At 40.5% G+C, this 221,233-nt stretch overlaps 8 protein-coding genes across 17 annotated transcripts; 2 read left to right on the top strand and 6 right to left on the bottom strand.

Annotated features, from left to right (window-relative positions):
* Positions 1-5,031: 5,031 nt before the first annotated feature.
* Positions 5,032-8,392, bottom strand: zfand2a (zinc finger, AN1-type domain 2A). Of its 3 annotated transcripts, none has more exons than XM_077525367.1 (10): positions 8,183-8,392; positions 7,430-7,506; positions 7,253-7,347; positions 6,973-7,104; positions 6,447-6,598; positions 6,250-6,366; positions 5,993-6,068; positions 5,832-5,908; positions 5,511-5,636; positions 5,032-5,388 (listed from the first exon to the last, which is right to left on the bottom strand). In XM_077525367.1, the coding sequence occupies exons 2-10, from the start codon at positions 7,482-7,484 to the stop codon at positions 5,088-5,090; spliced, it is 1,131 nt and encodes a 376-aa protein (XP_077381493.1). In that variant the 5' UTR covers positions 7,485-7,506; positions 8,183-8,392; the 3' UTR covers positions 5,032-5,087. The 3 variants fall into 3 exon arrangements, with proteins under 3 accessions (XP_077381493.1, XP_077381569.1, XP_077381658.1); XM_077525443.1 differs by having other exon boundaries at positions 5,194-5,388; positions 5,552-5,636; positions 8,183-8,386; XM_077525532.1 differs by lacking the exons at positions 5,032-5,388; positions 5,511-5,636; positions 5,832-5,908; positions 5,993-6,068; positions 6,250-6,366 and having other exon boundaries at positions 6,443-6,598; positions 8,183-8,390.
* A 6,131-nt stretch (positions 8,393-14,523) lies between these two features.
* On the top strand, positions 14,524-17,373 carry uncx (UNC homeobox). Its single transcript, XM_077527649.1, has 3 exons — positions 14,524-15,140; positions 15,401-15,576; positions 16,278-17,373. The coding sequence occupies exons 1-3, from the start codon at positions 14,861-14,863 to the stop codon at positions 17,142-17,144; spliced, it is 1,323 nt and encodes a 440-aa protein (XP_077383775.1). The 5' UTR covers positions 14,524-14,860; the 3' UTR covers positions 17,145-17,373.
* Positions 17,374-21,507: 4,134 nt separating this feature from the next.
* micall2a (mical-like 2a) lies at positions 21,508-140,460 on the bottom strand. Its single transcript, XM_077527636.1, has 21 exons — positions 140,254-140,460; positions 138,843-138,891; positions 137,009-137,150; positions 135,598-135,758; positions 135,407-135,525; positions 134,930-135,322; positions 134,688-134,839; positions 133,294-133,339; positions 132,875-133,032; positions 130,824-130,922; positions 130,623-130,687; positions 130,339-130,435; positions 128,245-128,347; positions 127,962-128,035; positions 127,782-127,896; positions 127,469-127,515; positions 127,297-127,356; positions 120,047-122,604; positions 26,529-26,610; positions 22,788-22,922; positions 21,508-22,703 (listed from the first exon to the last, which is right to left on the bottom strand). Exons 1-18 carry the CDS (start codon positions 140,394-140,396, stop codon positions 122,450-122,452), a joined length of 2,178 nt encoding a protein of 725 aa, XP_077383762.1. The 5' UTR covers positions 140,397-140,460; the 3' UTR covers positions 21,508-22,703; positions 22,788-22,922; positions 26,529-26,610; positions 120,047-122,449.
* Positions 140,461-142,370: 1,910 nt separating this feature from the next.
* Positions 142,371-152,166, bottom strand: LOC144022631 (uncharacterized). The gene is made up of 3 exons (XM_077527596.1): positions 145,304-152,166; positions 143,818-143,975; positions 142,371-142,805 (listed from the first exon to the last, which is right to left on the bottom strand). Exons 1-3 carry the CDS (start codon positions 145,524-145,526, stop codon positions 142,440-142,442), a joined length of 747 nt encoding a protein of 248 aa, XP_077383722.1. The 5' UTR covers positions 145,527-152,166; the 3' UTR covers positions 142,371-142,439.
* A 5,693-nt stretch (positions 152,167-157,859) lies between these two features.
* Positions 157,860-202,402, bottom strand: ints1 (integrator complex subunit 1). Of its 4 annotated transcripts, XM_077527572.1 has the most exons (50): positions 202,350-202,402; positions 191,042-191,329; positions 190,122-190,231; positions 181,138-181,257; positions 180,538-180,828; positions 180,046-180,242; positions 179,797-179,934; positions 179,481-179,640; positions 179,302-179,407; positions 179,033-179,219; positions 178,575-178,720; positions 178,037-178,178; positions 177,781-177,957; positions 177,591-177,699; positions 177,032-177,152; positions 176,875-176,952; positions 176,650-176,807; positions 175,843-175,939; positions 175,670-175,761; positions 175,431-175,491; positions 175,157-175,354; positions 174,942-175,071; positions 174,545-174,724; positions 174,315-174,464; positions 174,055-174,234; positions 173,860-173,964; positions 173,575-173,742; positions 173,370-173,481; positions 172,859-173,017; positions 172,605-172,751; positions 172,428-172,526; positions 172,186-172,310; positions 171,562-171,816; positions 171,333-171,492; positions 170,957-171,088; positions 170,694-170,865; positions 165,603-165,726; positions 165,417-165,532; positions 165,254-165,341; positions 164,930-165,171; positions 162,947-163,076; positions 161,148-161,281; positions 160,876-161,068; positions 160,676-160,800; positions 160,402-160,511; positions 160,202-160,315; positions 160,034-160,104; positions 158,450-158,541; positions 158,231-158,340; positions 157,860-158,126 (listed from the first exon to the last, which is right to left on the bottom strand). In XM_077527572.1, exons 4-50 carry the CDS (start codon positions 181,190-181,192, stop codon positions 158,014-158,016), a joined length of 6,549 nt encoding a protein of 2,182 aa, XP_077383698.1. In that variant the 5' UTR covers positions 181,193-181,257; positions 190,122-190,231; positions 191,042-191,329; positions 202,350-202,402; the 3' UTR covers positions 157,860-158,013. The 4 variants fall into 4 exon arrangements, with proteins under 4 accessions (XP_077383698.1, XP_077383691.1, XP_077383683.1 ...); XM_077527565.1 differs by lacking the exons at positions 190,122-190,231; positions 191,042-191,329; positions 202,350-202,402 and adding an exon at positions 181,556-181,632; XM_077527557.1 differs by lacking the exons at positions 190,122-190,231; positions 191,042-191,329; positions 202,350-202,402 and adding an exon at positions 181,452-181,626.
* Positions 185,527-200,737, top strand: mafk (v-maf avian musculoaponeurotic fibrosarcoma oncogene homolog K). Of its 3 annotated transcripts, none has more exons than XM_077527609.1 (3): positions 185,527-185,714; positions 197,518-197,596; positions 197,669-200,737. In XM_077527609.1, the coding sequence occupies exons 2-3, from the start codon at positions 197,561-197,563 to the stop codon at positions 198,107-198,109; spliced, it is 477 nt and encodes a 158-aa protein (XP_077383735.1). In that variant the 5' UTR covers positions 185,527-185,714; positions 197,518-197,560; the 3' UTR covers positions 198,110-200,737. The 3 variants fall into 3 exon arrangements, with proteins under 3 accessions (XP_077383735.1, XP_077383742.1, XP_077383749.1); XM_077527616.1 differs by lacking the exon at positions 185,527-185,714 and adding an exon at positions 195,694-195,724; XM_077527623.1 differs by lacking the exon at positions 185,527-185,714 and adding an exon at positions 195,945-196,164.
* Positions 202,403-204,190: 1,788 nt separating the features above from the next.
* On the bottom strand, positions 204,191-215,491 carry tmem184a (transmembrane protein 184a). Of its 3 annotated transcripts, XM_077527522.1 has the most exons (10): positions 215,083-215,299; positions 214,750-214,973; positions 214,369-214,590; positions 212,027-212,192; positions 210,466-210,556; positions 210,129-210,204; positions 207,748-207,839; positions 206,822-206,991; positions 206,561-206,758; positions 204,191-204,591 (listed from the first exon to the last, which is right to left on the bottom strand). In XM_077527522.1, the coding sequence occupies exons 3-10, from the start codon at positions 214,588-214,590 to the stop codon at positions 204,359-204,361; spliced, it is 1,248 nt and encodes a 415-aa protein (XP_077383648.1). In that variant the 5' UTR covers positions 214,750-214,973; positions 215,083-215,299; the 3' UTR covers positions 204,191-204,358. The 3 variants fall into 3 exon arrangements, with proteins under 3 accessions (XP_077383648.1, XP_077383657.1, XP_077383640.1); XM_077527531.1 differs by having other exon boundaries at positions 214,369-214,571; positions 214,750-215,491; XM_077527514.1 differs by having other exon boundaries at positions 214,750-215,299.
* Positions 215,492-215,721: 230 nt separating this feature from the next.
* psmg3 (proteasome (prosome, macropain) assembly chaperone 3) lies at positions 215,722-217,217 on the bottom strand. The gene is made up of 3 exons (XM_077527544.1): positions 217,071-217,217; positions 216,412-216,639; positions 215,722-216,336 (listed from the first exon to the last, which is right to left on the bottom strand). Exons 2-3 carry the CDS (start codon positions 216,628-216,630, stop codon positions 216,184-216,186), a joined length of 372 nt encoding a protein of 123 aa, XP_077383670.1. The 5' UTR covers positions 216,631-216,639; positions 217,071-217,217; the 3' UTR covers positions 215,722-216,183.
* Between the last annotated feature and the right edge of the window lie 4,016 nt (positions 217,218-221,233).

Below are 221,233 nucleotides of genomic sequence, written 5' to 3'. Positions count from 1 at the left end.
TCCTATCATTTCAAAGACACAAGGCAAGCAGAACTACAGTGTTAGCACAGGTTAGCGTTAGCTTACAGTGTTATCAGCGTTAACTTCTGATAAGCAGCACAGATTAGAATGGTGGTGATGGGTCTGCTACATACACGGATTCTGTAATTTGGCAACAGGTGTTGAAGTGCTGCCTCCAAAAGAGAAAATGCATTTGAATCTTGACAAAATACACATATGATAAATTAGTGGATATCAAAGCAGGTTAGGCCAAGGATATTGTATTGTGACGGAAATTCTGTACATTTCATTCACGCAATCCAAAATACTCCAGTATCATTTTGCATGAAATCATACTTCCGCCTCGTTGCTGCGAAATTATCAAAGAAACGTTTTTCTTTCTCAAAGTCCTGGTGATTCATATGCATGCCACGGTTGCTCTCTGTTCCTTTCTGTGTGTTTTTTTTTTTTTTTTCTCCCCACACATTCTAGTTGTAAGGCATTCAAATTGCACACGATGCGTTTGTCTGCCAGGCGTGCCTTCGTGTAAGATGGGAGCGTGGAGGGAAAAAAGGCAGGCCAAATGAAATTCAGGAATACCTCCTGGAGTTGTTTCTGACGAGGGTCTCCATGGCAACCGGCCATGGATCACTTGAAAAAGGGTGGTGCCAAAACAATACCACAAATGGATTTATTGGCAATTTTGACCTGACACTTTTTATGATATTCAACCGAGTCGCCAAGTAAGGAGTCGGCTGAATTATTAAACAAAATAAATCATTCCGCACCTTGCTCTGACCTGCGACCCCGGTGGAAGTTGAGCTATCGTCTCTAGTTATACATTCCCCCTCAGAGCTAAAAGTAAAAAATAACGGAAATCAACGGAGTTGTGCTTCCAATTTCATTTGTGCTGTGTGAAGTGTAGCCTGTGTGTGTCTCAGCAAGCGCTAATGGTCAGTGTGACCAAACAACTGATGGTATCATTATCCTCAACACTCACCTCATCATTTCCAGTCAATTTATTTCCAAAAGAAGCTTTCCCTATTTAGACATGAGCACGTTTAATATTGACTTATTTGCTGTACTGTACAATCAATTGCACGCGCAGGTGCCAGGTTTGTGTTTGGTCCAAGATTGTTATTGTACCCCCATGGCAGCCACCATCGCATATTAATCAGAGCCTCTGAGGAAATTAGGGATGTATTTCGGGCGCTTGCTGCTCCAAAGCGTCATTAGCTGGACTAGCTACACCAGTGCTTCACAACCTTTAGTGAGCCAAGCGACATATCTGACATTTGAAACTCTCACACGATGAGGTGCCCTAGGCAACTTCCAGTGGCAATTTAAATACACTCATAAAAAAACTGAATAGCATTGTCTAGAATTTATAAGACAACACAAAAAACAACAAGCATCAATGATTAATAACAATGGTGGACGTGCAATTAGCAAGTTTAGCAGCGGTGGGCTGTCACCGTTGGGCCTTGGGGAAAAGCCGTATTGACTCGCAATTAGTCAGCAACCAAGTCCCAGCGTCCGCCTGAGTTACTCGATGCCTCGGACCAAAGCCAGCAATAACAATGACGCTCAATATTTAGTTATGGCCATGACTCCATTCCAATGCACCAGAGTGCAATTAGGGGTGAAACGAGTCCTCAAGTAATTTGAGTACCTCGGTTCAAAATATGCTCACGGCAAGCAACACTTGCTCATGCCATGTAGGTCGGTAACACGCCGTGAGAAAGCCAACTTCAAATTCAACATTAGCATGCCAAATACAGTAATGGACATTAATTCCTTAGTACGCTTTTATTTTGAACTCGTTCCCGACAGCATGTCACAGCGTAACGGCTGACTTGACTCGTCTTGAAATCAAATTCAATTGATAATTAACTCATTCACTCCCAGCCATTTTCATGTTCTATTGCTATCAAAACATGGAACCGACCAAAAGAAAAATGTGTCTCTTCTTTCATCAGGAAAAAAAAAATAAAAAAAAATAAAAATAAAAAATAAATAAATAAAATTAAATAAAGTACGGTATATTTTTTTTATGTTCTGTAGCAATTAGCATTAGAAATAGCTAAGTTTCATCATTATTCACAAACCTGTTGAAAATACTGGGAAAAAGAGCTTGTTGCAACATGGACCTCGTTGATCTCTTATACTTTGCTGCCACCTGCTGGCCGTTTTTTTTTTTTTTAATAAGTACCATCGCTTTAAGCAACCGCTTCAGATCAGAAACTGCATCAAAGCCTTCATACAAAGACTCTAGCATACAAAAACCTAAAAAACGTATAAATACGTTTTTGGGAGTGAATGAGTTAAAGACGCTTAAAAAAAATGTACTTAATTACGCTGCCATTGCATTAGATGTTGCCTGTTGCCAGTATTTAGTGGTGGCGTCTTGGCAAAACAGCAAACCCGCCAGAGTAGCATACCTTCCACTTGTGTCCATATGCGCTGTCAGGAACAGATCATGCGCAGTAAGAACGGGTTGGGTGTGAGGCTACAATAGAGTTTACATACAGGCAGCTGTATGCGTATACTGATCTGACAGAACAGCGGCTAGCCGCGTTAACTGAGCTGCCGCTAAAACGCTCCCGTCACACATTAGTCGTGCTAATCACTGATTAACAAACCAGGCTTGCTCAAATGTGCTGATTTATCCATCCATCCATTTTCTTGACCGCTTTTCCTCACAAGGGTCATGGGGGAGCTGGAGCCTATCCCATCCGGCTTCGGGCAGTAGGTGGGGTATACCCTGAACTGGTTACCAGCCAATTGCAGGGCACACAGAGACCAACAACTATCCACACTCACAAGCACACCCAGGGACAATTCAGAGCGCCCAATCAAACTGCCATGCATGTCTTTGGAATGTGGGAGGAGACCAGAGTACCTGGAGAAAACCCACGCAGGTACGGGGAGAACATGCGAACTCCACCCAGGAAGGCCGAAACCCGGACTCGATCTTGCGTCCTCAGCACTGGGAGGCGGACGTGCTAACCAGTCAGTCACCGCGGCACCCCTCATTGGAAACCAATGCCCACAAATGCGATCTGAAAAACGGATCTGAAAATGCAAATCTTTGACTTGAACAAGTCAGGAATGTTGCTTGGAGCCATTTCAAAGCATCTGCAGGTCGCAAGACCAACAATGCAAGCAATTGTTCGCAAGTATAAAGTGCATGACACTGTTTATCACTGCCATTATCAGGAAGAAAATGCAAGCTATCACCTGCTGCTGAGAGAAAACTGGTCAGGAGGGTGAAGAATCGACCGAGAACCACCAAAAAGCAGATCTGCCAAGAATTAGAAGCTGCTGGAATACAGCTGTCAGTGTCCACAGTCAAGCGTGTTTTTGCATCACCATGGACTGAGAAGCTGCCATGCAAGAAGGAAGCTCTTGCCCCGAAAGTGGCACCTAAAGGCTCGACTGACATTTGCTGATGATCATATGGACAAAGACCTTGTGAAAGGAAGTTGTGTGGTCATCCAGCCATCCATTTTCTTGACCACTTATTCCTCACAAGGGTCGCAGGGGGTGCTGGCGCCTATCTCAGCTGGCTCTGGGCAGTAGGCAGGGGACACCCTGGACTGGTTGCCAGCCAATCGCAGGTTGTGTGATCAGACAAAACAAAAATTGAGCTGTTGGACCACAATTTCCAGCAATAACTTTGAAGGAAAAAACGCGAGTCCTTAACCACAAGAACACCATGTCTGCCATCAAGCACGGTGGTGGTAGTATTATGCTGAGGGGCTGTTTTGCTGCCAAACAAACTGGTGCTTTACACAGAGCAAATGGGATAATGAAGGAGGATTTTTTTTTTTAATTAAATCCTTTGTCCGACTGTCACCAGGCTGCATTCCTGCCTCATTAAATCCAACTGTCTACCTTTTATCCCAACAGTTTTGGATGTCGCAAAACAACCATTCACATCAATGGGCAATTTTGAATTTGTAATGCATGTATAGAATGGTTTGGAATCATGGAGGACGCCACTACACACACGCCAGAACACGCCAACTCCGTGCTATTAAGCTGTTGCCTTACCTGCATCATCTAATTAAATTAAAGATAATTATGCCTTTTGATTTTATTGTGGTTTTCACTGGTGTCCAACTACAACACATCAAAACAGGTGACTAATATAATTTTTTTTTCCCACCCATTGCATGTACATAGATAAAAGCTGGCCGTTGCATGCTATACCATGGCAATCTATAATAATAGAATTTCACAGTGCAATCACGATTCAAGAGTAGCCCGTCATTTCCACAATGACTGCTGTGAGCCATTCCTGGAGTTCTCTCATCTTCCCTGAGGAATGGAACGAGAAGAGATGAGGGGACAGCAGGTGCAGCTTCTGCCTCAACAAGTGCAAATTCCAAATGTGTCACGACAGAGGCTCCACACTACAGAGTGGTCAAGACTGTTGATTTGTTTATATATGTATACTGGAGTGGTCAAGGTAGCTTCAGAGCTTGAAAATGAAGCAATTCAAGCTGTTGACGATAGGACACCATTTCAGGTCACTTTTAAACACCTTGAAATTGATTACACACTATATTTACACAATATTTTAATACACAGATGCATCTCATAAACAATGAAATAAAAATAGATTACTTCAGTAGGAATTAGACTTCGAGGCTTTATCTAATGAATGTGATGAGCTTGACTTTTTAAAATTAAACTACTGAAAAACTTTTCTCTGATATTTTTTTATTCATTGAGCTGCCTCTATATATTGTATTGTGTTATGTCTTGTAAAAAATGAATGATCCGTTTATCTAATAGCTATTAAGTTTGCACAAACAAAACACACAAAATAATTTCATTCAAAAGTTAACATGATTATTTAATAAATTTATTTTCAGGCTTCTTAATTATTTTAATTATTAACCTAGGAGAAACAAAATACAGTTGTGTGGAACTACTCAATACTGATGATTTTTTGTTTTGAACAGTCTACATGATGAAACTATACTGCCATCTGCTGTACATGGGTGGAATAGTGACAACACCAAGCAGATAAAACAAATGGCGGCATGTTTGAAATAATTTATTAATTCCTCATAGATGTCAATATAACCGTTTTATGATCAGCATATATATATATATAAAATATGTACAGAGCAACTCATTGGTAAAAATGACAGAACTTGCTGGGTGTCTGTGTGCTTAGTTGTCAGTGTAGAAGGCGGCAAGTGAGCAACAATTGATCCATTCATTGAATAATAATAATAAAGACAATCGTCAATGCTGGATATTGAGGACCCAGTCGGTGAGGTTTCTGGTGGAACATTACCACAGCTCGGGAAGAAGAAGAAGAAGAAGAAGAAAAAAGCAAGCTTCGGTCCAAGATTAAGAAAGGCTGCAGTTAGACTGTTTGGACTCTCGTTCCTGAAAGAAATAAAACGGATGCTTACAATCAACATCTTTCGTCATGTTTCCAAAACAACCCAACATCCTCATTGCACCCTGTGAAAGGAAGATAAGGCGGCATATTGGCCGCACGTACCTACATGCTAGAATGATAGTGTTGGCTAACTGTTCCAGCCGGTACCTGTTGTCTCTGCTGCTGGCGTCTGTATTCTTCTTCGCTAGCGGCGAGTGCCTGAGCCAACGCCAGATCCTCCTGCTCCTGCGGGCTGAGGCACAAAAACACTCTTCCAATGTAATGCTTTGCATGTTTCAAGCAACAACGTGGACTGATTCAACACATTCACTTGAGTGTGAGTACAAAAAAAAAAAAAAGAAGCATGGACTGAAATGTAAAAAATATACTATGGTCAACAATTGTTTTGATGACTTGGCACAACAGGACTCCTTGTAATCGTGCTCACCTGGGGGTGGGCTGTGTGGTTGGTCTGGACTCAGCCAGAGACATCTCAAGAGCTCTTTGTAAGGCCTGCTCGTCCGTCTGAAAGAAGAAGAAGAGACAAAGGTTGAACAGTCATGTCATATGCAACATGGAGTCCGTGCCCGTGCGATGTCCGTTGCATACCAAGCCCGCCTGAAAAGACGCTGACGGCTGCACCATATTCTGTGCCGATACAGAGGTTGGCATTGGTCGGCTGGTGCTGGAAAGACAACAGGAATTGTAGTGATTCGTAAGTGTGGCTCCCTCTAGTGGTATGAGAAGAATCACTGAACTCAAACTGCATCATGTTAGTCCATTCAACTTGAGCTAAAATCAAGTACAGTCCAAACACGGTTCAGTTGCTTCTCCCCCCCCCCAAACTCTTCTTCATTTTTCCTTACGTGCTACTGTGGCCTCTGCTGGCCGCACTGCCACCATTAGAAACGGATCTAGAGTGTCCTGGCGAGGATGAGGCCAAGGTGGAGGAAGAACCCTGAGCCCTCATTAAAGCAGCAAGTCTATGACAACAAATGTGACATGGAATTAGACCACCAGCGTTCTTACCATAGCAGTGCATTATGGTACAAATACTACCTACCCGGACTGCGACAGCGGTTTGCCGTCAGTCTTACAATCGTGGTCGAGTGGGTGTCTGTGTTTAAGACAGTAATTTAAATGACACTGGTCACATGTCACACGCATCATTTCCTTCTGCTTACACCCTCCTTTGGAACATTTGTTGGTGAATATCTGCAAGGAAGACGTTTAACTGTTACAGATGCAGTCTGTATTTCTTAACATCTTCTCCCATAGGTATATTGGCTCCTGAATAGTTCAGAAATTTTATTGATTCAGTTATGTTTATTAATTAGGATTCGACCTGAATGATTTTGGAAAATAATCCTGCCCCCCAAAATCGTGATTAAATATCCATTATTTTTTCTTTTTTTTCTCTTTTTTTTATTCCATGGTCCTCATTTTTCACCAAACACAAACATTGAAATTATAACTCCGGGCTGAACAATTACTATTAATTTATATTATTTTTTAAAAAAAAGGACCTGTAAACATGGAGGTTCCACTATATGGGATAAACATTGTTTTTTTTTTTTTTTTGTACTAACCTTTCTTTTCCGTTGCGCAGGGTCCGATTTGCAATCCCGATCGATGTGCTCCCCGACTTTAATATCAGGCATATCTCCTCTCTTTATGGGAATGGGGATGTTGCACAGTGGGCACACGGGGACCTGGACATCCTGTGTGTAATTTGGATTGTTTCATGTGTCCAGTCAGTGTAGCACAAACAAATTGACTTGAAATGTACATGGAAATAGACGTTAAATCCAAATTGAGTGCAGTGAAAATGTGATTGTGACAGCTCCAAACAGAGCAACTCTGGCTTACCTTTTTGTAAGACGAGGTGCAATTGTGGTGTGCATACGTAACGTGGTCCTTGCAGAATATCTCTTGACAGGCGTCACATTTCATGGGAAGGAAGTCTGGTGTGACAAAGCGGCTTTTTTTCCCTTCCATGTTCAAATTTAGGAGGCATTTATGATACATCTGGCTGTGCTCACCTACCTAAACGTTTGCAGGTCTTCTCTGAACAGTTTTCCCCCAAATCTGGAAACTCCATGGCATTCAAACAGAAGTCTCAGCTAAAGAAAGCACAAAAACAAGGTGCACTTGACTTGATGATTGATGTTGACGGAATTGGGACTGTGATGTTGTAAACACAACAGTTCACCGGATGATTGCTAGCAAGCGAGTAGCATTAGCTACGGTTATGTCAAGTCATCGTTACTACAAACCTAATAAACCTGCACGTTCACGAGCACACCAGGATTTAAAAGCGTGGGGATTACACACTAACTCCGGAATTACAAGGTATAATTTCCGCCATGAAACGAGACTAAACTAGTACAATAAATCAAATCAATTCAGACAACATACAGCTAGTCGCTAGCCGGGCAATGTTGAGTCGACTGAAAAGATTAGCGACTGACTGGCTTAAGTTACATAACTAATATCGACTAAAGCCACTATGGACTGACTTGGTACTAATTCTGGATAATACGATGCTGTTAAATCGCCCACCAGTGTCTCTTTTTCTCACCGACTCTTACGTGCTAACAGCTAGCATGTGGCTAACATCAATATTGACAACACTAAGTTAACAAAAAAAGTGACGGTATTAAACAAAATAGTCCAGACTAGCTTCCGTCACGTCAGATGATTTTTTTTTCATTTTTTGTAAGGTTTTGTAAAATGAGAGCGAACATTAGCTTTAGCTCCGTAGTAGTAGTAGAATGTAGCAGTGATGTTTTTACTCACCGGTTCGAATCTCGCGAATCTCGTTGTAGTCTTCCAGTTGTAGAATCAAGTAGAAATCGTAAAAGGCTTGATTCGGCGTGAAATCAACACTGTGCAACGCTCGAGGACGAGTAGACGACTGCCAAAACTTCTCTTGGACCGCTCAACCATGAAGAGACATTATTGTCAAACACGCCCCGCCCACATAGATACCTCACCGTGACACAGTATTTTACGTCACGCGCACCAACGTCATTCTTGGCCTGATAGAACAACCTGGAAAGTTCGAGGTCCATCCATCCCTCCATCCATTTTCTTGACCGCTTATTCCTCACAAGGGTTGTGGGGGGTGCTGGCGCCTATCTCAGCTGGCTCTGGGTAGTAGGCGGGGGACACCTTGGACTGGTTGCCAGCCAATCGCAGAAGTTCGAGGTCTTGCATTTAATGTTGTTATGTGGGCTTTATTCCAAGAACAACGTTATTTAATTTTGATATAATCCACAATGTAACACAAATTCGCTATTTTCTCATGTACTTAATTGTACAATCAATCTTGTGCTTATACGTAATTTACACTGTTTATACAATATAAATAACAATATAGTCTATTGCTATTCATACGCATAATCTTCATACGCTGTACATATTTTATTTATCACGACGACATAACAGACTGTTATATTTCGTCTTGCTTAGATTAATTTCCCTCCCCCTCCTGCTCTTAATATCTGGTATTTGTGTTTGCTATTTGTTGTTAATTTCTATTAAATTAATGAGTTTATATGTGTGAAATGTGAATAGTGAATATTGCTGCTGTGACAATTCAATTTCCCCTCACCATTCACATATACTCATATGGGCGCCATACCTATAGGCTACTGTATATTTAATTTGAACTATAGAATTTATATATAATACAACACTGTTTAAGACTGTTCCAAGTGTAATGTTTACTCTTAGGTAGACTGTAACATAGTCTTTTTTTTAGAGTTAAAATATAATGTGTACAAGGGAATACAGTCAGTAACTGTAATTTATAGACAGTAAAAACATTTAAGGAAAAAAACAGGAATACATTGTCATAGATTTTTACAATAATTAGCTGAGATTTTACAATGACTAGCTGGCAACTGTTTTGCCAGTGTTGTGTGCTGAAGGGTTGAATCCCAAAGCGCAGACATTTAACTATTTATTCACATAACTTGCCTAAACAAAAAAACAACGAGGATGCATCGAACATCACGACACACCAAATCCCCTTAAGCTGCAGAGAAGCACAGAGAGCAGCGAGTAATAATCCGGCAACACACACATTTCTCAGACACTTATATAGACGGTCCATCAATCTCATTGGTTGTGGCTAGACATGTGAGTACAGTACTGACATGGAATTATCTGATTGGCTGTTGATCCAGAATTACAAATGTCTTACAGATGTTCCAGACATCACCAAACATCATATGGCATTAAAGAGCCTTGACATCTTATAGTTCTTACATCATATAGCACAAAATTAGTTGAAACTTGAGGATAGTTACATCAGTACAGACACTTGACCTCAACTTAACAGGTCTTGAACTCAACCTTAACCCAGGCGTGACCCCAGACATGAAACAAGACCCAAACATTCCTCCTGACCCAAACATTAATCCTGCATGACTCGAGTCATGACAGCCAGTGAATTACTGTAAATTCTACAGTCAATTCTTTATAGTGTGGACACCAATGTCATTCAATTATGTCAAAGTCAGTTTTATAAATAAATTCATATTCATCAGGACTTCCGTTGTCTCTTTTTTTTCATATGAGATCCTACAGTCCAATCTGATCCTTTGTCAGTTTGAAATGGATTCTGGATAGGCATGTCTATTTGTCTGTCTGTCGCACAGCTATTCAATTAAAGCATCTTTTCGACAAAGAGAGGATTATTATATTTGTAAAGGCAGAATTTGGGTGGGATTTCATGAAATGAGTCGACTCAGGTGTCCCGAAAAAAAGTGTCCATTGCCGTCACGAACCTACCTGATGCATTTAGCAACGCTTCCACTATCACTAAACGGTCGCTAGGGGGCGAAACAGCTCTATTTATGCACACGGGACGCTCCCTTGAGGATAAAATGAGATGTTGGAGGTGTTCAGGGTCAAGGATGCTTAACAGCCTGATCAGGGATCCGTTTGACAACATCCGCATGACATTTAGAAGCACAACAACTCTTGCTTGCATAGTAAAAAAAAAATAAAAAATGTGCACAGCAGTGTTAAATTATGAAAAATAAATAAATAAATGTGATGTTCGTTGAGCTCTTATTGTGTTATTTGGTGCAGATTTTCACAGTCATTATTCTCTTGGGTTTGGGATATTTTTGTGCAGCGGCAGATGGCCGAGCCACAGAACATAATGAGCAACTTTCTCTCCAGTAACTTGAGAAGCAACAAGGGACAGACGGCAAAGCCAAGTTTACACCGTGCTAACTACATCTCTCAGGCCTTGTGTGGAGTTGAGCTTACCTTTTTTGCCGACTCTTCCAAGAATGCGTGCACATGGTTCAATGCAGGGCTCCTATTTGTACGTAGAACATGACTTGGTGCAGAAATGTCTGGAAGGAACCAAGACTGTTGTTAGAGGGAGCTGTCCCTGGTGCTTAGATCACTTTTCAAATCACTTCCAATCAATTTGCTCATGTTGGATTGAGCCACCAGACTCTTCTACTGTGAGTAAAAGTGCTGGTTCAAAGGTCACACAAAAAGATTTTCGTTTGTGTGACTAGTTTGGTGATGGTTTGAACATCAAGTTATTTATTTAAATTAATTTCATTGTGTGTTCTACACAAAATGTATTTTTTTTTTTAGAAATGGAAAAGATAATAGAAAATGTCTATTAATTCCATGCAATTATAAGGGAAAGTGCTATATTGGCATATACAGACCTTTCTTTAAAATTATGTGTAATTGCTTTGTGGACAGTTTTGGTACTTGTATCGGTTTGGAAAAAAACTGACATCATCCCTAATCCATATATATCCTCGTGGGGATAAAATAAAAAGATAAATGCAATGTGTGACATTTATTTTAAAATACGCTTGAAATTTCTCACTGAGCTGATGTCAAAGGAGATTTACTCACTCCTGTTTGTTTGACCTTGGAGACAGCTTTTCCCCACATTTGGTTTGACATTACTGCAAATTTAAAGCTAATGATAATAGTAAACACTGAAAATGTATTTTTTTTTAAATACATATTAAACTATTCAGATAATAATCTTATGCCTGCCCAACCCAAATCAGTGGGGATTATAACAAAAAGGTGGTTTCAAATTTGGCTCCGATTTATTTTTGCTGTCTTTCAGCAGAGTGAATGTCTTAAAGTCGAATAATAATAATAATAATAATAATAATAATAATAATAATAATAATAATAATAATAATAATAATAATAATAATAATAATAATAATAAGCAGAGTGCACCCTTCATCCAGTGCTGTAATTAACAAGGGGCGAAATGCAGGAACGAAGCAGAAGGAAGAAGACGAGAGGAGGGGAGGGGAGGAGGGGGATGCAAATTATTCCGCACAAAGGCTCCTCGCAAATTGGCGTCACCATTTCTCAAATTATATCATTACTATATTTTGAAAATGTTAATCTGTTGAGCGGATTTCCCGGGGGAGTTGAGTAAATTAGTTCTATTTCCGAGGCTGCCTGCCTCTCCGCAGGAAAAGAAGAAGGAGGGAAGAAGAAGAAGAAAAAAAAGGCACGTCGGCGACAAGCACCTCTGATTTGCTGATTACAATTAGACTCCCCACTTTGGGCTCCTTCAAGCATTCATAATTTTCGGCATATTAAGCACGTTTTAGCAAAGGTGATAAGTCACTTTTAATTGAAATGAAATGATTATTCTAATGGAAGTTTGGTTATTATTATTATGAGGAGGCACTAGTCAGTCCAGGCTTCATTTTTAACACGAAGCAAAGAGAGAGTGAGAGATGAGTGCAGGGGGGGGGGGGGGGGGATTTTTGAAGGGCATTAGGGTGTCAGGATTGAATGAGGTAATTTGAAGGGAATTACTTTCTCTTCTATCAGAAATGAACTGAATTAAAAAGTCCAAATCAATCGCTTTCACTTCTCCATTCTACTTTGACAGCGGCACAATTACAGATAATTAGATGGGAGGAAACTTTTAATTGTGGGATTAGAGGGATAGGCAGAGCATTTGCAAGGATCAGAGAGAGAGGGGGAACATTTCCAGGCACTTCTTTTATTTTTTATTTATTTTTTGTTGCTTTGCTTCGAAATCGAATCAAAGGATTTGGGAGCTTAAAATGGCAACCAACCTCTCGCTCTTTCTACTGTTTAATTGGAACTGCATCTAGTTCATCCAAATCATCCCAGAAAAAAAAAACAATTAATTTAGATTTAATTCTATAATTATCACCAAATCAAATAATGTGCAACCTAATTTAGATGGTTAAAAATTAACGTGCGTGAAGTTAATTGAGTAATTAAACCCCCTAAACTGCCGCCTATTAATTTGCCTGCCTAATTAAAAATGAATTTGATGCCGTGCTGCTATAAGAAGGCATCATTGTTCGTGGCGTCCTGATAAGACCTACACTGTATACATACCTTTTTTTGTACAGCTTACAGAGGTACATTACTGAAAAAAATAAAATAAAAATAAAATAAAAAACTTTTAATTGTTTCCTGCAGATATGACACGGTCAAATTTTAACAAAACGGTGGTGGAAGAGGTTGAATTAGCAGCATGGACCCAAAATGAGCGTCTATTATCATCTGCATGTAAACAGAATCCGGCTTAATAAATTGCATTATCATTCAAACAAATGGCAGAAAATACCATATATGTATGTACCTAAATGAGCGGAATAAACAAGTGTTCAATTTGGTGTTATGGGGACACCTGGGGTCAAAAGCCTTAAAAAGACAAAAAGCAGAAGTTCAAACAGTCAAATATGCGATTTTGGAAGAACAAATCATCTCTGCACTGATGTAGCCACTGACCATGCAATGTCAAATGGGAGAAAGAGGCTGTTTTATCTTTTAAACTGATCTTAAAGTAAGTTGGCTCGGGTGGGAAAATCCTCAATGATGTGCAGTATACCATTAAAGGGACTTTTGCTCTTTCTCATCCTCACATATTCAATCACAGTCATTTGGTTCAAACATTTTAATCAAAATGTATGCAATAAATTAGCTCTATTGAGCTGGTATGGCAGCACCAGGCATTCCCCCCCCATGTATATCTGCCATTTTTGTAATGAAAAAGGTAACAAGTTCAGGGCAGTGGCTCGCCTCGGTGGTGCCCCTGTTCGTCTTTATTATCGGGTTAATTAAAGTAAAGAATCTGACAATGTCACCCAAATGTACAAAAGAAAAAGAAGCCGTGTCTCTGGAGACTTTTGACCCATACAAATCGACCAAAAGCAATTATTCATTTTTTTTTTTAGTCTTACAAACAGCAAACGAGATCATAATTCATAAAGTCTTAATCTGACACTTTAAAATTAACGTGTTTTTTTATTTTTTTTAAAGATTTCAAAGCCAGGATCTCATTTTCAAGGTGTTCATTGAAATGTATGGAGAACACAGAGGCTTGTTTTTGTGTGCAGGAGAGGGTCAAGTGAGGAGCGGATTAAATCCTTCCCTCATAATAATATTAATTAAACAATTTGCATGCTAATAGGGTAACAATTATCGCGGCTTCTGTTGAGAGATTCGGGTTATTACAACATGCCAATCCTGGTGTCAAGGGTCACCGAGGAAGAGGAGTGGGTGTGGCTGTGTGTGGTGGTGGTGGGTGGGGGGTCTTATACGATGCTGGTGGGGGCGCCAAATTTCAACTCTGATGAAACACCTTGTGACACGTCCACACTTGACATGCTGAATTCATCATTTGAGGGACAAATAATTTGGATTGTGCAGCAGGGTGCATATACTGTCTTTTTTTTTTTTTTTTAATGGCCTCATTTGTATGGATGCATTCAAAACATGACACTTTCTATGCCCCTTTTAAACGCAGCCATATTTCACCAATCACCCAATTTGTTTTACGCCTCTTTGAGCATGCATGTCTTCTCGTAAATGCTGCATGCCCTCAAATCATAATCCATAATAGGTGTGCGAGTGATAACATCAATAAGAGATATATGTGTTCAGCATTATCTGCAACAAAATGTGTAAAACCAAGTAAAGGTGTCTGGTGCTTCTCCGTGCAAGGGGGCGAATGCTGCTCAAAGCTATATCCGCCTGCATGCTCTCTTCTCCGGGATCCAGGCAACCCTTCCTCCCGGTGGGTCCCCGGTGTAAGCTGCAATGTAGTTCTTATCAAAGCCCTCTTGTCTTGTTGTGACAGCTCTGATATTGTTTATTGAGGTGGATGTCAGCCTTAATTAGCAATCGATACGGGAGGGGGCGGAGGGGACGCGCCTGTGACGTCACCGGCCATTACCGCCTCTCATTGGATCTCGGATTCCCCACAAGTCCGGGCTAATTATCGGGGAGGTTCATGTGGATAAAGTGGAGCTCATCTCTTCCTTGCACACATCATGCCCCCGCCACGTCGGCCACACTCGCTTTTGTGTAATTTTTAAAGTAAAAAAAAAAAAAAAAAAGCATAACAATCCCACCCCACGCATATCAGTGGCCCTCCAGCAGACGTCGTTTCCCGCCTCTCTCGCCCGCGGGATGATGGACAGCCGGATACTGGAGCCGCCTCACACCCAGTTCGGAGGCTCCCTCGGCGGCGGCGGTGGCGGCGGAGGCATGGTGGGCTTCCCGTACCACCTGAGCCATCACCACGTCTACGAGCTGGCCGCCGGCCACCAGCTCCAGTCCGCCGCCGCTGTCCCATTCTCCATAGACGGATTACTCAATGGGTCGTGCGCGGCGTCCGTGGGCGGCTCCGGCGGGCTCCTGGCGTCTGGCTGCGGGATGAACGGAGACAATCAGCCGTACAAACTGACAGGTAAGACCGCCGTCAGCGCTCCTTCGCGCGGTTGTTGGAAAATGAGCAATTATCACGCATGACGAGCACAATGATTTCCCTATAATGCCCATGGCTGGAAAAAATGACGCAAAAATGACACTCTAAATGCAACAAAACGATCGCTCCCCTTGTAAACAATGAGTTGTGGCTGCGAGCTTGAAAACAACACATCCGGCCAGATGTTTCACAAAATAATGCAGGAAAACATCCCAAGTGCATGCGTGTGCTTCTGCTGGCAGACTCGGGGGACCTGGACAAGGAGAGTCCCGGCTGCAAGAGACGAAGAACGCGCACAAATTTCACCGGCTGGCAGCTGGAGGAGCTGGAGAAGGCGTTTAACGAGAGCCATTACCCCGACGTGTTCATGAGGGAGGCTCTGGCCCTCAGACTGGACCTCATTGAGTCAAGGGTGCAGGTATAGCTTTTTTTTTTTTTTAATCTATTCGGCACGTTTGGAAACAGGGTTTGCTGCAAATTTTTATGTTTAAAAAGCTAAACAAATAATAATGGAATATACACTGCTTTTTCCCCGTTTCATCAGGATGGGTAAAACGGTTATAATTTTTTTTTGTTATGCTTCTGATTACGTGATTAGGCTCAATTTTTGTTGTTGTTGTTGTTGTTGTTTTTTTTAGCAAAAATAAATAAATAAATAACATCGTGTTGTGACAATAAAATTGTATCGAGTGCAATTTGTTATTGCTCAAGTGTTAGCAAAATAACCTCAAATAATCTATTCTTATAGTACATTTATTGTCATATACAGGCGTACAGTAGCCTATAACTGAAACTAATTAAAAATAGAAGAAAAAAAGTCCTTTTGCACATTTAGACAGTGTATAAAATCACTGGTTTCATGCATGGGTAAATGTTTTTTTGGATCGATATAGGGGGAAAATGAATTTACACACAACCTCAGCTCCTCTGTTATTGTCGTGTGTCTGCGTGTGCACAGATTGCCCAATTAAAAGTCCAATTAAGGGCCCTAGCATGTGACAAGACAGCAGGAGCAGTTAGTTAATTAAAACATTGTTGCGTTTAATTGATTTGTTTGGGGAAAAAAGATGAATTAAAATAAACGAAACACCTGCTTTATCTCGCTCTACATGCATACAGGTCTGGTTTCAGAACCGCCGAGCCAAGTGGCGGAAGAAAGAGAACACCAAGAAGGGTCCGGGCCGACCCGCGCACAACGCACACCCGACCACCTGCAGCGGCGAGCCCATGGACCCGGAGGAGATCGCCCGGCGAGAACTGGACCGCCTGGAGAAGAAGAAACGGAAGCAGGAGCGCCGCCTGCTCAAGGCCCAGAACAAGCACCTGCACGGGGATCTATTTCACACCCCGGGATCGGACAGCGACAGCGGCTTGTCTCACGTCACCGACAGCGATCACGGCAGTGGCCCGCGTTTGGACCTAACCAAACCGGTCTGCGACCCGGCACCTCACTCGCTGCACACGCCGAGCCAGAACCAAAGACACTTGGACCAGGACGCTGGCGGCTCCGAGCTGGACTCCACCGACGCCAACCACCGCTCGAGCCTGTGCTCCGCTACCAACCGAACCTCCGGCTTGCAGAAACTCAACCCGTTCAGCGTGGAAAGCCTCCTGTCAGACTCCAGACCCAGACGCAACTCCGCGGCCTTACCCGCCTCTCGGCCCCTCATTGGGAAGGGCCACTTTCTCCTCTACCCCATCACGCAGCCGCTCGGATTCATTGTCCCGCAGACGGCCTTAAAAACGGCTTCGAACCCTGACAGCGGTTCCGAGGATCCGGCGGGGAGGAACCAGGCGCCCGGTGTTCACGAGTGCGGCGCCTCTTCGGGGTGCAGGAGCGTCTCCCCGGGGACAGCGGACAGGGACCGGTCGGGGTCCAGCAGCCCTGGGACTTTGGGCCACGAACACGGCACACAATGCAGAAAGGAACATTTAGAGGAGAGTCCAGTAGAACCAGCGCCAAACTGTCACGAAAAAACGGAATAAAGCAAGAGGGTAACGAGAACGAACACCTTAAAGTTAAGGCCAAAGCTCAACTTCGCCACGTTAGGTTCTCCTCTCCCTTTGAGTGTGAGTGTCTAGATATCATTTTAAACGTGTCAGAAAAAACACAACAAAACCCTCAAGAGCTGTTCAAAAAAGAAACGACTATACTATTTATTTACACATGTGAGACTTTTTCTTAAATAAATCTATTGTATACAATCATATTGAAAGCGTGTACGACCTTAAATGGCGACAAGACTTCCGGGTAGAGCCAGCCAATCACATGAGAGCTCTTTTTCTGGAGTCAGGTCATATTATTTGCGTTGTTGTTTTTAAGTGGAGTTATTGGAGTTTTCGGTACACTCGGTCTATATATTTTTTTAAATGTTAAATTGCGACAACAAGACTGGGGGTAACAATCTAATGCTGTATTTCATGTTGGATTTGTAAACGATAACATGACTTCCGGGTAACCAGCCAACCGCGTAAGAGCGTTTCTTTTTGAGGGGGAGGAGGTGTTATATTTTTGTTTATTAAAGGCGAACACAAGGCTTCTTGGTATAGGGCCAGTCAATCACGTGAGATTTTCTTTTTCTGGGGAGAAATGCAAGTTATATTTTGTGTATTGCCTTAACAAATATATTATAACACACATAGGCCTACTGTACACTCGCACACGCGCGCAGACATACAAGTATAGCCTACACACACCCGCGCACACGCACACGCTCTCCAAAAGATGAAATGAGGTTAGGAGCCTGAGGCAAAAGGGAGCCGCTGCACTCCTGCAGAGTTTTGATATGAAAGTAATTATTTTCCCGGTGGCTACTTTGCGGGGGGAATACGGTTTATTTTAGTGCTAAAAAAAAAAAAAAAAGAGGGGGCGGGGGATGGTGCGTGAGGTGAGGTGGGGGGTAATACATTACCGATTTGTGGCGATATGAAATCACATAAACTTCCAGGAATAATAGAATTAGCATGAAAAGGCCTGGGTGTCAAATTGAAATAGGAAAATAATAGCCTCGGCAGCTGCGTGCATGTGCATTATTGGATCGTGGGGAGGCATTTTCATGAGCTCACACTCGTGTGTATGTGTCAGGAGGGGACCAGAAGGTGGAGGAGGGGGGGTTGCACATGAAGATAGATGTTCGATGATATCCGCTCATTGTTGTGTCGCCTTCACGTCCATGTCGGGCTCTTATCAGCCTATTGATCACGGCCGGCTGTAATGGGCCGGGCCGGGCCGAACGTGCCTATTTACAATGGCACAACACATTTGTTCTAATAGGGAAGGCGCTCCCTGGGGAGGCTGAGCGGGATCTGGGACATCTGCTATAGCTATACCCACCCCCACCGCCGCCCCCTGCACGGTTTCTTGCCAATATTGGACCACAATCATGTCCAAGACACGTGGAAGCCATGTTTTTATTTCTAATAATAACAATTAAAAAAAACACACACACAAAAAAAAAAAAAAAAGCCAGCCAATCCAGCCATATGTGCATGAATTTTGCTGCTTTATAGAATACGTGAAATAATTAAGCAAATATAGACTGCTGAGGCTTAAATCATCACAGGCATATAAAAATATTTACATAAATTGACACCCTTGCAGCTGTTTGCACAAGGAAGCAATATCTTATTAGGGTGGAAGGGAAGAGAACATGTGGGGGATAATGCAGCTTTTTGAGTATTGGTTATCATTTTATTATATTTTTAATGTATTACTGAGTTTGTTTTGTGGAGTTAATTGTTTTAGGTACGATTAAAAAAAAACGCCTTTAATAATTATCAGTTTTGATTTACAGTAGTAGTGTTTTATTATTGTGGTTTTTAGTTTGCAGGTGTACAAAAAATATTTTGTTTATGCATGTAGTCTATCCTGTATTGCAAATGGCATAGAACACATTGTCAAATTTGGTGTCAATCAAAAGTGAGACTCTTTTAAAGTTTTTTTGGGGGGGATCTTATATCGAGTTTTACAAGAGTCACATGCAGTGACAAGGAAAAAAAAAAGTGCATTTTACAGTAGGCTATTTTCCAAAATGCACTGAACGTGTATATGCATTTTATTTATTTTTTCCATGCACGCTCTCTGAGGCTATGTGGGACATGTGCCCAGTTCATCTATAATTCATTAGCAGGCTGAATAGGAGGAGTATCGCTGGCTGCACATTGGTGGCCTTAAGGTGAAATTAGCGATTTGCTTAAGTAGTTAAGCTTTTTCTTGCCTGAGAGCTGCACGCCTGCAATGCTTGAAGAGAACCATCAATCGATGGGGCTGTGCGTTGTGCAAAAGGGGGGAAAAAAAAGAAAAAAAAAGCGGCGTGTCGCCCATGAATCACACTTTATGAATTCAATTTGGGCCCGTATAGCCGCAGAAATTTTCAATTTGAACGGCGGGATCATTATGGGGGGGAAGAGTGTAAATTGTTTTTGCTCTATTATGCATCCCGGACGCCGTCGTTTTTCTCTCTAATTACGAGAAGGTGTCAGGTCGGCCTGTCACGCAGACGCTGATTTTCAATTGAACTGATCATCGTGCATCCATTCATACATATACAAGCAAGCGCGCTTGATAAATGTGCTATGTCTGCGAGCAAGCCTGGAATGCCAAGAGGGCAGGTGTGGGGAGAGGAGGGGGGGCACACGTTGGCAAAGTAATATTGGGGGGGGGCTGTATGCGGCAATAAGTGCAGATCAGGCAGCTAATTTAGCACCTCCTGCTTTTTTTGTGCCATTTCCATTTCTCATTTCGAACTCTCAGAGGAGGAGGCGAGGTATAGCCCAGAGGCGGCAAGGACGCTGCATGGCCCTGCACTATCATGTCGAGACAAGGGGGCTGCAAAGGGGGGGGGGGGGGTACACACACGCAGCAAAACCCCTGGCTTGTCTGCTGCAGCCCCCTCACATTCCCTGCATATAGGATATCAGGCTTAATTAAGCCTAATAGACTTTTCTCTGTGTGTGTTAGTTTTATTTAATGGCGACAAATTAATTAAGGCCATTAGGATGTGTCATTCGCGGCATTGCAGAATATAGTCGAAGATGGGGAAAATGACTACATTTGACATAAGGGCACATCAATAATATCATGAGGAAAACCAAATTTTCCTCCCTATAAGAAAAAAAAAATCCTGTATAAAAATAAAATGGTACTTGACATTTGGCTTCCTCTGCTACAGCAACTTGAGTCATAACCCCCCTCTTTTCTTTCTTTTTAGGATTATTTCACACTCCTCCTTCTCATTAATGCGCCGCTGGATTTAATCATGCTTATCTTTCACGCACATACCTAGGATAAGCCTCAAATTAACCATCTGCACTGAAGATTTTTTTTTTTCAAGTGTTTTAGCCATGCAGTAGCAAAAGACGTAATTTATAATCTGAAAAGACAACTCATTGATAGTCAATTAATAGCCTAAAAAAATGTTCAAAGGTGGTGGGCGGGAAAGAAACAATTTAACTTTAATCACTGGACATGAATGTCAAGTTTGTGCATAATCGCATTTCAAGAAATATTACGTTCTTTTTGACCATTTCTGCCCTTTATAATAAATCACAGTCGTTCACTTACAACATCTGAGTAATAATAACGTTTTTAGTTTACATTGTTTTAAAAAAAAACATGTTAAAATAAAACTTAATAAAAATAATAATGGTCGAATGATCATATCCCGAGCCAGTAACAATGTAAATTTCACAAAGGACTGACATGAAAAGCATGCCTTGAATAACATTCGGAGAACACATTTTGTTCTACATACGTTGGCAAAAGTGCAATAATATTCTCATCTAAATTATCAATATGATTGAAAATAAACAGTGGCTTTACATAGGTCCTATAGGTTTTTTTTGTGTTTTTTTTTAAATTTCACTTAAAAAAAATGCAGCAGCTGTAGCTACTTCATTGGCTCATATAATGATTGAGTGAGGGCTGGGAAGGGGTCTTTTAAAAATCAAAAGTCAATTGCAGCCTTAAATCGCAAATTAAATTAAATTAAAAGTCATTTTAAAATATCAATTTGAAACAAACAATTATAGGTCAGAATATACTGATACTTGAAATTGAAAACATGACATTTTTGCACACGAAACGGTGAGTTCCACTCTTGTTGTGATTGCTATGCGTGTTATCCTCTTGCTCGTCTTCCAGCTGGCGGCCTGACAGAGCTGGAGAGGCGAGGAGACACAAACACAAACAAACAAAACAAAAAGTGGCGTACACGCGCGACTTTGCATGGCACATCAGAGCACGACGGCGGGCTGCTTGCGGAAGCACACGTTACAACACTGAAATCATGCTGCATGCAAGTCATTTGATTTATTTATGTTTTGAAGAAAACTCTGCAAATATGGATTCAAAAAACACACAATACAGTTTAATTGGGAGCTGTTTAAAACATTATGACGCTTAATGGAGCTGAAGAAGTAACCAGACATCAGGTTTAAACATACAAGCACAATAATACACACATTGTTGTATGGCCACCTCATTATTAGGCAGAATTTTTGAAATAGCTCTTGCATTGAATCACTAAAATAACACTGCATGTTGTGGCCAGTGAGCATATAGAATCTCTACATACAGATCAGTTGTGTATATGCACCAATTAGCACCTTTTCCCGTGGTAATCTGTGCTTTGTAATTGGCTTCACTAAAGTTAAATACAGGCTTATTGGCAAACAGTTTCCCATATAGGATGTTCACAGTAAATCTAGCCAATTAAAAGCCACTGTTCTTAGAAATCAAAGTGTCAAATGCCATTGTAAAAAGACGGTTAGCCAGAACCGAGACACTTTCTGCAATGACATGTTTTCTCGTGTTAAGTCGTTGATGCTTATAAATCCATTTTATAGCAGGCGGGGCTGTGCCTTAAAAGAAGAGACACAATGGTGAAGCATCATGCATATGTGTTCCTTAGCTCTGTGTTTTTTTTTAACTTAAAGAAGAAAGTATGACTGCTAAAATGCTGCTGTGGTCATTCATTTTTGGTAGTTCTGCAAATGTCCCCCACTCACTGTTTTAAACTTCCTTTTTGAGACCTGCTTGCTGAACATCAAGTATTTGATCAGTATTTAGTTAAAAACGCTGATGTGCAATCTGAACTGTTCAAACCATCAGGGACAGGAAAATGAACTTTAAACAAAGGGCTACTACAACTCTGACTGAAAACATTCTAAATAATTAACTCATTCACTGCCATTGACGGAAAAAGACGTCAATGTCTATTTTTTTTTGCTGGACTGGCAGTGAATGTGTTAATTAATAAACCTTTCCTGAGAACAAAATAACCTATTTGGGGGAAATGTAAAAGGTCAAGGCCCTTGGACCAGAACTTACCTGTAAAATTCTGTGACCTCATTCCAACAGTGAAGGTGGAATGTTCAAGGACTGGAAACAGCAGTGGTGACATTTATTTTTTTTTAAGCAGAAACAACAGGAATTTGCAGGCCTCTTCAAAGTTCAACACCAAATAAAGTAAATAAAGTGATCCAGAATTAGGAGAACCTTCTGCTCAGATGCGCAGGATGGTGTCCAGGGTGTTTCATAAAACTCTGGTTTACAAGAAAAAGTAGACAAGATTCAACAGTGTCTCTCTCCCATTTAATCTAAAACGAGCACAAATTAGTGCAACCAACCTCCAGGTCCCCGTTTGGGCTCTCCATTGATGTCATCCATTCGCTGGCTTTTTTGTCCGATCGATGTGAATCACCAGGCTTGCCAGAGTCAAACACAAAGAACCCTGGAGAACATCCCGAGCTGCAGCCTGAAAGCTTTGCCAGAATCAAACTGTCATTTGGTCAATAGCGAAAAGGCGGGAAGAGATGAAAAAGGAGAAGCATCAACCGAAGCGAGCCGCTTGCTTGTTCCGAGGGATGGCGACGTCCAGGTGGGCTTCAGACAGACAGCAGGTTGTCTCAAATATCAATAAGACCGTCCAGCGCTATCACAGCGGGGTTAAATCAGTGTGAGAAGAACAATCCAAGTGTGAAAGTTTGACTTAACACCTGGAGGCAACCAAATCCAACAGCACCTTTTCATCACCGATGCTAAATGGAACTTTGTTATCAACTTTTGCTATCTATTTTTAGGCTGGACTTCTTAAAAGTTTGGTTGAAAAATATGTTGAATGTAACAGTTTTACATTTGTGAATTAAAATGTGATTTTCATCAAATGTAAGACTTCGAAAGTAGAGCCAACTAGTCGATGAGTCAACTTGACTACAACACATTGATGCTTAAAAGTTTGAAGTCGACTAATGGCAATGATTTTGGGCATCTTGTTTTCCAACTGGACAATTGGAAAATGATTTCCAACAGGGAAGCAGCAAGATGTACCGCCAACATTCTGACAAAGTCTGTATACATTTGCAAGGGCCCAAAAATATGACTATAAAATGAAAATAAGATGGTTGAGGATGAGATTAGTGGTAAACCTGTATTGCTACTTTTTTTCTTGTCATTTTACATTTGAATAACATTTTTGGACTGACCAATTAATCGGCCGATATGAGCTCTTTTAACATCGGCATTTTTTTTTTGTGACTATATTTTAAACAAGACAAAGATAACATTCAAACCCAATAAAAAAGCCAAGAAAAAAATCAGCTGATTTTTGCCAATTTTTCCCTCTGTTGTAAACTTAAACAAATGAGCTGTGCACCGACTAAAGCAGGTTCATATCCGTCGATCCAGGTCAGTACAGACGGTTCTTCTCAGCCGGTGTATTTTTACGAGGCCTCGCGTCATAAAGGCCTCACCGAAATGTGGAAACTCTTGCCAAAATTTGTGCATCCGTCAATGACGGGCTGACGCAACGACAGTTTTGCCCACCTCTGCAAAACATGCAGGACAGAGCATTGTAAAACAGTCAGATGTTCTACCTGTAATCTTTATTGTTTTATGCATTCAAAGAAAGTTAATATATTATTTACTTGATATATTTCTAAATTAATCAGCCGATTAGTTAGTACCTAGGATTTTATTCGGTTGGGCGCTAGTTAAGACTTAAAGTTAAAAACACTACTTAGCATTTCCTGCCGTTTGGTATCCGTGATTGAGTGGGAGCACATAAGCCATTTACCGAAACACACCCTCACGCTCAATCCTGGCAGCGTGTAAATGTTGTCTATGGGAGCTTAGCACTTGCTGGTGATTTGTATGAAAGAGACAAGTCTTTTCCTTTGGCCGACTTCCTGGGGAATCTTTGCCCCGGGGGTTAATAAAGCGTGAAGTGTGAAAAACTTGCCGCGATGGGATGATTTAAACACTGTCTTCAAACCTTCATGCGCGACTGTCTATATTTATTTGTGTGTGTGTTGCTCCTTTAGAAGACGTCTTAAATCCACGGGCCATCTTGTGTGTCCACATGAATGAAAAGTGCAACAAGAGCTGAGCAAGACTGCCCATTCACGTTACAAACACAATTTACACTCACAGATTCCAATAATGAAAAGGAATAACGGTGGTTTGTGGTTAAATTAGCCAGTGGTTGTTTTGAGAAAAGGGGCAAATATTTTCCAAAAAGTCTTCAACAAGTCAGCAAAAAATGAGTTACATTTAATGTTTAAAGTTTTTAAATTAATATGTAATCAATGATAGTTTTGTAAGCAAGTCAATGGCATTTTGCATTGTGTGTTAGCATTAAGCTAGCAGTTTTTTGTTTGGCTCGTTAAAACAAAACGTGTAATTCTCTTTGTAGAGGCGAATTGTTTGTTGTTTCATTTGGTTCCTTTACCTCTTCGATTAATGGCTGACAGAGACTTGTTTTTTACGCGTGACAACAGCACGGTAAGAAGACCGTGTTGCTGCAACCATCTTTTATTTCCTTCTTCCACAATGTACAGAATCACAGTTCTTCTTCGTATACAATAACAACAATGAACTTGCGCCCCCTATCGCAACATTCTATAAGTAATTCAATGCAAAAAATATACACAAAAAAATGTCATTTGTTTTTCATCAAAAATCAACTTAGAAAATATTCAAATATTCAAATCAAATGTATTGCCAAAAATATAAATATCTAAACTCAAATGGCATTCACTTTAAATCAACTGAAATGGCGCTTACACTCTTTTATGCTTAATTTGACAGCAAACATAATTAGGTGTGGGAACAAACAGCTTCACGTGAGCACTTGACCTTTTTTGTTTTTAAGAATTGTTTAATTGGTCTGGGCTTCCCTGCTAGAGCTGCTGCACTCGCAACCCGAACCCAGATAGGCGGCAGATAATGGATGGATGGATGGATGGATGGATGGATGGATGGATTTTTTAAAGAATTGTTCACTATCTGCCAAACTGCTGCTTATTGCTGAGAGGGGGGGGGGGCTTTTTTTTTTTTTTTTTTTTTTGCTTGCCACTCAAGACAAAAGAACAAAAAAAAAACAAGAAAAAAACACACAATATGTCATCAATATATGAATGACTAAATTCAGTGTGTAATAGTTGGTTTAATAGGTTAGAGAATATCATTTGGCTCAAGCTTAATTAAAAAAAAAAAGCTTCTTAAGCAAGACAAATTAATCTTACTTCATTAATTCTTTTTTTTTGAATGGAATTCTACAACAAAACAAACTTCTTAATAGATTGACAGAAGCTCTGCAGTCAGTCAGTGCAGTTCACAATTTGACCCCCATAATGGATACAGTGCACGCCTAAGGGAAACTTGACTAATAGACATTTTTGGTTGCAATTAAAAACGCCCTGACAAGAGCTGCAAGGCGAGAGAGGGAGTCCAAGACGTTCACAATTAAAGCGCTATTGCAAACCTTCTGAACACCATCAAGGCCAAGACCTCACATCTCACCATTACATGCACATGATTTAATCCCCGAGCGCTCCCTGCTAACTACTGACATGTACACTTTCTGTCACGAAGCTCAGGGACTGGAGCAGACACTTCACTCTGGGTACACTTTTTCATTTAATGGCCCAAGGGGGGGGGGGGGGGGGGGGGGGGGGGGGTGTTCAACTGGGCCTGAAATCTAAATAAATAAAAAGTGGTCTGTAGAGGGAGGAAGCGTGTAACAGCGTAGTGGCATCAGCCTAGCCGAAGCTAGCAATATGAGGCTAACTTTATCCAGTGAAGCATGGGCTGTGGGCATTTTTTTTTTTCCTTGCGTCATCACCACAACATCCTGGGTTGATTCGTTGATAAAATACTTTTGGTCCAAATACAAAAATGTACTTTTGGGCCATTTTTGGAGACTCTAAATGGTAAGTATATAATGGCCCATTCGGGTCGGCATCCCGTGGCCCAAAATAGTGGCACTGGCACACAAAGTCAGGATAAACAACAACAACAAAAACTAAACTATTGTGCAGAGGCAGCAAGCAAATGAAAGGTGATAACAGGACACAATCAATGGCGCTTACCTCTCGGAGGTGTGAGCACATCCATCAGCGATGGAGCGGACGACCCGGGAGCCCAAAGTCTTATTGATGCCGGGAGGGGAACCTGCAGAGGGAACATTTTAACACATGGAACGCTTATTTAGCAGCTATTGACTAGAAACTGGCAACTTTCAAAGTAAATGCTGCCATACTTTTATCTAAACCAGATCTTCTATATCGTTACATTTTCGAGAAAACCATACGGCCACTTTTTCAAGTTTAATGTTGATATAAACAACTAATACAACAAAGATGGTTCAAAAACACAGCTGTGTGCTTATCTCTAAATAAACAATCTTACAATTATTTTGTGATAGCTTAATGCTAACACATAATCGGAAACACACTGTGTATAAGCCATCAAGTAACTTACATTTTCCATAAAATGCGCAGCAATACATTTAGATATTAACTATAACAGTACTAACACTCACATATTCTTTATCCTCGCATTCATTTAAACGGGGAAAGATGTGATACGAGTGACGTGCGCGTAATCAATTGGATTGCTCACGCCTTCCATGGGATATGTTGCACAGTTTGCATAGTGATCACATCTTTCTATGCATTTGTGGTAAGCTGATGTCAATCAATCTCATAATTGACTTGTATTAACATGTTATTCTTGAAGCACTTTCATTAACATATTAATTAGCATAGCGGGTTCAGATGCCAATTAAGGGTTAACACTTTATTTATGAATTAGCACATTGTCTAATATGAAGCAGTTGCAGGTGGGATGATCAATTGATTTTTTACATTTTTGGGCAGTATTTTAGAGCTGTCAGTTTCCAATAAATAAGTGATTGCACGCCACATGCCTCCACGGGTGTGATTTCCAATTAGAGAGAATTGTGATTTCAATAAGTGACCACGCCGACAAAAGCCGGCTCGTTCACACATCTTTAAAGCGCCTCTGCAAATTAATGAACGGAACACGAGAGGAGGAAATGATTCCTCCTGAGTTCTCTTGGGCAGATAATGATTCTCATCTTTATCAGCGGTTCATCTTCTAAGGTCAAGTGAAAGTGAAAGGGATGCAAACCCCCCAGTGTTTCCAATTAAGATGAGAGGAAGAGAAGAGAGAGAGAGAGGGGTGCAATAGCACCGGGCTGCATTTTACACAGCCGCTTCCTGGCCCCTGAAGTATCCGCAGGCAATAGAAAACAAGACGATTAAATTATGACACCTATGAGTCATAATGGACTAACCAGCGGAAGTGAGATGAATGCCGGCGCACGCATTCGCACCTTTGCGACTGCGCAGTTTGCTTTGTGTGTAAAGACTCAAACTGGATTGATAAAATGTATAAATTATCAAAGGGAACATGTATACAGAAATTTATTTTGGCATTGCTTATTTATCATTCAGGTTTAAAAATATGGATTCAATTATATTATATACAGGTACACTGTGCCTTTTGGTGTCATCAGAATCAATCAATTACTATGAAAATGTATAGGAATAATGAAACAATTGAATTGTGTTTAAGTGGTTGAACGCTGGTACACTTTTGAAATGTGTTCTTACATTTTATACATGTTTTCATTAGACGTGTGCTGTTACTCCCTCCAAGCACGAACAGACACACGTGGTTTCCTTTACATCTGGTTTATTTAAGGCTTGACTTTTCCTTAAATGTCATCACCACCGTGAAAACTAAACAACACACACAGAGAACAGAGCTACTTTAACATAAAGTATAAAGTCATCTGCAGCATGAATCTCAAGAAAAGAAAAAAGTACACAAGTAAACAAATTATAAATACCTCGTTGGGTGCGTGCTATATAAAGGGGATTAAATCGTCTTCTTCAATCTTGCTTTAAAATAGGTAGTGACAAAATAGCTAGCATCATATGTGCGTTGTAGCCAGTCTCTTAGCAAGGTCCTGTCTGTGTTTGGGAACTTCTCGAAGAGTAAAACTGAAAGTATAAGCGCAGACCAACCGGATGTAAACCTTTCAAAATAAAAGTTCAAAAGGAAACACTATTACGTCAAATAAAATTAGATACATTAAGAGGTAACAATAACTGCAGTTACATATGCGGTTTTGGCATGTCCCACATATTGCTCCAAACACATAGTGTTACTAACTGTCACTGTTTTTTATTTTTATTTTTTATATATATTTGGTTTGACATTGTTTTGTTGTCCACAATAATTTATTTGATAAAATGACTTATTATGATCATGTATATTCTATTTTCATATTGGAAAAAAGCTGCCATCGATGTCTCCTGTTCCATGTTCCACTACATCCTAGCTTGTGAATGGCTCGACACGCTGTCACATGACGTGCAATTGGCTAGATTAGGACAACCCGTGAATATGAGGGCAATGCGCCGCCATTAGAGAGGTTAATTTGAACTTGATAAGAAGAACGCTCAGACTGCCAGTCAACAAAATGAAAGAAGGTTCAATCATATGATACTCAACACTGTCGACTCGATGCAGGGCAAGTCAGAGTCAACTAGCCGATTTATACCCATTTTTGCTCCATTAGCTAATTGACGTAGGAGGAAACATCCGGTAAAAATATTTTTTACTTCTACTTGTGAAGTACATTTCAGAGTCTGTACGTTTTTACTTATACATGAATAATTATTGAGTGAGTAATTGCATTTTTACTCAAGTAGGGAATATCAGTACTTTTCCCATGTCTGGTAAGTGATCCTTGAAGAAACGTCCTGATGTTTTCAGGGACACAACAACCAACATTTTGTCATTCTTCAGTGGAGGCTGAAACACAAGCTATTAGCGTATAATTTATTGTCAGGATTTATTTTACAATAAATAAAACCTTCTACAAATATAGGTTTGTTGGGTTTATTATAATAAACCAGTTATCAACATTCATTAAAAAAAAGTTGTTAGAACTTCTTGATGGAGAAATTAATGTACTCAGTTGTCTTGTAAAATAAATTAAGTATTTAGAACTTGTGGCTGCGATTGGTTGGCAACCAGTCCAGGGTGTCCCCCGCCTACTGCCCAGAGCCAGCTGAGATAGGCGCCAGCACCCCCCGCGACCCTTGTGAGGAATAAGCGGTCAAGAAAATGGATGGATGGATGGATAGAACTTGTGGATTTCTTTAGTAGTGAAATGTTGTATATTCCATTTGAACTATACATTTGCTGTTATTTTCCTGTTACTACAAAAACATTTATTGCATACAACAACCAATATATTCTTATTGGCATAAAATTTCATACATTTTACAATATTTATATAAAGTAGTGCAACTTATTTTAAATGAAACACATCCTAAAATACTAGTTTGATTACATGGAAACTACGGCCTTCTCGGCGCTTTTTTTTTTCTTGAAACGAATAAATTAGAATTAGGATTAGATATTCAAATAAAATATTTCAAAATTTGTATTGCAGACTTAAAACAACCAAGTTAGCATTAGATATACTCAAAATAAGTAATTAAAAATCAGCATTGCACACTTAAAACTAGGGGTGTGCCAAAAAATCGATTCATAAAAGAATTGAGATTCTCATTTATTAATCGAATCGAATCGATATTAATATCCAAAAATTGATTTTATTTAAATTAGAAATGAAGAAGAAGGGGAAAAGGCAGTTGTAGCCCACATGCTGTTTTTGTGGAAAAAGGCACTTACAATACAAAATTAATAAATGTTTAAACAAAAAACAAAAAAAGACACTTTAATGTCTCTATTTGTCATGTTGTCTTGCAAACCAGACTGGAGTAGATCATGACAATGTTGTGCATATCTGTAAATTGAAGCAGAAATCATTTGTCAATCAAATCATTTTGAATCGAAAATCGTTTGAATCGAGAATCGAAAATCGATTCTGAATCGAATCGTAGACCCAAAAATCGTAATCGAATCGAATCGTCAGACAGTCAAAGATTCCCAGCCCTACTTAAAACAATCAAGTTAGCATTAGGAATAGATACTTTGTGGTAGTACTGTGCACTCAATATTAACAACTTGTTTAAACATGACGAGTTCAAGTTAAGTTTACTTAATATTTTTAAGGCTATGAGTTTCCATAATTTTTTCTACAGTGTACTTAGTAATCAAAATCGTTTAAAATCGTAATCGTCGAGTGCAGGAAAAAAAAAAAAAAGATATTTATTTTTCGGCCATATACCCAGCCCTAATTCATTCACAAAAAACGGTTTCATTGTTACAAATTTCTGCGGTGAATCATACTAAAATTGTATGTTGCCTCTCATGTGTTTTTTTTTTTTTTTTTTTGTAATTTAGCATCACTCTAAGGGTGGCCTATAGGTGCAGTATATCGCTTAGCTTCCCATGGCGGCGATGTTGGAGGATATAAAGGATGAACTTCTTCCTTCAAACACACTGTGTCCGGTAATGAATTGGGTGGCAGGCAAAGAGGCTTACAAGGTTTTACAAGCAGGGGAGTGACTTTGAATTTCTGCCTCCTGACAACATGTCAGACCGGACCCCCCCCCCTAACACCCCCACTCCCCTCAATACCCTGTTGTCATATAAGAGTAGAGGAGCACCTCAACGCCAGCCACCACCTCGGGGTCCCTGCTAAGAAGAGCGTCAAATGAAAAGACTTTCGGCAGCACTCAAAAATAGTACCCTGACTGCAAAGTGTTTGAAAGAGCCCTCAAACAGACGAGAGAGGAGGGGGCAATTGCGAGCAGGTGCTTAAACATATTATACTGTTAGATTGCATGCTGGGTTTTCATTCTGTGCATATTGTAGATACTGAACCCAAAATAAGTGGGCATAAATTGCAAATGAATACCTCTTAAGGCACATTGATGGGATGTGGGTGGGATCGAATCAGATCAAATGTACACACTACATTCAATTGACACTTCATTAGGTACACCTATAAAGATATTGAGCTGTATGAAAAAAAGCCTTTAAAAATTCTCAATTTACTACATTTTAATTCATCAATATTGTGACTGCGATTTAATATACGATTATTTCTCTTCCAATGTATTTTTCTCAACAAATATATACAATAAATGACATATTTTTTCTGTTGGAAGAATGTCACCGTATTGGCATTATCAAGGAAAATAAACCACATTATTTTATTGACAGAATGAATTGATCTCTAATTGTTTTTTCAAAGTCACTTATTCCTTGCAGACAAAATGCGCAACAAGGCAGGGCACGAAAAGCAATCCCTCAGCGGCCCACAGATGGATGATTTCTGCCGAGTAGAGCTGAGCTGCATTGATTCGGCGACATCGGGCGGATGTCACACACGCACTCGACAATGCTCAATGACTTTGCCATCCCATTCCCATTTAAATTGCCTGTGTGTTTCCTGCTCTGACACCTGTTTAAATCGATGCCTTCCTCTGCAGGTCATGGACGCGACGTGGCGAGGCGCGGCGCCTTTCAAATCCGCTAAAATCAACACAATAATTGAAATATTTTCAAACTGATTACGCTCAAGCCCCGGCGCCTGGCCGGAGGATAGAAGCCCGCTCCCTAGTTGCCAGGGGGAGTAAATCATCTTGCATTATTTGATTTCGCTTACTGATATGAAAGCGCGGGTCCCTCCATTAAATGTCTCACGGTGCAGCACCTCGGGTGGGGGTGAAAACACAAAATAGTCAGTGGCAACCTTTTAAAATAGCATCTCTCACAAGGGGCCTCTGCACAAATCTGTTTGTTCCTCACCAAATAAACAAAGCTCAGCTTCCACTCTCATCAAAGCAAAACAGAAAAGACAGCGAAATATACAAGCGCTGTTGCCTTTATAAAGGGCCCAAGCGCAACTCTTTGCTCTATTTGGCCAGTAAAACAGCCCTAGAGATAATAGTCAGTCAAACACAATATCTTTGACTGAATAATACACTGTCAGAAAAGGTGCATCAACTCCAGTTCCACGGCAGCGCTGCAATTTCGCGAGTGTCTTCAGACATCTCTGCTGGGAAAACAACAGTGCGAAAAATTGGTCAACGACAACAATATCATCACAGCCAAACACTGCAACTAAAATGATCCACTTTTGTTGAATGAAATACTTCTCTGACAGTTGTCAATCAAAAATAATTGGATGCAAGAGGTCTTGTTTTGATCGCCAAGATACATACAGACAGCGGGGACTGGACTCAGTTTAAATGGTTAAACTAATTGGACTTTTGCCAAAAACACATAGTTTAAAAAAAAAAAAAAAAAAAAAAAAAAAAGCATCCGTCCATCAATCCATTTTTGGAACTGTTTATCCTTTTGGACCAATTTTAAACCCATGCGCTTGTCTTACAAGTTGCTAGCTAGCATTTATATATAGCTAACCTCCATTTATACGTCACTGTGACAGTGCAGGAGGCCAGCAGTTTTTGCAGTCCAAATCGTTGGGAAACTTATGTGCATGGTCCAAGGGTTAGGGTGATTCATGGACTGTGTGATTATGGTGTGAAACGGAAAATGGGGGGTGGGGGAATCAAGATACTGAGCCTGAGCGCACATACTACAAAAATAAGATGCCTGAGTCTTGACTGACTTTAATATGCAGTCAATATTTGGTTTAAGTTCAGAATTCCGGTTTGTGAAAAAATCGAGGTAACATGTTTAAATGTGTTGTGGACTGAGTTTCTCTTGTTTACATGTCATTTGTGCTTGATTGGAATAGCTATCCCGTTCAGACCGTGACAAGCGGACAACGTAATTACGTAAATAACGTCATTTCCGCTTTTAACTTATTACGTTCAATAAAAGACATTATATTTATGTCACTCACCACGCTACATAAACGAGTCGGTTTCCTCCTCGCTCCAGAAGTGTGGCGCGTCATGTTTGTTAACATCGGTTTGAGTATTTCGGGCAGGACTTGACAGTGAGAGCAAATGCGGGCAACTTTCAAGTACATGCTGGTGGAAAAAAAATACCGCTTGTGCATTAATGCTCCCTCTGCACTGTTTAAAGCGTACATTCGAAAGTCGCCGTGTCCTCCGCTGGCTCTCCCGTAGCAACTAGAGCGCGCCGACTGAGTGAAACATAACCCGCTGCAATGTGACTGGCTGGCTACTTCCTGATCGGGCACAGCATACATCATAGGCATAGGCATAAACTGCGGCGTTTTCGCTGTAGAGACACAAAATAATGTGAAAGTGGAGTGGAGAAATCAATTTATTCAAGCGAGGCGAATGGGACGGAGCTGGGCATACAAGACGTTACTATAAAGATCAAGATAGACAGCATGCGCAGAGAGAAAAATAATGCGTCATTCAATTGAGGTATTCCGAATGTGTTTATATGTGCAAGAATTACGGTTTTGAAAGGGGTAACCCAGGGCTCTTATTCGGGTTTTTAAAAACCCGAGTAAGAGCATATTCAGGATTTTGCGTGTGTAAACATAGCCTTGCAAAACCCGAATATTGCCAATATTAAGGTTTTAAAAGGGTTATTGCCTACATGTAAACTTAGTCACAGATGAATACTCTTAGAATGAGTCTTGTCCCAGAAAAAAAAAACGAAAAACACTAAAACCAAATAAAGCAAACAATGTAAGAAAAAAAAAAAAAATGTAATCTTCGACGCTCCCTAAATTGACGTTTTGTCAGGTATGCTGAGCTTCTCTTATACTATTTGCTTTGATTTCAGCTGGTTGTAGCGTAACATTTGGTTTGACTAAAGATTAGATGCGTTAACTTGACTTCTGCAATTTAAGGCAGCAGCAAGGAAACACACATGGTCAAGAAAGTTCATTCGACTATAACATTCAAGTCATAGACTTGAAAGGAGCAGAATGCTGCAACCCCTTCTCTCGGCTTGCTGATTACAACCGGACCGCCGCTGCACCTCCCTTTTAATATTAATACTGCATTGAGGAGGATTTTCTCCAAAGACGTGTCAGACATTGAGGGGCTGCTCCAGCCGGCCTTGTCAAATGAGATCAGTGCTCGCCATAATGGGGAGGTCAAGTAAAGGGGCAGCAGCCTCTCCTCCTCCATAACAGGCCGACAAGCCCGCCACTGTATTATGCGGGCCGACATAAAAGTATGTAACCCCGTGCTCTAAACGCCAGATACACTTGACGCATGTCCAAGGTGTGCCGTATCGTTCAAACAATAATTCCAAAAATGAAAAAAAAAAAAAAAAGAGGAATAATCCTCCAAATGGGCTGCCAGTTAAAATAATCTACTTATGCAACATTAGATTCAATCTTTTCTCCTGCAGAAGCCATTTAACAAACTGCCTTGACCTCACTTATGAGATGATTCTGTCACCACGAACATGCTGGCTAACAGAAGAGTCAAGTGCGGGCTGCTCACTCAAGCAATTGGTTGAGGATATGTGTTATAGAAAATGCATGGACGGATGGATTGCACCAAATCCCCTTGAGGGATTAAAATAGTACAATAACAATATATTTATGGCTTTCAGGCTTGAGGCCACATCATGCCAACTTTTACATTCTAGGTTGCAAAAAGCAAGATTTTTTCGGCGAAAATAAATAAATAAAGAAAGAAAGAAAATCATAAAAAGTCTGTTTTATGTTTAAGTCAGAGCTTTCTTGGGGTAAAGCATACCTTTGTTAATTTTTTCAATTTTTAAAATTTTTGAAGGTAATGGTTTTTCACTCAATTTAGGGTTGATCTGCAAACCAACTTGAAATCTCCATGTGGATTATCATTTGTATCATCGCAGCAATTCTATGGCTTTAATTAAGCCATCAGGACCCTTGCAACCTTTGTTTTAGGGCACTGAAAAGTGAACTGTACAGTCGCGCAGTGTCTGGAACTCTGCCACAATAAAAACATTTAGGAAAAAAAATGTGTTTTTTTGTGATAATTAGTCATGGAGCAATAAACTGATTTCGGTCATGCTCAACAATGTTTTTTATTAGTACAGTTATGCTGTAAAAAATGACTTGAAAAAATTACAGTAAACCGCCCTTTCTCCTTGAGGGTTTAAAAATAAGAACAGGTGGCTTTTAGCCTTTAGGCTTTATTTATTTACGTATTTATTTAAAAGTCTTGGGAATAACTTTTAACTTGATAACTGCTTACAAACAAACAAAAGACCTCATGATCATCTCCAAAACATATTCATTAGATTTTGGAGATGATCCGGAAGTTGTTGTTTTTTTTCTGTCAGTAAGATTGTGCAAAAAAAAACTGGCAAAACCTTTGGGAAAAACCAGCACAATAACATCGGTTTCGATCCAAGACTTCAATAAAATTTACAAAAAACTTTTACTTAATTGTTATTTATTTATTTAATTAATGCATTATTATTATTATTATTATTATTAATTTATTTATTTATATTTTTTTGGTAAAGATCCACCAGAATGACAACATTCCAACATATGCTGGAGCCGCTGTTCTCATGATTTCGCCTGCTTTGAAATGGCTGAAATAAACGGTCAGTGAGAGTTTGTAGCGCCACCTGTTGCTTTGGCATGCATTTGCTGGCCTGCGTCATTGTTGTGGACGCCGAGTGGGCAAATGGTTTGTTTACGTGTGGACATAATGTACAGTAAACGCCCTAAGTACAGTTTAAAGTCGCCTCATTAGCCGGCCGTCAGGCACTGCTCGGCCGGGGTCGATAGAGTGGGGGCCCCCCACTCGTGTTTAATTACCGGGCGGCACGTTTCCTCGGTCGTCTTCAGACTGTTTAACTGCTTTATTGGGCCGGCGCGTGGGGGCCATCTGGTCCTGGGAGTCTCCTCGAAAAAGCCGCGGCCTGACAAGCAAGAGATATGTCAATTCAGTCATCGACACAAAGCAACATCTGCCGCGCCTGCAGCCCGCTATTGTGCGGCCATTTAATCTGTCCCCCTCCTCCCTTTGACGCCACACAACAGTTCCCCGGTATTATGTTTTGCCACTCAATTAGCATTATCATCCCGCTGAAATCGAAGCCAATTTACCTTTAATGACGCGATTGTTACATGAGTGACAGCAGTCGACGCCGCCGCTATCGCTAGATAAACGCTCGGGCCGCCCTTGTTTTCCCGGGGTCGGCAGCGGGGGTGGGGGGATGGCGCTGCTTCCTCGCCAGCCAATGGCGCCGGGCCCCGAGTTCACCCCTTCGCCACCGACATTGTTTCCTCCGCTTTGCCAGAGTCAGTGTGCTGGAAAATTGAGTCCAGATTCATTAGGTTTCCAGTGTGGCGCTCGAGTCAGTTAAATTGATACATTTCCTAACAAAATTGAAGTGCTTTTGTGGCGCCCGCGGATGGCTGGTGACCCCGCTCGGCCCGCTGAGCCGCCCGAGCGAGCTGATGGATCCATTAGACCGCTTAGACTGCTTATTCCTCTGCCTCCATCTCTGACTGACACTGTAAATCTGAACCAATTTCAGACCCTAATCACCATTACAAACCGCTTCCACTGTCCATTTGTTACTCCGCTATTCCAATGCGCTTCCTAGATGGGTTCCGAAAGACCCGTTTAGAGGTGGGCAGGGGGTGGAGGGGGCCTCTGCTTTCCCCGTGGTTAAATGGCTCATGACTGGCCCTCTTTTTCTAGAAAAAGGGGGTGGGGGAGGGTTGACAGTAGAAACAAAATGGGGGCTTGAATAATTCCCAAAAGATAGTGTTGAATTAACGAAAGTTGATAGATAAATGAATAAATACGAGCATTAAAGTGAAACGACAGACAGGCCCCATTGCTGGCGTTGGTTCGAGGGGGCGTCCCTTTGAATAACAATCAGTGTTACACCGCCAAAACATTTCCTCAGCCACTCGCCTTTCTTTTTCTCTCTCTTTTTTTTTAGGCCGGCTTTTATCTACTCAGTCGACCATGCAGCACGAGTGCGGCAACTGGAGGATATTATTTCCCTGTTGGCCTCCGTCATATAACTCTGCTTAATATGCGCTCCATAATTTAAGAAACTTGAATTATAATCCCCCAATATACTTTGCTTTATCTATCTAACCTTCAACTTTGTTCAACTCTGAATTGGCGACTCGGAAGACGGACGCAGAACAGGTGAAAAATGCTCCAAAAAGAGTAAAGCCTAACATGTATTATTCATGCCCTTAAATCATTGGCGTTCAATTGAGGAGCTTTACATCGGAAAAGTGGCGAGTTGAGCCGTCAGTCTCTACATCTAATTAACTGCTGCACCTCGTATCCTCCGAGTGCACTGGAAACTCATTTTAATTGATATTGAGATGTTTATGCCCTCGGAAAGTAATTAAGATTTTCAATTAATCCTGTCTAATTTCTGGACATCTTGCTTCTCTGTCCTTGGGCGTCCGTTGAATTCCCTCGGACCTCCTACCCCGAATTAGTCGGCGCCCAATCACGGCCTCGCGATTGACCCAGTCCGAGGCAACACAAGTCCAATTAAATCGCGCTTGGCATGGCAAAAGCGCAACTTTCTTTGGTGCTTCTCGCATAGGTGCCAGTGAACTGGGAAATTTCCTTAATGTCTTCACAGGGTGCTTAAAAAGGCCATAAAACTAGCTGCTTTTAAGTTATCAATACCTCTATAGCAATCAATTAAAAGAGTCTTTTCACAGAACGTACGTTGCCTTTGGGATCAGGGGTGCAATAGAGCCATTTAAAAGCAAGACATTGACCCCATCTCACCCACTAACTCGATCCTCTCTTCAGCCATTTCCACTTTTAGGCATATTTGTAGTCACACAAAAAGTAAAGGAAGTTCCAATAACTATTTTAAGCAACAGGAGCATCATTGAGTAGGGGGATTCACATTATAACTTCATTACGGCTGGGTTAAAAAAATAAAAATAAAAAAATAAAAAATGAGCTAACAATACGAAAATTGGTCAACCAAAAAATTCTGCCTCGAAAATATAATTAAAATCATATTTTCTCTTTAACATAATGAAAATTTTAAACATTAACACTGCACCTACCAGATTCCTTCTTTATTGAAAAAAAATAAAAATAATATATATATATATATATATATATATATATATATATATATATATATATATATATATATATATATATATATATATATATATTTTTATTTTTTATTTTTTTTTTCCTCCCAAATTCAAAATATGTAGCGGGTGTACTGGTGAACAAGATGAATAGCCTTTTAATTGAATCTGGCTTCTTCACTTTGAATTCAGAGACCATTTCCCATCTTCTTTAAGGAAGTGTTCCTTTGGTTTTGCTAGATAGCTAGTTGTGCTGGATTAGAATGAGTTGGCATTGCAAATCATGCAGTTAGGACACTCCACTCAATTCCATATTCGGAGCAGTTTAAAAGTAACAACCACTGCTGTTTTCTTAAGATGGAACCCAGGGGCAGCAGATACAATGAAAACCGCAGAAGCCCCAGAATTGAACCTTGTGGAACACCATACCTTCCGTTATACATGTAAATTCGTATTGCACATTTTCGTGCTAAATTCGTACTAAAGTAAGTACTAAAAAGTTTAATACACCTGAACAGTGCTTGGCCAGTATTGCACTGCTGTTACTATTCGGGTTAAGGGTAAAATTCCGGTTTCTGAATTATTCAAGATAACCACTTTACATGTGGGAGTGGACGCAGTTACTCGGGTACAAATATCTCCATTTAAACTGTAACATACGGGCAATGTCAGTACACATATAGATATCATTTCCGCTTTTTACAGTATTTTCTACAGTCATTGAAAGACATATTCATTCCACTCACGCCACTAATGAAGTAGTTGGTTTCTTCCTTGCTCCAAAAGTGTGCTGCGTCGCCATCCATGTTTGTTTACCTCTGCTTGTGTATTTATGTGAAACCAATGTATTCAAGTTAGGCTCGCTTAGCATTTGGCAATGTAAGATGGCCGCCACACATACAAGTAGTTCCTGTACTTACGGTCCTGTAAAAGACCCAGATTCATTGCAAACACATCATGCGCAGATCACGAATGTTCTGTTCAATGGAGGTACCCCGGTCATGATAAATGACCAAAGATTTGGGTTAGAAAAGGTCTCATTCGTGATTTTGCACGTTTACATGGCCTTTCAAAATCTGAATATTGCCAATACAGTGATACCTCAGCTCACGAACATAATTGGTTCCCAGAAAGTGTGTGTAAGGCGAAAAGTTCATCTTCCGAACATTTATTTCCCATAAGAAACCATTAAAATGAGAATAATCCGTTCCCAGGTCCCGATAAAACATAATTTTCTACGAAATAAGCCTTAAAACTACACAAAAATATACCTTATTTTATGTATAATAAATGTGCTATTGTATTGTAATTAAAGAAATAAACTGTACTGTATAATAAAGTCATTTTATTTACCTTTGTGATGGTAGTTCTTAAGGATGGTAGCAATGGTATATCGGTTTTGAAAGAGTTATTGAACGCATGTAAACATAGTCACTGCGCACAAGTTTGCATAACTTAAGATTTTGGGACGTTATGAACTGTTACTATGTGGATTTTTTTGCTTTGCATTTGCAAGGCAACATTTTACATACTAGCCATCTTCAAATATATTCCAATATTTGAAGTTTTGATAACACATTCCTCCACAAAGTTCTGTAGAAATTTCTCCACATAGCCAAGTACTGGGTATCTTTCTTATGAAATTCCACAAAACCGACTGATCAAACATGATTCCTTCATGACACAGCTGAAAAAGGGTATGGCATGCTACAGTATTTTTGCACCGTCGGTCTCCTGAAAGCTCAAGTGTGCACATACAATGTGCGAGTGTCCAGAGCTCCATTGTACGTCCCCAAATAAATCCTCATTTCTCCTTGCTGCCCTTGCAGTGCTCTTTACTCACACAAGCCGTCACCTGCCCGTCGAGGCAACAAAAGGGCTGCTTGAGGATTATGGTGACATCATCTTAGTGCTGGTCTGTGAGGCTGAATGGGTTTGAACCTGCTATGCCACACGGAGATAACATTTGTCGCTGGTGGCCTATTCATAGATTAGTGGACTGTCGCCTTTTCACCATGTGAAATGGCTTTGGCACCGCCGCCGCATGTTTATTTTCAAAAAAAGCATCGCCTCCTAGGAAGAGGGCGGGGCATCTTGTTCTTTTTCTCGAGAGCGCCGGCGTGTCGCCCGGCCGCCTCTGATGTCTCCGTGTGTGTGGCGGCTGTCAACGTGGAGGATTACCACTGCATCCCGCCGCAGCTTTGTGGCGCTTGTGTGAGGCGACCTCGCGGAAAGAAGCACAATGACCACAACTGTGCCCTGTTTTGCTGATTTTAGCACAGGTTCAAGTACCTCAACTGGCATAAAGATATGAAAAGAGACAGTGAAGTAGCCCTCACATCTTTGTATGGCTGAAGGAACGAAGGTTAAACACAAGCAACCAGAATTGCATTGTGGTACACGTGTACTATTACTGAGAGATTGCACGTTCTATTGCTCCAACTCTTCAGGTATGGTCGCAGATACTGGGATACTGGTATTGTCAGGACTGAAAAGGTCCCCCAGCCAGCAAATGTAGTGTATATGGGGCTTCACCTTGCATTGTGATAGGGGGACGCAAGAGTCAAGTCCCCCAAGCAGCCAACCAACCAACCAACCAACCAACCAACCAACTTAAGGACATGGTCTCCTTATATTGTGAGAGAAAGACCCTGTCGTGTCAAGAATCCGCCAATCGGCAGAGAAAGGTGCTTCCCTTAAATTGTGATTAAAAGAGCCCAGGTTTGAGCCACCCAACCGGAAAGAGTAGATTGGCAAGCACAGCCTCTCCTTCACCAGGCATCATGACCAACAGGCCCAATTTTTTGGCATCATTTTGCTTTACTCTGCATTGTTTAGTTTAGTTTATTCATTTTTCCTTTCGGACACATTACAGCTTACATCAATCACATCACATCATTTGCAATATTGACATCCGAAAGAAGGGCTGACGGGTAGAAGCCGAAGCTTATTCGAGACCCGTCCCCATCGACCCATTACTATAACGCATCAATCATATACATTGTTTAGAATAGTCTTTAATTTTGATCGTTATCCATCCCATACTATCCCAAACACTGCTCGCTCAGTTCATCTTGAATGTCCGTGTGCAGATTGTGGCTAGTCCCAGTTATTTGGAACTGGTGAGTCGGCGAGCAGCCAAGTCAAGCGCAATTCTTCTCTTTCACCAGTAGCGTCTTCGCTGACCTCGGATCAGCTTTCACACATGTTGTGCTTTCCAGAAGAGTAGATCGGCTTGCATTCTGCCCATTGCTATTCAAGCAATTTCTGCCTCGATTATGGTCAGGTAGCACCACTGGTTGCTAGCACGTTGTCGATCTGATGACTCCTGTGCGCTGTACAGCCTAGCTCACCCAGCAGAGTGGCCCACGTCAGCTGCATTCCAGGAACCAGACCACCAACCCCATTTTGCTTGACAGCAGATTCATTGTAGCCACAATACAGCCTTATGTAGCCTTGACTGTTACAACAAATGTCCAGAATTGTGACTAAACTATCCCGCATTTGAGTGCCCCGATCGGCAAAGGGGGATATTGACTTTGACCTGCAACATCAGGTTTGAGTCTAGCAATGACAGCAATGCAGCATCCATTTTGACACGATGTGATCGCTTTTGCTGGGACTCGAGGAGGTTAATCGTCACGCAAACCGTGACATTGCTGAAGCAGCAAATTCATTCGTCCAGTGCAACAATGGCCCCTAATTGACTTTCTATTAGCGCTGCTTTCTTGTCTGACATGTGGGACAATCTGACCAGACTGCCAGTCGCCGCCGCATAACGCTGTGTTAAAAGGTCGTGGTCGTTTCTCGTATTGCTGTGAGATCGCTTGATGAAATGTGACGTGTGTGGAAGGAAGTTAGCGTAGAAACACTACGTATCTATGAATGGCACCAAAATTCTAAAATACTATTCTTTAAATGTGGGCGGCACGGTAGTCGAGTGGTTAGCACGTCCGCCTCCCAGTTCTGAGGACTCCGGTTCGAGTCCAGGCTCCGGCCTTCCTGGGTGGAGTTTGCATGTTCTCCCCGTGCCCGCGTGGGTCTTCTCCGGGTACTCCGGTCTCCTCCCACATTCCAAAGACATGCATGGCAGGTTAATTGGACGCTCCGAATTGTCCCTCGGTGTGCTTGTGCGTATGGATGGTTGTTCGTCTCTGTGTGCCCTGCGATTGGCTGGCAACCAGTCCAGGGTGTCCCCTGCCTACTGCCCAGAGCCAGCTGAGATAGGCGCCAGCAACCCCCGCGACCCTTGTGAGGAATAAGCGGTCAAGAAAATGGATGGATGGATATTCTTTAAATGTATGTAGACTATGGTATAATAATAGCTTCTTGCTACTGCATGTAGCTCTTAGTGGGACACGGATTGGAATCTTTGGATCTGGGGCCCATTTTCAAGTTTTTTTTTTTTTTTTTTTTTTGCTTTTCTTTTGTAAGAATATCCTATATTTTTTGGTGGGAGAAGTCAAGTGTATAAGTAACCAAAAACGACTTTAAGGGTTAGCCTATAAAAGAAAAGTCAAGTCAAAAATGTTTTACAATACGTAATATGCTCCATACACTCCCACAAGACTTAGTTTTCAAATTCATATTCTGTTAGTGGAATATGAATTAAACAGCAAAAACTCAGGGGGTGGCCATTTTGCAACTTGCTGTTGACTAAAAATGACATCATTCATATTCCATAAACACAATACTAGTGGGGCGCATAGAAGAAACTTTTTGACTTGACCTGCCCTATAAGGTCGGGTGTGGTGTGTCTTGCTGAAAATGTCCCAAAAAATGACCCAAAAAAGAACGCCAATGTAACACTTCCAAGAAAGTTAGAAAATATTAGCACCTGACACCAGTAACCAATCAACGTAAAATTTGGTGGACACTCACAACACAATTTAATGCAGAAAAAAATCTCCAGGCCTGAAATTGAACAGGAAGTCAGCCATTTTGCAGTAATTGTCATATTTTGACAAACTACTAATAGGTACCGTATTTTCCGCACAATAAGGCACACCTAAAAGCCTTCAATTTTTTCAAAATCTGACCATGCGCCTTTTAATGCCTTATATATGGATCAATATTGAGCCGCAACAGGTCTCGCTGTCAAGACGCTATCGGTGACCCTGCACGATCGGTGATGTGCATGCGCATAAGATCGCGCCATCTTGGATTGCTAGCTAATACTAATACTTTACCTCAGAGAAAATAATAAAACAGCTGTTTATTCATTTTGGGAGCGAATGGAGTTGTCAAGAAAGCTGGTTTGTAATCTATTAATAAAGTTTGACTGACATATCTGACTGTTTTGTTGACATTCCCTTAAGCGCAGCACCATCTAATGGATGCATAACGTAACCCCAGCCTCTACTTTAGCGACTTTATATGGAAAAAGTTTTAAAATATGTCATTCATTGAAGGTGCGCCTTATAATGCGGTGCGCCTTATAATACGGAAAATACGGTAATTAAAGTTTGTATGGTAGTGGATGAGCCGCCCACAAACGGAAGCAAGTATCCTGTATACCGGTACATTGACATTGTTAAATTGAAAAGTTTTTTTTTTTTTTCCCTATCCCAACTAATGCGTGCGGAGAATGACGGCAATATTTGATGATCATTTCAAGGATTACCTACAGAAAAGATATTTGTGGCTTTAATAGTTGATAATTTAAAAATGTGGATCCTTGCGCTAAATGCATATGTGAATACCTCTCTGAAAGTGTCAGTGGAAACTGATCATTATCATCAATTTTTAAGTCTTTTCACACAAACCTCAGACAATGTGGCCATCAACCTCCCTCCACAAATCCACAAGTGAGCGGTTTATTTATTCATTGAAATTTCATTCAGAACAGAAGTCTCATAGATGTTTCCACGCAGTCGCCTTAAACGAGCGCACGCTTCACAGCGTCCGTAATCATCCCGAGCGGTCGTCACATTTAGCATTTATCGAAAACGTTTGCATCTCCAAAAAAAAAAGGGGGCTGCGGTGCACAAATGAGATGTGACACTTTATTTGTGTGTGGCCAAGGAAGCAAATACTAAATAAATAAATAATATCGGTCGGTGTCTGAGTGAGACTCTGACTGTCACGCCATTAAATTGTCTGTTCCCTGTTTGACACGTCGCCTGCTGACTGGTTAGCACATGTACAAAAGCGAGCACTCTGGCTAAAACACACCGCGAATCACATGTGACAGGGACTTCTCGCCCTATAATTGATCCGCATTAAAGCTACAAGGGCGCGGCCTGCAGCGGCTGAGAGACGGCAACGCATCACCAGGCAGCAGCGGCGGGACTATTTTCTTGCAGGGAAGATTACATCTTCAATTTTACCTGGGGTGTGTGGACCTCAGCGGGGGTCGGCAGATATCTCGCTTATAAGTGGAGCCTTACTTATTGCTCTTTCAAGTGCTGGATCTATCCATTCGCTCTAATTAAATTCTGCTTTTTTTTCTTTTTTTTTTTTCTTTTAATCTGATTCTTCTAATCCAGAGAGGAGTGTGTTGGGACTTGGATGATGTGATTTGAAAGAGAATACTCTTGATTCTGTGCAGCCCCGTTATCTCCACTATTGAAATAAATTTGAAAATGAGGTTTGTGTACTTAAGCACCTTGACCCAAGATCTTTGGTGTTTTCTGAGCAGAGCGAGGAGGTTGGACAAGTAATAGAAAGTCAAAAAACGTAATCGATGTTTGAGATCTTTTTTTTTTTTTTAAACTGAAATGGAATTTTTAGAGAGTAAGTCTTAACCTGTGACCACAGCACATTTTATTGATTTTTTTTTTTTTTGCCAAGCAAACATCGCCTTATCTCTCGTCATGTGTGCCAGATTAAAGAAGAAGAAAGAGCAGAAAAATTGAAATCCCAAGCTTTCACAGAGTGAGAGTAACCAGGGTAAATATATTTTTTTAAAGGTAAATATATAAATAAGATATGTGAGGGTGTGATGATCACTCTTGCTATCTGAGAGTCCATCTGTCTGTAAATTAAGACCCCTGGCCTGAACCCCACCACATCAGGACCAGTGAAGCACAACACAACCAGTTTGCTCTTAAAGATCCAGTTTGGCCAGAGATGTGATAACGCTTGTACGAGCCAAATATCTCAAGATGGAGTTCTTTCATCATGATCACTCGAACCATTATTAAGTGTTCAAACAATCACAACTACTGCGCTAAATAGACAATTGAACGCCAGCTTCATAAATCACAAGGTGTTTACATGTCACATGGCTGTAAAACGGCTGTTCTGATTTCATGTGTTGGCGCATGTAAACTGAAAATCCGAATACATCCTGTCACCTGTAAATAGTGATCTTCAGTCAGAATGACAGAAAAAGTCTCCATGTCAACCTGGTTTACGACAACTTCACAAAATTCTACCAAAGTGTGGCATAAACATAACTAACAATAATAAACATAAAAACACAACGATAACGCAAAACAAGTCTGTGGCTACTTCAACTTTTGATGTTCCATGAAACAATATGTAAACATGTGCATTGCGCTTCTAAGTACTGAACTTATATAGACACCATATGTGACCGGCTCTGGCAAAAGGGTCCACGTGCAAAACAAATGAAAATTGAGATATTGATATATTTGAATTCTGCACTTACCGGTAATTCCCTTTAAGATGATAGGTAATACATGGACGTAGCTCAGAAATTGACAAAGTTAAAGCAGTTTTAATGTTGGAAGGTTGAAATCGCTAGTTTTGAGAAAAAGGGCTTTAAAGTTTTGGTACTTGCATCTTTCAAATGTCCATAGCAACCTTAGGAAAAAGATATGAACCTCAAATTTTCAGGAACTGTTAAAATATCAGTGGAAAGTCAATTCCAGTAGCAGGCAAGGTCATCGTGAGAGATTTCAACCCTTTAAACGTTTTGGAAGTTTGACGTCTCGAGATGAAATCAGCCTCAACTTTGAAGATCACATTCGGCTTACAATTCATCTTCTGAGGCATCAGCCAAAGTTTGCTTATTTTATTGTTGCTCCTTGTGGTATTTTCTTGCATAAAATATGTCATATTACCACAGCGGGAAATTTGATTTCATAATATTTTTTTCAATTAAAAGATTACTTGCTATTTGATGTGGCCTGTGAAAATTGCTTTATTGATAACATCATGGATGTGATGTCTCAAATGCTTTTGAAAATGAAGAAAATGAAACTGTTTTTTTTTTTGTTTTGTTTTGTTTTGTTTTGTCCCACAACCCCACCGTACACGAGGGACACTAAACTATTGTATTTACCATTCAATATAGCCTGTATTCATTTTGGGGCAGGCTGTCATATTGTGACTCTTTTGAGAGAACCATTTTTTATCTTCATGTTAAATATTTCATAGCTCGTTTTTATGTTCATGTCATCCCATTTAAAAGAGCATAAGTGAAAATGTGTAGTGATATTTGCGACGTATAAGCAGACTTTTATTTATTTTATATTTTTTTGACGCAACGAAGAAGTGGCGCGTCCGGCGTCGTATGAAATAGAGAACATCGACAAGCTATCAAACCATTACGTTAGTATTTACGATGCATTATTACATTAGTCTACATTGCATACAGGCACTGATGCATGTCACAACTTTTAATTCTCGACGCGGTCTGAGTGAGGGAGCAGATTGCTCCGCGGGGGTATCGGGCTGCATACCTCTCTAGAGTTTGACAGTTTAATCAAGTGTGTGAATTTAGTCATTTGAATTAAAAGTAGACAACGATTCATTAAGAAAACGATCCTGGAGAATATCTCTGTCTGTTTGGATGACAATTCGTTGGTAACCGGACCGATGACAACATAGCTTCTGCTCCATTAGGTAGGTTGGATGACTGTTCACGTTCGTGCTGAATTGTGTTTCGACTTTTTTTTGGTTGCTATGTCATCCATCCATCCATTCGCAGATTCGCTTATCTTCACAATAATTATATAAATCAGTAGTGACTTACGTCTGAGGCTAGGAAAGTCGGGTTGTTGTTAAAAAGGTGCGCAAGACGCAATGCTAGCTAGCTAGCAGGCTAAAAACACGCCCCCTAGTTACGAGGCATACTGTCTAATAATTGCTTATTTTCATACACTTCTATTTCAATTTTGACTTTTGTGCTGCTTGGAAATGAAACTAGAGACCTCAAGGAAGCTATTTGTGGAGAAATCTCAAAATGGACAAAAGAAATGTCCAACTGTCTAATATCGCCCATATCTCTTGATTGAGCCTGCCGACATGCGGACCCTTTTGCTGGAGCGGGTCACATATAAATGAATAAATGAAATTTACCTCTAGAACAACCGTAATTGAGATGTTTTTTTCTTTTTTTTAATGGATTGGTTACAAGTATATAAAGTAAATTTAAAATGTAATAACCTTTATTAGTCCGATATTGGATGAATTTGCATCGTTTCAGCAGCAATAGTGGATACAGGAAATATTGTGTCAGTGCATTAACTATCCAATCCACTTGATCAGCAATTGACATTATTGGTTATTTTGAGAACTGATTGTTAATGTTTCAGATCTGGTTAACCAAATTGAACAGACTTATGTTCTTTACTACTATGAACTTTATTATATTAATTTAAATTTTTTTGTGTTTGTGAAAGCGGCATTTCCCGATTGTGCCTTTTTAAATTTAAGTATTGTTGGTAAATGACTTATAGGAACAAATAGTCATAATTTCAAAACTTCCTGCCAACTTGCAAGTTTTTTTGTGTGTGTTTTTTTTCAAAAACACGGAGGGCTGCCGGTGGGCTCCTTGCCCACCAGCATGGCCGGCGCCACTACCATTATGCCGAGTACACAAAGTGCATAGGGCACCATAAACCGTGGGAGACGTAGAGACACCATCGTCCATGGGGGGCACCATCATCCATGTGTGGCCACATTTTGCATACGGAGATGCATTGCAGCATCAAGTGCGCACGTCATGTGTGAGCGCTCCAAAACACACTTAACATGTTGAAAAATCCATCAGCATGTCCACCCCGCGTCGACAAAAAATTGTTTTGGTGATTTTGACCACCAGGCTTAGCAAGTTTTCTGGCAAGTTGTCATCCAAGTGCTTCTCCATGAACATTACCAGCAAAAAAAAGAAAGAAACTTAAATGGTAGCTAATCAGTGGAAATGATGAGAATGGTGGTGAAAATGTCTGGAGATGAAAAGCTGTGGGAGGAATTGCGCCTCAGCCACGCCAGTAGAAAAAAGGCTGAAACAATGAATATATTTTAGGCAATTACCTCCGAGAGCAGAGTTCCATAATTTAGGTCTGCCAAGATAAAAGTAATCCACAACAGAAACTAAAGAGCTGATCTCATAATGGATATTTTAATCAAGTCCCTGGAAAAAGAAAGGAGAGCCTATTAAATTCCAATTTTAATTTATGAATAAAGAAGTGATTTTGCGGCGGCGGTGGCGACAATTACCGAAAGCCTCCTGCAAGATGTTGTACCGGATTACACATTAAACTTAAATAACTTTGTAAGTGTGCTGCTTTTTTTTTTTTTATATATTCTTTTATTGAAAAAAAGAGAATATGTTGACCCTTTGGAAATGGAGTGAAGGAAAGAACGTAGCTCCTCTTCATCAATATTTCATACAGGCTTAAGCGACTCAATAAGCTATAAGATGAAGTGTTGTCACTATGGTAACAACACTCCCGGAATATTTACATCTGTCCCTCATGGGAGGGTGAACATCTCCGATAGGAATATCACAGAGAACCAATCATCTGCTGCACCTTATTAGTGTCCCAATGTGGAATCGTCTGCTTTTGCAAAGCGCAACCACGTTCAGACATCACATGACATCTATTTTATTTATTCTTTCATTTGCACCACTGATTGCATCCGTTTTGATGTAATACAGCACAAATGGGCCATCTAAGTAAACAAACAAAGCGGTGGGATGGGAATGGTCTTGGCCACAGAGAAGCGCATGGACCCTTGGGGGTGGGGGGAATCTCTCTCCATAGTGACAAGATGTGATCACAGACGTCCCTGTGGAAAGCTCTCTGGCAGCGTTTGGACACCTTTTTTTTTTTCCAAGGGCAAACTCAAAGACTTTCAAGGTCTATTTGCAAGCTTTTTTTCCCCCACCTTACAATTGTTTGAAATAGAAAAACAAAACAAATATTGCCCAATGCATGCCAGTCCAGTTCAATGGTGCTGAACTTCAAGAGACGCGACGTATTTGGCAAAAAAGAAGCTTCAAGCTTCTTATTGTCACTTCCAGTTGAGGTTTACAGTCACACTGAACATAAGACATAAAGAATTACATTCAAAACAGCTTTACCTTTAAGAAAAAGCCTTAGCTTAATGTTTATTGACATGCTAACGGTCAGCATCAGTAGTCAATTTTAGAAGCATGCACAAATGTGATATTGATATTTCAATGAATGAATGAATGAATGAATGATTTTGGTTTTATACATGGGAGAAAAAGAGAAAAAGAAAATACAATGATAATTTTCAAACAAATCAATTAATAACCGAAAAAGAAATAATCTGAATCACCAGGCTTATTATTGCCTATATCCCATTAGTCAACTTGAATTTCAATAGAGCATAAAACAAATACTATACTCGCATTATAATCACTGAATGTTTTCCTGTTTTATCAATAAGTGTTAATAATTTAACATTTTACATTTTTCTTAAACCCCAGACATAGATATTTGGACGCGACGTTTAGACAGATAATATAACAATACTCATATTCTCTGTCCTGTATGAAAAATGATTGATATTACAACGAATGACAGTGAGTACCGTAATTTCCGGACTATAAACCGCAACTTTTTTCACACGCTTTCAACCCTGCGGTTTATATAATGATGAGGCTAATTTATGCATTTTTTTTCTGACGCCCGCCAAGGGAGCTCGAGCAGACAAAGTTAGAATGAGACAGGTGGAATATATGTGTTGAGGAGCACGCAAGTTTAATGTAACTTCGCCCTTTGTCCGTGGAAAAAAATTAGCATGAACAGACCCTCATCATGGAAAATACAAGAAATCTCAGTGACTTTTACCAGTATGTTATTTTTAACCAGCCCTGTTAGTTACTGTATTGCTGCTACTGCCGCGTCACAGGCACTGTCAGGAAAGAAAAGCTAAGGTATATTATTACCTTTGAAAACTCTGTGTACCGTCTTTCTTTGTAAATATCTCATGTTTCAATGTGGGGACATGCGGCTTATATTCAGGTGCGGCTTATGTATGTACAAAATGCTTTTTCTGTTAGAAATGTACTGGGTGCGGCTTATAATCAGGTGCGCTCTATAGTCCGGAAATTATGGTACATGTGCTTGGAGCTCAAGTTTACAGTAAGAAAGTGAATGAGTGTAAAAGCATGGAGGGTATTTTAGCTCATGGAGGCAGCACTTCATCACCAACTACTGTACACATTACAGTGGAAATAGCCTGATAACTGAAAAATAGACAGGCAGCTCTCTAAAAAAATATTTTGTTTCTGAGTTAGACAAGTTGGGAGGGAGCACTTTAACACTATTTACACATTTTAGTATATAGTTAGTGCGCTGATTCTCAGTGCGTGCAGCAGACAGATCCCCAAAAAGTCAATTTTAAAAATAAATTCGAAATAGTTCTCCATCTAACCAGCCATCAGTTTCATTCAGATCGCTTGTTGTCATTTCAGGCACTTTATTCAACATTCAAACACTTTTCCAACCTGCGAGAACCCGCGGGAACGCTGTTTTACGTTCTGCGCTACCTGCCGCAAAGCTGACAGATTTATGAGGTTGGAAAAGAAAAGGAATATGTGATGCTGTTGACCTCCAATGCATGTATCCGACAGAAACAAAAAGGCAGTAACAAAGGCTTTAGAGAGCAGGGGAGGGGGGACGGGGAGGTTTGCACATCTCGGCGAGGCCAAGAGGGACTTGAAGAATGACAGCAAGGAAAGGAAGTAGCGGTATTGAGGTTACGGCGACGGCCGGCGAAATGCGCGGCGGCGAATTAAACGAGCTCATCTTTGAAAGGCGGCCGTGTATTTCCCCCCTTTTCCCGGAGACAATAGCCACATTAACATCCTGTTCTGTTGGCGGAGCCCAAGCCATATCCCGCCGTGATTGGGTCGGGATGGGAAGAACCTCATTGCATCCACATCACCATCCCATCCCATCACATTGGCATATGCGGCTCACTGCGCGTCCACTTTTGGGCCAAATTGAAGAGGCTGCGCCCCAGCAAAATAAATAGACGCTTGAATAGCAATGGCCCCCGCCGCTCAACCTTCTATCAGTGGGAATCTAACAGCCGTGCCGCTTTGGAGAATTTCAGTTTAGCTTCCGATTACGGCATGTCCCGGCATTTTATTCCCTACATCTCTATGCTTCATAGCCTTCAAACACTTCCCGGTAACTGCCTATTATCCGACAGTTCCACTCCACTGACCCTGCCAATAAAACTTTTCATATCCTTATAAATGAACTCAATTGCCGCGTTCTAAACATTGACACCGCACTAACAGATCATCTCCACACCTCGGAATTGGCTAAATTCCCTTTTCCTTATGAATATATAGGAGGAGATTAGAGCCATGATAGCTTTTCAGATTGCCGCACAACGGCCGAATTAGTTTAGCGAGCGTTTACAGACCAAATTGGAGCCATTAAATAGCGGATTGAATTGATGGCACATTCATTGTCTCCCCAACAGTATCACTGTAAAATCAATTAGCCGTCACTTTCCCATTCTCAATAAGGTCTGATTGTCAGCTGCGGGTGAATAAAGAAGACCCTGACGGCCCCTCGGAGCACAACGCCGCGTGAAAACAAATCAAGCGGGCGGCTGAAGGCGAAACGTGAGCTGTAATTGCGCAAAAAAAGGAAAAGAAAAGAGGCGTCACTGTCATCAAAAGGGCATTGTGCATAGGACGGGCCATTGGTTCAAAAATGTCGCACATCGCAGGGATGTTGAGCACATGCAAATCTTTTCATGAGACAATCTCTCATTGCCCGAATGAAAAGATGGTTATTGAATCTTTATTATTGCTGCAGAAATGTTCATTAGCAGCCGCCATTGTCCTCATCTGTGTCAGCCTGCTCTATCGAGAAAGTAGGATTTTATAGAATATGTGAAAATATTGCTAATGGGCGCATTAACAGCATAGAGCAAAAACTATACACACTATTTCCAAATAACTTTCACATGCGAAGGAAGAACTGAGGCACAAATCTGGATAAAAATGTCCAACAACACAAATGATACTTTCCAGTTCTCTTATCATGCTAGCTCTCATTAGGGTGAACTGGCACCTATCCTACCTGACTTTGGATGTGAGGCAGGATACAAACAGGATTGGTCCCCTGCCAATCCCACTGCACCTGTAGAACAATGACCATTCACACTCACATTCACGTCTCTGGACAATTTAGAAACCTGGATCTTGAATGAAGATAATGTGTATGTTTTTTGAGTACAAAAAGGTGGAGGACTCAAGCACAGTGAAGCAGAGAGGGACACCACCTCAAAACCAAAAGAGCAAACATGGCATGAGGCATACTCAAAATACTTCATTAACAAAGTAAAACAAAATTGATTCAAACAAACTAACAGAAGCAATAGACTCACCACAACAGGAAACATGATGTGACAGGACTGAGGAAACCTGATGTATGACTACAATGCACAGACACAAGCGGAAAACTGAATACAAACAAACTGCCGAGACAACGAGGCACACCTGGACAAGACACGAGTGGCTGGAAGTGGCTGATTGGTCGACTGGGGTAACAGGGCTGACAAAAACAGGTGGTGACGAAAATCTAGCGATTAGAAAAGAAGAAGAAGGAAAACAAGACGTAACACAAAAACAAAACTAAAGTTGAATTATGCTAATACCTGTACTCGCAAAAGAGGAAGTGTGCCGGACCAACTCATTAATTAGTAGGTCAGGCGAGCGATATTCTAGTTGGTAGAATGCATTACATGGGCTACTTGAAAAAACTGGATTCAAATAAATGTTATGTTTTTTAGAGCGTTTTTAGGATCATGTTTTAGTGTGACGACATTGACTCAACGAGTCAATGGAGTGCTTTAGAGAGCTTGAACAGGTGCTGTAGTGCTCATTTTCCTTGTAAATAGTCCACTCATAAACATAATTCGCGGGGTTTCCCACTAAATTCTCTTGGCTCATCATATCTGAATCTTGTCTGCCAAACACGAAGTGAATAGCAAAGCGAGCATGTAACGCAAGGCCCCATGATTGAATATCACCATGGAGCTGCATGAATGTTTTTGTTTATAAAACAGCCTCTTTGCCCGTCAGCTGCTCGCTCCCGCAAATAAAGCGGCGTTATGTCAATTTGCCGGAGGCGCTGCTAAGTGTCCTCTGAGATCAGGACTTCTATCTAATATTTCCCTCTAATGAAATCAAACAGGGTCCGCCGCAATCCCCCCACCGCCACCAGCCCATCACAAAAGCTTTGAGCAATATCTGCCGCAATGAAACCTTGACATCTGAACCCCCCTCTGTCGGTCGAGTGTAACTTGAACATGCATATGAAAAGGCATCACTTATGTTATGAAGCTGGCATAAGGAGCCGCTGCCGGGTTTTATTCTCCCCCTGGAAACAATATATTGTATGTGCCGGTACTGTATGTGCACAAACGATGGAGCCAATGCGATGACATAATCTTCATGACATATCATTTGTTTACATTTAAAATAATTGTTTACAGGAATGCTGCATGCTACTTCTCCCTCTACTTAAAATGACTTTTTGTGACTGAATAAATGTTCCAAAAAAATCTGAAGAAAAGGCATTACACTTTGAGAGTCAATCCATTTATGGGTGCCAAACTGAGTTGTGACCTCAACTTCAGTGGTTCCATTGTAAATGTAAACTATAAGCCAGCCACATGCAGTATTTGACCTAGAATTGTATAATCAAAAAAACTCACAACTTTTGCCTTTCATTGAAAATGTGCATGAATGGATGAGTTAGACCAAAGCGAATGAAAAATCCAATCCCAATAATCCCCTGCCTAAAGGATGTGATTATGTGCAGCTAAAATGCAAACCATCCTGATTGTGTGATTTAAATAAACACCATTTACAGGTATTAAATTCACTGTCAAGGCCACACATGGCTGTAATTTATATATATATATATATATATATATATATATATATATATATATATATATATAAATGATACTTTATCTCCCCCTTCTGCAATCTTTGTATTGTCAGCGGGCTGCTTCATCTACACACAAAGTGAAGGCTTTAAGATGCTCACATGAAAGCGATATTATTATTGCCGCACACCATCAACACTTCACCTTTCAATCTGATGCTCATCTGCCGCCTAAATACTTTGATTTCATGAATATGAATGCTTACACACAATAGGTGAGGATCCAATCTACAACCATCTGATTCCGTGCCTATTACAGACCCCTTTAAAAAAAATAAAGCAGATCCACACCGGCAGCCTTTCACAGCTCACCTTAGTGTTTGGTAAGCGCAAATAAGAAATAAACTGCTGTGTGGTTGTGTGTGTGGTGCATTTGGCCAATAGATGCTCATCACTTAGACCGTTTGGTCATTCAGAGATCAAAGAAGTTCATTTGATAAAAGTATTACCGAAAGAGGAAAGTGGTAAGCTAGCATAACAGGTATGGGATGCTAGTTTTACAAAGTTACTAAACTATGCTGTGTCATGTCAAAGACAAAAGGTAGGCAGAGTAGCGTTGAATTTTGTTGGATACACTGATTAGAGCTAACACCTGATCAACAGCCCATACTGGATTGTTCAGCGAAGATGACGCAGTGCCTGTTTGGAGTACTTGCCAATTAGACAGATCTGCACACTAAGTTTATTGGATGAATGCAATATTTTGACATCAACAAATGTTCGGAATGTCATACGCAAACATTTGTTAAATGCTTTACTTTAATGCATGCAGTTATATTTATTGCATAACCACAACCTGCGCTACCTTTAACCATCCGCTGTCAAGATAAAGGATCATCTGAGGTCAAAATTTATAGTGTCACGGTGACTCAAGTGTGGGGAAGTGGAGGCAGAGGTAAAAAACAAAAAACGTTTTCTTTAATTAAACAAAAACAAGGAGGCAACAAGGCACAGGTAAAAAAACAAAACAAAACAAAGTCCAAATCCAAAAAGTGGGGAAACAACAAGGAATGATACAGGGACATACAGCAACAGCAACAAACAAACAATGGACCAAGAACAGGAAACTAAACGCACACACTAACTAATTACACAACAAGGGACACCTGGACAAGACACACACAGATTGGCTGACACAAGAGTGAGAGGAGACCAGGACAGATGAACAAGATCACACTTAGCGAGAAAAAAAGGAGACAAGGAAAACAACAAAACAGACCACAATGGAACCAAAAGCAAACAAGAACACACACAAAAAAAACACAAACGGAAAAAACAACAACCCTAAACCCAAAACATGACAAATAGTGTGATTAATCTGTGTTAATATGTGATTAACGTGATCATTTGTTTGTGATTAATCAATGAGTTAACAGTTTAACTTTGACAGCACTAATAAAAATATATTTTACATGTTAGGGTTGAACAATGTTGAATAATAATCTAGTTCAGATTTTTTTTGCCCCTCTCAAGATTGCAATTGTGATTTAACATGTGATTATTTGCATGATAAATGAGACTATATTCACATACTACATCGAGATGTCGATTTGAAATTGATCAATTGTTCAGTCCATTAAGGTTGCATGACGGTGGAAAATTTTTCTGTGACAAAATCTAGGCCCTCTCTCGTCGACAAGGGCGGGGCTTCCTTGGCAAAGCAGACGTATGATGTTTTGGTAGCAGGTGGGGCGGCGCTCCGCGTCGGGTCCACAGGTGCCGAACAGATGCCTCCGAGGCGGAGCGAGAGCGCCAGTCATCCGGGAACGCCGGGACACTCTCCGGATTCAGACCCGCGCATCTGCTCGGCTCGGCGTGGTAATTAAACACGCCGCCTGACGGGCACGTGACGGACGCCGGGAAAACAATCGCTTGCTTTTCGCCACCATTTGAATGACATCAAAGTCACAAGGTCAGGCAGAGAGGGCATCAAGTGAAATATATGAGGATATGCTGCCCAATTGGTGTCATAATTACCATTTGGAGGATTCATAATTACAGCACAGCCGTCAGATAAAACGGAAGCCGGGGCAGTTAATGGAAATGTGTTTGGAGAGGAGCAGCTTTTCTAATAAGTCATTTTGCCTAATAAACTATAACCGATTTAATCTGCACCTTATCGGGCCAAGATTTCACCACTTTCCTTTTTAATTGGCTATTTTGTAATCCCGATTCCCAACAGAGGCGCCGGCCCCGCCTGGCTCTCCCGAGAGCTGCCCGTGAAATCAGTTTGCAGCAGCGTGTCAATCTCATTCTGGAGTGGCCATCTGGCCAGTGGGGCTGAGCAGGAGCAGGGTCTCGGCGAGGCAATCAGCGGCACCTTTGCACAATGTGTTCATGCAAATTTGACAGAGATACAAACCAATCCTGTTTATCTTTCAAGTTGGATCAGGAATGGAAGCACAACCGTCACCACATCTGCTTCGCACTTGCGAGGTTCGGGGTTTGAATGTCGGCCTTTTTGTAGCTTCACTGAAGATATTTTTTAGGGTCCTAGTGAAGTCCCATGTATTTTATTATTATTTTTGTTTTTTAACAAACACTGTATTACAATATCAGATTTATTTTACATGCTTGTTTTAGGTCTTAGGTTAGGCTTATGCTAAAATAAAGGCAAACTATGAACTCATCTGAAGGACAGTTTCACATCGACTTTTCACGTTTTGTGACACAATATGTATGAACTTGGGTTCAACAGAATCAAACACAAAGCATGACATTCCGCCTGTCATGGTTTGGGTGGTCTTTTGCTATGACTTGGGTTTGATTTTTGGTTTGGTTTGATTTTGTCCTCATGTTTCGTTGAGTTCTTGTTGTGATCTGTGTTATGTTGTCCTAATCTGTCAATCCATCAGCACCCTCTGCCACTTGTGTCTTGCCCAGCTGTGTCTCGTTGTGTCAAATAGTGTGTGTATTTAGTGTCTTGTCTCCCGTCTGTCTGCGTCGATTCATTGTCAGTTTCCTCATGTCATGCTGCCTGTTCTGTTCAACGCCTTGTCTCGGTTTACCCTTTTGGACTTTGTTGTTTTGGTTTCTTAGTTTGTAGCTCATTTTTGCCTCCTCATTTTTGTTTATTAAACTTTTTTTTTTTGACCGCATTCTTTGCCTCCTCGCCCTACTTCCCCGCATTTGGGCCCACCACCACACCCCTGACGTAACACCGCCAGCATGCTTTACTGTTGGTAAGGCAATGAGAAACATGATGTTTGTGCCAAACTTCTTGGGGATTGCATATAAATTGGTTTCATCGGATGATAACATTTTCCTATGGATTGGGGGGGATTTGGTCCGACTTGACTCCAGCTCCCCATCAACCCTAATGAGAGCCAGCACGAAAGAAAACGGATGCATGGATAATCAGGAATTGTGGGTTTAAACGAGCTACTCTTGCATTTAATGCTCTATTCGGCCTTTTTTTTTTTTTTTTTTTTAATAGCAATCTGAGTTCATGACAGGACAAACAAACACAGTCTATTGAGCACGACTCGTGTGCAGACCTGTGTAGACTTGGCTCCATTTAACAGTCTTGAATTAATGAATTAATTAGATTTTAATTAAACACCACACTGGCTGGAATCAAGTCATTACGCTTTCATTTGTTTCCCGAGTTCCTTAATGAATCTTATTGGTTGTAATAATGAATCCATCCAAAGCCCAGTACAAACATATTTCTCCAGAACTTGGACGAGAACATTGTTGTCTGATGTACAAATAAAGGAGTGTAAATTCCCTCTATTCATTAGACGGCATCATCCGGGAACACGGACGGAATTCCGGGATCCTTCAAGGAATATTGCTCTGGGTCCCGCTTAATTAATTCATACACCCCACTAAGTTTTTTACGCGCCTCTCCGGCTGCGGGCCCCTAATATCCTCCTAACTCTTAACAGCACTGCAGTGGCTTTGGATTATTAAAACACTTAGGCGGACATTAAATCAGTCTTTTTATTTATCTAATCATGCGGAGGCCTCGCCTGAATATTTGCATGGAGAATAACGGTTAATTGAGCTTACTTTTTAACAGAGATTGTGTCTGATTAGTTCGCTCATAAAATTGCAATATAACATGGAGCTTAAATCTTTGGCCAAAGATTTATTGTAATGCTGTTTGTTATGTTCATTTTATGAGCTTAACTGTCAAAAGTATGTACATATTGACTTGTGAAACATTTTCACTTACATTGACATGTATGAAAAGTGCTGCATAAATAAAGTTTGATTGAGTTATATGTACAGATATACAGTACAGTATTATTACCGTACATTATGTATTATTTCAATCTGAAATCTGATACGAAAAATCAGAAACCCCCCCAAAAAAATAATAATAATAAAAAAAATCATTAATATAACTTGCAAATGTCATGACTAGGGTCATGCAAGGGTTATGCTTACTGTGACTAGGATCATGTAAGGGTTATTTTTACTGTCATGACTAGGGTCATGCAAGGGTTATGTTTGAGTCATGTCCGTGAGGTCAAGTATCTGTTTTGAACTGATGTAATGGTCATCTAGTTTCAACTGGTAATACGCTATGTGATGTCAGGAATCTTTAATCTCTTTATCTAGTCAAAAGCCAATCAGATAATTCCATGTCAGTCCTGTTACCCACATGTCTAGCCACAACCAATCAGATCGATTGACTGTCTATATAAGCTGTCTGAGAAGTGTGTGCCTTTGTCGGATTATTACCTCTGTTCCTCTGTGCAACTCCTCTCGTTGTTTCTCGTCTAGTCAAGTTTGTTCCACGCCTCTCGATGTGAATAAATAGTTAAAATGTTATTTGTGTCTGCGTTCCTGGGATCCAACCCCAGCACATAACAGCAAAAAATATTTTAAAAACAATTCCAATGAATAATGGCAGGATTTTACGACAAAAATCCTACTAAATTCTGAGTGCAGAGTTATTGCAAAACGCAGAAATCAAAGGGATGATCAAACACAATACAGGCCGACATTTTTTTGTACACTGCAAGGCATTTGTTTGTTTTTTTCATCCCATAACATTTCCAACTTTTATTTGCTTTATTTAGCTGCAGGTCAACATAGGTATACAGTTTGAGTTTGATAGCTACTTAAAACAATCTCAGAGGACATTCTGCTATCCATTAGCGGCAATCATTTCTAAAAATAAATAAAAAAAAATGTAAAAAGTTTTTCTCATTTTTTATCTCTATGTGCAAACAGTATTTTTAATGGTCTCCTTGCAGTCGATATTTGGCTGTTTGCATTCATTAACATCCCCCAGTGGTTTGCTTAATGGTGACTGAGGATGAGTGCAAGTGCAAGTGAACACTGCATGTATGTATGTGTGTGCGTGCACGCATGTTGGTCACATATATTTCACAGAGCTGGTGTCTATTGTGTTGTCGGCTCCTTTTGTCATTTGCACAATGCTAGGGGTGCTCATTGCGCGGACGCATTGGCAGCCTCCAAATGGGTAAGTATTGTTATGTAAATGAATATTAATGAACTTCCCTCATGAAGTCAGCGGTGACGGCGGTACGGAAGAGCTTGGTCTTTGTAACATCACACTTTTTTTTTTTTTTTTTAATAGCCACTTAGTGGCCCCTGAAAGTCACACACTGTTAAACGAATAAGAAGAAAATGAGTAATATTGCTTTGTTTCAGAACTCAGATTGCATTGATGGAACATTCAGGAGCGCCTTGCTAAAATTGTTTTGGTCATGCCAAATTGCCAAGTAATTAAAATGCACACGCACAGTGTTTCCAATGTCCTATCTGCACAAGACAGGGGACCCAAATTTGTATGAATGGCAGAGAACAGGTAAATAATAATCAAATGACAAAAACCTTTGATTTCATTTCAGCCCGAGTGTTTTTTAACAAAAGAAAATGAGTATCCAAATGGAAATTTCCATCCCAATTGCTGTTTAATTGGACGGCCACTTGTGCTTAACTTATCTTTTCAGCGCCACTTGTTCGCTTCAAGTGAACATTTCTAATTAAAGAACACAACTTTTCTCTACAATAGTGTCTCTGACTTTTTAAGGATGTTTCAGGTCAAATTAGACAGCAAGGTTGTATCTGAAAAAGATGTGGCTTTTGTTGAACAATAACTTTTCAGAAGTGCAGAATTGCTGCAATAAGTATGCCAGGCCACCAGTTGGCGTTGTCACTTTGTAAAGAAATAAGCTTTTCCTTTAAAAAAGAAAAAAGAAAAAAAAGAAATAAGCTTTTCCAACGAATGAATTAATTTCATGCACTGATTAAAATTTGATTCCGATCTATCAATTACACCATGCATTAATCTTAATGTAATTACGCAAAATGATCAGTATCAGTGGAAATTCATAAGGAAATTGTACGAAAAGTTAACCCTGAGTTTATGTTCCGAAAATGATTGTTTTTTTAAAATATTCAACATTACTCGCCATTTCACCTAACTGGACTGGCCAGCTCCTCCTGTGTCATCATATCAGTTCCTTGCCTGTCATTGTGCGCCACTACTGCTTTTTCTTTGTCTTTTCTGAGTTGATTTGTACTTTTCACTTGTAATTCTCACCTCAGCACACAACAAACGATACAATGGGAATCATGTCCAACCTTTTTTTTTTTTTTTATCTTAACAACACCGCAAGTTCTAATTAAAACAAATGATTTGCTCCCGTGTGGCGTCAGATTAATGTGGAGGGTTCTGCATTAATGCCCGTTCTTGTGTACAGACTACCGAGCCATAATCCCAACTCTCTCCGTGTAAAATTGAAGCAATAAAAACCACAAGCAGCGGCATCAAATTTCTTGCTCCTCAAAATGATCGATCCACGGACAAACAGTGATTGTTTCTGTCATCCGGCGCTGCCTTTGTTGTTCAGGGGAGAGACGTTAGGCCGGCGGTGGAATAAAAGCTTAGTTTGCGGCAGAGGCAAAATTTAATTAACAGAGCAAACTTACGTCTGCCGGTATGTCTCCTTAGAGACTGTGGAGGATAAGAAATACTTTTCATGAATGCAATACTGTACTGGCTCGAGACCGGACCAACAGTTCAAGATGTACGCCAATAGTGAAAATGGGCAACTTAAAAATAACTGCGAATGGAGACCATGTTGGCCAGGTACAATAGAGACAAAAAGATTTGTGTCTTCAGTGCTTATTTAATAACAAACTCTTGTCATTTAATTGTATTCACGTATTAATTTTCAACACACTTTCATATGTACTTTTAAATTTCATTGTTGGCTATTAAAGCATTAGCAAGTAGCAAGCATTAGCCAATGGACCACACAGCAATACATTAAGTATTTGTGGTGTTTATGCTTTTTATATGATTCAAGCTTCTGGGATGCCATGTGACGAAAAAATAAAATACAAAAAACAAATAAATACATACATAAAAAAATGGGGTTGTGTTATTCTGTTTTTCATCAAATTTTGTGTTAATATTCAATCTTGATGTACAGCACTTTATGACAGTGTGACAGTGTTGTTTTTAAAAGTGCTCTATTAACAAAGTTGAGTTGATAAGTATAGTACACACTACTACACAGACAACAAGTATACTTTGAAAAGTGTCATGATATCATTGATGTCGCTAACATAGTGACCGGAAGTTAGCATGCCTCCATTTCATAGAGCTTTAATGCCTTTAAGGCCATTATATAATTATATATATATATATATATATATATATATATATATATATATATATATATATATATATATATATATATATATATATATATATATATATATATATATATATATATATATAAAAGAAATATCATTGCCAAAATTTTAATTTAAATTTCATTTCATGGTTTTTCAGAACTTTTCCAATAGCATTAGCTAAAATTGCCTTCTAATTTTGTTTTGTAATACAGATTAGAGAAACAAGGTTTTGTTTTTAAATTTTGTTTTGTTTCTTAAAATGTACATTTCATAGAGTTGGAATTCTGTCACGTTTTTGAGCCTAAAATTGAAAATAAATATATGCTTGATCCTTTTTAATCTTTTTTCTTTTTTAATTCTGTTTAGGTGAAATATTAGTTTTCATTATAGTGACAGCTTGTAAGTACGTATATTTATCTTGTATCAATAATCGTGCAGCACAATATTCAGAATAATTTTCCTTAAGGGAGACAAAAAGGTGATGTTCTGTCTCTTCCTCCCTTGTTGTCATGGAAATACATACCGCAAATGACTTAATGACAAGCTTAGCAAGTTTAATTAGTGAAATTTCCATTTTCTGTCTCACTTATTACATGTTTTCTAAACATGGGCCTTGAGCACATCTATTAATTTACAGTGTGATGTAATGACGCTTGATTGAATTAACACGTCATCTTTTCACCAATGGCAATAGTTGATTTCTTGACCTTTCACTGCCTTTACAATGTGATAACGTCATGACAAACAAACCTGCACATGACAGACTGCAATAAGGCACACAAGTGGCCTCCAAAACACCTTTCTTTGCGGGGTGGGGGTGAACTTACCCGGTATGTGTGCTTTAATAAAATTCATCCTCTGACCATCATCACCACTAAACAAACTAAAACCGTAGCGAGCCAGACCAAATGTCAGGTTATTCTTAACCTTTTGCGCAATGAGCTTTGTTTCTGTGTATTAAGTGGCTGGCGAAAGCAGCAACCCCCACAAAAAACTCCAGTAAACATTTTTTAAGCCTAATTTGGTAGGAGACGTGACAGGCCCAGTGGCAGCGTGCAACTCCAATTACGATAAGGATTAAGCACATGCAATCAAGTGATGAAACAAGATAGCGAACAGCGATACAGTGGGCGAGCAAGCAATTAATTGGGATAGGCGTGCTTCGGCGCCGCCTGCAAAAAAAAAAAAAAGGTTTCAACATTTAAGTATTGCTGATAACAAGTACAGTAATGTGCGCACAGGCCACAAGTGGATGATTTGGAGAATGGCAATAAAGCGGACCCCCACATACTCACGCTTCCGCACCCGTTGATTCAACTATTTGCTGATGCTATTAACATGATTAAAATAAAATAAAAAAATCCTTATTTTTTTCAGGATGTGTTGGGGGGTGGGGAGACAAACATTTTTTGTTGTTGGTAGAAAATGCCAGTAGCAGTTTATGCCTGCTTAATCAAGAATTTTCTTTAAAAAAGTATTATCAGTCATGCTTTAGAGAAGATAATATATGACTGTGTGTACTGTTACGTTGTCTGTCGGCGTGTTGCTGCATGTTTAGGTGCAAATATATATTGGTGAAAAGGTCACTCTGTCACATACTGTAGACGTTAATCGTAATGGAGTGCATTTTTGCAGTGCTTTATCTACACCATACGACGTCTAAAGTACTTTACAAAGCCTCATTCATTCACTTATTTGAAGATGTATCTACCGTATGTATTGAACTGGATTGTACACCAGTGCATGATGCAGCAACTTTAACCTGCGAAAGGTTTTCTTTTATTAATTTTAACCCATTAAGGCCTAAAGCGCCTGGCACAACATGCCTCTAAAACCTACAGGTGACTTTTGAGTCATCCCCGAAAACCTGAAAGTTTACCTGGAAATTCAACAATATTAAAAAGAATTGATATCTCTGTTCCTGAAGCAAAGAGAAACATACTTCCAAAAACATTTTAGATCGTACACCACAATTTATTAATGTAAACCTTCAAATACAGTATTTAAAAATAAAAAAAAATAAACAAATTAAATCAACATACTGTGTCGCATCTGCGGGTATATAACTCCTTCAACACTGGAGCGCAGTTGTAATAACTTCGGGGGATCGAGTGGTAATTATTTGTCGTCCATTCCATTCCAGAGCCATCAAAACTTTCAACATCCTCATTGTCTACAAACATATTTCTAAACAGTATCTCACTGTTGAATCATGACACTGATTCGAATTCCTCCCGCGTGATCGGCAATAGCGTCATTTATTTCATAACTCCTGCGAATCTGCGTCAACACTAAACGCTCAAATAAAATTCCAGGACATGCTACGAGACCCACATCACCCTCTCGTGCATATTCGGATTCATTAAATCGGCTAAGAGACCAAGAATTGGTCAAAACGAAACCAAATGACATATCCGGTCTCCCGGGTATGAAGGGAGAAGAGCGCAGGAGCGCTCCCGGCTTTAAAATGGGTTAAAAGAAGTTACTTCAACTTCCAGGATCCCTCGTCGTACCTCTCCAACAGTAGAATCCAGGGAGTTTTTCTTACTGTCTTTTGCATACGGACTTTTTATTCGTCTGTCTGTTCGACATTCGAGTCACCACCGATTGATACACAGCCGTCCTGTCAACATACAACACTCGTATCTCAGCTAGCACCTCACATTGATACCTTACATGCCGGCCAGAAGACCAGTGTGCAAGCGGCTCGTCACTTTCAACGTACAAACAAGCTGACAGAGTTCAGCTATTCATTAGCTTTAATCTGACAGTAATTGCCGGTTAAATATCTTTAATTACAAAATGCAAACATTTGCCGTATTAAAATGAATGCACAGAACACGAACATGATTGAAGGGAATATGTTCTGCCCACTTAAGATCATCTGATCCAAACATTTGGCTCGGGTTCCTGTTGCAAGAGAAATGGCTTCCTGGAGGTAGCGGTGATGACAGCATATGTTCAATCTGTTTGGCTGCTGCCGGTCCGACTGTTCGCAGAGATGATGGGATTAATTAGGGAGAGGATGACTACTGGGGGAGAGATGAAGCCGTCATTACACCGCAGCTCGTTGAGTAATGAAGGCTGTCTGGGCTTCATTCACGGCCGGCCGCGCTCTTAACTGTGACCCAATTAATACCGCAGGTAAACAGGCCCGACGCTGCGGTCACCGGCGGCTCCCTCCCGGGGACGGGCGGTGAAATGAAGCTGTGCGTTTTATCTGTGCATCATGGCCCCGCAAAGTCAACTTGACAGAATGCGGGGCACTTGATAAACAGTCTATTTAGGGCACACACTGTATCTAGCGGGTGTCTCAAGAGGTTCCAGACAAAACCCAAGACATTCCCGGCAAACCCAAAGCAAATTATCCTGACATGGATGAAACAATAGCAAATTGGACAAATGATATAATTTGAGTCCTACAGGACCCAGCAGAGTCTGCTGCTTCCCTCCACTCAGAAACCAGAATAGAGTTTGACGGTAAAGGTCAGGAAACAAAGGCGGTTCTTTACATCCCTGGGAATACCACCCAGAGCCAAATGTAGTCCTTGTTTTGTTCCTGTTTAGCATTCTGCCTCAAGGGAAGGAGGTGTTGCTTTCAATATTCTTGTTGAGGGAAGAGAAACTCACTGGTAAAAGTATTTCTTTTTCTGAAAACTAACACTGCTCCTGCTGAAGGTCCTCAGTTTACAACCGTCCCAACAAGTGAATTAAAGGTCATGGACAGCTCACTATTGTGTTTGGGCATTTTTATTTTTATTTATTATTTGCACTGATGGGAAATAATAAACATCAGATACTTTACTTTACTTGTGGCCTATAATTCCTAAGTAACAATATTCTTACTTGAGTACAATTTTTTGCTGCTCTGCTACTCACGAGTCACCAACTGCAACCTTTCTGACCCTTCTAGTGACCATTTAACTCATTGACTGCCATTGACGTAAAAATACGTCAAATAATGCATTTTTGCTGGGCTGGCAGTGAATGTGTTAAACACAATGTGCCAATATATTTTGTGATTATATTGCAGCATCCTTTTTTCCATTTTTCTTTTTTTAAGGCAAATTTTGCTTAAAAATCCGTCAATTTTGGTTACATCTCATCATAACTCATTGACTGCCATTGACGGAAAAAGACATCAAATAATGCATTTTTGCTGGGCTGGCAGTGAATGTGTTAAAAACAAACAAACAAATGTACTGATTATTTGTGATGGTATAGGAGAATTCTCAAGACTCTCAGACTCCCTCCAGAGCAGGAGATATTCCAAGTACACCCTGATCTAGTTGCCAGTTACAGTTTTCTGTAATGTCACTTTTAATAAATGATTGGTTATTAATACACTGATATTTAGTCAAATACACCCAATGGTTAAATGTCCAAATACCTTTGTTCACCTGCCTATAAATCATAGGTCAATCAAATACATAGGTAGCATTTTCCCATTAAAAAACAAAAAAACAAAGTGATGGACGTGAGAAAATCAATTAGTTCCATGTGGGATTTTCTCATCCAGTATCTCCTCTTTAGGTTGTGAGAAATCTTGGACCAGACTGACCGTGCACTTTTCTAGTAGGAGGCATCCTTGGCGACTCGTTAATCACCCGCCAGTGACACCTGCTCACGAGGGCCAAATAACCTCAAAACAATGAGAGCGAGTAAGTAGCCGGAGACAGTGGGATACGGCAAGCTAGCTGATGTCCCTTCTCATAATGCCGAGATGGAAGCAGCCATTCTAGTGATGGCGGAACAGCAGCGGGGGAGTAATATTATGCGCAGGCAGATTTCTCAAAACGAAACTGACCTTCTGTTAGGATCATTACATCCACATTTGAGGGCAGGAGATGGAAAAAAAAAAAAAGATATTGCAATGAGGGCGCTGTCATGTTAAATGGCTTGAAGAGCCTTAAAACATTCAAGCACAAATGAAGTCATCAAGCAAACATAAGAGATGTCTTACTTTATTAACGATGAGAGTGGTGGAGTATGTTTACATCATTTGAGTGAGCGTAAACATCATTTCAGAGAAAACAAACGTGAATCAGTATTGATTGTCAAATTCCTTAGTTGAATCCATCAAATTACCATCGCTATAATCTGATGGAAATGGCTGCTTCAAACAAAAATGACCAAACGTGTTCTTTTATTTATTTAGTTATTTTTGTATATCCTGTCGGGCTATAGATGTTTACCTAATCATTTAACTTTTCAGTGGTTGCGTTGAGTGAGGTCTGAGGTATTCCTTCATGTTCTTCAGAAAGTTAGAAAAAAAAATAGCTCCAGAAACTACCAGCAAGGAATTGAAAAGAAAGTCAGCCAGGTTCATAGCAACCATTTTAGGTGAATTCCAGAGCTCGTATTTTGACAAAATCCTACAAGGAAACTTGCTAAAATGAGCCCCAAGTCAGTTGTTCTTCTGTCCTGCTTTCATCCATCCATCCATCCATCCATCCATCCATCCATCTTCTTAACCGCTTATTCCTCACAAGGGTCGCGGGGGCTGCTGGCGCCTATCTCAGCTGGCTCTGGGCAGTAGGCGGGGGACACCCTGAACTGGTTGCCAGCCAATCGCAGGGCACACAGAGACGAACAACCATCCACACTCACAAGCACACCTAGGGACAATTCGGAGCGCCCAATTAACCTGCCATGCTTGTCTTTGGAATGTGGGAGGAGACTGGAGTACCCGGAGAAGACCCACGCGGGCACGGGGAGAACATGCAAACTCCGCCCAGGCCGAAGCCTAGACTCAAACCTGAGTCCCCAGAACTGGGAGGCGGATGTGGTAACCAGTCAACCACCGTGCCACCCTTGACTAAATTCAAATATTAAAACGAAGTACATTTCGATTGATTACTTTTTCACTAGATGTGGGGAATTAGAAGCTAGTTTGAATGCTAAATGTGCACGTAGCATGATAGCGTTTTTAGCTCTCTTTCCGACTGCCTCGGATCCCACTTCCAGTAGCTTAATAGAACTACGTTTTTTGTTTTTTTGTTTTTTTACAAAATCATCACGTTTGTTTAATTGAACATTTAATCCCAGAAATGACATCTTTTGAAAACACATCTATTTGCCCAATATTTCCAACGATTTTGAGCCTCTCGCAAAGCATCACTGCTGCTTCGGTGATGTATGTTTATCATGTCCCATGCCAGTTAAGTCTATATTAGCGAGCACAAACAGCTGTCAGTGGGAAACAAAAGGAGCTGAGTTTGTTCTGCCCGCTAAATGAGGTTGTCAGCATCATCAGCGCACTTCTCCGCTGAGAATAAACCAGAGGGGTGACAGTTTTGACAGAACGGGACACCCGCAACGTGCAACCAGAGAAAATCTCATTTGATTATAAATCCTCAAGCGTGCGCACACACATTTGCAATTTGTTCATTTTCTCGCCGGAGGGTACACACAAACACATTATACGATTTTCACACATTCAAATGTACTAAACACAATTTTGCGAGGAGTAATTAAAAAGGAAAACAAACACAAACAGGGAGAGGCGACCTTCAAGCGAGGCTCCTGGACATTTGCATTTGCTGAAGGCTTCCCGAGCTGATTGATTAACAGAGACAGAGCATGCCGAGACACATCAGGGCCCCCGTGCAGGTTAAGTGGTGCTAAGATCGTTTTATATAGTCTGTGATTAGACGATGGAGAGCTTGACGGCTCTGACTTCCCGTCCTTCCAACATCCTTCAATCAGACGCACTTCTGCAAGTTTGAGATTGTCGGCAGGCTAAAGGACTCTCTTTTGGGATGATCATTTTCCTCATTATGATGTCGCTGATGAAACTGATTACAAATCAGGGAAACATTGCTTGAAGCAGGGGTCACCAACTTTTTTTGAAACTGAAAGCCACTTCTTGTGGTTCACTGCAATATAAAATAAACTCACAGATATACAAAGCCACAATGAAAGACTTTGATATGACATATGACTCAATGTGGTTTGTTGCACGTTGATTTTGGACTGTACTAGTGAACTTTGACCTTGAATCCTATCCTTAAGTTCAAGGTTAACTGCCATCAAAAGCAAATCTGCTGAGAGGCTATCAACCTCCTACACGTCAACCAAGTTTGGAAATGATCAGATACAAACAGTAGCGAGATATTTTTGTGGGTGTTTGACACATTTGTCATTGCTATGACCTTGAACATTGATATTGGAATGGAATGGACTGATATTTATATAGTGCTTAAGCAATGGCCCTTTAAAACCTCTGAGGCAAAGAAGGTTCTAAAATGATTATTAGGTGGTTAGGTGCTTATTCCTTAGTGTGAGCCAAAAATCAAGACGTCAAACTGCAAATATTTGAAAAATACATACCTGTCTCGTCATGCTGTCCTCTCAGCACAAATACAGCCTGAAAAAGTACATACAAGTTGTGGAGTACTGAAATTACTTGACTGTCGTGTGAGCACATTACACCGAACTAGCACGTTGCTAAAATAGTATTTAGACTTGATCCGGTCATAAGACTGATGGCTGTAATTGCCCCCCACAAAAAAAAAAAAAAAAAAAAACTCTCCCGAATGCGACATAATTATCAACATCATCAAAAGCAATTATTAATGCATATACTCATTGTCCCATGCATATTTGTCCCCCCACCCTCCCCAACACTTGCCCTGATAGCAACGAATTAACATCAGAATGGAGGAGGAATAATAGAGTTGGCCAGCTGAGGGTTAAAAGAACGCCAACAATGAGCGCGACCAGGCGCAAACATCAACAGTCCATTATATGAACATTAGTTTTATATTCTACTTGTCATCAACAACTCCTATGCATAACCAAATCATTTTGAAGTTCTGCTACTGGTATATACTGTAAATCATTGAATAGTTTAGGTCCTAAATATGTGAAAGAAATTCTAATTGAATCTAAACCCAGTAGCCATCTGAGGTCTGCATAGTCAAAGTAAACATGGTGAATCAACATTTAGCTGTTATGTGGCACACAAATGGCTGCCAACAGAAGTCAATTCCGCCCCATGTGTAAATGTGTTTAAATACAGGTTTTAAAACTGGAACAGGTGCTTTGGAGCAGGGAAACATTAAAAACCTGCCCTCCAATACCGAGCTTGGACACCCATGATGTACATGAAATGTGCTATGTCAATAAAGCTGCCTTGGCTTGAATTTGTTGTCACTAACTAAACTTCTTGACAGATTATGTGAGTAAAATAGAAAACCTTAAAGTCTTGTTTACTAATAGTCCCGAAAGCTCAGGGAAAGTTACAAAGTTGAACAGGAACAGGAAGTCGTTCATTTTGTGCTCCAAAATGAACAGGAAGTCTTTCTAGTAGCCCATTCGGCATCCATTGCAGCCTGGTCATCCTGGAAGGGGGATTACCACATCTGCGGCCCCTTCTCAAGTTTCTACCCCCCCCCCCCCTATTATTTATTTATTTATTTATTTATTTATTTATTTTTAGTTTTGCAGGGGATCATCAGGGGATGTCGTTGCTATTTGTCAACTGTGGGCATGTGAAGCCCTTTGAAACTTTTGTGTGATTAAGGACTATATAAATAAACTTGACTTGACTTGACTTGACTTGACTTGACTTGACTTGTTGGACAAGTCTATCACAACAGGAAGCACAAAACAGTGTAAAGGACACATGCCTGAAATTTAACTGGAAGTCAGTAATTTTCATTTCCGGCATACCCAGTTTGGTAAGTACTGGAGATTTCCCCCGAATGAGCCCCAGTCAGGAGCTTTTTTTTTTTTTTGGTCTATACAGAAGTGACTGGTCTCGACTATGGTGACCATCTATCTGTAGAGTGTCTAGCGCCATCCTTTTACCTATATAGCTCCATGGCAAACTTGATAAGACCAATGTTCCAAAATGAACAGGAAGTCGTTCATTTTGTGCTCCAAAATGAACAGGCAGTTATTCATTTTGATTTATGGCAGCCCCTGTCTACTGATACTTTGACAAACTAAATCAACCTCAAGGTTGATTTTGAGGTGCCATTTTATAGCTAACTAATTACGGTTCCTACTGATGACGTCAACTCCATTCCACACGGTGAACAAAGCAATGCAGAAAAAGTCTGCAAATCCTAAATCCACATTCTGATCCGAGCTTCATGGAGGGCCTCTTCGCAGGGCTTCCAGTGGGCCACGCCGGGGCTGTTCGCCTCAGCGTGAGACACAGTGAGGATATCAAGGGAGATCCTCGCAGCGCCTCTCCTCTTCAGCTTCCTTTTTTTTTTTTTCCAAAGCACAGGCTAAGTATTTTAATTAGTTGGCTAATTGTCTAAGTAATTGGAAGACAACTTAGCTCAGAGTAATCAATCTCTACAGCGAGGCGTTCTATCACATGAAAGGATCTGTAATTAACACAGGCAAAAGGACAGGATGGTCTTTGACTAAGCTCAATGGCGCGCGGGGGTGTGCGATGGCAGATAAGACAAGAGGTTGAGGAGACGGATCAGAGATGTACACTTTGCAGTGCATGCTGGGTAAACAAAAGAGCTGAAATATGAGGGAAAAAAACCCTCCAAAACATTTTTAGTGTCAATAATGGCAAAATAAATGCCTCAGCGCTCTGAATGATTGCTCAAAACGTGCGTCCTCCACCTTAAATTTCCCCAAAGAGTGTCTGTTATCTTGATTTGACAACAAAATTGGCAATTCATTAAATGGTTTTTGTTTTTTTTTGCACGTCGAAGTATCAGTATCACTTCGGAGCCGTCCGTTAAAAAGGAGAAAGAAAAAAAAAAGTCAACGATGATACATTTGGGAGGAAGGAGACTAATCACGTCTCACGTTCATCCGTTTGAGACTCCTTAATTTCCCCATTGTAGAAAACAAGATGTATAATGAACAATTATGCATAAAGTCAATTTCGCTGTTGTGCGGGAAGACTTAATTAAAATTACTAATGAAAAAAACGGGACGCCGTACAGTGCGAAGGTTTTCAAGTCCGGTCTCCATAGTGACTCAGTGCTTTCTCTTCATATGCCTTTTAATAAAAATGACCTTGAAGTATTATTATTATTTGTTTATGATTTTTTTTAATGAGGCTTTTTTATTTAACCATTTTTTTTCTTTGTTTAGAATACAGTCCAACCAAGGACAGCATTTGATCTTTTTATTAATTATCCACTATATTATATACTTACACATCACACATAACATTAAGAAACAATCAAAGATAATAATACAGTAATGCATGATAAAGAGCCCCTTTGTTTTTTGTCTTCTTACAGTATTTTCTTGCCCTGACACAAGTAAAATTACACTAAGCTGTTTCTGACAGTTTGCTTGAATTATTGAGCTACGTTCGAGGGTGAAAACAGCTCTCAACACCAAGACAAAAATGATTTATTCTTTGGCCACATTTTCAGTTCAAGTGAATTATGGGTATCTTTTCATTGGAAATGACACAAAACAATTCATTATTTATTGCACTTTTCAAGGGACCATGCATATTTGTTCTGTAAAATTAATAATAGTAAGGTTACATACATACAACATTCTAATCAGTTGTATCACACTGGCCTTATATAAATGTATTGAGCATTTTTTTTCTGATCCTTTTATCTAAATACAGCCAATTAAAATTCAAGAAATTGGTATTCTTATCTGTGCAAAGGCACACAGCTCTGGTGGTGGGTCTCATTAGTTGGTGGAGGTGTACCTAATGTTATGTCCGCTGCCTGTGCAGGAGCAGAAGTGATTGTCGTGCATGTGACAGCAGCCTAAACTGGATAATTAGGATGAAACAGCCAGGGGAGAGCGGCCGTCGGAAGACATGATATTCCCTGAAGTCATCCCCCTCCTCTTCTTGCTGCCCCCACACAACCGCTTCCCCCTCCTTATACCGCCTCCCCTCCGGCCCGCCGCCTGCCGCCGCAAGGCCCAATCGGCAGCGTGGCACTGACAGATTGACAAATAAGGTTAATAAGTACTTTCCACCTCTCCTAAAGGCTAATCAAATATTAATCCTTGAGGTGTGGTCAGCAGAAAGAGGAAGGGAAGGAAAAAACCCAACAAACAATTGGTGGGGGCGAATTGATTGAATTGATTCAAGGGGGGGTGGGGGCAGAGGAAGAGGAGGTGAAGGGAGGAAGGTTGTTTCTTTTTTTTTCCCTGTTCAACTGTAGGAATCCATCCTTGCCTGCAAATGCTGTGGACAAATATTTGGATATATTAATCCGTCTCCATATTCAATCTTCTCTGCTGTGTGGCGCTGAACTCTGACCTTGTGCAGCCCCTCCCCGCCCCCACCCCTCACACACACATAAGCACGGCTTCCTCGATTGCATTCATCTACGATGTCATTTTAACATGATTCATGAATGTGATCTTTATAAATGCCACCTTATCCACACACACGTAAACATAAACACTATTGGTGACAAATTAAAATTTAACACACATCTCTAACCCCACCGCTCTCCTAACCTCTCCTCCTCTGCTCCCCCCCACTCACTAATCGGACGCCCCGGGACATGTCGGGGGGGGGGGGGGGGGGGGGGGGGGGGGCACAGCGTGTGAGCGACGCTGCCACACACTCGCCGACTGACTGATAGGGCAAAATTGGATCCAGTGAAAAATGCAAAGACGCTTATCAAGCAACACTTGCAGGCGGCGCTCCCTGCTAGAGCATATGTCAACATCATTTATTAGATGTGGCCGGGGACTAAATTATGTATGATCACCAAAAGAGAGAAGAAGGGGGGAGCGGGCGTTGGGATCATATGCAGCAGGTGGATAGAATAATATTTGAAGAGCATATGAAATGATTAATAAAATATTTGTCATCAATCATTAACTGGGGAGTGAACGTTCTTATACATTAAACGGCCACCACAATCTAATGAGATGTGAGACAAGAGCTGAAAAAAAGAAAAGAAAAAAAAGCACAGCGGGCTCTATTTTCAGTGCGATTCTAAGTCTAGTGTGCTAAGTGCAGTCTAACTCTGCACATAAGTGGAGTTTTCTTTTGGTATTTTCGTAAACAGATGCAGTTAGATATTTGCTTTTGCGCCGTTGTGGGAGTGAACACCGCTGACTTGATCCCCTCATTCACATTAAATTCAGCACGGGAGAGGCACGCAATCTACATGGCGGAAGCAGAACGGACTTGCTGCAGTCCATGCAGGAGATCGTCATACAAAGGTAACTAAAAGAAGATGTACACTTGTCGATAATAATAATAATAATAATAATAATAATAATAATAATAATAATAATAATAATAATAATAATAATAATAATAATAATAATAATAATACATTTAATTTGTAATGCATGTTACATTTCAAAGAAATCTTAAAGTGATATCAGTATCGGGAGGGGCTGCATTAAAACGCTGCATCGGTATTGGCGGTATTGGCCGATGGCATTTAACGATACTAGTATAGAAATTTGAACGCACAGATGTTTTTAAGTAGCACCTGACCAAGGTAGTAACGATTTTACATGTAAACATGCATTTTCAAACGGCGTGGTATCGGTACGGTATTGGCATCGGCCGATACGACACAGCCCGGGTATCGGAAGCCAAAATTTGTATTGGAACAACACTATTAAAGACCTAGTAATTTTGAGATGTTTCTACATACATTATTCATTTTGAAGATAATTGCAGAAATGTGCAAAGACTGAGTGACATATTCAGTTGTGGAATATAGGGGAACATACAGACATGTGTGGTGGATGCCAGAACAATTTTATTCATAAATATGTGAACAACAAACCCTCTGAATCACTTCACGACGCAAATGTGCTTCAGCCATGTCAAGACTCACACCCCATTTTGAAATAGAATGAAAAGAGCCGCTTTGATTGACCATGATTGAAATTAGCTGTGACCACTCCCACAGCATAGATCCGCCAACCTGCACTCATCTAAGAAATTACCAACATCGGGTCTAACCCGCCTCTGCGCAGACTTAAAGCACGTGCCACGGAGGATACAGTCATAAAAATCCAAATAAAAAAGTTTTTCACCATGTCAGTTTTCTTAATTTGTTGGGTATGGCTAAACAGTGCCCTGTGATGTTCTTTGAGATCTGGCGTGAGTCACTCTCCACCTATAGGCTATATAAGAACTTGAGCGCCTTTGTTCACATCAGTTGTTGCTGTTAGCTCACAAGTTAGCTGGCAGCTAACGCTTTCCGTCACAGAGTGGAAAAGCCTTTAAATAATTATTTAAGCAGGTATCTTTTCACAGCAAAAACGTAGCAATGTGTAGGCATTAGCAAAATGCTAGTACATTAAACAAACTAAACATTACTAAACATTTCACAGCTATGTCGTATTTTTTATTTTTTTTCAACTTTACTGATGGGTCACTATCAAGGTCATTTCAGTAAAAGAAGTTACTTAACTACAAAAGGCACCCAATTACCATGGCTCCGAAATCCAAATGTTACATTGTCACAGGAACCAACAGCTACTTTAAAACATGCAGGCACTGTTTTAAGTGGGCACTTCTAAAAGTCGCCCTTGAGTATTCAGGTACTTCGCAACGTGCAACGAACATACTGTCACAGTCTGTCAGCATTCCAGTACGCTTGACAATGCATGTTTTGATCCTCAAAGGCTGTTAGGGCGAGCGCCGCTCATCCACAGACTTACATATAGTATGGAAGCCCTGCGCTCATAACATCCAATATTAATCCAGTATTGATATAGATCTGTGCTTAACGAATGAAACGCGCATAGGTCATTCAAGTCGCGCTATAAACATGATGCTAGCTGACCAGAACGCGTGTGTACAACCATAGCCCTTGAGTTAAGACAATGAAATGAAAACGCTAACATGCTGTCTTGGTTCAAAGCTTAAAAAAAAAGACCACGGTCTAACTCTGAGGCTGATATAGCATGGACGAATGAAATAACCTGGACTGCTCATGCTGACACGAGAAGTGAAGCCGGTGGCGGCTATCTTGAGTTCCCAGCCCACCAACTGTAAATTGAATACTGTACATTGACTTTTCTGCTGCATACTTTTCCCCACGTTATTTTCTTCCCCTACAGCGAAAATACCACTGTGTGGCGTACAGCTGTACCAATAAGTATAAAATAAGTGTGGGAGAAGCTCTAAATGCAGATCTCATCAGTAAGAATGTGAATGTAAAATTTATCTCATAAGGCATTTTTCAGAGTACTACTCAAAGTCTGTATCATCAGAACCAGTTATCAGAACTATCAACAATGAAATGAAAGCAAAGCACACAATAAAACACAAGAAAAAGCAATCGCTGTAAAATATAAACCTAACTTCTGCAATAAAGTCACCATTCACGATACTGAGATAATACTCTGAATGGTTGATGCAAACAATGACATTTGTTCTTAGCTAGGCTCTCATTATCCCATATAAGGATCCTGTATGGGGCACCCATATCACCCCCAACTTTTTTCTGTGAAAAAAATATTAAATTGTATTATTTAATTAAAAACATATTTATTCATTTATTTATTTATTTACTTACTTATTTTAGGGGAGTACCAGCACTTATTTTTTCCCCACTTAAAACACCGTGTGCAGGCCTCAAATTATATATATTTTTTGTATAGAAGTGCTACCTGAGCCCCAAGGTAGAGGTTTTCAGCATCTCTTGGCAGCAGCCCACTGCAACAAGATTTAATTAAAATATGTAATATATATATATACATATTTCAATGAATAATAATGAAATGTTGCATGTATGAAGTTTATATGTAATTTCTTAGTATAGTTGATTCTTAATTCTGACAAGAAAGAAAGAAAGAAAGAAAGAAAGAAAGAAAGAAAGAAAGAAAGAAAGGTATAAATTATATATATATATATATATATATATATATATATATATATATATATATATATATATATATATATTAAAATATATGTTTTTGTTGGTCATTTCTTTCATGCATTCCAACCACACTACAAGTGTGTGTATGCCTAATAAACTGGCATGTAAGTGCCTACATCAATGTGTACAAATACAAGAAGAAGGGCTAAATGCAACACTGTGCAATAAATAAATAAAAAACACTTGAAAAAGTATATTGCTATTAGCTCATTTCTGGTCCGGCATGCACTAAGTAGCTTTTAATATTGCCCGATGAGCAATCTCTCTCGCAAAAGACTCTTCAGAGATGCTATGTAATTGACTGCACATCTAACAGTATGGAACAAATCCCACTAGTGGAGGGAAGTTGACAAATTGCATTAAACACACACACACACACACACTCAATTGGGTTGAGATTGGCTAGAAAGAAGCTCATGTTGCTGCTTATCCCATTAAACATGAAACACTTTAAGCTCTCAAACTTGCTGACACGTGTGAGGAAGCGCTTAGAAGTCAGCGCGCAGTGACAAAAATCAAAGTGGGAGAAGATGCAGGTCCACACACACAATTGTTTCTAACAGCAGGGACACTGTGGTGTCATTTTGAAAGGGAAAAAACAGCCGCTCGACCCCAAGTGTCAAATCATCCAAGTTGGTCCTTCAATAGCTTACTCGAGTGGAACATGTTCCGCTTCTTTTCAGCACATGTAAACAGGTTTTGACATGGGTCTGCTTAAATGTGAGGGGGGGTGAAAAAAAAAGCTGTCAACACGCAGTATACCTGCTTTAAATCTGTTCCCCATTCCAGGCAATCTGTGGGAACCAGGCCTGTGGCGTCTAATCCTGTTTTCATCCCCCACCCCCCACACGTACATATAGAACTCACAACCCACCAACCCCTCCTTCCTCATCTGTATCACACTTTCAATTCCACTCGCCGGCGCCTTTGTGCGATTTTTATTTGATCTCCGCTTTTAAAATTCCAAATCTATTCAAGTTTTTCCACCGCGCCGTCGCAGAGGAGCCTGATTTAGCGTCTCCATTTGGAAGTGTGCGTCAAGAGTGTGTGTGTGTGTGGGGGGATGATTCTCCAGGTTTAAAATGTTAACAAGGGTCTTTTAGCAAGCTGATTTGTGCAGCTTGTTATTGACTGTGCGTGTGCAAGCGCTACGACTATTTCAGGAGGACTACATTAGGTACACCTGCACAACTGAGCCCTATTCAAAATTTCTGCCTTAGATATTGTAGCAGTTGATTAATAGAGAGGGTGGTTGGGTGCTGCCCTACCAGGTGTTTGTCACCATTCTACTTTCCATGAAGACAAAATATATGTACAGTATTTATAGTAAAAAAGAAAAAAAAAAAAAAAGTATTTCAAAATATTCATCCATCCGTCTGGTGGAACTGCTACGTATATATTTATTTCAAGTAGGGATGGGCGAGTACCGATACCAGGTATCGGTATCGGGCCGATACCAGCCTTTTTTCAAGTACTCGAGTACTCGTGACGCAGACGAGTACAAGCGACCGATGGCAGAGGGGGAAGACGTTAAGTGAGTCCTCCTTGCCTGTAACTGGTGCTAGCTTGCAGCAGTTTTTCACCAAAACTTCACCGGTTTGGAAATACTTCAAAATTGTGAATCTTAAACTAAAAGAGCATTTTTGTGTTTTATTTTGAGCGTTACGACTATTGAAGAGTGACTGTGCTGTTTTTTTTTTTTTTTTTTGTCCAAATTGAAGGAAATATATTTGTTTAAAAATATCTTTTAGTGATTTTTTTTATTTGTCAAAATGTACTACTGGTATCGGCAGTTGGTATCGGTATCGGTGAGTACTGAGGGTCTGAGTATCGGTATCGGTCTGAAAAAAAGTGGTATCGAACATCCCTAATTTCAAGTTTTACATCACATTGAAGGTAATTTTGCCAACAAAAAAAATAGTAAATATGCAGTGATAGTGTGCTTAATTTAGAATATAGTATATTTCAACAATAATTACATACCAACGATGGTAATTAAATGACAGCAACTAATGTCCCATTCTCCTTGTACTGTGACCAGGCCATACGTTTGTAAGATGCTTAAAAGCTATAGATACTTCGGCATTGCTTGTACTATTCAAGACTGTCCAGTTTTACCCCACAGACAAAAACTCCAAACGCCTCATGTGATAAGTACTCTTTCGAAGTCCAAAAAACATTTGACGTTATTTGGTAGTAATTTGTTAAACTCTTTAGATAAGACAAATAAGGTATAGTATTTCGCCAGGTTATGAGTCTTAATTAGGTGTGATTGAATAAATAGATTATTATGTGCTAGATTACACATGTGTCTAGATCCAGTCCTCGAGGGCCAAAGTCCTGCATGTTTTCAAGGTTTCTCTCTTCCAACACCTGATTCAATGATCAGGCTCATTATCAAGCTCCTGCAGGGCTTGCTGGTGAGCTTAAATATGAATCAGCTGTGTTGAATGCGGGAAACCTCTAAAACATGCAGGACTCAGGCCCACGAGGACTGGACTTTGACACCACTATGTTTACCTACTTATTTTCCCTGCTACTGGTTTTTGTAATATGAATAATGAATGCTGCGATTGGCTGGCAACCAGTCCAGGGTGTCCCCCGCCTACTGCCCAGAGCCAGCTGAGATAGGCTCCAGCACCCCCCGCGACCCTTGTGAGGAATAAGCGGTCAAGAAAATGGATGGATGGATGGAATAATGAATGTATGTAACATTGTTTCACCATACGTTGACATAATATAATAGGTATGACGAGGTAGAACTAAGGAACAGTATAATGTTCTGAGAGCATGATGATGTTGAAATTGTTTTGCTTTATTCATGATTGAGGGACTTTGGGAATGGAAAGGAGATGTTCACCACCTCAACATCCAGGCTGCAAATAAATGGTGCAGGCTAATTTAGCCAGTTGATAGGTGGGAGGTCATTCCACAGACCCAAATATTTGTAGAAAAACAACAAAAAAGTCAGATTTTCACCATATATACTCTTTACATCTTTGCAAATTTAGGGATTTATTTGAGAACAAGGATTCAAATGCATGAGAAAACAGAAACATTTTCATGGCTGCCAAATGTCACAATCTGATATTTCCACATTGCAAACCATCTAAGAATCATTTGAGAAAGCCAGCATGATCTTTTTTTTTTTTTTCCCCCGGAGTTCCGTCGGTCACAGCGATACTGACGGGACAATATCAATACCCCGCCAAATTAATAACGAAAAGACCCGAGGAAGCAGATGCGTCGCTCTGTAAGAAATTGCACGGAAAAAAACCCCAAACTTTTGGCCCTCTTGAATACATTCCCAGCAGCAATTTATGCAAAGACATTTAATATCAGCCGCACACTCTCTCATCTCGTCAGCAACTTCTCGCACTTCATATCGCTCCCACGTCAAAATAAAAAGAAGCTACACTCGGCTATTTTCCAAATGTCAAACAATAATAAACAAGTGGGTATTTTTTTCTGCATAAATCCCAGAGTCTGAGTGCTGTAAGGCCAGGAGATTCACAGCCATCGTGGGAAAACAACAATCACAATGTATGGGAAAGAGCGCGTTAGCTTAGCAAAAAGGCCATAGCGTTAATAACCAATGAGTTGGATTTAGCCCACACTGTAGACTGCAATAGCCTCATCACTTCCAGGAATATCTGCTGACAAGCGGGGCTTTGTTGGTCGACATTTAATATATTTGAAAAATATATTAAAAAAAAAAAATACACAAATCTATATTTTAAAAGAATGACACATGCAAAGGACTGGTTAGCACGTCCGCCTCCCAGTACTGAGGACTCGGGTTTGAGTCCAGGCTCCGGTCTTCCTGAGTGGAGTTTGCATGTTCTCCCCGTGCCTGCGTGGGTCTTCTCCGGGTACTCCGGTCTCCTCCCACATTTCCATGACATGCGTGGCAGGTTAATTGGGCGCTCCGAATTGTCCCTAGGTGTGCTTGTGAGCATGGATGGTTGTTCGTCTCTGTGTGCCCTGCGATTGGCTGGCAACCAGTTCAGTGTGTTCCCCGCCTACTGCCCAGAGCCAGCTGAGATAGGCGCCAGCACCCCCCGCGATGGACACATGCAAAGAAAAACAGTGGCGCAGTGGAGCTTAAAAAAAACTTTTAAGGTGTGTAATGGATGAAAGGATCATCGTGTCTCCGTTTTTCATGTGATCCCGACCATGCCGGCTTCTATTAGTCCTGCACACACTACTTAGCACTGAATAATAACTCAAGGTTAATGGCAAACAATATGTATCATTACATTTTGCACCTCTGTCTGCTTATTGTCTCTAATGGGCAAATTGGGTGAGTGAATACATCATTCGACAAGAAGCCAAATGTATTTTTCATGAATACAAAGTGATATAAAAGGATCCAAATTAGACATCAAAGAATAAATGAATAGAAATGGAAAATTGAGATCTTTTTTTTTTTTTTTTAACAAATCATTTTTGTATGATTAAAAGTGTTGAAACTGATACAGAATACTGAATTTTCCTCAAAATAAGCATGTATTTGGGGCATGTGTGATGGCAAGACTTTTTGGCAAGACTATATATTATTATTTTAGTTTTAGAAATCCTGCCACTTCTTGGGTATATAAATATATATGGTGGTATATGTAATATATTGCCTACCATTTTGTGCAATATTCGATGAAAATGTAATTAGATTGTGTAAAAAATACAAATGTTTATGAAAATACTTTTGCTGGGGTTTTCTTCAGTCAGATTTTACTGATAACATTTTGAGTGCTTCTCACCGGCAAAGTAATCCTGATACTAGGGATGTAACGATAATCGCAATATCGTGTTATCACAATATTAAAACTGCCACGATATATCGTCGTCATCATGTCATGATATTAAAAGCAGCACATCTGTTCAAAAAGTTGGGCTGATTTCCATTTGTGTAGTTCTAGCACCCTCTCGTGGCTAGTTGTTTTAGTGCAGTTGAATTTTCACAAGGCATGTTTTGGCCCTTCTATGTTTCAAATCCACGTTAATGGTCAGATGAAGGCGCACGTAATATGCTTGTGAACCGAGTCAATATGTGGAGGAACTCAATATGTGCTTGCATTAGCAAGTAAGTGCCTCAATATATATAATATTTATATATTTTTATATATAATATTTCTAATATTTTTATAATATTTTTCATTGCTGTAATTTACAAAAGCAGAATATATATATATATATTTTTTTATAGAACAAGATGTTTTTTTACAACATTGTGACCTTTTTTTTGTATCGCCAACCACCCCACAATATCGTGATAATTATCGTATCGTGACCTTCTTATCGTGATAATATCATATCGTGATGTTTGGATATCGTTACATCCCTACCTGATACCTTCAGATTAGTGATACACGTATGTATTTGTATATGCCTTTTTTTTTTTTTTTTTAAATGGCTATTATCTCTTAACTTTGCTGCACCACAACGCCAGAACATGTTCAGGATGATCTTTTATCTGCAACTCACTATTAATGTGATATTCATAAAAAAATAATCATATTTTTGCCATTTGACCACATTGAATTTCAATTATCTCCAACCTATGACAGCTAAGTTAGCGTCAAAGTGTATCTTTCCTTCGACTAGTCTGCTAGTGTGTTTCATTGTAGTTTGTGAGTGCGCGCACATCACGCAGAGAAAGCCAGTGTGCGACAGGAGCTTTGCGGCGGTGTGGCTGCTTTAGAGCGCCTCATTGTTGCAGCATGAAACTGCATATATATTTGCTGGTCAAGCATGTAATGTAGTTTATGTGTAGGTATGAGGAAAAAGTAGCATCTGTTTTTTCCAGGTCACACTAGCGGCATTTGATTGACAGTTGAGCATGCGGCGGACACACCCACTTTGTTTGAGAGCGGAGAAACAAGCTTGATTTTTCAGGATATTTAAGACTCACTTTAGATACTTTTTTTAACCATTCAAATTTGGCAGGTTTGTGAACAACACTCTTCTCTAAATTATGGCAAACTTAGAAGTTTTTTTTTTTTTTTTTTCTTTTTCACTTTAAAGAGACTTTAAATGAATTGTCCTTGGAAGCGTAAACATCTTTGGTTTAATTATATTTCGTCTGCAATGAAAAAAAAAAGTGAAGTGACAACTTCACAAGCACTTTCTGCTCTCTAAAACATTTTGGTGACTGAATAAATGCAATATCACACCAGCTTTAAATAATTTATGACAAAGCGTTTTACTACAAGTTAAGCCTTCAGTGCATAATATATATTGCTTATCCTGTGTCACCAAATGTATTTTTTTTATGCGAACAGTAATGATGCAGGCATTTCCCATGACATTTGGAGGTTAATTTGCACCGGTTTCATGGTCACTTATCGACGGATGGCTCTGAAATTAACATTCACCACACTTCTTATTGACAGAAGTGTTTAATAAGCCGTCAGATGCAGCAGGACTGCAAGTGGGAATCTATGCAGTGAATGAGAGCAGCAAAACTTCGCAATAAATATTCTGTAAAATAAATTAAAAGAAGAAGAAGATGTCCCATAGTAGGCTGAGTTTGCACACTGCGGACTTCCACTTTTTCCTTGTTAGCGTTCATGTCGTTATGGCGCCACTTTGTCACTTTCCTTTTGGACTACTTTTGTGCTTGGCTGGTTTTTATTATGTTAATTTTATTTTACAGCAGGTTCTTGAACAGTGACGCTTGTTCACCAAGTCACCACGAGAAGCCAAAGCAAACGAGGAAATTAGTTCAAGCCGGTAAATCACATCGCCCGTCAATTTTTGGGTGACCTCTTTTCTAATTCCCGGCTTCTCCGCTCGCTCGCCTTATCTCCCCGCTCGCTGTTGTGCCGCACCGTGGATCATTTCCTGCGCGACACACGCCGCCAACCTCCCAGTGAAATATGCTTATGTTCAAAGGAGTTCTAATGTGGAGTGATGGGCGGGTCCACGCCAGCCTCGCAGCCGCTGACACACAGCTGTCTTTGCTGTAAATCTCACAAATCCACTCGGGAAGGGGGGAAAAAAAACCTTGACTTCTACTGAAATGCTTCAGTTATTAAAGTCACTGTTGGAAAAGTCACTTTAGTTTTTTCGTAATGAACTATTAACTAGGGCTAAACAATTCTGAAAAGTAATGGGATCTTCTTTTCTCTTGATATGTGGATTTCATCAATTAGATTTTTCCATGAATTGTTTACTTAACATGAGGAATAAATGAATCTTCATTAAAGTAAAAAATAAAAAAAATAACCGATTAATCTAAGATGAATTTCTTTTCAGCACTCCAGTAGCCACAATCTTCCGACCAATCTTATTTGTCTATATGGCACAAAAACGTGAAATTGTAATGGTCGAGGTAGGGGAAATCAAAGCTCACCTTAGTAAAATGTTTCTATCAGCCCAATTTTTTAAAGCAACACTAAGGAACTTTCAGTTAATGTTGATTATGACGCCATATGGACAAAAGTGGTAGTAATGTTATGCCTTGAATGCCTTGAAATTGACTTGAAGGCTGGAAGTGACTTATGCCATAAAGCAGTCAGCACATTTGTAGTTTTTTGTGTGGCAGTGTTCCTACCATCCTCCTCAAAGTTGCTTAGTGCCAGTAAATATGATAAAGACCCCTCAGCCCAAGGCAAAGTTACTATTCTACTAGTTTTAAGTTGATGTTTCATCTGAAGAGTTATGAAAATATTTTTTTAAGGTTGAAAAGTTCCTTAGTGCTACTTTAAACAAGCTTAATTTTTGATTGCATAGTTTCAAGAATCCTGTTGATTTCGAATGATCTGCAACCCAATATAGCTGAGCGAGCTGGTGTGAAATAATGATTGTTTTCGGCGCTCGACCAGTTATATTGGCAAACTAATTTTGCCATTTCAATTTCAGTAACCTACATGAAGTTGGTCAATCCAGGTCCAGAAAGTAAAAACCCTGAAACAGTTTGGCTTTGGCCAAGGTTTTTACTTTCTGGACCTGGATTGACCAACCCTGTTTTGAGAAGGATATATTTGCCACCAGATAATCAATCTGATTGAATTAACATTTTATTACCATCAAAATATTTAATGCATACATGTACAATTTCAAAAATTCAACATTCAGCTCCTAAGCCAATATTCAGCTTCAAAATCAACATTCAGCAGCAAATTCAACATTCAGATACTAATTCAATATTGAGCAGAAAAATCAACTTTCAGCTGCAAATTGAGCAGCAAAATGTAACTTCCGGGTCAGTGGGCCAGCCAGGCCTAAGCAGCTGAACGCAACAACAGCCTTGGTTGGCTGAGGTTGGACGACTGCTCCATCGATTGCTTTGGCCTGGCTTCTCCTTGTGCACTGTTGTTCTGTTCAGCACTCAAACAGCCAAAATCAGTAGTGATTACATTTCACAACTACTGTAGATGTTCTTCTTTTCCGCACTGGCTTAATGGATTCAACACAAATGTCATGCTCCACAATTTTGTAGTTCTGCAAAACAACTACAAATTCAAGCACCGATAACCGATCCATAAGCAACATAAAAAACGATGTGAAAATTCATATTTCCTGCGTAATGAATGTTCTATTATTTATACAATAAATTATGGATGAACTCAGGGGGCAGGCCGGCTCAACTCGGGAAAAGCGACAGCTCGCAATCAATTCGCGTCTGGACGGTCCAACAACGCATTCCGTTATTAGGCGGCACGCGAACCGGCGCCATTATTACCTGCACCCGCCACCATTTGCGGGGAATGTCGACAAAACGCCGACGATTAAAAGATGCCGAGTTCACTGATTTGGTGTCATTGAAAAGACAGTTAACGCCGGCTAAAGCGCTGAAGAGAATGCACATTAAAAGAGCTTTTGGATTAATGCACTTTGGAACTTCACAGGCGGCGGCGTTCACACTGAGCCGAGATAGCCGGGAAACATTATTCATGGTGTTTTTTTCATCCCGACTCCACTTTATTAGCTTATTTGATTCACCATTCTCCTCACAGTTGATTCAATACATTTCCTATTTGCATAAAACTGTCCGGTAAGATTATCTTCACTTATTCCATCTATCCTAAGAGTCACCTTGTTCAGGATCTTATATGAATAATGAGATTTTAAATTGGAAGACACTCACACAGAGAATGAGGCATTTACAGTTAATTCATCTCATTGAGTTACATTGCTTAGAGGTATTGGAGGGTTTAGATTTTCATTCAAGCATCATATTTAACAGTGTCTGCCCCCCCCCCCCCCTCCATCATTCCACTTTAGTGGCATTGAAATTTAAATGGCCTGAGCCTGACAGATCCAATATTGCGACACACTGTTGCTGTTTTCCTGCGAGCGGGTATATTGTGGCAATCCTTACCGCCTCCGTATGAGAGCTCATCACCTCTCCCGTGTGCGTTCCCCAAATATTTAAAGCTATTTATAGAAAGACAAGCTAAATAATACTGTATGCCAAAAATGTGTCGTGCTTTGACAGCGAGGAGGCGACACACAGACTGAGAGGGACAGGGGGAAAAAGAAAAGGGTGGGGGGGTTAATTGGCTTTTTATGACTCCAATTAAATAACATTATGCACATAGTGGCTTAACGGCTTATATGTGGCCTCTATTAACAATGTCCCCTTGATTGGTTCTTTGGCTTAAGGTTTCCTGCAACTCGCCAAGCCTGTCATGGTGTGCAGAGAAGAAGGCGTGTGATGGGAAGTCATCGCGTGAATAATGAAGCGGCCAAAAACCAGGGAAAAAAAAAAAAAAAAAAAAGCAAAACAGTTTAACGGCACATCATAGTTTCGGTAATTTTCAACAAATTCTACTCATTCAATTGACACAATGCGTGTCTCGTTCAGGTTGGATGAGCTATTACTTTTCTTTTATATCACAATGTTGCATCAATGTTGAGCTATTTCAGAACAGGAGCACAGGTGACTTTTCTTGGGGGCAATCACGTTGGTGATCCCTGGTGTAAACAGTTATCACACAGTAAATATAGCACAGTGATACCTTGACTTACAAGTGACCCAATTTTTTAAAAATATGAACCATGGCTGCTTTGACTTGTGAGTTGAACATCAATGTGGGAGTACGAGAACACAGCAGCAAACTTACTTGCTGATATTAGCTAGTCAGCGTCAAGTCATACCTTTTTGCTTCATCAGGGGATTTAGCATTTCCAATGTTTACTGTACATCAATCAATCGATCTATCAATCGATCTATCAATCAATCAATCAATATGACAATCTTGGCTGTTTTGAACTTTTCTGTAAAGTGCTGTTACCCAGAGGTGGGCAACCTGTCGGTCTGTAGCTGACGGACCCACATTTTTCTGACGAATGCCAAGAAACTAAAAAAAAAATAAAAAAATAAAAATAAAGGCAGATAAATAAATGATGGATGTGGGTTTTCGTTAGTCAGTGTAATCGTCACTCACCAGGTCAAATGCCGATATACTTCTCACAGACGACGCCTGTGCTGACGTCTGAAGGAAGCATGCACTGTGTGCCTCTGATGTGTTTGTTTGTGTGTGTTATTAACACATTCACTGCCATAGACGGCTTTAGACGTCAAAGATTCATTTTTTTCCTGCACACGCAATAAAACAATGTGCAAAAAAAGCTTTTTCGTTATGCATCAACTTGGTATTAAAGCAACAACAGTAAATTGCAGCGTTTACTACACATAGTTTAAAAAAACCCACAACTTTTGTGTAGTCTCCAAGAATATTCAAAACATGCGGACATCCAACTTTAACACATTCACTGCCATAGACGGTTTTAGACGTCAAAGATTTTTTTTTTGTCCTGGACTGGCAGTGAATGAGTTAAGAGGACATTGAATATATTTGTGTTTGAGAGTGACTACTTCTCTGTTCAATAAAGGATCTCTGCAGAAACCTGTTGCTGGCTATGATTGGCTAAGAATTTTTTTTGTGTGTGTGTTTTTTTTTTTTTTTACAATAAACTTTATTTAACAAACACTATTTTATACTTTATTTTATATATATATATATATATGTATATATATATATATATATATATATATATGTTTCATTATTATTTTTTAATAATAATTTTTTAATAAATGCTTGAGTCAAGGAGATGATTGTAAATACAGTACGTATATATATGCTCATGTGTGATGTCACACCAGTTTGTGCTATTTCAGCTACGGTTAGTATGCTAACTAGTTTAATGATGTTTTTCATGTGAATGTGAATTAAGAAGAGGAGCATCGGGGCTTTTTTTTTTTTTTTTTTTTTTTTTTTTTAATACTTAAAGGGATTACTGATGTGATGGATTGCCGGACGGCCCGTCAATACTGGTGGTGGAATGCCCACCTTTGTCATTCAGTCCTAAAATAGTGGTGACGAAGTAACAACAAAAGCACGGGTAAAATAAAATGGCAGACCGACGATTGGTTCGCCTTGAAAAAAATGGCAGACTGACGATGACGAAAGGCCGACGAATAATAATAATATGCAAATAAAATTTAATTGAAAAATCCTCTTCTAAAATGTACTCAGATTTTTTTAGTAAAAAAAAAACAAAACTTTCTGAGGTGTTTTCAAGTAAATATTACTCACTTTTTTTTACTCTATCTATCTATCTATCTATCTATCTATCTATCTATCTATCAAGCTAGCAAGCTAGCTAGCAAGCTAAGCTAGCTATCTGATTTTTGGGTGATTTTTGGAACATTTCTGCATTCAGATGAAATTGTCAGTCTAATTTAAAAGGGAAAACTTTCAATATTAAAAGGATCAAGACTGATTCATTCCGTCTGGCACTTACACGTCTCCAAAAAGAAAGGAAAAAAAAAACAAAGCTAAGCGCGGCCATTAAGGCTGCCTGTGATATGTTGAAAGGGAACAAGCGAGAGAGAGAGGAAAACAAGCATGTGCCTGTCCTGAAGCGCCACTCCTGAGGTGTTAACTAATCTCTGGTGGCCAGTCCACACGCTGCCTCCTCTAATTGCTCCCCGTATTTCAGTCTGCCGCGAGAGCAGCCATTGTAGCGAGCGCCCAGTCAGCCCCCAGAGGTCTCGCACCTTCATTATCACTCTTTATTGCACAACCTTATACTGGCACTTGGCACCAAACAGCCTGCCCGTTAAAAATAGAGCCTCCTTCTCTCCTCTCCTTTTGCTGGTTTCAGTTTTAATTACTAACACCCAGTCAAAGTCCTCAGCAGGCCCTGTGTGCTTCTTCTTCTTCGCCGTCATTTTTTCCCCTCTTCCTCCCTTCCTTTCACTAATTAAAGCCAGGATGGAGTTTATTGAAGGGACCCTGACTATGTGCTCTCTCTCATCAATTATTAAGAGGGCAGGACAAATCATTTTCAAATTTATATGCTGAAAAACTGTCCAGGGACTGACACAAGGTGGTAAAGGTTGGGGGAAGGTGTTGTGAAATGATGCTGAACACACGGGAAGGTGAAATCTGTACGTGTGTGTTCAAATCACAAGTAAATCAAGGGTTTACCATCAGTCAAACTCTGCAAATTCTTTTTCTTTCTTTCTTTCTTTCTTTCCATAAATCTGGCAAAAACTGCAAAGTATGTTTTATATTGTATTAACCTAGTATTGTCTTAATAATGGAATAAGTTTAAATATATAACGTATAAGGGGTAGGACTAGATAAGTTTTTAACTTCTTCCTACTCCCTTTTGAACATGTAAACTGTGATGATTTTATGTTTTTTTTGTTTTTGTTCTTTTTTTTTTCTTTTCTTCTTTTTTAATTTTTGTTTCTCTGCTGTTTGTTTGTATTTTTATATGTTCAATAATTCAAATCAAATCAAATCAAATATATTATATGTTTTTATTTGACTTGGATTTGCAAGACATTCAAAAATTGATATCACCAAACTATCAGACCAATTTAAAGGACTTAATGGAAGATTTACTTACCATGGGACAAGTAAAACATATGTCTTTTTTTTTTTTTTGTTTAATTTGTTTCATTTTTTTTCCATTTTACATTAACCTAGTTAAAATGTCAATCAATCAATCAATCAATCAATCAATCAATCAATACAATTATTAACGTGAAATCAACAAGTGAATTTTGAAGAGCTTAGTGGGATGATTTGGTACAGATCAAATAGCCACATATCAACCACAGCTAACTTGTAACATTGTTGCATTGTCCGATACTACTTGCCGAATGCATGTGCACCGAATGAAGAGAAACTAACTGAAGACAATATGGAAGTAGTGCCAGATCCATGCTACATGTACACAGTTTGATTTGGACCACGAAGGCACAAGTCGCATTTGCACAAAGCATGGCATTGATTGAAGACACCCCCCACCTGTTTTCCCCTTCTCCTTGTGTGTGCTCTGTGTAAACAATAGGCCAAAATAGCATAAACAACTTGGCGGTAATGTGAGAGCATGACGTCCAGATCAGATTGATGTTTCTCTCGGTGATCAGCCCGAACCCCCCATCCAGGTCGCACATTCTTAATTGTCTAAACAACCGCGACCCCGACAGCTGCACAGGTGAGTTAGCAAAAAAATAAATAAAGAGAAAGACACGCCTTTCAGTTGCAGCCAGCTGGCTGACAGTTATCAAGCAGACAGCTTAGCAGGGTTAGCTTAGCATTAGCGGCAGAGTCACCAAAAAGCATATATGGAGATTTAATGTATTGTAGTATTGCACTGCATATAAAAAAAAAAAAAAAAAAGCTGATTGCCACTGTGGCACATATGGAGAATTAGAAACATACAATTAGAGATAAAGAATGTTCATCTCTTAACCTTTAATAGGAGGAGTGTGTGCGTGCATGCGTGCGTGCGTGCACGTGTGACGTGAATGGGCGAAATAATGAATTTAGTTTGGAGGAAGAGGAAGGAAGAAAGAGGAAGGCTAGTAGTCCCTTGGCCTAACGAGCAGCTCACACGGTCAGGGCAATTAGTCACTGTCATATGAGGGCAAATGTAGAAGCTTTTTGCAGGCTTGTTAAGTAAAAACTTACACGGGGGTCAATGACACCAAAGAGAAATGCAGCAGCGTGGAACCTTGCCACTGGAAAAATAAACCCTATGTTTAAGTCATGTACGCTTGAAAAAAACATCACGTACACCTGCACGAGCTAATGAGAGAAAAGATAATAATGATAATAATGTGAATAAAAGTCTAAAATATTATTTTTTCCAGGCCTGATGCGTCAGCAAATTTGAATCAGTTGTCATACATATTCAGATAAACAAAATAACATCATTTCTCTTGGCGCATCACCCACAGCAACAACGTTTGGCGAAATAAAAAGCTTTGAACAACTTTTCAACTGAAACAATTTTTTTTTTTTTTTTTTTTTTTAAGAAATGGTCCTATTCAGTTTTGATTGACACTGTCTGAGAGGTATTCATTTAATTATATAATTATTACAGTTGCTATTCTTGAAAAATTACAACTTTGTCAAAATAGTGCAAATTTATTCTTGTAAAATTTTAACTTTATAGCTTCTTCTAAAATGATAGAACTTTTGATGCAATAATGTATTCAAAATTTATTCACATAAAATTGCAACTTTTACTCCAATTATTTTTGGACTATTTTAAGTCAAGTTTATTTATCATTTTTTTTAGCATAAAATCATGACACCTTTCCTCTAATTAAAAAAATATTTAAACAAATATTGGATGACATTATTTTTGACAAATTTCACCATTCTTCGTGCAATATGGGGAAAAAAAAACATACAACTTTTTCTTGTTAAATTGCAACTATAACAAAAAAAAACAAACATCTTGACTTCATACGAGTAAAACTACAACTATTCTTGTGTTGTGACTTTTTGTGTCACATTAATTTTGATGAGTAAACAACATATGATGCTTGGACTGCAAAAAGTTAAGACTCATTTTGTCTGGACACAGTGCAGCAGTCCGAAGAACAAAAGGTGAATTTGACGGTTGCTCAATGAATTTAATTCCCTCCACTTCTATGCATTATAAATGTACATTTCTTTCAGGGAGGATTTCTCCAATTTGTGCCGGGGCGAGGGTTGCTTCTGCTGGTGGCGGCGGCGGCGGGCATATATGGGTCAGAGACCCCGGCGCCTTATCAGTAATTCGCCATTGCCTGGTTATTAAGGACAGCTTAGGTGGAGAGGGCTGGAGTAGCAGGAGGGGTTGAGGTGAATTGATTGCCTGTGGACATGTTAAACATGACCCTGTCAGGCCTCCACTCCACTGCTAAAACGCGCCAACCTGTGCGCCTCACTCCAAGTAATCAGCTGAGGCTTTAATAAAATTCAGAAAGCCCCGGGAAGACACACACACACGCACCTCACCCCCCGAGGGAGTGCGGCAAGTTGAAAATAATCGAAAGCCGCAAGGCAAGAGGCATTTATGCCGTATTTAGGGTAGGTGGAATCGCAAAAATCTTCCTAAAATGTTTTTGGAGGCACTACTCGAAGTGTTGGTCAACGCGCTTCCCAAACCAGTAAATGATAATCATAATCATACTCACCATTTTTTTATATACAGTTCCTAACTCCATTTTGCAGAGTTCAATTGACAATTCACTGTCAATTGACGATGCCCACCTTTTGCCGAATTCTTCCAACAATTTCGGCAAATGCTTTATGACGCCAAGCCTCGCAAAATACTGGGAATGAGAAGGACGCAAATTTCGAAGAGTTTTCCCGTCAGTGTGCAATCACCAAAAGGTAGGCATTGTGATTGACGGGAATGGACGATTGATGGAAGTGCCCACCTCTGCAAGTTTGTTCTGTCTCCTGTTTATTTTGAGTGTAATTCTGCTGTCGACCACTAGATGGTGGCACAGTCTTTACTTTGACACTGTAAATTAGACTACAGAATAGTGTTAATTTTATCAACCATTTTTAAATGTAGTCTCAGTTTTAGTCCAGTTTCAATCATGCTTTTAGTTTTTAACATAGTTCATCAACATCATCCTGTTTTTATTTAGTCCATTTTTAGTTGACTATAAATCTGACATTTTAGTCTTTATTTTAGTCCAAGAGAACATAATTTTATTCATCTGGTTTTGGTCAACAAAAACTTTCAACATTTTAGTCTAGTTTTAGTCAGGACAATCATTTAATCCCTGTATATATATATATATTTATATATATATAATATTTTTTTTGTCAGCAGTTTTAGATCGTAAATGTTCAACATTATTTTACATAAAATTTTCTCTCATCATTTTGATAAAAACACAATGACAATATATCAACGAGTGGCTACTATGGCTCCATGCGACAAGCTAGTAAGTTAGTTAACCACCATTAGTTAGCGGTTGGATTAATATTATTGTTGGAACGTTATAGCCGTTAGATTGTTACGTTATAATTATAATTTCAATTTTTTTTTAACCTTTTACCGTGAATCCACCTCCTGTCTGTCTCATGTTTGTGCATGTTGCACTCGTTAGCTGCAGATTTGAAAGGGGGGGTGTCACGATGTGTCACATGACAGTGTCACAGTGACAAATTAGAAGGGACAAGATTTTACAACATCATATCATTTTCATCATATTATTATCCTCTCGTTTTTGTTCATGAACTAAAATGTCCATAGATTTTAGTCCACTTTTTATTAAGTGAAGTACATTTTCGTTTCGTCTTTATTTGTCGACGAAAATGCATGCTATTTTAGTCCCAGTTATTGTTTATTAATGAGGGTTTTAGTTTAGTCTAGTCTAGTTTTAGTCTGGTGTAAAATGTATGTTGACAAAATCATTTTTGTTTAATTTTTGTTGACGAAATTAACACTACTACAGAAGAAGAGTTAAAAACAGGAAGTGCAGTATTTCAGCTCAGCCTAGTTTCTGCTGAAGATTATTGCGTGTCATTCCCCCCTTCAATCTTGATTTTTAACAGCTGTAGCTTCAAATTATAATGTCAATTGTTGGGCATGACTATTGATGTATATAGTGAGGTGGTCAGTTTGTTAGTTTTGAAAAATGGGTTTGGGAATAGGTTACTTCTATATCACGTATTTCAAGTATGAGAGAGGCGGGATTGCTGTACAGTATTTAGGAATAAAATCCCTTCCTGATATTTTGGCCACGTACAACTCTGCTGATCAATAAAATCTGTTTTTGTTCAGTCTCTCTGTCCGTAAATGACTCACAGACCGTTACTAGCCCGCATCCCCGTTGTTGGGGACTGCTGGTTAAACACAAAGTCATCTGTTTATAGCAGCCGGGTAATTAGGGTCCTCAACCCCTCCCATGCTCTGGCAAAAAGGGGGTGTTTCCCTTGATTAAGGCCGACTGGCGGGGGTGAAGCCCCCTTGCGCAAACAGCAGATTGAAGTTCATAACGGAGGGTCTCAGCTGCCGCCGCCAAGCCATGAATTGCGGCGCGCGAGAAGGTGTTGACAGCAGCAGCTGGACATCACCAAGTGATGAAAAGGGAAAGGAAGAGGAGAATACTCCACTGGGGAAGAGATGGGCGGGGGTGGAGAATGGGGTTGTCATCTACTGGCTGGGAGCAGAATTGCAGGCAGGCAGCCCGTCTGCTCTGACCTCCACAAGCATGTGTTTAAATGTCATGTGTTTGATAGTCATCGGCCACGCCAAAATACAACAACAAAGAGTACATTATGAACAGTCAGAGAGGTTGTCATTTTTTTTCTTGTCCATTTTCATAAAAATTTTAACTTTTTACTCATTATATTACACCTGTATTTTACAGTATTATTATTCCAGTGTTCCACTATTTTCTCTTAAAAAAAACTTTTTTTTTTCCCATCTAGTAAGTTTTTCTAATAATAGTTCAACTTTTATCTTGTAAATTACTCCATGTAAACATGCTTTAAAATGTATATTTCTGTAAAGAGTACTTACACTCAAAGCCTTGTTTGTTTTTGTGATTGTAGTTTGCAGTGGTGCAAGTCAAGTCAAGGCAGCTTTATTTATATAACACATTTAATGTAACTCAATGTGGTTCCCATAAATAAAATCGGACATTTGAAGGTACTTACGAACAACAGAATTTAAGCAAAAAAATAAAAAGTAGCTTACAAAAATTAAATGAAAGAATGAACATTGTAAAAACTTGTGGCTGACTTAAATTCTGTTGGCAGCATATTCCATTTGCATGCAGCATAACAGCTAAATGTCGCTTCACCGTGTTTGAGTTGAACTCTGGGCTCCACTAATTGATTATCTTCAAAACTTTTTCACACATTGGAGATTTATTGGAGTAAAAAAACTGTTTTGACATGCCTGTTTTTGTACTAAAATTATTTTGTGTAAAATAAATAAATAAATAAATAGTGGTGTTTTCTGCAGTTGTTAAAATTATATCTGCATTGTTTTCAAACACCAACGCTGCGGACTCCCAGAATGAGTTGGGAGCAAAACGTCCGTTCCACATAACACTACATGAGCAGTATGTTGACGCGACATGACGTTTATTGTTGCTGCGTCATCATATTTCAGACGGGAGTGCGTGCTGGCTGCAATTTATGGTGACCGCTTGACTGGCGAGGACACGCCTAACCTTGTTTAGCATCCAAATGATGAGGAATGACATGGGACAGGCCCTTTACACCGCCACTCTGACCCCCTACACAAACACACACGCACACGTCTATTGTCCCTTCAGCTGCACAATGGTGACTGATGTTATTGGAAATGAGAGGTGTGTGCGTGTGTGTGAGCCTGTTTGATGAATAGAGATGGTGCCCTAAGGTGAGGACAGACTATATTGGTGTGATTCTACTATTCACTATTAATGAACTGCCTAAAGGTGCAAATTAGCTTTTAATGGGTGTTACTTTACTAGCCGGGCTTCTACCACACACAAAGACTTTTTTTTTTTTGGAAGAGAAGGAAGAGGGGAATGTGAAAGGGGGTGGGCAAAGCAATTACAATGTGTATTGTCTGCAGTTATGGTGAAATAAAACACAAATATTAGCAATCGGATGATTCTGGGGGGGAAAAGGAGGCGGTCGGTGTCGTCGCTTCTTGTGGACTGAGGTGAACTACTGCTTAGTGTGTGTTAGCCGCAGACATTTGTACTCTTATTTTGGAGAATGACAATGTGGAGTTAGGCGCTATACAATGTTATTGGAAAGGGATTAAAAACAAGAGCAAAAAAATCAAAACAAAATAAAAAGATATATACAATTATTTCAGGTTTTGTTTTAGCCCTCCAAAATGGCCCCATAAGGACAAGTGGGCCCCACAAGTCTGTAAAATCACGGAATATGGGCCCGACCACGCACACACACAAGACATCTAACTAGATCCGACTCACATTTATGGTGATGACTGACCACCTGCTCCAGATTATATACACAAATGTTTTGGTGTGGTTCTGAAACGAGCACCAGAGGTTGTTTGGTGCTGTTTTGTTTTGTTTTTTTTGCCGACCAATGACTCCATGGAAGAACTTCAAAACTTACGGCACCAGTAGACTTTTGTAAAAGTTAATAAATAGTGAATTATTGTCAACCCTTTAACGTTATGTCCATTTAATGTAACTAAATAAACGTTTTTAATTTACCAATTACAACAAAATATGCCAAGGCAAGACAATGGCAACTCATTTAAACAACACAATTTTTGTTTTTGAATTCATATCGAACATAATTTAGTTGCATGTTCCCTCCGAAAAACTTGATTGCTCACCACTGACTTGCAGTATGTGCTCAGCTAGCTTACTTAGCAAGGGTAAAACTAATCCTAAATTGTTTCTTTCTTTCTATATCACAGATTTTTCGGTCTGATGCCGAACAAGAAAAATGTTGGTTTGCATTATCGACTGTAATTTATTTCTCATGTGCGAAGCTGGCTATCGTGTTATTTTCGTGCTTTAACAGCACCGCGTCGGAGTGCACGCCGCAAAATCAATTGGCGTATTGATTGCCGACTAATTAGGCAAAGATAAATGGTTGAACTAAATAAATACAGCCGACAGTAATGAGCCGATAGAGAGCACGGCATCCGAATTGACTTGCGCATGATACGGGGGCCACCTTTCTATTGGAGGTCGCCTCGGGTTCAGCCGACCATCCGTCAACATTTTATTTATTTTGTAATTTCCCCCAACGTGTCTCAGAGTGAGTTTTTACGTCACGTGACCCTGAATGTGTGTCTATGTGCGATCAAAAGCTAATTAGTGCAAGTTGACACAGGGGCTGGCCCAGGGGTCAAAGATCAGGACTGATGAGAGGGCAGGAGCTTGCTCATTAAAAGAGATCACATCTTTTTCCTCTTTTAATCCCTTTTTTTTTTTGTAATGAGGAATCATATGTTGAGTTGGAAGTTGACAACCACGGACGCCTTCTACAGGCCCGACAGTGATGGGCTGCATATGTCACGTCAGTTTTTCCATACAAGGCTTAAAAAAAATGGCTTGTGCTTTGCTTGCAGTGGAGCACATGATGGAATTGATTAAACTCTTATCACCCCCTACAGGAGTGGAGTGGAACTGCATCCTTCGGCACTGACTTGTGACCTGTCACAATGGCTTCAAATGTGATTGTTTTGCCTTGGGGGAGGTAGGCAACGTTGAGTGATTGAGTGATGTGTTTTTGCCTGTTTTCATTGTTTAGCTAGCTCATAACATTGCTGTCAGGCAGAATCCTTGCATGTAATATGGGCAATTTCATATCTCTCACAAATTGATTGATGAATTGTTCCGACATCATCTTTTTTTTTTTTTTTTTTTTTTTTTTTTGTTACATATTAGTAACACATTTCTAGCTTGAGAAGAAAATCTGTTAATGCTAATAAACACTTGAACTGTCTGATAAGTGCTGTAAAACTCCACCTCTTCCTTATTCTGCGGGAGCCATTATGCCGCTCAAACACAGAAAGTGTGGATGTTGTTTTTTAGACAATACAGAGTGAAATTTATTAAGTAAGAAACATTTGAGTAACCCAGTTTTAGTGCAGAAGAAGGTGGATCCAGAATCCATTCAACCATTTCCCCCTATTTAGCTGCTCATCATTTTATTTAGTGTTGTTCCTATACCGAGACTGGTATCGGCAGATGTGCCGATACTACATTAAAACAGTGGTATCGGTATCGGTGACTACTCACAAGTAACATGCCGATACCATTAATTCCAACGCTAATATAGGATTTTAGATGCAGCATCTTGTGTCTTGCTCGTGCACGACATTCACTGGTATGTGACATGTTCACTACATGCCGATCTAAGATATCCTATTGGCCCTTGAATGCTTTGAACCAATAGCAGGACAGCTTTTTCATGTTGTGGGAAAAAAAAACTTTAAGTATCGGTATGGTATCGGCCGATACTGCAAAGCTGGGTATCGGTATCGGGACCCAAAAAAGGTATTGGAACAACACTAATTTTATTAACTGCATCACTCATGGCTCTAAGACCTTTGGAAAAAAAAAAGTTTGGCATGATGATGTTGCCCCAGTCATTTGCTTTAGTTAAAGTAAAGAGATGCAGACTCTGCTAAAGAGCGATGATATTTAGGATGTCCCTTTTTGTAAAGTGTTAGTTTTTGTGCCTTGCCCTGAATTGAATTGACTCCCTTCATGCTTCTGAGTGGCTAAAATGGCATGTCTACTTTTAATACCATTCTCATTTTCATAGCCTATAAAGGGGATTACGCCTGAATTAAGCACATTTCTTCCATTAATCACGTTAAAAAAATAATAATATTTACATACGCATAGCTGAAATCCAGGTAGCATCCTCTACGGGCCCAACAGTGACAAACCTCATTCGTCATGCAACATTTTTCCCTGGAAGGCTAAAAAAAAAAAAAAAAAGTTGCAATGAAGTAAATGAATATGCTCGCCCCTCCTATTCGGCGTCCCTCACACTCAGTAGTAGTTCATCGCCCGCACCAAGTGCCCTTGTTGACTCAATTGGATTAGTGCTAATATGTAAACACAGGAGGTAATCCTCTAATGAGAGCAACTAAATAAGTTAAAATAGCCTAAATGTCAGCAGGTGTCTGCCAGGTGATCCGTACACAGCCGAAAAGCGGCATTAGGGCGGCGAGGATGTTTGGCGGTGTTGTGACCCACCAGGTGACAGTGTAATTACTCGCTTGTAACGTAGCGGGATAATAGCAAGAGCGCCTCCGGGGGATAAGACAAAGACCTGTTAATTATTAAAGCTCGCATCAGGCCCACACCGGAGAGTTGCAATTATTAACGTTGCTGTTCTTGTTTGTGCTTAAACGCCAGCGCCGCCGTTAATATGCTCATTAGGCAAAATGAGTGATTTTATTACTCTTGATTTGGTTTGGGGTTTGTCGAACATATCAGGGCTCAGCTGTCGCCGCTCGGTGAGGGGGAACAAACGCGTTAGGTGCCAACGCGTTCACTTCCTCAAAACTTGACTTCTTTTATTCATCAGATCAGAATTGAAAGAAAATACGAAAACCATTGGCAGGAAATGCTTAGATATAGCTCAGTTACCCAGCCAAAAATTCCATGCTTAATGTCAAAATATTCCATAAATAAAATTTGTTTTTTGTGAACAAAAGAAAGTTTCATTTCTCACAGTCTTATGAGAATAAAATTGTGGTTCCTTTTAGGGAAAAAAACTAGGGAAAAATTAGCATAATATTATAAGTTGTCATTTTGATGAATGGATGTCAAAATACTACAGGCACTCAACTACCAAATAGAGTGAAATTAAGACTTTTTATTTTTAATCACAAAAAAGACTGTTCTAAAACAAAAAAAAAAACAATCACACATACACACACACACACACACACACACACACACACACACACACACATTAATACAAGCTTTTCCCAGAAATTAATAAAACTTTCCCCAACTAAATGTAGCCTTTTTTTCCACAGACAAATCTTTACTTGAAAAATTGTATTTTTCCCCCTCAAAAATCTACTGTTATCAGCAAAATACGATTTAATTAGTGTGAAATTACAACTTTTTCTTGATAAACAAATATGGAATTCCCATAAATCAAATAAAAATTGATTAGAAAAATATATTTTCTTTAAATTGTATTTTTAAAATCTTTTATTTTTCTAAAAAAAAAAAAAAAAAAAAAATTACAACTTTTTGATTAAATAAATCATATTTGTAAAAACAAACATTTCTTCTAAAAATACAACATTCTCTTAAAAAAATAAAATAAATGCTCCTTTTTCTGGTAGGCTTGCCAATTTTTGTTGGTAAGAAAAAAATCTTTACAGCTTGTATAATTACTAAAAAATTAAATAAATCCTCGTATATAATTTACTTTTTTCAGTCTTGAAAATAACAAACGTTATTTTTTTTTTATAATAGTCTGCTTATTTCAAAACAAAAGTGTTTATGATGTTGTTAGGGTTATCACCCATTTTTTAAAATACTGTATTATCGTTCAGCTCTAAAAACACTCTTGTGAGAAAATGGCGGACAGGCAAATTATATCCAAGAACTCAAGTTTAAGATTCAATTGCTGCTCTTCTGCATTTTTTTTTTTACACAGTCAACCACAATTTAAAGATAATATGCGAGAGAATCGCAATTGAGCAAATGTGGTCTAATTGCAAAGTGTTGCTTTCAAAGCGAACGTGTGAAACACTTTAATGAAACGTCACTGGATCAATAGCAGACAATATTGCAGCTGACAATGGAATTGTTAGCAGCCACAAAAGTCATTCAGCGGCACAACAATTATGTCCTACTTGTACGCCTTTATTGGCTCAAACAGACTTTTAAACACATATTGCTGATTTAGATGTCGCCAGATGATCTCGTCGGACTTGTTTGTTCATCTCCAAGCGGTGGAAAGGGAATTAAATATCACGGGCGGCGAGAGCGCAACTCACGAGTTGTGATTAAAGTTTGATCTGGCGTTAAATCCCTCATTTCTCCTTATTTCCTTTGGAAGTGCAGCTCCGAGGCTTTTACGTCCAATTTGGCGTTTGACGAACAAAAAACAACAAACAGGCAATTAGATGGCTTCTATTGTGACGCCGCCATGTGCAGCTTTCGGAGAAGGCATTTCCCTTCGTCTTTCTCCTCCCTAATGGGCCCCGCCGGGACGAAGGGGTTAATTGATGCAGATGTTGATGGCTTTTACACATGACGCAGGGAGCATCTCCCCAGTGGCTCCTATTAGAGGCACTTTTAATGAAGTGCTAAACACGAGGCTTTCCCTGCACTGCGCTCCGTCCTCAGGAAAACTCTGCAAGGGAAAGAGAAAATGCAGGATGCAGACGCAGGAAGCCCCCCTTTTAAGCGCCCACCCGCTCTACAATCAATGCGGAAGATAGCGTGCGAAGAAGTCAATCAGGGAGGTGTTAACGTCGTCATAGTAAGGGAAAGCAGAGATTACAAAAATAATACGGCTAGATTTGTACTAGCCACCTATCAATATATATATTTTTTAGAGGGCAATATTCCGAGAAAAAAAACACGCAAACCTTCTAAAGTGGCAAATTTGTGAGTTTATAAAGTGGTAGATTTGCAAGAAAAAAAAAAAACTCAGAAACTTACGAGAAATACACACAGCGTCGTACTTGAATGTTTTCGCCAATACTTTTCAGTCGGGTTTTCAAATAAGGAGATAGTAGAGATTAACCATATGATGTGAAGCATTTGCTCTTTGAAGCATTGCGTACGGCCAGCGACAAAGACGCCTCGCTTTGCAAAGGTCCACAACCTGAGGATTAAGCATTTAAGTTACTTTGTTAAAATGCATATTTACTTGCACATTTGTGTTTACAGAATTATTATTTACACAACCATACATTTTGGTATTTAAGTTGATGTGTCGAATCTGCTGTTCTCTGTCATTCATTTGCATTTACCTAAAGTCATTGCTAGCTTCTGATTGGTTAGTGCTAGTCAGCTGATAGCAGATCATGAAGTGTTGGTGCTCTAGCTGCCATGTATGATGAGTAAAGTTTCAAATAAGAATGAGTCAGTCTCCATCCTGCCTTTTCATTTTATAAAGTGTCCCATTAACCACTAACAAATCCTCAAATGATTATACTATTATTATTATTAGACTATAGCGACGCTACGTGTATTTCTCGTAAGCTTATAAAAAAATTTTCTCGCAAATCTGCCCCTTTATAAACTCGGAAATTTGCTACTTCGGAAAGTGGCAAATTTGCCACTTTGTAAACTCGCAAATTTACGAGTTTATTTCTTGCAAATTTACGACTTTCGAAAGTGGCAAATTTTCAAGATTTTTTCTCTCGAAAAATTGCCCCCACCCTCTAAAAAAAACGTGACCCTAATATGCCGTCATAGATTTGTCAGGGAACGCCCTGATTTCAAGGTCGCTCCGGCCAGTGTGCATTTATTTCAGGAAAGTGCGTACGCAACAAATTTAAGTCGATGTGAAAATCTGAAAAGTGCACATTTTCTGATTAAGGACATGGGATAATATGCCTCTAATTCAATAAAAATAACTCTATATAAATAAACTGTTTACCCTCTTAAATTCCTCTATTCAATATAATGAACCAATTGAGAGAGTCTGCCATTTTCACGAGACAGTAATTGTGCTACAAACTGTGCAAATATAGACAAAATTAGGAAAAAAAATATAACGGCGAGACTCATTTTTCCCACTAATTTTACAAATGGGGAAAAAACATCCCCAAAACAAATAAAATAGCAAGCAGCTAAAAGTAGTCATTGGCGATGGGCCCGAGTGATGCTAATGCTAATGGCGCTTCTCACGCAGCGTTAGCAGCCCGTACTCACTAAATTGTGCTCATTAAAATGACAAACCCAAACATCCACACGCGCGCGCACACGCAGTCGGTCAGGCGTGGTCTTCAGCTGCGTATGGCATCTGGCCCTGACACCCCACCACCCGCCCTCATCACCCAGCTCCCCCGAGGCCGTCACGTGAACGCACCAATGCGAGCGCGCCCAATCACATTTGAAAACAATCAGCATCCCTTTCATATCCAATTTAGCCACCTGCCACAGCAGCCCATTAGTGTCGGCCATGATGTACTATTAAAGCTTTATATACGTGAATCTATGGATATAAATATATAATGCAAAGAGTGTGAGTGTCTTCTTCCTGCTCCTCCTCCGTCCTGATCCATCAGGAGACGCCAATTTGAAAGTGACGTCTTAATGGTTGTGTCAGCGTATTAATTAGAAGTGTTAATGAGCTAAAAAAGCAAGCCAAATTAAATTAATGCAGACGAGCGAGAGAGACGGCGAGAGCGAAATTAGCTCCAATTTCTGTAAATGACTCTGAAGTGTGTGCAACATATCAGGCGGCGGCGCACGCTCCCGTCCCCTCTAAGCTAATCAAGAGCTACATTGCAATTAGCTGCTTAATTAAGGCAACACTCGGGCCTCGCGCAATCCGCCACAATTAAGTAATGGCTGTTACAGCATAGAGGCAGGCCTGTATTTTTTTTTCTCTCGTGGACAGCGACGTATTCGAGCGCTTTACAGGCCTGTGAGGGATTTGCGGGCGGCCGCGAGATGTTGCCAAGATGGAGAGCCTTCTATCTCACGCTTCACTGGGGGATCTCTTGCTCCAGCTGGAAGCCTCACACGACAACGATCGGGGGGCCGAGATGTGGCAATTGGCACCAAACGGGGGTGGCGGCCTAATCACTGGTTTTGTCGCCGTGGCTCAAAGGCTTCCAGTTGGAAGCCAGAGCGGTACAACTATTGACACTCGGCACATATTTTGGGCCGCGGACGTGTTAGCGGTGGCGAGACCCCGACTGTGGACTCTGTTGTCCCACAGTGCCTGCTGGTGTGTAAACAGTGACAAAGGCGGAGCAAAGGTCTAGTCGACTCAGTGTTCATCCATTTTCTATCGAGCTTGTCCTCATTAGGGTCACAGGTCAGCTGGGTTAGGATCCTGGACAGGTTGCCGGTCAATCTTTGGCCACATAGAGACAAACAAACGTTCATAACTGGACTATTCAGAGCAGGGGTGTCAAACATACGCCACCTGGGGATACAACATTTTTATACTGCAGCTTCGTTGGCATTTGTGTCCACTGGAGGGCGCACTGACGACCAATAAGTGACACTCTGAAATGGGCTGTTACTCGGGATTTGACGCCTGATATTGATGCACTTGTGAGGGATGAAAGATGTCACACGCTGCCGGTTGTGGTGGTGGCAAAAAGGTGGACCCAAGTGCAAGGAGGCAAGTTAGTGCTGCAAGATGACCTCAATTTCAGACTGTTCATATGATTTCCAACAAGACATTACTGTAATCAATAAATGTGAATATTTTCCAAATGTACATGTACATGTGATTATTTGCATTATCAAAATGGGTGGAATTTGTAATTATTTTTACTTGAATGCTTATTAGGTAGGGCTGGGAATCTTTGACTGTCTCACGATTCGATTCGATTACGATTTTTGGGTCTACGATTCGATTCAGAATCAATTTTCGAGTCTTGATTCAAACGATTTTCGATTCAAAATGATTTGATTGACAAATGATTTCTGCTTCAATTTACAGATATGCACAACATTGTCATGATCTACTCCAGTCTGCTTTGCAAGACAAAATGACAAATAGAGACATTAAAGTGTCTTTTTTTTGTTTTTTGTTTAAACATTTATTAATTTTGTATTGTAAGTGCCTTTTTCCACAAAAACAGCATGTGGGCTACAACTGCCTTTTCCCCTTCTTCATTTCTAATTTAAATAAAATCGATTTTTGGATATTAATATCGATTCAATTCATAAGTGAGAATCTCGATTCTTTTATGAATCGATTTTTTGGCACACCCCTATTATTAGGCCACACATATTCGAGTCTTAAGTTTAAATTGGAGTGAATTCAAATGAGTTAGACACACCTGATTTAGAGTCTTCAATTAATCCAAGCTGACTTTTGGCAAGAGAGGGAGGCAGGGCACATTCACACTCACAGGCGAGCTACATCCGGCTGCTATGCATACACTTGCTGGCGAGATCATGAAAGCTCGCCCAAGAAATGACACTGAAGATGAGACACCCAAAACATGCACACTTGCCGGTGAGATCAAGCCTGCTGTTACGCACACACTCGTTTGGCACTCGGCATTGCGGTGCCACCAATAGGGAGGGGCTGGAAGAGTAACTAACAGAAATAGGCCAACCGGCAGGAAAAACATCAGCGTGTCGGACTCAAGGCCACAACATTTCATGCCGCCTGCTGCACAGCCAGACACGATCACTTTACTTAGCAACCGAGTAATTGTCAAAAGGTAACTAATCTGCATATCCGACGAAACTCAGTCTAGCTCTGCAAACCTTTTAGCTTTAATTCAGTTTTTCACCCGTCCATGCTAACACTGAATGTTGCTAGGGTGAAGCCACCACTGGCTGATTAAACAATACACATTCAGAAATAGGCAAACAAAAAAATGTACTAGGTTGGGTAATTTCACACCGGCTCTCTGCAGGCCCAACTATTTGTGTACAACATATAAAAAGTCTATTTTCCACAATATGCCCCCTTTAAGCCCCCCTTTACGTGGCTGCTTTTCATGACATGGCGAGGGTAAATATTCAATATGCTTTGACTGGCTGGGAGTCTTACAAATCAATTTGCAGTGTCACGACATCCACTGTGGAATATGCAAAGCGCAGATAAGTAGCAGCTTGTCACCCAGCCAGCGTTGCTCCTCTTTCAAAAATAAAACCGCCACCTGGCTGCCGCGTGAAACTATCTCGTTGAAATCCTCTCAAAGGTGAGCGCAGTTATCTGTCACTTAGCGCACACGGAACATGCCTTTGCCTTCGTTCTTCCATTCGTGTTTTGTGTTTTACGCCCTTTCCCGCGTTCGGATTTGCAGTGGCTGCCGGGCAAGATTCTATAATTAGAAGGCAGTTGAGTTGGTTAGCAGGTAATTTAGCCGCAGGCGGCACAAGTCTAATTATTGCCTTTGAAAAGCTCATTTGGCTTCAAACACTTCAGGTGTCTTTTCTCCTCTCTTGCCTCGTCGTCGGCAAAGGTAACGGTGTCCCGGAGCTCTACGGATTCCTCATCCATGTCACGCTCGCCTCACTACTTGTGTGGACGGTATCACCCATTCAAAAACATACTATGAAAAAACGCCAAACAAAAACTGTATTCCTGTGAGTCTCCTCATAAAAAATAAAAAAAAAATGCAAGGCAGAAGGGAACATGTGCATTAAATATGAATTTTACTCGGTTTAATATTGATATGAGGAAAAGGCACAGAAAGGTTCTTCGAGCTCCTGATTGACACACAGTTAGAGGCTACTGTATCGTGTGAATGCTGGAACTTGAGTTATTCTACACCATTTAACTTTATTTTAGTTATTCTACCTTCCACCTTTCTTGACTGATTTTCATCATTCCACCATAAAAATATTTGAACAACAACAAAAATCATTTTATTTTCCACATCCCAACATTTCACTCTTTACAGAGTTACATCTTTATTTTTCACCCCAAAAAATCCCATTCATTCCCTTTGAAAAATTAAACAGCTGTTTCACAAAACTCCCATTCAAAATGATAAAAGGTCCAGCTCAGTAATTCACCTTGGGAATAATATTCAACACAAACCAAAAATTCAATACCATTCCACATCATTATATATCTTTCAATATCATTCCACGTATTTCACCAACATATTGCATTTTTCACCAAACAATTCCACTTCATTTCATATTGTTCAATACCATTACATTTTATTCCATCTTTCAATAGCATTGCACATCTATTATGAACATTAGGGGTGTTAAAAAAAATCGATTCGGCGATATATCGCAATACTACATCGCGCGATTCTCGAATCGATTAAAAAAAAAATCGTTTTTTTTTTGTTTTTTGTTTTTTTTTCAGAATTGTTCATTCGGTTGTCTTACCGATTCAACGTCTTATCATCATTGCCTTTTTTTGTTCTTTTTTTTGGTGTGTGTGTGAATCGATTTTTAAACTTCCATTTTTAATGGAAAAATATTCAACAAAACGTCTGACTTCGGGTTAGGATTCACACCTTGAGCATGGAAGAATGTTATATGAAGGGAACATTAAGCCTTAATATTTTATTTTAATGCTGTTCAAACATGAAACAGATTACAACCTCTATAAGACTGAAATTTCAGATAAATAAATAATACATTTTCATATAAATCTTACACTCTACAAGCTTACTGATTTGTATTTTCTAAATTTGAATGAAAAAAAATCGCAACAATGGACTTATAAATTCGTATCGGGATTAATCGGTATCGAATCGAATCGTGACCTGTGAATCGTGATACGAATCGAATCGTCAGGTACTAGGCAATTCACACCCCTAATGAACATAGTGCATTTTTTTCACCTAAATAATTCAACATCATTCCATATCGTTCAATATCATTCCACATTTTCTCAATAACTTTTAATCATTCCTTCATATCATTCCACATATTTCACCAACATATTGCATTTTTCACCAAAACAATTCCACATCATTCCATAGTGTTCAATGCCATTACACTTCATTCCATGTCTTTCAATATCATTCCATACAATTTCACATTTGTCATTCAGCATTCACACAGAATTTCTGCAGAAATTTCAGTTTCAAGCTTTAGTTTTGCTTTCATTGCACTAAACTATGTTTTAGACTAAAATACTATTAATGATTTGACAAAAGACATAATGTATAGCCTGAAAAGCCCCCCCCTTTAATGGTGACTCTTTGAGGCGTTTTGTAAACAGGCCAAGCGGGCCTGTTGCCAGATGGTGGTTTATGAGTGACGGCAGACGGCATCCCACGGATGTCTCTGCAGAGTGAGTGGACTCGCTTACCGGACGAAAAAAAAGTGATACAAAAATAAACAACCCAGCTCCTTGACCCCACCTCCTAACGAGTTGGTTAATCACAGCTCGCCATCCGCCAGGGGTCTACAAGCTGCGGCTCGAGAAATGAATGTGGCTCCATATGCGGTGAGACTTTGAAAAATTTGTAATTTTAAAATTACTAGTTTCATTTTTCAAATGTAATTCTAAATTTCAAGATTATGAACTTGTAACATTTTTTTTTTAATTGCTCAAAATGTGTGTCACAAGTGCCAATTGTGTGACACCTATTACCATATCTAATTACTATACGTACTGTAGTATCTGTGTGTAGTCTAGCAAGGGACGCGTGGGCTGACGTCGGTTTTACTCAGATGTGTCCTACAGCAGCTCCTCATTTTTATTTGGATGTTTGCCTGTTGTTTCATTCAATAAATTGCTGACGGTTGCATCGTGGACCGTGGCTCTCCTTACCCACATGTGAAGGCATCAAACAGGCAAAATGTTCGCATTCATCACTGATGCTAATTCAAATTTAAACACACATTGTTGTTGCACATTGTTTTTGTGGAGAATGTAAGGAAATCACATGCCGATTGACGTGCACCTCCCGACAGGGCTGTAATGTAATATTTCATTTCAAAGCACCTGAGAGACAGTCATGTGATAATTTATTAAGGCACACTAATTGAGAATCCCATCAAAATATGTAATTAAACACTTAAGCGTAATTACCCAGCGCAGTAGGAACCCAGTGAATTAATTAAGGAGAAAAAAAACGACATCCATTTATTTGAATTCATTTGTCCCCTTTCCACTTGTAATAATTAACATTTTAATTGCCTTAATCTGAGCGAAACAAAGTCACACTTTATTTCACAGGAAAGCAAGAAATCCACACTCATTAGGAAAAAAAACATAACAGCTACTTTTGAGTGTGTATACATTCCCGTTTGTGTGTGGTGCTTTACACATTTAAACTGCGGCGAGTCGTATCTCCATGGAAACATAATTGAGATTTTTCGACCAGTTGAAAAAGTAAAGCGTTGGCCTCAGACTAATCTATGGAACGTGAAGGAGCACAATTGTTGTCTGATGTGAAACACACACAACTGAATGTGAATGTGTGCGTTATTATCAGCAGCCTGGCTGTGGTTGACGTATACCTGGAGAGCAACTTAACAACCTCAGGCCACGACTGCATGTCAGGATCATGAGAATGACACGCGCACACACAGGAAATGGGAATATCTGTGGCCCCGCTGGAGCCATTTACCTTTCTCTGAGTAGGTTTAAGATATTAATTAAGATAAATCTACCTCAATTCTCACATTCCGCCATCTGCTTATTTATCAGAATTATGTTAAGCGTTTCAGTAGGGGCCCGGAGAATTATTGCCCATTTTGAGTGCGTAATTCCTTTTAACGTTGGTGCGCCGTCTTGCTTTGCATACGGACGGCGTGACATCTCCTTGGCATGTGGTGAGCAAGCAAAGTATACACGCAGTCAGACCACGTGAGGGTGCCTCCCCACCCTGTCGTTGGTCCTCACACAAACAATAGGGACTTGCATATTAATGGTTCTAATCATGTGCAGCCTGGGTTTTAAGGGGTGGGGCTTGTTTAGGGAGTCTTATTACGGGATAACGGGGTTTGGGTAACAGGTTGCGTTCGGGAGTATCTCCTATTCATCCATCCATCCATCCATTTGCTTGACCACTAATTCCTCACAAGGGTCGCGGGGGGTGCTGGCGCCTATCTCAGCTGGCTCTGGGCAGTAGGCGGGGGACACCCTGGACTGGTTGCCAGCCAATGGCAGGGCACACAGAGACGAACAACCATTCACACTCACAAGCACACCTAGGGACAATTCGTAGGGCCCAATTAACCTGCCATGCATGTCATGGAAATGTGGGAGGAGACCGGAGCACCCGGAGAAGAGCCACGCGAGCACGGGGAGAACATGCAAACCCAGGAAGGCCGGAGCCTGGACTCGAACCCGAGTCCTCAGAACTGGGAGGCGGACGTGCTAACCACTCAACTACCGTGCCCTCCTATTCATGTAAAAAAATAAAAATAAAAAAAAATAAAATAAAATAAAATAATACTGGAGAAGGGTTGGGTTTTGGGGCATCTAGTTTGGTGTTATTGTCAATAATTTGGTTTTAAAGTTGGTTTGACTTATGGAGCGAACAGTTCAGGACTGTTGCTTCCTTGAGGGTGGTCGACACACCCACCAAGGCAAAAATAAAGGGACTCCCCAGCTACATTTTAGAACTGAAGAAGCCTTTTGGACCAGGTCTAGTTGAAATATGGTTTGGGCAATGGACTATATGGTTGACAATATATTAAGCTCGAAAAGGTCACAGACTTGTTTTACGCCGGAGTTGTGCGGTTAGGAGGTAAAAGCGGCAAAAGCGGGACAGATCCGAGTCCCGCTCAAGCCAGGGAGGACTAATGAGGGCGAGGCGATGCGGCGTGATTAAATTTAGATCTGGAGGGAGATCTTGACCCGCTCTGGCCCGCGTCTAAGTGACATTTGCTCAAGAGAAACACACTGCAGCTGAGGCTTATTAACCTTTTATAGATCCCAGCACCGCCGGCCCACTTAATTGGCCACTGGATTATTCAATAGACCGAAATCACAGGGATTTCCCCCAACACGGCGCAGGAGAGGTCCGGTCTGTGACGACGTACTGCGGTTAAACTGAAATTGACCTTTCGATCTGTGTCAAGGACAACGCAAAAACAACAAATGATTCTGTCCAAGCCAAAGTCACACATATTCAATTCAAAGGTGGATCCAACACCGGGCAAATGGTTCATCAGTTCAAGGGTAAGATGCACATATGGACAACACTGTTGGTACCAAGTTGAAAAATAATAAAGGAAATAAAATATAGCAATCAATTTTTAAAAAAGAAAAAGAAAATTAACAAAAACAGACCTGGACAAAAATGATGTTACCGTAAATATTTTGTTGCACAACCTTTTGAGGCTGTTAGTACAATCCAAGGATTTTTTTTTTTTTTTGTGACTTTCAATAAGACCTGTGCCTCCCTCAGCAGGTATTTTGTCCCACCCTTATTTAAATGAGCAAACTGCTCCAGTTCAGTTGTCTCAGATTTGAAGGGCACTTTCTCCAGACATGTTTCAGTTCCTTCCACAGATACCTAATAGGATTTAGATAAGACTAGACCACTTGAGAATTGCCCAAAGTTTTGGTCTTAGCAATTCTTGAGTATTTCTAGCTGTGTTTTGGGTCATTGTCCTGTTGCAAGACCCATGACCAGCAATGGAGACCAAGCTTGTTGACACTGAGCACCACATTTCATTCTAGTATACCTTGATAGTCTTGAGATTTCAGTGTACCATGCATAGATTTTAGAGCAAAGCAGCCCCAGAACCTCACAGAGCATTCTCCATATTTCACAGGAGGGACAGTGCTCTTTTCTTGGGATGCATATATACCCTTGAATTGATATAATAATAATAATTTGTCAGAATTTGTGGACCTACATTTTCTCAAGTTGTCATTTTGGTGTCAATATTACTAAGGGTGCACCGATCACAATTTTCTGGCTGATCACCGATATCCAATATTTAAAAAAATCTAACCTGGCGATTGTTTTTGGGTTTTTTTCCCATAACAAGCAGCATACGTTCAGTGTTCCAATATTGTTTTACTGGAATAATAGAAAATATAATAAATATAAAATATATAATAATAATAATAATAATAAAAAAATAAAATAATAATAATAATATAAAAATAATATAAAATATCCATGAAATAATACAAACGGGTTGTTTTAACGACACATGTAGTAGTTCTTTCAAATAAAAAAGCAAAACCTATGAGTCATCTCAGCAGAAGAGGACAGTGGTTGACTTTTTCAGACCTTTAAGGAGAGAGATGAGATCAGTGGAAAAGATCGGTTTATTTTTAAGGAATCGGCCGATCACCGATCCTGATAAATCGTCAGGCCGATTGATCGGTGCACCTTTAAATATTACGTTTCGACTTAAACCATCAAATACATTTCTCTACAACACTGATGCTTAACTGTAAAAATAAATGCATGTACTTGAAGGCTGACGCAAACAATACAATGTGTCCCCTGAGACCTGCAAGATATTATTAGATGGTGGATTATTCAATCTCCGGTTTCTAACGGTGATAAATGTCAGTTGCGGGAAAGGCTGAGGGAAGTAATCCTAAAGTGCAAGGAGAAGGATCCTGACACAACTTGAAAAGTGATATGAAATCTCAATGCTGAGATCATCATCAGGCTGTGCGAGTGTTGATGCAAATATGAATTGGGGCCCACTTTGCCGATCTGGTCCCAGTCAGCGCAGATGACCGACAAGGAGCGCGAACATTGCTTGTCAAGTGTCTGGTGGCGAGCAAAAGGAGAAAAACGGGAAGGGGATCAACATATTCCAAATGAGCAGACATAATCCCTGTGAATGTGAAGTTAAGCCATTTCATAATTAGCAGATTTTCTAATGTATGCCAGGCTTTAATGACCTTTGCAAATGAGAATGCTTGTTTGAATTCCCGCCGTCACTCACATGCTTTTTATCCCCGCCATATCGGCCCGATGATATGCGTAAGCTTAATGAGCAAGTTGAATGGGAAGCGACGGGCTCGGGATGCATGAGGCAGATTGCAAATGCATTTCCACACCTTGCATATCATCAGCGTGCCTGTAAAGTGGCGTCCCCCTGACCCGCTAACAATGCATTTGAAGCCTTTACCTTCAATTACGTACACTTCGTCTTACTCGCATCGCTCTCATTAAAGCGCTATTAGCATATTATAGCACACCTCCATCACACTTCAACACGGGAAACATATTTTCTGGCGTGGATGGCAGATGATTGCATCTAAAACGCATCAACTGTGTTCATCTTGGTCATATACGACTGGGTTGGCACTTAAAGTTGTAATTTGGTGACTTCTATGGTTTTTGTTGTTTATTTTTTATGCATTATTGAATTGTAATTAAAGAAATGAATGAATGAAAAAATTGATACAAATAATTAAAAGGGAGAAATGCTTGAAAATAAATCTGAAAATCTCATTTTAATATTTTGAATCCAACAAATATTCAGTTTTGAAATAATCAGAAATGTTTCCAAAATTAGCGATTTTAATTTTTTAGTCTGATGCACTAGAGAAGTTTTTTAATCTGAAAAAATGTTTTTGAAATGTTGGGACTTTTATAATTTTACCTGAAACATAATGGGGGAAAAAAAAACGTTTTTAAATCTGAAAAAAGGCAACAAAAAAACAAACAAAAACAAAAAAAACAAAAAAAGACTTTTTTTATTTTTTATTTCGTGACACAATGAATTGTTTTATTTTTAATTAAATTTAAAAAATGCAACAAATATTCCAAATTGTTTTATGCAATACTTTATAATGCTTTATATATTTTATGCGACACGGAAAGAAAAATGCGTTTTTGTTTTTAATCTAAACTTATCACTAAACTAATTGCATTTTTGAGACTTTTATACAGTATTTTAAAAACAAAATAATTTAGATTTTTAATTTTCAAAAAGTTATCAATATTTCCAGATTCAGTAAATTTTATTATCTAGTATGCAAAGAATTGTTTTTAATCTAGAAAACTGAAAAAATATTAAATAGTGTGCCTTTTATTTTCATCTAACATATAAGAAAAAAATGTTTTTCTTTATAATCCAAACCTGCCGTTAAATATATGATTAAAGACACATTTTTATTGTATTTTACCAAACAACACATTTTCTTTTTTTCCAAACTGTGTGGCTTTTAATATATTTTTTTAATCTAAAAAATATATATATATATACATATATTTCCAAATACTGAGGTTTTTCATTTGACAAATACTTAAGATAAACAAATAAATAAATAAAATAATTACACATTTTATGATTCATGCTGAAACATTTTTGAAAATTATTTTAATTAATTGAAAAAAATCTTTTATTTTATTTATCTGACACACAAATAACATTTGTGTTGGGGGAGGGTGCCATACAATTCTGAAGGTATGCTTCTTATTCAAGCTATTAGAAAGTGATATTAAGGGCTATCTAGTTATTTTTTCCTTTTCTACAAACACTTCTTATTGGCTAAAACAGAAGTGACTACAGTGACACCCTTAACATGCTACCAAATGCTTTTTGGAATTTTCTTTGGTCTTTATGTTCAAAATGTTGACAAAATGGTTCTTATTGCTGAATTCTAGCTGACTTCACATATTAACATACATCAAACACAAAACACAATGTGGACAACAGCTCAAATTAACAGTCGCCAATCAGCCAAAGACACGACAGCTGCGATGTGGAGTATTTAGCGAAGTGGCGCTGACGGCGAGGAAAACACGCGTCACTTACGTGTGTCGGCTTTCACGCTCGCTCATAATCTGTCTGGGATTTCATGTGTGTTAACACAGCTCCCGACGCAGAGTGCAAAACACTTGAGCGGCGCTACATAAATGTCTCCGTGTAGCAAGTTGACAATAAACAAGCTATTCACTGGCGGGGATTTGCATGGGAAATGGGCGCATTAGCCGTGCGGATGGGGAAAGATGGCTTCTGAAGAGACGCGGCGCTTTGTCAGGGCGGCAGACGAAACTCTCGGCAGATTAGCGGCGGCCCTGACCACGGAGCCGGAATAAGCTAATTGCTTAATTAGCTGACCCAATTCCGTAAGCTTCTTTGGGCATATTAACAACAGCTAGGCCGTAAATGCTTCACAGAGGCTTGTGTTTGTTTTTATGGAATTACAGTAATGAGGATCAAACACAAGTCAGCGGTGACGACGAGGTGCACTCGTATTTACTGTATTCATCCTCATGAATGCAGATTTACACGGGAAAAGGAAGCTAATTTGTCGTCGCTGTTTCCGCGCCGCCGTCCCTCGGTGTTTGTCGAAACAATTACGCCGCTCTGGGGAGTTTTCCCGCCCCCTTTTTAGGCATCCATTTTGAGCGATGAGGAAATAACGAGGGGGAAAGTATTCGCATTAGACGACTTGATGACTGAAATTGATTAATGTACATTTTTGGGGGTGGCCTATGCACACTTTACATACATGATCTCAGCTGAGCACAAGGGAGGCAAAAGAGTGTTATTTGTGTGAGAGGAACTCATCTATATGCTAATTCAACGGCTTCATTTCCTCCATACAGGACTGTTTACCTATTAGCTCACGTGCATGTAAAGGGAATTGGAACATTACAAGCGCAAAAAAAGAAAAAGCTGAAGAATTGTGAGCATTAGCATTAGCTTATGTTCCTATTCTTTGTCTGAACTGGAAACAGGAATCAACTTCCCCATTTCTTTCTTTTTATTCATGCGAGTGGAGCCAAGACGAAAGTGTCTTAACACAATGATAACAGACAGTACACATCACATTTATAAAACACACTAAAACCAAAATGTCCTTGATTTTCATTTTTGTGAATTAATTTTAGAGGTGAAGTAACTAATCAATTTCATTGATTAAAATATATTATTAAAACAGTTTCCAACTAATTTAGTCATCGATGAGTTGGTAAATAACTTTGTTTTACCACAGTGGTCCGTTTTTCCATGTTTCGAATCATTGTGCATTAGCGCAAGCCACTGTGTGGCAGTAATGAGTCACGGGTGGTTGGAGGCAACCAGTATGACGGTAGAAGTAACGAACAGCCAATAGTGAGCCTTATTTTGCATCACATGATTCAGCAGAACACTCATTGCATTAAGCAAGATGGCAACTATTGATGGCATTGGCGAGAATTCAACAAAAAAAGAAGAAAGGGGAAAATACTGGAACTTTATGAAACAAGTCTTCTAAAGTATGGGAGCATTTTTCACTTCATCTTCCAAAACGCAGATTGACGTGCAAAATATGCAAGAACGAGCTGGCTTGGCATGCCAGCACAACTTCTCTGCGGTAACATATCAAGCCTAACAAGGTGTGCATTGAAACGGAGGACAACGAGCACATGCGGTGACTTTATCAAGATAAAATATTTATGGGGTCTTAAGTTGCTCATCCTGTAGCCAAGAACTACAATTTGTTTACAGCTGGTTCTTGTAATCACAGAGATTTTCAGTTTTTACTTTTTACAATGATGAGTGATGCTCTTGACGGTTTGTGTTTAACTGTACTTGGAATGACTGCACTCCTAAATGTGGCCATTCATGCCATGGGCACCTTATTTGAAATTTGAAGCATTGTTGACTGAGTTTTTTTTTTTTGAGTTTGACGGTATGAATACACTTAACTCATTCACTGCCATTGACGGAAAAAGATGTCAAATGATGCATTTTTTTTTTCTGGTCTGGCAATGAATGTGTTAATAAATAACTTAATAAAAAAAATCAAAGTGGCCCTTGCATCTTTCTATTTTTCTGTATGTGGCCTTCAGAGGAAAAAGTTTGGACACCCCTGCTATACATTATATCAACAATTTATAATTTCTTCATTGATTTTTACCATGTTTAAAAAAAATAATGTAGCTTAACAATATTTAAGGGGGCTTCTGTCTGACACCCCCCCCAAATAGTAACTACGCTACTGCCCAAATGGATTGCAACACTCTTTGCATCTGTGCATTTGATAAAATGAGTTAGTCAATGCTAAAAGGCTGAGTTTTCTTTTTTCCTTTTCTTTTTTTTTTTTTAACACATTCATTGCCAGACCAGAAAAAAATGCATCATTTGACGTATTTTTCTGTCAATGGCAGTGAATGAGTTAATTGGTTCGTCCAGCTTTGCTGTGTTTACAAAAGAAAAAAGAAAAACAAAATGCAGTAAACTGAACACTTGTTTTCTTTCTGGAAATATCTTATTAAAGCAGAGGTCGCAACACTGCCATAATGTAAGTATTGATGTAGGCATTAGGGGTGTTCCATAGCATAACTTCTACGATATTACCGGTGTATTTTTTTGGTTGATAAAAATTTGAAATATGAAATTGAGATCATGACGTAATGCGTAACATTATACGTCTTCATGTCAATTTGGATGTACACGCGTCGTTCGCTGTTTCATCAAAAAACAATGTCGGAGCGTGTGAGGCTGCAAGAGCTGCAACCAGTTCTGTCGCGTCTTCGGCAAAGTTGGAGTGAGCTTCGTCGTGTGGAGGCTGTTTGGTTACAAGAGGTTGCGGTCGCATATTGTTTGGCCAAGATAAACAATCTGCAGTGTTTAGTTCACGTGGGTTTGGGATGCCAACCGGCCGCTAAGCTAACATGCTCTCCTACTCCTTTTGGACATGTAAATTATGACATTTTAGTGAATTATTGTCTTTCTTCAATTTCTCATTTTAACTTCAACTTATATTTTGCAATGTGTTTGTATGTTCAATAAACCAACCAACCAACCAACCAACCAACCACTCTCTGGCTTTGGCCAACAGTATCTGACGATCTCTGCTCCGTCAATATTTGGAAGCAGATGAATTTTTTTTTTATAGGCAGGCTCAGGATGACATTTCTCTTAATACCTCTACTGAAAAGAATGACTTCAGAAATATTTTCATGTTTTTTTTTTAATACAATAAAATGACAGCTTAGGAATATACACACAGGTAAACGAAAAGTAAAAAGGCTGTAAACAGACAAACAAAGTTTAAGCTTAAAAATACAGTCCAGCTCTGGTTCTCCTGTTAACAAAGGGCACCCTTATGTGGTCAACGGCTGGATACAATCAGCAGGAAGAAAATGCCGAGAACACACTTTGGAGCTATCAGTTATCCCACAATAACCCACTCTTCTCCACTGCTTAGCGTAAGAGAAAAAACAAAGCAGAGTTAAACCTGCCTATCTGCGCACACAGCAGTGATTGCTCGATGTATTGCCGTCTCTCCTCTTCTTCGATACCTTGACAAATGCACGCAACCACACTCATAAACACAATGACGAAAATATCCTCCAAAACGCTGACAACTGGTCGAGGTTCTCTGAATGAAAACAAACGCCAATGGCCATTAACGGAAAAGGCGATGCAATATGAGATTTTCCCGGAAACACGTCACGGCTATTTTTGCATACAGTCATTAAGATAGATCCAACCTTGCATTTTCTTGAACGCTTGTCCTTTTAAGATTCACAGACATTCCCAATCGGAAATTAATCACCATGACTGAAATCTGACTGGACAAAAAAATAAACTCTACACATACATGTACTGGAATGCAGCCAAGAGAAATGCTACAAAATGAAGAGAATCGACTGTTGGAGAAGGCCTTGCTGACCCTGACCGCTCGCCACTGTGAAAAACTCTTTGCGGCTTTCCCCAAATCTTTGCAAGGACTTTCGCTGTGAGCTGCTTTACATCAGTCGACTTCTTGTTTAAGTCATGGAGTCATAATGTTCTTTATTTTGTTGCTTATTATCCTCAGCGCGAACACAATCGGGAACACAAAAACGGGATTAAATGCGTCACAGAAACACTCCGACAGTCTTACGAGGACTTGCAATGTCATCCCTCACGAGCCGCGCTGAAAGAGATGCAATCAACCCGTCCGTGTTGAGACATCTGTTGTGTTTAAGAGGATGACGACCACCCCCGCCCCCCACAACTGCCCCCCACTTCCCAGCCAAGACCCCCTTTTTGCCTTTCTTATTGTGTGTGGCCAAGACGACAGAATTGCCACTTACAGCCGCTAAGAGCCGGACGTTTCATCTCCAAGCTTCCTCTGGTCTTTTCGCTACTCATCCCATTTCCACTTCCTCCAAAAGTGCCACCACTTCATTAACCTTGCCGTCCGTGAGATAAAGAGGCAGTGCATCAAAGCGCGCGCACACATGGAACACAAACGCGGCATGTCGCACACACAGGCCCGTCTAACATGCGGGAAGGGGCCTTTGTGGAACAAACTGTCACCCACGTGCAGGGAGCCGTGCACGTCTACATGGAAGCGAAAACAAGAGTTACTTGACCACTTTAAAGACGCAAAAATGGATAATTGTTTTGTTTTGGGTTTTTTTTGTTTGTTTTGGCTCAAGGGCTCCCCCTAGAGATTTTGGGAAACTGCGAAAAACACACTACACTGAATAAAAGAAAGAATGAAATTTAGATTTAGATTTTAAATTAAACAGCAAATTAATTTTTAAAAAGTCGAATTGGGCCCTACTTCCTAGTTCTGCATTTTGTAATTTATTGTTTACATTATTTTGGTCTTAATCTTATTTATTTGATAATTTACTGATAGGTTTGTCATCCAATCCATAGCTTTTCCGAATGTGAAGTAAAATGTGAATTTAAAACCGGGGTACGTTCCAAACCCTGATTTTTGGCATATTGTTACATCGTATTTTGCATGTCCTACAAATGAAGTATTTGAGCCGTTTTATTTTTAAATCCTGTATAACCTGGGTCACCAACCTTTTTGAAGCTGGGAGCTACTTCTTGGCTACTGATTAGTGCGCAGGCCAACCAGTTTGACACACACTTCTGAATTAACACATTTGTTCAAATTACAATCAATCATGTTAGTATTTTATATTATTAGGGCTGGAAAAGATAGAATTGGCTACCACCAAAATTGGTCGACACAAAAAATGTGCTTCAAAATGAAGTGGGGGAAGGGAATGATAATCCGAGTAATCAATGGAATATTCAATCGACTAGAATAAGTGCAATTTCTGGAGAAATTGCGTGGGAAGGAATGTTGAAAGCTGAATGCTAAGATTTGAATGCATGTGGAATGCTTATGAAGTAAATTGAGATAAATTATGAAATTATAACTTCCTGGTTACTGGACAATGCACTTTAGCAACTGTGCCACCAAGCAGTATCAAACACAATGATGTTAAGTTATATGTATGGAAGTGGGCGTGGAAAGTGATACGAATGCTGCGTTCTCACCAAAAGCGGGGGAAGGCGTTTCGGCGGCGCATTTGCATTGTAGTCAATGAAGTTCGCGCGCAACGGAACGAAAGTGCGTGGGGCGGCGCGGAGCACGCGTTTGGTGCGCTGAGACGCGGTGCGCAGGAGCGAAAATCCGCACATTTGCCGAAGTTCAAAAAATTGAACTTTTTTCGCATTTTGCCTCCCAGCACATTATGCGAACTGGAATGCTTCCTTCGTGAGCGTTTCAGGAGTTTTTTGGAATGATTGCCACTCATTCGCGCTTTCATGCGCGGAGGAGGCGTGTCCCTTGGTGAACAAGGAAGTGGAGCACTTTAGTGAGTCAACAAAAAGTGAGCACCGCCAACTACTTCCACTTATATCCTGGGACTAAACAGCCATGGCACTATTTTCTATCTGGCGGCCGGCATTTGTGCTAAAAATAACTTGTATGGTAAACATTGCTGCTTCCTTAGTACAGTTCATTAGCAAGTAAACAGACTTACCAGCACTTGAATGCTAATTGTTTGCTCACCATTCTGTCCCAGCTGGTCGTGTTGTTGCGCTCGGGGTGACAAGAGAGGACGCTGTGTGTGACGGTAGCCCGTACTCGAAGCCGATTGGCTGCCGCGAGGTGAAAAGTGAAAAAAGTTCAACTTTTTTCAACTTTGGAAAATATGAGATATGTGCGGATTTTCGTCGCAAATGTGTGGATTTTCGCTGCTGCGCACCGCGTCCCAGCGCGCCAAACACGTCCTCCGTGCCACCCCACGGCCCCACGCACTTTCGTTCCGTTGTGCCCAAACTCCATGGACTACAATGCAAAGTAATGTGTAATCAGCAAAGTAATGTGGAATCAGCCGATATATACCCTGGGAGGTATATTTTTGAAGCTAGTTGATATTTGAACAATATAAATTGGAAGTATTATGTGGGAGTTGTTAAGCGGCAAAGAAGTGTGGAGAATAAATTGCTTCAGCATTCCCACAATTATGAAAAGCTTACTTAGTGACAGCACTAGTTATTAATATTAATAAATGACATTCATTTATGTGAAGACACTTCTCATGTTAAAAATTTGTCAAAAATAATTAGGAAATGTAAATAGCAATATGCAACACTTTATTTCTATAAATCTCTGCCAGTGTTTACATTTTGATCCCAATTCCTAGAAAATCACAATGCCCTATCACCGATGATGCCACAACACCACATTGGTGACCCATCTGTATAATTATTTGACAATCTCAAATGGATCTAATTGCTAGAAAAACGTGAAGTATTCTGGCTGGCCCGTTACTATTATAGACAGCTATAATAGGTAGGCAATTACAATAAGTTCTTGGTTACCATGGCAACAACAGACAAGCTCTACTTCTTATTAGAAGCCAGCGTACCATCCAAGTGATTCCGGAGCTGTTATTTGGAGCTAAAATTACTACATATTGTAGCTTTAAGGAAGATTGATTGGGAGGTGATGCAAGTAATTGGTGCTGTCACGAGTGTGACCCGCACACTTCAGACTCACAGAATCCAAAGCCAGCCTCAGACCGATGAGTAACGACTCCCATTTAAAAAAAAAAAGGAAAAAAAAAACATGAAAGTGGATGAGAGCAAATGTATTAACTGAGTCACAACATTGTTTTACTTGCACCACATACAAATCTCTGTGCTGCATTTAATCCCTCTACCCACAGTTTCTGCGAAATGGAGGATATAAATTATTTTCCTTTGGTGGAAACGGCAAATCCCCGTCTGGATTCTGTTAAAAGGCTTAAAATGTCACTAAATGCCAAGGCTGAGACTCCCGCTTGCGTGCCCGGGTCTTTAAGACAAGATGTTCAAGCGTTGAAAGTTACCTGAAACCGATGAGGTTAATATTCTTATCGGCTGGCTTGTGTGAAAGTGGATATTGAAAAAATAGCCAGGTAACCCCGCGCATTAGCAGCTATCACACGGATTAGCCTCGTAAATATAAATTACGCATTTAATTGTTTATTGTCGGGAGTATTTGCTTAACGCGATATGGTGGGTGAATGGGAATGAGGTGGGAGAAGCTTGCAACAATGATGGAAAAAAAAAATAAAACAGAAAGAGACACATACACACTCCTCCAAAACTCAAACTCCCTTATTTTGCTGTAGCCTAAAAACATTTGGGTTTGACATCAGAATAAGACATTTTCATCTGTTATTGATAAATATTTCCATCTAGATCAGATACACAACTTGGAAAATCACACCCTTTGTTTTAAACCACACGTTTTTGATATGAGCAAAAATAGTGACAGATTCTTCAAACAATAAATAGTGAAAGATGTCTGGTTTAGGTTTAACTGTGGTGTAACCAACACCAGAAGAAAGAACAAATGACTAAAAACAACCGTAGGCATAAAAAGCAGGATTGAAGAGGATCTATCATTCAACAAGCTTGAAATACTTCCTGTTTACACTTTTCTTCTTTCAAATATACAGTATCGAACAAAATAGTGCATTATCTAGTGATCGGAAGTGGAACTACACACAAAGGAACAAGAAGGAGGCCAAAGAGTGACAAACTACAAAAAACAAAACAAACAAAAACATAATAAATTCGCAAAATAGTGGGACTATGAACCAGAAGATTACTTGGCTCACTTCGTTCATTTGGCAATGCAGAGAGCTCTGATTTAGCTAGCAGTGAATGAGTTAACACAAGATGTATGGTGGCCCTAAAGGGTAAAAACGGCTTTAAATTGGACTAGCCTAGCCACACTATGCCGTTGCTTGACGTTACAGCCAGTGAGCACATTAGCGTAGCGTATTAGCATAGATGGACGCTGAAATAGAGGACAAAGGCTTACAGGGGCGAAAAAGAGGTCTAACAGCACATCCCTGTGAAAAAGCTGCCAGGGTGAATCACGGGTAAAACGTGACCAGTGAGGAAGACGCGGCGCTATCTATTTGCGCCTGGCATACATGCGCATATTGTGTTGCGAGGGAATTTCACTGATCCCGGCACGCAGCGGGAGAGGATAAAAAGTGAGTGGCTCAGACCACGAGTGCGGCTCGCGTGAATCTACGGCGTTGAGTCGAAAGTTGCGGCGCCGTTCCGCTGTGGAAAAAAAAAAGTCTGTCAGAATCCTGCGCGCCTGCTGATAACATGCTTGGATTAAGGATGTTTAAGGCAAGTGAAAATTATTCATTTGAGATGGATGAAAGCTGCACTTGTCAAGTCTACCAGTCATGCACTTTAGATATTTCATTTCCCACTCGCCCGCCGTGCATAATTTCCCCTCAATGCAAATTTTGACGCACTCCGCTTTCACCGCTAGTGCTGCGCGACACAGAAAATGGATCTTTGCCAGTCAATAGGTAACAAAACAATGCAATTTTTTTGTTTGCAGAAGGTGTGAGAATCTCATTTCGGGTGACAGAATGTAAACAAACCAGCTTTTTAAAGCATGTGAGGCCGCAAGAGAGAGACAAGAAAAAAAGATCGAAGTGAGAAGCAGCGGAGCCGATCTGTCAGCGTAGATCTAAGGCACTAAGCTCGCTATTCAAATATTATGACGGCGCTGATGAGAAGCATCGTCTCCGGCGCGGACGGGCCCGATAAATTAGAGGCGCCCTTCTCGTTTACTCATCAGAGCTAATGAGCCTGATCAAATTACCTGGAGGATCGTAATTACAGGCCAGTGGCAGCCATTCGCCTGGAGGGGCGGAGCTAAAGATGATGCAACTGGGCTTGTGTGTGCTGTGGGTCTAACATTAGGTACCATCTAAGGCAGGGATGGGCACTTTTTTTTTTAACAGAAAGATGGGCCAAGTCAATCAAACATACTCTAAAATTGTGTATGTAAAATATGTTAAATAGCTAATTTTAATAAACAAAGCATAATGAATTACTTCAAATAAATACAGTACATGTTAAATGATTTATTTGGCTCACATTTTTTAGTTTATTTACAATAAGCTTAATGAGATAAATGAATAGAAACTGAATCAATGCATTTGAATGAATGTTAGCCAATCAATAACCACCGAATTAATGTCTTACTCTTAATGCATCACCAAAAGCTGTTTCTAATATTTCAGTTAAAGCCTTTTTAGCTTCACATGCAGAGTTCAAACAAATGTCTGTGACACAACCTAATACTCTTTTGTCACTTTCTTTATAAAGTGACAAAAGAGTATTAGGTTGTGTCACATTTGTTTAAAAAAAATGTTCACAATTGTTCATTTCGATTTCAACATAAAGCAGCCTTTTTCCCTATTAAATACATTATTTGATCAAATGTAAATGTAGAGCATCAACAGAATGATGTGGACCAATTCAAAATAATAATAATAATAATAATAATAATAATAAAACAATTATAATATTAATTAATAGTATAATAAAACATAAGAATAAAAACAACAATAATAATTATTCTATTATTATTATTATTATTATTATTATTATTATAATTAAAAATGATAATAATAAATTATGACTTCATGCAGTATTTTGCCCAAAAAAAAAAAATCACCTTAAGGGAAAATTTGAACCATTTTGGGCAAAATAGCAAGTTTAACAAATTTACCTACATTAAACCCACCCAATGTTTATGATTGAAGTCTTTTAAATAATTTTTAACATTAAATTTATTTATTTTTATAGCACTGTGTGTTCTTTCATTACCGTAATTTTCGTGAGCTATCATATATTTCTGTATTTTGTTTTTAAATGGCTTTGCTTTTTAAATGCGTATAATTTTAGTTCTGCAAAGTACATTACTTAGCCTGTGTATGAAATGTGCTATATAAATAAAGCAGTCTTGCCTTGCCCTCATTTGAAAATCTGAACCATTGGGTCTTAACTATGTTTAATTAAAAAAAATAAAAATAAAAAAATAAAAACTATGTTTAATTTGTGGCGTACACAAGTGAACCAAAATTATCGAATCACCTTTCAGTGTGGCACAGTGCACTTGTACATCAACCCCAGTTAGTAAATGAATTCCAAATAGCTTTACTATGCATGTGAAAGCATCATTTCTGGATGCAGTTAGCGTGGGTGTACTTATTGTTGCGTCCGGGTGAGTGTATTTCCATGGCAAAGTTCCCCCCAACAAGATTACAAATTCAGCTGAAAAGAGACTTTTTTTCATACAGATGAAGCACTTGACGACTAATGGCAAATTCTAATGAGCAGCCTGGACACAAGGGCTCACCTCAGAGGATTCCATTTCATCACACGCACGCACACACAAATTGTTTTACTTATGAATATTAATGTCCCTCTAATTTGAGGCTGTTGTTAATGCTTGTCGCTCGGCGCTAGCTGGGCGAATCGGGTCCCCTTCCTGTTTCCAACCATGTATTCCGCACCCACTCCACCCTCCCCCTGACACTAAGCCCTCGCCTTTGATTCTTAATTGCACCAGTGCAAGCATTTGCAGGAGACGGGGCGCAAAGCTTTAATTAACTCTAATATCACACATTCAAGTCTCGACTGTCAGACGCATCACACGCGTGCCACTTCTTACTCCTCTTCCTTTTTCTTTTTTTTTCTTTTTACACACCAAACATCAACTCAGAACTCAGTTCCGACTTTGTGATCACCATTTCATGCATCTCAAAGTGAGCCGTGTGTCATATCTGTTGCAGTTCATCTACATTTTACCCTTGTTTACTTAATGCAGTCGCTTGTTGCAAAAAATAAATAAATATATATATAAAAAAAAAAGTGAATGGAATAAATTTTGAAGGGTTTAGATAGGCTGAGAAATGGGGGAGCAGTGAAATCGCGGCAAAAGTGGGCGGAATAATACAAACTGGGAGCAGAATAACTTCTTCCCATGCATGTGCGTTACGTGTGAATACTTTTCAGCTTTCGCACAATAATTCCACCTCATGCACACGCACACACGCGCTAATCTTCAAAGGATTTATTGGACGCCAGAGTTGAAAGTTGCTACAGCGCGCCTACCTTTCCAAGCTAAAATGCTAAACGGGAGCAGGCCGCATATTCAGGTGCGGCACAATCGCCGTGCAGATATTAGTAAAGAGTAATGTTTAATTAAAGCACGTCAGACGTGTGATAAGGCTGCACTATAGTTTATAAGCCTTGATCGCCATAAGCTAGCGCCAGGGCTAATCCTCTTTCACGTAGCGTAACAGCGTCGGCACGGCTCAAACTTTCTTTCTTTTTTACAGCATTTATAAAATTAGCAAAGAAATTAACTGTCTGCAAGTGTGGCAAATTGGATTTTGCATGTGGCGCCTGTGTGTGCTTGAACGAGAGCGTGCGATAGAGCATAGCCAGGCTGCCACCTACAGTACAAAATGGAGGCTGCTCAACACGTGTGGCTTAATTAACAAGATCTCCGCGTCCTCCTCTAGCCCTCTGTCTTCTTCTCCTGCTAATGTCGTTACAGGAAATTTGTTAAAATCCATTATTGGAATTATTAATGAAATAATTTCAATTTGGCTGGGAGACTGTGGAAGGATTACACGTGTGTCTAATATGCACATAATGTAGCTGAAATTATTTCAACAGCTGACGACCTACTTTTGACCTCACGCCACCTGATTGGATGCATTTTTTAAAGGATTAATGACTAATTAAAGTAGCACACAGTTATTATTAAAAATTAAAATGTAAGGAATAAATACAGGATGGTAGGTAGGTAGGTGTGTAAGTATGCGTGTGACAGTTGGAAACGTGATGTGCAAGTAATACTGAATAATAAACACAACAAAATTACAAACTTGGATGTCTTTTACATTGCCGTCAAAAAGAATACAAACAAGAACACTAATGGAGACCAGACTTCAGCCAAGGACAAACATTTTACAAAATTGTTCATGCTGCATTCTGGCAGCAATCCTGCCAAAGTGGCATACATACATGCCGATGATCAGGGCTATTTTTAGAATTTTACAATCAAAGCCAGAAAAGGCCCGATTATGGAATGTCTGAATAATTATCCTCAGCAACTAACTAACCTGTCTTGTGCAGTGTGTTAAGAGAGTGTGTTTAAAAATTAGTGCCATCTAGTGGTGAACTAATAGAATGCAATGACCTAGGTTCGAAACACGTGCATTTGCACTACGGTGCCTCAATGTGACCACACTTCGCAAGCCTACCACCTTTTACTACATTTTAAGTTTGCAACCTTCGTGTAGCCGTAGCAGAAAATGGCGGCAAAACATGCCAACCTCCGGTAAGGTGCGGTACATTCTTTGTAATATAATCAGTGATTACTAGATTATTATAAAAAAAAAAATGTACGTTATGTTAATTCATTTTGCATATTTTTGAAATTAATAGTGTGTTTTAAAGTGAATAATATTGAAAAATTGCTACCATAACTACCTGAAATAACTAGCACAACTATATGTGATCACAAGCATAACTATGGGTTGAAGACATGATGGTTTTGTGTCATCACCCCATTGTTATTATGGCAGCATATACATCTTCTGGGTTTGGTCACATGACACCCACGAGCACAAGTGCTGTTGTGACGTTAATTCCGATCAACAGCAGAGGGTGATATTGTCCAACATGGCTGCACCCTGGGGAGGGGATATACAACATATTGTTGTAAAAATTGAGGGATTGAGGAATTTTTGGAGGGAGTTAGTTCCTCTTTAGAACGTATTTAACGATCACATACCTTAACCAAACTCACGGATGCCGAGTTTTATTAAGATGTTGAAATCGGTGTGGGTACCCCACTTCATGCACATGATTACCTCAAAATGTCTCAAAGTTGGAGCAAGTAATTGGAATATTATTCCACTCGCCGCTTACTTCTTCGACCAAACACTTTTGAGATGGAGGATTTCCTTTTAGGTTTGACTTTCTTTAATCCTAATGATAACAAAAGGAAACAAAAAACACAAACAAAATAACTAAAAATTGTCCATCAGACAAAAAATAAAAACTAAGAATTGTCTTCAAGATAACTATACACTGTCCTTACCCAAATTTGTCATCATCGCATTCAGCTGCTCATCCTCTGCTAATTCCCTGAAAATTAGTAAAAAAAAAAAAAAAAAAAAAAAAAAAACCTGCATTAGAGCTTGAGCAGAGGGTACTGGTCCCCCCCCCACCCCCCCTTTTTTTTCAGTTAATGACATGATTGATGATGCCAAGCTAATTTAGCATTGACTGCAAAAAAATCTCAAGTTGCTCAATCCCTAAAGTGTAAGGAAGTATTTTATAGATGTATAAAAAGCTATTTGAAAATAATAGATTTGTTGTTCCTTCATAATATGAACATTAATTCCGCTCACCTCAGGCGGTCGTCATCCAGGACCTCCACGATGGCGTTCCTGCCATCCACGATCTCCATCAGATTGCGCATCAGCATTTTCTCGCGCGTTCGCTCCTCAGCAGACTTGATGCCATCTATTGCACCCAATGGGAAAGTCAGCTCCAAAAGCGGAAACGTTGGAGCTGACCTCAACTCTTACCCGGCTTGTCCAGCAGCATGCGGAGCTCCTGCTCGACACGTGGCTGCTGCCGCTCCAACTCCTGAGTCCTCGCTCTGAAATGTCACAAATAACCTATGTCAGAAAATGCAAAACTTCATCGAGAAAATTGTTTTTTGGCCCCTAAATATATATATATATATATATATATATATATATATATATATATATATATACACACGCAACAATTACACCCCCACACACAAATCACAACGCAAAACAAAAAATTGGAAAAATAAAAACTGACCAAGCGATAGCTACTCACGTGTAAACAAGTTCAGACTCCTTCCTGATGAACATTTGCTTCTTTCGAATGAGATTGAACCAGTCGACCATCAGTGGGTCCATCAGCAGGTCGCCCTTGCCCTCTGGAAAGCACCAAAACAACGTGTTGCTACACAACCCTCTGCACGATTGTAGGCTTAATATTACTTAATAAAAACATTGAGATTTGTTTTGCCGCTACTGTTAGAGCAATATGTTCGACTTTGAACAATCTACAGGTATTATACACTCATTTTTTCCCATATCATGTATCCATTGTTGACCTTGAGCAATGCAGTCAGGCCAACGACTGGCGACATGATCAGGAAGCATCCCTGAAGACCGTCTGTGTCATGTGCTGTAGGTTGGATCCCAAGGCGCAGACACAAATAAGGTTTTAACTATCGAGAGGCGTAGAACAAACTTGACTAGACGACAAACAAAGAGTTGCACAGAGGGACAGAGAGCAATAATCCGGCAAAACATACAATTCTCAGACTGCACCTACAGACAGTGAATCGATCTGATTGGTTGTAGCAAGTAAAAGATTAAAGAACGACATCACAAAGGTCCAGACATCGCCTAAAGGATTAAAGATCGACATCACAAAGCCTAAAACAAGTTGAAACTAGATGGTTATATGATGGTTACATCAGTTCAACACAGACACTTGTTATATCAGTACAAAACAGAGACTTGACCTCACAGTCGTGAACCCAACTTAACAGGTCATGAACTCAACCCTGGCCTGACCCCAGACATGACAGTCTGCACCACTCACCTCAATCGGCATCAGACATGCCGGGTAAACCTCCCTCTCACACATATACGTACTCCATTTAATGTGTGCATTCACATGACGATCACACATCAACTCACTGATTTTTTTTATTTTTACTGTTACATTTTATGTGGAGTAGTAAGAGTCTAGTTCAGGGGTGGGCAGACTTGGTCCTTGAGGGCCGGAGTCCTGCAGGTTTTGGATGTTTCCCTTCCCTAACACAGCTGATATATAATCAGCTCATCAGCAAGCGCTCCAGAAGCCTGATAATGATCATGTTGATTGGAATCAGCTTGTTTTGGAAGAGGGAAACCTCCAAAATTGCGCAGGACTCTGGCCCCTCGAAGACCGAGTTTGTCCACCTTAGTAAAAAAAATGTTTACTGTATTATAATGTGAAGGGTGCAGGTGCAGGCATTCAAATATTAAAGTGTTTGTGTCAGGTGGTGGGGGCATGTCGGAGGCAGGACCCAAACGCAGGGAGCAACAAAAACAAGGCAGGGATGCAGGTAAAAAGGGATTTAGTTAAGAAAAAAGGTAAACAAGGTACTTGGTAAAAATAACTAAATTAACAAGGGCCAGAAATCAAACTACAGCAACAGAATCACAAGGGCAACAAGACATGGGAAGGGGGGACAGGAGAAGCAACAGCCAACATGGGAGTGACAACGACAGCAGCAGCAATGACTCAATAAGAACTGAAGCTAGGGGGAACTAAATACACATGGTAACGACACAACAAGAGACACCTGGGGAAGACACAAGAGGCTTGGGGAGCTGATTGGTCAACACAAGGGAACAGGATAAAAAGCACAGGTGGACGAGGTTAACTATGACGAGACATTGACAAAAAGAGAAACACATGACTCATAAACAACACAGATGACAGTTTGTGTTTTCTCATTTATACGAGCAGCATTGCAAAAGAAAAAAAATATGGCACATTGTGTTTGCCAAGTGTTGAGGATGTGTCTCTTTGTGACACAACTTTCAGATATGAGGTGTAGAGCTGTAAAGGCTAATCCACAAAGTCCACGTACGTGTTGCGCAGTTTTCATGACATGCTGCGATTGAGTGAATCACAATTATCCATCTGGCTATTGCCAGGTTTTGATGAAAAGGTCTTCAAATGTTTTTTTTTGTTTGTTTGTTTTTAAACACCCAATGCTGCCTTCAATAAACAGCAATGATAAGTACCAAACTCATATTATAAATGCTAAAAGGTCATTCCTATTCTTATCCATGACATGCATCGCTTTTAGGAGCGTCGCTATCCAAACAGGGGTAAGTGGGAGGGAGGAAGACGAGGGCGTACCTTCCTCACAGCGGCGAAGGTTCCTCTCCAGCTCGACACCTTCCCTCTCCAGCAGCGCCAGGTTCATCTCGATGTCGTTCAGCTCGTGCTCTATCCGCTACGCCGGGATGTGATAAGACACGCGCTGATATAAAACAAAGCGCTTTAAAGAGGCCCATTCAAGCCATTTCATAATTTCAAAAAAGTCTGACTTGATAAGTTCAATGAAAAATGTCCATTTTTTGGGCAGCGTACATGTCACGCTGTTAATTAATCTCTTAAGAGACTTAATGGAGGGAACTTACGGAGGGTGACCTCGTTTCAGCGCTGGAGGCGTTGGTGGGTGACAAATACTTTCCTTTTTTAGCGCCTAAGAGGTAGATGAAATAGGATTAGATGGCAGCTTTTGTCACATCTGACTCTACCTGATGTATTTTCTGTCAAAAGCCATATTTCATCAACAACGATGGCCGTTCAAGAATGTGTGCGTTGAGGTGACAGCGTACCTGATGGGACGTCTCCCTTGGAAGTCGGCAAGCTAATAGACTCCACAGCTGGCCATCTTGCGGGGGATTTGACAGGCGAGCGCCTCTTGGGAGGATCGGCTGGAATAAGGACAGCAAGCTTTCATGTCTTATTGGTCTGCACTCACTTCAATTTTCACAGGATTTTCAACACAAACAAATAAAGGAAAATTATGTCATCTTCAAACAAAAATAATAATAATAATAATATTCATATGACCGCTCTGGCAAAAGGGTCCACATGTGCAAAAAAAAAATCTAAATTGAGATATAAAAATGTATATAATTGAATTCTGCACTTAATTCCCTTTAAAATGATATATAATACATGGATGTAGCTCAAAAATTGACAAAGTTAGAGCAGTGTTAATGTTAGAAGGTAGAATTTCCTAGTTTTGAGAAAAAGATTTTGGTCCTTGCATCTTTCAAATGTCCATAGCAACCAGTACCTTAGGAAAAAGATATGAACCTTAAATTTCCAGGAACTGTTCAAATATCAATGGGAAGTCAGTTCCAAAATCCGAGATTTGAACCCTTTAAACGTTTTGGAAGTTTGACCTTCTCAGGAGATGAAATCAGCCTCAACTTTGAAGATCACATTCAGCATACAATTCATCTTCTGAGGCATCAGCCAAACAAAGTTTGGTTATTTTATTGTTGCTCCTTGTGGTATTTTCTTGCTTAAATTAGGTCTTATTACCACAGTGGGAAATTTGATTTCATAATTTTGTGTCAATTAAAAGATTAATTGGCATTTGATGTGGCCTGTGAAAAGTGCTTTATTGCTAACTTATCATGGATGCAATGTCTCAAACCCATCCATCCATCTATTAGCAGATTCGTTTATCCTCACAATATTTCTATAAATCAGTAGTGAATTACGTCTGAGGCTAGGAAAGTTTTATATATATATATATATATATATATATATATATATATATATATATATATATACACACACATATACACACTTTATTTATTTAGTTATTTATTTAGAGCTTCATTTTCAATTATTTTTTTCAGACCATATTCCTTGTCACAGTGTTGACGCGCCAATCTGTTCAGGGACTGGGCATATTTACGTTGGGCATTCATGAATTTGAATAAAAAATAAATCAATAAACACAATAAAATAAAATATGAACAAACAAACAAGCAGGTTTTTACATAGTTTTACATATTATTTTTTTTAAATACTGAAAAAAAATCTGCAAACACGTGAATCTGCAGGTTATTTTTTAATATGCATTTATTTTATTTTATTTTATTTATGAGGGAAAGGGGGAGGTCACAGGCAGCACATCTCTGAGTCACACCATTACATTGTCTGAGAAAAGGGAGCTTTGCAGCCATCTTGTGACATCTATAGGTAATTACAAAACTTATTGTATGGCCGTTGGTTACTTGCGGATAGCGGAGTTCACTTTATTTCCAAGTCTGAACAAGAACACTATTCATTTTTCACATCGAGCAGGTCGGCTCACCATAAGGTGCGTTACATTTCCACGTTTAAGTTTCCATTAGCTCCGCTTTGCCATCCGTCAGCAATGAATGTCTGTGCGGAAACAAGAAATACTGGTTCCGGCATCTTCCGGGTGGCGCAAGTGTGTTTTTTTTAAATTACTGTACAATGTATTTTAATGTAAATATCAACTTTAAAGGTAAAATCTGACATAAGTCGAAATTCGGGTTATGCAGCGTCGGAATGGAACTCATCCGTATACTCGAGTGCTCCCTGTATTACCTGTGACTTCCAGTGTGTGTGTGTGTGGCTTCTAAGGTGGGGCTTGGCCTGGTGAGTGACGTAAGCATCAGCAACTCAAAGTGCAGTTGGCTGTTGTTAGCTCAGGTTCATGAATCGCTATAAACTGGCTAACCGTTAGTTTGTATGCGGTTGAGTCAGTGGGCGCCAGTAGTGGGCCACAAAACCAGTGTATTAATGTGCTTATCATGTTACTAAGTGAGTGTGATTTAACGTGCACTGGTGGTTGTTTTTTTTTTTTTATTTAATTTCAGCCATAGAATCAACTCACCCAGATGCCAGCCAGCTGCTGAAAAAGTGACAGGATGAGGAGGCGGTACAGCCACTGGAGTCAGGGGAGGCGTCTTTGCGGTACTGGTGGAGACGCTGGAGAAACCTGTAGACGTGAAGTCCTTCTGATGTTCTTTTCCCGCACATTCTACGCCTCTCCTGCACAATACAAAGAAATACATGGTGGGACGTTACCAGAGGAGAGAGAGTACTTGTCTTCTAATTTGAAAGTGCTGAGAAGCAACAGTGGAGATGAAAGTCACACCGGAGTCATTAGTGGAGGATTGGAATGAGAAGACTTGCTGTTGAGACGATAAGCTTGGGGGAAAACGGTGGTGTAGTTTAGAGATGCGAATGAGATTAGACAAGATCAAGACTGACGGCTCTAATAAGCCAGTTAGTGATACTGATAGGCTTTACCTTGGCGCCTCTGCTATGGTTTCCGCAGGTTTAGACTTTGAAGGATCTGTCGGCAAAATAGAATATTGGCTGAGGGGATGCCTTTATTTGGGCTTTTGGAAAAATTATTTATAAATTATAAAATTATCACAATATTTTATGACAACTGTTTAACATCGTACTACTGTGACACTAATATTTTTTTCTACAAATATATCAATACAATGATTTCTGCATTTTAAAATATATGATTCCACCTTGAATAAAGCACACTGTTGTGTGCTGAAGGTTGGATCCCAAGGCGCAGACACAAATAACTATTTTAACTATTTATTCACATCGAGAGGCAGAAACTCAGAGATGCAGTTCACAGGACACAGGACAGGTGGACAATAATCCAGCAAAACACACACAAGTCTCAGACCCTTAAATGGACAGTCAATCAATCTCATTGGTTATGGAGGACATGTGAGTACTAGTACTGACATGGAATTCTCTGATTGGCTGCTAACCCAGTAATTACAGATAGTTCCGGAAATCAATAAACATCACATCGCACTGACATCACAAAGTCCAGACATAATATAGCCAAACTAGTTGAAACTGGATGGAGTTACATCAATACCCAAAACGGACACGTAACGGGTCGTGAACTCTACTCAAACTTAACCCAGGCGTGACCCCTGACATGAGACAAGACCCAAATATTACTCCTGCATGACTCGAGTCATGACATTTACATTATGTATTACTGTAGATAAATCACACAAATATGCTTTAAATTGAGTTAAAAATATATACAATTTTATATTGCACTGTTAAAAAAAAATACATGTTTTTTTATTAGCTGTGGAGGAGAAAAAGTGCCAAAAGTAAATAAATGAATAACTATTAAATAATTAAATAAATGTGTCATGTAGTAATTAAATGTACCATTAATTAAGTAATGGCACATTTAATAACACATTGATTTATTTAATTACATATTTATTTAATGAATGAATGAAACATTTAAGTATTTCATGACATTTATTTAATTATTCAATGGTGTATTCATGCACTTAATTTTGGCACTTTAAGTCCTCCATAATTACCTACCCAAAATTATATATCGCATTAAAATAAACAACTTCAGCTTTACAGATGCCACATCCACTGCAGCACATGGTGGTACATCAATCCATCCATTTTCTTAATTGAAGCCCGGTATCCATTAAATCAGAGCTCACTATTTGAGAAAGTAGAATATTTTGTCGTGCATTTTGTTTTTGAGAATGCTTACTAGTGAGTGACTCAAATAAACATTGTCCCACGTGACAACGGGCTTTGTTTTGTATGAATGAGGGGCAAACAAGGGGTCAGGGTGGAGGGTGTTGGGTGCATGACTAAAATAAATAGTTGATGAATTTGCTTGCCTGTGGCAGTTGGCGACCTTGTGTTGCTACATTTGATCTCCTCATGGCGTGCAGATTCTTCGCTGCTGGTGTGAAAATTCATCGCTGGACTTTTATTTTGTTTGACTTTTGGCAGAGTGGAATTCTCAGCTGGACTGGATTCTTCTCCAAAGCTGCAGAGTGAAATCCATAAATCATAAGTCTTAATAACTTGAAAAAAAAAATTAGAAAGGGGACAAATAGGATAAGAATTCAACTGTTACCGTTTCTCTGCCGAGCGAACTGTAAACAGACGTTTGTTGTTATTGTTGCAATTTTGCTGGGCCACTTTCTTTCCTGCTCTGCCCGCATCGATGTGCGGCCATTGCGGGAACGCCGGAGGAGGCGGCACTGCTTGGAAAAAGTTCCGCCGGGCCGCTTGAGTCTTCTGCGCCGAGGTGGTCCAGCACTGAGTCGGGGGCACCGGACGGACGGGCTTGGAAGAAGGTGCAGGCTGGATGGCGACGGAGCGTTCTAACAACCCGGATGCGGACTTGAAACGAGCCTCGGCCGAAGGTTTGGATGTCTTCTCGGGGTGCGCGTGGCAAACAAAAGTGTCAGGATTCTTCCCGGGTTTGTAGCCTCCCACGGCGAGCGTGCCCGAACACTCACAGCATCTGGAATAGCATCATGTAAATACTATCAGAACATCTGTTAGGGAAGGGGGTTCCTCAAACATTTTGGGTCTAGGGACTCCTTACACGAAACAGCTTCTGTGAAAGAGTTTGCCGTCCACAAGGTGTCGTTGGACCAGATGAACGTGAGTCTTGCAAGCCACACATTTGCTGTTGAGTGTTGCACTTTTGTTGGTGGTCGGCTCCTGAAAGACAAAGCTTGACGATGGGATCTCATTGGAGGAGATGTGCAGGCGTGACCAATGAAGTGACCCCACCTGAGCGGCAGCTTTTGCCAGCTTGGGAGACGTCCGGCCGGCAACAGGGGAAGGAGCCTGATTCTTGATGGTGGTCTTGGTTGGCAAGGCTTTGGCGGCCCCCGGGAGATTTTTCTTCTCTGACGAGGCCTCCTTGGAACCCGGCACAGGACGTTTCACTTCTACCGAAGAGGAAGACAAATGTTATGCACTTCACCATTTTTGATGGATCCTGGGTTTTTTTTTTGTCAGAAATTTGAATACAATAATTCCTTCCATCTTATTTCTACACCACTTATCGTCTTCAGGATTGTAGGTAAGATGAAGTCCATCCATCAGTGACAATACAGTATTTACAATAAAATATTTACAAATACAAAGATTAATTGACATTGGAATTTTAGTGAATATTTTAATCAATAATAATTTTAGAAGTAACTACTGTCATGTGAAAATATATAAATATTTTTCATTGTTTTAAAAAAATACATTTTAAATTGTTTAAATACTACATAATAAATACTAAATAGTAATTAGCAAATATTGTAATTTCATTAGTAAAAATATTAAATTGATAACAATATTCATACACTTTCAAATACATTTTAAATATTTTAAATAATTTTAAATATGTTATTTTGTTAATTAAAAAATTCATTAGAAAAAACTCATTTAAAAAATGTTCTAATTGTTTTATTGAAACTCACAAAAAATAAAAAGAATAACTAACTAACAGATCCTACATTTTTATTGGTAACAATATTTAACACACTAAATTGTTGAGAAAAAAAACTGACTTTATTAAAAATATTTTAGAAATCAATTTCTAATTTTTAAAATAAAAATTGACAAAGATTATGTAACTTCAAAAATTCAAAAATATTGTTTTTGCTATTTAATGTATTTAAACTTTCATGAACCAACATTGTATGTTTACTATACAGTATACCATATACGAAGTTAAGTTCACAAATATCACATTTGATTAAGTTTTGAATAAAAATAAATAACAACAATTAATACCGCTTTAAAAAAAGAAAAAGAAAAAATAAATAAATAAAAAGAAAAAAAGCAACAACAACAACAAAAAACAGTATTAGAGTTTCTGCCAGGTTCTACAGTTTCATGTCCAGCTAAAAAAAAATCCAATCATCCACCAGGACACATTTGAAGGATGTCAATTGGAAGCGGAAGTAACAATGATACCGCTTTTCCCCACACATATAATATATTAAATGAATGTGTACGTCGTCAGCTTAACAGATGCCATGTCTGTTGTGCTATCACAGTGTGTGGACAAAAGTTAGGGTACAAGAAAAAAAATCTTCAAAACATATTGTGCCTATCCAGTGGAAGCAAGAATGGCCAAACAGCTAAAATAGGGCATTTTGAATAAAAGCCTGAAAATGAGGATGACATGAAAGTTTCTCACTGTGTGTTCTTGCTTTGAAGTAGTTGTAGTACTGAGAGACATATGTGAGAATGCTGAGTCTGTCGGGGATCCTTAAGGCCACCATATCCTCAGCGTCCAACAGAGCCGGAATGCCCAACTCCTCCTCCGCCACCTGAAAAGCCTTCAGAAGGAAAACACTGACACTCGGGAGCCCTGCGTCACCAGTCGGACAATACAATCGGCTTTAAATAGACCTAGATAGCTCACTTCCTGTGCATTCATCGGGATACAACAGGGAGCAACTTGGACATGACTTTTAAATGTAAACTTTGAATGTGACAAGAGGCGCTTTTGTCCAAATTGTTTCTTATCTGACAACAGTGCAGGAAACGTGACACGTCATGAAATATACAAGAGAGTCTGTTACCAAACTCATGTTTCTTTTACCACGAGCCTTGATGGCAGTCGTGTAAATGGTCTCAGAGCTGCTTTTGCTTTGTAGCAGGAAGCCAACTTCCGCGAGGTCGTCATTCATTGACAAAGCGCACAGTGACATGCTGGTTAGGCGTCCTCGCATGGGAGGAAGCGGTGCAGAAAAAAAATGGAAAAAAATACTCATATGACAGAAGACTCCCGTCCGTGGGACTTCAAAAGTTAACATAACAAGCGAAGTCAAGTGGTCAAAAGCAAAACAAGGAAGATGTGTGCTACATAGAAGTATTGAGCAGAGGTGGGTCGAGTCGATAAAAATTGTATTCAAATATACGGCTCAATTAAAAGGAGATCTCCAAACAAGTGCTTAAGTAAGAGTATTTTGGCAAAAAAATAAAATAAAATAAATACTGTAATACAGGGGTGTCAAACTCATATTAGCTCAGGGGCCACATGGAGGAAAATATATTCGCAATTGGGCCGGATCGGTAAAATTGTAAAATAATTTGTAAAACATTGCCGTCAATTACATGCAGATTTTCGCTATTTGTGGGCCAGCCCTAAATTGTGGGGCGCATCTGTACAAATATTGTCCTAATTTTTTTTTGCATAAACCTGTATATTGTTCACTGATTGTGTGCCGGGTGCCGTTAATTAAGTTATAAGGACGTTAATCCTTGTCATATGTGTAGTTGAATGTGTCTTATTCAGCATGTTTGTGTTTGATTCATGTTTTTATTTTTTAAACAAACTAACTTTAAATTGTGTTTAAAATAACGACATTCAGAGCAATTCCATGTACAAGATGCATTGCTCAACTGAGACTTACTTGTGTAATTATGAATTTATAAGCTTTGATTGTGGCCGGCTGATTAATTGGGCCGACAGTCTTTTTTTTTTTTTTTAACTTTACAAAACCATCTCGCGGGCCGGATTAAACCCCATTGCGGGCCTGATCCGGCCCCCGGGCCTTATGTTTGACACCCCTGCTGTAATACTTCATAATTGCTGAGTATGTCATCATATGTGAAATAATTAAAAGGATCAAATGTGAATGTACAAATTCAAAAACTGCTCGACAACATCACTTTAAAGAGACGGTATTTAGAATTCAGTGTCACTGAATTCACAATATAATTTGCGACTACTAGACCACTAGACTACTGTAACACTATACTTGACTACTAGACAGTAGAAGTATAGTTAAAAAAAAAAGTACATTCATGTGATACAACATACTTTTTTTGCATATTATTCAAATTAACGGTGTGTTTTTAAAATGAATAAACATTGAAATACTGTAAAAAGTAGAATAAGTCTTAAATATGGCCCCTCATAGGAAAGAAGTTTCCTCCAGCTGCCCTTATCTAGCCAGTGCACATTGTTGAAGGCGTGACATCACACGTCAAGTTTTAAAGGGACGAACAAGATGACGTCTTACCAGCTTGTTGTTGTCAAACACGTCCTCCATGCGCAGCGAGTCGTAATCTCTGAACACACACATAGTCAGAAGTATCCTTTTTTTTTTTTTCTCCCATCATGCAACTTTTTACAACTTGATTTAATTGTCATAATCAGAATTGGCCTGAGGCAACGAACTAAGCACCAGCATAGGGCCCAGTGACCACAATTATATGCTCTTTGGCAGAATGTATATAATTACCTAGGGATACATCAATAGAATACCAGTATAGGTATTGGTGTTGATAATCATTCTAGTAAAATGCCTTAATACCACTTTGCCATCCTGACATTTAGCCTGCCCATCCTGTGTGTGACCATTGATAAGCTAATGAGCTAGCATTGCTGCACTGTTGGTGTTCAGATATCCGTTTCTGCTACAGTTGCTAATTGTTATCCCATGCGCCTATGGTACTTTTTCCGTTGTATGCTAGGGGAAGCTATGTGATTGTTTCAAATTCATTTGTAATTCTCTTCATTTTGTGTTTAGTTTGACAGCAACCTTCGGCTGAGAGTAGCAATAAAGGCCATGTAGCAAAGTTTGGGTTTTTTTTAAGCCAAGGTGGTATTGCTGCATTGAATGCATCCACCCATCCATCCTCTTAACTGTTTCATCCTCACAAGGGTCGCGGGGGTGCTGGAGCCCATCCCAGCTGGCTTTGGGCAGTAGGCGGGGTACACTCTGGCTGGTTGCATAAATACTAGGGGTGTTAAAAAAAATCGATTCGGCAATATATCGTGATATTACATCGCGCAATTCTCGAATCGATTCAATAGGCGGCCGAATGGATTTTTAAATATCCATTTTTGATGGAAAAATATTTACCAAAACGTCTTAGGGTTCACACCTTAAGCATGGAAAAATGTTATATTAATGGAACACTAAGCCTTAATATTTTATTTTAATGCTGTTCAAACATGAAACAGATTACAACCTGTATAAGACTTAAGTTTCAGATAAATAATACATTTTCATACAAATCTTACACTGTACAAGTTTACTGATTAGTATTTTATAAATTTAAATTAAAAAAAAATCACAATGGACTTATAAATTAGTATCGGGATTAATTGGTATCGAATCGAATCGTGACCTATGAATCGTGATACGAATCGAATCGTCAGGTACTAGGCAATTCACACCCCTAATAAATACATATGTATTTATACAAGCCTACGTTTGTTTGTTTGTTTTATGTTGCTTTTAGTAAGCCTATATTATTTCGTACTACATAATTCAATAGTCTACTTAGTGCTTTATTACTTGGAAAGTATGTTGTGTCAATCAGTCCGAGTCCTCTCACACTGCTACATCAAGTTAAGTAGGTTGACGGTAATAACAAGAATGGAGGAGTGGGCCAGGTGTGGTTAATAAAGTGCCCAGTACTTACATGAGGTCGGGTCTGTGTTTGTGGATGAGCGCGCAAAAGGCCAGTCCGCTGCGGAACGACGTGGTCATGTTGGTGATGTTCACATCCCGGTAGCCGTCACACTGACACCGGCACCACTGCTCTAGAGCCTGGATAGCAGACATGCTGCCAAAAGTGCTCGCCAACTGTTAATGGGCGTCGGGCAAAGTAGGAGGAAGGTGTTGAAGTGAGGTGGAAGGGGGGTGGAAGGGGGCGGGGTGGAGCAGCCGCGTCCTGTTTGTTGGCGAGTGAGCGATTGGCTTGACTTTCTGGCTGAGCCAAATGGTGCGCAACCATCGAAGTTGACACAGACAACGCGAACGAATGGTGAAAAAAAAACTAAAAGTCCTCACATATTTTTTCAAAACTCACTGCGGGAACCAAAATAAAAATGTATGATAAGTATATAGGCAAATATAAAATTACAAAGAGTGCATAAATAAATTGTCTTCAAATATTTGAGTGGAGGCTGGGGTTTCTGCACAAATGATGCGCAACTGCTCATTCTTCACAGATTTAACACAATGCAGTCAAGAAAAAAAAAATACAGTCTTCCCTCGCTTTCCGCTGGGGTTACGTTCCAAAAAAATACCATCAATACATGAAATGCGCGAAGTAGCTATCTTTATGTTTACATCATGTATGCTCAAGATTACGCTGGGGATTAGGATTCAGGCATTATAAAAAACACACACACACACACACACAATTATCTCGGGATTTAAAAAAAAAAGTGCAAGCATGTTGAGGTTGATAAAACAAAATCCATCACACCTTGTGGCTTTGTGAAATGACTAACTCAAATTTTCAAATACTGTAATTCATGTTTGTTTCACTGACTTGGTTTAGTGTGTCAATTTTTGACCCATAAAGCTGGATGATGTGTAACGAGGGGAAAGTGGAAAGGCTTGTCGACAAGGTCCACATAAACTGACATATACAAGAAGACCGTCAAAACTACACTGGGGTATAAATGACAGAAGGCATTGCTCAGTTACCACCACCATTATATATATTTTTTTGTTTAATCATTTTATGGCCTTGAAGTGTTTTACACACACTATTTACTGTAACAAACTTTAATGTTGTGTAAGTGTACATACAAATTCTCTGTGGGAACATAGCTGCCATCCTGAACCGAGGACTGCACTGTAGTGGACTCTCTGCCTATGAAGTTGCCCAGTAGGGTGCAGTGTTTTACTACAGTGCACTAGTTCATGAATATAAGGTGTACTGTACATAGGTAATTCACAACATACAAAACAGGAATTCCTATGTCCATACACAAAGTGTCATTAAAGTTCCAGGACTAGGACTGGTGTCAAAAAAGCGATTTTTCAATCCCAAACTACGTTTTTCCTTTTGAAGTAATCCTTCAGAGTCGTTTGCACTTTCCCAGCCTTCGCACCCAAATATTCATGCACTCTTGAAAGGATTCTTCTGGGACGCTCCAAAATTAAGTTGTCTGGCAATTTTGGTGGAATCTACTTCTTCAAAACGGGCCCATTTGATGATCACCTCGAGCTTGGAAGGAGGAAAAAATAAAATAAAAATCATACAGAGAGATGCTCCAGCACGGTGATGTTATTCTTGGCCAGGAAGTGTCTGATGCTCACGGCATCTGACTGCAGCTGTGTTGTCATGTTAAAGCAGCCATGTTTTGACGTTCACCAACACTGGCCTCTTCTCAAGTACCGAACGAAGCTTTTTGACGTGCTGGTTGATCATCTGGCATGCAGCGAAGGCGAAACTGAATAGTTGTGACATCAGTTCTGGGACTTATTCTGACGTTTCTTTCTCAAATGATGGATGTACATGTTTGTTAAGTAAGTTAACAAGTGAGAATAATATTATGAACTGTCTCATACGTTGAATTCTGGACTACTTAAAGAACAAATGATTGTTGTTGCATCAAGTGGAGATGCTTTCATCACATTTAGAAGCGTCATCGCTTTAACACGACAACTTATTGTGGTTATATTTCAAGTCCAAATGCATATGACGTTCAAACCGTTCACATTGGGACAGTGACATACAATAATAGTGAATCGTGAACCAGTGCTTAAGATTGCTAAAACTATAAGTCACACACACTCACATTTGCACCTTGACAGCTGACGTTTATCTTAGTAATGGTGATATAGGAAAAACAGGAAGCAGGAAAGTGATCAATCAGCATCCACTTCCTGCGTCTGAGACGTCACGAGGCCCACCGACGCGTTGACGGCGCCCTTGATCTCGGCCTCGTGCTCTCTGGCTTTGGCCCTCAACTTGGCTATGCTGCTGGAACGCAGCTGCTCTGACCTCCGACCGCTCGCCGCAGCGCCGGCGGCTTTTGTCCACGGGTAGTTGTCATCGTCATCTTCCTGAGCTCGCGGGCAGGGCTCGCTGTCGGAAGCGTCTATGTGATGTTTTAAACGATGGGTTGCTTTATCCGGGATGTTCCCGCATTCTGTTTTGTGGTGAGGTCCAGCACGCTGGCCCTGAAGCTTCAGCTGACGCCTCATCTTGGCACGCCGGTTTTGGAACCAAACCTCGAGTCACATTCAGAACATGAAAATGCATCTCAATGAAATGGAATACAAAGTCATAGAAAAGTTGGCAAGTAAGTAAAAATATATTTCAGTGGTTTAATTCAAGAAGTGAATCTGTACAGATCTATTAATTTGTGTTTTTCAGAATCCTAATTCTTACTTACAGTACTTTCTATATTAAAAAAACAACAACATTTTGTTTGTTTCTTACTTCGCTAATGTCTTGAGATGGAGAATTTCGGGTTTTGTTAGCTGTAATCTATAACTAATCATCTCTATTAAAGTTTACCATAATAATCAAATTGAGACTGAAAGGGAGAAAATGTATACAATTTCCTTTTTTTTTTTTTTTTTTTTTTTTTTTTTTTTTTTTTTTTTTTTTTTAAGTGTCAGAATTAATATCCTTGAGTCAATTTGACCCGTGGTATGTTCAACTATTCAAAAAGTCTACAAAAGCACACAAATCTCATTAAACATTGCTCATATCATCATAATTGCTCTGACGTTTACCTTCTGTTTTTACATTGTATTCCTTTACCTTTAAAAAAAGACACAAGCGTCTTGAAGATATACAGCAGCTCTCAATCCAAGCACATTAAACAAACAAAAAGAACAGCATAGTTTTCAAAAATGAATCATACAGCAGCTGCTGCAGCCACATATTAGTCTTGGCTAGTGTGAGTTAGCAGGTGTGTAATCTTACACATCCATCTTGACGAGCAACTGACGATATGTCAACACAAATGTTTGTGAAATTCTGGATAAAAACACAATTATTGGTACATCCTGTTTTTGTCGCTTGGCAATACAAAACCAAATAAATCAGCCACAGAACAAAAAAAACAAAACAAAAAAATGGGTACAAATCCATCATTTGCCACAATTTTTCTCCACTTTTGTTACATATTATATCGTAATTGCAACATTCAGAGAAAAAACAAATTGCGATTAATCATTTTTTTAAATCGTCCAGCCCTAAAACTGAACATGAAGAAGCCAAAGTCGTCCTCACCTGCACTCTGGCTTCGATCAGGTCCAGTCTGAGAGCCAAGGCCTCCCTCATGAACACGTCGGGGTAGTGGGTGCTCTCGAAGGCCTTCTCCAGCTGCTCTAGCTGCCAGCTGCTGTAGTTGGCGCGGGCGCGACGCTGCTTCACCGGCCTCTGCTCATCTGGGGGAAAAAAAAAAAAAAAAAAAAAAGGCACAGTGGCAAATTAACTGAATCGCCAACGGGTGACAAGGAGCTAATGGCTCTAGACTGGCTAATTAGCATAGCGATCATTAGGCCTGCTTCAGCACGTCTTGATAATTGATTGTTCGTCACGAGCTGTTAGTCGGTCTTTTGTAAACATTTACTTGAAGCTCACGTCTTACTGACACTTGAGCACAATTTGACTTTCACTCGAGCACGGGTTCGCAAATATTTTTGGGTGCAGGGACCCCTACAAAAGTAAACATAGCTACCATGTGTGACACTAAAGGCCATAGGAATTCAAAAGTAGGACCTAACTGGTATGGATTTGATGATTATGGATTTGGCAGAATAAAATTCCAATGACGGATTAATTGGGCGATTGACATCTTTTTTTCCCTTAGTTCAAACAATAACGATATGGACAGTTTTACAGGAGAATAGCCTGTCCTATAGTAATTGTTGAACTTTGGCAACATAGGAAAATTGTAAAAAAAAAACAACAACAAAAAAAACAAAACGTCCTTTTTTTTGGGGGGGGGGCGTTTTTTGTTTGTTTGTTTGTTTGAAGGTCATTTTTGTTTTACTTCTATGGACTGAATGTACGCAAGCGCTAATGTGTATTTAGCTTACAAACTGGATGACTTTTGCCAAAGAGCTAATATCGACTGATTATCTGTCAGGGCTAATTATAAGGTTGCATTTTTTTGCATAGTGTCTTGATTTTATTATAAATTCATCCAGTTTTATTTTATTTTTTTTACAGAAAAAAAAATGGTAATGTCATAAGAAAAGGAAGTCAATTGTTACAAGAACTCATTTGTATTTTTTCAGGATAAAAATCATAATGTTATGAAAAAGTCATATTTTCCCAAGATGAAGACATAATAGTAATAGGATATTAAAGTCATATGTATAACATGAGAAGAAAGTCAATTTCATTTTTTCCCTTGAAGTATAAGATTATTCTCGTAGTATTCTGCCTTTTCTTCAACCCAACTATAAAAAAACAAAAACACATTGATCATTCATGAATAAAATGGGTCTTTATTCCCGTTATTAGCTACATTAACTTTATACATGCAAGGGTGTAACAATCATATCAGAACTAATTGGCCCAAAACTAAGCAAGTAATTGCTAAATATATATATATATATATATAGGCAAACCAGTCCTCATATCAATTTTTTAAACAGTATGAAATAATAATTTTGTGGGCCCCCAAGCTACTAGGGTCCCCAGGTAGAGAACCACTGCACCAGAGCATTGTGCAGCATATACGTGGTTTTGGTTGAACTCGACTCACCCACGCCGTCCATCAGTGGACCCATGCCAAGGGCCTGCGTGGCCAGCAGTAGCGCCTCCTTGCATGGCTCCGGTCGCAGATAACTCCCCAGGGATTCGTAGCTGATGTAGGGCCCCGCCGGGATGAGGATCGGCCGGGCCGGGAAGGCGGGGAAAAACGGAGCTGCGGGTGAATGGAAAACCGCAGGCAGGAGAGCAGAGACCAGTTGCCCGGGCCCGAACATAGCCGAGGGGATCCAGTCCTGGGTGTGAGTCCTACACGGAATGCATCCCAGTGCAGAAACGATCTCGCTCTTGGTTAAGCAGCTAGTTCTTTTGTGTTAGGGGCTCAGGGACGGGATGAGGCACAAGGTAAGAGTGGTTCAGGTGGTCCCGCCCTCTCTCATCCAATACAACTTCCTGATCACATGACCTCCTCTCTCATCTAACCCCGTCTCTCATCAGATCGTCAGTGTCATGTTCAGTCGGCCGGGGCGGGAAGAGACGCTCATCTTTAGCCAACGTGTCGCAACATCTTCTGCCGTCTGAGGTTTCAATCAGTCCCATGGACAGAAACCCAATCGAGAGGCCGTCTGTTCAGACACGCACGCGGGTCGTCTCGAAAAACACTCGCCGGTCTTATCTCTGAGGAGTCGTCAAACGAGATCCGAAAGGTGGCGGCTTCCAGAATAAACACGCGCCGGCAAACCGACAGCTCGGGAGTGACGACGCTTTATGAAGAACACCTTTAGTGTTGATGGGGAACCACTCGTCACGTTGAAGATGGATGATGCCATCTTTTTAGGACAACTGATTTCAGAGCAGTTAATATTGTGAAGTGGGTACAAACTTATCAGTAATTGGTGCGATACGATTCAAGCAAACGTGGACACCAGCTATCATATTCATCGTTGAATTCCTGTCATCCAGCAAGCACGACGACGGCAACGACGACACGCTGTCATTAGCCCCGAGTGTTACCCGACACGATTAAAGCCCTTCAACACATTTCATCCTGATTATTAGCACTCAGCTTGCGCAAGCGCGCCAGCTGTATGGTCGCCGTTGACGGATCGCTGACGAGTCGGTAGCCATCACGAATTAAAAAACACAGGTGCGTCGGTTAATTTCATCGTCTGGAAACAACAAAAACACTGGCCTGTCAGCGTCGTCGATGGCGACGCTCGCGCGACTTTGATCAGCATGCCGAGCCAGCGAGAGAGGCGACCAGTCAGAGCGCAGGGATGAGTCACAAGGTGGTCATTCCTTCGCTCTCACCTGTGGCCCTTTCATCTACACCTGTTCAAACACTGATTTAACACCTTGGCAGAGGCGGATTAGGCTTTCCGCCAAACATCTCATTCCACTTTCAAGGATTACTGGACCATATCTAAGGCAGAACCCGTTTTATTTTGAACCGTAACTTGACACAAGATGGGCAAGTTAGCGAGTTTTTAAGTTCCTTACTAGCCACAGATTCCAACCAATCTTCTACAAATGCATCAGGAATTGTTAGATTTAGAAATCCTATTCTTGCTGATCAAGGCATTTACATGTAAAATTAACTCATTCACTCGCAGCCATTTTTGCTCCCATCTGTTTTACTGGATTTGGACTGATTTTGCAAGGCCCACAGAATATTGTGTTCTATTGCTATAAAAACACGGAACCTACCTACAAGATTACAGTTCTGTTTCAATTTTACAGCAATTAGCATTAGAATATAGCTAAGTTTCAGCAATATTCACATTCCTGGTGAAAACACTGTCAAAAAGAACTTGTTGCAACATAGCCCTGGCTGATCTCTTATACTCTGTTGCCACATGCTGGCCGTTTTTGTAATAGCTACAATTGCTTTAAGCCACCTCTTCATGTTAGAAGCTGCATCAAAGCCTACTGTACGCTCTTACATAAAAAAAAAAAAAAAAAAAAAGTATAAATACGTTTTTGGGAGTGAAGGACGTTAAGTATTTAAAAAAAAAACATGTTTAGAGATTTGTGGGTTTGAATGATTTAAAAACACAGTTGGCACTCAAAGAGCTCCATTCTAGTGCATTTTCTCCCTGATGAACATTATTTGCACTTGGTTCCAATTGTGTTAATTTTATCTGCCATTTTTAAATTTAGTCTCAGTTTTAGTCCCGTTTCAATCATGGTTATTATCATAATTAGTCAACCTCACCCTGCTCTATTTAGTCCATTTTAGTCGACAAAAATCTAGCATTTTAGTCTTTATTTTAATCCAGTGCATTTTTCCGAGTCTGTCGTAAACAGAGAGAATCCGGTCACTTTTCAAAATAAAACATTTTAAAAGCCTCGGATAATCAATTAACCGCAAGTACAGTAAGTTTTTTTTTATTCTTTCAACTGTGCTGCCACCGCGGCCTGGTCCAAAGTGGCCCACGGCCCGGTACCGGTCCGCGGCCCAGTGGTTGGGGACCTCTGATCTACAGTACAGACTTAGTCATTTATTTCGGGGATTAAAATGTGTGCAAACAGCAGTGAGCATGTAGTGTGTTATGTGTTTGCACAGTGCTGCAGTGATTGAACATTTGTCTAATGAACGACAGGCAAATGATGCCAGTCAGCTTCAGTCTGATGGGTATGAAAATGCGAAATGTCATTAACAGCGCGAGCTTCACTTTGGCTCTCATTAGACGTTGATCTTATCCATCCTGCAAATTACATCACATTGACGAATCATAATTGATGATTACCATCCGTCGACGCACGACATTTAGCACAACTCTCGCTTTTTTAACGGGCTCAAGTGGTGGATGGAGCGAATCGTAATATTGGCCAAATGCATTATGTCAGATTGTAGCTTGTCACGACGAGGGTGTTGTGTGATTGTTCATCCACGTCACTGCTGCCCGCTGCCATGTTAAAGTGGCAAAAGCTTATAATTTTTAGCCATGGAAGTCTGTTCGCTCATCACATCAGCAAACGCATGATTACTCCAGTTGTCCAGGTGTCAATGACCGATTTGGATGCTGTTTTACAGGTTCCTGCGCTGGTTGGTCGGGATGAAATCCGGGCCGGACCATTACCTTGAAGTTGCTGCCATGGAGATAGTTGCCCCGACCTACCAGGCTGGATTTGGATGAGGACCCACTTCCCTGACGGCGTCATTCGGCCCATTCGGCATCCATTTCAGCCTAGTCATCCTGGAAGGGGGATTACCACTCTTTTTTTCTTTTTTCCCCTGATGTTTTTTTTTTTTTTTTTTTTAAAGAGTTTTACCTTGCCATTTTGTGGTTCGATTCGGGGATGTCGTTGGTATTTGTCAACTGTGGGCATGTGAAGCCCTTTGAGACTTTCGTGTGATTAAGTAACCTTGCTCTCGCAAGATGAATTATCTTGTACCGCTAGTGGTTCGGACCAATCACAGAGCGATATTGTGTTTGGGGGCGGGATATGCAACTGTGACAAAACAAGGAAGCCAGCGCCGACGCAGCGGCTAACAAACAAACCTAACATGGACGAATGGACGTTACAATGACTTCTGTTCTCACAGATTTACTCACCGTTTCTTTGTTGAATGTTGAACAGCGAGAGGCGCTCGTGCATTTTTCGTGCTTACCCCCACCTTCGACAAGAACGAAGATATTTTCATCCGTGGCCGTGATTGGTTAAAAACAAACATCCAATCAGCTCAAATTATTGTACAGAATGTCCCGCCTTTCCCGAGCAAACTACCGTGCAGAGGTACCAGACGGATATTGTGGAGAACTCCCTTGAGTGAAGCGCAATATCAATCTGGCTATTGCCAGGTTAGTGATTAAGGGCTATATAAATAAACTTGACTTGACTTGACTTGATCAGACCAACGTGAGCCCTTTGCTGCTGCCATCTCTTTGCTAGGGAGAGTCTGGCTGTTGTATGTTCAACAGTTCTGGTCGCTTGTTATATACGCGCACGTACGTACGTACGTGTCGTCATGGTTATGTTTCGCGCTGCGACTATTCATTGCGGCTGTGCGCATGTGCGGCCAACCATATCGTTCTCTGGCCCACCTCTCCCAATCGTGCCAAACTGGGGATCCAAACCATACTCAGGCGCGGATCGATTGCGCTCACACTACCTATAGCCCCGACCTATAGAATCCGGACTTTAGCAGCAACCGTGCTTGGACGCGGTACAATGGCCCTAGTGTAAGCGTGCGCTAAGTCTTAATAACAAATCTAGCAAAATGGCTGACCTTGTTTTTTTGGTATATTTGTTTTTGTTCTATTTTGTCACCTTGAACTCTCACAACACAAATGTTCAAGGTCTTTAGTAGCCAGTGGGGGTCCTAGCTTGAATGGTGTCCTATGCAAAAGACCCTTTAGCCCCCATCCATTAAACAGTAAACAGAGCAAATTTGACTCGATTTAGAGTGTGACTAATTAGACTCAGTTTTAGAGTAATGTTTACACTTGGAAGTGAGTAAAAGAAAGAATTGGGATAAAAAAAAAAAATCAGTCACTCAAGGGTTGAGGAACGAACTCACAACCTTCAACTTCAACGCTCTGAGCTACGCAGCTCCTGCTGTGTGTTTGTATATCGCTCGTGTCAGCTGGAATGTTCATAACTCCGTTACCAAAAACAATGTGTTTGGTCTCCTCTGGGATATAAGCAAACAAAAGGAGGGGCATAGTTCAGGTGGTAGTGTGGCAGTCTCCCAACCTGAAGTTCATGAGTTCGTTCCTCAATCCTTGAATGACTTTGACTTTTTCACAATTCTTTATTTTACTCTCTTCCAAGTGTAAATATTAGGCAAGGCAAGGCAAGGCAAGTTTATTTGTATAGCCCATTTCATACACAAGGCAACTTAATGTGCTTTACACAAGGAAAGACAACACATAAGCATCAAGAAACAGTAGTTAACATTCAGAGGAAGAAAAATAAATGAAAATAGGTTACAAAATTTACTAAAAAGAACATACAATAACAATCTTAAAACATTATTCAACAAACTTTAAAACATTTAACATAAGGAAGTTTAAAATAATAATAATTAAAAAAACACTTAATTAAAGCTGTTTAAAAGTCCCTAATCAAAGGTATAAGAAAAAAGCAAAGTTTTTAACCTGGATTTGAAAGCATTTACACTCGGGGCTGACTTCACTTCTGTTGGTAGCCTATTCCATCTGTGTGCAGCATAATAGCTAAATGCAGCTTCACCATGTTTGCTTCGAACTCTGGGTTCCACTAGTTGGCCCAAGTCTGTAGATCTCAGAGCCCTGCTGGGCTTGTACTCAATCAGCATTTCTTGGATATATTCAGGACCCAAACCATTTAGTGATTTATAGACGAGTAGCAGAACTTTAAAATCGATTCTACAGCTGACAGGGAGCCAGTGTAAATCCTTAAGTACTGGAGTAATATGTTCTGATCTTTTTGTTTTGGTCAGAACTCGAGCTGCAGCGTTCTGAATGAGCTGCAATTGTCTCATGTTCTTTTGAGAGAGTCCAGTCAGAAGACCGTTACAGTAATCTAGTCTGCTGGAGATAAAAGCATGGATAAGCTTCTCTTGGTCTGCTTGAAGCATGCAGTCCTTCAGTCTGGATATGTATTACGAGTCTATTTGGTCCCACTCTAAATAAATACAGTCAAATTTACTTATATAAAATAACAAAATGAAGCCAGTTGTCCTTATACCGGCATCACTTGCTCTTTCTCCTCCTCCTCTTACATTTGCTTTCAAATTTGAGCACCTGATGGCTTTGATCTTTTGCCTTCCATTCCATCATTCCCAAGAATCATCCCCCTCGCCCCCCTTTTTATCCTCACATCTCTTCAACAGTGGACGACTCCACAAGAAGGCACAAACTCCCCATACAAACGCCAATGCGTTAATTGTGATGACGCCTGCCATATTGCACATACCAGAAACCGCCAACTGCTGATAGCCACCCATTTTGAGAATGGATGTATTAACAAAAAAACAAAATCTGCTGTCAATTGCCACTAGTGAATGACATGTAACCATTGACAGATTGCTAAACGTCTTTCCCAGGGACAAGTTAAGCTCTAGAGTTTGGTTCCCAATAAATGAGCGCAAGCTCCAACAAGTCAACTCCAAGTTTCCCCCGGAGTATGTCTCACCTGTGACTGTATAAACCCACAGAACACACTCATTGTCTTGCTGCTAATAACAAAACAAGATCTCTGCGGTTAGCATGTCACCCAGGCAAGCTTCCGAACCACCAGCGAGACCCCACGCGTGAAGCCTGACGTGAGCCGTCACCATTGTGGCCTTAAGGCCTCCCTCAATTATCCACCAGCGTTTCTTTAGAAGCGTCTGTCACAATCTCAAGTCCTCCCCCAATTCTGGCCCTGATTATGTGGCTCAACAGGCTTTAAAAGGACAGAAGCAGTTTGACGGGGTGGGGGGAATGATGGTCTTCTATTAGACCCTAAATCCCCGTAGCGAGCTGTGTGCCCGGGACAAACGCAGGTGTCTATTCAGTCAGTCGACAGCCCCGCCACACACAGCGTTTGTTCAGCCTCAACTCAGTGTAGAACTATTTGGTTTTTACGCAAACTATTTGAACAGTCGAGAAAACATTTGAAGAAAGAAAGAACGTTTAACTACTAAAAAAAAAAAAAAAAAAAGACTTTACTCGTGTGGATTTAGCACAATTTTGATATAATGTATTTTCAAATTCCTTAAAAACTCCAAGGTAACATTTGAAGGCTGTTATTCAATTGACCAAGGGAACATCCCCCAAAAGGTTTATATTTGCCTATAGGTACCACAAGATGGCAGCAAAGCATAGATTTTGTCAATGTGAATTTTCTGGCATCAGCGCTGGTTTCTGGTTTCGTCACAGTTGCATGTCCCGCCCTCAAGCGCAATGTCGCTCTGTGATTGGTCCAAACCACTGTGGAAATCAATGTGCTCGGTACATGATGTATTCTCGGGAGTTGGTGAACTCACAAATACTGCGAGAACTCATCTTACGCGAGCAAAGTTAGCAAAATCCAGCACTTTTTTTTTTTTTATCCATCTCAGTGGATGGCCATTTTGCCACTTGCTGTCGACTTAAGATGACATCACAGTTGCTCGGTGCTTATGCTGCCTTCATGTGGTATCGAAATTATGGTAAATACCACGTCAGGTAGAAAATTGCAAGTGAACGCACCCTCATGTTGTATTTTCCACTGGACAACCGGGAATTTATTTTTGATACCCGAGTTTCTAAGCTGAGAGAAGCATACACAATTCAATGTCCTGTCCTTACAACTCATTATTTACCATAAAGATTCGGTTTTACGAGCAAAGACGATGTTAGCTGCCCTGTGTGCCCAAAAGCACATGAACACAACTCCTTCGTAATTAGGTGTGTCTGAGTGCTGGAGGTATGGGTGGGTGGGGGGTTGGGTGCTGGGGGGTCGGGGTGTGTTCGGGGGTTTGGGGGTCGGGGGTGGTGGGGCCTGGGTCGTGGTGGATGGCGGGTTTGGGTGGGGTGCGGGGGGGTCGTGGGGGGAGGGGGGCTAGGGACCGGTGGGGCGCTGTGGGGGCCCGCTGGGCCTCGTTCTGCGGCCTTGGGCTCGGGGGTGTGGGCCGGGGCTGGGGCGGGGGTGTTCCGGGTGTCTGGGTCGGCTCGCCGACCGGTGTCCGCTCGGGTGGCTTGGGGGTGGCCTTGGTGCTGCCGCGGCCTGGGGATTCCGGGGGGGGGGGGGGGGGGGGGGGGGTGCTCGCTTTGCTGGACCGCGGTTGACGGCTTCTTTCTTTGGTGGTGGTCCTTATGCATGCCAGATCCGTCGCACCAGCATCTACTGAAACTCAACAGAAGTACCCTCTCCCTCCCACAGCCCCTTGAATCAGTTGGTGCTGGTGTCTGTGGTTCTCACTTTGCTTTATCTATCCTTCCCTCCTTCCTCTCTTTAGTTTTTCCTCTGGTCACTTGAGATCTTAATTTATTAGAAGTATGAGGTTTCTGGGGTTGGCATAAGACTCTGGTTTTGTAACCACGCAGGAGGGGTCTTGTTGGTGCTGGACTTCACTTTGATGGATTGGATGTACTGGCTTCTATTGATCTCACTCTGCCTTATCGATCCTTCCCTCCTTCCTCTCTTTAGTTTTTCCTCTGGGCTCTTGAGATCTCGCTAAATTTGCTGGAATTTAGAGGCTTCCGGGGTTGGCGTAAGACTTTGATTTTGTAATCATGGGGAAGGCAGGAAGTGTTTGGTCGGTGCTGGATGTCACTTTGATTTACCTTTCTTTTCTCTTTATTTCTTTTTTTTTCTGACCTTTTCTCTGGTCTCCTGACCATTTAAACCTCACGACTCTGGCAAGATTCTGAAGTACCTGGTTAAGGCGAAGGGTAATGGGATATTTATAAGGTTTTAGGTGAATGAATGAGTATAAATTTATACGTATTTGCACGCACGCACACGCACGCACGCAAACGCACGCAAACGCACACACGCAAACGCACGCACGCACGCAAACGCACGCACACATACACACACAAAAAAAAAAAAAAAAAAAAAAAAAAAAAGAGCAATGATGACGAGACGTTGAATCGGTAAGACTACCGAATTAACAATTCTGAGCTCTGCAGAAAAAAAAAAAAAAAAAAAAAAAAAAAAAAAAAAAAAAAAAAAAAAAAAAAAAAAGGAGTGTCTGAGTGCTAAGGTCCATCATATCCCATAGCATGTGAAGGCAGGGTTAGGCAACAGTTCACCTGCTTTCTGAAGCTGAGCTGTGATTGTTTGTTACCTGAGACCTGAGCAACTGTGATGTCATTTTCACTCGACAGCAAGTGGCAAAATGGCCGCCTTCTGATATTGATCAAAACTGCAGGATTTTGCTGCTTCAGTCATATTGCACTATGACGCAATATTAACCAGAATACCGTATTTGGGCTAGTGGGGCAGCATAAAACAAATTATTGTCTATATATATATATATATATATATATATATATATATATATATATATATATATATATATATATATATACATTTTTTTATTTTGGTGGGTTTGACTTCCCCTTTAAACTGTAAAAAAAAAAGAAAAAATGCCTCATTCTTGTCAGAGTGCACACTGCTAACTGCACAAACTGCCACTGGCTAGAATGTAGTCGGACTTTTGTTAACAGCTCAACCTTGGCGGAGGGCCATTCTTTTTCTAAATGGTTTCAAGGCATAATTCAATCAGCGCCCGTTAAAAGTCTTGTGTAAGTTGGAGGAAAAGTGGATGTCACGCCTGAGGAGACCTCAATGTCTCGTGCCTCCCTCTTCCCGGGTAAGCGTATCTCGCAGAGCGTCGGGGCCAACTGTTTTAGTCGTGGATCAGCGGTCGTGGGACGAAACCGAGAGGCCCGCCGCCCACTTTTCATGTCAGTGGCATCAAGGGAAAGCGGACGCCGTCCAACAGCGAATCACACTTGAAACATCAAAGTGGCAGGCGAGAGACTTGTCGTCCCCCCCCCTCCAGGAAAGCATAAGTCAAGCGTAGCCGAGGAGGAGATGATCTAAGGCCGCCGTGCCACGGAGAGGAAGACGGAGAGCAGACAGATGTGCGACGAGGCACGTCGCGGCACATTTGAGGGGGGCAAAGGGGAGAGACACCGAGGAGCGTCTACAGTCCTGTCAAGCTGATCATTGAGATCAATACGTGCATTATGCACTCAAGTGGGCGCGGTTGCGGGCATGCAGCCTGGCACCATCACGATGATGATGATGATGATGATGATGACAGCGGCAGTTAACTACTCAGCCTGCCCTTCTGCTCGCCGTCAGTCATCGCCGTTCCGCCTGGCTGCTGCCCGTCCAATCGGATGCTGGCGCCGGACCAAGAGCCCAGGCTGTCGGGACTTGTGCAGAAAGGTGATAGATCACCATAAACACAGCTCTCAGCAAGTTATAGGACACCATACAGGTGCAATTACGGCATCGGGGAGAGACGGATGTCAACGGGGGCACTGTATTTTTTACATACAGTCTTCCCCTGCTACATCGCATTTAAAAAAAAGAAGACATTTTTGATGGGGTTTTACAGTAAACTTACTGTAATGCCCCCCCCCCACATGTGGGGAAAGGAGAGCCATAGTCACCCATGCACTTAACTCAGTCTTGCACAAAATCTCCGTACACATGGATGGCCTACAATTTTACCTTTTGATTTGTGAGCGACAGCTTCCACTGACCGACAAGTGCGGGCACGCCTCACTGAGGATCCTCAAGTTCCACGTAACGCAACACCAGCGGTAAAGGGTCCGCATGGTGTCATCAAAGCGGACCCCGGGCTCGAAATGATTGAACAATTAGCTCCACGGTTAATTTGGCACCAATGGGGAAGTCCACTTTCCTCCTTGGGCCCGCATGCCGACACTGTTTGCCTCGGCTCTTGTGACTCGGCAGAGAGGCTTTCACGTCAAGTCGGCAGAGGGGCTAAACAAGACGCACTTTTCATGGCAAAATGGTTTCCATGGCGGCATGCTCATCGCCGCCTTTAATCTGCCTGCCGCGCGGCGGCGAGGAGCGAGCCGCCACGCAGCGTGACAGCCGCTTCCCGCTTTTGTCTGCGACCGATTGAAAGGCGCCCGCTTAGCATCGCTTTTTTTTCTTCTTCTTTTAAATCTTACATGAAAGTTAATAATTGGCTTTGGTGCCGTGTTTTATTTACAATTTCAGCTCATCATTCTGGACGAAACGAGAAATTTGTTCCACTACTCACTCAAATGAAAATATAGGCAAATGTATCTTTTTTTTTTTTTTTAATTCACCAAGGGTGCTCTGTAAATGCTTTGTAGGTGATAGGAAAACATGGAGACAAAGACTTGAATCCACCATACAGAAGCTTTGTGGTCCCACATTTAAAAGTCAAGCAACGGTGTTTCAAATTTAGACATTTAAATGACAAAAGATGATTTTACGTGCATGTCTCAATAAAAGAGGTTACTGAATTATTGCCAGTGGTTCCACAAAAAAAAAAAAACGTTCAACTCATACAGAGAAATATGTCTTTTTTCAAGTAATTTTACTGCCTATTGCTTAAATACAGTTTCAGCGCCTGAAAGTACATTTTCAATTCCATTTCAATTCAAATATTATTATATAAAAAAAAAAGAAATGAAAGGCGACAGAAGGAAATACAACTTGTGATATTTGCCCCTGATCAACACAACAAAATGATCAACATAAAATGAATGACAGAAAGCAGTCAAGATGCTTTCAAGGCAACAATACAACAAAATGATTCAACTGCATGACCTTGTGCTATATATATTTTTCCAGTAATTGGGATTTTATACATTTTTTAAAAATACAGATGGTTTTAGAATCCCGGTTGTTCCTCAAACTGACACCTTGAGTTGAAATAAATTTTTTGTTTTGTTCTGTATTTAGAAAAAAAAAAATCTGTTCGTCTTATAATTTATACTCACTTTCCCTTTTTATGAATTTGATTTGCATTTTAATTGGTAAAATTTCATGACGGGCTTTATACATTACTTTAAGGTGGTTAAACCCCATCAATTCATTGAATTTTAAAGTTTTTAGTTGTATAAATATGGGATTAGTGTGATCTCTGTAACCACATCCGTTAACAACAGGAATAGCACGTTTCTGTAGAAGAAACATGGGTTCAGTGAATCTGAAAAAATCTACAAAATGAACGCGTGCAAAATAAAATTCAACTACGGTAAATAAGCAAGAACTTTGAGTCCCCAACGTGTGATTTCGGTTTGAGAGCCAATATTACCTTTTTATGGCTTTAAAGCTAACAAAGTATCCATATTGACCACTTAGGGGTATAGTAACACTATTATGAATAAGCCATGGTACCAACATAGCAACCATTGCTAACGTTGCCTTGGTTAAGAAGCTAATGCTAGTTTAGCATTGCAAGCAATACTATTTTGTTGAAAAGTGTTCTGTTACTATTTACCACGATTATGAACTTGACTACATTAATTACTAGGGATGTCACGATAAGGGCAATATCGTGATATTAAAACTGCCACAATATCGTCGTCGTCATCTTCACAATATATAAAAGGAACACATCTGTTAAAAAGTCAGGTTGATTTCCATTTGTGCAGTTCTAGCACCCTCTAGTGGCTAGTTTATTAGTGCAGTTTAATTTTCATTATGGATGTTTTGGCCTTCTATGTTTAAAATCTATGCTAATTGTCAGATGAAGGGGAACCTAATTTGCTTGTGAAGCGATCAATGTGTGCTTGCATTAGCAAGTAAGTGCCTCAATATTGTTATTAGAGATTATACGTGGTTCATACGCATTGCTGTTATGGACAAAAGCACAATATTGTGCTTTTTTTTAGTATGAGCTCTTTTTTTTACAATGTTGTGGTCTTTGTTAAATATTGCCAACGCCCCCACAATATCGTGATAATTATCGTATCGTGACTTTCACATCGTCATAATATCGTATCGTGATGTTTGGATATCGTTACATCCCTATTAATTACATACTATGATGGGCACGGCCTTCGTCAGACTCAAGGGGATAAGTGGAGTTAGGCTAGGAGTTTTAATGTTGCTTTAAAAAAAAAAACTGCAATTAATGGATCTGTATAATATGAGTTACACTTTTTGAATCAAACAACTGAAAACAGGAATCTTTGTACAATATTCAAATTTATTAGCTACACCTGCACAACCTAAAATGTAGATAACCCACTAAGAATCCAAAAAATTACATGACAGAACTAAAAAGTGTCCATTAAAATGCTGGTGCATCATTTCAGATGACGAGAGTTCAACGACATTAAGTTAAATGGCTTCCATGTGAAGGACTTTCATGGACTCTGATATCATTGAACTGGTGTCAATTTGTCCGTAGACACCCACTAAGAATGCCTTGTGAAGCAAGATGTCTGCATGTTCTGCAGAGGAGAAGAAGAAAAGAAAAGAAAACTCACATGGATGGCGTGTTTGGCGCAGTCCCGAGTAGAAGAGTCATCGCTCTTGCGAGGAGGCGTCGTCTTACCTTGACAGAGCAGCACGTACTCCGGAAGATTCCTCAAAGCCGTCTGCACCACGTCAAAGTCGCTGCTGCCCATGCAGTACATGAACGTCGGCAGGAAGTCGGTTGTTAGGCTGCAGGCCACAAGTGCGCGTGCGGTTAAATGTCACATTATTTGTACATTTGGATCAACATTCCTCTCGTTTTCACATAAAAGTCACATTTGGTTGAATGTGACATTACCGGGGATTATTCTGAATGCAGCGCAGCGCCAGGCTGAACGCAATGTTGCGACACAACTCCTCCGAGGACGTCATGAGTCTCTGCAGGTCATTCTGTGAAAAGACCATTGGTGAGATTCTATACGGCATTTTAAACAACTCCTAATTGTTTATTAGGGAGAATCCAGGTTGCATTCTCAGTTTAACATGAAAAATCCCTGGCAGCACCATGCCTCACAGTCAACAGGTTCTGGGTTTGAATCTGAGCTCAAACCCTCCTGTGTGCCATTTACCGTACAGGTATTTTTGTATTTATAATACAGGAAATTTTAAATACAGGGTTAAGTGGTAGAGGAATGTGGTTGCAGACAAACTTTTTCAAAGTCGATGCCTCTTCTACAGTACAATGCTTGCATCCTCCAGTCAAATGATTTGAAAATAACAGTGCAGTGCAATGTCAATCAGTAAAATATTAAGAGGCTATATTAGGCCATATGTTTCATTAAACAAAGGCAGACAAAAATAAATCTTAGTCTTCATTTAATTGATGAGACGCCACCAAAATGTAATGCCTGCAGGCATTTATCCGAAAGATGTATAGTCACAAACTGGTATAATCGTACTTTTCCTACACAGTTAGCATGATTGATGCAACTCGTTGGGGATCAGTAAACTTGGATTTTCATTTTTACTGTATACATGTATGTTTTATTTATCGATCTATATGATAAGTTGAGTGATGAAGAAGTGCAGCCCACGTTTACATAACATGTTTCATGAAAGTGATATGTAGGAAGCCCTGTGTGGCAGATTTATGTTGTCATGGTAAACACTTACCAAACTGCACGGCAAAGTATTTAGTAATTTATATATGTGGTAAACTGCCTTTCATATTAATTAATGCTTCATTTGCCTTTACTTTAATATCGCTTTGTGACAGCTATATAAATAAACTTGAGTTGAGTTGTTGTAATAAAGATTGTTTGCTGAAAAATCCATTAGAAGGCTCCTTGAAAAAAATTATTACAAATCAAATTGAAATTGCAATTTTCATGAATCACAATTTTGTTTTTCCAAAATCTTATAGCCCTATACCAAAATATGAAAATAGTGGATTTCTTTTCCAAATAACCCCCTCCCCCTTCTTCACCGTCTTTCACATGCCACCATTAGTCTTCAAAGTGTATTTATGCATTTCATTAGTTATTTTAATTTATTTCACACTGTTCTCAGTTTGTTTACCTATAGGTATTATTCCCAATAAAATACATTTTTGTGAATATTTTCACTGTCTGGAATGGATTTATTATGATTACATTTCCTATGTATATTATTGCTTTTGCTTGATACACTTTGTGGAAAGGATTACTCATGAAAACCACGGTTCCACTGTACGATAAAATGCATTGGGACAACGCACATTAATTAAGAGAAGCCTGGTCTGTACAGCTATATGAGGAAATTCTTTTATGGATAAAGCATGTAATAGCTAAAAGTAAATGCAATTGTATATTTTAGGTGCAGCTATTATTTGGCAGGTGAAAATGTTTAAGCCAGAGGCATGTGCTCACTCTCTCTGCCCTGTTCTATTTGCTTGGTGACTCACAATGAAGTATTGGATGATCTCCGGGCTCCTCCTTGACTTCTCATCCACCTCCGTCAACACTTCCAACACGTCTGAAGAGGAGGAAAAAGCAAAAGACAGCTGCATGAGTCACCGTCAACCAGCCTCATGCGGCGCTCTCTCTCGTCAAAGCTGCCGAGTCAGCCTCACCCTCCATGGCCTCGCCTCTTGAAATCTTCCTCAGATACGTCGTCATGTCGGCGCCACTCAGCGGAACCGATGCGGAGATGTTGACCAGAGGGAGGGAACCGGCCACCATCTCATCTGGAGAAGATGAATAATGAAAATTGTAATCTACAGGGTCATGGATTACATTACAAATATGATGAAAGAATCCTTTCAAATCTTACCATCTCCATCTTCTGTTGAGACCTCTGCAGAGGAGCTTTTTACGGGAAGAGTGAGTCCGGCTAGAAGAGACTTCAGCTGAACCAAGTCGGGGTTTTCTGCACTCATGCTCCTGGAAGAGAAGATTGGAAAAAAAAAAAAAAAAGTAGTAAAGTAGTAGTAGTAAGTAGTACAGACAAGTTCAGAAGTCTAAATATTCAGGCAGAAGTTGTGAAATTTTATACACATTTTGTTAAGATGTTAGAAATCGGTATGAGTGTTAGTGCCATGACTTACTGCAATATATCAGAGTGCCTCTGCAGATATGGGATGGCAGCTGCTGCATCATGGGTAATGTACTTCTGCATGAACTGGAGGAACTTGTTGATGAAGACCAGTGGGGAACGACTCCTCTGAAAGTTCTACAGGTCAGAAGGAAGAACAATTGAAGAACTGCCTAAAGTCAAAGGCTTTCACGTTAGCAGTTTGCCACCAACCTTAAGCACCTTCATAAAGGACAGGAGGCAGTCTTGAAGCGCCCTCTGTTGGTCAACGTGGAAGACGAGGGGCTGCAGAAGTTCCAGGATTGCCAGCACGTTGCTGAAGAACATCATGTGATTCTGCTGCCGGAATTCGCGAAAGTTGAGGTGAATACGGCCGTGAAGTAGGCCTGCGATCATGGGCAGGTGCCTGGAAGGGAAGAAAGGATAATAGTCGATATACATCATAGCAACTAAACAGGTGAAGAAAGTTGGTGGGGGGTTCTCACCTGAGCAAGAGGACGGGATGTGACACCGCCAGTTTCCGACATGCGAGGTTGGCATCAGAAACGCGTCCCTCAGCAGATTTGGATTCAGCCACATCGGCGAGAAGCGTAACCAAACGGTGGACCAACATGTCAAGCTGACAAAATAATACAATCATTATTTCATTATTTACTTGTTTAAACATACAAGTTAGTTATTTCCCATAATAGCAGATCATCAAAATACACCAATTGGTGACATTTATACACCCAATGAAACCATGCTGCATTAGAGGCGTGTCCACCATTAAATAATAATAATAATAATAATAATAATAATAATAATAATACATTTTATTTGTATACAATGTAGAACCTTTAAAAGATTTTACAAAGCGCTTTGACAGACGAAGTAGAACGTAAATCCCAAACAATATAATGCAAACAAATTCATCAAATCAAAAACAACAATAGTAACAATAACAAACATAACAAAAAACAGATCAAATATATAAATATATTGTAAATACGCATAAGACAGCTATTGTTATATGCCAGTCGAGTAAGGTTACCCTCATTTAAATCCATGGGGAAAGGAGTCAGTATAGGCTAACATCATACTGTGTAGTGTGTAATATTTCATATTTGTGATATTTATGTATTGTCTATTTCCATGTTGTCACTAATGGAATGTGTCATGTGCCCTGTCAATGTAAACAGTCATATCAGATATGCATAATTTGAAATGTGCATATGCAGTAATAGATGTAAATCCATTATTAACTACTGGCTATATTTATATTACTCCTCATGCAGTTTTCCATCAGTCACACTTTGGTGGCAGTCGACTGCGAGAACGTACTTTTCCGGGGCATACGTGGGCGCTGCACAGGCAGCCGCGCAGCAGGAGTGCAGAACGAAGATTTTAAAATTTTAAAATAATTGGCGAGGAAAAAAAAAAATGTCATGCGGTCGGTGGTCCATAACAAGGGCGCACCACGCACACATTACATTTCCTCACTCACTCCTTCATTACCTAAAGCTAAATGTACAAACAATTTATGAGTGTACAAAGTGAGACCATATAATCAAATGTACAGTGAGAACTAAATATAATTAAAAGGCCTTGTGTGCTAAAACAAATTAAATAAACATTTAAGAAGTTCCATGTGATGCCTGGGAGAGGGGCAGAGCATAAAGAGAACTCCTCAACAGGGACCGAAAGATGTACAACCTAGTTTTATTTAAAATAAAGACTGGTCCTGCGTTTGGGCCAGCATCTTTTGGGGCGGATGTGGTGCTATTTAATGGTAATTTTCCTCCATTTTACCCAACAGACTGGCCCACAATTTAGACGGAACAATTAATCAGTGGCAGAGTGGCAGAGCTACGTGGTAGCTCGGTGTGGTCAGGAGTCAGGGCGGGCCAGGGCCAATATATATATATTTTTTGTGTGTCATTCAATCCCTGGACTCTTCTCATTGCCTCCCGTTATGTCAGACAGACTTGACTGATATTGTTAATTAGGCTGCTGTGCTCATGTACATGCTGGTCTAACTTTATCAGCCTCTTACAAAGTAAACGATTTATCATCACCAAGTGTCCTTATTAAGGTAACGTGCTGCCTTCGTCAAAATTCAAATGGAGCATTTTAATCGAGATTAACTCCAGAATAAGAGTGATATTAATCTAGATTTAAAAAAAAGAATCTATGTTCAGAACTAATTAATATAGACATATTAAGAAAGAATCATGACCCTCCCCACTCTCTTATGAACCTTTCCCATAATCCCCCAATAGGGCTGTTAACAAAGCCACTTTACCTTGCAGCTGCTGCCATCCGCTGTCCCCCCACTGCTGAGCGTGCCTTCGGGCAAGGCGACGTGCTGGATGACTTCGGGGAAGTGGAGGTAGATCTGCAGTAGCAAGTTCTGGCAACGCTTACTCATGGCACTGAGGCAAAATAAATAAATAAATTAAAATATGCATTACCTACATGTAAAATGACCACCAGCCTCCTTTAATCCTTCAAAAAAGAGTTGAATATTGGTATTAATGTTCTACACACAGCACATTCATTTTTTTGTGTTCCTTGACAAGTGACAACAATTCGTACGCATACCCACAAACTGAGCGCATGAAAAGCAACAACAACGTTTGCCTTCATGTCTTCTGCAGTTTCATGGAAATCCTCTTAAGGCCAGCCGCTCACAGGGCGAGAGCTCAACTGCGCTAACAAGACAGTTTATTGCAGCCAGAGCGACCTTGAGCGCCAGCAAAGAAGCGCTTGTTGGTGGTGTGTAATTGGAATCAACAGAAGCTTATCTAATATAACATACTCTCAACACAAGGCCAAGTTTTTTTTTTTTCTGCGTGTTTATCTGGCTGTGTTTTCATCAACGACATCTCAGCTGCACTTAAGAAAAATACTGTAATTCGCCAGCTAATTTTATTTGACCTTGGCTAAAGTTTCCTCATTAAAGTGCTTTTAATAAGTAGAAGACACGTTTGTAAAAAGGAGGGTTGGGCTCCACAAAGAGTTGCACCCTGATCTCTGACAGCGGCTCACAACACAGGCGAGTTGAGCGCTTGAGCCTTAATCCTCTCGGCTTCATTATAACAGCGCTGAGCTTTTAAAGAGATCACCGTGCCGACGACTTCTGCCGGTTTTAATTTCACACCAATAGACCTAATTATCGGGTTTTTTTCCTGGTCCGCAGCGTTGCGGCTTGACAGAAGAGAGGCTGCAAAGTTCATCGGCAACGGAGAAGGAAAATCGGGCATAATTTGGCCCAAGTTAATCAGCGGCAAGATTAAAGAAAAAAAACAAAACACTCACTGGCTGGGCTAATTGGGGAGAACAACAATAGACATCCAATAAAATTCAATACAAGAGCTGTATTATCAGTTTCCAATGACATTGGCTGCTGCTTTCAACCATTTGCTTATTTTATTGTGTATTTGAGGGGCAAATTATTAGGAAGCTCTTTGTAAAACAAGCACGGAATAAGGTAGAATTATAAAAAAAAATTTGAATGAGATAATGGAATCCAATCTTTCATGTTTAGTTAATCATAGTACACAATATTCTGTTTGCCTTGAAAGTTGAGTGAAAAGGCTCAAAATCGGCTGGCACTCTAGGGGTTATCTTTTTGGAAAATGATTGGCAGTAAAAGAGTTAAAAATCATTCAGATTGTTTCTAATTCCTTCAGATGATTGATTTGGGGGGGTTGTTTGCTGTAAGCTACAGTATAATCACCAAAATCATAAAAAAAAAAAAAAAAAAAAATTATATTCCACAAATTGTAACTTGAGGTACACCCACATTGTTTTTTTTTTGCTTTAACATTTACAAGGGAATCAATTCACCCAAAGGCATTCATTTAAAAGAGGTGACGACTTGATGTACAGGACTGTCTCAGAAAATTAGAATATTGTGATAAAGTCCATTATTTTCTGTAATGCAATTAAATAAGCAAAAATGCCATACATTCTGGATTCATTACAAATCAAGTGAAATATTGCAAGCCTTTTATTGTTTTAATATTGCTGATTATGGCTTTTTTTTGTTACTTGGTCTGAGGAAATATTCTAATATTTTGAGATAGGATATTTGAGTTTTCTTAAGCTGTAAGCCATAATCAGCAATATTAAAACAATAAAAGGCTTGCAATATTTCAGTTGATTTGTAATGAATGCAGAATGTTTGACATTTTTGCTCATTTGATTGCATTACAGAAAATAATGGACTTTATCACAATATTCAAATTTTCTGAGACAGTCCTGAATACCAGAAAATACCAACCTGTCATCCCACTTCTTGGTGCAGTTGATGAGGTATTCGGACACCTTTTTAATGTTGTCCAGGTGGCCGTTGCAGTAGGAGTGGAGCAGCGGCAGCCGGGCCTGGATGAGAGAGCAGGATGCCTCCTCCTCCTCCGCGGTACTTCCACTGTGGCAGTTGAGCTCTGCCTCGGCCAGAATCAGATCTACCAAGCTGATGAGCTCCTCGGAACTCAGCCGCATCACAAACTTCTCCGTTTTCTTCTGCACGGACATCAGGAAAAGAAAATGTCAGGCGCTTTTTTGCAGAGGTGGCAAGTGGACTTCCTCTGATTTTAAAACAGACTTGCGCAATCTTCTGGTCGCGTCCTTGCCAGATGCGTGGGATGTGGCTGCACGCCCACAGGAAATCCAGAGCTGAGGTTGGGTCCAGTCTGAAATTCATTTCACAGCATGTTCAACATACAACACAGAATTAACATTATGTCATGCTACTACTTGTACTGTACTTGTAGTCTTTTCGCTTGCTGAGCAGAGCGCTGATACACTGCAGCAGCGTGGACCAGTTGGACTGATGCGTGAGCAGGGCCAGAAGGAAAGGCCTGTAGGCTGGAGTGCCTCGCGCCTGGGGCACAGGAAGATGCATCAGGGAATATAACCCCTGTGGTGGGATGCGCTAAAGGAAAGGCTCTCACCTTGTTGAGGGCAAACAAAAGTTTCTGCTGAAGGTCGGGACATACGGATGTGACCTCTGGGTCCAGATACTCCAACCAATCCACCAGAAGACCCGAGCTCAGACCGGACTTTGTCACCTCGGAGCTGATGGCAAAGGGGACATTAAAGTTAGTGTGGTCTTAGTGTGGTTAGTGGCTCTCTCCCATTTGGCATAACCCCGACTTTCAACTTAATAATCAGTCGTTCCATTTAAGCCTATGGGAGCAGAAAGGAATTACACACCTTCATCATCTTTTCTCAGATAATAAGTTTATATCGTATACAAACTTGGTCCAGAAATATGAAATAAAAAAGGGAAATTTCTTACATTATCTGCAAGTTAAAAATATGGTTAAGAAACAAATCCCAACACTTCAGGATACGCTCCAACTGCCTGTCTTAGCTAAAGATATTATAAAGCTTTCTCCAACAACAATAAAGAAAATATCAAAAATATATAAGTTATTTTTATACACAAATAAAACGTATTTACCGACTTTAAAATGGGAAAAAGACTTGTCTATAGTTCCGGAACCAGACTTTTGGACCCAAATCTGTGAAAATGTATTTAAAATGACCAAACAGACAAATTTGCAACTTATCCAATATAAGATACTTCATAGAACATATATTACACAATATATGATGAAAAAAATGGGACTCTCTGACTCCGACATTTGTCTCCAGTGCTCACAAAACACTGCCGATACTTATCTTCATGCTTTATGGTCATGTACTCCAGTGCTGCATTTCTGGACTAAAATCTTGGAAAAGCTCGCTGATATATTAAACTGTAGGCTTCCTTTATCTCCAAGACTGTGTTTACTAGGTGACTTAACAATAACTGAGCTACCATGTAAACAATCTCAATCTATATTTATAGCCCTTACTATTGCTAAAAAAATAATCCTTGTCAATTGGAAAAATAAACAATCTCTAAATATCGACCACTGGTTAAACTTACTAATAAATTATATCTCAATGGAAAAAATCTCTGCCTTAAATAAAAATCAAGTATCAAGATTTAAACAAATATGGTCTATGTACATAGAATATTTTAATCTCAATTTGGCAACTTAATCCTGCCAAGATTCTGCCTGTTAACGAGAGCCACCACATCGTTACAACTTCTGTTTTCGCTGCTCCTGTATTTGGTATTTTGTATCTGATTGTTTTTATTTTTATATAGTCAGGAACCTAGTTGCTGCTAGTGGGCTCGAGCATACCACACTATACGACACTATACTCAATAACTCCTTAAGATCTATTTCTAGTGGGCACTAAGCATCAACACTTGGTGTTACTGCATGCTAATTAGTCAATTTTCTTGACGCCGTCCCCTGTGGTCGGGCGGGGGTGGTTCTGACCCCCCCCCCGTTGTCTGCTCGGTGGCGGTTGCGTCTTGGCCGCTCCCTGGGCCCCCTGTGGGGTGCGGTGTTGGGGTGCTTCCCCTGGTGCCCGGGGCGGTGCCGTCCCGGCGCGGTCCGCTGCTCCGTGCCCGGCGGCGCGGTTCGGGGTGGGTGGGCCTCCGGTGTGCCCCGTGGTTCCCTCTCCCCTCCCCCTTCCTCCCCCCCGTCGCCTCTCCCTCCTCGCCTCCTCCCGCCCATCCTCCTCTGCCTCCCGGTCCCTTTTCCCTTGTCGCCCTCCCTCCTCCTCTCCCCCCCCGCCTCCTGCCCTGCAGCCGCCCTTTCGCCTTCTTGTCGTCTTCTCCCCGCTTCCCCCGCCCCCCCCCCCCTTCCCTGTCTGCCCTGCGGCCCCTCCCCCTCCCTCTCCCTGGGCCTGGGGCTCCCTCCCCGGCCCGGGCGTCGGGCTCCGGGGGCCGGGCGAGGGTTTGGGGCCTGCCCCACTCCGGTATAACTCCTGGCGCCCCGGGCGGGCTCCGGTGGCCGGTGGGCTGTCCGGTAGCCCTGCTGCGCTGGCTGTCCGCCCATTGTGGTGCCGGGTGGATGAGGTGGGGGGCGGCAGGGGGTGGGGGTGCTGGGGGGCGGGCGTGCCACCTACACCCGCCGGGTTGGGTGAGGCCCCGCTGGTCGCTCCTCTTACTCACTTCACTAGCTTGCACTATACACTTTGTAAATATACACATAGGGCACACAACACATTTCTTGGTGGGGTGGGGAAGGGTGGAAACACCGTCTTCACCCTTCAACTCCCCTCCAATTTTAATGCACCTCACGTCCAAGGGGAGGGGTGAGTTGGGGCGGGGAGCCATCAGAGGGGATGGACTGCAGTGCCTGGCAGCGCTGTGGTCCCCCCCATTTGTGTCCCTGCCCCACCACTTTGTCCCTCCATTCCCTTTTTTAATGCACCACACATATACATATTCATTTTTTGGGGGGGGATACGGGTGTGTCGGAATAGGGGAAATTTTTTCCCTCTGCTCCGACTCACCTGCTCCCAATTTTAATGCACCACACGCACACACTTGTATATACACTGGGTGGGGCCACATTCACGGTGTAAGGGTAGAGCTCGCCAGTCGGCGAGCTGGCGGACTCAGTAACAGGGTTAGGTGTCACTTGTACTCTGGCGTGACGACCGGGGCCTCTCCCCACCGGGCTCGGTGTTCTGGTGTTCCGCCTTCTCCCCTGGTGCTTCCTCCTCTGCTTCCCCCCTCCCGCCGCTGTGCAAATCTCGCGCGGCTGGAGGTGGGGTGGGCACATCTTCCCTCTCTGCGCTGCTGCCCGGTGCCGGTTTCCGGGGGGGGGTGGGGGGTTCTCGCGGGGGGCCGGGTTCGCGGGGGGGGGTGGCGGCCGTCGGGGGGGGGCGGCTTGTTTGGGGGGGGGGTGGAGGTATGGGTGGGTGGGGGGTTGGGTGCTGGGGGTCGGGGTGTGTTCGGGGGTTTGGGGGTCGGGGGTGGTGGGGCCTGGGTCGTGGTGGATGGCGGGTTTGGGTGGGGTGCGGGGGGGTCGTGGGGGGATGGGGGCTGGGGACCGGTGGGGCGCTTTGGGGGCCCGCTGGGCCTCGTTCTGCGGCCTTGGGCTCGGGGGTGTGGGCCGGGGCTGGGGCGGGGGTGTTCCGGGTGTCTGGGTCGGCTCGCCGACCGGTGTCCGCTCGGGTGGCTTGGGGGTGGCCTTGGTGCTGCCGCGGCCTGGGGATTCCGGGGGGCGGGGGGGGTTTGCTCGCTTTGCTGGACCGCGGTTGACGGCTTCTTTCTTTGGTGGTGGTCCTTATGCATGCCAGATCCGTCGCACCAGCATCTACTGAAACTCAACAGAAGTACCCTCTCCCTCCCACAGCCCCTTGAATCAGTTGGTGCTGGTGTCTGTGGTTCTCACTTTGCTTTATCTATCCTTCCCTCCTTCCTCTCTTTAGTTTTTCTCTGGTCACTTGAGATCTTAATTTATTAGAAGTATGAGGTTTCTGGGGTTGGCATAAGACTCCGGTTTTGTAACCACGCAGGAGGGGTCTTGTTGGTGCTGGACTTCACTTTGATGGATTGGATGTACTGGCTTCTATTGATCTCACTCTGCCTTATCGATCCTTCCCTCCTTCCTCTCTTTAGTTTTTCCTCTGGGCTCTTGAGATCTCGCTAAATTTGCTGGAATTTAGAGGCTTCCGGGGTTGGCGTAAGACTTTGATTTTGTAATCATGGGGAAGGCAGGAAGTGTTTGGTCGGTGCTGGATGTCACTTTGATTTACCTTTCTTTTCTCTTTATTTCTTTTTTTTTCTGACCTTTTCTCTGGTCTCCTGACCATTTAAATCTCACGACTCTGGCAAGATTCTGAAGTACCTGGTTAAGGCGAAGGGTAATGGGATATTTATAAGGTTTTAGGTGAATGAATGAGTATAAATTTATAAGTATTTGCACGCACGCACACGCACGCACGCAAACGCACGCAAACGCACACACGCAAACGCACGCACGCACGCAAACGCACGCACGCAAACGCACGCACACATACACACACACAAAAAAAAGAAAAAAAAAGAAAAGAGCAATGATGACAAGACGTTGAATCGGTAAGACTACCGAATGAACAATTCTGAGCTCTTAAAAAAAAAAAAAAAAAAAAGTTAGTGTGGTCTTGAAATAAAATATTCATGCACCACAATATAACTTATGGGAAACACAACATAAAATTATTACTTTTCAATTCCTTGTATACATACAAATTGCTCTCTTGAGTGCCAGCCCTGAGCCCCCCCCATTAATTGTGAAATTTAACAACCACATAGTAATTATATCATTAATTATGTTATATTGGAAAATGTGTTTGTGGACACGTCATGCCACATACACACAGTGTAGTGTACTAAGTGCTGCCTCAATGAGTGAAAATACTTTTGTTTTTACGGGTGTCCATTTTTTATCAGGGCTGGCTCACATGCATGAAACAGTGAGTCCTAGTCTCATTTCAGCAAAACAAGAAAAAGATAGCACTCTAATTCTTCATCCATGTGGTATTTTGACAAAAGCCTGTTATGAAAACGGATTTTAAACTGTGAAAAATACGGCAACATTTAATTACTGTGTGTACCTAACATTAATAAAACTTATTCAGCAGAAACAGGACATCTACTGACAAGGGCTCTGGACAGTGCTAAGTGCAACAGCCACCGACGTTGTCAGTCACTCACTAGTACCGTACAACACCATATCAGGCCTTATATCAAAGTAGCGGTAGTTGCAATGACAGCTGGCAGCAGTATCTGCCACCCTCTTGTGGCCATTCTACGATCAGGAACTAAAATAGTAGTAGTAGTAGTAGTAGTAGTAGTAGTAGTAGTAGTAGTAGTAGTAATAATAATAATAATAATAATAATAATAATAATAATAATAATAATAATAATAATAATAATAATAATAATAATAATAATAATAATAATAATAATAATACCGGTTATTATTATTATTATTATTATTATATGGTAATTTGAAGAATAGAAAATTGTCATAAATTTCACATAAGTTTAAGGGAAAATGCTATATAGGTGTTTCTTTCAATTTCTTTCTTTTTTTTTTGGGTGGGGGGGGTTATGTATCAAAAGTACTAGTGGTTTTGGTACTTAGTATTTAGCTATTTAGTCCCCATCGACTACCTGTGTTGCCCTGAATTGTGGCACTCACTTTACTTTAGCGTCCGGTTCTTTCTTCACGACCATTTCCTCACTGTCCTGCAGCAGCAAAGAAATAACCATGGCAACGGGGCCAGCTGTCCCGTTCTGGGTGCTAACCGTCATCAACAGAGACAACAGCTCTTCCAAGTATGGAGACTTGGCCTCCATCAGACCTTGTAAAACTGAAAAAAAGCCAAATAGCAAAAATATTCAGTAGTAGCACAAAATAAAAGAAGATGAATCGTGTTATTATTGACAAGCTAGAATTACAACCTTTTCCAATGAGCTCCGCCTCGGCATTACATCTCTCTCCGGCCTTCAGCATCGCTATGATGGCTCTCAGTGGCACCTCGGGGTCGCTATGATACACCAGTGCCTCAGCCAGGTGGAGAAAGCCTGAGCGCACTGAAAGAGGCGGCAAATAATTAACAAGTAATATCCACCCATCCATTTTCAAAACTGCGGGATACTGTTGAGGAAGTAGCTGGAGCCTATCAGAGGTGATTTAGAGCAGATAATATCTTGAATTGGTGCCCATAACTGAAACCAGTGAAGTTAGATGACTGTACCACTACACTGTCTGTGACTCACTAAAAAAAAAAATCATTCACAGAAAACATTTAGCATCTAAAAATATGGAGGCACTCACCATCATTATGGCGATGTGTGTGAGAGTTTTGGCCAATAAAAGACTTGAGCAAAGTCTTTAGCGGGCCCACCTCTACTGAGGGATTGTCAAGCCAGATGAGCATCTCAACGTTGACTTTGAGGAATAAAGAAGAGAAGGAAACATCCTGCGGCACGAGGCGCTGAGGGTAGAATAAAAAGTCAACACAACGGACTAGATCATAAAAAGTTCATTTGCATGAAAACACTACATGGTAGAGGTGAAGCTGGCGCATGAGCGGGCAGGCGAGGGCGTGGTTGTGGTGCATGGACAGGACGATGGACCCGGCGTGGGTCGAGGTAAGCAAGGCGGCGATGCCCTGAAGGAGACGCAGAGCCAGCCCGGCCTGGTGAACCTGACCCTGTTTAGCCCGCATCAGCTCTTTGGCTAGAGCCTGCTGCAAGGCCAGGGAGAGCTGGATCGGCGGCGGGCCGGGCCAGCGTTGTTCTGCATTCAATGGGAATATCTGCACAAGAACAAGTCAGTTGGAGTGGCACTCGGTAAGACACAGAACATACGAGTAGAATCATGCTGACATTGTGGAGCCCACTGGAAGGAATTCCCACTCAACATTTTTGGCCAGTCATGTCGCAAAAGCAGTGATTTGTTGACATATTTGACCTGAGGTAAAAGTATTCAAGCTGCAAATATTTAGCTGAGGTCGCTGTGCCTCACTTTTATAACTCGACCATGGAAATCAATGGCAACAGACGTATGCACCAGCTGATCCATGTAGTATGACAGCTCATCATATCACCTTCACATATATGTTGACTATCATGTATACGCTGCTTAACTCACACGATACAATAATGAAAAGACACGTGTTGCCTACCCGCAGCATCAAGCCTGTCAGGTCATCATCAGGCCCGACTGTAGGAAGCTGTGTGGCCGCTCTCTTCTTAACGGAGCCGTGAGGAGTTTCCACTGTAACTTTGGCTTTACTTGTTTCGGCAGCATCTGTGGAAAGGAAAGGATTTACAATACTTTCATTCATTTTTAACAGTAACGTGTACTAAAGTTGTACACTAAGATGAAATTGTCTTCAGAGAGAGGATGAAACCACCGTGACCTGACCTCTTTGAGGTGGAAGAAAGGTGCTCAGCAATCTGTGGAAAGCATGCCCCCCGGTGGCACCTCGCTCATGCTGCACCTCCACTAAGTGGGCCATGTAGTCTGTCGCAGAGGAAATACCCAAGCCCAGTGTAACTAGGCAATATCAAAAAGGGGAAAATACCTGCAACAGACCCCTACCCTTGTCCATAATGTTCTGCTCCAGTGCCTGTGGTTCGACAGTGACAGCTTGGTCCAAGTACTGTAGCAGTTTACTCATGCTCGACACGGGAATTCCGAACGACTGCACGAACAGCAGCAATTGCTCAGGCTCCAGGTCTTGCAAAGCTGAAGGTAAAAGTTACATATATACAGGATACTGTACATAAGTGCCATGTGTGGTTACAGAAAAACACACTGATAAGAGGAGCTACACATTTTGGTCAAAGCATTACCTGCGTCCACTAGTCGAGGCACCTCAGATCGAATCATCCTCAGTTTCAACCAATCAGGCAGCAGCAGGGCCTCCTCTGATGTATCCACCAGGAAGGCAGTTGGCAAAGGTTTCTTGTCAGGGAACCAAATGTCCAAAAGGCAGGAGAAGTCACTCTCTCCTGCAGTATTGACACAGAAAAGCACAATTCATTCAAGAAAACCATACAAAAATTGTTTAGAAACATGGCCGTATGAAACGACTGTATTACTGTATTAGTGTGTGAGCTTGTGACTGTGTGAGGACAGGATAGGACAGTCCTATTCTAACCAGCCAGCAGAAAAAGGGGTAGAATTAAATTTCTTATGCTTCTTCCTACTCATTTTTGAATATGCCAAGTTAGTGTGTTGTTGGGTTGTTTTTTTGTTCTTATGGTTTGTTACTTATTGTTTGTTGACTATGTTTTCAGAACATATATCTCATTCATTCAAATAACAAGCATGATAGTCAAGATCATTTTATTCATGAACTACCTTTAGGAGGGCCCAGAGTAAGAAGGATGACCATCGCATGGACAACAAGGATGTGCATGGTGGCCGTCTCTCCTGTAGTCCAGCGCAAAAACACCTGATCTTGAGACTCTGACTATTTTTGAGAAAAATTAAAAATCATCCAGCAAACAGGAGGTCAAGAGAGAAAGATCAAATTTGATGCGTGAGGTTGAGGGGGGGGTTATACCCAGCTGTACAGATCTTCGCCATCTTTGGTCTTCCTCATCCTCCTGATGTAAGCGGAAAAGATGGAGAGGAACGCGCTGAGGACAGCCTCTGACTCGGGTCTGCAGGAGTGCTTGGAGAAGAGGTTGTTCATGATGGTGGAGCGCTCCACAATCAGCCGGGCCACATCCTGCAGGAGAACAGCAAGTTTACGTGAACGTATAGCCTAAACTCTAACTGGGGTGTAACTGAATGTTTTTTTTTTTTTTGTGAATTGTGGATAACATGTTAGAATCTGAATGATTACCAAAGCCAGGTCATTGTGAGAAGCCTGCTCCTCCACTGGCGCATACTGCGACAGGTAGATGAGATAGGCGCTGATGGTCTGAGGATCAGTCTCCATATGTATGGCCTTTGTTGGAGGCAACACATAAGAAAGGCTTTGAAAAACACACTTTGTACTGGTGATGGTGTTAAGTGTTGACATGCTATTGATGCGGACCTGCTGCAGGGCGGTGGACGTCATGCCTCGAACACTGTCGAACATGGGGAGTTTGGGGAGGTCCTGCAGCAACCACTGGTAACCGGGCAGTAGCTCGGCATCGGCGGAGTCCTCCTCCATGGGCTGATCCCGTTCCTCTCCGTCCTTAAGGCCTCCTTCAGTCAGCACCAGTGACAAGCCCTGTGCGCGAGAGTTTAGTGAACGATAAATTAGGTTTTCATCATAATGAGTCTAGGGGTAAGTGATGACACCAGAACTACCTTCATTGCCAGCACTCTTGACGCCACCTGAGAGGAGCTGAGACGACGTAGGAAGTAATCCAGAACCTCACAAGTTGTCTGCTCATCGGCTTTGGGACCCAACAAAAGATCCTGAAGCCGTCCGAGGAGCTGCCTTTGTTTTTGCTGCCTCTGTTGCAAACGCATTCAAATTAATATCGGGTGCAAAGATCTCAAACAAGAACAAAAGAAAGTCCTCGTGGAAGTCGTACTTGTCTTTTCTTGGCTTTCTGTTCTTTGCTTCCTCCCTCGTCGTCATCATCTATAAGCAGGCTGTCGTCCACAGCGTCGTGCAGGAGAAATTCGCACAAGCACTGCACGGGGAGCACGTCCAAGGACCCCTCGCTTGACTGGACCAGATCAGCCAACCACGGCATGGACTGGGAGGAAGCCTGTGAGAGGAATACAGTACATTAGAGTGGCAACACTGTACAAGCCTTGCATAGATGATTTTTTTTTCATATCTTTAAGCTCTTTTCAATACTTTTTCATATGAAATATTTTCATATCTTGAATATTATTTGTAAACCAGCATGCCTGCTTTGCCTTGTGTAGTTTTCATCGTGGAGATGTATCCACAGTACCGACCCACCGAACATCCCAACCTACCTGTCTTTGTATGATGTTGAGCAGAAAGTCCGGGTTGCGGCTACGGCACAGGAGATGGCCGAGACGTAGGGACTGGTTGAGGGTTTTCACTTGGTCCTGAACCTGAGGTGGAGGTCGACGAGGCGGACCCCTGAGCACATACAAAACACGACATGTTAACACACTGAACTTACTGTACTACTGAGTACCACATTGGTTGGGTTGTGTGATCTTACTGTGGGTCCAGACTAGTGAGCTGGGAGAGCAGCAGGCTGTTGTTCTCCGTGATGGTCTGTTTTGTGGACGCGGCGGCCAAGTGGCTCTCGAAGGCCAAGATCTCCTGCTTCTCCCGCTGCGAGATCTGCAGCTCACGACCGATCATCTCCGTCTTCGTGTCGTCGTCCGCCACGGTGCAAGGCGGGTACGAGTAATTGCTGTGGAGGCATGAACGTTTAAGGTACGATGCTTTAAAATCAGGAATAATGATATTTATTAGGATGGCGCACCTACTTCGTCATAACCATCTCCATGAGCATTTTCAGGGTCGGGTAACCGTCCCAGGCAGTCAAGCCTGTCGAGGATAGGTGGATAAAATGAATTAAATTAATTAGTTGTGAATAATCAACAAGGTGATGCTCTTGGAGACAAAAAAAAATAAAAAATCTGGTGACAGCAATGAGCATATTCGTATCCCAATAATCTTGACAATACAGATTATAGATTTTGGGGGAAAAAGTGAAGCACAGTACCTATTTTCTGTGGATTGAACGCAGCAACCACCAGCAGCAGAAGCCATGCTTTCCAATAAAGGGTTGATATTGCCAAATTTGGCGGCTGGTACCTACAAACATTTGGAGTATTTTGTTATTCTTTACCGCAAACATTGGTGACACGTGATTGCTTTAAAAGTCAAGTCAAGTACCCTGCAGGCAGCTGGATGTTTTCTGGATGATGGTATGTGCACAGATTGAGCACAGCGTCAATGAGCTGGATCCGCTCTACAACCAAAACCTCCAGATCTGTTTGACGGCAGCAGAAATTGTCCACAACCACATGATGTTTTAACGGACAGATATTATGGAAAAATGACATGACAACTCATTAGGCCTCACGGTTGCCTTTGCTTGGACATGAAGCGTAAAATTAAACAACCAAGTAAATCTTTTACCTTCCTATTTCTGAAAATACGTCAAAGGACCATTACTTGCTAAATTAGACAAAAATCCAGAGCCACTTTCAAGCAACGACTGGACAACACTAAAACTTTACCAGAAGACAAGACCGAGTGGTGCCTTTTTGGATGCCCAAATTACCAGTAGCTCTAGCTAACAATATAATACCTGATGACATCGCTCTGTGAAGTTATCAACACGATGGCAGTGGGTTAGTATTTGTGTTTTGTCCATATGCCACATGCACACAGTGCAGTGTATGAAGTGCTGCCACCACGAGTGAAAATGCTTTTATTGTCTTTACAGGGGCTTTTTGTTATTTCTCCATAATATTGGTTCTGTTACCAAAAGTAAAAGTCACTCTAGGCCAAGGTTCAGGCTCCATGGCCGGTTGTCATGGTAACGAAAGACACACTTGCCATTGGTTCAGCGGTATATGGAATAAGGTATACTGTCACTCACATGGAAGACACCGAAAAACAGAACTGTTTTAAACTAAAAATAAAATGCACATTTCATCTCCCTTTTCATGAACAAGTTAGATGGTAATCGCTCACCGTCCGACTGAACGCCAGCAGCCCGTTTGACCAGGTGGTCAGCGAGCTCCATGGCGTCTGCCGGGCCCAGTGGCAGATCGCGAGACAGTCCGATCACCAGGATGCGCATCAGCGTGTCCTCCAGCAGGGGCACCTCAGAGCAGAGGCGCAGGAAAAAGCTGAGGAGCAAAAACAACAACTGAGTCTCGTGCAATCCGATCAATTTGATCGCCATTTGCAACTCACTTCCTGTCGCTCTCTGGTGGCCAATTGTCCCACTTGTAGTACGTCTCGGGTTGCTCCGTAAAAAGCACTTTATGAAGGCTGTGACGAAATATTGCAAGTTTGACTCTAAGGTTCTTACAAACAAAAAAATAACTTTCTCTGAGTCATCATTACGCACCAGTGCACATAGTCTTTGGCGCCCACTTTGCTGATGGTGGGAACTACCGTGTGAAGCCACCACACCGCATCCCTCTGGATGGAGGCGATCTGATTCTGGAAGGATCTCAGGACCTCCAGGTCTGAAGCAAAACATATTCCAATAACTTCAACCCTACTGAAAATTTTGACAATTTCGTAGTGGCTAATTCTTACTCAATTTTTTACGAGATGTGTAAACTAATTTAATTTAATGATAAACATATATTTAAGGTTTGTTCCTTTGTTTATTGTTTACGTTTTATGTTTATCTATTTTGAAGCACGACATTCATTAGCAATGGAAAGGCATTTTATGTATCACAATATGCCAAACCAAGAGTGTGCCCCATGCATCTGAGAGGAAATTCACATAGACTACACAAACTGGAAAGCAGATTTGGACATGGAGGAAAGCAAATACAAAAAAAAAATGTGTCATGTCATATTCAATATTTGTGAAGACTATTATATATTTTCTTCAGCAGTTTGCATATGTTTTTGAAAATTTAATCAATACATAATTTCCCCCAAAGAACTCACTCTTCTTCTCTCCTTTGTCCCATGCAATGCCGGCTTCTTTGACCTGAGCTGTGATGCCCAACATCATGGAGACTGTAAGCAAATCTGTCACCTGGATGACAAAGCGCTCCTTACAGGTGAGGAGAGAACAAAGTCAAACTTGAGTATAAAAACAAAAGAGCTTGACGGGAAGCTGGGACGAGACACTTACTTTGAACTCCATGTCCACGTAAGTGGCCTCCTTCCTCTCCTGCATCAAACCAAAGCAGAAGGATTGGAAATTAATTTCATGTTTGGTCTGCTTGATGATCTCCCTCAGCAGGGCTCGCGAGGCGCGGAGGTAGTCGTCCTTGTTGGTGAGCAGATCCTGGAAGACCATCGCCAAGAACTGCAAACAAAAAAATGTTTATTTCCAGCCTCCTTCCGAGATGTCGCTGAATGGAAATTTGAATTTACAATTGAATCACCTTTGGCGCTTGCTCAGGGCTGTGTTGCAGCAACGTGTGAAGAACTTGCATGTTATTTGGGTTTCTAGCATTGGACAATTCGTTGAAGATGACCAACTTGACCATCGTGGCCAGGTTATCTCTGTGTGCATTCAGCAGCTCCCTGCCCAAGCAACAATCAGCAGAAAGCCTCAATTAAAACCATTTTTCAAATTTAAAGGAACCATATTTAAATGTACTAAGACCCAGACCCAGATTGTATGGATAACCAAATACAGTGGTACCCTGATTTATGAGCTTAACCTGTTCTGTTACTTAAATCTCTTGACTTGAAGATTAAACAATTTTCCCCTATAGAAATGAATTGGAATGCCATGAGTCCAATCCAACCTCTCCCAAAACACCACAAAATAGAACTACGTAAATTGCATATAGCCATAAAAAGAAAAAAAAGACAAAGCAACACCTTGTAACTTGAAAAAGTTGTAAAATTGATCAATCACAAGTCAGGGTACAGTACCACTGTTTGAACAAATTGTGAAAAAGTGGGTGCACAGACCTGACACAGAGCATATAGTGGTTGAGGAGCACTTTGGGCTTGAGTCGGATTTTGATCAGGTTGGAGATAACCTCCATGTCATCCGCTCCATGCGTGTTGCAGTTCATACACAACGACATGAGGAGATCCTGCGCCGGCCGAGTCAACTGTACAAGTAAACAATTAGCAGAATAAAAGATGCAGCATGCCATTTGCTGTTTCGCATTATACAGCAATGAATGGAAAAAAAAAAAAATCCAAGTCACGTGTTAAGTTTTTCTTCCTTGTGGGTAACTTCATTCTAGTCAAGAATATTATGAATAAAGCAATGTCAATTGGTTGAGATTTTTTTTTTCCACCACAATTGATTTTTTATCGTACTTTCTTGTGAGCCCCACACGACAACATTCAATTCATCCAGCCATCCATTTTTCCCATCAATTTCAACATTAACAAAATTGTGGATCATCCTTTTTTACCTTGGGGTTCTGGAGCCACATTTCAAGCCTCTGCACAGCCATGAGTCGAGCCTCTTTGAATCCGCATGTGGCAGTCACCAGGCGCAGTAGATTCCGTGACACGTTGTCCATGGGCTGCCGGCGGTTGAGTTGATCGCGCAGGACGTCCAGCACATAGTCCTCAACGCTCTCCGCTAGTTCCTCATACCTGCGATGAGACAGACACACTTGAAAACGCCTCAGAATAAACTCGGAGTGAATTCTCCTTCTGCATCGATACGTTTTACTACCTCGGCATAACCTGCCCTTCATCCTCGGGGCTGAGTTTCTCCTCCGCTATCAGCAATTCCGCCCGGCTGTCGTCCTCATCAGGAGTTGATGGATGAGGGCTGCTACCTACAATAAAACAGGAGTTTAGGGGTTTTCCAACATGAAGAAGAATTTAAAAGCCAGAGTGTTTGGTCAGTACCAGCACTGAGATCTCCAGCGGCTCGGCCTGTGTCGGCCTGCAGTAGCATGCTTTTGGGGGGCATCTTGGTGCAGAAAGCCGTTTGAATGTTGTCCACAAAGTTCTTACAGTGAGAGCTGTCCACCCAGATTCTTTCCCCCAGGGAGTCTTCAATGTACACCTGAAAAAAATAATTTTATATTGAATCCTATATTGAAATATTTATTTACTGTGTATAGTTTGTGGTGTAGCTTTTGAGTTTTAAGTTTAAACAACATCCTCGCTATTATTGATAAGTACCTGCCATAACACATGCATGCAAAAATATATTTCTCACTTTGACAAAAATCTCTGGCCAGTTCTCGTCCTCTTCATAGGCGGCCATCAGCAGATTGCAGGCCAGAACAGACACCAGGGAGTTTCCCTTTGCTTTAAAATTAATGGAAGCATCTCGACGCAGGAGACTGCACAAGGCCTGAAGGCAAATATGATACCGCAGAAAAAAAGGAAAAAAGAATATGTTCACTTGTTCAGTAATCAAGCACTCAACTTTAGACAATGTTGTGTTCATGAACAAAGCCAACACCTCTATGATTCCTTCTGTAGCAAACACGTTGGGTTTGATCTTAGCCAGGAACATGAGACTGAGATACAGCGTGATGTCTGGCTTGGCTCGGTTCATCTTGAGCTGCTTCACCGCGCCGCACAGCATCCCCTCGATGAGCTCGTCGTTGCCGTCGAACTCGGCTGCCTCGATGTCATCCAGCAACAGCGCCGGTGATACTAGTGCGTGTGCAGAAAGAAAAACAACACACATTGACATACATTGCTGGATTTACAGTATGTGATTTATTTGGGGCTGTTCAGAATATTTGTGGTACAAGTGGGAAAATTGTCACGGCGGCATAACTACAAAAAAAGACATGGATATCTTCATGAATCATTCTTCTTGCAAATGTTAATAAATGTGATTTCTGCCAATGTGAGTGCAGGGTAAAACATAATATGATGTAGCATCGGGCAATTGTACCAGCAGAGTATAGGGCATTTGTAAACATTGAATTTAACTGTGAGTTACCTTCTATAGGAATAACTGATGGTTCCTTAATAGAAGGTGATATTGCCCTCTTGTCTGCAGCCGCAACATCAGCGAGACGTCCCAGGGCACTGATTGGGGGTGTGGTGGAAAGCTTGGGCCGCTTGGTGAGGCTGGACAGACCCGATGAGGATGGGAGGGAGGAGGAAGTCTCTCTCTTGCGGTCGGCAGGTAGAACGGCGGTGGATGTCTTCAAAAGGACAGTGGGAGCTTTGGACTCGCCGCCTTGGTTCTTCGAGCCCAGAGCAATAAAGTCTCCGGGTGGGGGATGGCCTGGGACAAGAAAACGTTTTGTTTTTGTTTGTTTTTTTATTAAAGATGGTTAGATAAACATTTTTACAAAAGGGTTTATTTTACCTAAAGTTATTTTGCTATTATCTGAAAATAATAACATACTTTCTTTGGAAGTTGGATGTACATTACTCCAACGCTATAAGCAAAAGGCCACCTTACCCAGCCTTACTAAGTCGTACACTGCTACTATTGCTCTATTATGCATTGTCTCGTTTGAATTATCATCGGAGTGGGACAGTGTCGCCGAATGCCTGGACATGACTTTTTGTTTTGATGAATGTAACTTACCCGATGATTTTGCAGCACTGGGGCGCCGGAGGGCTGTAGGCTTTGGACGATTCATCACGACCGAGTGTCTCAAATGATAACAGCAGATGATCTACGCTTCACGTCATATGTTAGGATCCTCTACGTGTGACAGGATACATTAGTAAGGTTAGTTGAATGTCAACCACTGGCCGCGCATTTAGCAAACCAGCAGGGTCCAGAACATCGCAATAACGTCGCCTTATTAGATCAGAATTTAATAACATGAGCATGTTCGTTCACAATTCACATTATTTGTGCTAAAGCCCGGCTAACAACTAACACGGCTCACTCACAGCTTCCGGGTAACTGGTGGCAACTTTTGAGTAAACTGTGTCGGTGGTGAAAATTGAATCTGAAACGACTAAAAACGTTTCCCAAAAGTGGTGTTGATTAGTACCTCATTGTGTTTTAAAGTTGTCGCTAAAGGACAAAAATGCTACTGATGGGAGAGCCCAGGTTACAATAGCGTCTTCCTCGCTAAACTAAACATGTACGGCAAAGAGTATGGTATTAACATGCTGCCACCTAGCGTCAGTAGTATTAACTGCGTAAGCCCCACGTCACACCTATTTTCATGAAGCTTCTTTTAATTTGGCTACTGGATTCGGTGCCCAAACCAATGACGTGCACTAAATGAACTACAGTACATAAAATGGAAAGTACAAAGGAAATACAGTTTTGATTTTCTGTCTGCATTGTTTATTTATGCAACTGTGGGGACAACGAGTTAAGAAAGAAAAACAGTTTTATTACTTTCTGTAAATAAATGTTCTATGACAACGTTTGTAATTGCAATTTGCCAGTATATAAAAAAAACAAAACAAAAAAAACAATGTTCACGTTACTCAAACATATACAGTGTGCCAATAATTGTAGAGGTCTTCCCCAAGAGCTGAAAATTGTATTATTGGTTGTAAGTTGTATTGTATAGAACCTTGAAACAATGGAATGTTAAGTACAGCATCAGGTCAGCAGCCAGGTTTTACTCACTAAATTGTTAAAATAACTTTATCTTCCTGTTCAAGCAAGGGAAGGGAAGGGACAATACAAAATTATTATTATTATTATTATTATTATTATTATTATTATTATTATTATTATTATTATTATTATTATTATTATTATTATTATTATTATTATACACCAGGAACAATGTAAATCAGCAGTGTTCTTCGGTTTAAGACGCATTTATTTTATAACTAACCTACGATGACAAAGTAGTAAATTCATACAGTAAATATTAGTATAAAAACAGTCCTAAGCCATAGATATAAACCAATCAAATGAAAAACAATCCGCTGATCAAACACTGGGTGGCAGCAGTTTCCATGCAAATGAAAGTCATTATTGTTTATGGTGACTTGTTAGTTACGTTACAGAATGCGATAATGGACATTACAGTCACTTAATAATCTCCATAAATGACTTGACAGAAACAGCTAATTGATGATGAAATCGCTCCTCTAATGTGGCCCCGCCCATTGTGAGCAGCTGAACGTTGCTGAATTGACTCTATATTGTACGTATACAATCTACAAACTCAGTATGTTTCAGCACTGTAAATACTAGAAATAGTCTCGCCTCAGCTACTACCAATGGCTTTCTGTATTAAAGCAAACACTTGAAAAAAGAAGTAAAGTTTCCAGCTGGTTACGTAAAGTGTTTTCATCTTTTTGGGTGAAGTCAGTGGAATGTTCAGTGGTGTCATATGGGAAGTGTACTTATGATAGCATGTGTATGGCTTAGCAACAAATCCAGAACAATGCCCAAACATCTGGATGGGGAAAATGTGAGGTAACGGTCATGAATGGTCAGCATCAAGCCTGACTTGATTTGAAGTTGGAAGTGTTGGTGGTAGGGAATGATCTCTTATACACAAGGAGGCCTCTGGGTGCCAGATCACATTTCCAAGCAAGTTGAATGAGTCAGACAAAAAAAAAAAAAAACATGGAGATTAGTGACTCAATGTTACTTCCTGTAATCCAAAACTACTTAGACCGCACAACTCGCCATTCTTACGGATGCCTGAAACACGCTCGACTCCCTGCTTTTTCTCTGCTAAACATGGGCTTATAAATAAAAATTGAAGAGCCATGGGATTTTGTCTCGTGTTTTTTTTTTGGTTATTACTAAAAAAAATGTTATTATTATTTTTTTAAAGATAGGTAGGCCAATGTTTTTGTTTTTTTTTACACAATTCTTTAAAAACAATCAAAATAAAGATACAATTGTACAAACTACTGTAAATGGAATACAAATTACATTGTATAAAAATAAAAACATAATATACATATTAAAATGAACAGTTTAGAATAAAACTATGATCATTCAGAAATGAATAACTTTAGGCCCATTTCAAAGTTACGAGTTGTTGTAAAGAACCTAGAAATTCTTGTAACAGAACAGTTATAGAAATTCCTTGCAATAAATAAATTTTATCTTCACATCAATCTGGTTTCTGAAAGCATCATAGCCAAATCACAGCTGTCATCAAAAAGTTTAAAAAAAAAAAATATCTTGGGAGCTGAGCTTCACTATTTATTGATCTGTACAAAGCTTTTGATACAGTTGATCCTCTCGTTATTATGGGCTCACGTCTAAATGGCTCAAGATTTGCTATGGAGTTCCTCAGGGCTCGATTTAGGCTCCACTTGCTTTCATTATAATAAAGCACGTATTTATGTCACTGTACCAGTTAATATTAATACTGTACATATCATGCTGGTCCAGTGATATTTACTTCACACTACTTTCACTGCAATAATTTACGTTTTATTTAATTGGTCTTGATGTGGCCTGTGTGCTGGCTTGCAACGATCAACCAAATGTCAGCTGGGACTCCAGATCACCTGCAACCAAAATGAAGACTGGCGTTACAGAACATTGAATTATGGCTTGTCTGTTTCACCATTGAAAATCAAAACATGAACAAAACAATTAGTTATATTTCCATTTGTTCATGGCAATAATAACGCAATAAGTAAGACAAGCAAAGCTGAAATAATGATCAAACACCCAGGAAGCATCCACATGTGAACCAAATGTTGTCTGCTAGCAACCAGATTAAACAATGAAAGCAAGTTTACTCATCTGATGATGTTCACAGGAGAAACGCACACAAGAATGTCCATCGCCACGTGCTCCGCAGAACAACAAGCTTATCCATTGACTCACTGGCTATAAAACATGACAGCACTTTAAATCACAAGTTAAGTGGCAGCAGGTGAAAGAGCTGCGAGAGTGTGAGCCTGCGAGGATTCGATGAGGGAGTGGTTCATGTGTCACAGTTTGTTTCTAAATACATCATGCAAAGACTAAAATAAAGAAATATAAAGACTGAAAACTAAGTACAATACAGCCATACTCAACACTGGGCCCCAGCATGAGTCACCCCAATGTGAGCATCTTCATTAACATCAGCGATTATCTGACACCATTGCGATGTATAGTTAGCCGGTGTGACCATTTAGAGTGCCTCATTGTCAGCCATGAGTGCACGCACGTCACGCAGAGAAAGTCGGAAAAGCGAGGCGGTGGGAGGAGTCAGACTTGACAGCCAGCATCTGGAATGGGACTTCGGGATGGCGTAGCTGCTTTGGAGTGCCTCGTTGTTGCACTGTAGGCTTTATGTGAATATATTTTTGCAGCTCAAACCTGTAGTTACTGTATGTGCAAGCAAGTTTATTTTCACTTTACAGGGACTTTAAATTTTGTGTTATTCAATTTAAATCGCAATTATTTAATATTTCTTATCATTGTCTTTATCTAGAATACCATACATCTGGTCTGTGTGCGCCACCTCATTTAAACTACTCCACCTGCACTGTTTGGAGTGTAAACATGCTTTACACCTGAAGTCTGATCCAATATGGAAACTAGTGGGGCGGGGGCGGTTGTATATGTGTAAGATAGTTGTTGTTACGGTCTCTAAAGTAAATGTAAACACATTCGGCGTTTAAATCGCAAGGCAAAAATAACCTGTGACTGCAGCAGCCCCAATAAGAACAATCCTGTGACTGCTGCTGCCCTGCATACTTTCCTCAGGAATGGAATGCTGCTGCTCCAGGCAAGCTTTACTTTTCCCCACTTGTTGGTGCTCAAGATTTCTTTTTAAGCTGGTATTTAACTCCGAAACGACACACTTTCTTCGACCAGATTAGAACGTTTTTGTTTTGTTTTTTTGTGTTTTTTTTTCTCGCAAGAAAAACAGACTCTTCTATTTCTGGCTTCCCCCTCCCGGCGCTGACGTCAGCACTAAGTTATTTTCATGAATGGAGGGGGCGGTCATGAGGACGCGGTGACGTCAGTGCTTGCGGAAGCGGGAGCGTGGAATGTTAGTAACATTGTTGTTGTTTTGGGGTGAATTGAGTTAGCAGGACGCTCCGCTCGCAGGCTGGCTGGCTCGCCGTCTGCCGGACTCAGCAAAGCGGCTTCGACGGCCTCGTTTTCCCGAGGGGGGGTTAGGTTCCCACCTAACCGGACATATATATCAATTTTTAATATATTTTATTTTTCCGGGCATTCCAGTCCACCGGGATTACCGCGCGGCCACAGAGGTGAGCTTGTTTTTATATACAGTAATTAGAAATAAGTTTGTTGCGAAAATGCGGGGTTTAAAAAACAAAACAAAAAAACTAAAAGTCGACACGTGTAAAACAAACAAGTTGTCCAAAAAAGGCTTACTCGGGAGTTTGTGGTTACGTTTAAATAAACACAAAATGATGTCCTTGTGAAAGTTGAGCCACTACAGCGCAACGCTTTTAAAAGTGGTTGAGCAGTGAAAACATTGAAAGTAGTTTACTTAAGTTAAATTAGTAATACATGAATGATTGGGTTGAGCCTTTTCTGTTACTAAATTGGGCACAAGTTGGAGTCTTTCAAATTGTTTTCATTGTGAGTATAGGGAGAGAAAAAAAAAAAGGGTATTCCACAGCCCAAATCCCAGGCTGCCTTTGACATTGGAATACAACACGTGGTGTGCATTTTCGACATGTAGGACAAAGGGCACCCTGAGAAGTCAGACCACCAGGGCAGCACGGGTCTTTTGGGAGAGCACATATCTTCATCAACAATACATCAGTCGGAAGTCATGTTATAGACTCTGTGGATAATGTTGTTCATCTGTAGTGCTCATACACTTGTAATCAATTTCATGTGCAATTTATTAATATTAACCTACTTATGAACATGTGAGCTCAGTTGAACTTTTGACGCAACTGCACTTATGTATGGTAACAGTTTGACTCACTTCTTCTTGCACTTTAAATGTCACCAACTTGCACTTTCAATATTGTTCCGGGTGGGTGCACAGAATGTGGGAGTGGGCGCTCTAGTCTGTCATGAGGTGAACATGTGGCTCCATTGACCCCCCTCCCACTCCCACCCCACTCACACTCACTATATTTTTTTTTCTATTAGGTCCCGGGCTGAGTCATTTCTTTTCCACTGGCGCACTTGTGGCGTGAGCGTGATGAAGCACATGAGGGTTAGGAGATCCAGACAAGGGCTATGTATTTAAATTGTCACCAGTCATTTACTACTTTGCCTGGATGAAACGAGGCAGCAGAATGCAGAGCGCTCATGTGGTGGTGGAGTGTTGTGAAAGTGACATAGCTGCGGTGAGCAATGTGATGACTCACAGGGATGTTTGCTCTGATGTGTTTTTGCCTCGCTCGCTCTGAGGGAGGGAGGCGGATGATTGGCTATGCAAGCCTGCGTTTTTACTCTCGGGTAAACATCATTTACACAGCTAATAATACATTAGGCTTACACCTGCGCAAACGAATGACATCCAAATACCAGAGCTGTCTCAAAAAGTTTTCTTGACAAATACATTGCTCAATTTGTTTGCCTAATAGTTACCAAAAGTCATATTTGACCCTCTAATGTAATACAGAGAATGATTTTTAATTATTTTTTTTATTGTTTTTTATTGAAATGGTAACCATAAGTTAAAATGACTTGAGCAATTAGGCTGTTAGGAAAATGATTTATGAACACTTTCAGGGCTGTATTCATTTAAACACATTTATTATTGTGGTTGTAGAGAACGAAGCATTCATACCAATGACATGTGTCATTTGAGTGAAATCCATGCTTCTAAAGTCATGCAAACTTTTAATTTCCAACAGGTCTCGCGCATGATGTCATGCAAAGACCTTGGTGTGCATCTGTAGACCTCAGTTCAGTGAGAAAGGATTACGCAATATTTGTCAACACTTTTTTTGGGACACTCAGAGGTAGGCAGTCCTCATATTGCAAACAGTACAGTAAACTGCTTTTTCGCAGTATGGCATTCGCAAATTGACCAAGTCATAGATTTTTTTTTTTTTTTTTTTACTTATTTGTTTTTGTGCCAAAGCCAAAACCAGGTTTCATATATATACATATTACACTGATCCATCAAAAAGTATTGGAATGGCAAGGTGAATTAATTTGTTTTTGTTATATACTAAAGATATTTGGGTTTGAGATCAAAAGATTCATACGAGACAAGTTTAGAATTCCAGTTTTTATTTCATGGTATTTAGGCCTACATCTACACGTGCTCAACAGTTCAGGGCAGAGCACCTTTTGCTTGAAGCCCTTCACATTTGACAAAGCAGGTTCAACAAACTCTGAGACGAACGCTGAACAGTGAGTTAACCTATCTTGAGATAGGAAACTGCGTTTTCGGTTCCAGGACAGCTGATTTAAGTTAGTTTGATCAACGCAGAGTATAGTTGCACTTGGAATTACCGCCACACTAAAAAGACCGCATCAATGGAGCCCCGATTCAACGAGTCAAATGTCGCCCTCTGCTTCCCCTTTTTTTTTTTAACCCTCTCGACTGAAAATCTTAATGTGATCATATGGCGAATTTCAACATGTCTTTAGGAAAAAAGTGCAACACCGCAGCAGCTGCAATAGAGAGGAATCGGGCGGTGTGGGAGAATGTTGTTGCTCAGGTCAATGTGAAATTTCAATGTAGCTAATCCTTTGCCGTCACAATAATATGACAGGGGAAACCTGTTGAATGGTAGCTCATTCATTTATTTCATTTAGGGGCAATCCTGCGGGGTAGAAGGTCACTTGACTTAAAATGAAATATAAAAAAACTGAAGATGAAATATAAAAACATTATTCAAACATGTATGAGAAAAAAAACGGAGCGCAACACAATATCTGCTGCGATGTGAGCACATGACTGCAGCTGGTAATGTTGCAAATGTAATGACGGATTCAGTTGTCCATGTATAGATAATGGACTCTGATGTGAACTGGTACCTTTCAAAAAGATAACTGTCTGGAAATGTTAGAACATCTATGCACGGTCTGATAACCATCTCACGACAATATTTAATTCCCTGCGCAGTAATGCTGCCTGCACACTCTAATAAGAGAATTGTTGAACCAATTTAAGATTACAAATTGAATTGTTGCCCAAGTTAAATAAGACAGCTTCAATTTGTAACACATGATTTAATTAAGTTTATCCAAATGAATATGTTAAGTTTAATTAATTATGGGTTCATTAAACTGAATATATTCACTTGGATTAAGTTAATAAAAAAATAATCCAAAGTGAATATATTAAGTTTAATGAATTCATAATTCATTAAGATGAATATATTCACTTTGGATTAATTAAATCCAACTGTGTGTTACCAGCAATTTTATTAAGTTGGTCAACAATTCAATTTGTAATCTAAATTTGGTTCATCCATCCATCCATCCATTTTCTGAACCACTTGCTCCTCACAAGGGTCGCGGGGGGTGCTGGAGCCTATCTCAGCTGGCTATGGGCAGTAGGTGGGGGACACCCTGAACTGGTTGCCAGCCAATCGCAGGGCACACAGAGACGAACAACCATCCATACACACAAGCACACATAGGGACAATTCGGAGCGCCCAATTAACCTGCCATGCATGTCTTTGGAATGTGGGAGGAGACCGGAGTACCCGGAGAAGACCCACGCGGGCACGGGGAGAACATGCAAACTCCACCCAGGAAGGTCCGAGCCTGGACTCGAACCGGAGACCTCAGAACTGGGAGGCGGACGTTCCAACCAGTCAACCACCGTGCCGCTCTAAATTTAGTTTAACAATTCTCTTTTTAGAGTGCACCTTCATTTAACGGGATCATTTGTCAAAAGGACATGCTATGTTCGAGAAAAAAGCGGACTTTTATTATAGGCCTATTCACTTTTGTTTTTTGTTTTTTAAATAACAGACAGCAGAACTATGTTACACCAAAACTCACCAGCTGATTGAATGGATGAGGAAATCAAATGTCGTGTGTGGCTGAAAAGAGGCGGAGACAGAGAAAACCTCGAGGTTCATCGAGATAAACCTGGTACCGAACATGTTAGGTTCATAGTCTATTACTACGGTAACTGACGAGAGCTCAAGTTACCTCTTTTAATGAAACAGGTTAGAGTTACCTCTTTTTCTCTGGTTTCAGTTACCTCCCTTTCGGAAACAATTTCCCGCATTTTCAGGGTTAACAGACTCAGGGTTCTCAGTAAACCTGATTTGTGAAATGGACCCCATGCCTCATAGATGAGCTCATAAGTACATCGATCATAAGTTTCTTTCTCTATATGTTGTCCTTTCTATCTTTTCCGAGATGAAGCTTAACATCTACCAAATTGATGGTATAGTGAAAGTGATGCTACCTGAATTTTAGGGAAAAGGTGGAGCGCTTCGACAAAACAAGCATTCCCACTTCCATTCACACCTATGAACAGTTTAGTCAAGTCAAGTAGTCGGATCAATATTGTGTTTGTAGAATATTCATTACTGCGATTGGCTGGCAACCAGTCCAGGGTGTCCCCCGCCTACTGCCCAGAGCCAGCTGAGATAGGCTCCAGCACCCCCCGCGACCCTTGTGAGGAATAAGCGGTCAAGAAAATGGATGGATGGATGGATGGATGAATATTCATTAAGCAAAAAAAAAAAAAAAAGTACCTGTCATGGCTCACCTGTTTGCTGGGCTTTTTCATTTGATGTCTGTAAGCTGAGCCCTTAGGCAATGTGATGTCATTTTCAGTCAACTAGTGGCTGCTCCCTGAAATGGATAAAACTGAAAACCCTGTTTAGACTAGTGGAGGAACATAGAACATATTGTAAAGAAAAATTTGGACTTGACTTCCCCCCAAAAGCGTGGAGAAAACATCAGACTCCTCAAAGAAAGACCCAAGTCAAGATTTGAACTTGGACCTCAGAATTGAGAGACAAACAGGCTGGCCTCTCTCAACATTTGTATGCAAGAATTGCTGACCTTGTTTTTAGCAACGTGAGTAGGCAAAATAGAAATAGAAACGCTCAGTATGACGCAGTGCAGTATGGCAGCATAATGTCAATCAAAAGTGAACATGATGATTTCTGAAGCAATCACATTCAGCTGTGCGATATTGAAAAATGAGCTCATGACCACACACTGTGACCTGCAACCTGCTTTCACCCCGCCGGCACGCCTGCCTCATATTGTGCACATAGGCGTGGTTCGGGCCAAGTTTATTTATTTAGTAGGATGTGATTGGGAATTCCTCGCTGGATAGAACTGGTCCGGTTTGCTGATGCACATTTGTCAACTTCCTGATTGCACGCAGAGTGAGAATGCAAGCCGGCAGCATAAGCTAACGTGCGCTTTTGTCTCCTGTTATTCACACACGGCTCATTTTCCCAGCCCTCTTCTGCATTCTTGAAATTGTCTTTGGAATACAGCGAGTTCTCCTCCCTTTCCGCACCAAAGATCTGCGGTGGTCATGCCAACCGTTGCTCGGGCTACTTTTCCTTCCTTTCTCGCGAAACAACGGGATTTTCCAGGAAACGTCAGATCGGGAGGGTGCGATTCCCTGCCTGCCGCTTGTGGCTTTTACCAGTAAACAGCGTGACTCACCGCTCTGCTATGCGCTGTGTTTCCTTCACATCGGATCCCGCCGAATGTGCTGTGCTGGGGGAAAGAGTGCGGAATGTGCACATGTATAGGGTCTGTTGTTGGATGTATTTCAACAGCCGCCTGGGGAGAGGAAAAAGTGCCAAAAGATTAGAGCTGCCAGAGGGCGTCTGCCCTCTGAACTAGCAAACAGAAAGAAGGAAAACAAAGTGTAAATCGGGCAAGTGTGGTGTTTATTTTCTGAGCGGGCTGGTCCCCGCTGTTACTGCAACCTTGAACTTGAGCAGATGCCTGGAAAGCAAACAAACAAACAAACAAAAACACATCATCAGTGAACACAAGTGTTTTTCAAATAATGCTCCCATTGACAATAATGAAAACATGCAAAGTGGATTCTAGGCTGGAAATGTCAACAATATAAAACTTTATTAAATGTTAATACTACTTTCATACAAGCACAAACAGAACTTTAAACCATTATGCAATGAGAGTCAAATAAAACTATTCACCGGATGTAAAGTGAACTGAGTAAATAAACAATTTAAAAAACAACAACCTTAAAATCTAATCTAATGAATGCCAAATGCAGGCTGTTTATTTGGTTCATGAATGTAGCCATGTGTCATTTGAAATGTACATGGAAATACAGTAGAAAAACAAATATAGCCATTGAAATCAGAATTGGGTATTTGGACCTGTTGTGTAGATCCAGTTTAAGCATCAAGGAAAAGTGCCCTTTTGTCAACCACTTGTACATTTTTACTCAATGTTTTAGTTAGGGCTGAAATGATTAATTGAATAATTCAATTGTCAACAAAAGTCAAAACAAAATCTCTGGCTCGATCCTTTTCCCATAATGTTACTGCGGAGTCGCACACCACTTTGAGTAGAAATGGGGATCCAGGAGGAAAGATTTTCATTTCAAATGAAAACTTGTAGTGATAAAAACACATTTGTAGTCATGTTTGTAATCTGACTTTTGGCTCACTGATTTAAGTTTATGCTACATTTGTTTGATAGAATTGTGTGATGTCATGGTGAACGAGTGAAAGGACTCAAGTCAAGGTGTTTAGTAGGTTAACAATTCAAGTTGAAATAACTAAGCTGTTTTACTTGCCTTTATTTTAAGGCATCAAAACATTTATGTATAATAAATTCAATATTGTCAATTGTAATCCAGAATAATGTATTGCTTGTGCTTGTTAAAAATACAGAGAAGGAGAACCTATAATGACCCAATCAATGAACTGCAATCACTAAAAGGGTATTTTGATTGTTTGTTTGTCCGTGGACATTCCATGTCGGGACTGTTTTTGAAAAACAAGAGAAAAATAGTCCTGAAGTGGCCAAAAATACTCTTGAAAGCGTATAAATTTCAAAGTGTCATGTCCACTCAAAACAACGGCAAACATGCTCCTCTTACCACATCAGTGCGTGTTTATTTCACGTCGTAACTCGCCTCACCGCTTTTTATCTCAAACACTGTGGCGGTGGATCACTCCAAACTTTGTCGTGGACGCGCCATTACGTCATTGTAATTGTGTTATTGCCGGGTTGCTAAGAAGGGATTTCTGAAGTATTGCAATTAGGTGAGGTTTGAAAAGAAAAACAAATGACAAAACAATTGAGCAGTTCAGATTAGGAAGCTATTTGGAAATAATCCGTTTCAGAGTCAAATGCAGCCATTATGACAATTGAAATTCTTTTCAAATTTTTTTCAGACCAGTCTGAGTACTCAACTCTTGCGCAGTCACGATGCCACAAGTAATTTTGATACATAAAATAGAATAACAGATAATAAATAATAAAAAGGCCTATATATCCCAATATAGCATTTTCCCTGAAAATTGCATGAAATTAAGGTAATTTTCTACCCTTCTCATTTCTATTCCGTGATTGTAAAATGACTACGCCGCCATCGCAAGTATCGATACCTTGACATAAGGCTGAAATCAGCCCGATACCGATACCTGGTAAAAGCAATCTGCAAGTAGGTGAATGCACGGTTGGACTGTACATTGAAATGTGTTTGTAGCAGACTTCCTAGCATGTGCACACAGGCTACGTTTGATTTGTTTGGGCACGTGAACTACGCCAGACGCGTCGGAATTCCAGACATTTTGTACACTTTGCAACTGTTGCTTCACAAGTGAGAAAGAGCCTCAGCTCCGCCTGACCCCCCTCCCCTGTTCCCTTGTAGAGGAGTGCATGGCGGGACATATTGGGCCTGCTCCGATGAACATTTGCATGATGAGAGGCTCCAGCACATGTGTGTTTACTCAGGAATGTGGTTTTTGTTCTAGAAGCGAGCCATCTGTGGCTTTTTTTTTCTTTGAGGTATTTTCCCAGACTGCCTTTTCAGAATGGCCTCGCACGAGTTGTTTTCTTGATTGCGTCTGTTGAAGAAAGAGCGAGGGGAAAAAAAAAAGAAACATCTGTCGCGTTTGTACACGAGCGCCTGGGTTCTATCATGCGAGCTCTCGTTGGAGGAAACGTTGGCATCTTGATGAGGAGAACCTTAGAAAAACACAAGCACATGCCTGAAGAATTTCAGGAAGACAAGCCGGCCTCCTGGTTCATGCTGGAGGCCCCCTTGTATGAAGAAAAGGGGGCCTCCCCTCCTGCCACCATGCACAACTTTTCCATAATCTTCACAAGGAATATTCCCAGGGACAAACCGCTGACGCAACGCCTTCGAAACGTGACATATTCAACCTACTTGCGCATGAGGAATTCCATATATTAATAATACATTCACTTTGGTGATGCAGCTGTTGGGGAACAGCAGATGTCGCATGAATCCAGAAACGGGACTTAGTGGTTCCCTTTAATCATGCGTTTCAGAAGGCTGGCAGACTTTGATGCTCGTCTGCTTCCTGTCAAATGGGATGTCATGATTTAGCTACGGCCTTGCATCTTCAAACAAAATAGCCTTTAAAAAAACAAAAACAAGTGTGTAATGCCAAAGAATCCCTGAATGTTCAAACACTATATCAGATCATGTTACCAACTTTTTTTTTTTTTTTTACTGAGCTAAATCTTGGGTACTGATTACTACAAAGTGGTACCAGTTTGATATACACACTTCAAAAATAGCAACTTTGCTCAAAATACAGTTAATAATGTTCCATACCCATACAGCTTATCATTGGGGTCTCAGAAGTGCTATTATACGTTATTATAAATAATGAATGATATTCATTATTGATCATATTAATGAGTTCTCACAATACCTATAGGAAATAGATAATTATCAAAACGCAAAACTGTGTTTATATAAATATTTGCCAGTGTTTACATTTTCAAATGATCACTTCTACAATATTCCTAGAAAATCACAGTGTTCCATCACTGGGGCTACCTGGTGCCCGCGGGCACCACATTTGTGAAGTGACCCCTATAATTGTATACAGTATAATGTTAGAGTGGCAGTGGTGCCTTGAGAATCAGTTCTAAGTCTAATTCTATGATTAGTTATGTGACCACTCTTGTAACTAAAAAAAACTTGTGCAGTTTATTTATTTATTTATTTATTTATTTATTTATTTATTTTTAATGGGAAGTAGAATTTAAAGAAATAAACAGTTTGTACATCAATTCTTTCATTGTGACTCCTTCTGGAGTGTGCGATTTGGCCACAGGGGGCAGCATAATACAAGTCAAAAAAGACAACCAAAGACTTTACAACTGCTGTGACTCAGTGAAATGTTGTAATAGCCTATTAGTAGTTTTTCGATAGAGGATAAAGAATATATGTCTATGTGTATTGTTATATCATCTGTCTACAATTATTGATGCACCGTTTGTGTGTATCCGTTGCTAAGAGTTTACTTGTAAACTCGCATTGCATTGTGTTAGCATTAAGCTAGTGGAAGGCAAAGTTGTGCGCAGTGGTTTAAATACACAGTGTGTCTTTTTTATGTTTAATTTGACAGTAGACTTAAACTGGGAGTGGCATTAAACAGCTTGAAGCCTCTTTTTTGGTCACCCTTTGCCCAACTGCTGCTTGTTGTGAAGTTACTTGAATTGACTGCCACCATAGAGCACTCAGCAAGTCTGCGCTCATAAGTCATAGCAAAAAAAAAAAAAAAAAAAAAAAAATGGCCAAACATCAGCATGTCTCTTGAAAAACTCACAAGTGAGGTCACCCGTATCTCAAGTACAGCAGTTAACGTTCACTTATATTTGCATTTTATTACTAAAACGGTTTTTAGTAAATTTAGGTATGTTTTTTAGGTGCAGTTTGTTATTTTCCTATATTTAATCACGGAGTTAATATTGAGTTCTGCTTCATTTTGAGTCACACTTGAGCCTTCTGTATTTTAATGTTGGCCAGTGGTCATGATGGTGCTACTTGGAAAGCCAAGTCATTGAGCCTACTTGGTATAACAAGTTTGAAGACATCTGCCGCCCCACCCAAGAGAATATTCAGAGATCGGTCTTCCCAGGATATCACTTCTAGTTAAACTGTTGACTTGGCAGAAATCGCTTTGAGCGCAGTGGGCTAAATTTACCCTGCAGAGATAAATAAGGGCATGCAGAGGCTCAGGAAAGCCCGGCGTAAGAGGATCCGCACAGCGGGATGCTGATAGACGACATTGTCTCCCGGTAAAAATACATCGGTGACGACGAGGGAAAGTATTCCGCCGTGACACGGGGAATTTTCCACAAGTCGCCCCGGTAAAGGTCAGCATGACTGTACTGTAAATGTTATGCTGACGTGACAGTAATTTACGCCCTGTCATGTGGCGGTGGGTACTACAGAGGGACCCACTCCTCACCTCCTAGTTGGGGAGAGGGTGGGGGTGGGGGGAGGGGGGGGAGAGAGAGAGAGAGAGAGAGAGAGAGAGAGAGAGAGAGAGAGAGAGAGAGAGAGAGAGAGAGAGAGAGAGAGAGATGCTGTCGCCTGTTTGTACGCTGCGTGAGCTCGGCTGCTGCGGTTATGAATGAGCCTTGTTTACCCGCTCGCTGACCATGTGACTCACACTCCCACGCCCATTCGCAGGGGCGTTGCCATGGCAGCCACTGAGAATGGAACATGGCACTTGAAGTCCTGAAATGGAGCGTTTGCTTTGGAGCGGTTTTTTTGTTTTGTTTTTTTGAAGGGGGGCTGCAACAAGTAACAAGTAAAGACAGTCTTCTCCGAAAGAGTCAAGCTTCTATAAGGGATGCTGACTTGTTAGAGCGAACTGCATTGTTTAGACAATCGGCTTAAATGTGGTCCTGCTGGCCTCTGCTGGTACACATGGCAAATGGCAAGATGCTAAAAGTTGCTACCGAGGCATTCAACAGCTTTCAATTAATTACTACACATGCGCTGAGACAGACATACTCTAAAAATGAATCATTTCCATCTCTGAACATAATCAGTATTCTACTAATTACTGAGCATTGTTCTTTGGGCAATATCCTACTACATATGAGTGTGGGAATGCAGTCTGGGCTGTTTGTTTGGATTTACCCGGATTAATTCACCTCTTAAAGTAGAAGCGGGAACATTTTCTTGACAATAATATGTTTAATGCAGCTCCACGAGCCTAAACATGGTACTATTGTGGGTAATATTGTGCTTTTGGAATAGACTTGACTTTATTGATCCCTCTGGGAAGTGTATGTATATATATATATATATATATATATATATATATATATATATATATATATATATATATATATATATATATATATATAAAATACGAGTTAAGCAGTAAATCCATCACGGTTCACCTGTTTTCTGAAGATGAGTTGTGATTGGTTGTTCCCTGAGCAACTGTGGTGTCATTTTTAGTCAACAGAAATTAGCAAAAATGGCTGCCCCCTGAGACGCTTTCAGGGTTCACCAGTCCTCGAGGTCCGGAGTCCTGCTGGTTTTAGATGTTTCCACCTACCAACACACCTGATACTAAAGGACCATCACCACCAGGCATGCTGATGAGCTGATTATATGAATCAGGTGTGCTAGTGGGCCAAAACATCTAAAACCTGCAAGACTCCGGACCTCGAGGGCCGGAATTGGAGAACCCTGAGTTTACAGAAACAGGTTGATTTTTTCCTTTTTAACTTATATTACGCAGATGCAGACTAATTAGACTAGTGGGGGAACATACAATATATTATTGTACACAATAGACATGTACAAATTTTTGCTCTGGCCAACCAATCAAAGGATGGAAAAATGCTGCCATAATCAAGGCCAGCCTTTTGGCCTTATCAGGATGAATTTGAAATCTGATTCAGTAAAATAAACGGCTCAGTTGTTAAGAGTTTAAGTAACATCGGCCAGCACTACTGATTGTGAAGGACCTGGGTGGATTAGATTGACATGGCGACACATGCTGTCGGGCTGAAATCTGATTGGACGAAGTAGAGCAGCCAAGAGAAACACTAAAAAACGAAGAGTGTGAAGGTCTTGAACTGTGCACTTACTGGACTAATGAGACCATGTGACTAACACTGTTCATTTCTACCGCCTGCCTCAGTGTGTCTCCTGTGAGAGCGCGTCAAGTTGTCTGCACGCAGGGAATGACGACTCCTTTCAAGACGAGCAAAGCTTTAAAGGTAAGCTCTGGATCATGGGACGGCTTCTCGGACTAGACATCGGGTCCTCACGCCGCGTCTTGTCGGCCACAGGTCAAGAAGGAGGCGGGCGAGAATGCCCCGGCCCTCAGCGACGACGAGCTGGTGGCCATGTCCGTGCGGGAGCTCAACCAGCACCTGCGCGGGCTGACCAAGGAGGACGTGGTGCGGCTGAAGCAGCGGCGGCGCACGCTGAAGAACCGAGGCTACGCCGCCAGCTGCCGCATCAAGCGCGTCACCCAGAAGGAGGAGCTGGAGCGCCAGAAGACGGAGCTGCAGCACGAGGTGGACAAGCTGGCCCGCGAGAACGCCAGCATGCGGCTGGAGCTGGAGGCCCTGCGCGCCAAATACGAGGCGCTGCAGTGCTTCGCCAGGACTGTGACCCGCGGCGGGCCCCTGTCGCCGGGCAAAGTGGCGACCACCAGCGTCATTACCATCGTCAAGTCGGCCAACCACAACAGCTCCGTTCCGACACCCTTTTCGGCACCGTCCTAGTGTCCGTTGGACTTTGCGCTTCTCTTCCCACCTGATCCTGACCTGACCTCATCCGCACTGAGGAATCTCAGTAGCAAGACTAAAGGATTGGTCAGAGGGATGACAAGCTCTGTGTGATCTTATGCTGCATTCGTGACTCCCTTCTGTCTTTTATCTTCACCCTAAAAGCATCCACAGATCTGACATCTGTGGGCCAGCTCGGGGCTTTTTCACAATCTCTTCAGTTTACACTTTGGAACAACATTCCCAAACTTTTAAAAAGGGTTTACAATGTCAAAAGGTATCCAAAAGTCACTATAAACGTCCTTGTTTCTATTTTGTTTTAGGCATCATTCATACAGACATGAGGCCATCAACATTAAATGTGCTCACAAAAACGTATAAATACGTTCTATTTTAAATGTTTTACGTGTCCCAAAGATGTACTTATACGTTTTTTTTTTTTTTATGCTAGCGCATACAGAAGGCGTTCATGCAGCCTCTCAAATGCAGAGAACAGGTGAAGCAATGGTAGTAATTCCAAAAACAGCCAGCAGATGGCAGCAGATTATAAGAGATCAACGAGGGCCATGTTGAAAACAAGCTGATTTCCGCATAATTCTAAACAGACTTGTAAAGATTGATGAAACTTATCTATATTCTAATGCTAATTGCTGCAAAACGGAAACAGAAATATATATTTTTTTTCCTGATGAAAGAAGACTCTAATCTTTCTTTTGGTAGGTTCCATGTTTTATAGCAAAAGAACAAATATTCTGTGGGCCTTGCAAAATCAGTAAAAATCCAGTAAAACAGCTGGGAGCGAAGGGGTTTGCGTCAGTGCAAATGGCTGCGAGTGAATGAATTAAACAGCTTACGCTTTGCCGTTTTTCTAAGCATATCATTCCCATGCCCTGACTCACCAACTGACATTGGAGCACTGTTGCAAAACTTCTGCCGCTCAAATTTTTCTTCACCAAATTGCAGTTTAGCACCAAATTGAGAAACTTTTAGGGCATCGCAATGTGTATGTAGTACTCCATCCATGGCAGGTTTCTTTGTTCTTGACAAACCACACAGCAGAAACACTACTTCTACCAGCACTGGCGTAAAAGCAGAACTCCTAGAGCAGGCGTTCATGCAAACCAGGGAATGTCTATCCAGAGGGTTGCAATGGAACTTAGCATCAATCAAAGAGGAATTCAGTGGATGCTTCAGACTGATAAAGCTTCAGGTGGTTCAAAGTCGTCAATCAGGTAACAATGCAAAAAATCGTGAATGACATCTCCCCCAGTGCTTCATAGAGGCCTAGCAGGCCTTTCTTGACCCCTCCCATCGACAAAAGCCTATGTGTAGTATCAACTGCTGATGGCCCCAATTCTGTTTGAATGATACCCGAAATAAAAAAGAAATGATTTAGTGACTTTTGTACACCCCGCATTTGCACTGTGCAAACCCCTGCCCCTGCCCCCTCGCCCCTGACACCGTCCTAACAGCACTGGCAGGGTAAATTCCTCTCCTTGACTGATGACAGAGATTCAGGAAAAGATGAAAAAGTGTCCAACATGCCTTCAGGTGGCAGCACCAGCCTATAGTCTTCTTTTGGAAGTATGTCAAACCACACCAAATCATTTCCAAGCACATTGAAGTGTTGCCTTAACGAAGGGTTGAGAGATCATTTTCAAAGAGATACGAGTATTTGCGTGCCTAGCAGTCCACTCTGTTTATGGAGTCACGGGATTACGTTTTACTTGTACTATAGGAAAATCAAAAGACTCCATTTTAATTTCATGAGGCGACTCCAAGCGTGGAATTGTTGGTTTTCTGACGATTCCACAGCACCCACAATCTGCCCCGTAGAGCACCTTTGGGGATATTTTTGTTGCCGTACCAATTAAAAAGATGTGTGTATACAGTCAGGAAGCTAACCAAGCGTTAAAAAAAAAGAAAAAAAAAAGTGTAGTGACAATCACTTTGCTAGTTTGCTGTGATAGCCTGATACAAGCTAAACGCTATATTCTGGACAACAGCACTTATTGTGTGAATGCTGAGAGACAAGCTTTTTTTTTTGTGGTGTAAAATTAGGACTTTAATCTTTTATAAACATTAGTTTACCACTCCCAACCTAACATGGTACCTTTCTCATCAAGTTTGGACCATATCGTAATTTGTTTTTCCCCTGACAAATTTGTTTTCTTAACATCGCAATTTTATTTATTTTTTGTTGTGACCATATTTTTTCATAGCAGGTTATATTTCTGTAACATTAGAACTTTATCTTAATCATAAGCTTTGCATACAATTATAACATTATTCTCTTATGACACCATTTGTTTTTGTAAAATTAGGAATTATTCCATTATCAAATACTTATTCCAGCCTTATCGTATGACTTTTCACATAAATTACTTAAATTTATTATTCATTTGCTTTTTTTTTGTTTTTGTTTTTTTTTGTAAAAATGTAGTCTTTTTGTAAAATTGGAAATTTATCCCCTTATTTAACTTGCAAACGTTCTCATAAAAAAAAAAAAAAAAAGGAAAACAAATCTGACCGTATTACTATAATATTAGAACTTTTTTGTGTCAAAGTACAATTTTAGTGTCTCGTTTGAACTTGGAAAATTAAAACGTTATTCTTTCCTTTAAAAAAATTAACTTTTTGTGGCGGTGGTGGTGGTGCAGGGTGGGGGTGGAGGTGGGGGGGCAGTTAGCTATTTTCACATTTTCATTTCATTTCATTTTTTTACAGAAATTTCTGAGTTTATTATTACCGGTATTATACCCCCCCACCCCCCCCCCCCCCCTACACACACACACACACACATATATATATATATATATATGTACATACAACTGTTCTGAAACAAAGTGTGCTTACCCCATTTTTTTTTTGTCTGTCAGTCACAGCACTTATTGGAGATGAAGCTGAATAACAAGCAAAACATAATGGCCTCTTCCCAAAGCACTTAAAAATCATCCCAATTGGTCTGACGTCATCCCCTATGCTGCCTATGACCACTAGTGGCTGTATTTGCCTGGTAAATGAGGTTTGGCACACATTTTTTATTTTTTTATTTTTTTATTTTTTATTTTTATAGCTCTCAATTTACTTTTTGGTTAATAGACCTCCTGATGGTATCTCAGCATTCACACACAATTTCTGAGGAGACTGCAATTTCTAAGTTAGGTTATTTTTGCCTCTTAAATGCCACTCTCTGGAAGGTAATCCATATTGGATAAAGTTAAAATAACTTAATGACAGGTCTCTACAAGTGAAATACTTCCTGTACATTAAAGCTTTGGTCTTCAGGCTGGCTTTCAGCTGCGGTCACTTGACTCCGTCCAGAAAATAAAAGTGTCATTCCTACTGCAGGGTCAGGCCAAGTGCTGCTGCTTGTGACTCAGATACAGTGACTAGTTCTTTTTCTACTTTCTCTCGTTCTCCCCCTACATTTCTTTTAACACACACTTCTTGAGGAAAACTCCTGACGCCCTCCTCGTAAGCAGGTAGAAAATAGAGGAACCGTTTGTTGCCATGGCAACCAAATGCAGTAAACACCCATGCTTTTAAGGGCATGATGTTTGATAATATGTTTGCTCATGTCAGGATCTTCTCTCGGCCAAGAGAACATGATTATCCCCGCCCCCCCTCCCCCCAAAAACAAAGTAGACAGATGGGGGGCTTTGCTGCTGTACAACATGCTGTGACCTTACAGCTGTGTTCTTATTCTCATTTGTAATTTGTACACCTGATGTCCTGTTCCTGACATATACGTTTTATATGCATTAGTACATGATCTAAATGTATATGACATATTTTTCTATATTTATGTTACTATCCTGGGAGTGGTGTGATTTACGTAACCGTTCTTTTGAAGTCCACTTAGCATTAGTAATTGAAGTGTCTATACATTACATTTCACAATGAGAAAAATACTTTTGTCCTGACTTTATAGGATTTATAGGCCACGGATAGTGCTCTCAGCAGTTTTTTTTTGTGTGTCTCCACGACTGAGGTTAATACAGGATGCATTATTTTTGATTTACTTCACTTGAATAAGATGACATTCTGACGGGTCACTTTTTACGTAAAAAGTGCTAAATCCAGACGCCCGATGTGGGTTAAAATATGTTTGACTCCCATGTGTTATGTAAGCATGCATGTACAGCACAGGTCGTATGTTACTGTTGACACTTATTGATCTGATTTCACTTTTAACGATGATGGTAATGCTTTTATATCAGCCGAGAAACCTTACCTGAAACGAATTCCCAGTGCTGCTAAATACTGTCCCTCCACAATAAAGCCTGAGGCATACATAAAAATAAAGCATATTTTACATGCAGATCGTTTGAGCCGACAGTGACCTCATGTGGCGAAATAAGGTATTGTTCAATGTCAGTGCTTCCTGTTGACAAGTACAAGTACACGCTTTTTACAGTGCCAAAATAACAGACAAGCCTTTTTTTCAGGTGAATCGAATACATATGGTGTTCCTACATTCAAGCCATCTGCAAAACATCAGACAAAAAAAAAAAAAAAAAAAAAAATAGCCACTTGCTTTATGCAACTTGCATACAAAGATGAAGACGTTACCGTTTCCGCCACTACTTCTGGCTCTTTCACATACATTCTCCTATGAGCCATGATGATGACATAGTCTAGAAATGTGCTTGCATTGATTTAATTGTCCAAACAAGCTCAACCAGTCCAACAAGCTATACAACAAGCTAGAAAAAATGTTTAGCACTTGGGAAAATCTCCTATAGAGAATGTGGATTCAATGTATTGCAAATTTGTGTAGATTTTGTGCAGGTTCAAATAGCTGCAAGAAGGCAGCACACTTATTACTCTGCTCTTGCATATTTATTTCATTCAACTGTTTAATTTTCATTAATAAGAGGCCTAAATTATTTTTTGTCAACTTTCACTTCCTACCCTCAAAGAGCTAGCCTGGTGTATAAATCCAATCTGTTTGTCTCTGCTGCGTTATTTCAACCATGCTAAATTATTCCACGACAATGTCTGCTGTGTCTTTTTTTTTTTTTTTTTTTTTTGTACTCGCAAATAAACATTTCTCCTCCTTAAAAAATCGCCACTGACTTTCTTTCATCAGACACACCCACATATACAAAAGTGTCTATTTTGTATCATTTCAAATTCCACTTTGGTCCGGTATGCAAGTTCATTTTGCCCTCATCACAAGATAGCAATGTCTGGTATAAATGGGAATTGAAATGATGACAAATGTACAAAAATTGCCAGTCTACAATGTTATTTTTTGAGTGTAAATTTATTGTTTTTAAATCAGTCTGTTAATAACTCAGAACATCTTACACTCAAAATGTTTACAGATGCATCTCAATAAATTAGAAGTGAAACATTAAAAAAAGGAAAATACTTGTATATATTTAAAAAAACCAAAAAAAAAACTGTTCTGACCTTCCATATTAAAGACCATTTTTAATCGTTTCTTTTGCAATTGCAATATCCACATTTGAGAGTTGGTGTTTTTGGTAGCTGTGAGCATATTGAAATTACAAAATAAATTAAATCTGACTCTATCCTGATTCTGTGAATATGCATTTGAATTAGTGAATTAAACGATGAAAAAATTCATTGAGATAACACCTGTATTGGAGAATCACAATCAAATCTGTAAATATTTTAAAAGAGAATCCATGGAATTATTGTCACCCTGATACTAAGAGGCTTTGCCAAATATATTCACAATAGTGCAAACACTACAAAATCTGCCTTCCATTAGTTCACTAGTTCCATTATTTTAAATGAATACAACTCCCTCTTTGTAAGAGGCCCATAGTGACATAGAAACACATGTGATACATGCAAAATATCCTGCAGTGAGATGTGTGTAATTTGAAGTACCTGCTCCAAAGTACTATGTATGTCCAAGAACCAGAGACAAAAAACAAACAACCAAAAAAAAAAAAAAAGTCCAAATACAGTCCACTAGGTGGCGTTCCGAGCCATTGCCACACACTTGGAGTCAAATTGTTGCTTGTTTGGTTTCACAAAAGGTTGGTGATTGATATGTTTGTTATAAGGCCAAGAAGACAAAATCTCAAGCTGCTGAGCTAGATTAGTTAAAAACTGGTTTATCCTTTTAATGTTCATTAGAAATAAGCAGTCATTGCTCAACACTCTGCTGATGAAAGTGAATACAATCCAGTTTTGCGTCCTGCGAGATAACAACCATTTTCCCAGCAAGTGATTTTGAGGACACACCCAGCTCGATCTGGCAGCTTAGAACTCATCATCGGACATGATCAGCATGACTTTGTCCGACTTGTGCGAGCCCTTGCTGGCGCTGGAAGTGACTTTCCCGTTGGGGCAAGGCGGGACCACCTCCTGCGTGGACTGCTGCGTGTACTGCTGGTAGGCCGGCGAGAAGTTGTGGATGGCATCTTGCACCATGTCGCCCGGGTTGATGGTCTCCTTCAGACCACTGGAGATGCTCTGCATTGATTGGGTGCTCTCTGTGGGAGACAATTAGGAATGGCAGGTCAATGTTGTAGGATGATGGTACTGTAAGTGATAAGCTTGTAGCGGCACATGTATGTTGTGGTGTCGAACGTTTTTAGGTCAAGGAAAGAAAGTTCAACTACTTTGTGCTTTAGCAACATGCTTACAATGCAAACAATTACAGTGCAGCTCAACCTCTGGCTAGTAGATGTGAATATGAATATCACGGGACCTCTACCAGGCTCTTCTGATGAAGCACAAAGATATTAAACGTCACAGCTCGTGTTTCTTTTTTTTTTTCTTTTATGACAGTAATGCCATATTTACCGATGGATCAAACTACTGTTTGGATTGCTCAATTTATAAAAAGTGATCAGCGTACGTGGTCAAAAATTCATGATTTTTGTTTTTGTTTTATTTTGTCATATATTTATTTTGAGAACTTTTTATTTAGGGAGAATTTATTGCTAATAGTTTTATTTAAAATTTTGCTAAATCCCTGTTTTGGTTATTCCCTTACTATGAATCTCACCATGATCTAAAAACCAAGGTACATCCATCCATCCATCCATCCATCCATTTTCCTGACCGCTTATTCCACACAAGCGTCACAGGGGGTGCTGGCGCCTATCTCAGCTGGCTATGGGCAGTAGGCGGGGTACACCCTGGACTGGTTTCCAGCCAATTGCAGAGCACACAGAGACGAACAACCATCCATGCTCACAAGCACCCCTAGGGACAATTCGGAGCACCCAATTTACCTGCCATGCATGTCGGTGGAATGTGGGAGGAGACCGGAGTACCCGGAGAAGACCCACGCGGGCACGGGGAGAACATGCAAACTCCACCCAGGAAAGCCGAAGCCTGGATTCGAACCCGAGTCCTCAGAAATGGGAGGCGGACGTGCTAACCACTAATCCACCGAGCCCCGCCCACCAAGGTACATATTGAACTTTTTTTTTTCTTCTTTTTTTAAACGTACCCAAACACCCCCTTAGTAAGCGACACTGTGTAAGCATATGTATAAAGTACAGCGACTTACTTTTTTAAAGGGGAAGTCAACCCATTTTTTTTTTGTTTTTTACAACAATATGTTCTCTGCAGTCTCACTAGTCTAAATATGGTATTCTGGTTAATATTGTGTTAGTGGAAGATGAGTTAAGCAGCAAAATCCAGCAGTTTTGATAAATATCAGAAGGCGACCATTTTGCCACTTGCTGTTGAGTTGCTCAGGTCTCAGGTAACAAACAATCACAGCTCAGCTTCAGAAAACAGGTGAGCTGTGATTAGTCGTTGCCTGAGCCCTGAGCAACTGTGATGGCAAAATGGCCATCCACTGAGATGGCTAAAAGCGGCTGGATTTTGCTGCATAACTCATATTCCACAAATGTAATAGGTCATGTCGTGAGGTCACATATGACATATTGGCAAGAAATATTTAAGGTTGACTTCCCTTTCAAGGTTTTGAACTTCCTTTGCAACTGTCACCAGAGATACCAGCAACAATGGTCATACACCCAGCCAAGTCAAATATTTTCTTCGCAATAAAAATATTCTATGTGCCCTCAGTAGACTAACCACGCTTTAAATATTGCCAGGTCACGTGACATTCGAAATCCAAGCCCGAAGGCACTTTGGTGCTGCATAAAATGTCAGCCTCCTCTGATCGATCAAAATGTTGTTTTTTGTGTGTGTGTGTGTGTGTTTTTTTTTTTCCTTCTGCTTAAATATTATTCTACCATCCACATAACCGGAATACTGTGTTTAGACTAGTGGCGGCTCAGACAGAGAACATAACATTGCAAAGAAAATTTGGACTTGATTATCGCTTTTAAGCATGAAAATCAAACCCTTTCAAATATAAAACATATTTAGCTGTTGTAATCTTGGCTGTGTGCCCACCTGATGCTCATGACTCAACGTGCAAAGACGAGCACCTCCCAGCTTGTTTACTTCAAGCAATTGGAAAGCAATTTCACTCACGTGGCACATCGCTCTTCTTCTCCTGGTAGACAGTGCAGGTGAAGGCGTATCGCAGGGCGATGGCGGCGAAGAACATCTCTATGCAGATGATGAAGTTCTGCCATCCAGCCGCCACCGTGCCGGCGCCGACTTCTTGTCCGTCGATATAGAGCGCGTTGGGAATGACGCCGCAGCGCTCCAGGATGGCCAGAACCATGCCTTCAACGCACACAACTTCATTAGTTGTCGCTTCTGCATGTAAATCTTCCACGGAGACGTTACCTTGCCAGAAGGACAAGAAGATGACAGACTTGATCGTGAGGAACTTGAGCACGGGCTCATATGGCCTGAGCAGGTCACTGGTGGCAAAGAAGAAGAGGAAGAGGGCGTAGAGCGACAGGCTGACGGAGAAGTTGTAGATGATGGTGATGTACAAGTATCCCCCGTTCACGCTGCGTACAAGATGACAGGGGAAAAAAAAAAAAACAACAACAACAACATGATGACAATTGGCTTCATTACTCATTCATTATTCATCTTGGTACAATTCAGCATTTGAGAAACGGAAACTGGTAATTTCTATCTTCATTATTGTGTTTGTCCTAAGAGGTTTGTATTTCAGACTGGTGAGTCATGGATAATTAGAGCCATACAACACAGGTGGCCTCCTGTTTCAACACGTAGCTAATGGGGGCCTCGTCTCAACTTTGTACCCTCGTATGCATCTGATCAACGAGTTGTGTTTATTTAACTGTCAGCCTGCCGTTACTCATCCTGGAGGACGGAATAGTCTAATTGCTGTGACAGGAAGGAGCACACAGCAGGCTGAACAACAATCTGTGAATCACGAGATAATTAAAAAGAAAAGTGGTTATGTTACTCATAAACACAGCAGCAAATATCCACACATACAGACAGCAGATACACTTTTAGCCCGACAGTAAGAAGCTAGCCATAAAAAGCGGAACGCGTGTCCGTCTCAAGTGGTGTGAAGTAGTTTTAGGAATCAAACCAATGCTAAGAGACACCGACGTGAGGGCTGAAGATGGAATGTAAAAATAAGAGCTTTTGAGGACTCCACCACCATTAGGACAAACCAAGTGGCTGGAAAAGCAGCAGCGAATAAATGAAACGCAAATGAATGAAATGCAAAAACAGCAACAGGGGTTTAAAAAAAAAATAAAAATAAAAAAAGCGGTGCAGCTCACTTAAAATCCCCGTCGTGGTATCTGCCGTAGGCCTGCAGGATGATGGTGATGGCTGCCATGATGGGTTTGACGATGCAGAACTGAAGAGTTGCCTGGAAAACACACACAATACAATACAACAGATACACACCTATTGAGCCTGAATACAAGAGCTGCATCATACATTCAACAGTGCGCAGGTGTTATTATGAAATAAGTATATAACACTTTATTATTGAGCTTGTTGTTGCTTGCAGCCATTTACAACTGCGCTGAGCTGTTTGGAATATCTTAGCTGGTTTGAAAGAGGCAAAATAAAATGAAAAAAAAGACATACATTGAATCTCGTTTGCGAGCGTCCAAAGAGTGTATACAGTATACACAGAGAAGTTCCCATCTTTGACATCCTCTTTGCTGCATTATGAGCATTGTCAAAATCCAAAGAGGATTTCAATCAAAAGTGGAGACCAACTGGTGGCCACATCTGCCGGGTGAGGTTAACACAGGTTGACCCTCACGTGACTCTCTCAACAGCAATCCCAATGCTGTGGCATTCGAAGGCAACGGACTGACCACTTGAAAAGGTGGGTCAAGGTGGGCTTTACTGAATGGCATGAATAATCATCCGTACAGTCTCAGCTTGTCCTTTGCGGAAGCTCTGGTGCCATTTTGTCTGTCAGCGTGTGCAAAGAAAAACAAGGCGGCATGATAGCCTCTGTGTGACAAGTGTGACATTCAAGAGGACACGGAGCACGTCCAAAAGTCAACTGTATTTCCTGTCTCAAATTAATTGAGAGCAAGAGAGACAGCACCCACGCAGCGAGGTGTTATTTACCGGTAACACCTTTAACATTGAATGATTCACAATGTGCCCACTTTGTCCGCAGCTTTCATTGCAGGTATATTTCATAAAGGAGAGGACCCAGCAGTAGAGTGACTTGAGAAGAAAGTGCATTACAGTCAGTCAACATTTTTATTTTGCTAAGTGTGTTGGCAACCTACTGGCATTTTCCATTAAAAATGACTAAATCAATTTTTAATTATCAATTCCCAGCTCGGAATGACCCGAGGCTTCTTCTTTTCATACAATTTGCACTTGCGATAGTTCACTGGTGGCAACTATCGACAGGCCAGTCGTGTTGCGTCCTCCCGAGTATTAATTAAAAGCAAAGCTACTCCGCTCTGACTTACAGTACAAGCACCCCAAAGCTAAGCTTCTAAAATTGATCAAGTTTGACTTATGCAAGTAGTATTCTTTTTTTTTTTTTAAGACTTAGTTCAATAGTGTTGACGTACATGCTAGCACCAGACATGAATTTTTTGACAACTGCTTGCACATTCTAATTTCTATCCTCTCTATCAATTTGAAAGTCACGGAGAAGCCAACCATGTCAGCCACCTTGTGTTCAGGGGTAATTTACATCATCATTAACTCCATCATAGGCTCAAAAATGATGTGCATTTCCTTATTTTAAAAGAGAAATACTATGGGAAATGGACATTTTAATGTCTTCTATACAAACGGTTAGTTCTTTTGACTGCCCGCCCACCCATTAAGTATGAAACAGAACGACATGCCACAAATATATACAGACACTGTAAAGACACCTATAAATTGTTTAAACTTGTTAAATAGTTTGCTTTAAAACTACAGCGGATCCCTTGTGCCCAATTCACACTGACTGCAGAGCGGTTTCCGTATGGCATCCGTACGGACTGCAATTCACATCAAGTGCGTTACGTGAGCTGTACATGTTTGGAAATCTGGAAACGCTGGGGTTCGCGCTGAAGAGCTGAGTTCACGCGATAACAGCAGTGTATATAGAGCTTGCATTTGTAAACAATAGCCACACTTGCCTGTCGTTCACATCAATATGCTTTTGGGACATTAGTTCTGGGACTTCTACCATGACTCTTCTACCATGGCTAAGTATGTTTTGTATTTAAATAGTGTTTACTTTATTTTGAGCTTGTTTTTTGTCTTTTAAATGTCCCATTCATGTCAAGCTATGTAGGTATGGCCGCCCACAAAAAGAGTTCACAAACGGTTTTATTTTGAAATATACCGGATTTACCTTGGTGCCGACGCCTGACTTCCTGACCAGCGTGTGTAATTTCTTCAGCTTCATGAAAATCTGCATGCGGAATCCGGAAAAAATAGAAACTGTTTGCAGTTCCTCATCCGATACGCTCTGCACTGAAGCTGGTGTGAATTGACACGCAGACTCAAATGCTTTCTATTTTTTGCGGCGTCCGTACGAATGCCGTTACGCATCCGTTACGCATTCAGTGTGAATTGAGCAAAAAAAAACAATGTTGCTCAGTTTGAACAATTTAGAAATTTTACCATACTTTCTTTATTGCAATTTGTGAAGTCAAAGTAACAGCAAACCGAGGCTTACCTGTTTGCAAAATCTTAAAAATCCAATGGAGTAGCTCATCCCACCCAGACAGCAGGTGCCATATAGGCAGCTTGACCTGCACAGAAAAGAGGAAAGCATTCAGAATCATTGCTGATGTCTGTGTGAATGCAGTACATGTCCTAACATTGTTATACACCTACAGAGCTCAGCTAACCACTGCCAAGTTGAAGTGTTGAGAGCCTGTCAGTCTGATAGTGTCAATCAAAACTGAGGAGTTATTTTAGAAAAGCCACAATAAGTGGCATGTCATTACAAATGAAACAAACATATGAATTAATCTTCCATGCATAAGAAGACGTAGAGGAAGAGAACTCACTGAATAGGCTTCCCTCGAATCTCGGACATGATTGCACTCTCTCCTCCCAGGTATTCAAAGGATAGGCTCAGGAAATTATAAATGACAAATGCTGGGGGAAAAAAATACAGTTACTTGAGGAAAAAAAAAGAAAAAAAAAAGATTTGACACATTGTACAGTGCAAGCCAGCTATTTCAAAACTCTCAAATAAGTTCCAATCACCTTCAAATGTAACTTCATTTAAAGGAGGCCAAGGCAAGTTGGGCGCGATAAAGAATAATTAGTGCTACATTATGGAACAATAAATGTTTCACTTCTTACATTAAGAGGCTTGCAAGGGTTGTGTGTCTTGGAAATCCCTTTCTAATCCTTTGTTGCTATTTAAAGGAGGGATTAAATGAAGCTAATGCAGATGGTGTCCAGTAAAGAGTGGGGGGTTCTGTGCGAGCTGCGATTTACTCGAGGTCGCTGAAGGGATTGGTGTCTTCCTGCCTTCTGACGTGCTGCCGCTATCAGTCAGCCACAAAATTGCCCCACAAACTTGAAACTAATCTGCTCAATATAATTTAGCCCCCCAGTCGCTCTCATATTGGCTTGTGATTCATTTTGCATGGAATCCTCTTTTCCACGGGTGAAATATTTAGCTCGTTAGCATCAATGTATACAGTAATTATTTACAACCCACATCCCATAAGATTTAAGACAAGAGCTGAAAAAAGAATTTTGCCTTTACAGAGATAATAAGGCTGGGTTTTGACTGACACCGTCAATGTGTGATAATTAACTAGAATCTTTATTAAAGTGTATTGTGGTTATTAATGTGGTTTGGAGTGGGGAATTTAATCATACTGTGCATCACAGTACGATTTGTAATATTACACTACCTTACAAAAACAGAAATAACACATTTGACCTCTCAGCATGACACGGTGTCATTCTACAATAACCAAACTGCAGCCCCCATAGTGAATTAAGTGTTAAACATGAAATGCATTGTTGGAAACCGGTGATTCTCAAAGTGCGGCACGAGAACCACCAGTGGTATGCTGGTCCCTCTAGTGGCATTTAAAACAATCACTGCTTAGGAACTATTCAGTTGTACTTAACTTTTGAGAACAATACATTTGCATACAATCATTTCATTTCAGAACAGACGCTACAACATACACAAATGACAAAATCCCTCTTAACAATATTTTATTGGAAAAATGAATACATTTAACTAACCCTTTTTTTTTGGGGGTGGTAAAATAGCATTTCACCAACCTAGCAATCATTTCTTTTTATTATTATTTTTTTTTTCTAGTGAAGTGAGTCAAGAGGAGCGACCAGCCCGGCGGGTGCAGGAGGCGCGCCCGCCCCCCAGCACCCGCCCGCAAACCCTGTATTGTTTCAATTACAAAAAGAACATTACTGTAACACCTTGTAGGAGTATCAACTTTCCACAAAAGGAGAGCTCTAACTGGCAACCGGTGAGGGAAAACTTGTTTGGTGAGTTTCTTGTTTTCACTGCCAAACGCTGGCAATGCGAATGTGGGGGAAGGTTGGGGGATCCCACACGCGCGCACAAAGGACACGTACCTTCATAGCAATCTCGAACTGAGTCAAAGTAGACGTAGTATTGGTTGTTGCTGATGAACAGCAGGCTGAGCCAGGAGTCGAAAGCGTAGATTGGCACTATGAGGAGGATTCGGATGATGTAGCGCTGCTCGTTTGGCACCGTGTAGGAACACAGGTGTGTGTAGATCTGCGAGGATGACACAAAGGATGTGTACAAATATTACAAGAGAGCAGCACATGAAAATCTAAACAACATACTTATTTAACATTTCATATGTATACAAAGTATTCAGAGCATCTGCTTGCACATTATAATGCACATTGCGTGTCCAGCAGTGATATGATTAATTGCTGAATTGCACATGCTTTTTGTGAAGCTATGCCAGAAGAATGCCGCAGCAGAGATTCAAGCTGAGAAGGAATCATTAATTTTCAGAATGGAACTTGCTGCAATGTGCTGATAAGTTAAAAGATTTATTAGAAATAGAGAAAGGGAAGTTTGTGAAATGATGAAAACATTAATAATACAATCATGGCCGCAAATGTCATTTTCCTATCAAGCTGATTCATTGTTTGGCCTGCATAATGTGGCGCAATCCCCAACTACCGGTATATGTTGTACAAAACAACTTCTCCGAACATTTGCAAAAGTAACTCTTACTTCCCTGTTCCTAATGTAGCTTTCATCTCCCTTCCGTTTGGCTGGCTCAAATGTGGTTATGATGACACCTGTCGCTCTAGCATGCCCTTGATTGCTGCAGATGGAGATTGTTTTTATTCCTGCACTGTGGATACAATACTTTTCAAAAAATGATGTATAGGTGGACATAGCCTGAGCCAAGGCTCACAATGAGACCATAAAAAGCAACACCTGGCCGAACTGTAACCTCTGATGATGCTTTACAACTCACTGTGTGAGCAAAGGGCAGCTCCAGTAAATAGCGTCCTTCTGTAACAGTGCTATAGCACAGAAAAGGGATACGCCAAACATCTGTCACCATATAAATCAGTAACTCATATAGAAGAACTGCAACCAGGAGCTTGCTTGTTCCGTATTATTGCCTGTGTGCAGGTGAATACAAAATAGCCCATATTGTCTTGTTATTAGTATGCCATATAGAAACTCATTTACCCCATCAAAAAAAAAATAATCTCCGCCAGTCACCCAAGATGATGATTATTATGACCCATTAGCCGATTAATTGAGCATGAGCTAAAGACTGAAAATGCTTTCCAGAAAAACACGCACGTAGCATTGTGTTCATCCTTGGCAGAAATCTTTAAATAATTAGAATTGATTCATCCAGTGCAAACATTGTTTTATTTGTTGAACTTTGCTTGGTGCACTGTCTCTACATATTTCTCGGCTGGTGACGCAGCATTCCGAGTAAATGATAAAACCACGATAAGCTATCATCACCAGTGGAACCCATGTGTATGCATAAGGACACACATGTTCATAATTTGAACCTTTCTTTTAACTGCAATGTCGTTGTGCGTTAAAACCATAAAAGAGAAGTGGGCATGAAACTGGAGAGAAAGCCGTCGCTATGTAACGACCGGTGACAGCCGAGTGTGGCCTCAAAGAGTGAGCATGGAAAAGGTGAAGTGTGAGGTAATAAACCGTTATGGATGGAACAATTGGTTTTGGTCCCCTAGCGAGGGAGGTGCGCGCGGCGTTTCATTTCCCAGCCATCTCTGATTACACATATTGTGAGGCGCACACACCTGATGCATTCAATAATGTGTACATTAAACCAGTCCGTTCTTGGAAATATATCCTGTACAGTGGTATACAGGGAGTCACAGTTTATGACAGAATTTCATTCCTACAGCGACGACGCAACTCTCATTTGTTCGGTAGTCCCAACACACTGTAGTCTATCATCAACCTATGCCAGGGATGGGTAACTTAAGTGATGGAAGGGGCCACAATTTTTCCATCAGTGCTACTTCCTAACCAGCTGAATGACAAAAATACCACCTTACATTTGTCCATTTGTTTCATAATCAAAACACCAATCAACAATCATAAAAGAGCCACATACTGTGATTTTCCCCAGTGCAAGGGGCTCTCGTGCATAAAGATTAGTATTGAAGGACGGCACAAAACTACAGAAACAGAAAACCAACATAAGGTGCAAGAATTCATTTTGTTTTCCCCCCACAAAAATGGCCTTTGGGGCGGGTACAAAATAAATTCTACAAAAACACTGACTAATGATGGATTTTAGGTGTGCTGTAATTGTTGATCTTTTGTGTACAAAGTCATTTAAGTATATGGAACAGTGGTTAACTTTTTTTTACTCTTGCTTGTTTCATGTAATGTTACTGGAAAAGGTTCTAAATAAAATCCTGCTTACCTGGTGGCACGTGATGAGCAAGGCGGACCACACAAAGATGCCGGAGAGGGCGCGAGCCGCCATGGTGTTCAGAAAAATCTCGTCTTCCAGGATGGTGCCATTGGCCGTGCGAATGATGGTCATGTTGGAGACGTCTGTCCTGTCTGGGAGTATGGAGGCGCTCAGGTGGACGATGGAAGTATTCTCCAGTGACTCGTCCATGTCTGTCAAGGAGATGCTCATCTGAGAAACACACAATGAGAGCTAACTTTGTCATAGAAAATAAACTTGGAGTTTATATTGTTTGCTAAATAATTTGGTACACTTTCACAAACACTTTTCACACACAATGCCATCAGGTTGTACAGCCAAGTATCTAATGTTTTGTCCAAGAAAGCTCACCTTTTCCCGATCGGTGGCGGAGGTGACTTTATCCTGTTTAAAACGACGAAGGAGCGTCCCGGGACAAGTATCAGCAAATCCACATCAGAATTTAATCGCCTTTCAGGGTCGGCGGCCGCACGTGTGAAGAGTCATTTATTAGCGGGCCGTCGAGTACATTCCGACTGGGAGGTTCGACCGTCTGAACTTCCTTGTTTGTCTCAGGTAGGCCACAAGCTTCCACCCTGCGGTCGAAGTCCGGAGGGGAAAAACAAAGAAGACACGCACACACTTTTAAACGACAACAAACTTCAAAGGTTCCGGTTCTACCGTTGAATGTTGAATAAAATATACCAAACACTGTTTGAAAAGCGAAAGTATCGAGGGAAAACGCTGAGGTTTGGGAAGCGAGAGTCCGAGAGGATAAACAGGTTGGTGAAACAGGTGAATGCGTCACGTGACCACCAATCTGCGTGTGTCGTCACTGTGATGCCTTCATGGCCCGAGGAGACGCCTCGGATAAAGCATATATCTCAGTATAGGTTTCACTAGGTACATGATGATTTGTAACAGATCTGAATTAACACTTACGCACTCCTCATTTTTCATTAATTTATTTTTTTACACAAAAACACAAGAGTAGATATTGATGATCATAATCACATTTACCTATATAAAACTATATACAGTATACAGCTTTTTAAAAATGTATAATAAAGACCTGGCCAGCATAAAAAAAATATTAACCCTTAATCAGTTTCAGAAAAGGGAAGAAAAAAAAATACTTAGTGTCTATGATCCTTCTTCGGTTTGAAATTCTTTCAAGATCGCTATAGGTTAGCCCTTCAAAGACCAACATGCGCACGTTTCTGCAGGAACCCGTCCGTGTAAATGTGCTGGCAACAAAGAGTTCTGGGACAGTTTCACCCCAGCACTTTTTATTTATTCTATGTATGAGTACTTTGGGTCAGTGGAGGAAAAGTGATCACAAAACAATGAGATTTAGTTTATTTTTAAACATAAAAGCATAAAATTTGACACACAGTATGTAAGGGTTAATTGGTAGCTAAATGAATCACTCTTTATATTATGAATATATGAAACTGTTGAAAAAAAAAAATCTCTGTATCTCTCTGTGCCTCAGTACCAAATGGCAATAATCTGATGGTTGTGGCCCACTGATCAAAATTATGAATGATGGACAAATCTTATCTGTTGCCAGTTTTATTAAAAATGTCTTCTTACATGATGCTTTAGGATATTTAAATTGCAACATAATAGCATGACAAACCGTGTTCACATGGCAAATGGCAAAACAAGTGAGCGTTATTTTTCCAAACCGGTAAAATATGACTATAACATTTGTTACAGGTTGCTAAAAATAAACTGGGGGAAAAAAAAAAAAAAAAAAAAAGGGGAGATTATGAGGCATCCTTATGTCCATTTTGAACCTTGCTACCAAACTTGACAGCTTTTGATGAGTTCTTTCATTTGCTTAATTGCATCTACTGAAGAGTCCTTGAGCGCCAGTCCCAGTAAGACGGGCCTGTTGCCGGCTTCTTGCGATACAAATGTTCCCAGGTGCTTGCCACACACATGTGTCATTGGCTGAAAACAAAAAGAAAATATATAGAAAACAGAACAGTAGCACATTTCACTTAATAACAAATTTATCTTGCATACCTCGTCCTTTCCCAGCAGCACTTTGGTGGAGAATATCGAAGTGCTGAAGTCATCGCACCTGGACTCGGGCGAGACGGACACCAGCGTTCCGATCTTACCGTACTGTGTTATGACAATAAATATGTAATTACTGAACTTTGTGCAGACAACTTGCGTGGCGATGCCGTTGATTTCTTTCTGCGTCTGTCTGGATGAGATGATGGGCTCAGCCGCAGACATGGCGTGAACCTTAGGAGGAAAACACCACAGTTCAGGAATATTTTATTATATAGCGCCTTAAAACAGCCTGAACTGTCACAAAGCGCTTTACAGAAACACAAAAAACAAACATAACATAACATAAAACATTAACACCAACACAATACAATCACAACAAATCAACATCCTTCCATTCTATAAAGGACCGTTCTTGGACACCCGTCAACTACATTATTTCACCACAGAACTGGCCGGGAATACTCTCGAAGTATCAGGACAACATTGCCTTCAAAATAATTCATTCTAAAATCCGCTCTTCGTCTGGCGACAGTGACTTTTGTGTGACGTTTGCTACCCCGATGCTAAGATTAGCCACGCAATTGCTACGCGGTTTCATTACAAATTGAGAAAAAAAAGGACAAGAGCAGCTTTACTATTTCAAGGTTGAAGAGATTCCTTACCTTTCGTTAACCACTGGGACGCTTCACTTAAAGAAAAAAACGCATGAATGTGTTGCATGGAAAGTTAGCCAAACATGCTTCGTGTTTTGGTTTCAACTTGAACAAGCGTAGCAAAACGGCGTCGGCGTCATGACGTCATGACGCTGCTCTTCCGGGTTACGTTCGACTGCTCAATCCTCATCTCGCCAATATGGAATAATAATAATAATAATAATAATAATAATAATAATAATAATAATAATAATAATAATAATAATAATAACAATAATAATAATAATAATAATAATAATAAACACATAAATAAACATAGGAAAAACAATGCTAACAACAATAATACGACGAAGAAAACATAAAATATATTAGCGCAGTAAATACATAAACGACAACAGATTTTATCCTGGTACAGAACTTGATTTGGTGGATGTTTTTTTTTTCCCCCCCAAGACCCGGCTTTTTCCATTAATTACAATTGATACAGTGCTGCTGCTGTTGTTGCTGCTGCAGTTGTTGTTGCTGCTGCTGCTGCTGCTACTACTACTACCACAAACCATAACTACTACTACTACTACTACTACTACTAGGCCTACTAGTAGGCCTACTGATGATGATGATTGTGATGATGATACTAATATTACTATATGAAGGAAGTAAAGAAGCAACTAATGGGGGAAAAAATACAGAGAAAACAAACAAATACAGTAGATAAACGAATGAATGAATAAATAAATATTTTTTCATTTGCTTCGTAGGATATACTGTAGGGTTTTTTTTTCTTTAGATTTTTGATTACAGTAAATCATAAACTGTACATCCTTTTCTGTACCACCCATCATTATGTAATTAAAGTGTCAGGGCAAGGTTAAAGTCCTAAGCTGTTTTATTTTCTTGTTACTGCAGGGATAATTTAATGGAAAACTTTTATAACTTTGCTTGACGCTGCTAAACTTGATTCCACAAAGTGGAACAAGACATTCTGGCAAGAAATCAGAGGAATGCTTGAATTTACTATGAGCGGAGCTAATTTTAGATGTCATATGTTTTTTGTTTTTTGTTTTTTTAAGTTTAAATTTAAACATTTCAACCTCCAACTGGAGGCAAAGCGTGTATGTTTTGTGGCATAGATGTTTGAAGCCCCCACATCCTCACAGCAGGGGAAAGGGGGCAGGAAAATTTCAAATCTGCATGACTTCTCTCATCTGGTGGATTTCTTTTGTAATGGGCCATACTAATAACCTCTTTAAACCAACGTGACATTTGAACAGAACGAGGGCACAGATAAGCAGACGCAGCTTCATGCTAGACGAGCGCCCGAGGAAATTTCACAGTCATCAAAAGTGCTTACAAGACTTTTTTTTTTATATTTTATTTTTTTTATTCCAGGTGGATGTAAAGCCCCAGTGAAGTCTGCAAGTGCTGCATCAGGCTGATCCGAAAGGCAGCGTCCCTGTGACACATTTGCAATGTCAAACGGAGCGCCAGACTCAGCAGAATTGCTATGCATTGTGGGTAGGTAGCAGCGTGGTTGAAATTGGTAGGACAAAACTGAGCATGTTGTCATCTTGCCACTGAAAAACGGCTCCCCAAATATCAATAAAGAACATGTCAGCATTAATGCATGGAGACTTTAAGAACACGAGGTGTTCAGAAGTTATATCCCTGCATGAGTATTTGTATTAAAAACAGTTTTTCATAAACCTAATAAATATGCCAACATAAAGTGGAACCACAATTGCCCTGTGTTTGGATATGTTGGATATGAGCAAAGTATTCCAGGAAAAATATGCCCCAAAGGTAGCACAAGACTCCACCATCATACATGACATCATCCGTATTACCACACATTTCCACACGGCTGACATGGCTCCTGTAGTCTACCTGCCTGTAAATTATATGTCAGGCTGGTAAAATGTTATCTATGTGCTAGTATCAGAGCTTTTTTTTTTTTTTTTTAAGATTAAAAGTACTGTACAGATATACAGTATTGGCAGTATGACTGATACTGTTATTGGTATGGATACATCCCCAGTGTGAATGCTTGTTTGTCCACACTTAGTCCACAAGCTTAGCCCTTACCTGCTAGATTTAAAAAAGAATCCATTTAGTTTTGGGCCTATGACGCTATTAAGAACAGGTGCTGCTGAAAAAAAAAGGGATGGCTAGATGTTTGAAATTAAATATAATCAAATTCCTAAAATAATGGGCAAAGTAATATTTTCAGGGGGTTTTCTTCAGAAAACACAAAAAACTGAAACAAACACTGATTCTATTTATAATTAATTTCATTTTAGGGGTTAACTATGGATGTAGCTGATTTTAGCAAGGTGGCCAGCATCCTCAGGTGATATTTAATTTAAGAGGAAGTCAAGATTTGGATGATGACCCACCCACTTCCCTGACGATGACCACAGGTTTGCTCCTCAGTACGACTCCCGGTAAAGTGCACAAATTAAGCCAACTTTGAAGCTCTTAACTAAGCTTAACACTAGTGTCGCTGCAGAGGGCAGTCAGTGTCATGCTATGCATGTTTAAAATAGACTAAATAAAAACATCAACTTTCCAGCAGTTGAAATGTTCCGAATCAGAGCTCCCTCCGTGGGATCCCACTAATTTTCAATGAAAGCTTGGTAGTTGGCTACGAGCGGGCCTACCCATAATGCACCGCACCGCTATGTGCACTTTGTTTATTGTGATGTCTTTTCAGTCAACAGCAAGTGGCAAAATGGCTGCCCCAAGATGGATAAAAAAGGGTGGAATTTGGCGCTTAATTCATATTCCACAAACGCAATATTAATCAAAGTGCCGTGTTTGGACTAGTGGAACCACATAGAACATATTATTCTGAAGCAATATTTTTACTTGACGTCCTCTTTCGGCAAAACAATATATATATTTTCAAAATATTATTTTAAGAGAGTGACGATATAAAGTACTGTAGACAAGTGGGTTGTACATTTATGTTTGCAGCTCCTAGCTTTTTCTGATTTTGTGGTTGAATGTGTTCAAACACACGTACACACATCATCACCACCACTTGGCTGTTTTTTCCTTCACTGAAAAGTTGAAAACCAAAGTTGCACCTTGACGGTCAATCAATGATTTTGGAAGGCTCTCCAAGGGAGCTCACTTACATTGTCTGCCAGACACTCGGTGTCAAAATGTCACTTCAGCTGTAAATGTGTTTTTGGAGAGAATTCTACCAATCACCTGGCTGCCCGGAATCTCACACCTGCTCGCAACGGTGAATCAAATTCATGGAGATGGACGCTTGGCAAGAAGAAACACTTTACACAACACATACCAACACACCCTATTATTACCCTGGTGGCCACTAGAGTGCTGTGCTGTATTGCAGATGGACCATTTGCTGTGACATTTGAAAGTTGCACTTCAGCCACATGGGATTTGACCACAGAGGCCACTTTCCATCGAGTGTTTTTGAAAATACAAGACAAGGATAAACCGAAAGAGGGATGGCAACATGCTCAGTGCATTTGTATGAAAGCCTTGACAACTTTTTTCTTCCCACTGCCAAAAAAAAAAAAAAAAAACACTCAATCTTGCCTTGCCTTTTCAGCACTCTTTATTTAGATGGATAGGATTTAGATGAGCTCAGTGAAAGTTTTTAGCCTGGCACGTTTTATTGAGAAACTGATCAGAAGGGAAACTTGTAGTGATCAAATTACATGCACGCAAAAAAAAAAAAAAAAAGTGTATAAAAACCTCACTGCTTATAATCCTTGTAAAGTTTTTTTGTTTTTTTCCCCCAGCTTCTTTCCACATTCCATAAACATTCATTTTAGGTTAATTGAAGACTCCATTTTGTGTACAAGGTGAGAATGAGAGCGTGAAATTTGTTTGTCTACATGTGGCCCGGGATTGGCTTGCGACCAGTCCAGGGTGTTCTCCATCTCTCGTTCAAAGTGAGCTGGGATAAGCACCAGCTTACCTGCAAACTAATGAGGACAGACACAAAATGAAAATGGATGTTTGCTAATCTTACAATTAGGTGGCCTGGTCGTCCATTTGGCTACCCAGTCTGGCCCACATTTCAGAGGTCTTGGGTTTGAATCTTGACTCAGACCATTCCCGTGTAGAATTTGGATGTTTTCCGGGTGCTTCTTTTAATTAAGTCGATTGAAGAATCGAAATTGTCTATAGGTGAG

Source organism: Festucalex cinctus, chromosome 1, assembly GCF_051991245.1.
Source record: "Festucalex cinctus isolate MCC-2025b chromosome 1, RoL_Fcin_1.0, whole genome shotgun sequence".
NCBI lineage: Eukaryota > Metazoa > Chordata > Actinopteri > Syngnathiformes > Syngnathidae > Festucalex > Festucalex cinctus.
This window is presented reverse-complemented; position numbering and strand designations above follow the sequence as displayed.

Bases quoted from the DNA above. Each gene is read 5' to 3' on its own strand.
- zfand2a (XM_077525367.1), bottom strand. From the start codon at position 7,484: ATGGAGTTTCCAGATTTGGGGGAAAACTGTTCAGAGAAGACCTGCAAA. The intron at 7,348-7,429 runs GTAGGTGAGCAC...TTGTCACACCAG, and splicing joins GAAGACCTGCAAACGTTTAG to ACTTCCTTCCCATGAAATGT. The intron at 6,367-6,446 runs GTAGGTAGTATT...TTGTTGTCATAG, and splicing joins AAACCGCTGTCGCAGTCCGG to ACTTGCTGCTTTAATGAGGG.
- uncx (XM_077527649.1), top strand. From the start codon at position 14,861: ATGATGGACAGCCGGATACTGGAGCCGCCTCACACCCAGTTCGGAGGC. The intron at 15,141-15,400 runs GTAAGACCGCCG...TTCTGCTGGCAG, and splicing joins TCAGCCGTACAAACTGACAG to ACTCGGGGGACCTGGACAAG. The intron at 15,577-16,277 runs GTATAGCTTTTT...ACATGCATACAG, and splicing joins TCATTGAGTCAAGGGTGCAG to GTCTGGTTTCAGAACCGCCG.
- micall2a (XM_077527636.1), bottom strand. From the start codon at position 140,396: ATGTCTGCTATCCAGGCTCTAGAGCAGTGGTGCCGGTGTCAGTGTGAC. The intron at 138,892-140,253 runs GTAAGTACTGGG...GTGTGTGTTCAG, and splicing joins AAACACAGACCCGACCTCAT to AGATTACGACTCGCTGCGCA. The intron at 135,323-135,406 runs GTAAGGAGTCCC...ATGCTATTCCAG, and splicing joins TTTCACAGAAGCTGTTTCGT to ATGCTGTGAGTGTTCGGGCA.
- LOC144022631 (XM_077527596.1), bottom strand. From the start codon at position 145,526: ATGTTCGGGCCCGGGCAACTGGTCTCTGCTCTCCTGCCTGCGGTTTTC. The intron at 143,976-145,303 runs GTGAGTCGAGTT...TTTTTCCCCCAG, and splicing joins TCCACTGATGGACGGCGTGG to ATGAGCAGAGGCCGGTGAAG. The intron at 142,806-143,817 runs GTGAGGACGACT...ATGTGACTCGAG, and splicing joins TGATCGAAGCCAGAGTGCAG to GTTTGGTTCCAAAACCGGCG.
- ints1 (XM_077527572.1), bottom strand. From the start codon at position 181,192: ATGAATCGTCCAAAGCCTACAGCCCTCCGGCGCCCCAGTGCTGCAAAA. The intron at 179,935-180,045 runs GTGTTGGCTTTG...ATTTGCCTTCAG, and splicing joins CTACAGAAGGAATCATAGAG to GCCTTGTGCAGTCTCCTGCG. The intron at 171,493-171,561 runs GTAGTGTTTTCA...TTCTACCCTCAG, and splicing joins GCCAGCTTCACCTCTACCAT to CGCCTCGTGCCGCAGGATGT.
- mafk (XM_077527609.1), top strand. From the start codon at position 197,561: ATGACGACTCCTTTCAAGACGAGCAAAGCTTTAAAG. The intron at 197,597-197,668 runs GTAAGCTCTGGA...TGTCGGCCACAG, and splicing joins AGACGAGCAAAGCTTTAAAG to GTCAAGAAGGAGGCGGGCGA.
- tmem184a (XM_077527514.1), bottom strand. From the start codon at position 214,590: ATGAGCATCTCCTTGACAGACATGGACGAGTCACTGGAGAATACTTCC. The intron at 210,557-212,026 runs GTACGTGTCCTT...TTTTTCCCCCAG, and splicing joins AGTTCGAGATTGCTATGAAG to CATTTGTCATTTATAATTTC. The intron at 206,759-206,821 runs GTAACGTCTCCG...TGTGCGTTGAAG, and splicing joins CTTCTTGTCCTTCTGGCAAG to GCATGGTTCTGGCCATCCTG.
- psmg3 (XM_077527544.1), bottom strand. From the start codon at position 216,630: ATGTCTGCGGCTGAGCCCATCATCTCATCCAGACAGACGCAGAAAGAA. The intron at 216,337-216,411 runs GTATGCAAGATA...TTTTGTTTTCAG, and splicing joins TGCTGCTGGGAAAGGACGAG to CCAATGACACATGTGTGTGG.